Source organism: Clupea harengus, chromosome 25, assembly GCF_900700415.2.
Source record: "Clupea harengus chromosome 25, Ch_v2.0.2, whole genome shotgun sequence".
NCBI classification, from domain to species: Eukaryota; Metazoa; Chordata; class Actinopteri; order Clupeiformes; family Clupeidae; genus Clupea; species Clupea harengus.
In genome coordinates, this window is record NC_045176.1 from 7,074,978 (window position 1) to 7,360,561 (window position 285,584).

At 43.1% G+C, this 285,584-nt stretch overlaps 17 protein-coding genes and 1 long non-coding RNA gene across 28 annotated transcripts in view; 10 read left to right on the top strand and 8 right to left on the bottom strand.

Moving 5' to 3' along the window:
• The window catches only part of LOC116219497 (ran-binding protein 9-like), an 18,616-nt gene extending 8,953 nt beyond the window's left edge, over positions 1-9,663 (bottom strand). Inside the window, exons 1-13 of the mRNA XM_031562792.1 lie at positions 9,302-9,663; positions 7,658-7,769; positions 7,483-7,535; positions 6,914-7,081; positions 6,696-6,718; positions 5,023-5,207; positions 4,696-4,808; positions 4,312-4,420; positions 4,036-4,190; positions 3,517-3,703; positions 2,981-3,099; positions 638-789; positions 16-157 (exon numbers count right to left, since the gene is read on the bottom strand). Coding sequence (XP_031418652.1) covers positions 16-157; positions 638-789; positions 2,981-3,099; positions 3,517-3,703; positions 4,036-4,190; positions 4,312-4,420; positions 4,696-4,808; positions 5,023-5,207; positions 6,696-6,718; positions 6,914-7,081; positions 7,483-7,535; positions 7,658-7,769; positions 9,302-9,518 — 1,735 coding nt within the window. The 5' untranslated portion in view covers positions 9,519-9,663. The remainder of the gene's footprint in view (positions 1-15; positions 158-637; positions 790-2,980; positions 3,100-3,516; positions 3,704-4,035; positions 4,191-4,311; positions 4,421-4,695; positions 4,809-5,022; positions 5,208-6,695; positions 6,719-6,913; positions 7,082-7,482; positions 7,536-7,657; positions 7,770-9,301) is intronic.
• A 1,034-nt stretch (positions 9,664-10,697) lies between these two features.
• LOC105907513 (E3 ubiquitin-protein ligase RNF182) lies at positions 10,698-12,432 on the bottom strand. The gene has a single exon (XM_031563157.1). The coding sequence runs from the start codon at positions 12,169-12,171 to the stop codon at positions 11,419-11,421; it is 753 nt and encodes a 250-aa protein (XP_031419017.1). The 5' UTR covers positions 12,172-12,432; the 3' UTR covers positions 10,698-11,418.
• Positions 12,433-24,137: 11,705 nt separating this feature from the next.
• retreg1 (reticulophagy regulator 1) lies at positions 24,138-27,656 on the top strand. Its single transcript, XM_031562793.1, is given in 11 exon segments — positions 24,138-24,182; positions 24,682-24,699; positions 24,817-24,856; positions 24,859-24,900; positions 25,160-25,202; positions 25,337-25,464; positions 25,603-25,673; positions 26,153-26,273; positions 26,476-26,520; positions 26,523-26,789; positions 26,843-27,656. Coding segments are annotated over 11 exon segments (978 nt in total). The 3' UTR covers positions 27,001-27,656.
• A 3,624-nt stretch (positions 27,657-31,280) lies between these two features.
• On the top strand, positions 31,281-38,908 carry and2 (actinodin2). Its single transcript, XM_031562794.1, has 3 exons — positions 31,281-31,347; positions 37,304-37,422; positions 37,574-38,908. Exons 1-3 carry the CDS (start codon positions 31,281-31,283, stop codon positions 38,906-38,908), a joined length of 1,521 nt encoding a protein of 506 aa, XP_031418654.1.
• Positions 38,909-52,547: 13,639 nt separating this feature from the next.
• Positions 52,548-76,288, top strand: LOC105907527 (RNA-binding Raly-like protein). Of its 2 annotated transcripts, none has more exons than XM_012835878.2 (9): positions 52,548-52,664; positions 61,027-61,300; positions 71,674-71,749; positions 71,859-71,906; positions 73,598-73,797; positions 74,321-74,434; positions 74,900-75,069; positions 75,315-75,352; positions 75,837-76,288. In XM_012835878.2, exons 1-8 carry the CDS (start codon positions 52,563-52,565, stop codon positions 75,345-75,347), a joined length of 1,017 nt encoding a protein of 338 aa, XP_012691332.2. In that variant the 5' UTR covers positions 52,548-52,562; the 3' UTR covers positions 75,348-75,352; positions 75,837-76,288. The 2 variants fall into 2 exon arrangements, with proteins under 2 accessions (XP_012691332.2, XP_031419008.1); XM_031563148.1 differs by having other exon boundaries at positions 73,616-73,797.
• Positions 76,289-78,423: 2,135 nt separating this feature from the next.
• lrrcc1 (leucine rich repeat and coiled-coil centrosomal protein 1) lies at positions 78,424-91,736 on the top strand. 2 transcript variants are annotated; one of them, XM_031563049.2, is made up of 20 exons: positions 78,424-78,612; positions 79,290-79,382; positions 79,719-79,924; positions 80,092-80,157; positions 80,405-80,581; positions 80,673-80,824; positions 80,952-81,161; positions 81,473-81,675; positions 83,516-83,684; positions 84,151-84,299; positions 86,386-86,590; positions 87,181-87,320; positions 87,884-88,085; positions 88,377-88,562; positions 88,845-89,019; positions 89,486-89,649; positions 89,898-90,106; positions 90,293-90,430; positions 90,749-90,884; positions 91,323-91,736. In XM_031563049.2, the coding sequence occupies exons 2-20, from the start codon at positions 79,339-79,341 to the stop codon at positions 91,431-91,433; spliced, it is 3,042 nt and encodes a 1,013-aa protein (XP_031418909.1). In that variant the 5' UTR covers positions 78,424-78,612; positions 79,290-79,338; the 3' UTR covers positions 91,434-91,736. The 2 variants fall into 2 exon arrangements, with proteins under 2 accessions (XP_031418909.1, XP_031418910.1); XM_031563050.2 differs by lacking the exon at positions 78,424-78,612 and having other exon boundaries at positions 79,091-79,382.
• A 56-nt stretch (positions 91,737-91,792) lies between these two features.
• On the top strand, positions 91,793-98,358 carry e2f5 (E2F transcription factor 5). Its single transcript, XM_031563053.1, has 8 exons — positions 91,793-92,094; positions 93,040-93,149; positions 93,387-93,548; positions 94,101-94,203; positions 94,387-94,663; positions 94,891-95,034; positions 96,188-96,226; positions 97,048-98,358. The coding sequence occupies exons 1-8, from the start codon at positions 91,954-91,956 to the stop codon at positions 97,155-97,157; spliced, it is 1,086 nt and encodes a 361-aa protein (XP_031418913.1). The 5' UTR covers positions 91,793-91,953; the 3' UTR covers positions 97,158-98,358.
• Positions 98,359-100,298: 1,940 nt separating this feature from the next.
• ackr4a (atypical chemokine receptor 4a) lies at positions 100,299-103,178 on the bottom strand. Of its 2 annotated transcripts, none has more exons than XM_031563052.2 (2): positions 102,907-103,178; positions 100,299-101,456 (listed from the first exon to the last, which is right to left on the bottom strand). In XM_031563052.2, the coding sequence occupies exons 1-2, from the start codon at positions 103,095-103,097 to the stop codon at positions 100,334-100,336; spliced, it is 1,314 nt and encodes a 437-aa protein (XP_031418912.1). In that variant the 5' UTR covers positions 103,098-103,178; the 3' UTR covers positions 100,299-100,333. The 2 variants fall into 2 exon arrangements, with proteins under 2 accessions (XP_031418912.1, XP_012691334.2); XM_012835880.3 differs by having other exon boundaries at positions 100,299-101,462; positions 102,907-103,168.
• Positions 103,179-111,277: 8,099 nt separating this feature from the next.
• myripa (myosin VIIA and Rab interacting protein a) lies at positions 111,278-145,119 on the top strand. The gene is made up of 18 exons (XM_031562795.1): positions 111,278-111,904; positions 112,505-112,605; positions 113,401-113,526; positions 122,643-122,864; positions 129,023-129,159; positions 133,769-133,849; positions 134,780-134,877; positions 137,068-137,148; positions 137,463-137,609; positions 138,700-138,865; positions 139,128-139,708; positions 140,407-141,963; positions 142,090-142,149; positions 142,475-142,669; positions 142,982-143,143; positions 143,889-143,987; positions 144,079-144,139; positions 144,304-145,119. Coding segments are annotated over exons 2-18 (3,798 nt in total). The 5' UTR covers positions 111,278-111,904; positions 112,505-112,603; the 3' UTR covers positions 144,327-145,119.
• A 5,889-nt stretch (positions 145,120-151,008) lies between these two features.
• On the bottom strand, positions 151,009-161,676 carry plxdc2a (plexin domain containing 2a). The gene is made up of 14 exons (XM_012835873.3): positions 161,030-161,676; positions 157,830-158,059; positions 157,274-157,414; positions 157,011-157,080; positions 156,784-156,906; positions 156,134-156,252; positions 155,616-155,715; positions 155,407-155,502; positions 155,093-155,174; positions 154,147-154,207; positions 153,836-154,052; positions 152,345-152,383; positions 151,635-151,795; positions 151,009-151,318 (listed from the first exon to the last, which is right to left on the bottom strand). The coding sequence occupies exons 1-14, from the start codon at positions 161,115-161,117 to the stop codon at positions 151,094-151,096; spliced, it is 1,752 nt and encodes a 583-aa protein (XP_012691327.1). The 5' UTR covers positions 161,118-161,676; the 3' UTR covers positions 151,009-151,093.
• Positions 161,677-165,727: 4,051 nt separating this feature from the next.
• si:ch211-106h4.4 (MAM and LDL-receptor class A domain-containing protein 2) lies at positions 165,728-191,564 on the bottom strand. The gene is made up of 51 exons (XM_031563198.2): positions 191,396-191,564; positions 190,952-191,050; positions 189,620-189,748; positions 189,427-189,526; positions 189,133-189,295; positions 188,511-188,748; positions 188,296-188,418; positions 187,935-188,062; positions 187,475-187,709; positions 186,992-187,287; positions 185,791-185,881; positions 185,401-185,541; positions 184,948-185,076; positions 184,516-184,643; positions 184,241-184,406; positions 183,796-183,915; positions 183,411-183,565; positions 182,742-182,837; positions 182,371-182,461; positions 181,904-182,026; positions 181,304-181,406; positions 180,609-180,762; positions 179,607-179,832; positions 179,383-179,497; positions 178,980-179,115; positions 178,744-178,822; positions 178,320-178,481; positions 177,874-177,999; positions 177,390-177,605; positions 175,615-175,734; positions 175,094-175,255; positions 174,865-174,953; positions 174,551-174,739; positions 173,708-173,875; positions 173,517-173,625; positions 173,214-173,336; positions 172,668-172,767; positions 172,168-172,327; positions 171,710-171,824; positions 171,303-171,446; positions 171,013-171,200; positions 170,739-170,904; positions 170,272-170,487; positions 169,840-170,021; positions 169,364-169,595; positions 168,956-169,115; positions 168,493-168,604; positions 168,025-168,142; positions 167,021-167,117; positions 166,771-166,849; positions 165,728-166,580 (listed from the first exon to the last, which is right to left on the bottom strand). Exons 1-51 carry the CDS (start codon positions 191,472-191,474, stop codon positions 166,518-166,520), a joined length of 7,239 nt encoding a protein of 2,412 aa, XP_031419058.1. The 5' UTR covers positions 191,475-191,564; the 3' UTR covers positions 165,728-166,517.
• Positions 191,565-194,741: 3,177 nt separating this feature from the next.
• On the top strand, positions 194,742-197,648 carry LOC122128858. Its single transcript, XR_006151663.1, has 3 exons — positions 194,742-195,875; positions 196,565-197,074; positions 197,560-197,648. It is a non-coding gene; the product is annotated as an uncharacterized LOC122128858 (long non-coding RNA).
• Positions 197,649-197,703: 55 nt separating this feature from the next.
• Positions 197,704-199,791, top strand: LOC105907519 (serine/threonine-protein kinase pim-3-like). The gene is made up of 4 exons (XM_042703698.1): positions 197,704-197,796; positions 198,128-198,506; positions 198,955-199,131; positions 199,384-199,791. The coding sequence occupies exons 1-4, from the start codon at positions 197,704-197,706 to the stop codon at positions 199,494-199,496; spliced, it is 762 nt and encodes a 253-aa protein (XP_042559632.1). The 3' UTR covers positions 199,497-199,791.
• A 109-nt stretch (positions 199,792-199,900) lies between these two features.
• Positions 199,901-217,042, top strand: LOC116219619 (macrophage mannose receptor 1-like). Its single transcript, XM_031563213.2, has 30 exons — positions 199,901-200,296; positions 200,682-201,068; positions 201,563-201,724; positions 201,903-202,064; positions 202,181-202,294; positions 202,465-202,605; positions 202,694-202,870; positions 203,148-203,305; positions 203,540-203,653; positions 203,750-203,865; positions 204,056-204,204; positions 204,311-204,510; positions 204,733-204,854; positions 204,990-205,062; positions 206,262-206,406; positions 207,494-207,529; positions 207,674-207,837; positions 208,299-208,360; positions 209,115-209,215; positions 209,335-209,477; positions 209,798-209,900; positions 210,012-210,151; positions 210,358-210,463; positions 211,315-211,544; positions 211,663-211,828; positions 212,180-212,314; positions 212,697-212,813; positions 212,911-213,081; positions 214,295-214,321; positions 216,785-217,042. The coding sequence occupies exons 1-30, from the start codon at positions 200,230-200,232 to the stop codon at positions 217,012-217,014; spliced, it is 4,218 nt and encodes a 1,405-aa protein (XP_031419073.1). The 5' UTR covers positions 199,901-200,229; the 3' UTR covers positions 217,015-217,042.
• Positions 217,043-227,298: 10,256 nt separating this feature from the next.
• On the top strand, positions 227,299-231,032 carry LOC116219498 (macrophage mannose receptor 1-like). Its single transcript, XM_031562796.2, has 7 exons — positions 227,299-227,432; positions 227,855-228,241; positions 228,708-228,869; positions 230,025-230,186; positions 230,303-230,416; positions 230,589-230,729; positions 230,818-231,032. Exons 1-7 carry the CDS (start codon positions 227,366-227,368, stop codon positions 231,030-231,032), a joined length of 1,248 nt encoding a protein of 415 aa, XP_031418656.2. The 5' UTR covers positions 227,299-227,365.
• Positions 231,033-243,495: 12,463 nt separating this feature from the next.
• cacnb2b (calcium channel, voltage-dependent, beta 2b) lies at positions 243,496-272,323 on the bottom strand. 8 transcript variants are annotated; one of them, XM_031562930.2, is made up of 14 exons: positions 271,750-272,323; positions 255,395-255,466; positions 253,591-253,713; positions 252,800-252,939; positions 252,510-252,574; positions 252,144-252,277; positions 251,012-251,092; positions 250,843-250,901; positions 250,320-250,429; positions 248,605-248,613; positions 247,475-247,626; positions 246,977-247,072; positions 246,456-246,629; positions 243,496-244,597 (listed from the first exon to the last, which is right to left on the bottom strand). In XM_031562930.2, the coding sequence occupies exons 1-14, from the start codon at positions 271,795-271,797 to the stop codon at positions 243,893-243,895; spliced, it is 1,968 nt and encodes a 655-aa protein (XP_031418790.1). In that variant the 5' UTR covers positions 271,798-272,323; the 3' UTR covers positions 243,496-243,892. The 8 variants fall into 8 exon arrangements, with proteins under 8 accessions (XP_031418790.1, XP_031418789.1, XP_031418793.1 ...); XM_031562929.2 differs by having other exon boundaries at positions 252,144-252,280; XM_031562933.2 differs by lacking the exon at positions 252,144-252,277 and adding an exon at positions 251,724-251,746 and having other exon boundaries at positions 271,750-272,321.
• A 2,485-nt stretch (positions 272,324-274,808) lies between these two features.
• On the bottom strand, positions 274,809-278,399 carry tmem236 (transmembrane protein 236). The gene is made up of 4 exons (XM_012827894.3): positions 277,525-278,399; positions 277,034-277,106; positions 276,514-276,637; positions 274,809-276,381 (listed from the first exon to the last, which is right to left on the bottom strand). The coding sequence occupies exons 1-4, from the start codon at positions 277,776-277,778 to the stop codon at positions 275,771-275,773; spliced, it is 1,062 nt and encodes a 353-aa protein (XP_012683348.2). The 5' UTR covers positions 277,779-278,399; the 3' UTR covers positions 274,809-275,770.
• Positions 278,400-278,498: 99 nt separating this feature from the next.
• stam (signal transducing adaptor molecule (SH3 domain and ITAM motif) 1) lies at positions 278,499-285,578 on the bottom strand. Its single transcript, XM_031563117.1, has 10 exons — positions 285,495-285,578; positions 285,195-285,285; positions 284,661-284,856; positions 284,207-284,301; positions 283,885-283,973; positions 282,655-282,742; positions 282,387-282,441; positions 282,042-282,198; positions 281,015-281,133; positions 278,499-280,437 (listed from the first exon to the last, which is right to left on the bottom strand). The coding sequence occupies exons 1-10, from the start codon at positions 285,546-285,548 to the stop codon at positions 280,239-280,241; spliced, it is 1,143 nt and encodes a 380-aa protein (XP_031418977.1). The 5' UTR covers positions 285,549-285,578; the 3' UTR covers positions 278,499-280,238.
• Between the last annotated feature and the right edge of the window lie 6 nt (positions 285,579-285,584).

A 285,584-nucleotide genomic window follows, 5' to 3' on the forward strand; every position in this document is an offset into this window, starting at 1 on the left:
CTCAAAACCAATGACAATTGGTCAGGAAACATATAGCTGGCTTACCTAATATTGCACTGTTGAGTGTGGAGCAGACAGGCTCTCTTTGGATAGAGTCCAGCTGATAGCCCACTGGACTGCTCCAGGGATCTGAGTATGCAAGCAGGCTAAAGGCATCCTACAGAAACAGACTCCAGTTAAAGGTCGTGGAGGAGTTCACATTACGGTTAAAAACACTGAGGAATTAGCTGCAGGCTAACAGCTATCAGGGGTTTTCATTTCTCTATGATTAGCTATTAGCAAAGTCATAGGGAGCACAGTTCCTAGCATATAGCATCACCACAGAACATTCACAGAGTAAGTGTTTTCTACGTCTAGAATAAAAAAAAATTAAAATAAATAAATAAATAAAAACAGCAGTTGTGAGAACTCTGGCATTATCAAGCAGCGGAAACAAATCAACTGACAACTCTCGCCTTTCAGGTCTGTCCAGATGACAGTCACTTAAAAACAGCTTAATCTCGCTCAGTCGGTTTCTCTCTGGTACTCAAGACATCAAAAGTGCTCTGCAAATATTCTCCCCAAATTTCTAACCTTTTAAATATCACAGGTGTCAAGTGACTGCAATGAACTTCACTAATCATCATGGGCTACGCACCTTCAGCATCTTCTTGTTTGCGGCGTTCTTGCCGCGCTCTCGACGGAGGTGCTCACTCATGCTCTGCAGCTCCCGCCCAAAGTGGATCATCCTCTCGATGGCCGCCTGGCTGCCTCCGCAGAGTTGCCTCTTGAACTGAGCCAGCTCCACCTCTGTGCAGGCAGACAGAGACATAAACAAACAAACAAACAATGCCCCATGGCCAATTAGACATGGTTCTCTTGGCCAAGCGGCACAAGAATAGGTCACAATGTACATTTGATGTCACTAAATGAAAGCATGCCAGGAGCGGAGAGCAGGGTACGGTGGCCCATGTAGCAAACAGTGAGATAATAAGTCACAAATGACAAAAGGAACAATATGTTTTAAAAGGTTTTTTTTTTTCTCCATTGGGGCTAAATGATCAATGACATTCCACCTGTTAACATTAAATGTGCGAATAGTATCTCAGCATTATCGAGCTACAAATCATAATTCTACAACAAACTAAAATGATATAGTTATAGATTAGATTATCGTTCAAAATGTCAGCCAAGATAAAACATGTGCTTGCCTCCAACGGCCACAGGGAATGCTGAGAAACAAAAACATGCAGTCAGCCACAGCATGCTTTATACAATTAACTGGAATTCACATAATAATAATAATAAAAACCTCTCTAAAGTGAAGCTGTGCCACCTCTGGACTTCTATTCAAGCAGTGATTCAGAACAGGGGTACGTTCGTCGTAGGATTGAAGCTAAGTTAATCAATTGGCCTTTTAGCCCGTTAAGATTAGCAAGCTGATTGAGAACAGCAAATATCGGTTCGTTAACGGCTGATCCGCATCCAAATCATGTGGTTAATTTCAACCAGGCTAAACTTACCGGGGCATTTGCGCGTGCACGTCCTACTTCAAAAGGCAGGAAAGGTCGATCACCAAAACAATGATTTTCTAGCGGTATAATGGTTCTAAACTCAAAGAAAAGGGCTCTTTTTTTCTCCGCTGGCCAGCAGGAGATGAACATGAACGCTTATGAAGAATACAAGACCATAATCATGGCAAAATTCAACACCGCCACCGCTGTGAGAGCAAGATGTGTTGGGATGTTTATAGGGTGATATCTATGTATGAATACCTGACGGCAGGTGTCAACTAGTACAGAGGTTCTCTCTACCGGTTCGAAACTACAAGGTTGCTAGTTCAAATCCCCTAACCTCCTTCCTCGATATAATTCTACATTTTCTTGTAAGTCGCTTTGAATAAAAGCGTCTGTTAAATGACTAAATGTATTAATAACAAATACAATAAATTGAAGCAGTGAAAATAAATTGTCTGTATTTCTCTTTATTCTTATCATGAGTCCACCTTAATCATTTTCTACAATAATGATATGCTATGGTGTACTAATAACGCTCATATAATTATGAGTGCTTTGTTCTCCGCATCACCGATACTACAAAAATGTACCACTCGCAAAAAAGCGCAAGACAGTCAATGTTCGACTGTGGTGTTTGCAATAAATGACTCGAGAAGGTCTTGTAAATGAATGATTCTTTGTCGGCTGAATCGGTAGCGCTCATACAAGAATAATTGATCTTGGCGATTGCAAAGAACGCTCTCCCTCCGCTAATCTTATTAACTATCTAATATCAGTCCTTGGTCAATGGGATCCCTCCTTTTTCCGGGGGTGTGGCAAGCTTATCCAGCTACACTTAAGTTAGCCTGCCCTGGAGCAGGTTAGTGCTAATCGATATGTAACTATGGTGATTTATCAAAAGTTGCTTCCACGAACCAAAAAGAGGGGCGTTTTTTATCTTAGCCTGAAAATTAGCTCGCTAAACCGCTTAGCGAGCTACGACGAATACCCCCCAGTACTGTTCCCTTTAAGAGGACCATAATAGGTTTATCTTAATTCTACAGCACTGTCACTAGCTGGCTTGACTACTGGCTACCATGTGTGCTCCTGTCTATCATGATTTCCTACTCAGTCTTCCAAGGGCAGTCAATCACAAGAACGGATCCATTAAAACTCTTCACTCCTTCACGTTTGTATTACATTTGGCTTATTTCATATCCAAAGAACCAGGTGTGGAACCATGGGTCCCCCCCTTATGTGCCGTGGTTCTGCTTAAGGTTCCTTCCTGACTAACAGGGAGTTTTTTCTTGCCCCTGTTGCCATTGTGCTTGCACTAAGGGGGCTCAGGCTCTGGGCTCTGTAAAGCGCCTAGAGACAATTGTATTGTTATGGCGCTATATAAATAAAATTGAATTGAATGCGTTTCAGATATGTTATCTTTGCCATACATGAGCCTGGAAGGAAGGCCTTAAGGGATGTGCACATTGCTATATGGCTGCTCTCACCCATCTCGGCATCACAGTCCTCTGGTTCCACCCCATGTGTTGATCCATTGAGAAAGCCATTGGAGGACGATTCAGACACGCCATTGGAGAAGTGATCCACCTCCATCTCCACTTCACTGCTGTAAATGAAATGGTTACCGTTCATCTGAATTAAAATCTCATTTGTTCAGCAACATGTGTTCTTCTGTTACCAAGGCTAATAGCCAAGGGATGGTGGTCAAAGAAGGAGTGCGTTTCTAGGAGAACATTCCTACAACCACATTCAAAAACTCTAAGAACAGTGACACGAATGGCTTTTGTGTACATCCTACCTCAATGTTATCCTAGCATTCCAAATACATTCTTGGAAAATGTGTACACTTCCAAAGCAGGATGTTGGATCCCATGTGAGCCATATACACTAACAGCAAACAAACCTCAAAGACCCACTGAATAGTAACCTCTAAACCCAAGTATAAAATCCCATGGGTACAGAGTGACCCGTGCAAGGGACAGACTCCGACTGAGGCGGTCTGCCTGAGCAGAGTGCACACTACCTGGTGCTGGGCTGCTGCTGCTGCGGCTGCGGCTGCTGGGGCTGCTGCGGCTGCTGCGGCTGGCTGCATGTGCCATTCAAGCTGCTGAGGTCACCACTGGCCAGGGTGGAGGGGCAGGCCTTCATACAGTTGGCTGAAGAGGTGGGTTTACTGGACAACACACCATTACAGCAGTTACTGTCCAACCCTAGGGAGAGAGGAACAATGTCAGCGGGAAGGGTAGGGTCTTTGTGTTAGGCTCACTCAAGCAGTTTTTCTGACAGTACTAGAAAGCTATAAATCAGCAAATGGATGCTAAAACTACAACACGGCAATGTTGCTACTATTAGAGGGTGACAGAAGAACTTTGGCAGCAGGAATATACCATTTCAGCACTGTAAGACTGTGCGTCTTTGGTAACTAGAATAGACCATTTAGCAATAGACCACTTCAGAACTGTAAGACTGTGCAGCTCATCTGTTACCCCATGTATGTGTAACACATATTCCTGTGTCCTCTGTGAGATTCCAGATAGAGTACCTGTCGGATAGACTTGGGGGCCACTGGCTTTGTGGGTGGGGCTGCTGAAGGGGCGGGGCGAGCCAGGGTAGCTGTCCTGGGACTTGGGGCTCCGCCCTCCCAGGCACCGAACCTCACTGTCCGTGCCGTTCACCATCTCAATGAACTGCCTGACTCTGTAGGGGATGAACGCCATTCGGATGAGTCATGCTGGCGCTTCGGACTTGATTCAAGCAAAACATGTGTGGAAGGATGATTCACACAGATGTGCATCCTTATGTGTGAGCCAGGACTTACTTCAACATGAATAAGAGATCCGGGTTTCTCTCCAAGAGGCTGGGGTAAAGCTGCTGTGTGGTGTCTATAGCTTCTCCCATTCTTCCTGACAGGACCAACTTCTGGATTTCTGAAAGCATTGTTCCCATACAAAATCACTCAAATGTCTTCATCCAACCAACTTCAAATCCCACAGTGCAGCTGTGCGTTATACACTACAACAAATATAGGCCTACACATTTCCTCCAAATATCACTTCCACCTGACCATTTTTTTTTTAAAACTTTGTTAGGTAACTGCATTTTACACTGGCAAGAGCAAGAAAACAAACAGAGCTGAAAATCTCTTCCTTGTTTGGCTGCTAAGCAAACAAGGCCCTAGGTCAGGTGACCTGCGGAGACTCACTCTGTCTGTTTTTGATGGAAGCCAGTTCCTCATGCACGGCCTGATCAGTGGATTTGGCAAAGGCCTCAGCAGTGGCGCAGTAGCTGTGGTGAACAAGGTAGGAGGCCACCATCCTGAGAGAGATGAGGAGATGGGGAGGAGGAGGAGGAGAAGGAGGAAGTCAAACTCAAGATCTAACTCAAGAGCCAATGTGATCTCAATAGCATCAGCCCTTCAGGATGAGGGAAGTTCACAACAAACAAACAAAACTAAAACAAATCATATGGTTGATAGCAGCCCTTCTAAAACATGTCATTTTGTGTTCACACTCCTAGGCAGGAGACTCACTTCTGGAGCATGGCTTGCCATTCTCCCTCTCGCTCCCCTATGGGGAAACGGTCGATCTGGGCCTGGATCTTTGTCCTCCATTCCCGCATGTAGTCCTCAATGTCAAAGACAAACGGGTGCTGCCCAAAGTTAGCATCCACCACCTCCCCCGGGGTCTGGAGGCCGACTGTAGGGTACAGGTTGGGCTGTGCCGACAGAGAACGAGATGTAGAGGAAGAGGTTAGTGTTCACATAGTTCTGATGCTGGTGATTTCTCTTAGAATGATAAGTTATAAAAAAAAAAAACACATACTGACAAAAGATTTTACTTCTGCTCAAGTGATTAACATACACTTTTCTGTGCTGACAGATATTCATGTCATGACAAAAGGACTTTTCTTTGCACTCTGAATAAAAAATATAAATGAAAATTTAAAACTGACATGCTGCCTATTTTAGACTAAACTATATTCTATTTTCTCATCAGACTGAGGTGACATTTTCAGTTTCTGTGTCACAAACCAGCTCCAAACCAGATTTCAAGGAAGGCATTTCATATTTGAGTGAAGGAAACGGTCAAGGCTGGTAAACCAACGCATTTTATTCAAAACACCCACAGAATGTTGGCCTGCTGCCAATGCTGTGTTCTGCTCAATGAATTATTGTTTTATCTCTAAACAAGCTGCCATTCAGCTACTGTCAGGGGAAATGACACGGTGCTACGTCTTAGTGAAGTTAAAAGTAGAGTAAACTAGCCAACACCACTGATACGTGAAAATAATTCACACCTCCTGTGAGGTGAAACGGTAGAGAAAATCTTTGTTTGCTATACCATGCCTCTCATCTGCCCGTTAACAACCTACACCTTCCATCACTAATTTGAGTGCTACCAACCAAACATGTATATATTATATATAATTTTATATATATATTATATATAATTTATATATATATATACACACACACACACACACACACACACACACACACACACACACACACACACACACACACACACACACATATATATATATACACACTATACTACTACTACTATATTATAGTACAAATACATAAAGCACATCAATGTTAGATCCTCTCCATATAAGACACTTCATTGGCAAGCAAACCAATATGGGTTAGCTTTTTAGCAGGTCCTCTTTGGTTAAGCTGGTGCTAAGGTTAGTTATTCAATGGTTATAACATCCTTGGTATTAAATTAGCAGTGACTGCTGTATTTATTAAAAAATGAGAAAAGAAACCTCTACTGTTGTAGCCATGTGGCCAATGTTTACAAAAATCTTTTGTGCAATTATTTCTCCACTTTCTCAGTGAAGGTAAAAATCTAGATTTGATTAATTAACGCATAGAAAATCACCTCGCTGGTAATTTGTTTTGTTATGGAAAAATGATCAACACCTCACCAAGGATAAAAACTTGAAACTAGAGGATCAAATACTCCCAAAACAATATGCCAAACCAGATGCTGGAACCGCAACAACTTGATATTTTTCTTCAGCGTATCCACAGTACTGCTGCTCATAAAACCAAATCAGGGCTAAATTATCACAGAAGCCAATCAAACAATCTTTCAAACACATCAGCACACAGACAAAGAGGCCTGGTCAGATAGCAACAGTACAGTACAACATCTGGTCCAACTTCAATAAACTGCAAATACTTTTAAAACTCACCGGTAAATCTGTGAAAGCTATACCTATAGAGGGGGAAAAAAAGACAATTTTATCTGAACACTGTTTAACCAATTTCTCACAGATTACCTGAATACACAGTCTGCCAAATGTCTATGGTATGAGCAAAATTGATCAATCAAACTTTTTTGCAAAGAGTTACTTGGAGTGGAGTTTTGTGTTTATTATGGAATGAATATATGAATGGCAAACTTGTATACCTAGACTGTGACCATTCTTAGTGTAAAAGCAGGTGTTGTTGATGAGGTTGACACAGCAGCCAATCACATCACCAGTGGTGAAAGTCGGGCCATAGGGCTGCCCTGTACCCGATGAGCAAAAGGAGTGGCCATCGTCTCCGTGGTAACCATATGAGTGTTTGTCCCAACCTGAACATAACAAAAGAAATAGATGTTTTTGCGTTGTTGAAAGATGAACTGCTGTGTGAAAAGCTAATGGATTCAGCTTGGGGTTTTATCTCTTCAGTACTAAGGGCCCACCCAGTGTCCTGTGACTTGTTCAAAACGGACAGGGTGTCACCCAGCTCTGCCAGATATCCCTCGCTGGCTGCATGTGACCCCATCACTGCAGTGTCATCTAAGGCCAGAGTGTTCTTCTAGTCTCTAAAGACACACCCCAAAGGAAACAACATAAAACAGGCCTACTTACGGGTGTTTTGTAGCTGTATCTCAGACAGACAGACACACACACACACACACACACACACACACACACACAGCAAAAGAAAGTGCACCTACAGACTGGATGGAAACTTGCAGAATTGCTTTACCTGGAAGTCTGTTCATGTTGACCCCCTGTGCAGACAAGCCTATTCCCATGTAACTGAAAACCAAACAAAACATTAATACTATTTCCAATCTGACAGTGTGATATGTAATGTTATGTGAAAAATATATATTTTTAGGTTTTCACACCATATAAACATAACAGGTTTGCTCCCTTACCCATCTCTCCCTTTACTGATGATTTTCACCTCAAAGTAGTAAACACCACATGCTGCTGGGATGGGGTGGGTTGCCCGTACAGAGGCAGCGTCTTTTGGGGTCTTTCCGTGTCCTTAGTGGTTGAGGGAGACACATACATTGTCCAGTGAGAACATATGCAGGCACTAAAATGGGAGGCTGCAAGTGTAACGTATAACAAATCTCACCTAACCAAAAACTCCACCATCACTAGCGTAAATTTTCTCACCTTACTCAAAAACTCAAAACATTAACCTGTATAACTGCCCATTTAAAATACTATAGATTATATAATAAAACATTAGAATGTATAAATGTCATGTAAAAATAGAGTTGGCCAGTGTAGCTACATATCAAACTAAAGCATCTCATCTGACACGCATACAAAAATAAGCGGACGTTACAGTTAACTATCGACCAGGTGATAGATATACTAAAAGATACGGCTAGTTGTGGGAGAAAATCAAAGGGCTTCTGAGAGATAGCTGAAGATGGAGGCTTGACGTCATAACTCGGGGAAAATGTTTAGCAAGCTAACGACAGCAAGCTGATTATAGTTAGCTATAGAGCTTCAATATGGCGAGATTGCACCACGACTACTAACAGTTATGAGTGCATCCTGCGCAATCCACCTCGTATGCGTTTTCAAAGGATTCAACAATAGTCAGCTCTATTTCTGTCCGATTCGGTTAATCTTTAAGTTGGCATCATGCTAGCTGTTATCTTGTTTACTCGTTAGCTCTGCACTGAAGCGATCATGTACCAAGTCAACATTTCCGGACCTGGCTGACCTGTTGGGTCTACTGAACTAAACGATAGCTTTATTCAACTGACATGTAAATGACAGTGTCACTACCCGGGTCCCAGATTGACACAAGACGATAGATAATATTAATGATCTAATCATACTGACAAACAGCAAGAAACGCAACTGAATTATGAAATAGCTGACAATAATACACTAGCCTCAAAACTCATAGCTAGCACATCAACAACTTGATGCGTACAGGGTAGCTGTCCTCCAAACTAGCTAGAGCAGGTATGTAGGTGACATTAGATTTCACACGCTAAACCGAAATAAACTGTCGCTAAGTCAACTCAGTTAACTAACAATAAAGGCTCCACAGCTCCAAACCTCTATATTTAGACTCAGTCAAATGATCTCGCCTGTTAGCTGGCGAGTTGGCCTTTAAAGCTAAGGCATGCTAACATTTGCATTTAGCTAAATAGCCAGCGAGCTACAGTAACGTTAGCTTATGTTGATGTTACTTCATAAAGTAAGTTAGCGACCTAGCTTGACAGCTGTAACAGACTAGCTTGCTACATAGTTCAAGCAAATAGTGTCTGACATTACACCACACTAAATCGGTGGCCGGTTATTTTTAGCCAGGCAAAGTTAGCATGTTAACCAGATTGACTTTTGTGGATTCCCAAGAGAAAACAACAAACTAACCAAACTGTTTAACCTACCTATGCGATAAGTTAGCAAACTAACTAGCTAGCCACTGCAGCTAACACTGATTTGGTAATACTTTATAAATGTGACGCAAGCTAGCTACAAATAAAGTTAGCATCCGTCGTTTAAGGGAGCTAGCCTGTAAGAACGTTGGTTTATTTTCGTCGTACCTTTGTAATGTACTCGTAGATTGTTCTGTGAAAGACCAATGTAACTGAACTTGTCCTTGGGACTCCATGATCTAGGCAGTAGAGTCTCTTGTTCATTTACAGCTGGATATAGACTTCTAAGTCGCTGATTGAGCTCCTTTTCCTGCTCGTTAAGAGCAGAGTCTCCGTGAACAACAACCGACATCAGAAATCCACAGCCCGATGATGGTCCTGACATGACGATTCGTTTCGGTTTCGGTTGTTTTAATAGCTAGCCAGCTTCTTTCAGCTGGGCTGCTATTCAAGAGTGACAATTTCTAGTCGTTTACTTGACCACAAATATCGTGGTCCTAGCCAGCTAGCTTCAATGCTAGCACCGAACAACTCGAAGTTAGCTCCTCAGCTTGCTTGTCCAAGTAAGCAATCGTAACAGCTAGCTAACATTAGCTGACATGCACAAGGCAAATAAACTACAGCTCTAACCAACATTTGCCATCTAGAAAATGTTAGAAAAGTTCGACGCTATGCCGTTAACACGATACACAATAAATCCTATATACTATATTGACACTGGACATCGACAGATAGCTCTGTAGGTAAACCCGATCTTTTGTTTGTTGTTAGTGAGGGATCCACAAATCCGATTGGCTAAGAGGAGGTCCAGTCACACTTCCTCGAGGACATCATACATGACCAGACATAACCACTTATTTTCCACTCAGGTAGCCTACTGTAACTTCAGGCTAAGTTGGCTATCCATAAATTGTCTGTATGTATGTGTTTTTAGTTAAGGTATTTAGTAGTCGCTTTTGTTCAAAGCAACTTACAACTTAGATAATATAATGTAAAAGGGTTTCATTACGTGAAATATACGAGGAAGAATGCAGCCTGTGTTATAGCAATTTCTTTCCCCAATATTTGACACAAATTGAACAATTACATGTAGCCTACCTATGGATGGATATGGAAATACATAATTGAACATTACATGTAGTCTACCTATGGATGGCTATGGCAATAAATAAATTGAACATTACATGTAGTCTACTTAGTCTACTTATGGATGGATATGGAAATAACAAGTTATTGTCTGGTGAGAGGAGGGGGGGGGGGGGGGGGGGGGAGCATGGTTTATTGCCCTGAACTGGTATTGTCAAACATGTAAAATGCCATAATGCTTTCTCAATTAAGAATGATCAGTGATCAGTTAACGTATATGAAAGGTTTTCTCATGGTTTCAGAAAATGTTGCTTTTATCCACATTCCTTCCTCATCCCAAATTGTCACCAGGCTTGCATTTTCAACATCACAGTCTACCAGAATATTTTCTGTTGCGTTATTATGGTTGGATGTAGAGATATCCTGTATGGACATATACATACTCCTTCATCTTGCAAAAGACTACAAAAGTCAAATCTTCCAAAAGTGTTTCATCATTTAATTTCTTGTCACAAAAATGATAGCTGACAAAAAGACTGCTAAAGTCACAATGCATTGACACAACATGTTATATTCAAGACATTGATCTGTTTTTGCAAATTCCATAAATCACAGAGAAATCATATTTATGACATTTGATCATTAAGGGATAATCATAGATCAGTTACTTTGCAAAGGAGTGCATTTGGTGGCTCAGACTAACATTCCTCAACTTTTTGCATACAAACATTTGAACGTGTGAAAGACAGCCCTCAGTCATGTTTACAGTTAGGCAAACATACAACCTCCATATTCAGTTGAGTGCTCTATAAATATGCAGATAATCCTTCATTTAAAGTATTTTTAAAAGCTAATTAATTACATATTTAAAGTTCTTAATGCTGAAGAAGAGTTGTTTTTTGTCAGTGTTTGGTGGACCAGTTCTTCAAAATGACAAACATTTCAAAGCAGCTGTTAGCAAAACAGAGAGCTATTGGTAATGCTACTTTTGCTAGCTGAAAACTACTTCTACTTATGTTCTGTTGTGTCCATTGCCCCATCATATATTATTTATTTTTGTTGGTTCCAAACTATCCAAAACTGTGGTGGCAAATAATGGATATAATATTGTATCCATATAAATGGTGTCCTCTAACCACGCTGGAGCAACACGTCACAGTAAAGTCAGGCTGGTGATGTGGATGGTTGCCCTTTGGTTGTTAGGGTGGCACGCAGTCCCAAAATTCGTGGCAAAGGCACTGGCAGAGCCCATATGCCATGATCATGAGCAGGCTAGCGGGCACCAAGCTGACCAGCAGCACGCCCAAGGTGGTTTTCTGCATTATGAGCAAGTAGACGCCCAAAGGAAGAGAGCTGAAATACAGCAGACCCAGGAGCCACACCAGGGCCCGGGCTGACGTCTGACACAGCAACGCTGCACAATTCCACACTGTCCATCTCTGTGTGATAGAAGCCATGGAATCCAGGCTGGAGGAGCGGTAGTCCCTGCTACGGCCTGCCAAGGGCCCTGTCTGAGGGCCAGACTCCGGCGGAGGCTCCATAATGGTGATGACCACATAGTTGGAGCTGTGCAAGGAAGAGGGAGAGGCTGTGGCAGAGGCACCCACCAGAGAGCTCAGGTTCCTCGGACTGAGGAGGATCTCTCCAGGGCACTCGTGAAGATTTCTGTGGTTGCGCACCTGAAGGGACAGCGCCGTCACCAAGTTACAGTCATCGGGGAGGCTGCCCACTGCTTCTCCAGGCAAACCGGTGATGTATCGACAGAATGGGCACACTATTGCATTTGGCGGTGACTCCCCCAAGTCCAGGATTTTGGCCAAGCACTTGGCACACAGCCGATGGCAACACTCGAGCACCTTGGGCCGGCGGTTGGAGAGGCTGTAGGGGCAGTAGCAGATCTTGCATTCTAGCTCCTCTGTGGCGACGCCGTCCTCCAGTGTCTGTCCCATCATCTCGCCCTCTTCTCAGCTCTGGCGGATTGGGCACTCAACGGGCAGGGCCTGGGAACATAGTCGCGAGGCAGCTGCAGCTACGCCACTTCTTGGGTCCGGAGGGTGTCCCATGCAGGCTGAGTGTAGCAGGGCAGGGTAGAGCAGAGCGGAACATCCCCCTGTGCTGTGCCACACAGCTCTGGGCTGATTCGTGCAGAAGAGCCTTTCATGCACTGTGTGGAAGGGTGGGGAGAGGCCGCCACAGAAAAGATAACTGTTAACACAGCAATAGAGAACAAACACAACAGCAACAAAGCAGCCCCTGTAAAACCAGGGCTGGAATTTTCTAGCTGGGCCTTTTGTTGCCAGTGCAATTCAGTCCAATTAGTGGTGCAGCACGTCTTTCTGGTACACTGTTAATAATGACCGAGAGAGGGGTCATTCACTTGCAGAGGGGTAGGTTGTAATAAAGAATCTTCCACTGATTGCCAGCCAAAAGGAAAAGGAGTCCTCCAAAAGACACATGAAACTACATTTTCAGAATGATTTGAGTCATTAAAAAGTAGACACCACAGGATTGTTGTGATTGTGTGATACTGTACAAGGTGTTACTGGGATTGTGATTTGGCTTTGGAAAAGTGCCCTTGTTTTTGAGCCAGTTCTGTAGAGTTGAGTCACTAAGAGAGCAAAATGGGTCAGGACTCTTAGCTTCATTCTTCTCTGACCCTGAGAGGCAGACATTATTCAGAACCTTCCATGTGTGATGAATGTCAGGAGAGCGGGGAAACATACTAAATGTTTTTTCCTTTTCAACCCCTGCTCAAGGACTCTGACTCTTGACTCTTTAGCTGTTGGGCTTTGAAAACTAACATATGTTTGGATGTAACTTGGATCAGTTTTATGATGAAAATTAAAACAATATTGTTTTCCTGACTTGCCCATCAATGACACACATAGGCATTGAAAAATATGTAATAAACACACATGTTTTTTTTTACATGTCTTTTAAATATATTATTCTAATTGTGTTTAAGAAGTGAGGAGTCTGTCCATCTGTTTTCTAATGTTTTGTTACATTCTGTTTAATAATGACATTATAAATATATAAAATATATGTTGTCTTTGAAATTACTTCTCCTTTCCTTCTCATTTTTTAATCGGATAGGTAATCTATTGTAAGATATGACTAGTTGGCACACCCCCCTCCCTCCCCTGACGAAGCGAAAACGATGACGTCAGATCTCCCCAAAGCAACCCTAGCAGCCCCAGAAATTACGTCAACGACCGAACAACAACAAAATCTACAGCAGCTGTGAGCGAACCCTGACCGTGACTAGACGGTATTGTTTTTGTATGTCGTGTTAGGACAGAAACGACACTGTTGATACCAAAGAGGCGGGGCGTACGGTCATAGGCATAGGGAAGGGATTCTCTCTGGAGCTCAGGTGGGGCGATGGCGGAATCTAGGAAAGAGCTGTCAACCGGTTCCCGACATCCATCAGTTGGCTCGCCCTTATGTCGCATCTCCATCGTGATAAATTGGAAGAGACCGCTTTGGACCTCCTCAGTCTTTGTTGTCACCAATTCAGTTTTCTGGTAAGATATTCATGACGCAATGTACATCTAACAAATGTCAAGGTCTTGCAACATTGTCCTAGCTTTTTTTTTTTATAAAGGTAGCCTTGGACACATGTTTGTGGAATAACATTTATATCACCCCTGAAAAGTCTAATTGACTATGGCCTTAAATGACTGAAGCTCAGCCTAGTTAGCCTAGCCTAAATAGTTAGTTCTGATATTTGGGAGAGATCATGATTTTAACTGTCAAATGCAGTGATCCTCATGTAAGCTGTGACTGCAGTTGCATTTAGAACTTTTAAAACTGGAACTTGGTACCTATCACCACATGTGGAATAATGGTAGCCTATGCTTTAACAACATTAGCTGAATAGAAGATCAGCTGGCATTCACCTGCCAGTAACTGACCATTCTGCCATACACAGTAGGCCAAGACGGTATGATTACTGAGCTCATTCGAAAAAAAATCTATGTAGGTTAACCCCTGGTTTGTTTGCAAATCAGGCATTTTTTCCCCTGCTTTGCAAATGCTCAAGCCTTTTTTCCTGTTAGATGTGGCCTCAACTTGTACAGTACAGATTGTATTGTTAAACATGCTGTTATCTATATTAAACTGGAAAAGAAAAACACTTGCATGTGCAGTGAAAACAGCATACACGCATGCAACTTCTTTTATTACTGTAGTAGCCTTGATTACTTATCTAGAAGAAGATGAACATGACTGTGGTTCCATGGCCTTGCACCAAAACTGTAAAAAGGCATGATAGACTAACCAGGTGCATGTCCATATGAAAAATATTGCTCTCCAATGTGGCAGCATCTCCTTCACCATTGAGGCTATTTGAGTAACCCCATTTGAAACCAATCATTTGATCTGGATGACAAGACTTCTTTTTGGGGTTCTTGATTTTCCCCACAGGTTTGTGACCCTTAGTCCCTGCAGAGTGTTCAGCCTCATGTGCTTGAGCTTGGCTCTGATGGTTATCATACGGTTTGTGCGGGATCTGTGCCGGACCAGATCCAAAGGTACAGTATGACGATAATGATTTGACATAGATATTTGTTTATAAGTATGGCTTACACTGTGGTCATGTCCTCAATATCAGGCCCATTGTTAACACAATGATGGGGCTATAACCCTTCCTGTAGAAGACATGTCACCCAGGTAACCATCATACTTAGCCTACTCTTTTGCTCTACCCATGGCCAATACCCTAATGCATGATGGTAATCATTTCAGACTGTTGATTTGTACCCATCTGGTACGTTAAATGTGGAGCATGTAGGGCTGCTGATAAATAATCACAAACTGTGGCTGTCACACCATGCCTCAGCTGGGGATTATCGTCTCCTAATGAGTCAGCTGTAAGCCTGGTGTAACAGCAGGACACAGGACTCTACTGCTGGGCTGAAGGCCCATCACGTTGTGGTTTGATATGCAGTGCTGAAATTATGGTTAGGGAAATGTAGCACCGTGAGCTCAAAGTGCTGTGAGGAACGCAACATTGCACAGCTTGCTTGCACTGATGACTTGACTTGATTAATATAATTAGTTGTAATCGATAAAGACAGCATTTACATTATTTTATTTTTGTCTTCCATAGGAACTCATTTATGGCACAGTATGACTGGAAGGTAAGTTCAGGATGTTTAATATTATTATAGCCTACAGATCTCTTGGTAGACCCCATGGAACCACTGATTCAGGGAAGCTGTAAACCTTTGCTGCAATACAGTTGTTGTAAGTAATATTTCACCATCAGTATAACTATATTCAGTAATCAGGAAATTCCCAGACAGTTTTGTGTATGCAGGGTACATTTAATGAATGCCGGTACACTTATACAGTGGCTAGCACAAGACCTGCTATTAATGCTTTCATCAGGTTTAAAGCAAAGGTCACCACAAACCAGAAACAAAAGCCTATTTCCACAGGTAGAGAATAACATGAATGTTGGACACTTTAAGTTTTGTCCACTAGATGGTGCTAAATGTTTTTCTCTCTCATAAGGTCCAGGTACACTTCTGCAGACGTGGATTTGCGCAATATGGATACAGGCGTGCGCATTAGTGTGTCCCCAAGTGTACTCGTTTTTGTGCTGTTGCGAACAAACTGAGCGCGTGTGCACCTCAACCTTATTGTACTGAGTGCATGCAAACTGCTGCACGCTCAGTTTCGCACATGCAAAGTCAAAACGGACATGTCAGTACAGACACAACACTTTGCTGCAGCACAGACAGTCCATGCGGGCTGTGCGGATGACAACATTTGCGTCATCCACACTGTGCGGAGACCGTACGCAGACCATGTCCGCAGAAGTATACCAAACGCTTCACAGAAGTACTTCAGACAGTCACAGTGTTTCACAACAGCTGACTGGTTTTGTGGCATCCAATGAGCCTTCCTAACTGTCAGATAGAAGCTGCTGTTGATGCAGCTGTTGAGTGTGGATAGACCTAATGCCACTTACCCTGAGGACGGCATGCCAGTCCATGGCTGTGACCTGGGCAATGAACAACTTTCACAGAAAGGGCATGTTTACTTGCTTATACATGTTGAAGTAGTTGAAACATACACAAATGCCTTTCAATAACCACACATTCATGATGCATCTGTTAGATAGTCATGTTTTATACCTGTTTTGAGCAGACCTAATGGCACCTCATTGTCACAGGGTCCTTTAGACGGGCACACATCATTTTAAAATATCAAAAAGGTTTTGCTTCCCTGAAACAAGTCAGTGTGAGTCCTGTCTTAGCAACCCAACAGGTAGCCATAGGTGACCACACCAGGAAGGAGGAAAAGCAGGTCTTCAGTGACTGGGGAAAAATTCTGTTGTTGGTTTATAGCTGACATCAGAGGAAATGGACCACATCAGTTGTACTGTTTAGATACCTGCAAAGCACATTATGCCAATGAGGAGGATGGAAGAATGACTATCACTACATATCAGAGCATCAGAAGAATGCCAGGAGAGCTACAGGCCATGGGTCACAAATGGATATCCCACATAAAGCTTAACGTTCTTCAAACATCTTATATGCAGCTGAGAGAAAAAAAACAATTTTTTCTTCATTTTCTATTATTCTTATCACATCTGGTCGTGTTTACCTTTATCTTCTGGCATTGCCTCAGAGGCCTCCTTTGTTGTTGTTCATAAAGGCCTGTGTATTGCACAACCAGACCCAGTGGCAGCATTGTGTTGGGGAGGGTTGGATGCCACTGAAGTAATCCCCCTCTGGGTGTTTATGTGAGGTGGACCTCATTAAAGAGGCGGGCTGCTGGAGAGCCGCTGGTCAGCCTGGTCAGTTATGTAGGCCCAGGTCGATATGGGTCATGTTCCAGTGTGTGTCTTTACTCCTCAGCCCCCACTCTACTAAAGCCCCCTGCGCCATGTTCCAGTGTGTGTCTTTACCCCTTAGCCCCCACTCTACTAAGGTCATGTTGCAGTGTGTGTCTTTACCCCTCCAGCCCCCACTCTATTAAAGCCCCCCCCCCCCCTGGGTTCACTGGGTTCTTCAGGAAGTGGAACCTTCACTGCAAGCTTTTCTGTGTCATTCTCAGATTATTGGCTCTTGAAAGAGTGCATTGTTGAGGTGCAATACTGGAAATCCGATGCGATGGCGGGTATTTGCTTTATCTCAGCTGGTGTGATTTTGTAAACACTTGCGGTTGATACACCTACCCTGGCCCCGAAATGAAAAGCTGAGGCTAAGTTGTAGTCCACTGCATAACAGAGGCCTTTTAACGTTTTAACTCATATGATGTCTTGGACTGCTGATTTTGATGTACAGGCATTCATGAATGTAGACAGAATCATTACTGAATTATTATGCAGTTGTAGTTGTGTGACACAAAATTCTCAATGGCTGAACTTAAAAGATTAAGGTGTATCAATACAATTATCATATACAATATCAATATGAGATACTGTAATGGTTTCTGAGGCAACTGACTAATACTGCTGTACTCTAATAGAAGCTTTGTTATTTTTATTGGTACAGTATGTTACATTTTCCTGGCATGTTATCATAGGGTTAGTCCAGGCCAGATTGTGTAGGACTGGGCCTCCTTTGTAGTGATGGTTCCTGATGGACATCAACTGTATCTAACCACAAACAGGTCAGTTCAAATTAAATGTTCTGATTTTGTTTAAAATGAACAACCCAAATACTGCATATGTATGGGGCGCCGTTTGTAAAATGTTGCACGTTCGAAAATCCTGCTCAGTTTTGCTACATTTAGCATTTTCATATGGAACAAAAAGCACGACAATATTCGAATGTCACTTTTTCAAGCATTTAGAGAGAAATTCATGTAAATTCATGCGATAACTTTTCCAAGGATATTTTTTGGCAGTAACACAAAGTTGTTAAATAATATAAATATTTCATCTAAATGTTAATGTTAAATGTAAATGTTAAATATAAATGTAAATGTTAAATGTAAATGTTAAATATAAACGTAAATGTTCGATGTTATATATAAATGTTAAATATAAGTGTTTAATGTAAATGTTAAATGTAAATACAAATATCAAATGCTAAATGTAAATGTTAAATGTAAATGTTAAATGTAAATGTAAATGTTAAATGTAAATGTTCAGTCTACATGTCAGACTTGACGACAGAACATTAGAATATTTACGGTAATTCATAGCTTTCAGTAACACTACCAGGGATACCTTGCGGGCAAAATGTGTCGACCAACAGTGGACATCGTCGAGCAGTGCAACCTACTCAATTACGATCGCCATCAAACACAGATCATACCACAATAGCCAGACAGAGATATCTAGAAAAAAAAATACATTTTGGGAACCTGTGATCCCTTTACTGCACCCGCTGATATTTGTATTTCTATAACGTCGTAGAAGTCCCTGCCTGAGCTCCAGTTTGGAGATATTTACATATATCTAATAGAAAATCCGTCCCCCTACACACCTTAAAAACTGAAAGCCTACCAAAAGCACAGATAGTAATTTAATTTTCAGAAGGGGATGGGTTAATAACGATGTCGTCTGGAAGGTGAAAACTAATAAACATCTTCATTATCAGAGCAAAGATGATTGCCATTTAATAGCTAGCTACCAGCTAGCGAGCTACATGCTGTTAGCTAGCAACCTTTAGCCTACCCAACACTGTTCTTTATCATTTTACACAATTTCCTGGTTAACACAAGTACAACCACCTGGTCTGGCGAATGACAACTGAAATTATCTTCCCAAGTATTTTCTACTGGCATTGTAGTATTACCAGTTGGATGACAAAATACAGTAGCCTAGCCTAGTTGCTTAGGTACTTGTCGCAATCTCAGAGCAGAAACCGGGTAATCCAATTTGAATCGTGTTGATGCTTTGTTTCTTGACTTTATTTCTTGATCTATTCCCGTTTTAGGTAGTTATTCTGATGAATGAGGCGACCAAAACAGGGTTAATGCTTTTATTGCAAGCTCCAAAAAGAAGGCTACTTTACTGCCCGCCTGAAAAGTTGGTCGCAAACTGGTAATTCTGAGGTGACGTGAAAACTATGAAAGCCAATTACCGTAAATATTGTAAGGTTCAGTCTTCAAATCTGACATGTAGACTGAACATTTAACATTTACATTTACATTTACATTTAACATTTAACATTTACATTTAGCATTTACATTTAACATTTACATTTAACATTTATATATAACATTGAACATTTACGTTTATATTTAACATTTACATTTACATTTAACATTTACATTTATATTTAACATTTACATTTAGATGAAACATTTATATTATTCAACAACTTTGTGTTACTGCCAAACATTATTCTTACATGAATATCTCTCTAAATGTTTGAAAAAGTGACATTTGAATATTGTTGTGCTTTTTTCCCCATATGATAATGCTAAATGTACCAAAACTGAGCAGGGTTTTAGAACGTGCAACATTTTACAAACGGCGCCCCATACATATGGACTACTCTGGGAGCTCTGGTGTTTTTTAGTAGGATGCCATAAACGGAAGTTTACTATTACAAAACCTGTGCTTTACTCTAACATCTGAGCCCAAAAAGCTGTGCTTTGCTCTAATATCTGAGCCCAAAAAGCAGATGTGTACTCAGAAAACAAGGCCTCATGCCTGCCCTACACACCTATGGAGAATAACACCTTTCCATGCAGTCACTTGAAAGGAGCAAAATGGTAGCATTTAGCTCTTCAGAGCTTTGTTTACTTTACGACACGTTTAAACATCTTGAGGTGATTGTTTAGGTTTTTTAGCTCAGGCAGTCCTTTGAGAGACCTGCAGCATATGATTTTTCTTTCTGAATGTTGCTGATGTTGCCAGTGTTATTGCTAAACGTGAGGTGGAGTCAGATTGCCTGTTGGTTTACCGTGAGTGCTGTGTGCAATAGATAGGATGACACAGCTGTTTCTGCGATTCAGGAACTGCTCGCAGGTCAACTGCCGTCATCATGCCGCCACCTGATACTTGATAAAGCTCATTGGATGGAATGCTCTTAGGTCCAAGAAATAACCAATCACAAGTAGGTTTTGTTTAGCAGCAGAGCTCTAAAGGCGGGCTGTCATTGGTCAGTGGTTGGTGTGTGTTTGTTGCTCACTATGCGAACACTATCAAGTCTGTTGTGGATATCTCGTCACTGTCAAGTGATCCACCTATGTCAGTTTGGTCAGAAATAAAAGACAGGGCATTGACTCATTGGCTTCTGCTATCAGTATCTATTTGTATCTATCAGTATCTATTTGTAAGCACATAGTAATCATACCAGTACCAGGCGGCAGTGGTACAGTAGGTAGAGAAGTCGTTTAGTAATCAGCAGGTTGCTAGTTCGATTCCCTGTCGAAGCGTCCTTGAGCAAGACACTGAACCCCTAATTGCTCCTGATGTGCATTGTGCCATCAGTGTAAATGTAAAATGTGTATACAGCCTTGTAAGTCGCTTTGGATAAAAGCGTCTGCTAAATGACTAAATGTAAATGTAAATGTAAATACCAGTATCTCAGTGTTTAGTACCATCAGAGAAGGATCCGTAATCATGGAGTTGGATTCAGTTGCAACTGTACTTTTATATAAAGTTGTGTTTCTCCTGTGTCATAACGGCATACTGATTTGACTTATGGTGGCTTTGTTGTTGATATGTTCTTGTCCCAATGGCCCATGTGACTCATGGCTAAGCATTTATAGTTTGTGTTTAGTGAATGGTGTACCAAGACTGTGGGAATGCTTGCGCAATTTCTTAGAAGGAGGCCCTACACATGATATGACAGCAACATCTACTGAGGGACACAATAACACATGTTCATGAAGCCGCATGAGTGTGAACATCGTAGACCTGCTTATTACAGCTTGAAAACACAAACACCACGCAATACTTTTTCTAGTATCACAAATATTTTTTTTCCTGAGGTGAAAAGGCTTGATTTCATATGAAAGGAACATGACGTAACCCCCGAAGGAAGAGAGACAGAGACGGAGACGGAGCGAGAGAGAGAGAGAGAGAGAGGGAGATAGAGAGAGATGGAGATTGGCAGGCAGTCAGAGAGAGAGAGAGAAAGAGAAGGAGGTTGACAGGGTGTCAGAGAGAGAGAGAGAGAGAAAGGGGAGAGGGGTGCCCTCACCCACCCCCTTCACTCCACCCCTCCCCACCCCCCACCCCCCTGGTCTGATGCCTGCTGGTGGAATGCTGTGTGACTGGTATTTTTAGACCTGGCCAGTTGAAATAGTAACACTCAGGCCTCATTCAACATAAACACAACTTGCTCTCCCTCCATGTGGCTATGAACTGGTGAGCAGGATAGCACTGAAAGCTTAATTTGAGCCATAGGCTACAGTGACCACATCAGCAGCCCAGCAGCAGAGAGACCATCCACTGAACCCCGCACACAAAGTCTCCAGGGGTCCATGTTAGAAAGCAGAACCTGTGAGACTTCTGAGGAGGACCGTGGAACAAGGATAAGGTAAGGAGGGTCCCATCACACACTCATGCAAATGTATGTTTGTTGTGTGTGAGCTGGAGAGGAGATAGAGAGTTTAGTTGACAGTTAATGAGAAAGCAAGAAAGCGAAGTATTGTGATGAATTATTTAGAATTGGCGAGGATTGTTCCTTAGCAGCAGTAGGACTGTTGTTATAGAAATGGCATTTCCATGGAAGTCTTTACAGGTATGGTGATGGTTTTGTAACAGCTGATCACATTATTCAAAAATGAACAATTTGTCATGTCAGATAGGCCAGTTTTACCAATATAACTTGTTTGTTAGTGTTAGTGCTGCGAGTCGAAATATGCAATGTCATAGGCGTATACCACTGTTACTGGAGACTATGTTTTGTCCATGAGCACCTTGTCATGGAATGCCCTGCTTTTTGGCAGGGACCTGTAGTGATAACTGTGGCTTATGATTTATAGAGGTCATACGTGCTTGGAGACTCGATGGCAATGGAATATGTGGCACCTCACAGGCTTTGAACTGGTCTGGCAGAGGTTGGCTTGATCCACCGAGGCTTCTGTCTTAGAGAGAGTCTGGGAGTCTGGGCAATGTGGAGGGCACACAGTGGAGGGTGTGACTGTGCGATTGCCTTTGTCAGAGAGGCAGACGGAGGAGCTGCGTTTTTGCCACCATTGTTTGCATTGTTTGACTGTTTATCTAGGGTTATTTTTATGCCGTCTGTCGCAGGGCCTCGTTAGAGCCTCTAACGCTTCGCTCTCCGTGTTGTTCTAAAGATTAGCGGAAGAGCCAGTGCAGCAGCTGACTTACTCGCTCGCTTCCTGGCCCTCCAGACAGAAGCGTCGCAGGAGACACACTTAGTACCCCCTGTCATGCGCTTCTTTCGAGTTCCTCGTTTTTTAATCTGTGCCATTTAACTAATGACACGCTGCATCGCGGCACTTCACTCTTACTTTATATTACTTTTTAAACTTAGGACTGGGCTTTGTTGTCAGTTGTTACTTTATGCTATCGCTAACCCTTCAGGTTTGTTCTGTGACCTACTTAAATGCATTCCTTGGCACTCAACCAATCGAGATCTATAGTTACAAATTTTCATTTCGCACCACGATAGATGATTCCCAGGCTCTTAAACAACATTATCTAGTCCAAGCTGGAGCTAGCAGGAAGGGATCTGGCTGACCCACGTACATGCCCAGAAGGATCATGTGGGGATCACACTCCTGTGAGGTCAGGCCTGTGAAATGTCACCCCCCGCATGTCTGGACTGGTGGGCTGGAACTATGGAAGAGAAACAAACACCGTCTCCTGGTAGAATCTCTGACGCAACCTCCCTATCGCTGTCATGCGGTCGATGGTGAAACCCCCCAGCATGGGTTGCTTCAGAGTCACACCAAAGGGGGTGGGCTCTTCAGCAGAACGCAGGTACCAGAACATGATTAATGACCTTTAGGGAGTCTTGATGGGAGGCCAGACCAGCAGGCTATTAACATGTGTGTTCCAAGTAACGGCGGCACATTCATGCTAGTTCTATATGTTGCTGATCTCAAATTAACCCTTGCGCATGGGTGGGTAGCTCATGCTGGCTCAGATGCCGCTGAAACTGCATCCAGTTTATTGTATAAAGCTCTGAATTGTGATGTCCCTTGACTGTTGGACAGGTTGAAGGGGGTGAAGAGTTGTGAGTGAGGAGTTGTGTTTCTTAAGCTCAGCCGTCATCACTAGAGGTGTTTAGTAGAGTTGAACCACAACTGCCTAATCATCCATTTTAAAAGCCCAACAACTTAACAGTAGAATACAACTAAACATAAATGCAAAGCTGTTTCTGAAGCTTGACTGGTTGTAACAATGCAAGGGATAATCTGCACACTTTCTCTGAGTTGCTTTGGATTAAAGTGTTCAGTCGATTCCCAAACTGGAAGTGTATGCCACATGGGGCCATGTTGTGGCAAACGCCTTTTCCCCTCTTGACATGAACATGGCGTTAAGCGCCTTTTCCCCTCCTGATATGAACATGGCGTTAAGCGCCTTTTCCCCTCTTGACATGAACATGGCGTTAAGTTGGAGGAATCTATCTGTACATCGCTGTAACCGGATCATCACCAAGAATGTGAACAATTTCACACCAGCAGTGTTCCGGAACAGCTGTGGGAGAGACAGTGTTGGGCTTGTTGGTTTAAATATAGCCATTGTTATTGAATTTGACTAACTTTGCCTTCCGCCCCTCTCCCCACACCATTGCACAGAATGGTAAATCAGTTACTCTTCCTTTAAAGAATATTGGACCAGTAAAGTAAAGTAGTAAGACTGTTCATAGTAAGACGAGTAAAGACACGCACATTTGTTCAGGGTCAGTGTGTGTCTATTTTACTATAGCTGGCTGTAGTCCACTGAAAGGGTGCTTTTAGTCATGCCCAAATGCTAATGGCAACCCAAATCAGGAAGGTAGTCTGCTGGGACGTATCAATGGTCATCTCCAATGACCTCCTGTGGCGTGACCTGCAGACACAAGTGCATGTGATGCATGCTGGCTCACTTCAGTGGAATGTAATAGGGACCTTTCCAGATTAGGCTGCTAACTTTCACTTTAATGACCATCATCAGAGGAACTGAGGAGTAGTGATGGATAGACACGTGGAAGGCAGGCTTTTGATGGCACTCAGACAAATACTTTCATGGAAAGGGCACATAGGCCTGGCAACAACTTCTCAGGAGGTGATCGAGGAAAAAAATAAAGTCTTAAAGAAACAGATCCAGAGAAATGGCACTTTTCAACTGAGAAAAGAAATACAGTTTATCTGAGTGTTTTTATCTGCTTGGATAGCTGGTATTACTATAAAGTTTTCAGCGCCCCATTTCAGTAGAACATATTCATGATTTTATGGTCTCCTTGAATCGTAGTTGGGAGATGATTGACTCAAGGCATGGCGGGGAATCCAACCTGCATCACAAATCCACAGATTCCTGGACAAGCTTTTAAACTGTTCTTGGAGAGACATCTTCTTTCAAGCAACAGAACCCTGGGAAGGTATTTAAAACTCTAAACTATATTCAAACACCTCTGTAGTTGTTTCGAGTTTTGTCTTCACATTCTCTGATGTGTTTCATGTTGACGCCGAGGACATGCATTTCTGTCCCCTTCCAGTTCTGTCTACTCGTATGCAGTCTGTGCTCCTTCCTGGCAGTCCTGGACGCTACATTCCTGGAATTGTCCTTTCATATATATTAGGTAATAAGATGCTTAAATAAGACTTTTAGAAGATACAATATAATATAATATAAGTGTATAGCATGGATCATGTATCATCTGTAATCTGGCTAAATAAGATCCACTTGCCAAGTAAACATCTGTAATGTAAGTCCCATTAAATACTCTAAAGTGTATTTTGGTGGAATCTGATACTTACATTTTCATCAAGTAAGTAAATGACGTTGCAGGTTTTAAGGGTTAATGGCTATATGTATCTAAACGAGCTTCTTCATTTCAGAAATGGCCCAGCCAGGGGGCTTGCCGTGGCATTCTGAGGAATGGTAACCAATTGACGACTTTTGGTCACGCTGTCTCTGGTTTCCCGATGTTCCCCTACAGTCAGCGCTTTGGGTGGCAGTCTGGCGGAGGTGTGATATGTGTTAATAGGCTTCTCCCTTCTGTTCTTTGATCCCAGTTCTGGGGCATCTTCCTGTGGCCCCGGGTGTCGTCCACATGACTTTGGACTGTGGGTCGAACCAGTTTCTGCAAGAAACTGGACTTTGGGCCTGGGACAGTTCCTTCAGAAGATCAAAGAGAACCATGGTAATACACTTCCCATCTAAAACACGCACACAAACCCACACCAAACACTCCCAGATGCAAACTCAAAAGATATGAACACAAATGTAAATGACTGTAATAGCCTTAAAGTGGAAATTGTTTCTGCTTGTGTTGAATTAGAGAAGCGACTCCTCCAGTCACAGGTTGAAAGAGAGTGCATCGAGGCGGATCTGTCTTCTCTCTTCCCCAAGGTCAGTTTGACACGGTCTCCATCACATGATTCCGCATTTGACAGTCAACTCACATGTCACATGTGTCTTCAAGTATCAGACTACTATTACTTTAACATTGACCTTCGCTGGTCCTCAGTGCTACATAGTACAAATATCAGGGATAACTAGGCTACAGTGAACTCGGTGTGGATTGTGTGAGACCCATGTGGTTATGAAAATCTATATCTAATCTGAAGGTGAAGGACCCAACAGGTCATTTAGGAAGGCAGTACAGAGGCACTTAAAACAAAGGAACCTATCAAAACAGACCGATTTTGTGTGGATCTTGACTAAACTTCCTAATGCTGTTCTATGCTAAGATAAGCAAACAACTTGATTAACTCTAAAGTTAAAATATTTGAACCCAACACATATCAGCTTCCGCATGGCAATACTGTCCTTCAGATTTTCTCTGTTGCCTCTTCACTGACCCATCTTTCTGGTATTGTCCCTTAAAGATGGACTCCACCGTGTACAAGGAGCTTTCCCTATCAGACACAGAGCCCTCCGAAGTGACCTGGACAGAAAACACCTTCAACCTGTCCGAAGGGCACACACCACAAACAGAGAACTCAGAAGGTGAGCTGGACCATGTTTTTTCAACTTCTTATGCTCTTAGCTTCTTAGCTCTTCTGGATCGACAGATGACTGAATAGTTTCATGAATAATGTTAGTGTTGGGTACAATGAATGTGCAAAAAGCAAATCATTGGTCATCAGAGGTCTGTTAAAACACCTGAGAACAGCCATGACGTTGTCGTATCTCTGTCATCTCGCCTCAGACCTGGACCGACCCAGCGACCACGAGGAGGTGTTTGCTGGAGGTCTCCAGACTTCCCATCTCTGGATAACGGTCTGGGGTCCAACGGCGACGACGACGACGACCTCAGCATCGGCCTGCCCTCCCCTGCTCTGACGAAGCCAAAACAGAAACATAGGGCAGCCCTGATGGCGGAGCAGCCCCTAGACCCAACCCTGCAGCTGATGGAGTGCATGGCCGGCGAAGTCATCACGGCCGCAGTCACCGCTGCCATCCAGGAGCGGCTGGAGGCGGCTTTCCCCGCCCCCGTGGAAGCCCCCTGCCTTCCTTCTCTTCGTCATCCTCCGCCTCCACCCCACCCGCCGCGTTGGCCCAGGCTCTGACCGAAGACTCCGACAGCGATGCGGAGGACTTTGAGCTGCTGGACCAGGCCGAGCTGGAGCAACTGGAGGGGGAGCTGGGTCTGGAGAGGGCGGGGGGCCACGGAGCCCAACCCAAAGCCAGTAGGCCCTCGGGGTTCCTCTCCAAACTCCTGGGGCGTCCCTGATCAGGCAGAGGATTGTTGGGGGAAATATTTAGCCAGAGATTGTGAACGGCTGATCGGTGGGTGTGCAGGTTGAAAAGTGATGATTTTCCTAGTTGTTATTACTTTAATAAGAGGTGAGATTTGATGCACTGTGAGGGCTCTTGATCTGGTTTGATCTAGGAGATTTCGGTCCATGTTCATTTTTTCCCCAGAATGGGTGTCTTAACACTACAAGAGCGATTTCAGTGGTTTAGCAATCTGGGGGTAGGAATTTCATGGTACTGTTATGCTGCCAAATAAACAATATATTCACTGATATGGTCATTAGACCCATTGTAGTGCTACAAACTACCCCAGAATGTATGTCAGGAAAGTCATCACTTTTTATTTTGCATTTTATTTTCTAATTTTGTATTTCCTTTTTTTCCATTAAGTTTTGACCTGTTGTAAGTTAGAAAAATGTAGCGGAAAGCTTTAGATCTCTATGTTTTCTTATATATATGCAAATGCATATATATTTATGTGTATATGCATGCATAGCTCTGTTTCAACTGTAAACATTTTTATGTGTACTTGCACCTTAATATGTGATTGATACAGCTAGGCACTTGAAATCAAAGGTATTAGAAACTGGATCTTGTGCAATTATAATGCCATTAAACCTTTCTTGAATGTAATTTGTTGATCTTTTCTTTTGTCATGTCTGTGTTTTTATGAAGAAATGTATCACTGTATGTATGTTAAATTAGGGATGGGATTAGGATGAGATGGTTGTGTTAACTACATTTTCAAAGGAAGATTTTCTGGTCTTTCAGAGAAAATCAGGGAAGCAATGTACATACAGACGGGCAACAGAGTAAAGGAAAAACCAACAGAAAGCGTCTCAGTAAGGTGTTGGGCCAACACAAGCCATCAGAACAGCTTCAATGCGTCTTGGTTCTCTGGTTCTCTTGGGTCGCTTGGTATCTTGGTTCTCTGGTTCTCTTGGTTCTCTTGGTTCTACAAGGTTCTGGCACTCCACTGGAGGGGTGGAACACCATTCTTCCATAAGATTTTCCCTCATTTGGTGTTTTGATGATGGTGATGGAGAGCGCTGTCTAGCATGCCTGTCCACAGCCTCCCATAGGTGTAACTGGGTTGAGATCTGGTGAATGCGAAGGCCTTATTACATGACTCACACCATTCTCATTCTCATCAAACCATTCAGTGACCCCTCGTGCCCTATGCGGGCATTATTATCCTGAAAGAGATCACTGTTTCATTATAGGATAAAGTAATCGCACAGAACAACACTGTATTGATTTGCAGTGACCTTTTCCTTTAAGGAGCCAAGTGGACCCAAACCATGCCAGCAAAATGCCCCCCACAGCATAACAGAGCCATCGGATCCCCCTCACTGTTGGTGTACACCACACATGCCCTTGCCCACAAACTGAGAATATGGTGAAGGATGACTCATCTGACCACACCACATCTCTGCAGACCAGTGCCTATGTTTTTTTTTCATCACTGAACTCTCAAATGTGTTTTCATCTTTTGTAACGAGGGGTTTATGCGCCGCAAACCTACTATAATATCCCTCACTATGTCATTGCTGACGGATTGTTCTTGCTGACACAGTCTGATCACGTCCGCATTGACATTCTCAGTCCCCCTGAGGAAGAGTTGCTCTTCTGTTTTTCTAAACGTACCACACTAATGCACACACTATTTACTGATGTGTAAATGCAGATGTCACTAGTCACTGTTCCTATGACAACACTAGCCAGTTGAGCAGTCTGTGTGACTGAAGCTGGTGCCATCCATGCCCCCAACAATGAACCCTCTTTCAAAGTCACTGAGATCTTTTCTTTCTTGCCATCTTGATCCAAAATCCTAATCAACTGGGCCTGCTCAGTATTTTTTATCCATACCACAGATTACGTTTCTCTACTCATTTCTACCGTTTTTTTTCTTTAATTTGTCACCTGTCTGTTTTAGTCATGTACTAGCAACACTTTGCTTGTAGGAGTAATTGCAAAGCAGATACCAAGACCAAATATAAGGATCTTTTGTTTCCAAAATGGTAGGTAAGGAAAGTTACATGGCCCAATCCATTTTGTTGCATAGATTAAATTAGAGGAAATTGATTGAAGGGGATTTGATCTACTCCTACTAAATGTTATTGTATCACATTTACTATAGTTAATAGTTCTGCATGTCAGATCTAAAACTAATGTTTTTTAGTTTAGCCATAGATAATGGCTAATTCTTTTCAGACATTAGGCACATTTAAAATGGCATGCTTACATTACCATGCTGAGTTTGACGTATGTGCAGTGTGAGGAGTATTGCAATAATCAGTTGTTATGCTTTACCTAGGGACTTATAACAGCTATGTCTCCTACTTTATGTTCACTGTAGCCATAAACATACTAATTCAATTTAACATCAATCAAAGGATATCGGTTTTTACGTTTCGCATTTCAAGTCATCGCGTGTATGTAATGGATAACATGTTTCCTCCTGCAACACAGTTGCCTATTGCAATTATATTGTTGCCCAGGGTGTCTCTGTTATCAATTAATTTACGTTATCTCGACATATTAGGCCTATCTATTAGCTAATAATGTGCTACAGTTAGATAATGTGACTGCTTTACAGTGAATTCATCAGGAAGTTTGTCAGGTAACCTTGGAGATGATTTATCAATTTAGACTGTTGTGATTATCAAGAATGTGATTAAATTCACCTAAACCTTAGCATTGGCATACCACTTGGTAATATCTAATGAAGTTTCCACTTTCCAAATTAAGTAGGAAGTAGTATTAATAATAGAAACACAACATTTCTTAAAAGGCTTGAATCTGTTCTTATATAAATATTATGTCCACTATGCTCATGGAGTTGCAATTCCGTTAGGCTTTCAAAGACAAATCATGTCCGCGTCTCCTTGACACCACTAGATGACAGCACCTAACATCAGTAAGCAGTAGGGTGGTTATAAACTGCTAAGGAGTACTGGTGTCAACAGTCGTGTCGTGTCAAAGTTTAACTGTGTTAAATACACTTACATTTCCCGCATATTTACATTTGTCATATATTTACAAAATGACCGTGAATGAAAAAGGCTTTTAGTCTAATTCATTTTGGATTGACTATCAGACTATTTTGAAAGTCATCTACCATTACCACTAGAAATTACCACTAGAAATTGGCATACCGCAGCACGAGTTCTTATTTCACAAAAGTTTCTGTCACATCAAGTTTGCGGTTGAAAAGAGCCAACAATTAATCTAACAACTAAAAACGTATATTACTTATGTATCTTAAATCTTAATAAGGTGAAAAGTTGCGGTCTTATATACGTCATTATCATCATGAATATTTTAAACGCAGCAAGAATGACTATATCAGTTCAGCGATAAATAGGAAGACTTTGTGGTATTTCAGTTGACACTTAAATGATATACAGAGCTATGGAGTTCAGCTCATGCTTACACTGTGCATGTATAGCTGTAGGACTGCCAAGCAGACTGAATCAATTAGAGCTTGTTGGTTTGGACTCCCACCGGGTCCTCTGGTCTCTGGAGGGTGCCTGCAGCAGCAGGAAGTGTCTTTACTGGCCTCAAACCATTCCCATTTTATAAAGTGGGTTCATAATGTAGTGCAAACCTTACCTGAGGCCAGAATAACAACACCACATGCCACACGGGTTTGTGCAAACTACCTCCACTGGTGAGCTCCCATTTAGTTTGCCTCTTTGAGTTTGCGCTGGAATCATACTAACATTAGTTTTCTTTCTACTTTTTGACTGTTTTGTCCTGAGCATTTTTCATGTCAAATGTGTTTGTAAAACATAAATTCTGAAACACGACAACCAATCTGATTCCTCGGTTGTTTGTTATTCAACTGACCACATATTCAGCATATACTTCATAACACTCAAGAGTGTTATTTTAGTTCTGTTCAGATCAAAGCATGCTTGTAAGTATACAAAAGTGCATTTGGAAGGAAGAGGTTTGCCGTTGAATGGCCTGGTGCATCTGCCATCGTGGACGTACAGAATTGTCTCAGTTTAAGTTAATTGGGGGGAAAGCCATACAAACACATTTGTTTTTGTCGTGTTTTGCTTTTTGTGAGGTGTTAGTGTTTTGTGGTGCTTCATTATTAGAAATAATTCTGTCTTTTCTGCACTGTCAGACAGGAATGTGGAGGGAAGGCACCCCGTGCTCTTTAAACACTAAGTCCTGCAGGGAGGATGTGGTTCAGTGCATAACCTACGTGAGCTTGTGTTAAACAAGCAGGTATGGTGCCGGAAGATGCTGAAGACCCAGCAGGGCATGTCGCCACAGAAGCACCCAGTCCACCGGCAACCCAACCCCGCAGGTATGCAGGCAGGGGGGGGGGGGGGGGGGGCGCTCACACACACACAGAGAATGCACAACCACTTTTATCACCCGATGGCCTTGAACCGAGTTCCCAAGCCTCGACTTTACTAGACAACCTTTAACCTGCAAAAGTATATGAGATGTGGCTCTGACATTTAAGTATTGATTTTTAAAAGCCATTCCAGGGTTTCATAAGGGTTCGGTGCACTGAATGGAGCTGATGTCCACAAATAATTCTGTTCATTAATACCAGTTGCAAATAAGAAAATGATAGCAAGCTTCACTTTCACGAATCAAAGAAATCAATAAGAACTTTCGTGTGAACTGTTATTATTCACAGTGTCTCTGCAAGTCCACCAAGCCAATGCTTTGGGTTGTTGTGTTGTTCCCTGGTCAGGAATTATTTTACGAAATCCTCCTGGTTTCCAGATGGTGTAACATTCTGAGAATCCCAAGAATTCCACAATATGCGGTTGGTTAAAATTATGAGCCTGTATCATGTTCGGCTTCCAATGTCGATTGTAGGTTTTTGTCCACACCTGAACACCTGTTTGAAGAACATTTTTGAACATAATTATATATGGCATCCCAAGATTCCCAACATGTCTGATCCAGTTGTCCCTAAATGTATATCAAGTGACAAATGATGAATGGTCCAAAAAAGAACTGTCCTGAAGGATTTATAACCACATCAATAAAGTTCTACTGCACAATGTGTTTGCACAGTGGTTTCCCTTTGATTTCTTACTTCACCTCTTCACCTACTCCTAAAAAGTAGACTCCCACAAACAGACTCCCACAGTTTGATATGGAACTTGTCTCCACCAATCAGATAGCAAATGACAAGTCATAGTTCTCTGCTGTGACAGATAAGATATAAAACGTGGGTGAGGTCATGATTTAAAATCGTTAACCTTTCCCTGATCTTCAAGACTGCACTGTTAGCCTTTGGCCCTCTGCCTTTTGGTTTTGGTTATAGGTGTGTTCAGCATTTTCCATTTTATTGAGAGCCCTGATTTTAAGAGAGAGAGAGAGTGAACAAGAAAATGTCTTTAAAAAAGCATTTGGAAAAGGTGCTGGTGGGGGCTGCTTCTGGGAGACAGTTTATTACCTAGGCCTGTTTTTTTAATGGGCCTCATTTTTCAAGAACACTGATCGTGTTTGTCAGACTCAGGCAAACCACTGGCTTAAATATTTAGATGATGGAAATTACAGTATTTCTAAGGTTCCTGCACAGGATTTCAAGTTTAATTTTTTGTAGCACTAACCATAAGTACATGTAAGAACATGTATTGATATACTGTATTTGGTACATATTTGAAGAACACATGGAGGCCTAGGCAACCATCACACCCAAAATACATAATAAACGCATCTTTGTTTTGTGGCCAACTCACTGTTGCACAGATGCCCTATCACTCCCTGTATATTTATTTGATTAATAATGTCTTGCCACACACTACAGACTCTTTCTGTCTTTCTTGATGGCCCATTCTCCAGTACAGGCAAATAAACCACAAATATGTAGTCCTGTAATCTGGAAGAACATTTCAAATGTCCTATAGTGCTTATGATGTTATGATATTTTGAGAGATATGTCAACAGCCTACCCACCTTCCTGCAGACTTTTCCAACATAATGTTTATGTAACAGACACAACCTCAGTTGTTTTTATCATTTATATTATTATTGTCATTATTTTTTTCATCATGGTCAATAGTGTTAAGTCATTTTTACTTTTTACATTTACATTTACATTTAGTCAATTAGCAGACGCTTTTGTCCAAAGCGAAGTACAAGGGACGTAGCATTTTTAATGACGATCCATAAAAGCTCTGGACGAGAATAAGCAGAAACACATTCTCACTCATTAGCGAAGGAGCTCATACACTCCAGGCAGTGAGCATGTTATTGTCAGTTTACAAATCCCCAAAACCTAAATCTCTGACACAATGACACTCAGGTCTGCTGACCAGCTCCGCCTGGTTGTCCCTTTATCAAGGTTGAAGCAAAGACGAGATCATGCCTTTGCAGTGATCGCTCCTAAACTCTGGAATGAGTTGCACCTGCATGTAAGGCTAGCTTTTACTCCCTGGCTTTGAACTCAGTATGAGCGTGGCTTTTTCCTTTTTCTCCTGTGTTTTATTTAATTGTTTTGTTTTTAGTGTGTTGTTTATTGGTTCTTGCTATTTTGATTGTACAGCACTTTGGTCAATTGCTGTTGTTGTTGTTCTTAAATGTGCTTTATAAACCTGATCTGATCTCATAGCCAGCCCAATCCTCATTGTTTCAGAATTAATGTTTGACTCCCGGTTTATCACTCTGTACCACCAAACAAGTCTATGTCTGGATTGCAAGGTGCGCAACGCCTTCACTGGCTGTGCCTTCAATGTATTTTGTTGATTAAGGAAATCGCATGTCTGCAACCACACCTGGATACCTGGTATGGCAAATAGTCAAGAGCTGTCATAACCTATGTCTGCACTTATTCTGTAACTTTTTTTTATCTATACCAACCTACCTAATTATCCCATCACTATGATTACTAAACCCAACAAGTTAGCATCACCTTTGCGTTCTGACACAGGCTACTTTGATTACATACTGCAGCAAAGCAAAACACAACCTTCAGTCAGGGTAGAATAACTAGGGGGGGGGGGGTCTAATCTTTACGCGCTAGGTAAGGTTGGACAAATATGCTAACTACACACCAGCCAATTACACATAGCATGTGGACTCCAAATGAGAAATACACACAGACATTAACACAAGCAGGGAAACAAAAAAACATTCTAAAATGGAACATTAAACACAGAATGAACGTTAACATTCTCACAGGTACACACACTCACACACACAGCATTATGTTGCAAACTATACACACACACAACATTTGCAGGTGCACAACTTCTCTTGCATGCTGCCATATGCATACAATACAAACACAGGGTGTGGACCAAGACGTTTTGTGGTGATTGCTATGTGTGCAGTGCACGTATATCTCTTAAATTATTCAATGTAATTGCGTTCACGTAATTACATCATTATATTTTTAATTTTTTAGTTTGTGACCGACCCATCACTACTGCAGAAAATAGCCACAACTATTGTCCATAGCGACATTCTATCATCGAGGTCAACACGGTCCCTTACCTCAAATTTAATGCCACATTTCTCCTACCACAAAATTTTAGGTCAGGACAAAAGATGGCATGCAAGAGTAACGGCCCCCTAATCAATCCTTCAAGGGCTGCCTCCATTATGATTTTAACACTCCCCAACCCCTGCGGCCATGTTCCAAGTACAGCCTTGCCTCTCACAGTTCCCTAATTAAAGGACCCCCATTGGTCAGTCCGCAGTGGGACTGGAGCCAATCCCTGCACAGAAAGCAGGGAGCCCTGGACACATGACACTCATTTTTGTTTTTAATTATCTAGGCCCGACTTTAAAATGTTGGCACACAGAGCTGTGTTGCATAAGGGAGCAGTGGTTGGGTGCAAATAGCACATGTGACGTTACCTGTCAGGACATCCATCCACAGGGGAACCAGCAACTGTCAACTGTTCAAAGTCAGACCATCACTGCCAGGAAAGGTGAGTCTTTAAAATAATACCTGTCAGTTTCACAGATACAGAAATTCATACAGTATGTATATTTTATTAATGTGTGTCTGCATGATAGATGGTAGATTCTTGCCTAACTCAAGTATGAAATTTGTCAAATATTAGAACACAATACAACTAATGTTTAATAATACTGTAGCCTATTTGTTTGCAAGGACTAAACTAAAATGGAATAAACTGAAATGAGGGATTTTTATTTTTAACTTCAGCTTTAACTACACTTATTTAAACTTCACTGAACATTTAAAATATCTCTTCAGCTTTAACTACACTTATTTAAACTTCACTGAACATTTAAAATATCTCTCCTGAGTACAATCTAGTCACACTAATATAGTACATGTATTCCACATGGTACTTAGCACCTCGTAGGCCTATACATTAGCTGGACTTCTTTTCCAACCAAGTGTAATGCATCACATCCTACTAATTAAATCATGTGTGACAAGAGACAAGAGTGACAAGACTGATTTAAGAGAGTGTGCAATATGTAACTGTCAGTCTGCTAAGAGATACGAGATCATCATGAATGAGTTAAAGTCAAAGCAAAGTCACTCTCACAACCCGCCTGCCTAAGTAGATCTGTATGTCAGACCCATGAACTGGGAACATTTAAAACCTCCACACGCAGTAATCTCATAGTGATGCTTGATGGATGTCATGCTCATATCTTCAGAGACTTGGGGGTTTGTTTGAGTAAACAGATTGGCTGATCTGTTTAGTTAGAGCTGAAAGGAAAATGCTTTAGCACTGGGCTGCAAACGCGTCCTTGTGGTAGCCCACCAGCACTAGGCTGCAAACGCGTCCTTGTGGTAGCCCACCAGCACTAGGCTGCAAACGCGTCCTTGTGGTAGCCCACCAGCACTAGGCTGCAAACGCGTCCTTGTGGTAGCCCACCAGCACTAGGCTGCAAACGCGTCCTTGTGGTAGCCCACCAGCACTAGGCTGCAAACGCGTCCTTGTGGTAGCCCACCAGCACTAGGCTGCAAACGCGTCCTTGTGGTAGCCCACCAGCACTAGGCTGCAAACGCGTCCTTGTGGTAGCCCACCAGCAGCAAGTGATCTCAAACAGCCATGCAGTTTTGCACACAAGTTTCACGACAGGAACAAACACTTGTGTCCTCAGGGGCTGTGGACGGAGGAAAATGGCAGCAGCCAGAAGACTGAGGTTTTCGGCCATGTTCACTGGACTGCTACTGGCGATCATTTTACTGTCAGGTGAGACTTCAACCGTCGGTGTCAGATATTGTGAACAGTTTGATATTTCACCTTAGAATCCGCACATTTTCCTTGATGAGGACAGTTCTTTGATATTATAAGATCTAACATATGTGATAATGTTAAATGGAAGTCCATGTACTCAGGTCATTTCTAAAAGCTGAACATGCTCTCAGAGGTAATAAATGTTTCATCTCATCCCAATAGCCATGAACAACCCTCAGTCAAGTAAGGCATATCAACACAAATATTACCACCCTATTAAATATTGCCAAGTTCACAATGTTTTAAATACAGAGAGGCTGAACTTGCCCTCTACTAAGCCTGGCTCTGTGGGGCTTCTCAAAATCAGCTGACTGTGCTCTTTCCCCTCAAGCCATTAACTTCTAAAGCAATCGACTTGTGGCACAGACGCAAGCCACACATTATGTTATATGTACAGAACATTCCCCCCCCCCCCCCCCTTTTTTATTTTACAACAGGGCGGTAATGAGCACAGCCTTTGGGCTCGTTACCCAGCGGCCTTTGTAGTTTAACGGGTGCCACTTCCACAGGGCCCCCAAAAGCCCAGGCCCCTAACTGTTCTGGGGGAGACGGGAAACGACTGCTGGAGCTCCAAGGGGCTTATTAGTGGGATCAGCCGTTCTCCGCTGTACTCTGTGATGTCACATCTGGTCCTTGACAACACACATTCTTACTTATCTTTTTCATGCCCCATATGTGCACAGACTATCTGCAGGCGGGACCGGTGGCACTTAGAGAGAAGGAAGAGGGTAAGAATAACATGTTTCATTTGTTAATGACCTGCATCTTGTGCACTAATAGGATGTTTCCATGACAATTTTGTTTTCAGGCCTTCAGGATCTGTATAACGCTTTGTGACCATGTCTGTGGTTGATGGTGCTATGTAAATCAATGAAATTGAAATTAATTGAATTATAAAATTATAAAATAATAATAAAAACAAAACATTTTTAAGTCCAGCAGTACAATAGTGCATAAGTTAAGAACTCTAATCAAATAAAATTGTATTTATTTTCAATTAAAAAATTCCTACTGATTTGTCCATATGTCTAGCATGAGTCCTGATTGTTCAGTCCTTCTGTGTGACAGATGTTGCGGGTATACCAGAGATGTTGGCTCGCACCAAGAGGAGCGTGGGCTTCTACAAAGCCATGCCAGATTTCTGGGGATGGTACAAGTACTTCACAGAGACTAACAACCAGGAAGCGGTAAGTCCACTACTAGATCAACCGCATTAACAAATGACTGAGGGATCTACCATATTTAGTGCTGCAACCACTCTCATGTTTTACATGACCCCACTAAATCATTCCTACTCTGCCAGCTGTTCATGCAAAGCCTCTCTGTATGTGACTCCAGGTTGAGGATCTGGATCGGCTGTACATGACTTTCCTTCAGAACAAACATAGAAATGAGGAGGGTTCCTCCTTCAACCACTACCTGACCCACCTAAGCGAGGTCTACAAGGCCTGTGCCAACTCTGATGACCCAGACTGCATTGCTGAATCCACCAGCAAACCCAAGGCTAAATTAGTCATGCCCGTCCCCTTCAAAGAGGCCAAGGTCTTGGTGTGCAACCCATACATTGACCCCTACTGCATCTTCCCAGCACCACCCAAGGCTCCTGAGGCCGAGCCAGAGGCAGCTCCTGCCAAGGTTCCCGCTCCGTACCTGTCGCCATACATGTCCCCAATGTTGCCCTACCCCTACAAGGCCCCAATGCACCCTGTGCCCATGAAGACCCCAGGGGGCATCTTCTACTACGCCCCTCCTGTGGAGCCCTTCCTGTCGAAAGAGCAGAAGGGAGAGCTGCTAAGGATCTGCAACCCCTCTGACGTGGAGTGCCTGCAATACCACCTGCGTGCCGCCTACGGCTACAACCCCATCGGCCCGGTCCCGTCGTACTCTGAGCTTGGCTGCGACCCGGCCAAAGACCCCTACTGCTGGCCACGCCTGGTGCAGAAGGCTCCCTCTGGGCTCTACCACCTCTACCCGGTGTGCGACCCTGCCACCGACCCCTTCTGCGCTATACCAGCGGCCCCGCCTGCTGCCCTGACTGACTCGGAAAAGCCGTCCAGCGAGCAGGCCTGCCACCCACTCTTTGACCAGGGCTGCAACCCCCTGACTGCCAGTAAGCTGGCCAGTCCCAACAAGCCAGTCATGGAGTACATGCCTCAGGACGAGCCCAGCCCCGCTCACAAGCCCGTGGTCTGCAATCGCCGCCTCGACCCCTTCTGCATCCTGGCTGCGGCTGCCGCGCTGAAGAGGCCGCCGCCACCACCCCTCCCCCAGTTCCAGACCCGCCACCGCTTGGGCACCCGTGGAAGGACCAAGGAAGGCCACGACTGCTTCATGTTTTACGACAAGGACTGCACCCCACTGACCTCTGCAGACAAAGACGCCAAGCCCAAAGATGACTGTCACCCCTACGACCCCAGCTGTGGACGGTCCGGTGCACAGCCGTCCACCGGTGGCAAAGCCGCCAGCGGTAAAGCCAAGGATGGCATCATCATGCCTGACCCTGACTGCGATCCTGAGATGGACTACAACTGCCGCCTGCGTCGTGCCGAGGAGCCCAATGATGACCCTGCTCAGAAGGAGGAGGCCCCCGCTGACGCCCCCGCCGCGCCAGAACACGCCATGCCGCGGTTCGAAGACTTCCTGAGGGGATACATGGGACACCACAGAAACTAACGTCCACAAGCAAAACCAAGCAACCAGATCCCCCAGCTGGAGAAAAGAGAGCCAGTGACAGCAGTTGCAATACATGGCTCACACACACACAAATAAAATATAAACATAGATTAACATAGTCAGAATTCAAAAGGAATTTGTATTGCATTGCATTGCAATACAACACAACTTTAGTATTTGCTGTGAATGAGAAACTCTGATACTGTAGATTTTGTAGGACTGCAATTTGATTGAAGATCCTGAGGAGCAATGTTTGACAATGTGGATAAAATATTATTTCAGTGGTAAAAGGATCTGTATTAACGCATTTTCATTAGACTAGTGTACTTGAGCATAGTTCTGATTACCAGCCATATTTGCTTTGTCAAAACTCTTCCTGTGTTGTAAATTGTTGTATTTGTAGGATGTTTTTGTAGGTTTTTGTTTTGACACTTAAGTCCCTTAATAGAATGAGAGATATTTAATTGTCCATTACTTTGTCAAGGGAAGCATTGTTTTTACATTATATGGATCTGCTATGTATTGTGCAGCTATAGTGTTGTTTGTATTGTATCCTCTCCAATAAACACTGAGAAGATGTTATATTTGAGTTTTCCATCCTTCTAATTTAAGCTTAGTCATCAACTAGCTATTGGTCATACCATGTCAAGTATAACCAGGCAAACCAATCATTTCATGATAGGACCATTCTCAAAATCCCATTTCTGATCAGGTGAAGGGCCACAGTCTGACGAGATTGTCAGTGTCATTCAGTCGGTTAATAAAATAATTTGGCCTGTATAAGATAGACTCTAATTTGATTTCCTGCATAACTAAAATAATGATCCAATGGCGGCTCTTTCTTAGAACTAGACTCATGTCAGTCTTTGCTTGATTTGTTTGTAGTAGATCTTATACAAACAAATGTGAGCTGCACTGCAACTATACATCTAAACTCTCCAACTACACACAGGCGTCAGGCGCCTAACAGTAACATTGAAAATGAACAAACTGCACATTGTGGTCATATATAACTTTTTAACGAGACCATGTGAAGGTCTACCTCCTAATGCGAACACATAACCCTGGGTTTCATAAGTACCAATTACCTGCAGCCGTTGACAAGATGGCTCCAGCGGGCTCTTAACCCGTGCACGCTTGCAGACATTTTTAAAAGCAAGAAGCGCGTCAAGGTGTGTGGAGTTAATGATTACCTGAACAGTGCATGCATGCGAGTTGCAGCTTAAGGGCAGTATGTAATAATTGCAGGTGTTGCTTTGCAGACCTCTTATTCCACGTGTTTCCCACGAGAGAACAGAGCTGTGCTGACATGCGAAAATAGCCTAATATCCAGACATGGGCCATAGGTTGCTGCATGTTCTGTCGAAGGCTTTAGGCTTGACGTATACACCTTTCACATATTTGAGGACTACACTGAATAAAATGCTGAGAATGTTAAGGGTCAAATATTTCTTGCCTTTTAAAACGGATATTAAAATTACTCCTAGCCTCAGAATGTATTTATTTATTTATTTTGGCAGATTGATCCATGGATCATTATGAGCATGAGGTGCTGCGCAGTCACACCAGACTCTCGATTCAGCAGAATCTGAGCTACTGTAAACAATGTAGCCTTGGCCAATAAATGGTTCCATTATAAACCTCCCTGCAGCCACACATTCCAATAAGGATCGGCTTCATAGGAATAACCTGAGCTGATTGTGTCGGTCTGAACACGTAAACGGTGGTAAGTGCTATACACAATAGCAGACTGCCTTTGATTACATAAAACCTGCTTGAAACAAACCAACCGATTTCACTACAATTATCCAAGATATGTAAACTATGTTAATGACGCCATATATTAGATTTTTGTCTACACCACACCATCAAAAATGACTATTAGGCTCTCCTCTTTCAGACCATATCAGCACAAATGATAAAAGAGCACAAGGCCACATTGGTATTTGGTTTAAGAATAAAGTCAAGGCTAGATACGTATAGTGACACATACATGAAAATCACATAGCATTATTAATTACTTAAGTTCATTGAGATAAAGGCACTTCATATAAAATGCAACACAAAGACATTTTAAAAGCCAAATTGTTTAAAAATAACTGATGAAAGAGCTACACAGATGAAACAGTGTTTAATACTAAACACAATTCTTTAATGTGACCATTGATACAACATCACGAGTTACGCAACTGAATCAATCAGATATAAATATCAGATGTTTTACTTACAACCATAATCATAATTCATAATGAAGTAAGTTTAATAACACACTTCATACGTGCATAGACATTTTTAATAAATTAAGTATACACAGAATGTGTAGTTCAAGCTACTTTTATAATGCAGTAGGGATGTCACTTCATACACTTGAGCACTTGGAAATGTACAGTTTTTCTCAGGAAAACATTCCAACATTATTACTTTTTCTGGTTTCTATGTCTACATCTGATAACGACACACACGACTTTAAACTGTCACGGCAAGTCACATATATACCTGTGCGCGAATGCCAAATGCCAAGTAAGCGTGTCATACTGTATATGACAATGCTCATAGTGTGCTCATGATGTCACACTATTGAAATGATGATAATCTTCACGTTTCATAATCTGCTCGGAATACGTAAACCAATTCGTATACACTCTGTTATTTAATACTTTTCTACAAGAAGTGGGTATGTGTGGGCATGTGTAGGCTGATTCAAAGAAATAAAGCAACAGAGTATAATACAATACAGGGATGGAGGCCGAGTTATTTCATGAGCTTGTGAAAGTTGAATTGTTCGCATGGCAGATAGCTGAATGGAGCAATCTCAGATGTTGCCCACACACCAAGATACAGCTGCAGGAGGAACCGCTGACGTTGAAACGTTTCATTTCCATCATCACCCTGCTTAGCGGGGCGACAGTGGTACGGGGGTAGAGAAGTCGTTGAGTAATCAGAAGGTTGCTAGTTCGATTCCCTGTCGAAGCGTCCTTGAGCAAGACACTGAACCCCTAATTGCTCCTGATGTGCCGTGTGCCATCAGTGTAAATGTAAAATGTGTATACATCCTTGTAAGTCGCTTTGGATAAAAGCGTCTGCTAAATGACTGAATGAATGAATGTAAACGTTTGTGAATAGCAAACCTTATCGGTGTGGCACCAAATGAGAAGAATGGTGTGCTTTTCAATGTCTATTTCTCTGCCGCTGATGTAGGCCATCCCTCGACTGTCCCCGACAGACGCACAGCGAGTGACTGTGGGGAGACTTGGCATTCAGCTTGGGTCAGCATTAAGAACATTTTGTGCTGACTTCACCCTCCTCCCCATGGCCCGAGCACCCCACGAGACTACTGGAATATCATTAGCTTGATCAAAAAGGGCTACACATGGTAATGAGGGTAAACATATCGTCTGAATAAGCAAACTCAAATTAGCAATGTATATATTCATTCATTTGGCATTGCTGTTTCGCAGTGGTCTGTTGCAAAGCCATAGCAAGTATCTGTTATATTTTATCGGAAATGTTAGAGGAAGTTTTTTGGTGATCACACAATCTGCCTGCAGCAAAAGTAAATGTTTATTATCTTTCCATAGATTTGCTTTTCTGACCCAGTCCTCCTACTGGTAAAGGTATAGTGACTCATAAAGGAAGTGCGCCCCTAGCAACTCATACAATGCTTGCTCAGTTTAGAAATCCATACTCTATTGGCTGTGACTTGTCAAACATCCTTCGGTCCCAGTGAGGAATGCAGGAGCATGTACTCTCCAACTTTGAGCCATCACTGTTTGAGTTATTGAGCAAACTGCAGTCGATAGACTGTAGCCTTATAGTGCAAAGCATGCTGCGCTGATGTAGTGTCCTGGGAAGGGCAGACACTGGAAGCTCATTAGGGTCTGTCACAGATGCCTCTCTCTCTCTCTCTCTCTGTCTCTCTCTCTCCCTCTCTCTCTCTCTTTCTCTCCCTCTCTGTCTCTCCCTCTCTGTCTCTCTCTCTCTCTGTCTCTGTCTCTCTCTCTCTCTCTCGTTGTCTTTGTTCTTCACGACTCACACTCACTCTTTTTCTTCCCTCGTTGTTCTCTTACTGTACAAGTGGTGTTCTGGGCCGAGGGGGTAACGCGGGCCTGCGTGACCTTTCCTTTGCTATTTTGAGGCCTGAGCTAACACTGGAAGGAGTGTTCACTAGAGGCAACACACACTGTCATCCACTGAGTCAAGGCAAGACAGTGACATTTGCTGAGGACTTAAGTGTCTGGCTCAAGGCTGCCCGGAGGTCACGCCACGGTGGCAGTGGGCAGCGGCAAAGTCGAGGGAGAAAAGCTGTGAAGGGCAGTGCATGCGTCACAGCAGACCTGTGCAAGGTCACACCCCTCCACCTCTTTAAGAAACAATTATTCTCGTTACAACACGACAACCTTCTCTGTGTGTGTGTGTGTCTCTGGCTTGAGCAGCGGAACACAGCATTCTTCTCTCATCATCCCTAAGCTGAAGTGTGTTTTTATTAGCCCCCTCCACATTGATTTTCCACACTAAGGAGCCACAGTGGGAGACTTGAGCCACGACGACGCAGGCATCCTCCTCGGGCATTATGCGGTGACCACAGGGCTGTGTTGTGATGTGTACTTAGACGGCATAAAAACAGAAACCTGTGTGTTTTCTGCTGATCCGCGTCAGCGTGTGCGCTGAACCCTCCCATCCTAAGTGGGCCCAGTGGGATTTGAATGCTGGAATAAGGCTTTGGAAAAGATGCTCTATGCGAGTCAAGAGATTCTCACTTTTTTTCACATGAACACAGGCATGAGCTCCCATCGTACACACAACACTACATCTGAAAAATACCATCTTTCAAAGATTGTCTATCGGTATTTATCTGGCTCATATCTATGATGTATCCCATATGAGTATGAAATAGTCTAGGGATTTTTTTTCATCTCTGTTGCTATATCACTGCTGTATTTAAGCAGGATAGATCCAGAAAAAACACTGAGAGCTGTTATTTTCATTCAGTGTAGTGTGTCTTCCTACCTCACACTTTACTGTGTCAGAACCTCACGTTTGTTTTGCACGTCACCTACTGTGAGATAATGTAGGTGTTGTCAAGTTTCATCATTGCCATATCTCCAGGGGGTCTGAGGAAACTGTCATCATCCAAGAGTTGAGCACTTGTCCAAGGAGCTCCAGCTGTGAGGTATAATCATGGAGAATCACTCTGTTGGAACTAAAATTATGTTTTTTAAAATGTAGGCTGCTGAAGAAAAAAAGCTCCCCTGTTGTACTGTATTTTCTACTGAACTGTTTGTATGTAAATTCAATTCAGAGTGGTAAACTGAAAGGAAAGATAGAAAGAACATGAGAAGTTTAAGTCTAAGGGTAGTAATAATATTCTGGAATGTTCCACTGAATGTGACATATTTCATCACGTCATTCAGAGAGAATCAGACGAGCGGATTTTTCCTATTCTGTTATCTTGTTTTGTAAAAGTGCCTTTTTTCAAATATTCGATTCTGATTAGATTACTTACACAGACATATTAAGCATATTCATTCCAAACATCTTTTCAAAAATACTGCTTTTCTACCCATTAGGCGTTGCGAGCACTTTGGGCCTGGTTTGAACACAAGCCAGCAGGGGATTCATTATTTCTTAACTTTTCTTATGGCCTCAAGAGTTCTCGGATGAAAGACAAATCTGTAGACGGACACAGACTTAGCTTGGCTGGCCTCATCACGAAGGGGGATATTTATTTAGTGAGCTTTTTTCGCTTTGGGAGCACATCGCCATCCGGAGTGAAGGACAAGTGTTGAGCGTGACTCAATGCTCTCTCCTCTCGGGGTTAGGGGAGAGTCAGCCAAACTAAACGCTCTCAATTATGCAGGGCAGCTGGCATGACGGGATCCCACCAATCACTGCATCAGCGGCCTGACAGCCAGATCTCTTAGATGCCTGTGTACTAGATCTAAAAGAGAACAGTTTGAATAGTGCATTGTGCAAGGTTGATGGGAGGTAATAGTGACATGGTCTAAATAGCAGATATCTTCACTTGCCACTTACTTGTGTACCACAGAACAGAGAGGCTAATGTATAGTAAATTGTTATTGTGTATAACTTTGGGTTCTGTTAATAGTGTTCATTTATTGTGGTCCAAGGGGTAGTTACACTTGATAATTAGTGGCCAAGTGATGTATGTAAGGTTTGACTTCCTTTGACTGTTTGGTCACTGTGGGATCAACCAGTGGGAGAGAAAATAATTGAGGCGAGAAAAAATAAGCCATTAAGACAAAAAGGCAATCTTCTCTCAGGACTCTGAGGACAGATTCCTGATGAAAGTGTCTGGAACCCAAAATGTTTGAGATCGCCAAGATGAAAATCCTCTCATGGGAGGAGGCATGGGACGAAAACTGTAAATTGTCTACTGTGAGTGTGAAATAGACTCGACTCAACGTGAGAGATGACTCGTCATCTTTATGTGTTTATCCTGAGAGTCGAACCGATCAACTGGAATTCATCTCCACAATTACTTGGGGGTTAAGACTTATTTTTCTTTGAAACTTAGTGTTTTGCTATTATAGATGTAATTAGGATAGTAGATAGTTGTCCACTATCCTAATTACATCTACGATAACACAACACTAAGTTTCAAAGAAAAACCTCCAAACTGGCTGGCATTGTGGTGTTGAGCATGTCTACCATGGCCACGCTGAGGTTGACCCGCAGGGCGTATGCCACAAAGAAGCCATAGCAGACCAACGCGGCCGGCCCGTAGCAAGCTGAACAGCTGGCAGGAGCCGAGACAGAGCAATATAGAGGGAGTGGGAGAGAGGGGGATATGGCGAAGGAAACATGGAACAAACATCAGTCCATAAACTGTTTGGTCATCATCCAATGGAATGCTTTGTTAGCTGGTAAAATCTTGAAATCCTCATATTGAAAAGAAATCTGCTTATGTACCCCGCTGAGCTGCACTGACTGTGCCCTAACTTTCAGCATTTTTCAAGAGGCAACGTTATGAGTGCGCTGAGAGGCCAGTAGTGTACTGTACAGCAAGGCTAAATTATGATCGAGGATGATCAAGCGGCCGGACGTGCCAGCGCACACACTCCGGCCAAAAGAGGTAGCCACGCAGGGAGCTCCAGGACCAGCTGGGTGCTGACATCGCGACAATGTATCTACCTTGCTACAGTGGAGAGGGGCTGCTCGAGACCAACCTGGTATAAAGGCAAGGTGCTCCCAGTATTGGTGGATGTGCGGCTGATGGAGCAGGCAAGCTTTCCAGCCATTGAGTTGGCGCTCCATTGAGTGGGCGCTCCATTGAGTGGGCGCTCCATTGAGTTGGCGCTCCATTGAGTTGGCGCTCCAGTGCCGGTTCAGCTGACAGGTGTTTTCTAACGACAACCGTCACAAGCTAGCCGCTCGTCACCCGGAGTGAGAGAGAGAGCCTGGGGCGCCTTCGCTGCTGACCTCCGCCTGTATGCTTGACGGGGCTACCCCACCTTCAAGGACAGTCAGCAAGAAGAGCTCGCGTTCCAAGCTTTCGTCCGGGACTGCAAGAGCAAATTCACCTCCCTGGCAGCATCCCTGGACAAGGCTGAGTGGGTGGAGCGCGTCCTACGGTCCTCCAGCCCTCCTGGCCCAAGCATTGTATGCGCCAAACTGACCTAGAGGAGAGCGAGTCACCACCAGTGTCTTTGCACCGTCACTGCCTGATACAGCTGACACTGAGCCCACCGCATTGAGACAGCTGCGGACACCTGACACCAGGCAGGCCCTCGATGACCTTTTCCAGCGGAGCTGTGAGGGGTTGGAGGTGAGCCAGAGAGACCAGCCGCGAGAGCTCCTGCATCGATTCACTGACATCTTCGCGGCCAGAGAGGAATACTGCACGCACACCAGCCTGGTCCAGCACGGCATTGACACTGAAGATGCACGTCCCATCCGCCTCTGCCCCTGGCTGCTCCCCTTAGATAAAGCGTGCAGCAGCTGAGCAGAAGTTTCAAGAGACTGCAGAAGCAGGCGTCATCAACCGCGCTCGCTGTCCTGGTCAAGAAGAAGGATGAGACCTGTTTTTTTTTTTATGTCGATTATCGCTGCCTCAACGATGTAATTTGCAAAAGACTCCTACCTGCTGCCACGCATTGATGTTGCCCGTGACTACATCATAGGTTCCCGCCAGTTTAGCTCTCTTGATCTCCGCAGCGGGTACTGGCAGGTGGAGCTGATGCCAGAAGCATGCCCAAAGAGTGCTTCCGTTCAGGCTCTGCAATGGACCAGCCACCTTTGAGTGCCTGATGGAGAGAGTCCTGGCCGGTGTCTCTTGCAGGGTAGCCTACTTAGATTATCTCCTCGTCCACGCTGTGGACATCAAGAGTGCCCTGTCACACCTGAGGGAAGTCTTCCACTCCATCCACTGAGCTGGTCTGCGTCTGCACCCGAAAAAATGTCCAGTGAAAGTGCCAGTGGTGAGAGAGACAGTGGTGGCAACGTTGGACAGGTGCAGAGTTCGTTGGGGCTGGCGTCTTACTACTGATGCTTTTCTGAGATGATGTTGCTGCTGTTGTTGTTGGTGTTGAGGTTGTGGGAATAAGTAGCTGTCTGTGCCACTGTTTTTAGGTATTGACACTGGATATAGGTATTAGGATTATGCAATTAATCATGAGCCTGATAGATATTGTTTAGATTTTTTCTATGTGTTGGTGTTGTTATTTTGTTTGTAAAATGATGCTGCTCAGTGCAACCGCCTCCCCCTTCCTAAGAACCAGAATGGAAATAAGCTTCCCAACTGTATTGTGTCTTACCTTTGATAACTTTGTAAGAATATACAGTGCCCTCCACAATTATTGGCACCCCTAGTGAATATGAGCAAAACAGGCTATAGAAAAATATGTCTTTGCTGTTTATCCTCTTGGTCTTTCACTCAAAATATTCACAAAAATCTTACCTTTTCATTGAAGTAAAATTATTGAACGAAAAAAAAACTGTTGACCTTAAATAAATATTTTTCCCCAAAACATGTGTGCCACAATTATTGGCACCCCTAGAAAAATCTTATAATTAAAATATAACTGAAGTATATTTCCAGTCATGTTTTACATTTTTAAGTTCACCTGTTTGATAAGGAACTCTTAAGAGGTCAACCATGACTTCCTGTTCCACTGGCGTACAAATATGAGGTGACACAGGCCAAATTCCATTAGTCATTCATCACTATGGGAAAGACCCAAGAACACAGTGACGATGTGCGACGGAAAGTTGTGGAGCTGCACAAATCAAGAAATGGACACAAGAAAATCTCTAAAGAGTTGAAAATACCCATTTCCACTATCATGGAAATAATTAAGAAGTTTAAAGCGACAGGAGATGTTAAGAATCAGCCTCGAAGAGGACGTGTGTGTACATTGACCCCACGCACCGTGAGGAGGATGGTTCGACTGGCAAAATAATCTCTAAGGATCACAGCTGGAGAATTGTAGAGGTGAGTTGAGTCTTGGGGTCAGAAAGTCTCCAAAACTACCATCAGACGCCACCTACATCACCACAAGTTGTTTTGGAGGGTTGCCAGAAAAAAGCCTCTGCTGTCAATCAACTACAAACTAAAGCGCCTACAGTTTGCCAAATGTAAGACAGACTTTCAATGGGGCGAGTTATATGGTCAGATGAGACCAAAATAAAGCTTTTTGGCAACAAACATCAAAGGTGGGTTTGGCGTAGACAGAAAGATAGCCATACAGAAAAGACCCCCATACCCAATGTGAAGTATGGTGGCGGATCTTTGATGTTGTGGGGCTGTTTTTCTTCCAAAGGCCCTGGACATCTTGTTAGGATACATGGTATCATGGACTCCATCAAATACCAGCAGATATTAAATGAAAACCTAACAGCCCCCTCCAGTAAGCTTAAAATGGGCTGTGGTTGGACCTTCCAGCAGGTCAATGATCCGAAGCACACCTCAAAATCAACATAAAAATGGTTCACCGACCGCAGAATACAGGTTTTGCCATGGCCATCACAGTCCCCCTACCTAAATCCCATAGAAAATCTGTGGGATGAGCTGAAGCCGAGTCTACAAACGTTGACCTCAGAATCTGAAGGATCTGGAGAGATACTGTATGTAGGAATGGTCTCAGATCCCGTGCCATGTGTTCACCAACCTCATCACGCATTATAGGAAAAGACTCAGAGCTGTTATCTTGGCAAAGGGAGGCTGCACAAAACATTAAATTAAGGGGTGCCAATAATTGTGGCACACATGTTTTGGGGAAAAATATTTATTTAATGTCAACAGTTTTTTTTTCTTTCAATAGTTTTACTTCAATGAAAAGGTACGATTTTTGTGAATATTTTGAGTGAAAGACCAAGAGGATAAACAGCAAAGACATATTTTTTTATAGCCTGTTTTGCTCATATTCACTAGGGGTGCCAATAATTGTGGAGGGCACTGTATATAAGCTATCTCCTGCACTTTTTCTTGTCAAAGTATTCAATAAAGTCAATCAATCAATCAGACACAGACAGGCAGTCCCTCCGAGTGATGAGGACGACCCTCCGATGTGGAGTAGCGCGTTCACCGTTGTGATTCCTGCACGGCAGGAAGAGACACCCCAACGCTCCCATGCCCCACTACAACAGAACCAGGCGGGGGCCGAGTGGATGTCTTGGACCACTTTCCCATCACCGACCAGGGGAACCACTACGTATGGATTACTTTAAGTGGTCGGATGCGTATACGGTCCCAAACTAGAGTACTGCCACCACTGCCCAGCGCCTGGTCAGCGAGATGTTCTGCCGTTTCGGTGCCCCCCAGAAGCTGCACAGCTGCTGTGTTCAGTGAGGTCTGCAAAAGGCCCCCAGAGTGATGGGCTTGTGCAACGGTTCAACCACACTCTGGCAACCCAACTCAACATCTTGACTAGCTGCTGGCAGCATGACTGGGACCTGTATCAGCCTCCTCGTCCTATGGGCGTACTGGACTGCAGTCCAGGAGTCTACCAGGTGCAACCCTGCAGCCCTCATGTTTGGACGGGATCTCCGAACCCCAGTGGACTTAGTGTTCGGCCATCCACTGGAGCCAGAAGTGAGGGGCGAGCCTGGACTGGACTGCCACTGTAACCTGCTGAGGGGGAGAGCCAGGACTGGACTGCTACTGTAACCTCCTGAGGGGCTGCGGTAGGTGCACTGGCTGGCGAGGCAGGCGCTGACAGAGGCTGGAGTTGGATAGAAGCGAGTGAATGGTGCCCACTGCTGCGGAGGGGACTTCCTGCCTGGAGACCAGGTATGGGTCTATAGTCCTGAAAGAAGGAAGGGAAAGGGGTCTGTCCTGAGAAAGGGGTCTCTCCTAAATGGACGAGCCAGTGGGCTGGGCCATGTGCAAAAGATCCTGGACGTTGTGTATAGGGTGCAGATGGTTGGATGGAATCGAGCGGTGTTTCTCCCCCTGGGCCAGTTCACCCCCTACACTGTAAATCTGAACAAGTTCAGAGTACTTAAAACTTTTGATGTAACCGATTACATAATAAAATTTGAGTACATATATTATTATTTTTAAGTAAACTTAACTTAAAAATGATACATCGGCTATACTGATTTATTTTTTTATCGTTTTCATAATTTCTAAGTTCTGTGAACTTATATTCATATATTTTTATACTTAAATCTTTTAACCTCTATGTACTAAATAATTTTCACTCAACAACACAAAATAAAATTAAGTTTTAAGCCTTAAAAATCAAGTTCAGTGCACTTAATATTGGTGAAAGAGTTCAACTTAATTATTCTGCTTATTTGCAGCTTAATTATTAAGCTTACTTTTTTTAAGTTAACTCCGCTTGATTATTCTGAGTAGGTAATACTTAAATAGCTAACTTTTTTTAAGTGAGCACTACTTATTTTCAATCATTGACCACATATACTGATTTTCTGGTTCTGTTTACAAACTGACTTTAAACTGAAAGTTACTCTACAAGAAACATTCAAATCTATGTAAGATTTCTATTAAAAAGAGTGAGATGAGAAAAACTTAAGAGGCATCACATCATTTATTTCTTGTAAAACAACTGACAAAATAAAAGATTACATCAAAGCTTTAAAGAACAGCGTTACAAAGTTAACAAGTCAACAACAAATCGTTATTTCAACAAATAATTTTTTAAGGTGAGTAAGGACGGTTTCCGAGGTTTGTTGTCATCCAGACACATAAAAAGGTTCTGTATAAGAAGGTGTGCGTGAGTTTTTTGGGATATTCTTCTAAATTGAAAGCATATGAGGCCAAACAACAACATAAATGCCTCAGAAATCCTCTGCACCCAATTCAAAGATGTTCTCGCAGCTGAAGCGGTCGGGACCCGATGTAAGGAGAGCAACAGGAGCATCATCAGAATCTGGCTCCTCTTCCTCCTGCAAAACACCATCAATACAATTACCAGGAGAGTTTCAATGGAAACACTTACAAAAAAACTGGCAATTAATAATACATAGTATTCATACAATACAAGGCAAATACAAGGCTACTGCTGGTCTCCTAAGTGTGTATTGCCCACTGACAGGAAACCTATTGACAAGACAGTGCCTGAAACACTAGAGGTAAAGCACGCTGAAAAGACAGTGAGTGGGATTAGAAATAGAATGTCAAACGTTTTCCACTCAAATAGGCAAAATGGCACATACACGGAAAATGTCAGCAGGTAAACCAAGCAAACAGTTCTTGGAATCAAATACAAGGCACTCCCCCCTCCACACACACACACTCACAGAACAACTGTGTGTAAGAGCTCAAGCTGGTAAATGGATACTTCCAACTGTTCCTTTCCAGGCCAATTTACACAAATTACACTTCCTTAATGATTTAGGAAGACAAAATGACCTGGTTTTGCCAGTTTCCGTGGAAACTGAAAGTGCAAGCAAAGTGGAAGAGAGAAATAAATAGACTGGTGGAGAGAGGGGCAGACATGGTTTGGCTCATGAGGCTAACTTCCACTTTGTGGGTGAGATAGTGAGAGAGAGATAAACCCGGCTTCATAAGACTAGCATAAGCATGTTACAGCAGATGTCATATGCTGTCATAAATAGTTATAACAATCAGTGTCTAGTGATGGAACAGTGTCATGTCACCACAATCAGTACTACACCACATATTATTGGGAGATTCCTCATGATAATTACAGGTAACATGACAAATCTTTGGACATGAGCTGTCATGGCGTGTATGACATCTGCCATAACATGTTATGGCACAGCTTTGGCAGTCTTATGAAGCTGGATTCAGATAAAGTGTTACCCTCTCTCTGTCACACACACACACAAGGGTTCAAGGGTTACTAAACAGGGTTACTAAAATGTCCCACTTTCCTATCCACTGTTTGTGTACATATTTCTAATTGTTAAACAGAATTTGCATCTTTGATGTTGTGGACGAAGAGCAGCCTATCAACAAAATAGTACTGTAAAAGGAAAAATCTAGAAAGCATATTTGCTATCAGTTTGAAGTAGCTTTAGGAGAGGGGTGTTCTTAAAACGGCAAATTTGCTTTGAATGGACCGTCATGAAAATATGTTTTGCCCTTTTAGGTGGGAAATCTCGATAGGCTCGGTAGCTCCGTAAGCGACAGCCAGAGGATCATCTCGGCTGCACACACATGCTTATGCGTGGAGAACTTTAAAGGATCGGACAAATCTTCGGTCACATGATACGGTCAGGAGCAGCAGTTGAGGGAAGGAAAGAGTCGGTGCTTCCTTTTCAATTAAGCACCGGTGTTGTCCAAAACCGTCCTCCCTGCTTCCACACGGTGAGTGTCCTCTTTTACTTTCCCGTTTTGTTTCAACTCTGGTTCCAAACGATTTCTTCCTCTGCTCTTTGAATGCTGATCTTTCTCTTCAAATATGATATGCGCCGTTAAGGCAGGTTGTGGAGACAGTCGTAAAATACATGTGCGCGATTTCGTCTTGCATTTTTGACAAAGCTTACATTCTGGTGCCGTTTTGGTTTTGTGACTGCTTTTGGTGATCCGCTCTCTGCGGCGCTGCGTAGTTGAAGGAGCACTGCTGACTTCTGTTCTCTTTAATTTTAAATCAAGAAAGCTCGTAATTGGTTTCCATTAAAAATCCTTATTGTACCACACATGTAGACGAGGTCACTTCCTTGTGGACAAGTCTTGTTAGTATTTCCGTATACATGTAAAACAATTTAACCCAATACCTGACTGTGAGTTATAACATGTATTTGTGAATAAGACAGAGTAATTAGTCAGTATTTGGTAATTTGCTGCAAGTTTCCCACAGTTTATCTTAAATTGTCTGTTTTAGCAGAGCAACTAAATGGTAAACAGGGAAGGGGTGATAATGAACTGTAAGGATATAGACTGGAGGACCACAGCTGCCAAACCACTGCACCAGGATGTGCAAAGTGGGTTGACTTTGAGTTAGAACCCCATGGTGAGAGTTTGCAGACAGATAACATGATAAGTGTTGCTAAGGGAGGAGAACACTTCAACACAGTTTGGGTGCAGGACCAGACCAGACACTGACACATGTTGTACACCCCTTTTGTGCATTTGTGGATAGATTCCATCTGTCTCTCTTTCTCTCTCTCTCTCTCTCTCTCTCTCTCTCTCTCACCTCCTCTCTGCTCTCTCTCTCTCTCTCTCGCTCTTGCACACACACACACACACACACACACACACACACACACACACACACACACACACACACACACACACACAAAGACCTGGGCTGTCGTGTGGAGACAATTTCCCATCATACATCATTTGAGTGGGCTCTCATTCTGGTCATCTCTTCCCTTCCTATTCCTTCCTTCCTCTGTCCCTTTCTCTCTCTCTCTCTCTGTCCCTTTCTCTCTCTCTCTCTCTCTCTCTCTGTCCCTTTCTCTCTCTCTCTCTCTCTCTCTCTCTCTGTCCCTTTCTCTCTCTCTCTATCTGTCATTACCTGTCTCTTTTGAGTGTGTGTTTGTGTGAGTGAGTGTGTGAGAAGGAATGTAAATAAGAAATATGTGCACTAGAGAATCACACGAGCACCGTCAGGAGACGGGGGGAAAGCACCCAATTTCTTCATTTAGTTACAGGAACATTGCCAATTAGGCGTCACACCAAAAGCACTTTACGTGCTTGCCATTCCCCGTGACTGGATTCTATTGTGTTTTGATTACTACAGACTATGGAGAGGATGGCTTTTAATGGAGTGTGAAGAGGAAGGGAATGGCACTTGCAGTCAGTCACTGTTGAAGACGTGCCAGCGTTGTTTCTCAAACCCCATTAAGTCACAGGGCCTAGGGGTCTGATTTCTACCATTGGCTCCCACGATAAAGCAGTTTTGCCTTTTTGAGCACTTAGCCCGGTTCATCAGACTGGAAAAACCCCAGAGAGGGTTACATTTCATTAAGATGCCTGCTGGTTTGTGAGCTGTTTAAGTCATTGGCATAAAGTTACCTTGTAATGGCCGTACAATTTTAGTAATCAGGGTTTCTTTATTCTTCTTTTGTTTTGTTTTGTTGCATTTACACCGGAAGGGGTCTGTGTTGGAATTTGACCTCAGAACCTCGGAGAGAGGCATGAGCCACGGAACGGTCGTGAAGGGAGGATCTATTTCAGGACCATGGACAGATGCCTGTGGTTCAAGATGACCTGAAAATAAGCCACTTTCCTGTCTGTATTGATTTGTTGATCTCTGTGGTTCCATGTCTGGTCTCCCCATTAGTTTGACTGTCCTTTGCCAGTTATAAAATCTGTTGCATATGGTGTTATCTGTTAATTGCTCTCAGCTAATGTGACCAACCTAATTGAGGCTATATCTGGCATAGCAGTGTGTGGGGAGTTGGAGATATTGAGAAATGTTAGCTTGCTGTTATCTGCAGTATGTCATGAGAGGCATGGGGTTTGAAGTGTGTGGTATACTGTGGGGGGCAAGTGTAGTTTTGAAGAGATACTACAGTTACAGTTTGTTCAGTCTTATTCTTATCTTTGCAAAAATATATTGCTCACAGGTAGCATTTGGATGTAGGCATTAGAAGCATCCTTAAAGGAACTGCTGTTTCATCATGAAAGCTGGAAATGGAGAAGCTTAGTTAGACTGTTAAACTGAACGGAAAAGATATGAGTAAATACTTGTTTATTTATAGTTGGTAGAACCTTCATTAGTAATTCCAGCCCCTGTGTGTGTCTTAATGTACATGTTTAAAACAAATATTGGTATAATATGGACTGACATTAACTCATACACTCATAAACAGGAGGCAAAGTGCAAAGATTAGATTAGCATGTAGTTGCTTTTTCTCGCTGTCCTTGTTTGTCTTGCGGTGGTGTACTAGAAGCAGATGCGCTGGTAATACCTCACACACAACTCAAAATCCATTAACTCCACATTTATAACCCCTGTCAACTTTTCCCGCTCAGGTTTTTTTCAGTGATGTGCCATCTGTGTGATTTCTTCTTCCTTTTACCCAGAAGTCACTTCGGGTGTGTTATTTTCAGCTGCGCTGTGCTCCGCCAAGCACCGGAGGCTCGGCGTGTAGGTTTTTCTGAGCTGTGGAGTAATAGGTGGATTAGTATGATGTGGGAGCCCAGTCCTGTGGCCCTGCTGAGCTGAGCTGAGCTGGGCTGGGCTGGTGATGTATAGACGTTGGCACAGTTCTTCCTGTTTGGGGCCGGTCTCCGGCACAGCCGTTATAAATTGAACCGCAGATCCTCAGCCCCGGCCATATTTATGGTCGCTGTCCACAGCGTGTGTGTGTGTAGGTGGGAATGTGTGTGTGTGTGAGAATGTGTGTGTGTGTGAGAGAGAGAAGACTGATATTGACGACCCATGCAGTAGCCTCAAACAAGCATTCCGCAGTTCCACATTCTTTAGTTTTTTTACTGACAAGTCTTTAAATGATCGCTGTTAGAGTAACATGAGCCTCCTGCTCATGCATTACAGGCAAACTCCAAATCGGGCTTAATGTGGGTTTTTAATATAAGAGTGGAAGCCCCGCTCCAGGAATCTGAGGCTGTGGAGCCCGTAGGCGCATTCCCATGAGAGCCTCAGCATGTCAGCCTTCTCCCGCTCACACCCGCGTCAGCAGCGAGTCATGTTTATGGATGAACACTGTCAAGAGTCGAATCAGACGCACAGAGCCAAGATGGCGACAGTGTGATGTGAGGAGTTGAGTAGGGGCAGTGATGACAGGGCTGCGGGAGGTGTGCTCAATGTTTAGAAGATTCTAGTCAGGCTTTTGCTCTATGGTTCTCTACTCAGTGTTCCGAACAGATTAACACACAATCGGGGTCTACTTCCACTTTTTATTCTATTTAATATTTCATTCTATTTTATTGTTTTAGCCAATTATATTTTCCTTTCTATTTATCTTTTTATTTTTAATTATTTTTTAATATTTTATTGTTATTGTCTTTATTTTTTTTTACCTTTGGTTGTTCCTTTTGCTTTTATGTATGTAAAGCACATTGAATTGCCTCTGTGTATGAAATGTGCTACATAAAATAGACTTGCCCTGCCTAAAGCCTGTTCCATCACTCAGCTAGATCAGGCCTCAACCACCTCTAGAGCAGCTCTGACTAAAATATGGTGGAGCTCATTTCAGTTTTAAGCCACTGTCTACCATAGCTCATTAATCATAGCTGATGATCTTATGTATAAGATAGAGGGGAAAACATTGTTAGACTCAAATTTGATTGCTTTATTGATTTGATTGATTGGTTGATTGGTTGATAGATTGATTGATTGATTGAAATAGCATCAATGCAACACATTTGTTCATGATCCTTATAAATCACACAGTTCACAGTGCCTAGCAAGACAAATGGAGGTTCCTGTGCAAGCCCCCCTGCGTCTTGCTGCATTACTTAAAATAGCATGTCCAGTTGCCCTTCAGTCTAGCGAAAACAGAGGACACATTTCAGTGACACTCCACAGAAGTCTTCTAAACCTGCTAGTAGTATAAAAGCCTCCTAACCTTTACAGAGTAATCTCTGACATTTAGAGTGCTCTTGACCTTTGACCTGTGTCCTGGCACGGCGAGGCATACTGCAGCACGACTCTGGCCTCACCCTGCACCCTCTTCGTACAGATGCAGTGCCTGGGTACAGTATGTCAAAGACGCCTCACGATTTCGTTTTTCTGCTGATCACAAAGGAAGAACGCCCGCCTGTAGCAGAGGCTGTTCTAAAGTGCTTACTGGGCTAACACTTCTGTGTACACAGTGCAGGGATACTGACAGGAGCAGTACAAAGCCTCTGACAGTTACTGAGATAGACGGCACAGAAACACATGCACAGAGATGTGCACAGGCGTGTGGATAGGAATAGGATTCTTTTCTTGTCTTCTCCGGGAAAGACAGCCGGAGAATAACCCCTTAAGTGCCGACTGACCACAAAGCGAAACATCAGATTTTTTTTGTCAAGACGTGCAGACGCCTTTCTGTTTTTTCCTCCGCCCACCTGCAGGAGTGAAGGTGAGCGTGGATGCAGTGAACCTCAAGAACACATTGCCCGCATTCGAGCCTCGCCTTGAGTCATGTCAAGGCGATGGAAACGGCTTTGAGGTTCAGAAGCCTCATAAATATTGTACGAATCACTTTGAACTTTTGTTCTCCACTTTTCCCCTCCGAGCTTTGAAAATAAAGCCTGCTAGAAGACTGGTTTTCTCTCACTAATGGCACGTTGCTTTCATTAGTGAAATACTGCTGAGCGTGACGTTTTTTATTATTCTTAGCTTTACGTTGGTGGAGGACCTCTCTTTCTCAGCTCCTGTGAAAGTGGCAGAGACTTAAGATTGTCAGATGAAAGCAGTTGTGGTCAGTTTTATTGGGGGGGGGGGGATATCTTGATTTACATTGTAACACGCAACACCGCGAAAGTCTGCAGCTGCCATTTATGGTACAAGTTCATTTATTATGACTATAAAGCATGAATGGAAGTATGACTGAGTGCATGTGCCAACCCCCTTGCCTGATAATAAATGAAGACAGCAAATCACGTTACTGATTCCCGTGAACCTCCGGTGATGAATTTCACTGGGCCGCCGGCCAACTCATTGGTGTGATGGAGACTTCCACGAGAGCCGTTGGCGAGAGGGACTGTGTTTAGTTGTGTCTCTCTAATTAAAAGATCCATTGGCGAAAGGGACTGTGTTTAGTTGTGTATTTTTGATTAAAATATCTGTTGAAGTACATTGATATTTTGGTACAGGTATGGAGGGTCTGAAGGAAGAATACAAAGGTTGGCCTGTACATGGGACATACTCAACACTAGAGGCAGTTTTATACTCAATCTTCTGCTTGAAGCCACCTATGAAAATATTCTATTTGAAATATCTACTTGAAAATATGTTATGAAAACAGTCCAGGACATATTTGATACGCAGAGAAGCTTATGATGGAATGAAATGGGTCAGTACTGAGAAAAATTCTAATGGCGGTAGTCATAATTCCTCTCCGCATATTAGGAACAGTTTGAGGTCCTCAAACACCTCGTATAAAACATTTCACAGTGCTCCTGCTGGGTCTAATTAATCAAATAATGAAAGCTCTTGGAATGAAAAGGAAGTTTTGATCAGGATTAATTAGTATGTTCAAACCCGTCTTGATGTGCGAACGTAAGGCAGTAACATTGCAGGAGGAAATATAATGTATAAAAGACGAATGAAGGAAACAGTGTAGGGACTGTTTTGGGGGTTTTTGCCCAGATTTGTAAAATATAAATTGTGGAGAGGAAAAAGGGTATGGTCCCTTTTTGGACAGATAACAATGGAACACACACACACACACACACACACACACACACACACACACACACACACACACACAGAGAGTTTGAACCAAGTGAAGACCTGATCAAAGAGTCAGGCTGATGATTGTGCCGTGGTAGAGTTTGTGTAGAGGCTTTAGAGGGAGGTGGAGCAGGAGAGGAGAGGAGGAGAGAGAGAGAGAGAGAGAGAATGAGAGAGAGAGAGAGAGAATGAGAGAGAGCAGGAGAGGAAGAAGGAGAGGGAGAGAGAGCAGGAGAGGAGAGTAGAGACAGACAGACAGAGAGAGAGAATGAGAGAGAGCAGAAGAAGAGAGGGAGAGAGAGAGAGAGAATGAGAGAGAGCAGGAGAGGAGAGACAGAGAGGGAGAATGAGAGAGAGCAGTAGAGGAGAGGGAGAATTGAAATGTCAGCATGGTGTTTGTTCTGTCACACTTGTCACTGTTCTGCAAAGAGAGGTGAGGTTATTGCTGTTACCACATGGAAGAGCAAGGTCTCTGTGAGTCACTGACTACATGAGTGATGAGAGACACAAAGGATTTGTCAGTGGGGAGTGAACAGGGAATTCTGTCAGAGCACTTCATAGCATGTGAATGTGTGTGTTTGTGTGTGTGTGTGTGTGCGCAACGTGTGTCGTGTGTGTGTGTGTGTGCACCGTGTGTCGTGTGTGTGTGTGCACCGTGTGTCGTGTGTGTGTGTGCACCGTGTGTCGTGTGTGTGTGTGTGTGTGTGTGTGCACCGTGTGTGTGTGTGTGTGTGTGTGTGCACCGTGTGTGTGTGTGTGTGTGTGTGTGTGTTAGTGTGTGCACCGTGTGTCGTGTGTGTGTGTGTGTGTGTGTGTGGACCGTGTGTCGTGTGTGTGAGGGAGAGAGAGAGAAAGAAAGAGGGAGTGTCTCGAAGATGGATAGGTCAAATTAAAAAGCTTGTTTTGATCGTGTGCAAGTCACACCTTTAGTCTTTTATATTCAGGTACCAATAGACATACTGCAATATTCTGCAAGCTCCTTTGAGCAGGTTAAGGTTGTCTTGTGTTTCCTTCCTTACCCGTGTTTCAAATCAAATCAAATCAAACTTTATTTGTACGGCGCATTTCATACAAGGAGGTAACACAATGCGCCTCACATTAGGAAAGAAAAGGGGGGGGGGAGGTACAAACACTTGAAAAGAGACAGAAATAAGTAAATAAATAAATGTTCAATAAATGTTAAATACATTTTACAGTGAGTGATAAGCGAGATCAAAGAGGTATGTCTTAAGTGCATGTTTAAAGGTTTCAACCGTTTCAGCCATTCCTAGGTATTCTGGCAGAGTGTTCCAAAGGTTGGGGGCATAGAAACTAAAAGCTGCTTCCCCATGTCTCTTTGTCCTGGCTTTTGGAACTGTTAGAAGTTCAGTGCCGGAGGACCTCAGGGATCTACTGGGTGTGTACCTTGAGAGCATGTCTGTTATATATTCAGGTGCATGACTATGGAGTGATTTATAGACTAGTAGTGTATAACTGTTATCACTCTATGTGTCAAGCCAGGAAACAGAATGGAACTGACAGCATGTGGCAGGCTGGCTAACTCTGATGTGGCCTATGAATCTGAGAAGCACATCCGGCATCGATCTGCATATTTCTTCACAGAGTGCAAATCCCAACACTTGCTGAAACTCTGTCAGGGTTCTTCCCACCACACATTGTGTAAACAGAAGGCTGTCGAGTCTGACAGGAGCGCCAGAACAAATGCATCTGGTGTGAAAGAACATTTGAACAAGAACACCTGTCCGATGCTTTGCTAATCTATCGACTCTATTGATTAGCCACTTTGGTAAGGCGGAAACAGGAAAGCTTTGATCCTCCATTTTGGAAAATGGACAATTTATTGATTGGTAGTGAGCTTACCAGCTCAGTCAAAGAAAGGTGGACTCTCTACAGAGAGAGTTCTGGACTTCTGTGGTAAAGAAATGGAAAATGAAGTGGCCAAGTCCAAGGGGGGCGATGTCAGAAAATGCCCCCCACTTTTCATGCAGCAAGCTTTCCATCCACACATCGATTGGATCTCCTTCATGGAGACAAGTGAAGACATGTTTTTTCAAAGTGTCGTCTTAAAGCCAAAGTGAGGTGAGATTGGTGAGGCTATTTTTACGGAAGTCCTCTCTGTGGCGAATCTTAGTTCCATACACTGCTATTTGGGCTTTGCATATTGTTCACCAAGGGCAAATTATTTTGTTCGGTTTGCTATTTTCAGAAATCATTTTGTTTACTGCTAGGGTAATGTTCAGTAATGAGGATCTCTTTTTAGCCTAATGGAGTCTAATATAAGTGTGTGTGTGTGTGTGTGTGTGTGTGTGTGTGTGTGTGTGTGTGTGTGTGTGTGTGTGTGTGTGTGTGTTTATGTGTGTGCTTGACCGTTAGGCCGGCAGGCTGAGGAGGATGACTGGTAAAACTCAGACCAGCAACGTGACCAACAAGACTGACCCGCGCTCCCTCAATTCCAGAGTCTTCATTGGCAACCTCAACACAGCGGTGGTCAAGAAGACGGACATTGAGGTCATCTTTGCCAAATATGGCAAGATCATCGGCTGCTCAGCGCACAAGGGCTACGCTTTCGTTCAGTATGTCAGTGAGAGAAATGCCCGCCTCGCAGTCGCTGGGGAGAATGCCAGGATCATCGCTGGCCAACCTCTGGGTAATGTTCCCTTTGGTGTTGTTTACTTCTGACCACATGTGCAGGTCTCTCTGTATTTGCAATGCGGCGTAAAATATCGCTTTTTCAGCCCCTCATTTACATGGACCCACCTGATGCCCTCCTATAGTACATGATTCATTTCACTCAGGGCCCTAAGAATCTAAACAGCCTATCATACAGAGGACTGTGTGTGAATGCAGTGATGGATTGTGGATAGTGCCTGTCCTGTTATGTGCCCCCCCCCCCCCCCCATTACTGTGACATCAGAACTGTTTAGTGTCTATATTTAGCACATTTATGCAACAGTCTGCCATCGACTAAAAATACGAATCCAACAGGTTGAGGCTTATTACTTTAGTAATGAGGATGAACTGCGTGTCGGTCTGTGCCTATGTAATCATCACACCTGCCTCCAGTCCGCGCCCCCTGCTGTTGTAGTGTGTGTGCTGTCTGCCCTGCTGTGTTTAAAGATGCAGTCAGCGATTTGGTTTCAGTTTCACAAAAGATTGTTGATATTTGAGCTCAACAGTCAATCGAATTACACCCCTCCCTTCTGTGCTCCCGAAGCACTGCGTTGATTGGTTGGGATTGCTTATGGCTCGGTTCGAGCCACTATATTTGTTTCACTTTTACAGAGCCAGGACTGTGCACGAACACTGGTGGTTTTTGTGAGTGCACACACTGAACAGAGAGCTAGAAGACTGTGCGGAGCAATTAGGTGAATTTGACAAAAAGGCGTTTTGCATTAGAATCGCAGACTGCACCTTTAAGAAGGGAGCAAACTTGCAACTCGGTACTTCAGTTTTCTTCATGACTCTTGCCTAATACTAGAACACAGTGCATTGGATTATCACCTTTTATCTAGGACTCATTGTCATACTGTGGCATGTATTCTGAAGGTGTGATTGTGAATCCCGTTTTTATTAACTACTTTCAAGTGACTTGATATATGAATGTGTCTTCAGTCACTTGAAAGAGATACGATACATTCATTCAAGTCACATGGACGAGAAGTTCTGCTGAATGAAACCAAATGAATGAAATCAAATAACACTGAGCCCTGAGTATGTTATTTATGAAGGTCTGAAGGAGGGGTGGTGAGATGAGGGATTCAGGGGGCATCGCGTTCAGGTTGCCGTAAGCTTCTCAGCAAATCCCCACTATTATTTATTGATTAGATTTGCGCCTCCTTTATGAAAAATCAACCCCCTCTCTGCCCTGTAACCCTGTTGAATGTGAAAAAGAAGCCTGATATCTTCCCTTCTGTTTCTTTTTCATTTGGAACATCTGTCGTCGGCCACTGAATTGTGGCATGAGTCAGACACCGAACACTGGGTTGGACTCGCTGTCCTGTGAGTCATTCAATTTGAGCTCTTTATGGAGCACTGACAGCTAAGGGTGAATCATCTGTACATGGTGAGAGCCACTCAGACAAAGGACCTTCATTTTACCTGTCAGTGAATGCTCAGATAGCAAATTGGAAAGTGGAAGACTGAAATTATAGAAGGCTGTAGTATTCATTTTGCCACTGATGAACTGGCCATTCACAGCTTTGAAATACTGAGAAGCAACTGACATTATCATAGCGTTCTTTTTAGGTGACGACAAAAGGCCAGTTTTCTTATATCTCATATACACACACACATACACTTTACATGTGTTGGTCAGTATTCTAATACCAAAGATTGGTAAAGAGTCGGAGAATGATCAATCAGGAAATAGGCTTTCTTCTTGCAATGATGCGCGTCAAGGGGAGAGAGGAAGGTTTCACTCAGCAGATTCACCCGTGTTTCTGATTAGACATCGAAACAGTCCAAGTTTAAGTATCCTAAACAGCATAGTGGGTGTCAACCAATAGCCCCGACCCTACATGAATATGTATCAGGCAGCTACTCTGATACGGGAGCTGCCACAATGTTGGTTCATCGGGGAAGTTGTTAATTAAAGGATCCAGCCGTGAGCAAATGTTTCAGAGGCTTGTATCATGGGGATGGGGGGAATACAAAGACATTGATATGACCTGTAAGGAGAGGTGGTGAAGTCACCTATGGCCTAGTCTAATTAAGAGGAAAAAAAATACAAATGAATACGAGATTCAGTGGATTATTGATTATTGTCATTATTATTATTATCATTATCAACCCTGATCTTTAATCCTGATTTGCAACTCCTTCAATGCACACACGCACATACATATATATATACGTGCGCTCACATGCACACACACACACACACACACACACACACACACACACACACACACACACACACACACACACACACACACACACACACACACACACACACACACACACACACACACACACACACACACACACACACAATGTTGTACCCCTCAAGTAAATATTGAGCATTTCCTCATGCCACAAGCCACACAATCACCTGCAGCAGAGCTTTCAGCTGTGAAGGGGCTACAACATATGGGTCTATATAGGTGTCTTCACGCTGTTGTGGATGCCAGGTGGATAGCGGCTTTACTGCTTCAGTGGGTTTTAATTTCTCCAGGAGAGACTCAGACAGCCCGTTTTGCTTGAGTCAGTTTGATGCTGGCAGACAAGGCATCACTCTGCAATGCATCCTTATGACTCTGATTAGACCGGTGGCCTCTACGCTGGGAATGAAGGTAGAGATACGACAAACTGCGTGAAACATTCGGGTGCAGCAGCCTTAAGATATCCGGGCAATGCAAACTCTTCATATTCTCTCTGCTCAAGGTGCCGCTCTGTAGTCCTGTGCTCTCAGGTGCTTTACAATGGCAGGTCAGTCTAAACATAACCACAGGTTGCATTCCAACACATACTTTGGTATTCAATAAATAAATGAATAAATAAACAAAAAAAGAATATAGAAAGCTTAAGAGATAAGGGCAAACACAAATCATGCATTTGTAGAAATGGGTGCCTGGCATGACTCCATGGTGAGCATGGTTCAGACAAGGACCTTGAAATTCAACTCTTGTGGTCTTTTAGCACCATGCTGTGGCTGTGGTTGGTATTGCAGCATGGCGTGCAGTGACTTACAGCTTCCATTCGTTTGTACTGAATGGCAGTTCTGTAAAGTCTTTGTGCCACTCAATCATGAGAGATGTATGGCACACAATTAGCACTACGCTGTGCATCTATATGTATTTCATTTATGGCTATAAAGCCCAGATATGAGGATATGAACAAATCAATATGCCGTTTTTCGAGAAAAAATAGGTTGAGCATTATTTCATTATAGGGTATACAATCATTCCATTAATATTTACATCTTAATGCAATTCCTAATTACTGTAAAATAACTTGAACTCTATGTGACTTCTATCTGAATTACTTCTAGACACTAGATGGCGCTAAAGACCTGGCCATAAGTTAGGTTCAAGCAACAGTATGCAACAATCTCATGCAAACTCTCTGGGTTTTTTTTGGCAACTAGTTTTGGTATCATCTTCAAATTCACTTTAGCCAAAATGCAAGAAAAGCTTTTACAGCACAGCATTGCAAACAATATTCCCAAAAGACACCAGTTAGCATGCTAGCAAGCTTTATGCAGTACCAGTGTATTGGTGTTTGCAAAGTTTCTGCATGCCTTTTAGGTGGTTAGCTCGCTAGTTTTAGACCAAAACTCCTTACTGTTGCTTTAAGTGTTGCCACTGAACTTTAACAGGCAAGTTCTCATTCTTGGCTACGTGAGATTCTTGGCTTCAACTCTGGGGTCAGTGAACTCACTTTCTCTCTGTCTTCTCTAGACTCTCTCTATAAGCACTTTTAAGTGAAATCACTGTATGTTAAGATGTGTCCTTTACGGGCTTTTAAAATATTTTCAAATTAGGAAAACTGAAAAGTACTCGGAAATCCCAGTCCCTTTTGTGAGGAAAAATCCTGTCTTTTCTCAAGGACTGGGACTTGAATGTGGACATGAATCTGAGTCTATGGGTCATATCGATAAAATTTTCTATTTCTACCACCTGGACTGGACGTAGGCGACAAGAGAAACAAAAGGAGCAATACAATAAAATAATAATGCATGCTTGGCATGTTGGTTAGTTTAATGTAGCCTAGTTGAGTCCTAGACACAATTGAATTAGGCCTGTGGGGTTAAAACAGCACCCCCTAGAATTGGAGGAAAGTGGTATCGCCTGGAGTGTCTTACCGCTGCATCTGAGCGAAGAGAATCTATTTTAGGAAAAGGAAGAGGTCTGTTGACGACGAAACGCATGAAACTGGACAAGTATCACACCACGATGTATAAAGGCAAGCGTCGCAATCAGCGATGTGAGTATCGTGATGAGAAACGTAAATGAATGATGATGCTTGAAATTGAAATGACGTAGAAAATATATGAATACAAAGAGATGACAATAATTGACGAAAAAGAAAGTTAATTAGGCTACGTGCAGCATTAAGCCATTGTTGATAAAAGTTGGTGAATGCAAGTTAAATGTGCTTTGTATGCTTACAAAAACAACATTATTTTAAAGTTGTCTTCTTCGCCACTAAGCATTATAATGTGGAGCCAATTATGATGTCGTGTATGAGGACTACATTTTATTTGTGTCAGGCGCTAGTTTGCTTTCCTTTGCCCCAAAATCGCATTTTTGTATCCTACGCACTTCCTCGATAAGAACGAGAGGCGCAGAAGTCGTTCAATGGCACACTATTGAAATGACAATTCACTCAAAACTACTAAGTTAGGAGTTTGAATAGGCTACTCCCGATACCAGTGTTAACGTGTTTTTGTAGATACATTTTAGAAGACTTGTGAAAACTCTTGTAAACAGCAATCCCATATTGATGGACACTTTATAGGTAGAGACTCGCACAGGCTTCGGACCATAAGTGGATATGGCAGAACTCCCTCAAGACTGGCAGTGTTTCAGACTGTTGCATGCTCGGGTCTCTTGGTTACATCATGATCAAAGAGATATGACTGGGGGAGGCATGCAAATTAAGCCTTTGGGATCGGATATTACGGCCAGTGGACCTTGTTTCCTCAGATCCAGAGGAAATTGTTGTTTTTCCCGTAACAATGTTTTCATTGTAACTTCTAGAACTTGCATACTGCTATATACTTGCAACATCTGATGCAGAGACAAAAAATAACCTGGCCAGTTACTGTGCCCTTAATGCAGAAATCTGGGACGGACATTGCCTACAGTTGAGAGAATAGTCCGTGATGATATGCAGATAGCCTTGAAATCACAACTGCATAAAACATATATCAAAATCATTACTGTACAGGACAAATGTATTGATTTTGGAAGTGATATTTTGTAGTAGGCTACTCATTGAACATCTTCCTCACAATTTCTGCAGTTCCTTTTCAAAAGGCACTTATCCTGTATTGACCACTCTGTTAATGCAGAATCTGGCAGTAGTCAGTCTTTCCATTTTAGCTCGGCATAGAAATTCTGAATGTCTGCAGGGTTTGAAAACATTTGGGTACTCAGTGTGCCATCACAAAACCTTGTCATTTCAGACCTGTATGCACTGTAAATCCTTTCAAAGGTCGGTGAATCTAATCTGCACCCATTAACTGTGTATTGCACCTTAAGTAAAAGGCTTATAGTGTTGTTTTGACTGATTATTGATATTTCACACGTAAAGGAAATACAGAGTAGTATTGCAGTATTATCGGCACAATATTAAACTGATATAGTGGCACCAAGTATCTCAATATTTATTTATTTATTTATTTCATATTATGATTAAAATTGTATTTCAATACATTCCTCTACTTTGGTAACATTGCTTCTGAAGTCCACAAGATTGCACAAGACATTTTAGTTTTCTTGTGTCACAGCGGAAATTGGGAAAAGTCAGAGGTTTTACGGTCACAAATTGACCATGCCAGGATGGTTGCAGAGACTCCCACTCTACAAAACATAATATATGGGAGAAATAAATCGTGATGTGTCGCTGAATCGAATCGCAATACTTGTCGTATTGTCAAATGTAAAGAATCACAATAATATTATATCGTGGCCCAAATTTTGTGATGGTATTGTATTGTTGGCAATTCCCACCCCTGTAAAGAAATATTTTACCTCGATGTATTTGTTTGTCCATAATTCTCACCACATCACGTATAACCTCTGAAAAGCAGGGAACAAACTAGAATCGTGGAGTGGATGTGTCCAAGACACCCATTTCTTCCTCTCGACATCTTTGTGATTCCTCTCATCTTGTCCTGCACCCTCGTTGCCCGTGGCTCTGTCACACAAGCCCCTCTGGGAACATCAAAGTTGACACGGCGACGCTGTGGAGGTGTTGTGCTGCTGTCAAAGATCTGTCAGTTGTGCCCTTGGCACTGGTGTTCTTGACTGGCACACGGGCGTAGGGCTCAGTGGGAGGACTCGCAGTGACGGTTCCCTTTTTTTTTTATTTACTCTGTCGGAGGTTGTCAGGGGAAGTAATCCCATCAAGACGATTCCTTTTCAGGTTTGATGTCATTTCCATCCTAGGTTTGATGTCATTTGTGCACCTTTCAAATGTACCTATAAGTGCATGTACACAGACACAAACAGGTGCGCCACACACATACGCATGTACACATGCAGATGCTCGCGCGCACACACAAACTCACACACACACACACACACACACACACACACACACACACACACACACACACACACACACACATACACACACACACACACATACACACACAAATGTGCACACCACATACAGGTTAGCACAGAGAGCATTACACACACTCGCACTTACACACATTATGCAGAGAGCTTGTGGGTACTGATTGTTATTGAGTGCTTGTATGCGCTGTAAGAGCCGTGGCTTTGGGGCTCTTATCGTTGTGTCCCCTCTTATCGTTGTGTCCCCTGTAAAGTGTCCCCTCTTAATGTGCTTTGATAATTCAAGAGCAGCTGCTAATGCAGACGCCCGCCATGTGCTTTCACCTGCACTGAAATAATGATTAATTCCCAATTTTACCCAAACTGATTGCAAGATCTCTGGTTCTGTTCACAGACATGCGTTTTGGATGATCCCTCGAGAGGACTTGAGGCAGTAATTCAGTTGCTGGTATTTTTTCCCCTGTTAGCTTGCCACTTGCGTAGTCCACAATGGTTGGATAGGTCCCACAGAATATGAACAGAAGCATGCTGATTCAAAATCGGCAGGTGGTCAGTGACGTCAGTGTTGTCAGTGTTGACTCTGAATTGACTTCAATCATCACCTCAGCGCTACTCAGAGGCACTCTCGTAGCATGTAGGCCATCTGAGTTTATGACCGGTTGGTATGTAGCTATTGGATCGAGAGCTTTTTTTATTGTGCACAGTCGGAACAGTGCACTTCATAAGGCCCAAACTGAGCTCAGGGCCTGGCTAAGGAGGACATTTGAGTGTGTTTGACCTCCCCATAGAGGAGTGTAACCTCATCTGGGACACAAACTTACACCCTCAGGCGTGGTTGACGTGTGTGCTAGCAAGGAGGCTAAAACCCATTGGTGCTAGTGTCTGTCCCTAGTACATCTGCTAAGGTGTCAGGGAGTACATCTGAGTGTCAAGGTTCATGCAAAAATGTGATTTTATAGATTTAGAACTGATAATTAAGGCAGATGGCGTGCACAGTACATCCCTTCACGGCTGAATGACTCATTTGAAATTTCCATTTCAGAATCACCGCTTAGCCTCATTTCTCCTATTGTTTCTCCGTCACACTAGGTTCTACATATCAGATCATCAGATCTATGTTCTTATCTGTCTTCATTTCTGTCTGTGCATATAGTTCATAAATAGCATCCACATGGTCTTACCTTCTTTTCTCTTACCCCTCCACCCCTGTCTGGACGTCAGACTGTCTGGAATCACACGAGTGTCCTTGCCCAGTCCTCCCAACAGGATATCAAGAGTTGACTGGGTTCATATTTAGAACTCTTTTAATGGGGCAGTGAGGAAATGTCTTCTCTCTGTGCTGCATAGTTGTCACACTTAGTGAAGTTAAGTGACCTGTGCTGCGAAGCGATGCATAATCCTCCCATTTCTCAACCCCATCATTTCACGCAGCTGTCTCTTCCCGCGGTGATTAGAGTACAGGCAGAAAGTGCAAGTAATTGTTTTAAAGCATCAACTTTCACTTCAGCTGCCTGTCAATCTCTCTCTCTCTCTCTCTCTCTCTCTCTCTCTCTCTCTCTCTGTGTTTTGTCCCTGACCTTCAAAAGAACCTTGGCTTGCATGGATAGAGAGAGATAGTGAGTGTGTGTGAGCCAGGCAGAAGGGTGGAAAAGGGCTAGCACCGATACAATCGCTGCATAACAAATGTGAGACTCCTGTCATATAAGCTGAGGGATGATGCTGCTGTCTGCTCACGTTGGTTTTCCATCACTGTGGTTCTGTGATGGTGGCAAAAGCTTCTGACAAAGTAGAATGAAATATGGATGGAACAGAGTGAGAGACATGGTGCGCAGTGAGATCCTCCTTCCAGAGGTGTGAGTCTGGGGTACACATCTCCCTTAGTTATGGAAAAGAGTGGAACTGGAACGACCACGTCAAGTAACACTATTGCTATTGCGGTTTTGAGCTTTTTAGTTAGCTGCAAAGCACTAAAAGTTCCCATCAGGCTGAATTGTCTAACTGTCTCCCGAAATGATGATTAATTAAAATGGTGTCAGTCATGTACATGACCATTTTACGTGTTTAGACCAATACCCATTTACAAAACCCTTCTGTCCACTCAACAGTGAGATAAAGTCTGACTAGCTAGGCTAGTGTTTCTGTGAGGTCAACAGTGAGATAGAGTCTGACTAGCTAGGCTAGTGTTTCTGTGAGGTCTAAAAGCAGTCCCCTGTGCTCTGATGTCACTAGCTCGCTTGATGTTCTTAGCTTGCTGTGTGCCGTGTGTGCTACAGTCATGGACGGATTAAGAAACCACGGGCTCCTGGGCCTGGACATGCTGAAGGGCCCCCCCCCCCATGGCGAAAAATAATAATTGTGCGCCCGCAAAACACGCACGCACACGCACACACAAACACAACCAATGTGTTGGATTTTAAGGTCGAATTAGATACTTTGGCTAATGTATTGAGAAAGTAAACAGGTCAAAGTTTACTCCGTAACCTCCACCTTCGGTGAGGTGTGCACTGCCCCGCTATTGTTTCTGACATTACATGTAACAGGGCAACAGCCGAGTGATTCTTTTCCAAATTGAAACTGATTAAGACCTACCTGAGGGGCAGCATGGGGCAGGAGAGGCTGAATGGGCTGGCTATCCTGTCCATTGAAAAATCAAATCATGCATCACCACTTTTATGTCTGAAAGGCATCGTTCGGCAGGTGTAGCCTACTGTGCCTGCTTGTAGGTCTTGACTTTCAGATTCTGCGCCTAAACTAGCTATATCGTATCGTCTCATCACATGATCAAATAGAGACTTGACATTGGACAACAAGATACATATTACCCAGTAATCATCATTGCATATCTGTATATGACAAAAAAACAAAGAAAATAAGAAATTATTAATTTAATTGAATCGGTTTTTTATTAGTTTCTATAGTAGCCTATATGTACGATAAGCATATATTTTTGTTATAGATTGCTACGGACGATTTCCCCCTAAAAATTATGAAAACCATGACAGAGACCGGTTTGTCATTTTGAGGGTATATATTGCATAAGGTATCCTTGGCAGTCCCATAAAAGTCATGCGTGATCAATGTCGCATTAATCTAGCTTTTTCTAACACAGCACAGGTACACTCAATTAAAGCATTAGCAAATTAATAAAATACACCTTTTTCAACCACAAATAAGAGATACATAACAGTGACTTCACGCAGAGGCTCTGGCCGTTCGTTAATCCATGCCTGGCTACAGTGAAGAGAGAGTGTTTACTGGTGTGTTATGAAAGCCAATAGGCCTACAGTGTGGGAGGTGGCAGCCAAGTTAATTATGTCAGGCCAATTAATCGCTTTTAATCAGCTTTTCTGTACTTTCCTTTCTAAGGGGCAATGCTATCACTAAAATGCACAAGGCTGTCTTACCAGTCATCGCTTGTTTTATTTTTAAAGTCTTCAAAAGACAGTACTTGGACTAAGGTGGAATGACTTAACTTAAGGGGATGTCTTCCAAAATCTTGAACAATGTCTGTCACAACTTCCTTCAGTGTGGAGCTGACATGAGAGATCATGTTCGCAGTATCCCAGGGATGACATGATGTCCAGCTTCCCGGAGGGATCTAAGAATTACATGGGGAGACATGTTCCCAAACCCAGAACTGCCTATCCTTATTAGACCTCATACGAACGTGTTTTGATTTTCACAGGACTATTAACTTATTTTGGGCAAAAGCAGATACTAGATACATTTGTATTTGATTAGTTAAGAGAGTAAAAATGCCATGTTTTTCTGACAGACATTAACATGGCCGGGGAGCCCAGACCTTATAGGGCCAAGATAGGGTCCAAACGACCACTACCCTCTTTATACAGGTGAGCGATGGCATGACTCATCCTTATGAAAGAAATTAGATAGCAGATTCACCTGTCGGTCTGCATAGCTTTCCTTGGCCTTTGATTTTGCTTTGTTTTGTGTCAACAGTGGATATGAGTTTGACTACGACTACTACTCCGATGACTTCTACAACAGGTGCGTAGTCCATGTTATAGCATTAAATAAATTCAATAAATTCCAATAAATGATCCAGGGAAGGTGGGTACGTTTTAGTATTAGTTTGTTCAAATTTGTCATACATAATTTGAAAAAAATAATAGTCTTCTTAATTTGTGAATGAGGCTTTTGGATAACTCGGTAGTGAATTAGGTATGCCGTGTATTCTCCTTTTATATCCATGTCACAGTTTTTCTCCACTTCCTCTCCCTCGGCAGGCGACATTTAAATGGCACATGGTAATAGGGCTCCAGCACCTCCATCACTCACTCAGCCACTACTATTCATTTTATGGCACTGCAGCCCTTCAGCATTATTAATATGCACCCATGGTGGCGTGTGAAGGGGATGAATAATCTTGCAAGGGTAGAAAGCCATTCTAAAAGCAGTGGCCCCATGCCAAAATAAGTTATTAGTTCCAGTAATACAATTTTATGTATGAATCGAGGCAATTAGCACAGTGCGAGCCATTCCATATTTTCCATTTGGAGTAATACACAGGGTGTATTAAGCCTGACATGTGTGCTATATTAGCCATAAGTGGAATGTGCTGGTAGGTCTGGTTGAGACTTTTGAATGTTTTACACAGGTAGCTAACACACTAATACTTATTATTTAAATACATTGTTACATGAAAAATGACTGAGTAAATAGTGAAACATGCAAACATACAAACAGGCAACATTTTTTTTAAAACATTGTCATTGTATGTGCTTGTGAATATCTAGTTTTCAGTAAGTCATTTTCCTCAGTCATTTTCACATTTGGTCAGATTGTTACTGAAGTTGGAAAAAATGCATTCTAACTATTCAGCAGTGTCTTGGGTTTGGTAATGACCTACCGCATGTTATGGTGATTAGAACATAACCCTTTTTCATCAGAAGTCCTGTATTTTTCCAGTACATTACTGTAACAAAGGGACATTTGACAACTGGAACATTTTCAGCCTGATTTACTGCATTTATACCTACCGCCATTGTCTTCCTTCTGTTCAGGCTAATGACACGAGCCCTCCCTCCGAGACAGTAATATAGACTCAGATTGGCCCCAGGGTAGTAATAGGCCAGGCAAGAAAAAGACATCCATCTTTCATTTGATGCTTTCATGGGTTTGTTTTCTCACATCTTATTTAAAGCTGCCTTTTATGCCTCTCCCTGGGAAGTTAGTGTGCGACTGTGAATGCGGATGCCACAAGGCCAGTTATGCTTTTGAAAGAGGGGGAAAGTAACATTCTAGTGCCTTTCTTGGAGTTTAACCGCAGGGCCAGATGAGCAGATACAGCATTATGATGGCAACAACAGCACATCACAGCAAGCTCATCTTTCACGTTCTGTGGTCAGACTTGACCTCATTTATTCTGCATTAAGCAAAGAGGGTTTGGACTTCTCAAGGAAACATTTTATAACCCCTCTGGCAGCGTTATTCATGAGGTAATTAAACACCCAATCCTCACTTGTCAAACGCCATTAAATATCGTGACAGAACTGTCTGTGTTTAGCTTTCTTAATAATAATAACTATCAGCAAAATTCCAAAAGGGAGAATATTTCTACCTTCACAGTGTTGTTCGAAATCTCTTTCGCCCTGAAGGTGACGGTTCATTTTTTGTATGCTTGTCCATCCCACCAAAGCGCTATCCCCCTCCTCTATTCCTCTCTCTACTTCCAACAGATTATTTGACTTCCACAGGCGGCTGGCTCACCACCCTCGGGCTGTGATCCCTGTCAAGCGCACTCGTTTGGTGCCCCCCTCTGTGCGGCGGGTGAAAACATCTATCCCCTCCAGGACTTCCTCCTCCTCTTCTACCTCTTCCTCCATCTCTTCTTCTGTCAAACAGCTAAGCTGTGGTTCCACAGACACGGGCCCCAGGCGTAGGTCTAGCACTGTGTGCAAGATGTGAATCACCCAGCCATGTCCCCTCATCTCTCTGTTTTAAACCATCGCTGCCGGTGCGCTCGCGGTCTGCTGATTTGTCACAAGCAATTGGCAATAGAAAGCAAGTTGCGCTGGTAGCTTCTCTGATGCCATGCACAGTCTGTTGTCTGCTGTAAACATTCTCCTGTCCTTCTTTAGTCATTCTGTATTCCAAATCCAAATGACACCCCTCCATTTCATTCTCCTTAAATCTTGGGATCATCTGACCTACTTGTGTGTTTCCCTTAAAAATCTCAAAATTATGTTTGTGTTGTAGAACTCTGAGATAGTGTCTTTCTGTGATTCGTCGAGCTGACAACATCCCTGCCACCCTCATTATAAGAGACATTCACCTTCTCCGTTCTTATTGCACATCATAATAGCCGTCACAGAATAGATAACATGGGACATTATTACACCTACATGGGTAAAATGCCAACCTCGCTTCCTATTCTGTTGTCTTTTTTGGGGTGCTCACAGTGAAGAAAGATCAGCTCCTGACCATCAAGCGGGAGCTCTCTCAGATCAAGACCAAGATTGACTCTTTACTGGGCCGGCTGGAGAAGATGGAGAGACAGCACTGCGTGGATGCAGGTGAGCGAGGAAGAGATGGAGCAGCCATTATGGAGCAGGCTGGAGGTGTCTGAGTGCTAGATGGAAAAAGCAAGAAGCAGAAGGTCACTGTGTTCCAGACACCGTGCTGTTTTTCTGGCTGGGTTCTGCAGTTGTTGCTTTTGTAACGGCACTCCACTGCACTTTCTCTCCATGTCTGCTGATTTCTGACAGTCTGCTCCATAATTGTGTGCCTGATTATAGAGCTCTTACTGCCCACACTCTCTCCCACACCTATTTCTCCTTCTCTGGTTCTCTCTCCTTTCTTCTGCTCTTTTTCTTACTCTATAACTCACACTCACATTCTTTCTTTCTTTCTCTCTTTCTTTCTCTCTGGACACACTCTATCTCTGTTTCTCTCTGTCTCATTCATTCACTCATCATCATTTTGGTCTCTGGAGTCATTTTCACAATTCTTGACCTGGCACTTTTTTTCACTCATCTCAGAGTCTCAGAGGAAGCGTGATGATACCCATCAGTCCCTCCATGACCGGCATATTTCAGACTCGGCAGAACATTCAGGAGACGACGTGGAGCTGGGGCATCTGGAGGGAGAGACGGAGGAGATGGCTGATGTTTGCAGGGGGGATTATGACGATGAAGGCAGCAGTGATATGGTAATTGTTGTTTTTTTCTCACCTCAATGCTCCAGTTATTTCATGCTGTGAGTGCATTAGTTTAATGGGATTATCAGAGGGCTATGGCGCAGCCCTCCGCAGTGAACCCACACCAGCACATAATCAGTTTGTCTTCACAGAACTCAACTCAAGGATGGTGTGCATCATACAAATGTTAGGAATCTTGTGCAGGAATTTGCAGCTTGCTGAGCAAAAGCACAATTGCTATATTTTTCTGTTTCCAGGTGGAGAACCATATATCGGACATAGACAATTGAAAGAGGTTAGTTTATCGAATGTGTTGCATGCATAGTAGTTTAATCACATCTTTGTCATATTACCACAAAATAATCACTCTCACAGATATATGGAGACATACTAAGCAAAATATTCTGTTTGCAAGGAGATAGAATAGTGTTGTAGACCAGCACTATTTCTAGGTGTGATTTACCATGCACTGTATTTCTCAGTAGCATGCCACTCACCTGCAGGGCTCAGTGAGGGAAAGGCTTATTTGAAAAACATCCATCTTGACATGGGTGGTAATGAAACTTCCTTCTCTTGCCCTTCACCATCTGCCAAACAGACATATGTAATTTGCTCTGGCCACTACGAATGGTGTCTGTACCCACCGTTTCCAGACAGCTCACAATGACCAATGATACTAAACATTTGTATGGAAAGAAACATTTCTTGTGACCTTTGTTATCATTATGTTAACATGTACCTTTTACTCATAATCTTTATCTGCTCGCTTTCTTTTTTAGATCATTGAAGATAATGAAGGCATTTAGGGGAAAAGGTTGTCAGTAAGTCTGCATGCATGAGTGGACCATGACGGGAGTGTGGAGAATAAAGGAAGGATTTAGGAGAAATTATCTTTCTTTTTTTTCCACCCAGCCAGACATTCCAAAGTGGGATGCTATTGTACAAGGGTGAATCCTATACTAAACCCACTGAGAGCAGATGGTGTGTTTATTTTTAATTTGTCTTATGTGACTGTGTGCTCAGCTACTATTATAGTTTTGCTTATCCCATGTAAAATGGATATGTTTTTATTCTGTATTTTTGATGTCCAGAAAGAGGACAAACGTGCTCACAAATGTTTGTTTTGTTTCTGCTCTTGTGTCTTTTTTTCTATTGTAAGATTTTCAAGAGGAAATATTATATGTGTTTCGTAATAATCTGTTACTATTAATGATTAAAAAGTTAAACTTCAGAACTGTGTGAATACTCTTTTTCCATTGGCTGTTTTGTTATGAAAAGCAAATAATCATGAGCCAAATATTCTGTCATTTATTTCTAGAACATTAGATTTTACTCCAATCTTCTTAAATATTGTTGTACAACAAAATGCAGACAAGGCCTGAACCACAAGTTATATCCCATCAGCCAAGGGAAATAATTCCCTTACAATGCTATGAAGCAATTAGGTTCTTACATTGATACATGGATGTCCGCATAACATGTTAACATCAAAATGACGCAAAATATGCTACTTGGACCCACTTTAAATGTATGGATTTATTTTGTATATGATCATGTGGGACTGAATGTGTATCTGTGTCTTAATCTATGCTGGAGGCTCGACTTCCATGGCGAATCACTTTACTTTGTACAAGTACAGAGTAGCCAGCAGTGATAAGCCAGCAGTATGACAGGACTTGACATAGATGTGGTCAGACTATCAAGAGTATTTTAAAAAGCCAAAACACACTAATGAAATGCAAGGTGCACACTGGATTTGTCCTCCAATTGCGTAAAAAGGCCTCGGCATCATCCCCTGAGCGTTTTGTTCTACTCATTAAAAATGAGTGTCCTTGAGAGTCTCGGCAAGAAAATCTGAAAGGAAAAATGGTGGCTCATCAGAGGTTGTGCAGATGGCCTGTTTTAATCACCAACAGACCGTCATACTCTGAGTACAGCGGGTCAGCAGAGCTTTTTAAATAATATAATTGAATTTTTGAATAATTTTATGACCGGTGACACTGCTAAAGCAGTGGGCACTGTTCTATGTAAGCAAACTCACAAATCAGAATCTGTTTTCCTTTTCAGACATTAATCTTTTTCCATAAATGAAGGTCACTGAGCAGTGCGTGTCCATCACCACGTAATCAGCTCATTAACTCAGTAGATGGCGGTTAAAAAAGCGTTGGAGATAAAAACTCAACAAGAAATGTTTTAAACCGAACCAAATTCTCCTCACAAAATTAAGTTCCACAGTTCCAAGGGAATTTGTACACGCACTATTACAACACTGTATTATATTGCAGTTACACTACATTACATTACAGTATTACATTACACTTTAATACGCTGTACATTTGCCATTGTCGGTACAAAGATCATTTAGAGCTTATGTGATGTAAGTTTTTCAAAATACTTTGTCCTGGTTGGCAGCAAAATAAATATTAAGTAACACGTAGACTTAAGTAGGCGGAATCTGTCACTGGCCGCTAATAAAGGCAGCGCCTGGGCCAACGCCACCCCAAGCTTTTTGAACTTTAAAATCTTAACAAGTGAAGAGAAATCTCTGTCCATTGGGGGGAGAATAAATACACACACACATACTGTAATAATTAAAAATGTGTTTATGTGGAGACCTTATACAGAATTATTTAAGAAGATGTTTTGGAAGGCAAGTCACTGTCATCTTCATATTGGGAAACTGATCCTATCTTCTGTGGAGACATGTAGGTCTACTTACTGGGATGCATCAAGAAACCTAAGCAAATCTCCTTCTGTGAGAAGAGCATAGTTGTATTTGGTCTGCTAGCTTTGAAAAGAGATTTTTTATTTCTATTGGTTTGAAGAGAATGCCAGCACAGTTCTTCACCAAAACCTGTTTTTAAGATCTTTATGAAATTCTTAATGAACAGCCTTGGCCACATCCTAGGTTATGCTAAAGCTTTGCAAGCTGTCACACCTGATTTTCTTTCTTTTTTTGGGTTATACACAGGAAAACATGCTAAATCCCTCGTGCAATTGGTTGGGGACAGAGACCCCGGCATGTGTCATTTATGAATGATTGAACCCTTCTCTGTGGACACTGTTAGTTATAGTGAGAGGTCATAGGTCACAAGTTTGATAAGATAATGACTAAATAAAAATGAGGAAGATAATTGTGTTTAAGAAGTTCTATTATTAATCCTTCATAACATTTACAATGAAAAATATGTTGATTATTAAACCTGATAGCAGTTACAGTTGGGGGACATGCTTTGTCCTATGACAAGAATGACTGAAGTGAGATTGAAATGGGATATCTACGAAGAATCAGCTCGTGTTAATTTATCTTATGTGTATTATGTATCATTCTCATTCATTTTATTTATTTCATTTTTCTTTTCACATGTGGCTGTTTTCATTTTCCATTATGTCTGGGAATATCGGCAACCTGGTGTGTCCCCAAAAAAGAGGAAGTTGTGAACAGCCGAGCAAACCTCATTACCAACAACAGGAAGTACGTATGGTAGCTAAACACTGAGCGGCCAGTTCAAGAAACCCAGCAACGACAACATGACAGGGAGAAAGTTACCTTGGGTCAGTTATGGTTGATACAAATGTGGTTTTACCTCAAACTTTTGTCAGAATATGAATTTTGTGTACAAATACAATCGCTAGCCATATGAAAATTTAGATATTGATTGCTAACTTGTGTCAGATAACACAAGTTATCACATCTTAGCTAGGTAGCCGATAGCAAAGTAAATTATCCACGACTGGTTTATACCATTGATGTGATAAATGTTCTTCACATATATAGAAAGTATTCTCTTATTTCTCTATTTCTGGAATCTCGTTATCTGTTAACGTATCAACATAGCCAACGTTAACTGGTAACATTAAACTTTTCAGACTTGTGACCAACAGTGACTTCACTAACGTAGGCTACTTTGGCAAATGCTTACGATACGTTAAACACGAACTTTAACGTTACATGTTCGAACAGTAATATAAAACTAAACTATGCTTTGATAGCTGATAACGTTAACCTTTTGGAGTAAGATTACTGTTTGATAGCTATCGATACCTAACATCAACAACAACCTGTAGCAACGATACCTAAATCACAGTGCTGTCATTTGGCGTAGCATAAAGGTTTTTTAGCGTGTAACACAACTATAACCTGCTGTGTGTGTTTACTAGCCGAACTTTAACTTGACTAATAGGTAACGTTATCTACCCTAAACAGCTAACGTTTCATCTTTTGTTTCTAGTTTATTTCTCAGAACTGGGGTTATCCTAAATAACTCAAATTAAAAGGATATGGCAGATAAAGAACTTTGCCTAATCGACAAGAACATATCAAGGTAAAAACAAGTATTATTGTATTCTAAGGTATGTCTCTGGGCTTGTCCGTTAATCTATAAAACTTGTGTGTGTTCTATTTCCATGTCCTGTGGGGCTCTTTCCCCACCGTTATCTTTCTCAATGTTTGGCTAACTACGTTTATCTCCAATCTAGTTTTGTTTACTTTTTGTGTTGAGTTTTTACTGATGTTTTTTTTTAAAGTGAAAGTGAATGAAGTTACTATGTAATGTCATAATTTTTAACTGAAATTTATGGTTGTAGCTTTCCAGTAGTTTGCGTAATCTAATCAGATGATGGTAACCTTAATAATGTGTACTCTTTTCCCATGTATCTAGCTTATTAGATGTTCCACTGAATCCCAACCTTACAATACTCAATCTTCACTGTAACCACATACCAAAAATCGAGGGTTTGACTGAAGTTTGGCAGCTGCGACATCTTGATCTATCATCCAACCGTATAACACAAATCAACGGTTTAGGAAATCTTTCCTCCTTACGCACCCTAAACCTATCCTGCAACTTAATCACAAAGGTTGAAGGTAAGCCCTTGATACCTCCGAATGAACATTACTTTGCTTGAGCTTTTCCATTGTCTGGAATTATTTGCTCAGTGTATGACTGCAAACAGCACCGCAAGATACACATTTTAATCTTTTGAAAGTTTCAAACAAAAATATACCCTGACATGTTTTTCTCTCCTCTCAAGGTCTTGATGTGTTGATAAATCTCACCAGATTGAACTTGTCATATAATCGCATATGTGATCTCACAGGTAAGACTCAATCAGACTCAAAGAACTAGTAGTGATGGTAAAAAGTTGTGTCTGCTTGTTGAACTGCAGTTTGTCATTAAAGAAATGCCACTTGCAGGCCCCGGATGTGAGCTCAGGTGCTGAAGACAACCTACTCTATATGTTATCTTTTTTGTGCATGTTTTTACCTGTGTGAATGTAACTATCATTCTTGTTTTGTATCTTGAAATCTCATAAGATTGTTTAAGAAAGTCTCTGCTGCCCACAGGCCTCTTGTACCTCCATGGCTCAGAATATCAACTAAAGCACCTCCAGCTCCATGGCAACCGCTTGGACAACAGTAACCATCTACTGCAGTGCATGGTGGGACTGCAGAACCTTAAAGATGTCACGCTAACGGCTGACACTGTTAATGCTCCTCAAAATCCAGTTTGTGCTCTTCCAGGTATGGCACAGCTTCCTTTGGTTTCACTTGGGTACACGTGCTATGATTATGTGAATTACCTGTATTTGTGTGTGGTGTTCTTTCTCTCCAGGATATAGGGATACAGTCTTAGAATCCCTGCAACAGGTGTTCATCCTAGATGGAGTTGACCGTTTCGGCAACCCTGGAGAAGACAGCCCCACTGATATCCCGGGTTTAGAGGACTTTCTCGAGCACCTGTTATGCACAGATACCAATGTTGACGTAAGAACAGCAACGTTCTGAAAGCAGCTAAACAGTGTTGGGCAGAGACTGTTAAATACAGCACATTTCCAATAACTGAATTTGAAACTGAAAAATTGAACTGCTTTTTGTTTTTTCTCTCGACAAGACAAACAGGAGAGCTGACAGGCCCCGTAGTGCGCCCCAGACTGATGACGTCCTGGCCCAGTTTGGCAACAAGACTGGGCCAGGCAGAGGACCTGGAGCTCCAGCAGCTGTCAAACCTGGCCCAACCACAACACACTCTGCCTCCAGAAACCATATCAACGAACAGCGCATTAAGAAACTGGAACAGCAGGTGTCCCATCTCTTCCAGAAGGTGGGTCATATAACACATCAATTTTTCCTTTAAAAAAAAAAAAAAAAAAAGAAAAAACCTGGTCTGTACTCAGTATCCACAAACAGAATCACATCAACAGAGGGGAATATCTTAGTCATCATTTTATCAATCTATCACATGTGTTCTCATAGAAGTTACAGTGTTTTGCTAAATCAGTCTGTTGCATTGAAAGAAGCAGCTCTGACTCCATTGTCAGAGTACATTTACATTTAGTCATCACCCTAATACTAGATTATTCTAATGTCTCAGCAGTAAAATGTGAATTAAATATTATCTTACTGCGTCCTAAGGTGCCTGAGAAAGGTGGCTCCACATCAAGCACTTCCAGCCCTCCTCTGGCTCTGAGGGCGAAGAGGGACACAGATCTGACATCCGAGAGTGACTGCGACAGCGGGAAGGAGAACCGGCGGCGTTCCAAAATCCCGAAGCAGACCAGGAGTTCCCCAGGGAAAAAAGCCAACAAGGACACAAGAGGCAAACCATCAGCCATCAGGTGCCTAGACCATCCGTTCTGCTGAGACATAGAATAATCTAGTATTAGGGTGATAATGTAGAATTAACGTGTCCTTACATCCTTACATATGTGTAGACACAAGCAGCGTCAGCTAGGGCTGAACGATTTGGGAAAATAATCTAATTGCGATTTTTTACCAAAATATTGCGATTGCGATTTAATATGCGATTTTTTTTTTATCCTCTTTTTTTCCCAACAAAACGTAATGAATGATTTAAATATGACCAACACAATATTAGATACATTTAGTGTAAAATATTCTTTCCCACATTTTACATTTTTATTGAACTGCTCATTACAGAAACAAGAACAACAAATCGGTGGCTTTTTAAACACTGTGTGCAAAATGAATTTTTTTTTTTTTTAGACCACGTTTTTTAATCGCGAACGTTGCGGTTAGAAAATCGCGTTTTATCATATCGCGATTAAATCGAAAATGCAATTAATCGTTCAGCCCTAGCGTCAGCATGTTGCCAAGAACAACAAATCGGTGGCTTTTTAAACACTGTGTGCAAAATGAATTTTTTTTTTTTTTAGACCACGTTTTTTTAATCGCGAACGTTGCGGTTAGAAAATCGCGTTTTATCATATCGCGATTAAATCGAAAATGCAATTAATCGTTCAGCCCTAGCGTCAGCATGTTGCCTACACATCCACTGTTCAAAGACTAAAAGCATGAATGATCTTTGAACATGCTTCACGTGCCAAACTCTCTTATTCATCCGATATTAGAATCTGTTACAAGCTACAGTTGTTCATTTTGAGGGTCAAGTTCGTGAAACCTGATGAACGCCAGCTAGAGTTGTGCTCTGACGACTATGCTACACAGTGACTATTATGTGTATAAATGATAAACTGACACGAACGTACAAGGAATGGTGATTTTCATTCGTAGCCTGATCTAATTATCGAACTTGACTTGTTTATGCGGTTTTGAGCCATTCAGTTAATAGAAACAGATGGTGTGGTCTTATCCCAGCCTGAGCCTGAGCCTGAGCCTGAGCCCGCTGCACAGTGACAGCCTCTCTGGTGCCTGCTGTCTGAGGAGAAGAACTCGCTGGTCACCTGCCTCCTCTCCCTCATGAAAAATGACTGTCATTACAGTCAACCCCATGGTCTCACGTACCCCGAGAGGATAATTCTTTTTTAATGAAGATACATCACTTGTACCCGCTAGTGGAGGATAAAATAGATTGACATTTGTTATTATATTAATGGTCGCCTAAATTAAATAAAGCACATCTGACTAATTTCACAGCGGGCTGGCCGCATGTGTCTGTTATCTGATTAAATAAATCAAATTCGTCTCATTCGCCAGAGTCAGGGAGACACAAAATCAATCTGGTTTTACCTGGAGTACCTGACAAGATGGTGGTAGGAGACAAACCCTTATTCAATGTCAGATTACCAATGCACATTTAGACAGTACATGGTATAGGCTGTATTATACTATTCATTTTGATGAATAAATACAGGATTGTGTGGTTAGAGAGACCAGTTTAAAAATGCTTGGGTACCAACATTGAGCTGAGGTCTCTCTCGTTTGCTCTGTCACATTCCCTAACCTGTGGTTTCTTGGTTATTTGCTGATGAATTTTGACACTTAAAATCCTACAAATATGGGCCATGCTAAAGATTCTGTTTACAGACACAGTAAATCACAATTGTATACTAATTTGTGTAAAACTGTAATTTGTGACCTCTGCGTTGATTTATGGTGAAGTATTGCCATAGCAAGAAATAGTCACACACACACACACACACACACAGTAATCAACACTGTTAAAATGTCAACTCTTTATGTTTTTGTGTTCTACAGTGGTTCAGATACACATAAATCAAGTAGCTCAAAGTTCCCTATGGGCCAGACAAAGAGGCAAGGGGTCCATTTATCATCCCCTGGGACGACCAGGAAGGGCTTGAAAAATGCAGCATCAAGGGAGGCAGATGAAAGGAAATCAAACAAAGGCGAGGAGGAGACCTACAGGGTATGCAGCCATCTTATGACATGATATTAGGTGAAAGAACAAAAAAGGAACATCTTATATTTTCGAATTGTTTTATCATCGGCTTCAATTCAACATCTCAAGATAAGGTGGGGTCAGCTTCTCTGTCTTTACGAGAAGAGGTAGGAGAAATGACCATTCTGTACTATTGTGATGTAATGGCATGAAAATAAATCAAATCACTGTGGATACAAAGTATCAATTGTTTATTGTTGAATTGTTGGTATTTTTATCATGAGAGTTACTGCAGCCTGGGTTTTCATGTTGTTTCCTCAAGTGGTCCAGATTTGTTTATCTCTTAAAAAAGAGTTAAAATAAATAAAGAGATCTGTATGAATGAGCTCTTTTGTCACTCTATGTCTCTCTCTCTCTCTCTCTGTTTGTGTGTGCGCGTGTGTGTGTGTGTGTGTGTGCGCGTATGTGTGTCTGTGTGTGTGTGTGTGTGAAGGCTATCGTGGAGGAGCGTGATCAGGAGAGGGAGCGGCGCTGGAAGGCAGAGCAGGCGGTGAGGAAGCTGACGGAGCAGCTGAAGAGCCTGCAGACCCGCGCTAGTGAGGAGAAAGACCTGCAGAGCATGGCCCTGCACACCACAGAGAGGTTAGCTCGCTCGCTCGCTCACACACGCTCACACACACACACACACTCGCTCACACTCACTCACTCGCTCACACACACTCGCTCACACTCACACACACACACACACACACACACACACACACACACACACTCACACACACTCACACACACTCACTCTCACACACTCACTCACTCACTCACACACACACACACACTCACACACACACACTCACACACACTCACTCTCACACACTCACTCACTCACTCACTCACTCACACACACTCACACATTCGCACTCACTCACTCACTCACACACACAGACTCACGCACACTCGCTCACACAGACAAAGACAAAGACACAGACATAGACAAACACACGCACACACACACACACACACACACACCCTGAAAGGAATAAAGTTCGCTTTCTTCTGATTCTCTCTGCTCCCCCCCTTTGGCTCTGTAAAGTGTCTTGAGCTGATGTCAATTGTTAATGGTCCAAAATAGATGAAAAGAGTTTAATTTAATTCATATTTTATTGTGAAAGGCAGCAGTTTTGGCATAAGTAAGCCATTTTGAAAGCCGTTCGAAAGAAATTAACCGCTTCCCTCCAATGTGACCGGGAACTGCAGTGACAGGCAGGATATTTGCTTTAGATTATATGTTGTATTGAAAACCACTGAAATGTGAATTCCCAATATTATAAGAACTGACCTCACATTTAAAGCAGCCTGCCCCTCGCCCATTATTTCTATCTGTTCTCTTATCTTGTTCTTCTCTCTTTCTCTTCTGCACGTCTTTGTTGTTGTTGTTTTACTATACTCCATATGCACACGCACACATTGCTCTCATTATTTAGTTCTCTTTAAAAAAAATTGTCAGACGTTGTCAACGTATTTTGGAATTATTTCTATTTACCTGGAAACGCAATCCAGACCATAAGCCATAAATCCAGCACCACAGGAGCCTCCATGCAGTAAAGAAGATAAAAGAGCCTCATTTGGCAGCTTTGTTTCACCTCAAAGGGCTCTTGTACCTGTATTTCTGCCATCTTTCGTAGCCAGTTATTAGCCCTCATGTCTGAATTGTAATTGGCACGGGTCTGGGCAGACCACGGATGGAATACTTACGGGTATAATTATCCTTAATCAACCGCTCCCAATGTCCCAATCACCCCTGATTTAGATGTCGGTGCTGAAGAGCGTTATAGATGCCTGTTTCTCATTAGCTGAGATAGGGGACACGGGGACCGTGTTGATGTTCTGCAGAGCATCGCCCCCGGCAACCCAACACTCCAACCCCCAACCCCCCCCCCCACCCCCAAATGGTGATAAATCGTAATTATGATGGAAATTAAATCCATGGCGACAGGCATATGTCCTCGGTGACGCATGATTCTGTCTTAATTGCCACCTTCACCTTGGCTGTACTCCCTGCTAATGACTGTGCCCTGACAGTCGGCAGGGTCAGAGCTTTTAATGGTTTCCAGGCCTAGGAAAATGGGATTTTAAAGATGTCCACATTTAGTATTTTTGTCCAAGGTGCTCCCATCACACAAATAAATGCATTACATCCACTGTGCCTGTGGAGTTTCACAGTTTTTGTAAATGTTACACTTGTGAAAGTTGTCATTTTCTGTCAGTCTTTTTCCCATGAGCTAACGTATGTAGGTCTGTATGTGAAATGAGGGCAATGCGGTTGTGTGGCTCTTTTCTGTATTTATGAAAAATTATCTCACGCGTCTTTGAATTAAATATATTTCATTAATTATCCCACTGACATCCCACTCTTATTTAATCAAAACTAACCCTCACAAGCCTATAATTAGTGTTTTAATTAAGACAGTTTCGGAACGCAGACTTCAGTCATCACTCAAGATTAATTAGTAGCAGTTATTCAATGTAGAAGTGTACTGTGTGAAAAGATGGATGCTGACTGACATATTTGTGTTACTCTCTCTCTCACACACAAACAGAAACTCATACACACACATCACCCCCCCACACACACACACACACCCACACACACACACACACACACACACACACCTCCATCTCCCTCTCCCGTCCGTTCCTCTGACCTTCTCTCTTCATCTCTCCCTGACAGGCTGAAGGAGCTGCTGCTGAAGGAGCGCTCTGAGCGCTCGTCCCTGCAGGCCAGAGTGGAGGAGCTGGAGGACAGGCGGGGCGACCGGGCCGAGCAGCTGGAGCTGACGCGCAGCCGGGAGGACCAACTGAAGAGGGCGCTGCGCAGCTTGGAGGACCAGGTGGCCCAGGCAGAGGCCCTCAGGGCCCAGCAGCAAGCGGAGGAGGTACTGGAGGAGCCCCTTTCCCCCCGTAGCTGGCACCACATGTGTAGAGCAGTGGCACATTTGGACCACCGGTGGCCACATTCGGCACGTTATGTTGTTGCTGTCTTTGTCTGGGTTGGTGAGATTCGGTGGCCTAAGGTTACTGAATGACATGGTTAAACAAAGAATTGAATGAAAGTTGAAAAGTGAATGCAATTCAGTAACTTGGGATTGCTACTAGACTTTTCACCCTATTAAGATCAAATGTTCCCATTATTAAACATGGTCTCATTAAGGCTCATATTAATCTACTGTTTATTTCGACACTTACATTAATATATGACCTTGAATACAGACACATAAATCAGCTGTTATGAATCTGGAACGATCCATGATTCAGAAATTGTATTTTTGTCCATGACTAACTTTAATGCCTCTTTGGGAAACTGACACTCAGCAATTTTGGAGATGTTGAAGGATTAAATATGTTGTGGAACTTCATCTTGTTACTGTACATTATAATTTAAAATGTGCCATGTAACAGTACAAAAGAAATACCATCATGGCTGCCTCATAATTATCCTGATCTTTTTAAACTCCTCGTTTTTCAGATGAAGCGCTGCAAAGAGCTTGAGAACAGGGCTGCTGCTCTCAAGAGGGAGGTGGAGATCCTGAGGGCGACACTGCGACAACAAAAGGACAAAGTACAACAGCTGCATGAACTTCTGGTGTCCAGAGAACAGATCCACAGGTACATGCTGGCTAGCGTAGCTGTAAATGACCCACCTTTCCTGCCAGGTGCCAGGACCTCCCCTCAGGGGGTCCCAGAGAATTCCTATTTCATGTCTGATAAGATCAAATCAGCAAACATTTCAACCGTCCCCGCAATGTGATAAGATAAGGAGTTAACAATGAAGCCAAACAAAGCTGGCAAAGACATTGTAATACAATAGAAGATTAGTAACATCCTTCACATCCTGGGTGGCCAGTGTTCTAGCAGATTTACCTCTCCAAAGTATTCAATCACTTCCCTAATACCGTTGCTACCTTAATACCCCTAAGAATTAAGATATTTAGGAATTTCTGCTTCAGTTATGACACATCACATCACAGCTTTTCTCTCTCTCGCTCTCTCTTTCTTTCTTTCTTTCTTTCTTTCTTTCTTTCTGTCTTTCTCTCTCTTTCTTTCTTTCTTTCTTTCTCTCTCTCTCCCTCTCTTTCTCCCCCCCTCTCTATCCCTATATCCCTCTCTCTCTCTCTATCTCTCTCTCTCTCTCTCACACACTCACACACATTGATGTCATGACTGCACAGGAAGGAGCTGGAGTCGCGGCTGCTCCCTGACAGTGCACAGTATCGAGAGGCGCTGGGGAAGGAGGTGGCTCTCGCCGAGCAGAGGCACGAGCACACGCAGACTGCCCTCAAGTGCAAACTGGAGGAGAGTCGACAGCAGTACGCCGCCCTGGAGGACGAGTTCCGTATGGCCCTCACCATTGAGGCAGCTCGCTTCAACGAGGTAGCGTCCTACTGTTACGCTAATGATGCATTGCAAACCCAACGAGACTCCATGCTATACATTGCCAGAAGCATTAGAAAGTTACTACTTATATCCCTCTTCTAAATCTGCATTTTGCTTGACTGGTTTGCCTGTGTAAAAACTTGAGCATGAATTGCTTCTGTCGAGCACACACCATCATAACACCACCATCAGAACAACACCATCACAACAACACCATCCCAATCAATGGAGAAATACCAAGGACGGATAAGGTTGCTAGACATGTGCTGCCTGTTTCCTGTGTGCCAGGTGAAGACTGCTTTCGACCACGCCAGCAGGGAGCTGGCTGAGCTGAAGGCCTCCCTGGCCCAGTCCCAGCAGCAGGAGCAGAAGTCTGTGGCTCTGGTGCAGGAGCTCACTACCATGGTGAGGGAGCAGAAGGACCGCATCGCTGAGGTCACCAAGTCGCGAAAGGAGGCCATCACTGACCTGAAGGTGTGGAACCTGAAGACTTTGACTGCCCTTGCACTAATTTGTAACCAAAAAGTTTTAGGAGATTGCCGTCAGTGCTCTTAGATGGTGTAAATGCAGTTCATGTTTGTTATTCGGCAAACTTTTTTGTCCACAGTGAATGTACAATGGAGGTTTTGGGCCCAAATGGGAAATTACCTTGTGAAAGTGGCCCACTCTTCCAGTTGATCTGCAGGAGACGTGGCTGTTAGATGTTTTCTGTTGCGTCATGGTCATGGACTGTGTAGTTACTTGTGTCTACTGTAGTCCCGCATCCAGTCTCTGGAGGAAGCAGCAGAGAAGGACCGGAGTCTGGGCTTGCAGGTGGAGCTTCTGAAGAAGGACAAGGCCAGGCTGGTCGCCCAGGTCGCCGCACAAGAGTCTGTCATTGATGGCCTCCGATCTGAGAGGAAACTCTGGGGACACGAGCTGGCGCAACAGGGTATGATGATAATAATAATAATAATAAACTTTATTTGTATAGCACCTTTCATGCAAAACAATGCAGCTCAAAGTGCTTAACAGCAAAGAAATTACGTGCACAAAGAAATTACATGCACAGTGGTCCACATAAAAATAGACATCAAATAAACATAAAACATAAAAACTAGGATAGAGTGCATAAAGATTTAAGATAAAAAATAGAATACATAAAATGCATAACATAAGATAGAAAATAAAACTCTGCAGAGATATATGATGTCTCTGAGGAAACTACAGGTGTTCCAGTTTTAAATATTACTCATATTACCAGTAAAAAATCCCTCTGTACTAAGGTCTACAAGCACTCGTAACATGTTTGTGACGGTAAAGCTCGAAAATGAGTTCAATTACTTCAAGCTTACCAAAGGGCTGTGATGTGATTTGTGTTTCTTGTGATCTTTAACCTACCACTCACACACTCACAGGGGCATCTTTAGCCCAAGACAGAGGTCGTCTGGAAGCAAAGATTGAGGTTCTGTCTAGTGAGCTGGAGACACAGAAGAAGCAGAATGAGCGCGACAGTGACGGGCTGAGGATCAAAGCCAAGATTGTGGACGATCAGACGGACACTATCCGCAAGCTCAAAGAGGTAATAGTAAGGTTATCTTCTTAGTTTTGGTGTTTCATCAGTACGCCAGAGACTCATGCTCCTCACCACAGTCACTTGCAGTGACTGGAAGGAACAGATGGAGGAAAGGAACTGGTTGCATTTTCTTTGTTGGATTTTCTGTCTTTCTTGCTTGCCACTCCATGTTGCAGTAAACTCCATCGATCAAATAACTTCCCCTCCATTTGTTCTGGTCTCTCCTTTTCCTCTCCTCTCCCTGGTTCTTCCAGGCGCAGCAGGAGCGTGATGAGCAGCTACATCGGCAGCGTGAAGAGGGGGCGCTGGCAGAGCGGCGCTTTCAGCAGAGGCTGAAGGAGGAGACGGCCCCAGTGGTGGAGCTCCGTGACCGTCTGGAGCAGCTCAGCCTCCGCAAGGAGGAGCTCAAGCAGCAGCTGGAGGACAAGGAGGCCGAACTGGAGGAGGTCAAAGAGGCCTACAGGTATGTGCATTTATGTTTATCATAGTGACTTACCTACCAATACCTACTGGAAGAACCTCTCACCGAACTTTGTAGCATAGAAGTTTGTAGAGATTGAGATTGAGATTGTCACTTCTCCATTGATGACTAGGTATTTTACTATCAGTTTGAATTGAATATGTACTACACATTCTTTTTCCCTGGCAGGGCTTCTAATAACAAATGGCAAGAGAAGGCTGGCTTACTCAGCAGGCTTGAGACTCAGGTGAAACGCATGAAGGAACATTTTGACTCCAAAGAGAAAACCCTGCTGGAGGAGAGAGACAAAGCATTGCAGGGTCACAAGTAAGACCTGTGGGATATCGATATGTTTAACTGTAGTTGCACTAGTACAACGGTGCAGATGGGATTTTTTAACTGGGGGGGACGCTAACATCGCCTAATCAGCTGTGCAGAGTTATTAACTGATGATTGTCGCCTCGAGGACGGATCGGGGTCACTATGAATCTGGGGGGGGCATGTCCCCCCGTCCCCAGTGCCATCTGCGCCACTGCACTAGTACACCATTTTTCAGAGAGCTAGAATAATGCTTTTACATAATATGCTTTAAAATGAGGATACTGCATTGTAATTAGTCTGAATGGTTTTCTGTTTGTCTGTTAGAGGTGCTGTAGAGAAGTTGCGGAATGCAGATGATGCTTTTCGCAGACAGCTGGAGACTCTTCAGGCCTCCCATCAGACTGAGCTCCTGCACCTCATCAATGACAAACAGAAACAGATTGAGCTGGCCAATCACAAGGTAAAACTGCTGTCTCAAAACAATGTTTTTCTTAACGGATGCCAGCAGCAGAAATAGTCTGGAAATGTTTCTTTGGATCTTGCAAATAGAAGTCATAACTTTTCAAGATGTTGTCAAAATGAAAACAACTCCAATTGCATTCCCACTGGTCCCATCTTCTACAAGTCTGAAAGAGCAGTGATTGGGGCACCATGGTACTATGTGGGGAATTGGAACCGTCTTACTAAAAAAACATATTTCTGGTAGCATGTAGGAAATTGTACAACAGTGAAGGGTTATTGTTACATTTAAGTATAATTTTACTCTAGCACATGGAAGAGTTCTTGTGTTCATCCCACTTAACTAAAACTAGTATTGTGTGGGCTGCACATCAAATTAGAGTGCTGCCTTGACTACAAAATTACTGCAACGTTTTCTGAAGTGTTTGGTATCATGCAGGTGATTGAAGTGGAGGAGGAAATGCGGCACCTATTGGAGGAGACCGAGAATACCAAACGGATGATGGAAGAGAAAATGAGACGTCTCACCAGCGTATTGAAAGAGTTCTGACCAAATGTTTTGTTGCATTATCAGGACAGCGCAAATTTGTGCTTTTCTTTCTTTTAGTCCCTGTTTTGCACGTACATTTGTAAATAACACGTTATGAGGAGCAGTGATGTTGTATCATAAGTTATCTATGCTAAGTTATTTTAATTATGTTTGTCTTGGATGAGTTTTACAACCTGATCTAATTTGTGTTTATCTCTTTGAATGTCTTTACACGTTTAATGGAAACTGTAACCAACGTGGCTTGTGTGTCCAGGAAAACTGTGACTACATCGTTAGTGAAATAAAGTACATGTCCTGTCAAAAGCTCGCAAACGAACTCGGCCGCCTAGGACAGGTGGTCGGGGAGTTTCTTAGTTGCCATGGTAATTGTAATCTAACGTCACTTCCTTTCATTTAAAACGCCTCGAGCTTCAAAGCTTGCTTGTGTCTTCACCTTCGGAGCCCTGAGGTAAATGGAGTAAGGGGGTGAAAAGATACTCCTATCTCTGCTGAGTCAAAAACACCTCCAAGGTATAAGAGAATGACTGAGGTAAATACCTCGACCCGGCCGAAGTCAACGCCGAATGGGTCAAGTCGGCATGAGAAAAGTTTGGGTCTACTCGCAATCAAATTTGTGACATTACTGCAAGAAGCGAAGAACGGAATACTCGATTTGAAAGTGGTCAGTAATCTTGAAAGTTATGCGAGCGTTGCAGATGTATTGAATTATTTGTATTGTTTTGAAATAATTATCTTTAACTGTTAACTGCTTTCTAATTTAACTTACGTGCAACGCAATGGGATGTGTAATGTTACCTTGGCCAACGTTATGACACTCACAATGAAGGCAGGACACAAAGGAGTTGGCAGTGAACACTAACTAGCCAATGTTAGGTTTAAATGTCCGGACAAATGTCTTCGGTCGTAGGAAGGCCGAAGTGGTTGGCTTGTTTTTTGGTGATCATGGAAGTACCTATGCGTGGTAGGTGGGAGATGAAAATGTAAATGATGCGTCTTTGGAGCGCCTATGTTTATTGCTGCGTAGATATAGCTATTGTCATCTAAGCAGGTGCACTGATATTTTTTTTCCACAGCCATGACCTGGCGCACCTTGCCATAGCGACTAGCCTAGCTTTAATCACTGCGCTCATTAGTTCATTAGTTATTAAGACTTTGCCAGGGGATATTTCTCTAACATTAATCTTTTTTTCAGCTGAAAAAAGTAGAATGCATATTTGTCAATTGAGTGACTTTAACTTTGATTTAACCAGCACCTGTCTAGTCATGTAAAGTTAACGAATTTGGCTAACGTTATTTCTAGCGGACCAGCTTTCTGTGAATTGGCTATTGATTGTTCCTAGTACGCTAAATGCACTTAGTTTACGGAACACATTTACTCCGATTAGAGATACTGGTCAACAGTTTATGTCAGGGTCAAAATTTTAAATGGACAACTCGAAAAGACTCGCGCTCAAGTGACAAACTAGGAAAACGTTAAATAAATAGTTATGGTATTCTCCGATAGATTATTGCGTTTTATAGAATCCGTTTTATTTTGGGCGATTTATTCATGTGAATGTCGTAAGTATGTTACAGTGAAATAGTGATCATTTTCATGTGGTGACAGGCAGCAGATACTCTGGCGGTCAGGCAGAAAAGAAGGATCTATGACATTACAAATGTACTAGAGGGTGTTGGGCTCATTGAGAAGAGGACTAAGAACACCATCCAGTGGAAGTGAGTGGGAATCATGAAATTACTATTACATCCGTTCTTCATATAATTGCATAACTTATTAACTGGACACCAGCTCCTTTGTATTTCAGTATGCAGTCTCATTAATGCACAGATTTGATGTAGGACGAAAGACATGCAGAATGCCTTGTCATCACACAGTATTTTATGTATTTCTTCTCTGTTTGTGTGACAATGTTGTCTTCCCACTCTGTAATCTCTGGTCTTCCTCTTGGCCAGAGGTGAGAAAACAGGATGCCAGACCCAAGAGATGCTTGAGCACGTGGAGCTGCTTAAAGCCCAGATCTTAGAGCTGGAGATGAAGGAGCGTGAACTTGACCAGCAGGAGGCCTTGCTCCAGGAGTGCCTCAAGAATATAAGTGAAGACCCAATAAACAACAGATATCCTTTGGTAGACTGGAAATGGGCACAGTCCTGATGCTGACTACCCTGTGGCCTACTTTTGAAGAAGTGTGAAGAATTTAGCCAATTGAATGAAACTTTACTCTCTCATCATGTGGGCAAGCTGCTGACGCCTTATTTAGGGATCATATTTCTATTTCAGAATATCATGTTTCAGAAGGCTGCACTGCAGGAAATGGAATTGTCTGTGGAAAAATTAAAGGTTTAAGGGGCCTTCCAACGATTCTTTGTTAAGTAGAAATTCAGGTCCTTTGGTCATGTTTGCAAATTATATGTATAGTATTGCATTCCACTTAACTTATCTGTCTCAACAGCTAACTGCTATATTTATCTGTTGTACTAGTGGTATTTTTCCTGTTTTTCCAGTTTGTAGCAGCAGCTAAAACTGCCAACCCACAATGGGAAGCATACAGCTTGTTTTCATTAAAAGAAAGTCTTGATTATTGTGCTCTGTTTGAACACCCTATCTCTGTCATTTTGCACCACTTGAATTTTTCATCCATTTCTTGCGAACCCCTTAACACGACACACCTATAAATATGTCACGCATGAAGACATGTGTGATTCATTCAGTGGAGACACCCTTTTGGCTGTGATGGCCCCATCAGGAACAGAGCTAGCGGTTGCTGGACCGGTATGTAACTTTTTTTTTATAACTTTGTGACAAATTTGTGTTTGTCTTTCTTGTGTGTAAGCTGCAAAACAGATGTGAAAGCTGCAAAACAGATGTAAAACTTAATTGTTCATGTCCTTAAATGTCTTCTTGAATGTGCACTCTGATTTTAAACGTGTTGCTTGAATGCTACCTCTACCCTAGGCTCAGACTGAGAAGAAGAGGTACCAGGTGAAATTGCGGAGTCAGCTGGCTCCCATCCAGGTGCTTCTGATCAACAGGGAGTCCAGCAGTGCCAGGCCTGTGGTGTTCTCCGTCCCTCCCGCTGATGACATCTCGGTCATGCCCACTCCCCCCAGTACCCCTGCAGGGCTCCAGAGGTGCTCCCTAGCACACAAACAGCTGGGCAGTCTGGAGCCCGGCCAGTTTAAGACCAGGCCCCAGATCAGCCCCTTCTCCTCCCCACCAGACACGCATATGGGTATGTTAGTAACATTTAAAAACAAAATGTTCTAGGTCGATCTCAATTCAAAGGGAAGGAAAAAGTTAGTGATAAAATCAGTGATTGAATGAATGAAACTAGCCCCCTCCCACCCCATTATCGCATGCTCTATGAATTCCAGCGTAATTTTTCTGTCAGATTCGTATGCAGACACTGTCCTGCACTGTGAGGAGCGGCTAATTAATGTCTGTTATCTCTCCGTGTAGATTGTCACCCTGAGACTCCAGAGAGCATGAGTCTGCTTGTGCAGGACTCGCTGGGTGGGTCTGAGTCCTCCCTCCACTCCCAAGTGCCCATGGATGGGCCTGACCTGCACTCCATGCTGGAGCAGATGAAGGAGGAGCGGGAGGGTGAGAAGAGCCCCAGGCTTCTGAAGCATGGCCGTACGCAGGGTTTTAGAAATACTGAGGTCCAAAAACCAATCTTGCTAGCTTAAAAAGAAAAAGAAAAGATTTCCCTGATCTACATATGTGCTTTTAAAGACATGTGGAGGGCTAAAATTGGATAACAATAGCTTTAGACCATGTCAGTGGGCAGTAGCAAGCAGTCTGCCAAGCAGCAATGCATGCAATTAAGGTTAAATGTTGCAATGAATGATCCACACTACAATCTGGAAATACAGAAGGTGTTGAAGTTTAATGAAATGGTTCAAGTAAAGGGAAATTCAGACTACAGACACCACTGAAAGCTAATTGTAACCAAACATGGGAACAATAGGTCAATTATTGCTGTGTGTGTTTACCTTGTGTGTCAGTGGAGAAAGTAAACATAGGGTTCAATTGTTAGGGTTAATCATTTTAAATGAATTGAATTAAATGAAAATAAATGTATAGGGGTACCTCATCTTAATATGCATTTCAACCATTAACACAAACTGAACTGAGGGAAAGTATTTCAGTAGGACATTGGATGGATGGATAGAATTAATGTTAGCTATCTAGTTAATTCACTGAAGTGAAACTAAGTAGCCTGCATCATGATGGACAGCCATTGTTTAACTTGGAGCGACCGCACATGAGATATTAGTCAGATGATATCTGGGGATGAATGGCATTGAACTACAAGTAGTCCAGTAGTAAAGTTCACTAGTTACCTGTATCACACTTTGGCGGATACAGCTGCCTGTTAGGTTTGTTGACATAATCAAAAAACCACAGTGTTGAGTTAAGATTCTCTAGTAATGACAAGATCATTCCCTCCACCCACGGTGAAGTATAGACGGCGGTGATCAGATGAGAAATGTCTTTGCACCAGCACAGTAGAGTTATTCTTTGGCAGTTTTTTCACTACTTATATTATATACACCTGGGAAAACATCCTGAGGACCTCAGTGGTGGATACGGCCATGCTCTGAAGCACTACACATCAGCTCTGTTCACATGTAGCAGTTCCTCCCATGTATGTAGTATGAGTGCTGCACAGTCCCCTCTATCCAGACCTGTTTCTTTGGAGTGACTTTTATCATATGCTGTCGTCACAGTCAGAGTTTTCTTTTACCTCCAGGAGTTGCTGACCTCATAGACGAGCTGATGTCATCTGATGGTATGCATTCAGAATTAATGTTTTCTTCCTGCCATCATGACGGTAGTATCCTAAGACTTTTTAACTCACATGCTGGAAAAAAGATACAATTTGACTTAACTTATGGAAAAAAAACAGACCCTATGCTGGTAAAATAGGTTAACCCAGGTGAGTCACTGTTTGGTAAAAGTAGCCTAAATGTATATACTTTCTTTTTTTCCTTCTGTTTTACTGGTTTGAGTGCACTTGTTGGTTGTTTTGTTTGTTTAACAAACCCAAAGCGTGGAGTGGCAGCCTACCTCACTAGATTTAAATTGAGCCTAAATTGCTGTCTGTGCTCATAGTCTGAATATTTGTGTTCAGGTAGGCCTAGCTCAAAACAGAAGGTGCATGTTTCAGATCCTAGTGGTGTATTCCTTTTGTATGTATAATTAGCTAGCTTACTTGTCCATTTTCACATAAGCCTGAAGTCTGACGGGCTTTATTTCGTCTTTAGGTTATTGCGATGGCCTCTTCTACATCTGAAACCGTTTGAAATAGTATTCCACCTCACATCTTGGGTCCTTGGAATCTGGACCAGTAGTCACCAGTAGCTTGTAGAGGTTTTAACTAAATCGCTCCGGTTACCCTAATGCTTATCATGATGGTTTTATGGGAGGAAGAGGGCCAGCATTGCACAAAGCCTAAAGTCTAAAAATGTTGTTTGCCTAGGGAGTGATTTCAGAGCTTCCCTGGCACACACTCAGCGTTCAACACAAAAGAACAGACAACCCAGTATCATAAAATCAGCATCGTCATGTTGGTTACTAAGTGACTTTTTTCTTTCTGCTGTTCTTTTGCAGTCTTCCCTCTGCTGCGCCTCTCGCCCAACCCAGGTGTGGATTTCAGCTTCAACCTGGATGACAGCGAGGCGGCCTGTGATCTGTTTGACGTGCACATCCTTAATTATTGATTAATTAGCACTTGAGGAAGAGCTCTCACTGAGCCTTTGGACTGCACAAACAACACAAGTGTCTTTTGGTTAGCCAAGGTAATTATTTAAGCCCATAGTAAATGTCTCCCTATACACTACACACATTGAGTTTATGATCACTGCCTACTCTGAGTCTGTGGTTGTACAGCTATGAACCCCAGAAACTGCCTGCCAGATGAGTCTAGGAATTCTCTGCTCCTCCTGTTATTCTAAGGTAGAGCCCTAGCGTGCGGTGTGACCAGCTCCTTTGTGTCTAGATGCTGACTTTCATAAAGATGGCCGTTATGGGTTAGGTTACACAGACAGTTTGCACTGTGCTCAGGGATGACTGACTGACGAGTGTTTTTATTGAGGGGATAAGAGGCCATTTAAGCCAAGCGACAGGTGATGGGTGGGTTTGGGCCAAATATCTTTATGATTCTTTAGATATCTAGCCGATGGTTGGGTGTCGCCGTGTTCTTCCTTATAGAGTATGTGCCATAATACTTCTTATCTTGTTATTTTTGCGAGGGACAATTATACCTGAGATCATTTATAGTGCCTGAAGTCACGTGTTTCTCCTCGATTATTGTAATGTATCCAGTGTTTTCTGATGGGAGATTCTGAAAAAGGCAACCGTAGTAGTTATCAAAAAGGCAGTTTGGTGAGTGAAAGCCTGACGCATGTGACGGCCCAGATTGTGGTAATGAATATAGTGATTTATGTGGTATCAAGACCATTGTGTTTAATTGGTGAAGCACACTGGATTAATAGTCTTAATGCTGCAGACATACTACTGAATGTGTCCCCCCTCAGAGGCGTATGAATGGAGGGCCAAACATAGGTATTTATATTATGTTTTTGACAGAAGTTCCTGAATTAATGTGACACTGCCATGTTTGTGAAGACTTTTTTTGTTCACTAATTATTTATAGTTGTTTGTAAGTTTTTGTTTCTTAACAAAATTATTTGTACTTAATAAATAAATCTATAGTTCTCTCATGAAAGAGGACTCTAAGCTGGCAACTGCCTTTTGATAATCTGCCTTGATCAGTAAAAGAGTGCCTTTTGTATTCTGCTTTGTTTGCCACATATCTGTTGTTCCTTAAAAACAAAGCAGTGCAGTTATCTATTTTTGTTCTGGTTATTTTTTTGCACCTTTTGTAAAGCCAACGTTTGGTATTAAAAGAAAATGACTGCTTTCATTTGTGTTTGTGATTTAATATTCATACACATCTTAACATAATGAGTGTACACTTTCATTATTGTTATCACCTGAGAGCACTTGGTCTTCCATTCTGTGGTTTTAAAATGCCATTTAGTTTTCCAAGCAATGATGATATTTTAAACAGTTCTGTTTGTTAAAGCAAGTAGCTTGTCTTTTGTCCCGTCATATCTGATGGTCCTATGGTAGTAGAGGTGCATTTCTGTAGTCACACACCAGAGGGATGCACTGAGTCGCAGACAGATTGGTAATGAGGAAAGGCGGCGAATGGAGCAAATGTGATGTTATTATATGTGCACATATCTTTTAGTTACCAGTGAAACGTGGGGCCTAGGGTCATAGATGGCTGGTTAAAATGTAATTGGTCATGTTATGCCATGCCCATGAGTGGAGTCATGTAAAAACACACAGTTATTCCAGTAAATGTAAGCAATTACCCAATACCAGCTGCCAACTCTTTGAAGATAAGGACATAGAGCTTGGAGAAAAAAAACAATTTCGAGCTAAACATCCGTGATCCCTAAAGAACTTGGGAAATGGGGTCTACACAACCAAAGGCACTCAACTGTGCAAGAATTTCAGTTTGTTTATAGATTGTGTTGGCTTTATATTTGTTTAAACCTTTCTTTTTCGATTTGCTGAGGTAAGATAATGGGTCAATTCACTACCACTTTGTAGTTGCAGAACATATCTTCCTTTTTCTTATTTGATAACATCATATACTAGTTAAGCAATCTTAGGTTTAACCTAAGTTGAGTCTTCCCACTAAAAGCCAAAATATTTAGAGATTGGTGGACTGATTGCTGGGTGGTGTTATCTTTGTACAAACCTTAAGGATGAAGTTTTTTTTTATCTCAAAACACAGATGTAGACCTGAGCTTTTAGGAGTGGAAGTGTAAAACATTTTTTGTTTTGAACCACAGTAACTTTATCTAGTTGGTGCAGGCCGTTCCTGATGACTTCTGAAATGTAAACAATATAAAAATGCTCCTATCAGACAGAATAGTTGCCTGTTTGTTGTGTTTCGAGGCGAAACGTTGCATTCCTGGAGTAAAATGTCTGCATCATGGAGCGTTAATGGGAATTCAATATGCATAAGAAAACACTTAAATGGATGTGACTTGGGTATAACTTTGGCAGAAATGCAGGAACTGGGGTATCGCCCTGACACTTTTCACAAGATAACAATACAGAGACGTGTAAGACTTCAATTACATCAGTAAAAAAAAAGGCATGCTGAATTCCCAGGCCGAGTTCTGAGCGCTGTGAGAAACCATTATGTGACATGGTTTCAGAGAGAAAAAGAGGGGTGGGGTGAAAGACAACTGAGCGCTGGTGGGTCTCGGATGACCACAAAGCTCAAAGAAACCTGCGGAGCCAAATCCCTTATCACAGCCAGGCTGCTGGAACTGACCCTTTCACAATCTTACCTTCACACTCTCAGCCAAATGTGCCCCTAGTCAACTGAGGCGATGAGATGTTGTTGAAAACTGATTATGACTCTTGCCAAAAAACCTTCCATGACAACAATATAAACAACGAGATCAAGTCCAGCAGGCATCTCCATTACATGTGGGCTTTACTGGTAAACAACACTGAGTCACAGATGTTCCTGAAGCAGTTTTTCCTCCAGCAATACACAATGAGTCATATTTAGTGCATATGTATGTATAAAGCAGATTACAGTTTTTATTAACATTTTTTAAGTTTTAAAAAAATATGTTTTTGAAAAGTGAATGTATAAGCTGAAGTAGTTTCAGCAATAATGTTTAAATTACATGTATCCAGTGCTTATAGCACATGCATTAGGATGTGAGCCCTATAAAATGTGGATAGATTTCATACATTTTTTACCTTCATCAGCTCTCTCTGTCTCTGTCTGTCTCTCTCTGTCTCTCTCCGTCTCTCTCCTTTTCAACCTTTCCCTTCCTTTGTCCCACCCTTCCACTGTTCAAATGGAGAATGTGCTGGTCTCCTGAGACCCTGCGTGGGAGTTTAAGTCTATGTCTACTCCCTGCTCTGTCTCAATAGAACCTGTCCTCCTCCTCCTCCTCCTCCTCTCTTCGAGGCCTTTGGCAAACTTCAGCACGTGCTGTCGGAAGGACGACCCGATGAAGGCGTACAGGACCGGGTTCAGGCAGCAGTGGGTCAGAGCCAGACTCTCTGTGACCTGGGCGGCTCGGTCCAGAGCTTTGCTCACCTCGCAGTGTGACACCAGTGCGTACGCAGAGTCCATCGCCCGGCAGAACTTCACCACGTTGTAGGGCAGCTGGGTGATGACAAAGACCCCCACGACAGCCAGCAGCACTCGGATGACTTTCCACTTTCGTCCCCTTCTCTCCAGAGGCAGCACCCCTATGGTGCACACCACTCGCGAGTAGCAGAACAGCATCACTGTCAAGGGAAGAAGGAACCCCAGCAGCACCTCCGCCACCTCCAGGCAGGCTCGGGTCACGGGGACCATTTCGTGGGAGTAGACCGCCAAACAGGCCGTCCTCCCGCTGACCGTGGACACCACTGTAGAGAACACCAAGTCTGGGACGCCCAGCGTGAACGCAGCGACCCAGCACAGAAGGCACACTCTGCTGCAGTAGCTGGGCCTGAAGCCCCTGCCCTGTCCCCGGTCCCGACCCACGGCGGTGATGGCCAGGTAGCGGTCCACGCTGATGCAGGCCAGGAGCAGCATGCTGCAGGTGAAGTTGATGGTGTAGAGAGCCGAGACCAGCTTGCACAGCACCGCCCCCACCTGCCAGCCCCGAGCAGCGTCCACGGCCCAGAAAGGTAGCGTGAACAGGAGCAGCAGGTCCGCCACAGCCAGGTGGACCACAAAGGCATCAGTCATGGTCTTCAGTCGTTTGTGGTAGGCGTACACAGCCACCACCATCGCGTTGCCCGCCACCCCTATAACAAAGGAGATGGAGTACACCACCGGCAGGAAGGCGCCGGCAAAAGAACGCACGTCGTGCTTCTCGCACACGGTGTGGTAGTCCTCGTAGCTGTCATTGTCGCTGGTGTTGTCGTGGTAACTGTAGTCCTCGTAGTCTTCCATTTTTTTGGCTGGGTTTTTCTGCGATCTGCAGCTAAAAAAAACAAGTCAAGTCAGGGTCAGCGAATCAGCATCAGCATTCTGAGTGTAAACACTTGAAATTCCTGAGAGGAACCACAAGCCTGAGTGTCTAATTAATTGGTATGTTGCGGCTCTGGACCTCGTAAACAGGACATTTATGAGGTGAACCATTAAATAAACATAGGAGATGAACAACTGGTTAACATGGCTGTTTACTGCCATTTCAGAGTAATTTTGCGTGCAGAGAACTATGATGAATATTTCCTGTTATCTTGAACACTTCCGCTGGGATCCAGTTGTGTCAGCACTTATGAATGTTGATGTAGGCACTTAGCTAGATATTTTAGATGAGCTTGAATAGACCACCACTCAAAAGTTTGGAAATGCATATTTTTACATATTTATTCTAATATGGTCTTATCTTTCAAAGGGTTTTCAAATAACACGTATCACGTATGAATGAATTAATAGGAAATTCAAGGAATGCCAATGGGGAACCCTTGATGTTCTGGAGTTGATTCAACAGTTATAAGAATATCTTTCCAGAATGTAAGTCATTCCAGAATGTAAGGCATTCGTGAGAAGTGAGCTCATTTCAGGGACACAATTCTTTAATGAGAAGCTTCCACATTTATTAAGTTTATTTTTATGATTTGGATAATTCACAAGTAAAATTGTTATGTATGCTGAGTAAATAACCACGACCATAAATGGCAATTGAAGCCTTCATAGCAGCCCCAGGACTCGTTCAAACGGCAGATTTGTCTGATATTGTTTCTGTGACGCCTAGCAGACTTTGGGCTCTGCAGCCTTCTACGCGCATGTGGCTTCCAGAGAGCGATCTCAGCCAAGGGCACGGAAAGCAGTATTTATCATTCCCTACATTCTCACCCAGCTGAAATGAAAAGCAGAGTTGTGTTCCCCCGAGGGAATTGCAGCTCCACTCCCACCTCCACTGAGCGAAAGGAACATCAGCTCGACAGATGGCAATACCTCTCTGCTTTGCCTAACTGCGGCTAGAGTTTCCCTGCTTAGTCGCTGTCCTTTACCGACCACGTAAACTATATTGACAGTTTATGATGCGTTTCTCGCCCAGATAGAGGTCCCAGGTGGGTTAGTTAAGTAGATATGCTGAAGAGGCTGCCAGATGAACATTTGAGCACAGCAGATACAGAACTTCTGCCTGGAAGTGATTTGCAAGAGCTTACAGTGATTACTTTGGATGGATTTGTGTGATCTGTGATGCATGCCTATATTTAAGCAACTCCAATTTCTGATGAGACCACTACCTCGGTAGCCTGACCCCACTTTCTTGGTCATCGAAAATAATTTACGGATGTGGATTGTGGATTGTGGATGCGGTAGGTTTCTGTGTGTCTCTGTGTGTGTGTCTGTGTGTGTGTCTGTGTGTGTGTCTGTGTGTGTGTGTGTGCATGCAGGACGCCTGGGTCCCCTACCTTTTGGTCTTTTCCTCTGTTGGTGGTGGTATGCAGAGATGGGCTCCTCTCAGGCTGACATTCCTTGTCCTGTGAACACCAACATCAGTCTGAATGCTGCCCAGGAGATATGGTAGATGTGTGTGTGTGTGTGTGTGTGTGTACCAGAGAGAGAGAGAGAAGGAGAAAAACAGTGTTGGGTGGGGTTTCATTTTCAGTCACTATCCAAAATGCATATGCATTTAACCAAATGGGGATATTCAACAGCACGTTCATAGCCCGGATTCCAGTTTAAGGCCTTTAGGGGAAGGTGGTTCAGTGTTTAGTTTTCACGTAATCATGGGTACTTACATAACTGTAAAAGCAGGTGTTCATACAAGAAAATAACAATTAAGAGAGTGACAAAGCTCTGATTTATGACAGGGAAACAACAGGCTAGTCATATGTCTTTTATATGTCTAGCCTGTTGTCCTACCCTGTTCTGCTCTCTGTCTCAACTCAATTTTTTACTTTGAATTGAGTTTTGGAGTATACAATGTGTAGAAGTTTACAGGAGATTTTAAGAAGGTGAATACTAAAACACTACCATAATTATGTACAGTATTTAGATGACAATACCTTATATGCTTGGTTACTGATTTGAACAAACCCATCGTATCACAGACTACAAATAAATGGACAAACAGCAACAAGGAACAATGGCAAAAAACAACATGCTCTGGATACACTAAAAACACATATGGAAACATAGAAAAACAGGAAGTGGGTTTTCTCAAATGATCAAACAAGAGTTCTTCCCAAACATGAGAAATAGTTCTTTTCAGTCATCTTTTAAATGTATTTAATCACAAAACATTTTAAAAGAAAAAATTCTTGAATTTTTCAGTCATCTAATATTTACCTGACCGGCCATTTTCAGGTGTATTTCATGAGGGGGCATAGACCATGCCTTTATCGTTAAAGGAACTTTTGTAATTGTTTTACTGTACATATCCTTAATGGCTAAAATGGTCAATTTTCCAGCTGTTTCCAATTTAAATGGCATAGCTTTGCAGTGAACACTGGTTTTGTAAATATTTCCACTTGTGTTTCCAAATATCGAGCATTTTTGCTCCACCCTAACCCCACGAGGCACACAAGGCTTCAGGAATCTCGCTTGTATTTTCTGTGACCTCAAATTTTACCAACCTATCAGCCTTTCAAAAACAAACACCTCTTAAAACATATTTGAAGCATGAGTCAGATGGGCCCTTACCACACTGCATTAGAGATAGAGGTACTCAGACATGCCCAGCTATATTCAACATACCTTGAAACTGCTCATTGTAACTCACCTAAATGCCAACCTTAAACACACGGTAAAAAAACATGACAAAACTGATGATAACATTAATTCAATCTACATCTACAAAACTGTTTTCAGCTAGAAAGGACTGTATTCTTTACTCTTTAGTTTTACTCACTGTATTCCTTCTCACCTAAAAGCAGTATATACTGCCACCAAGTGGTAGCCATTCTGATCACTCATGAAAACAACTGCAAGGCTTTGCTGTTCGCTCATGTTTTCCTGTTCTGATTTCAAGGTCATAATGGCCTCTCCAATCTACTGAGATGGCTTCTGGAACAGGTATGCACAAGGAAAAGATACACTTTTATTAAATTTAATAAAATAAACCACTCTGACATCAGTCCCATGCCTGGAGTAATTATAGAGGGTGTAGGGCTTGAAAGAGTTACGACCGGTGAAAACTCAAAGTCATAGGAGGTTATTTTATTTATTTATATTTGTATTGAGTACAGTTTGGAGTGGGCTTTGGATAATGAAACATAAATGTCTTTATGGTTTATTTGTTGTATTTTAAAGTTTCACCTTATGTTTTGCATCATCTAAGTGTGTTTTAGCATACAGTTCATGAATCTGTGCCACTGCTGTCACATGTTGACCAGTGACAAAAAAAAAGAACAGGTTAAAAAGAACATAATTTGTGTTATACTGTTATTTTTCCCTCTGTGGTGTGGGCAACCTGGGAGAAAAAAAATAGTTTAACATAGAGCAAAATTCTGGCAAACCATACTAAAATCTCTACAGACCAGTGACTAAATGCTAAATATAAGGCCAGCAGCGGTACCACGCCGACTATTCTTATCTCTCCATCCATAAATGCAAAGTAGGACTTAGCAGACGGGTTGAACTGAGGAAGTCTAACATGACCCCCTGCAGTGACCTTCTGATCTGGATGGAATGGGTTTCTTCAACTTCAACTGTCTCCTGTCCGGCGTTCACAGCAAAGGGTTAGGGGCCTGAAAGAGAGAAGGGATTTACATTCAGTCTATTAGTATTTGGTAGCTTTGTAGTGCCACTATATTTACTATGAAACTGCCAAGTACTCTGTCATTTAGTTGTATAGTTCTTTCATTCCAAATTTAAAACAGAATTTTGCATTCAGTAGCTGTCAAACAAACCCATACAAGACTTCTAGAAGAGACATAGAATGACAGAAAATGGACTTGATGACACATCCCAGAACAATCTATCTGATAAAGCAAGTCACTATTACCATTTTATCAGAAGAAAGAATGAAATGATGCCATTCCTCAAAAGTCTTATTTCTACCACTAGTCTTATTTTCTCCACTGTCAGATGCAGTTCTTCATCCATCTGACCGTTTCTGATATTTAAATTTTCTTCCAATATGGTAGAATTAGAAACTTGACTGAAATAATATACACTATATCTGTAAACATGTTGAGGCATTATACCTGAAAAACTAACTTTCCAAAATGTCCATATTTCATTATACATTATAGTACATTTAATCCTGATATATTTAACAATCACTAGAAATTCTATTCTGTACCAAATAGCCTATGAAAATGTAGTCAGTTACTCGATGTGTGTCTATCAAACACCTCATAATGTGTGTCTGTTCAATAGGAGTTGAATTTGAGTGAAGGAGGAGTTCCTTGCCTGCTAATGCTATGGAGCATTTGGGATCAGCAAGAAGGCAGCCACATCAGCGTTCCTCTTGGTTCGGGGACTCTAACCTCAGAAGTAACACAGTTTGGTGTGATTACTGGGCTGTGTGTTGCCACGTTGAAAAAACAACACATTCAGTTTAGGGTATCAAATATTAGTCTGAGTTAGGCCTCACCGCCGGTGTTTTCACCCCATCCAGACTCACCTGGGAGGCAAATTGGGATTAATGTCTGCTTTGATCGTCTTTGCAACATGTAATCCTTTTAATTGGTTGTCATATTACCAATTAGTCATCGTGTGGCTTTCGTAGCTATAAATATAAAATGGGTCCTCACGCTTAGCAAGGAGGAAGATCCTGGGTTGGGCCTCTTCTTCTTCTTCTTCTTCTTTTTCTGATCTGTTTGCCGTCTTATCCTGAGGCTCTGCGAGAAATAAACACAATATCAAGAAATAAACACAATATCAAGAAAATGGAATCAAAATATCAAATGGAGGTCAAATGGATACAAAATCAAACTGCCATGACAGGAAGGGTATTGGAAAATCCTACTGATCTCAACCTTACTGCATGCCTTAATTACTTCTGCTTTCCATGCACATCAAATAAACATAATAAATAACACAATTAAACATAGTAAACAAAGAAAAACAATTAAAACAGACAGAAAATCAGGTTAAACAGTTACAATTTGAGGCGGGGCAATTTAGGATTTGAATTGTCTGGGGAAAAGTAGGGAATTGGTTTTTATTTTACCATGTGAGTGATGGCAGGATTCCACGGGGAGCTCTTCTGTGTTAGCTGAACCTCTGGAAGCTGGGGAAATAAAGATAATGCAGTGCAGTCCATTTAAAGGTCACGCTCAAAGTCAACATGAACCCTCTTTTCTGAGGGTGGTGAGCCGACTATGGGCCAGTAACGGGTCTTCACAAACAGTCCGAAGGTCAAAGGCATTTGAAATGTTTTACTGGATGTGTCATAATGTATAGTCATACATTCTGCAAAATGGTTTCTCCACTGAAATCTGTCGTACCTGTCTACTGCTACATACTGCTAGCTAAAATACTGGTGCATGTATTCAAATAAGCATTGTAGCCATCCCATGTATCTTTTCATTTTCTTCCATTGTAACGCTATTGGGCACTTTGCAGTTACAGTGTGAACTATATGTAAATGGTAAATTCATTAATTTACTGTATTGTGCATTATGCCAGTAACAATACCTTAACATGTGCTATTTTTTACCAGTGATTCACCCTATGATTAAAAAAAATTGCATGATCCAAAAATTCCCCACAACAACAACAACAACAAAACAAAGAGACAGGTTTGTCTGTAACACATCCAGCCCAAAAATTGAAAATAAAAAACATCTGCACCCCTTACCACATCTGTGCTGACATCTGCAGTCTCCCAGCTATGGCCCTGCGTGTCTGTGGTCAGAGAGGAGTCTTGAGGTGACCCTAGAGGGGTCGATGCCACCAGGTAGAACAGCAGACAAAGCAGCCCGCAGAGCAGCGGCCCATCCATGCTGAGGCGAGGCAGTATGGAGCCGCAGACCGTCAGAGCCTCAGGTTTTATATCCCTGCTGTCATCAGGGAGGATCAGGCTGTACACACTCGGCTGATATTTCCACATTTCTCTCCCAAATACATCAGGCCAGTCTGAGCCCCGAAGAGCATGAATTATGGCGTTTTACCGTCAGTGTTCTCACAACCTTTAATGTTTTCAACAGATGGGAGCTATGCTGACTTTTGTCCATGGAAAAGTCGGTGGAAATTCTTCATCATCCACCCTGGCAAGAAAGACCATGGGCCTTATTTTGACGGTGAAAACGGCTGGCTGAAAACTGCCTATTCTGGTCTATTCTATCTCGGATGTCCTCAAAGTTAACACATATGGCAGGCTTTAAAAAAGAATAAAATGTTTGTTTAAAAAGGTTAAACCCCTTTGAAAGACTCAAGTGTCCGGGAAGAGGTGATCTAATTTGTCCCAGTCTGACTTGAATTAAATGCTCAGTCAGCAGTACATGGCTGTCATCCATGATGTAGCTACATACACAATAATGACAAATCTGGTTATTTCTATTCACATATTGTAGCATAATAAGACAGGCAGAAAAAGAAGTGCCATACATCAGCGTATTTTCCACCAAAGATTTCTTGGCCGAAAACCGAATGCAGAAAGAGATGGCATTCAGGTTGATCCAGGTGTCCAAATTCATCAACATAAACATAGCTCACAACCTCCCATATCTTCTGCATTCCTCATCCATGCAGGCAGTTGCAGTAGCACGCAGCTCACGGCTGCTCCTGTGTTCAGGTTCTTTCCTTCTATCCCATATCGTCAGTATATCTACACATAGTCACCAGTAGCCTCGTGTTTTGCAAATGAATACCTTTACATGTCCACTGTCTCCCATTGATCCAGTGCTCAGCTAAACAGGCTTTCATTCACCGGTTTGGTTCTGCTGGGGTTCCGGATGCATCGACTGCACCAGATAGCCTACAGTTTGTTCCCAGAATAATTTAAAGTAAATAACGCCACATAAAGGATGCGATTTTAACCTAATTAATGTCAAATTCAATAGTTGCATGAGACAAAATACACTGTTGCAGTAAAAGCTTAAGATTATTCTTTCGCATGTAGGTTATGGTATTTCTTTATGTCTGTAGAACATAGAGCTGGCCTCTTCTGCTCCCAGAAGTCACATGGCAGTGTCAGGATGTCTGCTAGATCTCAGCAAGGTGTAACCTATATAAATGTGTTCCATTAGAGAAAGTTAGATTATTGGAGTCATGATTCAAGGAATCTAAAAGCGGGGAAAACACTTTCTTTTTTTCCAGGCTCCAAATCACATACCCTGATTCAGTTTGAGTGTGAAGTCATGTGGCTAAGGGCATTTTAAAACAGGTCTCACAAGCTACAATTATGTGTCAACAAATGTAATAGTATTGAACAACAAAATAAGCACTTAACGCTCATGGTGAACACTGTCCAGAACCCACTGCCATATTGCCATCATTTGACACTGTAATCTTGTCTGACTCATTCAGTAATCAGGAATTGCTCGACACTGCTATCGATCAGCTTTAACCAAACCTTTCACTACTTCGGCCTGGCTCTGCCTATCCCGCTCACTCGGCATCAAAATTGGGCCCCATGAGGGCCCCATATGGGCGCTGGCTTGTCAAAGTTGAATGTATACCTGTTTATTGGGGAGAGGAACAGGAAGCAGAGCCCGAGGTGTCAGTTGGATTACGAAGACTACAGATGAACAAAATCAGATTTGAAAGAGACGTTTGGACAACAGCTGACTTGAGAGGAGGCTTGCATTCTTCAGCAATGAGTGCAATCTCTAAAAACTCTGTGTGCGGCAAATAATCTCACTAAACTGAAATTAGTGGGGGATCCTTATGTGTGGAGGATGAGGCTGAAGCAGGTGGATGGAGGATGAGGCAGGTGGACAGAGGATGAAGCAGAGTTCAAACAAACGGTGGGACTTTTCGTGAGACGTAAATCTAGGTGTGAATATCAAATCAACACAAAACCCGCAGCTCTATTTGAAAATATGTATATCTTGCAACACTGAAGAACTGGAGCAATTGTTCACAATGTGTTTGATTGCACAGCACATACAAAACACTGGTTTTAGGCGTCTAATCAATCAGAGGTACGCTCAGACTTCATTAAGCAATCACTTCACAGCATCTACTTATCCTCCAGCCATTCTCTTTTCACTTCCTGCCAGCCATGTAACTGCACGGCATGAGGGCACATTTATGAAATATTTCTCTACTGAAGTGCAGTAAGGGCAATTTAAAAACTCAAAATCACACCCAACCCCAGGGTGTACACCTGCTGAAAATAAAAAGCGAGTGAGAAAGCCTCCTTCAGTTTATAATGGCAGTGGTTTGTGGGTGTGGGTTCAACCAGCTTTCCTAAACAGCCAAGTAATCCTCTGAGCCCCGGCTCCACACATATGGAGCACAGCGCAGAAGGAATGTGTGCTACGTGTGACTGGCACCACCGTGTGTGACGGAGATTGTGAGCTGCTGCTGGGCGGAGGACTGAGTGCACTTTGGCCCCTTCCCGCCGCCATTGTTCTCAGCAGCTGACCGGGCTTAAGACGTGAGCAGGCTTACAGACCATCACTCACATTCAGCTTCATCCACCAAGCCATTTTATTTGACAGAGCGCCGCCTTCATCCATTGAGGGCGGAATTACTTGAAGAGATGTATGGGTGCTTTTCCACACACGCGTGGACCACTAATGTTAAACCCATGAAGCACGGACCCTTTTAGTCATCACTAGCGTTGTAACTAACTGAACGTTTAGACATGAAGACTTTTCAAGGGGAAGACCCAAAAACATCTTCTGTGTATTGTGGTTGTAGCAGTTCCAAGTAGCATTGTTCCTACAAAATAGCAGAGTACCCCAAAAAAACGCACTGTAATGTTGTAAAAGCAATTACAGCACATTAACCTAGTCTGCATGTAAGATTACCTACAATACAGTAGCCATGTTTGTTCAGTCTCACCTCTGACATCAACTGTAGGCATGTGCTAGGTCCTTGCATTACAAAAGTCTTTGGTTTGTGGACCTCCGTCACAAAGAGTGTATTTCTCTGGAAAGGGCGACTTTTCACCCAAGGACAGCTTACTATGTGAGTAAGAGGGCGAACGAAGCTTAGGGAAAGAGGCACATGAACTTAACTTTGCCAAGAAAAATACTGTGACCATAGCAGTTAATGTTTACATACCCAGAAAATGATCTATGTTTAAATTAGGCTAAGAATGTGATAGACATGGTTTTTGATCCCATTATTTTGAGGAAGCTCAGGTTTTACAAGGGTCAACTGTAGAGAGTATAGATGTATAAATATAAATATATATGAAAAAAGGACCTTCTAGAACTTGCACAAACTAATGACTCGTTTCAGAGATGTGAGATGCCATGCAGGATTGGCCCCTAAGCCATTTGTTTCCAAAAAAGTACATTTATATTTAGTCATAGCCTCAAAGTCATTCTCATTACAGCACCTCTATGTTAAAAGGATATTTTACTGCAGACTGAGATTACTGTACTGTGTTCAACTTTGTGAAAGCAGTTCCTGATTGGCTGTGACCACAGGGAAGTAGTGTATACCTAGCAGGTCAATATCTTAAAATAAACCTTAGCAGGAAGTGTGCTTTGGAGATGAAGGGGTTTATATATGCTGTAAAACATAAGTGTATTTGTAACAGGAATGAAGCAGAGTACTGTAGATCAGCTTAACAGACAAAATATCTCACAGTATAGTTTAACTTCAAGTGAGATTATACCATAGCACATATAAAACAAGACTACTACAATATTTCAGATATTGACACATTAATGACTCAATCCTAGGAATCCCAGTCTTTTACAGTCCACAGAGGAACATAATGCTGTCTCTGATAGCGGCAGGTAGGCTAATTAAGAATCACAAATCAGGGCAGAGACTCGTTTATTATTTAACATTCGTATATCTAGTTCGGCCAAGTGCCTCCTAAATTACAAAACAAGATCATTAAATTAAAGACATCCAAGACAAATTCTAGAGGGCCACAAAAAAAGGAAAATAACTTTACAGTTAGTTCTTAACAGGTTTATACGCTTTCCACTACACAGTCTACCACTCTTTAAATCCTCAGCCATCCTTTCACATTACCCTTCGGATGTTCAGTTTATGGGAAGTCGTTCGGCCAAGCAGATGTGGTCCCCTAAGGGTAACGTGGTACCATTGAGGTCTAGGTTGGCTGCCTTGCTAGTTGGTCAGGTGCGCTGACTTATATACAAATCTGGGTGAGAAGCCAAGCGCCACTCTTGTGATTGTGCTCCAACTGTCCAGGTCGTCTTGGCGAATGCTGAACATCTGGGTTTATAATGACTAAAGGGAACGTGGATGTAACCGACTAGACGATCGTTACATCGTGGCTTTTTGTGGGTCGTTAACGCACAACTGTCCATTGACAGAACGCACGGATCGGATCGATTTGCAAGCTGCTAAGGAGGGCACTAGGTAAGATACACGTTTGTTTAGGCTACCTTTATTATTTACGCTTTAACTCGTCTTCCAATCATGACAAAACTCCAACGTGGTTGCCACCTGAACGTCTCTCTTGTCATTGTCGTGGGACGTGTGTAATAAGGTGCTCTTCTATATGATTATCTTACAAGGCTACATTAAAATACATTACCTTACTACCTCCACTGGCAGTATGTCTTTCACCATATCACACGAAAGAGTCCTTTGTGGTACATTACGATATAAGGATGTTTTGAATGTATAGTGAATGCCCTCTCAGTCATCACCTTCAGCGTCATCCTAGGCAATGCTATCTGCAGTACGCTCGTCTGTGTGTGTGAGAGGGGCAGAGAAGAATGAATCATTATGCTGTGGCTGTTTGTATTGACTGCCACAGTGAGTCATTACCAAGCTGTGTTGGAGCTGTTTTGCTTTGAGAGACATTTGGGGTGTCTTTAAAAGCAGACAGCTGTTCTTTTTATTTTCATGTTTGCAAAAAGTGGCGGAAGCTACAACAGTGGATACCATTTGTAGTTACTGTACGCTCCGTTGATGAACGATATTTGCTCTTTGCTGACGTTGTTGGCTCAACAGATTCTGATCATTTCACTGAACAGGCTGCCAATTTTTCCGTGAAAGTGACAAATCAGTTGCTGCTTGCAATCCACTTGCTACAGACTGATTAGCACCCTTATGTAAGTGGCATTTTTGCACTTGCACAATGTTTTTCTTTTGGGGCAAAATGAATCGGTGTGGGGGAGAAAATTAAATATTTTGTAGGTGTCTAGTGGAAGCATATTCGCCACACCTGCCTGAATCAAATTGAATGATAGAAAATTTGGTCTTACTCTATTTACAATGCATTCTAAAAACCTGAATATTTGACTTCTGCTAATCTTCTTGTAACATACTGTTCATTTTGCTTTTTGTTGAAAATAGCAACAGAAAAAGTCTGTATTGTTGCCTGTTCTTATTCTGGACTCTGACATGGCCCAACATCAGTCAGGCCTTGTTGACCCATTTTGGCTCTACTGTTGAAAACTACTGTAGTCTACTTTAGCATATACTTTGGAGCTCATTCTATATTTTCTACAACAAACAAACAAAAACAAAAACAAAACGCTGAATGAACATCAGGCTCATTGCAAACAATGAGTCATCACCATCAGTACAATCTGTTTGTCTAACACTTTGGACTTCTCTCTTACACATCATATTGTATTTGTGTCTTGATGTCTTAGAGTCTTAATTAGTACTGGCAACCCTGTCTAGTTACTACATCAGTCCAATCTACTACACACATGGTCACCACACACACACCTTCCTAATGCCCCTTTCAGATGATCTCACTAATGTATCCTCTGTGGTCTGGTTGATATACAAGGCCTTCAATGTTTTTGTGAATGAGCATAGAGTGACTCGTCACTGTGTTTCTGCCAACCTATTTCCATTCTCTTCCCCCTGGGTCGGGTCGGGTCGGGTCGGGTCAGGTCAGAGGTCAAAGAGATGGGCCGCAAGTTGGACTTGTCGGGGCTGTCGGAGGAGGAGGCGCATCACGTGCTGCAGGTGGTGCAGCGGGACATGAAGCTGAGGGAGAAGGAGGAGTCGCGCCTCAGGTGAGTCATCCTTTCTGGCCTCACCCCCCCGCCGCCCCCCCCCTCTCCAATTCGAAAGCTCGGACTTGTGTCCAGCTGTCACATTCCGTGTGTGGGAAGAGGAGACTGTGTTGGTCCTTTCCTCATTATCACTATCATTCTTGCTCTCCGTTTGGAGTCGAATCTAGTTGCCGTGGTGTTTGCAAATGACTCATCCAGAGTTGCAGCATCACCTGCCTGCGGTAACATCGTTTAGTTTGCGACACGTCTCTGTTTACAACTGCACCGTTGTCCGTTTAAACATGCGTGTTTTAATGGGTGCAGGCATTGCAAGGATTTCTAGAGCGCAGGATATTTCCCATGCCCCCCTTGATTAGTATGTCCTCCAAACAAGGGGCAGGAAGACCTTCCCTTTCCTGTTTAACATTGAGTCATTTCCCATGATCCTCTCTGCAAATGGCTCCAAGAACAGCCATTGTTAATTTCAGATGCATATTCTGTCTGCAGCCTGTGAAGTAACAATGCAGAGAAATGTGCAGCATTGAGCATTTACATTGAGCACTGGATGCATAACCGACCAGTGAATCTCGGGGTGTGGTTTTGCAATGAGGCAGTTGTCCGGGGGACACACATAATTGGAGGAAATGGTGACTTGTTTAAGTGCCTCCGAAATAGAACTAGCTGTGGTAACGGAATTTGTGAGGATCACTTGTGTGGAAGGCAAGAGAGTAAAATGGCTGATTTGAGTCCCTAATGAATATTTGGCCAAATATGACACAATGTCCTTTTCTTTGTTTGACCTGTGGATGGGGTATATAAGCCTTAAGCAAACAAGCCTTCATTGTTTTTCCCCTCTTATGAAATGGGTTTATTTTGTGTCTGCTAAAATTTGGATCTTTGGTAGGGTGTTATGCTTGTGTAAGTTAAAACTAGACGAGACGAAGGAGAGACGCAGACCAGCAAACAAATCCAAGAACAGCTGTGAATAGTACCTCCTTAAATATGCAGAGGGAACCCCAGGTGCAGAAATCTATAATCCGTTGTGAACAAGAGCCTTTAGAAAAAGGCAGTCAGTCTTGCATTTGACCAATGCTGTTATTTCCTCCTCAATAAGCTGCCTCTTTCCTTTTCAGACTCAGGTCTTGTGATGTTGGCTTTCAGCTCAAATGTGAACCGCTGTTACGCATAAATACACTTCTGTGTTTTAATTGTAAACACTGATTGCATGCACTCGTTACAACTTCCACCACTGGCATTACATTGACACTTTATTTTCTTTAGGTAATTTACCTTGCTGACAATTACTTGATTAGTTAGTTATTAACACACTCTCAAAGTTATTCCATAGCTTCATGCCGCATGTCAACTGAACAATAGACCAGTGGTACTGGGTTGTTTTCATTAGCAGTGAAATGGATTTAGTTTTGCAGTGGTAGGTATCAGACTGTGGGCCCTGGTCAGATCAAAATCACTTTGGTTAGAAACCTTTCAAGCAGTGCGCAAACAATGCTGTACCACTGGAACAGACGTTAATCAAATGGCCTCAAACAAAGCATAGGGTTAATCCCTCGACAAACACTATTAGTAATTCTCCTCAGAAAAGCATTCCAAGTTTGGCAAGTCCTTAATGGCGGTGTTGACCACGTTTCCCGGCATGTCTGATAGCAAGCGGTGGCTAACTCGCTGGCAGCAGCTTGTTGATCTTCCTGCTCAGTTCCCGTTAACTGTGTGTATAAGGTCATCTGAGCCTCTGCCAGAATTGTAAAACATGTCCCGAGTGCTTAGTGGTTTTGTCTTTGCCGCACTGATATCAAGCAAGCTGTCAGCACTGGCGCGGAAAGCGCTTTTATCGCTCAGAAGGGAACGTGGCTTCTCAGAAGTGCATTTTTTGGGTTGCCAGACATCAGTGGGTTTTTTTTTTTTTGTCATTCAGCCGAGCCCTTTTCATCACTAGCTTTAACTGCCTCAAAACGCTCAGTTCCAACCTTCCCACAGACTTACTGTATCTATTGATCTCTCTGTGTTGGATCCTGCCATCTCGGCGATCTGCATAACGCTCTGTGAAATGTTTTCACATTTTGACTTTAAAGCCACACAGTTGTCTGTTAGTGATGTACAGTACCGCCCTTGTGGGATTAAACGTCCAGATTCAGAGAGAAGGCGGCTCGTATGTGACCTTTCCTCCCTAGACCAGTGTGGCAGGTCTAAAGGAGCTCATTTGATGCGAGCTGTGTTTTGGGGATTTCTCTCCTCGCTCTCCTCTTTTTCCCAAGCGGCTTCATGCATCGAGCTTTTCAATTTCCTGCCTGACACTTAAGGAGTGCCACAGAATATAAAACAGGGATGAGAGAGATCCGTCTGATTAGGGGGGAAAAGTAGAAACGAAACTCCTCGCTGACTGGAGCACAGCTTTATTGAAGAGGTTCTCAGCCTGATATCGTATATAAGATACAGTAACAGCTTTGTGACCCATCATCTTCTCTCCTCGGTGCATTATCAGGATCAGTGCCTTATATTTGTGATTGTAGTCAATTTCCTTGTGCTCCCAAACATACTCTTCATAGAACCTACCCAAAGGCTTTGCCCAGCAGGTTCAGTCAGCTCCATGAAACAGATGACGGTGCACGCTGTAATTTAAGTACTGTATATCAAAAACGGGTGGAGTTATTAGCAGAAATTGTGTTTGCATCACCAAGTGTGTGTTGAATGTCTGGGCAGAACGGTGTCCAAGGCTGCGTGGGTGTGTAAGTACACACTTTTTAGTATGCACAGATGGCGGGACGTGGCGTGACAGGCACGGTTCCAGTTGTCTATTGTGAACACCGCAGAGCTAAGCTGCACTTTTTGTCCGGGCTGCACAAAACGGAGGGATCACACACATGGTCGTAGTTATTTGTCGAGTAAGTTGCGAGTTTCGAGTTGACCCACGCGGTGGGGATTACTGACTCGTGTGCAGTGTGTGGGGGACGTGAGTCGGCAGTGTGATCAGATGATGCAGGTCCATCCCCTGATGAGTGTCCATCGTCCATTAGTGCTAAGCGCTGAAGCGCAGATAAGACTTAAGTCAGGTCAGTAGTCACACATATGTCAGATATGGACCCGAAGCAGCCAAAGGGCCGCGGTCATGAGGAAGGACAGTATTTCCAAAAGTGATAGCCAGCTGCCGTTCTGGAAGGCTTTCAGCAGAACTGTCCAGAGTGAAGTGCACACTGTTTTTTAAATGAGGTTTATGCAAAACTGTATCCATTATGCACACCCCACAGACCCACAGAGCCACAGAGGGCAATGCTGAACAGATTCTAATGCGCTCCTTGCGTTATCAGCCTGAGCAGGGCTTCTCTGCTGGAGAGAAATTAGTCTCTCACACACACACAGCAGAGTACGAGGGCCAGTAGCCAGCACTGGCACTGACTGTTTTTAATCCTCTTTTCAAACACAAATCTTTACAACAGTGATTGATTGATGCGTTTAATGATTTAATTTAATGATAGTTTCCTAAAAGCATTAGGACTTGTCATTATTCACTGCAAATGGAATATGCTTCACCAGTTCATAATTAGCTTCATTCAACAATGCTTTTGGGGCTAAACTAATCTCTTTGTTGTGCGGTGGTAAATACCCAGGCCCAGATGTGTTTTGCTTCTTGAGTTTTACTCGATCCATTATTCAAACACCCTGCAGAAATGTGCTTAAAATTTCAGACTCAATTGGGTTTTGTTTTTTTTTAATGAGCAAACTTGGACATAAATCAACGCTAACCCACGTTTATAGGGTCGTCAACATATTTGTATCATCACGCAATTCTTTCAGTTTTCTTTTACCAGGCTGAATGTTTGTAGAGGGTAAATGTCAGATGTTACGTAGGCACGGGACAAGGTAGGCACAGAGGAGAATTACTGTACCGGCACTCTCAAATAAGCCAGTGTGTCTGTGTGCGTGTGTGCGTGTGTGTGTGTGTGTGTGTGTGTGTGTGTGCATGTGTGCATGTGTTTGCGTGTGTCTGCGTGTTTGTGTGTGTTTGTGTCTGTGTGCATGTGTTTGCGTGTGTTTGTGTTTTTGTCTGTGTGCATGTGTTTGCGTGTGTCTGTGTGTGTGTGTGTGTGTGTGTGTGTGGGTGTGTGTGTGTGTCTGTGTGTCTGTGTGTTTTTGCATGTGTGTGTGTGTTTGTGTTTGCGTGTGTGTGTGTGTGTGTCTGTGTGTTTGTGTTTGTGTGTGTGTGTGTTTGTGTGTGTGTGTGTGTGTGTGTGTCTGTGTGTTTGTGTGTGCATGTGTGTTTGTGTGTTTGTGTGTGTCTGTGTGCATGTGTGTGTGTGTGTGTGTGTGTGTTTGTGTTCAGAGTTGGCTCTAGTTGGAGTATTCACATCCCAATATGCCAGGCAGACTTGTGAGGCTCGTCTCCGCTCGTGCCTGGCTGTCAGCAGCTGTGTGTGTGTGTGTGTGTGTGTGTGTGTGTGTGTGTGTGTGTGTGTGTGTGTGTCTGTGTGTGTGTGTGTTTGTGTGTTTGTGCTCGTGCCTGGCTGTCAGCAGCTGTCGTAAATCTATCAACCCTGACTGCCATTTTCAGGATGCACTGGTTCTGCACTCACCGTGTAGCTGAGCACAAGTTTATGTGTGAAAAGCCTTTGTGCAGTAGAGTGGTGGTGTGTGTGTGTGTGTGTGTGTGTTTGTGTGTGTGAGTGAGTGAGGAGAGAGGCAGTCAGTGTTAAGAGGCAAAAGAAACAGTCTGTTTTTGTTCAGCAGTGACATCCTTGGGCGACTATAGGAGTGGGAGTGGCGAGACACTCTCTCTCTCTCTCTCTCTCTCTCTCTCTCTCTCTCTCTCTCTCTCTCTATCTCTCTCTCTCTCTCTGTGATAATAAAGTGTGATCCTTCAAACAGAAAGAACAATTGTCTTTGTTTATCAGTCCCCGAAATTTCATTCACAGGCTTGTAAACACTCTAACACCTGGATTGTTCTGCTGAGTTTCCAAGCACAGACAAAGGCTGCTCCACTCTGTTTGATTAAAGTGCAGATTAAAGCCTGTGGGCTTTTCATGTATAATCCAGGCATGTTTGCATGTTTCAGACATAATTGAATCAAATTATCAGACAGATGGCGGGTTTGGTAACTGCTGTAGCGGCTGAGCGAGTGCCATGGCGTGAAGCGGTTACGCTGTTGGTTGGCTGGAGTTCCCGTCCAATGGCCATCAAAGGGGGCCACCCATGTGACTTACAACAGTAATGAGTCACCCCAACTGACTTTGAGAGAGACTTTTTTGTTTGAAGTTCGCAAAAGCATGACGTCCTCCGTGTGCGATTAGTTCGGGCCTCATGTGCTGAATTGTTCATCAGGCTGTGTAGACGACGCCAAGACACATCAACTTAACTGGCCCTCATCCGCAGTAATGTGTTGGTTTGGTAATGCAACAGCAGCAACAGGAACTGTGTGCAGCACAAGCAATGCAAGAGCTCAGCGGGGCAGTTTCCAGGGGGGCAGATCTTACCGGGGCAGTTTCCAGGGGGCCAGAGCTCACCGGGGCAGTTTCTAGGGGGCATTTCCCCTGGGAAATACCCTTAACCACTTTCACTGTAATATCTGTGGCTTTTCCTGGGTGATGACATCTAAATTTTAATGAGTTCATGCTGTAGCCTCTCTAATAGCCCTTCGTGTATGTCTCTGATGTGGCGAGTCGGGTCGGGACCGTATGTCTCAGTGGGTCAGCGCGTATCCTCAAAGTCAAAGTCAAGAGATTGCCTGCAGCTGCTCGTGCTGAATGATGTGTAAATGTCATTAGTCGGAAAATTAGGCCCAGAACACTCTCTCATGGGCCTCTCTCTCTGCATAATTACACAGCCTGCTGACGAACCAGACACACACTCTTTGGAACTCGATTCACATATGCACCTCTCAGCTGGTCCCCCACTAAGGGCTCGAGATAGATAGCAACATCTAATTTTTCTTCAAACGTAACGCCATGCTAAGTCACCCACACTCGAGACTCTGGGTTTCAGTCGGATGATGTGTTTGCTGTTAGCGGAAGTGGAAAAAAGCACAGTTTACTGTGGTAATGGCTGAATGGGGGGGGGGGGGGGGGGGGGAGGCCTCGTTGTGAGATTAAGATTACTCCGTATTGTGGCTGACCTTCTCTATGGGGTGTTTGTGCTCTGTTTGAAAGAGGCTGGAGACCAGATTTGAATAGGCGAATGGTACAGGCAGCAGCAGGAGATTAAAAGCCCTGTGTGCAGAAGCACTTTACAGCGCGGCTCTCCTCCTTTCGCACTGGTTCTGTTTGTTCATTCTCAGTCTCAACCCCATTATTCCTCCCCTCTCTTTGAAATGGCCACGAGTGACAGGCCCTCGGCAGTTTTAATACTTCTCCAGCCCAAGTCTGGGCCCACAGTCGCGCCAAACGCGCTCGGCGGCAGGGGAATATGAATTGTAATGCTGCTGCAGTGTTGCAAAAGTCTTTGAAATATAGCAGTATAACATTAGGGTTGGCACATGGACATTAATCATGGTGACAGCCTCAGTGTGCATCGGGGATTGCTGTGGGAAGAACATCGGTGGACAAAATAAGAGGGGACCCAGTTTGGCAAAACTGCAGAGATTTCATTTTCATTTTACCACCAAACGAAGCAAATCCTGCATTATACGATGCTGTTTCATTTTAGAATTGCTTGCTGCATGAATTAGTCAGCCTGGATCAAAATATTGAATATGAAATACCAATAGGTGCATTTTGGCATACTGTTGCAGTTGGAATACTGCAAAACATTATACTGTTTTGTAGTATTTCCATACTGCATTAGAATCTATCAGTATGATCAGTCATTAAAACTGTGGTATTTCCTGGTGGTCTGTCTCCTCACAGAAGGCTGCTTCCCAGGGGCCGAGATCCAGGCCTTTAGCTCTAGTTATAGTCTGTTCACCTCACCTGTTCAGGCTCCTGCTGGGTGGCATGTGTTTCACTGCAGTCCACCCAGCCAGCACAAACACACACAATCACACACACACAAACACACACACACACACACACACACACACACACACACACACAGACAAACACACACACACACACACACACGCAGACAAACACACACACAAACACCCACACACGCAGACAAACACACACACACACACGCATGCACGCACGCGCACACACACACACACACACACACACACACCCACACACGCAGACAAACACACACACACACACACACGCAGACAAACACACACACACACACACACGCATGCACGCACGCACACACACACACACACACACACACACCCACACACGCAGACAAACACACACACAAACACACACACGCAGACAAACACACACACAAACACACACACACGCCCACACACGCAGACAAACACACACACACACACATACACACGCATGCACGCACGCGCACACACACACACACACACACACACACACACACCCACACACGCAGACAAACACACACACAAACACGACTTGGCACGTAATGTCTCTGGCCTAGAGTCATGCAGCAGACTCTAGGTGATCTCTCTTATGCCGACATATTGAGCTGAGGTGGGTCTCAATAGGTGCAGGGCAGGTCTGTGTGTGTGTGTTTGTGTGTGTGTGTGTGTTTGTGTGTGTGTGTTTGTGTGTGTGTGTGTGTTTGTTTGTGTTTGTGTGTGTTCTAAATACAGTTTGTTAAACAGACATCGATATTCCATACATTACTCAGATCACATATATTGATTAGATACATTATATAAAGCACGAATAGCTGTAATTGCATGTGTATTTTTCATATTAGTACGTTGTCATAACATCCCAAATGGGGTTGTGTATTTGTGTAACCTTTGTTTACTCAAGTGTATTTTCACTATCTTTCCCTATAATCTGGTGGGATTAGCTTCTGCCCCCCCCCCCCCCCCCCCCCCCCCCACTGTCTGTCCTGCAGTGCTCAGAGAACCCAATCAGTCAATACTCACCGTAATCACCTTTAATGATTACACTAATGCAAGCACACCTGACCTCGGTCTCTCTCTGCCTCTCTCACACTCGGTCTCCCACCCCCTGCCCACCCCGTTTCACCTTAATGAGAACGCTGCTATAGCATGCAGAGTATACACAGCCCTAGCTCTGTCTAAGTGACTGCAGAGGAGAGGAGGGGATGCATTATTTATCAGCAGACCTTTCCTGAACCTTTCACTGGAGCAGAACGATCATATATTCCTTCACCCGCACCCACCTTTCTCCCCCTCTCACTGTCGCATAATTCACTCTCATTGGTCGGTTAATTACTTAAACACTAATTGTGAAATTTGGCAGCAATTACATAATTAATGAGCAGTGGCATGAGTTTGCTGTGCTTACTGAAGATCGTGTTTGTCCACCTGCACGTTTTGTTACCGGTACACTAGGCTTTCTGTTGCGTTTTCCTCCTTCTTTAACCTGACTTCGAACATCTGTGAGTGTTTTGGCCCTTCGGTGTTGGTACACCGGTGAAGCGGCACAAACTCAGTGTCTCAATGTCTTCTGGGCTTTGCCAGTGGCCATAGCAACTCGCCATTAAGAGAATCTTCAGATTTGTTTAGAGATGGAGTGGGATTTTTTTTCCCCCTCCTGAGAGATGGAATTTTAATAGTGTCCTGCCATAGTCCTGGTCATGAGGTCAGTACACTAATGCAACTCACAGCTGTTCAAATGCTACTGTCTGAATACATTAAGCGGCTCCATGCTCAATCCCAATTACTGGAGAACATGTGGGGGGGGGCTGAAATGTCCGTTTTATTACGTAATCATTCACTACCTTGTCACCTTTTGTGTTCCCTCTCTTTTCCTCTCCCTTCCATCCCTCCCATTTTCTCTCATGTTGTCTGTCCTTTCTCTCTCTCTCTCTCTCTCTCTCTCTGTCTCTCTCTGTCTCTCTCTGTCTCTCTCTCGTTTCATTTTGATTATTTTTTTCCCTCCCTCTCTGTCTCTGTGTCTCTTTTCTCCTCTGCCTCTGTTTCTCCCCCCTCCCCTCCTCCCCCTCCCTCCCTCCCTCCCTCTCCCTCTGTCTCCCTCTCTCTCTCCATCTCTCTCTCTCTCTCCTCCCCCTCTCTCCTCCTCCCCTCTCCTCCCCGTCCCCCACCCACCCGCCCCGCTCATCCCCTCCTCCCTGGGCTGTGTCAGTGAGATGAAGCAGGAGCTGGACGCGGAGGGCAGCCGGTGCACGCTGCTGTCTCGGCAGCACAGGTTTAACGAGCGCTGCTGCATCCGCTGCTGCGCGCCCTTCACCTTCCTGCTCAACCCCCGGCGGCCCTGCCTGGACTGCCAGTACAACGTGTGCAAGGGCTGCTGCACCTACAGCAGGAGGGACAAAGCCTGGCTGTGCGCCTCCTGCCAGAAGAGCAGGTTAGTGCGGTGGGCGAGGGCGTGTTTGTGTCTCTCTGAGTGTGTGTGTGTGTGTCTAAGCTTGTTTCCGTGAGAGAGAGAATGCGGCTGTGTGTGTGTGAGGGAGAGAGGTGGAGATTGAGAGAGAGACAGCGAGACAGAGAGAGAGAGAGCTTGAGGGAGGGAGAGATTGAGAGAAGGAAAGAGAGAGTGGTTGTGTGTGATGAGAGAGTGAGAGAGAGAGAGAGATAGGGAGAGAGAGAGAGAGAGAGAGGGAGGGAGAGAGAGAGGTTGTGTGTGATGAGATAGAGAGAGAGAGAGAGAGAGGGGGAGACGGACGGGTGCACGCGTGTGCAGGTATGCAGAGGATTGTGCATGCATACACGTGTCTGTCAGAGTGGATGTGTGTGTGCACTGATGCATGCATGCATGCATGCACAGAGGCGTGAGCGTGTGTGCATGCATGTACATTGTGTGAGTGTGTATGTATGCAAGGTAGAGACAGTTGGTGTGTAACATGTGTGTATGTGTGTGTACTCACCAACACGATTGAAGGGTCTGTCCACACACACTCTGTGCTCACCTCTGTGTGCGTTCCAATCTTCCTATGTGAGTGTGTGTGTGTGTGTGTGTGTGTGTGTGTGTGTGTGTGAATAGCGGGAGAGTGTATATGTGCGCCTCCATTCCTCCCCGTGTGTGTGTGTGTGGTGTGTGTGTGCAGTCTTCGGAGAGGGAAGAGACACTGTGCTGTCTTGTGTGGCTGATGGCTGCTGCTGGCGATAGGCAGTGCTAATGCTACGCTACAGCTGCCAGTCATGTTAGGATGAATGAGCGGATTAGGCGCTGAGTGTGAGGACTCAGACAGAGAGAGCCCAGTCGAGCTGTCAGCGGGGCTCTCTCTCGCTAAAGGCTAATGATGCTTCTGTTGCTGATGCTGATGCTGCTGATGCTGCTGCCGCTGCTTCTGTGCTGCACGTCACATTGAGCAGGTCAAGCCTACAGGCTGCACTCAAGACAGGGCTGCGTCCTTAGATAGATGCTTTGAAGAGGTAGCCTTTAGGATGGAGCAAAATAGACTAGGAGGAGGTAAGAGCCTTGTGTGTGAGAGAGAGTGAATATGTGTGTGTGTCTGTGTTTTTTGTGTGTGTGTGTGTGTGTGTGTGTGTGTGTGTGTGCGTGTGTGTGTGTCTGTTTGTTTGTGTGTGTGTGTGTGTGAGAGAGAGAGAGAGAGTGTGTGTATGTGTGTCGTTTCTGGTGTGTGTGTGGGAATGTGTGTTTTAGCGAATGTGTCTTTGATGATTGACTGTAGGCAGTCATATGTATTGACTTTTGTTCCCTAATGCATGAGCATGTATGTGTGTGTGCGTGTGTGTGTGTGTGTGTGGGGGGGTGTTGTGTGTGTGTGTGTGTGTAATTGCGTGTTTGCGTGTGTGTGTTTCTGCACATGTGTTCATCTGTTTCTGTGTGATTATGTGTGACATTTCTGTCTATATTTGTCACCAAGCTTATACATTAAATTACTCATAGCCATTTGCTTGCATTGCGTTTGTGTTTACATGGATATACGTATGTGTGCGTATATTTATCTTTATCTGTGTGTGTATGTGTGTGTGTGTGTGTTCGTGTGTGTGTGTGTATGTGTGTGTGTGTGTGCTTTCCTACATGTCTCTGTGTGCGCGTTTGTGTGTCAGTCTATGTGAAAGTGTAGGTGTGTGTGTGTGTGTGTGTGTGTGTTCATACTTGTCTCTGTGTGCTTGTTTGTGTCAGTCTATGTGAAAGTGTATTTGTGTGTGCGTGTGCGTGTGTGTGTGAATGACTACACACATCTGTGGATTTATGTGGTTCCCTCTGGTGTTGTGTGTTTCACCGCTGTGGTCATCTGGCCGGGCTGCATTAATGTGCATGAGCTTGTGTTTGCTGAGGTGAGCTCCTGGCCCCTGACAGCTCCTGCTGAATAATGAGAAGCTGATTTAGGGCTTGTTTTGACTTACTGGACCCGGGCTGAAAACAGATACGCTTACAACTCAGATCGCCGCCGAGGAGGCAGAAGGGCTGAGGCAGGACTTTCGGCATGACATAGCTTATTCATCTTTGAGTTTGATGTGCAGCAGCTTAATTCACAATTACCACGCTGATAACCATTTCTCATGCAGTGTGTGTGTGTGTTTCTGTGTGTGTGTGTGTGTGTGTGTGTGTGTGTGTGTGTGAGAGAGACATCAGCACATTTCTAGATCAAATGAAACAGTTAGTGCACACAGTGATGGAAATGTAACGCTTTTTCTCTTTGCCCATCGGGCTGGGAATTCATATGGCTTAACACTTCATATCCAGCTACAGTTAAACCACCATTCTCTGCCGTCTCAGGGAATGTAGTTCCACCATCTCAGTTCCAACCAATTCTAAAATAGGAATTTCCGGTTGTCATATATGAGTGTGTAATGTGGGGTGTGGAGCCGCATCAGTAGGGTGGTCATGTGAAGCAGTGTGTGGAGGCTCAGCTTAGGTACGCTCAGCCTGCCCCATGGCCATATTTGAGCTCGGCATGTGTCGCGGTCCTGCCTCCACGCCTCTATGAGATGGCCTTTAAGAATGCCTCGCTGGAAAAGGGTGCAAAGCAGTTTTAAAGGACACGGTTCTTTCCATGCTGAAAACCCCTCTCCCGAAGAAATGCCCCCCCCCCCTTAAATGCCAAAGCTGGCTCTTCCTCTCAATAGCGGATCGCGGATGAATTGTCCGTGAATCGTCTGACGGTCGGTGTGTTCTGCCCCCTCTACGACCACTTTCCCCCGAGGCCTACCTGTATTTTACCAACAGAGCACAAAAGGGCATTTAGCTCATATGCATATTTAATGCAACAAAACACAAACACATTCTTTATTAATTTGGCTCATAAAATATTTCATGTGAGGCTTGTACTTACCTTTGAACCGCAGCCTTGCATGTTAGACAAAGATGCCCTTGGGCTCGTTGTGCACTTTAAAAAATCCGCAGTATTACAGATAGAAACGGAAGGAGGAGCCCATCACAGCCTTCATCTTCTTATGTGTCATAAGTCGTTTAACCATCAAAGCAACCTCCATTAATTATGTATTTACCACCCCTCTTGTTTGAGGGGGAGAGAATGTTTGTGAAAGAGATTACATTTCGACAAGCAATCTGAGTAGGGCGGAAAAAAAATAGAGGAAAAAAGCAGGCACTCTGTGTCCGTATTTATGTAGCTGAGTGAGTTAACATAAAGGTGATCAGTGCGCTGCTGGTGTGTGAAAGGAGGTCTTGGTGAGTGGCGAGTGCTCCGCTCCCCCCCCTACCCCCCCCCCCGCTCCTGCGGGCACAAAGTGTGAAAGGAGGTCTTGGTGAGTGGCGAGCGCTCCCCCCCCCCACTCCTGCGGGCACAAGTGGCGAGCGATCTCCCCCCCGCTCCTGCGGGCACAAAGCTGCTTTTCTCTGCAGAGCCCGAGCGGAGCGGAGCGCTGGCCAGCTCCCGGTGATCCGCCTCGGGGATCCACTCTGTCATAGTGTGGGAAAAGCCACTGCTGCTGATGAGATAGAGAGAGAGAGAGAGAGAGAGAGAGGGAGAGAGAGAGAGAGAGAGAGTGAGACAGAGAGACAGAGAGAGAGAGAAAAAGAGAGAAGTGCCAGTTATAGTTGGGGTTTGTTTTTCAGTATTTAATCAGTTCTCTTGTGACAGGCTTCCGTTCTGGAAATAAACCCATTTTCATTTGTTGTATTTTTTTTCTTTTTTTTCCTCCCCGTAAACATTTTCCAGAAAGCGCCGAGCTATATGCGCTAATCAGCGCCCCTCCTCTGGCACTCTCTCTCAACCCTCTCTCCTCCACCCCGGCGCGTCTCCTGGGAGCAGAGTTGCAAATCACTGCGTCTTTAGGAGGGACACATCCTCCCTGTTTTTACTGCCCATCTAATAACTTTAACAACAGCTGAAGAATGAGTCCCCTGGTTTGTAGTGTGTGTACGGCCTCTTGGGATTTCTTCTTTCAGAGACGTGTGTCATCGCCGTCCCCCCCCCCCCCCCCCGTGTTTGAAATTGTAATAGCCTCATTAGTTCCTCATCATTAAGATGCAAATTTGATTTAAAAAGAAAAGCAGACTCTGTGTTCCCAGTCCCATATTTTAAACGTCTTTATGGTGCTGGAAGCACGTCATGGCATCCTCTCTGGGTTTCCTTTTTGAACTTTTTTTTGTTTTTTGTTTTGATCTAATTATAAATGTAAAAAAAAAAAAGCAGATTTATGTGGATGCACTTTTCCCCATTTGGTTTCGTGAGCCGAGGAACAGAATAGGCATCGCTCTGATTAATTCAGCTGAGGGACGCAGAAGCTCCGGCTCTGCTGATGCATGTCTTGCTGTAGAGATTCCAGGCAGTGGATTGGAAAGCAGCACTGCTGCACTGACTCATAGCCATCTGTCCATCATACGAGCGCAGAGCTCTCTCCAGATGTGCCACTTAGCACACAGCCCAACATCCAAGAACTCCGCTCGTCGCTCGGAGTGGCCTAGTCTGGGTGTCACTGAGTGAAATATGCACCGACAGTCCCCAGGGAGTCAGCACCTCTTAACTTACGGAGCGTGCACGGAATCCAGTTGGATAACAGGCGACGAGCACAGTTTTTATGGGCGTTGGATGGCGTTGGTGCTCTTCGTCAATTTTGGAAACGTGAAAGAATATTGTACCGGATTGTCTGATTAGTTGTTCTGAAATGATCAAATGGCCGAATGATTATGTGAACTTAGAGTGAAGATAAAAGTGTTGATAAAACAATAATTTGGATGCCAGTGTAGTCGCATGATCACACAGTCTAAAATTGGACTATTGATGCGGTTTCAGAACAGTGTTTATGTAAGAACGTAACACTAATTTAGGTGATTTCAGATCTCCGTTTCATTTCAACGCTATATATTTGTATGCTACAGACCAGCCAAAGCAGGGAGACACAACCATATTTTTCCCTGGACATGTCTTAGACAAACTCTAGCCAGAGCAAGTAGAAAAGCCTCTATTGCTTTAAGACAGACTACAAGATTGAGATAATACTGTGTTTACTCACTAAAGGAGCATTGATGTGAAATGACTCATCTAATCATTATGCATCATGCATTAGCTGGAGACGCAAAAGACAGCGCTCCCTAAATAGCACCAGTGGTGGGAACTGTCCTGATCTGTCTTCAGAGCGGCGTATTAAAACCACAAAGCTTTATGACGGGGGCCGAGAGAGGACGGCTGCTCCGTGTCAGACGAGGCCTGGTGAACCCCCAGCGCCACAGAAAGGCTGCTCCAGTGCTTTGATGGTCCCATGCTTAACCTTTAACCTCGCTGTGTCATAAGCCCCGCCACTGTGCTATGAGCCTGCTGCGCGAACCATCGCTGCCCTCGTGTTGCGTAAGCAAGCGCGTATGCCAAGGGACTACCGGTCTCCTTACCATAGGGACTTCAGCTGGGTGACCCTAATTGATTTGAACGAAACGGCACTAGGTAAACTAATAATAGGCTCTTTTGGCCGGCAGGCTTTCCCCTGCACTGGTTACATAAACACAGCATCCTCTGTACCTTTGAGTCAGAGATGAGCAGGTTACCCTAGAGGGACTGCTGGCCCCAGGCTTGTGTGTTATCGCTGTCACACTCACACTCCATATTCAGAGTACATGCCATATTCGTGTGTGTTTGTGTGTGCGTGTTTGTGTTTGTGTGTGTGTGTGTGTGTGCTTGTGTTTGTGTGCGTGTTTGTGTTTGTGTGCGTGTTTGTGTTTGTGTGTGTGTGTGTGTGTGTGTGTGTGTGTGTGTGTGTGTGTGTGTGTGTGTGTGTGTGCTTGTGTTTGTGTGCGTGTGCGTGTGTGTGTATATCTGCCGCTCTGTGTTGATGTCTTTGGTTCAGAAGACTGTCTATCAGTGTCGAGCTCATTCCGATCTTAATCTCCTCTGAAAAGCTGACATCAACAGCTGAATCAACCTATTATAGTCCTTTTAGCTTGAAAGAGCACTAAACATTTAGCTGCACATTTAAAAGCAAATGAAATGATTGAGGGGAATAAGGATTCAAGGTCACCTTGATTCTCAGGCTTTACTTCCTAGTGTAGAGTCTGTGTGTAGAGTCTCATTGAGACCCAGGCAGGCACACGTGAGTGAATTCATTAGATGTGTTTGTGTTTGTGTTTGTGTTTGCTAGGCTGCTGAAGACCCAGTCCCTGGAGTGGTACTATAATAATGTGCGTCGGCGCTTTAAGAGGTTCGGGAGTGCCAAGGTGCTGAAGACACTGTACAGGAAGCACGCTGCCGAGCAAGGAAATCTGGCAGAACTAACAGGTATTCTCACACACACACACACACACACACACACACACACACACACACACACTCACGTTAACTAAATGTTTATTTAAAGCATTTTTCTGATATGTGGAGGGGTAGGGGGGAATTATTGCTTATGCTCAACACCGTAATTGTGAAACCAGAGAGCGTATATACATGCATCACACGCTCGTATGCAATATGATTAATATCACCAATGCATACATTTGCATGGTAATGAACCTAGTTTCTGCTTAAAATATGTCCAGCCTCTAACCTATGACAGTGCTTGTACCGCATCATGGCGAATCCATTAAATCATTGGAAAAATACAAAAAAAACACTTTTTTATGCATGTTTTTTTTTTTTACCCATTTAATATGGTGACAGGGATAGTGCTATTGATAAATGGCCACGAGAGGTCCTGTTTACAGTGAGTGCGGCTGTGTATCGACGCAGCTGCCGCGCCTGCGGTTTTGGAGCTTTCAGATATCCTGCAGTCTGTCCTCCTGAGTGCTGTGGTGTTGGAGGTTTTTTCTGTGGGATGGCAGCGAAGCAGTGTGGTGCAGGGAGAACAGGATTAAGGGCCTGGAGGCTTTCATTTCACATAACAACTTCACCAGATTACGCAGCAGGAGCTGCAGGATTCCGGGGCCAGGAGAACTCCCCACCCTCCCGGCTAGGATTGGAATCTGAATTCTGCTCACTCTGTGTGTGTGTGCATATATAGATATGTGTGTGTGTGTGTGTGTGTGTGTGTGTGTGTGTGTGTAATTGTGTGTGTGTGTGTGTGTGTGTGTGTGTGTGTGTGTGTGTGTGTGTGTGTGTGTGTGTGTGTGTGTGTGTGTAATTGTGTGTGTGTGTGTGTGTGTGTGTGTGTGTGTAATTGTGTGTGTGTGTGTGTGTGTGTCTGTGTGTGTGTGTGTGTGTGTGTGTGTGTGTGTGTGTGTGTGTGTGTGTGTGTGTGTGTGTGTGTGTGTGTGTGTAAATGTCTTCAGCCATCCATGCCAAAGCCAGGATCATGCCGCAGTTGGTAGCTGATCACTCTGACACACTGTGTGTGTGTGTGTGTGTGTGTGTGTGTATCTATTTGCCTGTATGTGTGTGCGCACGTGAGCTTACACTCGTTTGTACATCCGTGTGCATACATGTATGTGTATGTTTGTGCTTGTGTCTGTGGCACTGTGTTCTCGTGCATATGCATATGAGTGTACTGTGTGTGTGTGTGTGTGTGTGTGTGTGTGTGTGTGTGTGTGTGTGTGTGTGTGTGTATATATATATGCAAGTGAATAGTGCTCCTGTGTGTTTGTCTGTATATGCACATGTCTAGACATGTGCGTATATATGCGTGTATGCATGTATGTCTGTTTCCCACTTTACGTGTAAGTGCAGTGGTGTTGTGCGTTGAGCACTGAAGTTGAGCATTCGCAGGCTTCGCCCCCTCTGTCTGACGGCCTCTGGCTTTGCTCAGCCCAGCAGAGGGGATTGGAGGGAATTAGTCATGTTTGTGGAGAAAAGGTCATGTGTGTATTTTACAAGGCCCCTAATGGATCATTTTTTGGCCATCCGTTTCTCCGTTAATATATACAGTGCACTGGCAATGCTGCTAGAGTGACTGAAAATGCTGAAAGATCGTAATTATAGGCATAGTAAATCAGACAGAGTTATTAGTGCTGCTTGGTGTAATGTGTCTGTGGGTATAAGGTGTGTTTCTTCTTAGAAATGTTAATCAGGAATGGTTCAAGTTCTGAAGTGCTTTTTTAAGATACCCAAAGCTCTCTCATAGCAATGAAAAGAAAGAGGACTCTTATCATCACGATTAATGCCTAGTGGATGATGTTTGTTCTTTTTGGTCTGATTTTGTAAAAAATTTGGGCCAATTTGGACTTTTGGATCTTTTTTATGACGGCAGAGGGTTGGGGTGTTGCGTTTTTGTTCTCTTGTGAAGGATGGCCTCTGATGGCAGTAATTGGCCCCAGCCCTGCGCCGGGAGAGTGGGACCGGACCCGTCTGTCCCCCAGCACCTTCTCCAGCAGCATCATTACATTTAATCAGACGTCTCCCATGCAGCCAGCAGTCCGGACCAAACCTGCTTCACCTGGAAGCCTCAGTCAAGTCCGCCTGATTTAAAAAAGTACATCCTTGCATATATGATGTGAGAGGTGCTTTAACATCTGAAGATGCTGGGTTCCTTGTCCAGAGATAGCAGCAGACTTGCTATATATATAATAACATATAACAGTATGTTATAACCCCGGGCCCATATGTCCCATTCTTGCAGTGCAGATGCGGGGAATCTGAGATCAAATGAATTGGATAGAATTACAGGATTACATCTCAAACTAGTTATCTCTCTTGGAGGGCTGTATTTTCCCTCTTATTCCAGTTTCCCTTTAGGATCCTACCCTTATCGTAAGTCTTCACCATGGTATGGCGCTCATCTGAATTCTGGAGAGATGGTCAGGACCATACCGCGCCTCCTCTGGTGCACTTGAAGTCAGCAGTCCGCCTCTCTTTTTATCTCTGACCTCAGCACTTCAAAGGGACCCGCTGCTTCAATCTGAACACACAGCCCCCGCTGAAAGAAAACCTCACAGTCACAGCAGCCGTGCAAGGTTACCTGACTTTATTGTGCCACGCTATGTACAAGAAACCCAAAGAGAGAGAGCGAGAGAGAGAGAGAGAGAGAGAGAGAGAGAGAGAGAGAGAGAGCACGCACGTACAAGAGAGAAAGAGAGAAAGGGAGAGACTGTGATGATCCTGGGTTTGTTGGGTCACCTGGGCTTGTGGCATGTCAGTACACATTTTTATCAAGTCATTCCACAGAGCTTCCCCCCTAAGGCTGTTTGCTGTAGGCTATGTGAGGGTCTGGATTCCCAGAGCGACTCAAGATACTGGGTGGAATGGAGGTGAGAGACAACAGAGGGAGGAGATGGAGGGATTGCTGTGACTGTCATGCGAGCCCTTGGAAACAGAGGGATGGGGATGAAAAAGATGGCCTTGGCAACAAGATAGCGCATGTCGAGACTGACAGCGAGCATAAAGAACTACCTTTTGAGCAGGAAGAAACTGCCTCCTTTATGTGTGTGTGTGTGTGTGTGTGTGTGTGTGTGTGTGTGTGTGTGTGTGTGTGTGTGGGTGTGAACTACCCTTTGAGCAGGAAGAAACTGCCTCCTGCAGGTCTGTGTAAAACTGAACTGCTGAACATAGTGGGATTCATGGTGAAGACTGGGTAACTGCTCTGGATGTGTTCATCCAGATAAGTGTGTTTTCTAAGCGTGCTGCCGTTTCTCAAAGCTGTTTGGGATGACAAAGATACACTTGACCTTCACTTATCACACACACAAACACACACAAAGAAAACTCTTTTTTGGGGACATCTCTACATGGCGGGAAAGCCATATTAGAGTGTCACATTTCATCCGTCAGAAGATCTGTCCTCACGCTGGCCCCGGTGAGACTGTCTGCTTCTGTTACACAGCAGGAGATGACATCCCACACAGTCACTGCCATCCAGCAGTAGCATTGGCAGCAGCAGCAGGAGCAGGGAGCGCCCCTGTCTCCAGCATCGGATGCCCCTTAAGCTCATCACAAATCAGCAGCCCCAGCTAAGCAGTCCTCTTCCTGACAGGAGGAGCAGTGGAGCCTGAGTGTGTGTGTGTGTGTGTGTGTGTGTGTGTGTGTGTGTGTGTGTGTGTGTGTGTGTGTGTGTGTGTGTGTGTGTGTGTGTGTGTGTGTGAAAGTGTGTGTGTGTGTGTGTGTGTGTGTGTGTGTGTCCATCAGTTGAGCTGTGTGCCCTCCCATCTGTGCCCTGGTGTTAAAACCCCCCACTTTAATATTTCATCGCTAAATCTGCATTCCGCCCAGGTGGGATTCAAATCCCACATCTTGCTGTCAAGTTTTTAGGAAATCGCCCCAAAAAGAAACGAGTCATTGAAGTTGAAACTTGAAAGTCAACGAATTAGGGAGTTCAAGATGAAGCAAGTCACTGTGGGGAGCTTTGTAAGTAAAGGCTGGCTAATAACATATTGGGCTTTTTTTTTTTGTTAAGTTAAACTCTGTTCCAGGAATTATGGATTGAGTTTATATTGACAGCAGAATGTAGCGTAGAGCTGGAGAGTTAATCCCTGTCAAAAGGCCTGTATCCAGTTTGCATTTTATCTTATTAATTCCTGGCATTGAGCAGCAGCAGATGTACGCATATTCATAAGGCTGCGGCTATGGTGGGTTTGGAAATCTAATACATTTCAGTGCAGTCCGCCTCCAGCTTTGGTCCTTAATATGATGGAAATGGTTTATGCGTCTGACAATCCTCCACATTAGTTTATTGTTATGTGTTGGTGCACAGTTCGTGATACGACCAAAAGTACCACACTAATAGGTTTGTCATGAGGAGGTCATGGATGCATTGTGGTGCATTGTGGTGGATATAAAACAGATCATGGCAGGTGTGTTATATCATCTAGTTTTCACCAGTTTCTTTTCATTAGCAAAAAATCATGATCCAGTTCCCAAGAGCAACTTTGATGGTTGGAGCTCCTCCATTGGAGAGCTGACCATGTATTGTGGTTGCTATTCCTTATCATTGCTAACAGAAGCGCTCCTGTGTTTTGCCTGTGTGCAGAGGAGAGCACATATGCGGAGAGCACCGGCAATGAAGGCAGTGTGTGTGACAGTGACTCAGCGTTCTACAAGCAAATCGAAGGTGAGTTTAACACACAAAAGCCCTCAGTCCCTCTCAATTCCTCTCAGTCCCTCTCAGTCCCTCTCAATTCCTCTCAGTCCCTCTCAGTCCCTCTCAGTCCCCCTAGCCATGTGTCATCATTGCTAACACACAGTCAGATCTTGTCAGTCACAAACTTGTCAGCTTCAAACCTTGAATATGTAGTAAACATCAAGGAAACGGGAACAAGGAACAGGTTGTGTTCAAGTTTATCACATATTGTAAGGATATTCAAAGAAATGGTTGATTATCTCACATACGTTGTTAAACCTTGTGTTCTTGTGTTAACGTCACCAAGAAGAACACCATGGAATAGTCTTTGCCACAGCCCATCAACTAGACTTTTTAATATTGCAGTTGGTGACATTGTGTAGTCACAAAGAGCATCATGTGATGAAGTCAGCTAATCAGAAGGCGACTTTCTAAGATGATTTACAGCTAGATAGACCTTCCTTTAAAGATGTGATCTCTCTTTAGAGTTAGAGGGGATATTCGAAGAGGCTAAATCAGACTAGATCATCTCTTAGTGAAACCTTTACTCTCCCTCTATTGCCCACAATCCACATTTCTATTTTATTTAGTTTTTGTGAATAGGTGACTTACTGTGCATGTGAAAGGTAACATGAGGCAAAGCAATTGAGACATCCTGTGAATAAAACCTTCCATCCTGTGAATAAAACCTTCCATCCTGTGAAGAATTCTTCAAAATATAACGTTGTGTTTTAATTTGTTTAACCATTTGATTTTTTTTTGTAAGATTAGGCATTCTTGTGAGTGTACAATGCTCCGGGGGTTAAAAGAATATTGCCACTGCTTCCGTATGCGCATTTCCTGGTGTTTTTCCTGAATCATTTATACCGTTAATAATATCTGCTCTGCTTGGTCTCGACACGTCTTCCCCCTCCGGCGCAGAGCACAACATGGCTGACACAATCACTGTGGCACTGCGGGTGGCGGAGGAGGCCATAGACGAGGCCATCACCAAGGCCGAGGCGTACACCGACAGCCAAGTAAGACGGACTCTTCTTTTAGAGATCTATATTTAGTGGCATTCATGCGGTTGACAGATTTCATTCATAAGTACTGTAACAGTGAACAGTGCTGATGAAACTATATGCAACTATAGGCAATGGAAGACACACAGATTGAAATGATATGAAATTGTATGGAATAATATACAGAATATATATAGTATTTTGTAATAATAAAAATAATATTAACAGTCCAGCTATGAGCTGTTTTAAACAAAAAACGTCTCTTCGTCTCTTCACGTGATCTCAGATTTCCTGGAATATTAGGAAGGTGCACTGTGGGGTGAATGAGTCTTTATCAGGCGTGTGCAGAATTCAAACATTTGCAGGACTGTCTTTCTAAAAGGACAGATTCAGAGGGACTGGGATTATAAACGCCCTGTCGATGGAGGAGTAGCCTTGAGGTGTTTCACATGAGCAGGCTTTTGAAGCTGAGTGGCCAATTACATTTGGCAGTCTGTTAAAACCATCCATACCCGTGTTTAAGGATGAGGCATTCAAACTGTCCAATGATTTTCCATCAGATTTGATGATATAAGATGGACCATTATGGAAAATAGGTGCTGATTGATTGGTCCACTGTAATCCGATGGCCAGTGACTAATGTGTGTCGAACTTCAGAGGGTGAGGGAATTTAAAGAAGCTGTAAGAAGGATAGCGGAGAGAGAGAGAGACAGAGAGAAAGAGAGAGACAGAGAGAGAGAGAGAGAGAAAGAGAGAGTATAGGAAGCTGACAAAGAATGTACAGAGTGATCTGTTAAGCATGGATCTCCAGTATTTGTGCCTGCACCTCCAAGTCAGGTGATTCGGTTTTAAATGCCGAGCTTAATGTAAAGAAGTGTCAGTTGCACGTTTTGTGGTACAAGACAAAGCGCCATTATTTATAAGGTAAGGAGACTAATGAGAGATAGATAGTGATACACATGAGTCATTTGTTGAGTACTTTTAGAAAACACAGATATACTTTTTCCCCCCGTCACAATAGAGGGACATGACAAGTGTTTGATGTCTGTATGCTGAGAGAGGGAGTGACAGGTGTCAACAGGTCCTCTTTATTCCCCCCCACCCACACACACATCCCCAGGTGTGGGTAATCAGTCAATCAACCATGGCTCGTCGTCCCCACTGTTGCCTGCAGGCCAAGGGAATGGTCGAAGTTACATAATGTCAGAATGATGTAACTATATCAATAATCATAAATCATCCATATGTAGGATGCGTTTTACTCTTTCGTCATTCAGAACACATCTGCTTGCATGAGGAGCAGTTGGCATCAGGCAGTGGCGGTGAAGGGGGGGCTGTGAGGGGTCGTGCCAGTGGGCAGGCGGTGGTGCTGGTACTGGCCAGTCATTAGCCCAGGCTATAAATGACTTGCATGAGCAGAGCTAAATGTTATTCAAAGGATAGGTATTTTTCAGCTGAAATTATATCTTTCTGCCACATTAAAGGCATACAGTGGATAACCGCAGATAATAACTTGGGTGAAACAAGCTAAAAGCCCGTGACTAATAGCGCAACGGGAGCTGCAGTAGTTAATGGACTTGCCTCCAGATCAAACAGGAACTTTTTCAATCACTCGCTTTTTAACAGTGTCTTTTTCATGAACTTCTCTTCTTTGCACATGAAAGGAACTGTAGATAGACAGTGCATGGCGAGTTCACATGGACACGTGTGGCCTTCATGATGGCCAGAGTAAGATAGACAGTGCATGGCGAGTTCACATGGACACACGTGTGGCCTTCATGATGGCCAGAGTAAGATAGACAGTGCATGGCGAGTTCACAGGAACACACGTGTGGCCTTCTCGATGGCACAGAGTGAGATGAGCGGTTGCAGCTTGCTTGCCCTTGAGTAGCCTTTTGCACTCCGACTGTAGACGGCTAATTATAACTGCCTGTGAACGCTGATAAGAAATAGGAGTGACTGTCCTGTTTTATAAGCTCAGTACAAAATGACAATCCATTTTGTCTTTTTAATTAGCTTGGCAAGAACCCATCAAAGGACCAGTACAAAATGTACACTGTGAGTGTGGCTAGTCTGTAGGCCACCAGTTGAAGAACTCTGCTTTAATGGTTCTTCAATGACAAAGACAAAGAGCCTGTTTTTCTCTGAGTGCATGAGATAAAAAATGAGAGAAAGACATTAAACTGAGCTCTGACTGTTCTGAAGGAGAAACAGAAGGAGGCCCAGTATCTGCAGGAGAACCGGGAGGAGCTGATCGAGGAACTGGCCACAACCATCGTGCATAAAGTAAGTGGCATCAGCTCACAGACACAGCCAGGCAGGAGGTTTCACTACTTGTGTAGTATCTTGTCCAAATCTGCACTTAAATGTTTGTATAGGTATAGATATATGTAAGCATGTTATCCATATGTTACCATGATTTTATTGACCAAGGTAATAATAATTTGTCATACTATCAAGTCTACCGTATATATCTCCCTGGGTTAGAGCATCTGCTGAATAAACATCAATCTGACTGTAAATGCACCATTTCTTATTCTTCTATCCAGTGCTGTCGTAATCCCAGTCCGCGTGCCGTAATCCCAGTCCTCTGTTCTCAGATTATCCGCAGGAGGAGAGATCTCTCGGACATGCAGGGGGATTATAACCTTGAGTGGCCTCCCGATCAGGACAGCGAGCTGCTGACGTCCGAGGCGGAGACCCACAGCAGCCTCGTCAACTCCACCAGTCTCAAGTCCTCCCTCTGGGTGAGCACCTCCCCTGAGCACCTCCCCACCCTCCACCCCCGGCTCATGTCACGGAGACACACGCGCCTGGCTCTTATCCCCCTCAGGGGACCAAACAATCAGTCATAAGGGCTGGAGGTCAAACACTTTAGACCAGGAGGCTAAACGGTCGTGGCTGCTGGCGGCTTTTTAGCAGCAGAGGGCGTGTGTGCTTCGCCTCTGGATGTGTGCCACACCTGCCTGCCTGCCTGTCTGCCTGCCTGTCTGCCTACGCAGCGCTGGAGATGAAATGAGATGAGGGGATATTTAACACCTCTCCCCTCGCTCAGGTGTCCCGTCGACCTTCCGGAGGGCTCGGCCCTCCCTGAGAGATTAGTTGCTGCTCTGTCAGGATACATCGAGCTCAGCTGACTGTGCCTGAATATCACAGTCAGGCGGCTAAGATTAGCACTGCAGCTAAATGCCTTAGCAGAGCAGATCTCCTAGAGGAGGAGGAGGAGGAGGGCCATGCCATCTGACAGTAAAACTGCATTTGTGAGAAGCTGCAGGTATCTGTGATGGGAGAACTCTCTGCTCTTGTGTAATGAGTTCTCTTTCTAGTTTTTACACTCACACAGAAGGGGCGCCGGAGGGAAAGCTCCTGCAAATGATCGCTAATCTCCTTGAGCTTCTACTATTCCTCATTAAATCCTCTGTAAACATGAAGTCTTCACTGAAAGAAGTCCCTGAAAGAAAAGCCTGTACTCTCTTTGAAATCAGTTTACTAGGGATATGTGTATGTATGTGTGTGTTTGTGTGAGTGTTTGTATGTTTGTGTTTGTGTGCTTGTGTCCCTGTATGTGTGTGTGTGTGTGTGTGTGTGTGTGTGTGTGTGTGTGTGTGTGTGTGTGTGTGTGTGTGTGTGTGTGTGTGTGTGTGTGTGTGTGTGTGTGTGTGTGTGCATGTGTGTGTAGCAATGACCTTGTAATTCGCTGTTCTCACACGGTGCCCTGGCTATGGCCCGGAGTTATCAGTCATCTCCGCTAACTAGCACACACACACTGCGTCTGTCATCAGTCATCTCCGCTAACTAGCACACACACCCTGCGTCTGTCCTCTTTACCCCTCCCAGAGGTCCCGTTCGGCCTTCTCCCTACTCACCGACGGAACCCCGGACCCGTTCACGGAGCCGCAGAACGTAGAGGACACCCCTGCTGCGCCGCCCGGGCATGGGCTGAAGAAGGACGGCCTGCCCATCAAGCCCACCTGGAAGAGTGTCGACAGGCTGGACAACTCTAGTAAGAGCCTAGATGTCCTCTTTGAGTGATGTGCTTCTGGTGTGATATAAAAAAAAATGACCACATGGTGGAGCTAAGATATTTTCTACGCAGCAACTCTCTGCAGTACTGTGACTAAAGTTTTCCGTTTTTGTGTGTCTGTTTTTGTGTTTATTTGTGTGTGTGTGTGTGAGTGTGTGCATGTGTGGTTGTGCTTGTCTATGTGTGTGTGTGTGCGTGTTTGCGTGTCCGTGTGTGTGTGTTTGTCCCCGGGTGTTCGGAGGCGCGTCCGCAGTGCTGCAGAGCCCGGACGGTAACTGGATCGCCCAGCAGAGCACGCTGCTGTCCCGGCCCAGCCTGCTGGCCAAGCGCAAGAGCCTGGTGTTCAGCGTGCTGGAGAAAGAGTCCGGCGTGGTCTCGGCCTACGACCGGATGGGCTCCGACACCGAGGCCGAGCCGGACGGGGCTTGGGGCGCCCTGCTGGAGTTCCGCCGCAAGATGAAGACGCAAGGGGAGACGCAGGAGGAGGAGACGCAGGAGGAGGCCAACACCGGGACGGACACGGCGGGCTCCGACCTGGACAGTGCCGCCCCGATGAAGGTGGGCATGGACGGGGCCAGGCTGAGGTACCACAAGCCCCTGCTGTCCCTGCTGAAGAAGAGGGCGTCCCTGGTGCAACTCCACGCTCCGCCCCTCCGCCGGCCCAGCATTATCGACATGAACTTTAACCCCGACGCGGCGGACAGCAGCGAGGCGGACGAGGCGCAGACGGTGACGCCCACGAGGACGCGCAGGAGGAGGAGGAGCAGGAGGGAACACCTGGACGACAGCACCCAGCTGACACCATACTCCTCCTCAGTACCGGTGAGAGAGCACTCAGGACTGCACTAAGTGACTTAGGGAACATCAGGGGACCTTCGTAGGGTGGATTGTTTTCCTGAGTAACGGTACGGACACATGCCAACGACGCAAAGCGCTTCCATCGCTTTGAGTGCGCGTGGCGTAGCTTGTGGAAATAGCATAACAGTCTGGACTAGAGAGCTAGTTAGCAGGCTAGCCAGCTAGTAGACTATCTAGTCACTTGTGTTTATATCAAAACTGTCATTCTGTTAAAGTAAGCCCAGAATTAAATATGTAACATACCACAACAACAACAACCCCTTACAAGGCCATACAAGCCTTTCTTTTTAGCAAATTTAACAACCGAACGACGCCATAGTCCTGCAATTTTCAAACCAAAGTCGATCGTCGACGTCACAATGGCTTGCCTCCCGACAGAAATGAATGGGATTTAGAATTTCGCTTCCGTCGCGTCGCTGGCATGTGTTCGTACCGCAAGGAGTGTGTGAGGGCAGCAGATGTAAAGGACTCGAGTTCTTGTTTCTGTTATTGTGGGTTGTTTTGCTCACTTGGCGATGAAAGTTTAAGATGTCACCGTTGCATGATGACATTCTTACTTAAGTTTGTTTTAGTTCTCGATGAATTGACATCAGTGTGTAAAAATGTCAGTCTTAAAGTGATATACACTCGTGCCCCTCATCACATCGATGCTTGTCCAACAGGAGTACAGCACCCTGCCTCTGGACGATCTGGTGAGGATGCGCAACATGATGCAGGAGACGCCGCCCGTCCTCCTCACGTCCGACGACGGGATCACGTCGGACACCGAGACCCCGGACATTCTGAGCTCCGGCTACATGACCCCCGAGCCATTACAATGCCAACCGGGAGACATCATCTACAAGACCCCGGAGACCACCAAGACCAGAAGATCCCTGGACCAGGAGCTCACCTCCAGGTTACAGAAGTTGGCCAGCAAAGTCTCGCACTTTTCCTCCACCGAGGAAGAGCTGGACCGACTCGACGAGAAGATGAAGCGGCAGGACGGCAGCTCAGAGGAGAGTGAGGCAGAGGGCAGGGAGAGCAGGGCGCGAGAGGCCCTGTGGGACATGGAGGTAGAGGGGGACGGGAACACGGGAGCCGAGGGGGACACGAGCATCAGCGGTGACAGGCTAGCCGAGATGGACATCGACATGGAGGAGGTGAAGGAAGAGGGGCAGAAGTACATTCTGTCAGTCAGAGCTAAGGTGCAGGGCATCGGGGAGAAGATCCCGACGACGGCGAGGAGTCAGTCTCGCCACATGAGCCTCGCCTCGGTGGAGCCCACGTGGTGGGAGTCGCTGAGCGGCCTGTCCGGGGGGTCGCGGGAGGGGAGGCCACACGTCCGACACACGTCCGAGACGGAGTCCGAGGGAGCGAGCATAGACGAGATCCTGAACGACATGGTCAGGTCGTCCGAGATCGAGATCGAGAAAAGCACAGAGGCCTGGGAAAGGGTGGAGTGTAAAATCGAGGCCATGGACATCGGAGAGGACAAGGCGGAGGAGGTGCGGGCGACGGGGGAGGTGGAGAGAGACAAGCGAGGGGAGGGAAAGGAAAGTTGGGATGACGCCTTGAGTGGCAAGCGGAAGGGCAGGGAAGGGAACGTTGAGGCGCAGACAGCCAAAGGAAGAGATGGTGGGGTGAAATATGACGGAGACAACAACAGATTACTTCCGTCTGTGTGGCAGAGAGGGGATCAGAACAAGCTGGGTGGGAAGCGTAAGAAGGCCCACTCTGAGAAGGAGGTGCTAGCGAAGGGGGAGAGGAGAAGTGAGGAGCAGGAGCTCAGGGGAGGAGCGCACCAATCGAACGCCAAGCCATGCGTGGAACAGAGGGAGCCGCTGGGAAGGAGCCAGGTCCAGGATGGAGGGGTTTCAGAGGGGGCGGCGGCGGCGGTGGCGGAGCAAGACACCTGTCACGAGGTGCAGAGCGAGGAGGAGTCTTTTACCTTCAGGGCCGTCAGAGTTCATCTCGACAGGCCTGAGGCGAGCGAGAAAGGCTGTCAAGAGGAGGGGGTGAGGAAGAAAATGGAGGTCAAGGAGAACCGGCAGTCTAGGGGAGAGGAAATACCTCCACAGGAGAAAAAAGCGGAGAAATCTGGGGAAGAGGAGAGGGAGAGCGTAAAGATGGCCACCGTGAGTGACAAAGTGGCTGGGGACGGCGGCGCCAGAGGGTTCCTTGAAGAGAGCTCATCGTCCGACCCGAATCCGTACCCATCTCCGGACGACATTAAAAAAGTAAGCTGACCGGAGCTGAGCATGCGTGCAACTAACCTTCCTTGAGCTACTGCTGTCCTCATTCTCTCCTTTAAATCCTCTGCTCTTCTGGCTTCTCTCTTCCTTCCTTCCTCTCTGCTATGTTAGGATAGGTATGGCCTTGAACTAGAGCACAACCTGCAATTAATCTCCAATATGCTCCAGCAGGTGAGATAATAGTGGCAAAAAGGCTAGGTGCTGCAGGCATATTTGGTCGACAAATGTTTGACATTCATGTTTCTGAAATAAACAATAAAAATGTCTGTCTAAAATGTCAAATGCATTTGTACGGCATTACTGTATGTGCCGACCAAATGATGTTCTTCTCTGGCTTTATTTCCTATCTTTGACCTTTCTATGAAACATATACAGTTCATATACATTATATAGATATGGGTCTACCAGATATGTATTAGTAATAGATATTGATTGTCAGCCTGTGTGTGTGCGTGTGTGTATATACATCTCTGGTCTGTGTGTTTGGTTGGGATAGAAATACTCGGCTGCATCGCTGCGCAGCGTCACCACAGAGATGCTCCGCGTGCTGAACGCCACCGAGCAACTGATCCAGGGGGCGGAGGGGAGCGTCCAGGAGCCAGTGAGGCCCTCGGCCAGCAGGCCCTTGCCCAGCCTCTCCCCAGGCCAGAGCAGGAAGCTCAACGAGCAGCTCAGCAAGCTGGAGGAGAATGTGAGCAAGCTGTTTTTGTGTGTGTGTGTGTGTGTGTGTGTTTGTGTGTGTGTTTGGTGTGTGTGTGTGTGTGTGTGTGTGTGGGCGTGTGTGCGTGTGTGCGTGTGTGCGTGTGTGCGTGTGTGTGTGTGTCTGTGTGTCTGTGTGTGTGTGAGGTGGAGCTTTTTAAATAAAGATATTTAATCATGCTCAATCAGGCCTTAGGGACACATACAATTTATGGCGGCAATTAAACAGGAGCGCAAACACACTTTTATTACACCAGACTGCCTTTATTACACCTTTGCCTGTCAATCATGTCCTCTGTCACAGGTGTATGTGTCTGCAAGTACGGTGTACGGCCTGGAGGGGGAGCTAAGTGACCTGGATGCATGTGCGCGCCGCATAGGCCAGAGCACCACCGAGAGAGAGCTGGCACATCTGGAGGACCAGGTGGCCTCGGCCGCAGCCCAGGTGCAGCAGTCAGAGCTCCAGGTGCGTTCTGCCTGGATGCTTCTGTCTTCAGACCCAGCCCTGCTACACTGCATGGCGCTGCACTGGGGTCTGCTGTGCTTTGCCTGCCTCTGCCCACACACCTCTGTCCATTTACTCCACCCCACACACCTCTGTCCATTTACTCCACCCCACACACCTCTGTCCATTTACTCCACCCCACACACCTCTGTCCATTTACTCCACCTGTTCATCCCACACACCTTTGTCCATTTACTCCACCTGTCCACCCCACACACCTTTGTCCATTTAGTCCACCTGTCCATCCCACACACCTTTGTCCATTTTTAGCCACACGGCATGCTGCTCTACTGTTACTAAGTGCGTCTAAGTGCTAACCGTCACAGTGCTTGTATATGTGCCTCTGCATTCCTGCAAGGTACATTCACATCAAAAACTACTTTCTCATGTACCTTAGCAACTCACTTATAGTTTTGAGGTAGTTATTTGTGAACTGAAGGGTCTCTGACCAAAATGGCAGCAACCTCTGGCATCAAATGGCATCAAGTATTTCTACTGAACAGACCTAGATACATTTACTGGGCATCAAACAAACACTGGTTTCAGTCTTTGCTTTAATAATTTCAGTTGTAGGCTTGAATTGAAGAGTTCCTGGTACATTATAGTATGCATGTGTCTGGATGTATCATTTTTGTATCATTGCGCATTGCACAAGTGAGGGCTTCACCCTATAGTGTGGCACCCATATAACGTCCTTGTCCTTCAGGTCACTGACATTGCTGCAAGAATCAGAGCCTTGAAAACAGCGGGTCTGAACGTTGCGCCTCAAACACGTTTGTTCAAAGCTGGGAGCCCTACGCCCAAGGTATGGCACTGTGGCCGAAACCACTGGCAGGTTAAATACTATCCATTACTACTAATGATACTAGTAATACATCTTGTATCTTCCACCTCAGACACAAACCATAGACACATCGAGACAACAGAGGAGAAGACTGCCTGCGCCTCCCACAAAAGGTACCGTTAAAAACAGGACTTATTAAGTCAATTTCAGACTTGATCGTGGAGAAGAAATTAAAGGTCTTTTTGAGATAGTCATTTTATTTGCACTGCTAATGGGTAAAGCTGCTCAAAGTTCATAATATTGAGATAGCTGTGCTCTCTTGCCCTGTCCTCTTTAGAGAAAGAGCCTGCTGACATTTGAAGCTGTCTGCAACATGTCCAGCTCCTGACGCACTCTGCCCAAAGTTCAAGACCATCTGCACTCCTGTGCCTTGAAGCAGTGGAGCTCTGTACTGACGAGTGGAGAGAAGTGATCACTTTGCTAGACTGTTTCATCTTGCCAGTGCAATCTGTAACGAATACTCTTCGCCTTAAATCAATAGACAGGATGTCAATGACACTTGAACTACTACTGACAGCATTGTAGACCAGTAACATTGTGGACAGGTAAGAGCTGTTTGAAAACAAACAAAAAAAAGAAGATAAGAAAAATGAAAAGGTTTTGTATAGAATGTTTATAATGTGCAGTTTTCTTTTTAAGAAATATATTTTTTATTTCAGTGCAATTTTATTTACACTGTCTAATATTGCTGTGCTACTCCTGAGTCCTAAGATTGAACCTCTGAATGAAAAAAAAAAACACTCACGTCACAGCCTAAGCAATTGTGTCAGGCTGCTGTGATTCATCTATGTGTGATTTACAATCAGAGAAAAAAAAATGATCCTCTCTCTCTCTTGATATTGACTATCATCTGATGGTAAACATTAAGTAGATACTTCAGGGGGTATTTGTCCATGTATTAAAAAGGCTATGTGTTTGTGTGAAAAAACAAAACAAGTGTGAATCCTCACTGAATGATTTCCTCCCCAGAGCTCATGGACCTCTGATCCAGGTCTTAGGTTACCAGTGAAGGTGAAATGATATTGAAAAATACTTAATTTATTGTGACTGTAAAATAATAGACCTGAATAAATGTTGCATTATTTAATATTCACACTGTGTGCTGCATTGCCAACAAGCCTCAGAACTCACAGAAACATTGTGACCGTCCTAGGTACACTCATATTCTTCGCAGATTTCTGCTTTCGTGGTGTGTAGACCATTTTCTCCTCCTTGCAGTACCCATAATGGCCTGGAGAGGGCCTTCTATGTCTACGGAACTTCCCTTTGCCAGGCCCTCATATGGAGGAACAAACAACAGAGTGGGAGCGGAGGTGTACTGCCACCCATACTTAATGTGATGGACAGAACTGGATAAATAGGACCTGGGGCAGGGAACACAGGGCTGAAAGTGCCTGCAGGCTCAAGGCCAAAACAGGAGGGTGAAGGGGGGGGGGGGGAGCTTTGAAAGCCACAGAATGGAAAATAGGAGGGAGATCAAGCCTGACTAGCAAAGAGAGATGGGCAGAGAGGAAGGAAGGAGTGGGCACAGCGGGCACAGAGCAGTTGAGAGAGACTGGAGGGCATGAGCCAGAGCCAGGGGCCATGGCAGGAGAAAACCTTAGAAGGAGAGATTACACGGCTAAGCCAGGCTGCTCACAAGAGCAAGACTGTTCCTGGCAGACCACAGCAAACTAGCCAAAACCAGATATCCACACCGTGGCATGTCGACAACGCAGACCACCACCACAGAAGGGATCGCTCACTCAACTGGATTCTCAGACGCTCTCCTTCCCAGTGTTGGCCGAAACACGGGGATTCTGGGAATCGGTGTGGTCGATAATGACTGTTTAGTCTGTCACACCAATGCTGACATGCAGCTGTCAGCATGGTAAAACAGCATCATGTTGGCCACAGATGCAGTGCCAGTTAAACTAATAATGCAGTTCGTAATGTCAAAACATAAAAAAAATACTTTAGACCTACCACCATGATGTAATTCTGAGGGCACAAAGACAAAGCAGTATTTTTTTCAATATTCCCTCCCAATTTTCTGCAGTCGTTACATTTTCTGGGCCATAGAACAGTGAACACTTGCAGAGGAAATGACCAGAACCACAAACTATGCCTAGAGCAAAAAAAAAACAACTGACAGGCCATGGACTGACAAGCGGTTCCAAATGAGCCATTTTGTCTGTAGTGGTGAATGAGAAACTGCCCTTCGACAATATCGTCCAGTAACTGACCAGATCAAATGCTGATATAAATACATTTGCATTATTAAACCAAGTATGTTACAAGTTTGTACTGGGCCTACATCACTTTGACACAACTCTAGTAAGAGCATATATTTTAAGCTCATACTGAAGGGGCTCTGGGTGGGTTGTCCGCCTGTAAAACTCTTGGTCTGATGAAATCAGAGGGAGTGTCGCACCCGGGTCTCTATACAGCTGTGCTGCAGGTGGTACAGGGCCCTCATCTGTAATCATCCGCATAGCAACTGAGGACGGAGAAAAAGAGAAATGTTTTGTCTGTTTGACCTCCTATATAATAATCTCCGTTGGTTCATTGGCTCTTCATAGCTGTAAACATGTGTGAACAGAGGACTTTACATGTTTCAGTTTATGTGGACAAGATGTTAAATTCCTTGTGCTGACTGATTGGGGAGCTCCCACGACAGCCAGACCTCTCAATGTCACATGTACTATAACACATCGCGGCACGAACCCTTACGAACCCTTACGCTGCTACCTAAGCTTGGTTTGCAGCCACGTTGGAAACCTTTTGCAGCTGGAAAAAGAATCATTTCACAGCAAAGGCAGGTGAGGTTTTGAGTTACACTGCAAACATTCAGCTTTAAAAAACAAGAAAATAAAGTAATAACACGGGGGACACATTACTTAAAATAAGCCAAATTATCCAATTGATTTACCAAGACTTTTTAAAAACAAGTAAAAATATCTAGCCTCAAAGAACCCAAATATATGTTCAAACTAGTGTGGCCAGACAAGTACGTTTGTCTTGTTTCTGACTTTTGTACTTGTCAGTGGTGATCAAACAGCCTTATAATTATGGCAAGTTTCAAGCATTAACTTGCTCAGAATACAATCTCAGGAACAAGTTATAATACCTTATAATTAAGTTAAGTCAATTAAGATAATTAAGCACTGAAATGCTTGAAGCAAGTGAAATGCTCTAACATAAAAAATGCCTGGTAAGAAGAAATATCTTGTCAGACAAAAAACAAGCATATATTGTCCTGATTTAAGATATTTCATCTTGCTAAGATTTCAATTCATGCAGTGTAATGCTTTAATGATTGGTCTTTTCCTCACAAAAGTATTGAGTGGTTTAACCCTGTGTTTCAGATATATATGGTGTACTACTCGCTGTAGGTTTGTTTTTTTGTGTGTCTTATTTGGAGGTCTATCCACTGCCAAACTGATCTTCATCTGTTTCCGACTATTTTTTCTTGAAGTTGGTTCATTTACTGGCCATGATGCATTGGACCGTCCCTAATTCCATGCCAGGAAAACAGCTGCCTGGACATTCTGTTTCCTAACTCTACTCTCCCTTCTGCAGCAGGTTCAGCTCACAACAGAAAACAGCGTGTTATTGCCAGCGGAGTGAGGGCAAAACAAATGACTTATTTGTGTGACCTTTTGACCTCTCTGTTGTTTTTCTGTTTGAAGTACAGCTGGCTGTGTTGGTCATACGTGCCATGTTGACTGAACAGTATGGATGACTGTTCATTTTGACACCGTTCAAAACTTATTTTCCAAAAGACATCTCAGTTAGACAGCTGCATATCCACACACAGGCCAGTATCCTTCAAAACCGACTGGCGAAGAACAACAGCTCTCAGGAGAGTTTTTGGCCATTACCTGACACGGTTTGTCTTCTGGAAAAAAGATTCACATTCTGAAATTGCGAAAACAACTCCTTCTTTTTCACCCTACCAGACACCAAAACATCTGAACATCTGCTACAGAGATTAAATGGGCTGCTGTGGAGGAATTATGTGACAAGCTGAATCATGAAAAGTGCATCACTTTTATACACACAGAACGTTCCTTAAGGAAGAGTGGCAGTCGTTTAACCATCAGCTACTTGTTCAAAACAGCCCAGGGAAGCGCTTCTCCCCACTTTCAGACATTTTTGACCTAATGATAAACTTCACCTCAGTGCTATGGGTGTGTGTGTATGTGTGTGTGTGTGTGTGTGAGTGTGTGTGTGTGTGTGTGCTTGTGTGTGATTGTGATTGTGTGTGTGTGTGTGTGTGTGTGTGTGTGTGTGTGATTGTGTGTGTGTGTGTGTGTGTGTGTGTGTGATTGTGTGTGTGTGTGTGTGTGATTGTGTGTGTGTGTGTTTGTGTGTGTGTGATTGTGTCTGTGTGTGTGTGTGTGTGTGTGTGTGTGTGTGTGTGTGTGTGTGTGTGTTGTTTCCATAAAATGGAGCTCTGGGCTATTCATCACTGTGGCAGTTAAAGGTGGAGACAGTCATGCTGCCTGACTGCGAGGGTTTCGAAACTCCACAACCAACCCAACTCATCCCCTCCTCCTCCTCCTCCTCCTCCGTCAGTGTCTCTTCCCAGCACGTGTGTTGCTTGGCGACGACACATGATTGACAGGCACATCTTTGTCCTAACTGGTCGGGGTCTCCAGAGGTCATTTCATTTTTCCACCCTGTTATTCTCTACTGCAGAGCCTGACAAGGTCACCTCTACCCGAGTTACTCCCTCCAGAGCAGATTCTCCAGAAGAGAAAAAAATTTGAAGAATTTCAACAACTATAATGGAAAGGTGTTTTGAATTCATATCGATGGCTCTGATTTTATTCAACCGTGGACACATGACAAAGTCTGCAGTCACCGGGTAGCTCCCGCTGGTACTGCTGCCTCTGAATCTAACGTTCCTTTGGCTTTGAAATAATGACCTTCTCCCTCAGGATGCTGGGCTCATCCATGAAGTGTCCTATGTGCTGACCCACATAAGCACAGCTATGCAGCCACTGGATACACTGCGTAAGGCACAAAGCAGCCTGAATCTTGACAACGGACACGCAGATGTCCAGTGTTTGGTCAGGGCGTCAAAATAGTCAGCTATCACACAGTGACACTCAACCTGACCTGTTTGTCTTCACAGCAACCTCCATTGGGCATTGGGTGCGAGCAGTGACACCATTACCGGGTCATCTGGTTAACTAATCACCACACCTTGCTTGCCATTGGCATCTGGGTGCTTGTTGTTTCTAACCTTCCCCCTTTAGTTGTAACAGAAAGAACCTCAGGATGATTGTGACTTTGAAGTTATATGCAAATGTGTGTCTATGCACGTAATATTGTAATTGTAATTTATTTTTCAAGACAGGGACAGTGCACAATAAAACATTAATCTTGTACAACAAGAGAAAATGCATTATGCCAGGTTCTAGCAGATTGCTATTTTCCACCTGTAGTCCCTTTCATATGTTTTGTTTGGTCTTGTATCTAACCTCTCGTGATGTGGGAGGCAGTATGATCGTGGTTTCATTGCAGTCTGAGGTGTCTGCCCATGGTTGTATGGTTTGATTATTTGCATCGAATGCGATCTGATTTCATGGGTTTAATTGGTAACTAATGCTCCCTCTAGGCCACAGCGTTCCTCCAAGGAATGTCCTCTGGCGTTGCCATCCCTGCACACAAGGCAATGTCAGCCAAGACTGTTCTGGTTTATGATTCCCAGATGGTGGCGCGAGCTACCAAATGCTATCAGAGCAGAAGAATCTCTTGAAGACTCATCTATTCTGACAGCACCTCCTTGACTAACACCTCTAGCACCCTAACATTCCTAACTCACACTTACCATGCACTTCTTTACCTTAACTCCTTGCACTTGTCATATTGAGTAGATTTGGTACTTAGTGCTTACTCCCGGTCTCCCAATTCACTGAAGCTTGATTGTTGTAAGTTGCTTTGGATAAAAAAATGGATATAAATTTGTCATAGTTGTTATTATCAATTTAGATTTGACTTTACATTCAATTTGGTCAGTACTTGTAACAATTAAGCCTGTTGTTTATTGTGTCAACTGTTCATTCATTCATTCAGAATTCATATAATTCCTTGTGTGCCATATGTAAAATACATATATTTAATTATTAAACAAATGTCTTATATTGTTTGGTAATATTACAAGTAACAGTGTGAGAGACATATTAATTGTTCTTTAAGTGATCTTACCCTACATGATCTTACACTTGTGATATACCAAGTTAAATAATATTACCACTCATCATGCATTTTCCACCCGTAAAGTTCTAAAATGCATAATCCCTCCAATCCAGTGTTCTCCGTCCATCATTGATAACATTGTGATTGATAACTGTGATTGATAAGGTTGTGATTGCTTTACAGCTGTGAACAACAGCTCTGAGAACCAGGATTATGCCTTGGAGTTAAGAGCGAACACCATTCACTTTATTTAAGCAGAGGAAATACACAGATCCCAGAACTCTGAAAAAAGGCTCGTACAAATCCCATTTTCATATTTTGGAAACAGCATCTGAATACCATGCCATCCACTAAAGGTAATGATAACTCTCCCTACTTTTAGAGTTTTTTCAGATTTAAATTTAATAGTGTGATAAAAAAATAACATGCAAGACAACCAAACAAAAATAAGGTATTCAATCCAGTGCTTTAGAGTAGATCTAGCTACACGATTAGCTTCATGTAATGTAGACTGAGGGTGCACTATACATAGTCAATGAAGTCCTTATGCCATGGAGAAGACTTCCGATCCTGTACATTCACATTCTTGAGTCTTATTTCTGGGTGTGATGATATAGTGCAGATCCAGCATTGCTAATGTAACAATCGCAAAGACCGTGTTGCTTATTTGAGTGTGTGGTCTCTCTCGCGAGATAGTGGACAAGCAAGTATGTAGTCTGAACTGTCACTGCATCTTATCATGTGCTGGAACCCGGGGGGCGGTGGGGGGTAGGGGGGGGGGGGGGGGGGGGGGGGGGGGGGACACACAAAACCTGTGCAGGTCCCGGGTTAACTACGGCGCCTCCCTGTTGGGACGTCAGCGCGAAGGGCGATGCGTGTCAGCAGTGGTCCATGACTAAGAAACATTCCCTCTGCTCTGACACGATGAAGCGCTCTCTCGGGTCGGCCACCACGTAGCTCTCTCTCGGCTCTGACATGGCGTAGCCGTCCTTGTCCATCACCATGAAGCTCTCCTTGTCTCGGCCCACCACCTCCACCTCGGAGTAAGAGGGATGGCCAGACCCCCTGCGGAATTTCATAGCTGGCCATCTGGCAGGTCGTCGCTACAGGAATACAGATGGAGTAGAACGAAAGGGGCCAAGCGTCAGTTGGTGTCTATGTAGGATCAGCAGAGAGGCACCACTATATCTAGTTCCTATTATGGCGTTTTAAAACACAGTTGTCTCCTCCATAAAATATTTGTAATTTTGAAAAATGCTTGTGGTACAGGCAAATAGTAATTATGTGGTACAGGTAAATAGTAAGTGTCTGGTACAGGCAAATTATTGGTTGAAGGAAGCCACAGTTGCTTTCAGACAGGAATAATAGCTAACAATTAACCAATTAAGTTAATCAGACGTAATCAAGTTGTCACGGTACCTCTATAAAGAAGAGACTGGCAGAGGAGGTTGGGTGGTGGTACATGTAGACGGTCACCATGACAGCAGCCACCATCAGCACCGTGGCTAACAGGATACCAACAAGCAGTCCGGTCTGCAGCCTGTCCTCCTTCTGATCCTCGCTATCCCCTACCTGTCTGGCTGCAGCACACACACACACACACACACACACACCCACACACACATACACACACACACACATTCACACACACACACACCAAACCAAATCCCCTGTCATTATTCACCCTGACCTGAACCCTGACCCCTGAGCATCACTAAATAAGTAGAATTACTGTGACAGATGGCAAGAAAGTCAGGCGGAAATACTGGTGCTTTCATTCGTTAGGTTAGCCAGTGTTACAAAATATACACACATTACATTAAAGACTGGTGTTTTTCAAGAACATGTAATTTACAGTGTTTTATTAAAGTCTGCGGTGGAGGTGGTGACCCCGGGACTGCAGTTCCTGCGATTCTGCAAATTTCTGTCTTTCTCGTAAAGTAAACAGACAATGATTTATTAACCTATATAAACATTGCACACTGAGCACTTTCAATCAGCCCCAGTGGAATTGTCTCATTGACTCCTGCGTTTGCCAGCTAAATGGTAAAAGTCAGTCATTTGTACACTGTTCACACAAACTACACAGCAAAACAACTGAGTTGAATGAAATTATTTAAATGACTTACATCCTTCATCAACCATGTGCAAGGCAAGCTTTGTGTCATCTGCAAAGAAACACAACAAAGAAGCAAAACATATGGTGAGGCAGGGTGGCAAATCACACAGCCCTGCTCTATAATCTAACACTCGACCTATTTTGTCTTAATAAAACAAAAAGAAGAAAAAAAAAGGGAATCCGTCAGAATCTCAGATCTTTCATGTGATTCTTCTCATCGAACCGAGCAGCACAAGCCAAAAAAATCCCCTTTTATGAGGTTTAATTCTATCACTCTCCCATGAACTACAGACACTATGTGTGGTTTAATTAGAGTGAGACCCTGTAAAAGAAAGACCATACGCACTCAACAAGAGCTGCTAAAACAATCACGGGGACAGATTTACAATGCAGTGGAAGTAGGCCGACACGAAGCGCGTGCGTGAAACGGGGGCTTGTAAACACAGCGCAGCTGCAGCTGGTGGAGCTCGCGGCTCAGCAAATGTGACACTAAGTGGTGTTCCCTGCCTTGGCCAAGCCTATAGCGGACGCACGACGCAAATGTTCAGCTTGCTTGTTTGCGGTTCTTAATGGAGGTATATGAGTTCAGCACTGCTGAGGTGCCTGTCTGGAATCTCAATGAGATAACGTCGCAAATCTGCTGCTGCTACTCACTGCAACAATTAAGAGGAGTAGCAGGCCTAATATTACGACTAACAGGAATATTAAAAAACGTATCCTCATTTTCTAACGGCGGTAACATAAATCACTTCATCTGGAAGCAGAGCCAACCCACTGCACGGCTCTAATAGCTTTTTCCAGGCGCTGTGAGGAGAAAACTGGGACAGGATTTCAACCATGCTGAGAGTTCATCCTGAATGTTACTGCAGGGACTGTCAGGGACTTTTACACGGTAAACCAGGGCAGCGGAAGAATTTCCTGATCTGCTGCGTAAGGTGCAGTGGTGACCCAGCAGTGTTCTGGGAGATCTCAGCACGGCCCCGTGCCTCTGAGCTCCAAACTCTCACGGGCCCTGTCAAGATGCACACATTCAGAGCATTTACCGCAAGTAGTTTCTTATATCCTAAACCAGAGAAAATGACTGACTGAAGCGTGTAGAGCAGCATCTCCATCGTGCACGAGTGAGCCAAGCAGAGAACCCTGGGGAGAGCTCATCTCAACCTCTTCTCTTCTTCCTCTTTTTTTTTTGTTGCAGACGCAATCTGCCAGAACAACATTCCAGGTTCTTGTCACAACATGCAGTTCTAGGGCAGGTTTTACAGTGCGTGGAATCCTTGATATCTTTTTGATGTCTAAGAGATTGTTTGCATGTCGTCCCATGCCTCTCATTATCGCATTCTGATGTATACTGTCATGTCTGAAGTAGATGTGTGCTAACTATGTATTTGTATACTATTATATGTATTTGTATACTATTTTTGTGTACTATACTATTTGTATACTATGCGTTTGTATATTTATACTGCATGCTGAGTCTGAGATAGAGAAGTGGGTCACCAACCCTCGGTGGGAGTGCTGGTTGGCAGCTGTGTGGTGAAGAATGTTGGGTTTGCCCTCCCGGTAGTGGAGATGGCGGTGGAAAGGAAGGTAGTGGAGACAGCGGTGGTGGTTCTTTGTCCCACTGTAGTTGTTGTCTTCACGTTGTTGTCTGTTGTTGCCACAGGCGATGCCTGCGTCGCACTCATTTCCATGCTGATGGCGCAGCTCTGGTTTCTCACCTGAGCCAAATGGGGAAAAAAACACACTTGAGCAACACTCTCATCATATGAGAAATGACCGGTGATTCTAAGATAATTAAATATGTCCGGGCACCTCATCTTGGCATCCACTGTCCACCCAGTCCTGGCGGTTTCGGTCAAATCCGCTGGAACATCTGGCAGAGGAGAGGCATTTTGTTAGCCATGAGGAGTAGAGAGGAGGAGGAGGGCCAAATAAATGCAACGTTTCAATGCGGCCCAGCAGCGTCACAAACCCAGAGATTCAATTCTCTTCTGCAGTGGTCTGCAGCCACTAACCTTGACAGGTGTCCAACAGCACAAAACATGACAAATTACAATGCGAAAAAACCTATTTAGTTCCACCACGGGATCCCACTTTGAAAGTAAAATGGGCTTGGCTGTGATCATCATTATTCAGTACATCTCGGCTGTTCAGCTTAAACTCACATTAATCTCCGACCAAACGACACTCGCTGAGGAATGCTGAACGAGGCCGTGTTTATTATACATTATATCAGTGGCTAATTCATCTGTCTGTCCCAATGCTGTACAGCGCAGGAATAATGATATACGGCAGCTGGAACACAGACACAATGTGATTGCAAGACCAAATTGCATTAAGCTCGGGAGGACAGCTTATCGCCACATTGACTTTGAAGTTTAAACTTGGGGAAAACAGATGAAGGTTGCATCTGCAGGCACTGCTATGTTTTAAAAATCTCTCATTTTGTGTGAATACTCCCGTAGTCATTCTGCAGGGCATGGATTTTCACAATTGTGAACTGTGAAAAAATGAAGAATCAATAACTCTGTGATTGCAACACTACGCCAAAAAGAGCTGAATAAAATGTGTGTATCACCTCCTGGTCTGATGTCAGTTATCCAAAAACAAAACCCACTGGAGGACTGTGACAGTAAAAATGAAATATATACGCACACCCAAGATTGAAAAAAAAAAAAAAAAGCTCAAAATGCAGCAACTCTGTCAAGACATTTTCATTTATATTAATCAGAAGCATTCCACCATTCAGTGACTGTACCTCTGCAGTCGACTGCACCAGCTGCAGTTGAAGCTGATTTGAGCGGTGACACATGGCTCACAGCTGGAGAACTGCAGGCAGGCTGAGAGGAGACAGGCAAGAGGACAAGGGAGTGCATGTGTTTTCAGAAGGCAGCCATAAACTTGATACTATTTCGGTTACAGCGTACGCCTTTAATATTAAAGAGGCACAAGGCTCGATAAATGCACTCCGTGCTGCAAGCTCAGTAAATAAGCTGGCCGTGGATGAGACTGAGATTAGCATCAGTGGAGGAAGATGGCAGATGGATCTCAGGGTTGTTTATGAGGACCTACTGGGTTGCGGCAGCATCTCCATGGCACTGCTGTTGGTAATCTTGGATTTCAGCAGTTCCACTCTGTGGTATTCATAGATGGTCCTCCTGCGCACGTCTGATGCATGACAACAAGATGAAATGATCAGTGATCATTTGAAAGAGAAAAGAAGAACTATTGTTACAGATGGGTGGAAGCAAGGATAAAAAATAACAGAGGGTCACCCTTACTCGGTATCTGCTGTATCTTGTGAAGAACGACAAACGCATCAGACAGTCCCACTTTGACGGGGTGGTTCACAGAGCTGATGTCACTGATGTCGATAGGAACCTGACAGAGCGGAGAAAACAATCAGCACCTTTCCTAGTCGGCCATAGTTGGATTTACTCTCTAAATAGCTTTGCTCATTCGTCATAGACCAACAGTGTCTGTCTTAACGTGACTGAGGGGGGCCAGACCTGTCTGTCTGACGTGACTGAGGGGGGGGGGGGGGGGCAGACCTGTCTGTCTGATGTGACTGAGGGGGGGGGGGGGGCAGACCTGTCTGTCTGATGTGACTGAGGGGGGGCCAGACCTGTCTGTCTGACGTGACTGAGGGGGGGGCCAGACCTGTCTGTCTAATGTGACTGAGGGGGGCCAGACCTGTCTGTCTGACGTGACTGAGGGGGGGGGCCAGACCTGTCTGTCTTAACATGATTTAGGGGGGGCCAGATCTGTCTGTCTGAACGTGACTGAGGTGGGGCCAGACCTGTTTGTAGAAAAACACAATCCTTCCGTCACTGTGCAGCGTGGCCTGGAAGGTGAAGCTTCCAAGGTGGTAGCTATCCTGGAGATGGACGTTGTCCCACTGCACGACCAGCGCCGTGCCTAGCACACAGAGAGAGAGAGAGAGAGAGAGAGAGAGGTGCAGCAAGAGCAAGCTAGGTCAGATGCAGAGATTGCACACACAGACAAACTGGGTCAGTTTCAGTAAGCCATTGATCACCCTCGGTGAGAGCTGGATTTTTAGTTTGAGTCGGTCTCCAACATCGATCACACAGACAGTTTTATCGCGCTGTCAGAGATAGCCCCACAGTGTCACATCACATAAAAAAGGGCCTATGCCCAAAACTGCACGCCACGCCACGCCCTGTGACCTAGTTGTATGTGATGTGGGTCCAGAGATTATGCAAAATCAGTCAGCTAATAACATTTGCTGAGCACAATACAATCAAAATCAAATTAAAATTCTGTTGGAAGATAGTGTTTTTTGTCTTGCACACAAGGCTGTTGAATCTACAAAACACTCTATTGGTATAATATTTAGGTCACTAGTCTGTAGAGACAAGGCTAGTTTACTTACCTAAAGACATTACTAAAACAAGACGATAGCTAGCTTGCGTCAGTGTCTTGACATACCATTGTCAAAGTAAATGACGGTGGAGTTTCTGGACAGACTGGGGTCAAAGTTGGCCATGAGGGGGGCGATGTACTGGGTGGCTGTCAGCAGCCTGTGAATGATGTCCCCGGTGTAGATGAAACCTGGACACAGAGATGTGAACGGTCATTGAGGGAACAGCCACACCTACGCTCGCCTTGTGAGAAGCTCCGTTTCATTTTATAGCAGCCAGCAAATGAGGCCTCACCGCCAGTGGCGACTGTAAGCTCTCGCAGCAGGTGTCCATAGAAAGGGAAATCAAATGAGAGATTCACCCTCTGCAAAAAAGAAAACAACAACAACAAATGATACACTGAAACTGGTGAGACGCACCCTGTCTGCAAAACAACACGATTGTGGTTTTGCCAACCATTTTTCTTCTTCAATGATAAACAAAGGGTTCTATTGACAGCTCTCCGCCCTCGTCTCACCGGTGAGGGAGCCCTGACCGGTGATGACCCTCAGGCTTACCGCTGCTTGTCGGTGGGTGTTGGAGAGGATCCCGTGGATCTTTGCCTTGTCCATCTGCTCAATATCCACCCACAGCTCGGCAATCCCAGCATCCGAGGGTCCATACATTTTGGAGATGTAGTAGCTATGATCCATGTCTCTCTGTAAAAGACGGAGGATACCAGACTGTTAATGTATGGAGGAAACACAGTTAATATGCAAATCGTTTCCTGAGAGAGAAAGTCGGGCCTCTGAGGAATTACTGTATGTTGTTATATAATGAGTTCATGCATAATGCAATTAACTGGGGGTGATTGGTGAGAAAATAACTGCGTGCCTAGAAAATGTGAGGACATTTATTAAATCTTTATTATTATTATTATTATAGCATTATTACTTCTGAAAAGCAAGGTGACCCTTTTTATTTCCACAAGCCTAACGGACCAAATCCATTCAGTTAGCCTTTTTCTGCCGACAACGTGGTCTGTTTCAAGAGCACAGTGATGCAAATCCACTCTCTTTGTGAGAGGGAGATTGTAATATTTTTTGGATGAGTTCTCTTGCTCTGCGGCTCTACCTCAATCTGAGACTCGTTGTCCCGGCTGTCGTCTGTCACCACATCAGAGAAGCGCTCAGGCTCCGGCTTCTCCTGGTAGTGCCGCGGGTCCAACTCCTGGCCCTGCCGGCCCCAGGCCCGCTCTTCCGGCCTGGACGGGGACAGCCACCTCTTCCATCTCCTGCCGTGTGGCTCGAAGCCCAACTCTACCCTCTGCTCTTGGAGAATGTCCAGGTGGTCATAGGTGGGAACTGAAACAAAGAGGAGACCACCGGAGCCTTTACTAGAGGTGTACTGAGCCATTTTTTTGGTGGTTACCTGACACACAGATGACACACATTGGCAGAGAACTGGATTTTTGTGGTAAATAAATTCCAAACATAGCTATGCTACTTTTAAGCAATATTCCATCCATACACTGATGACAGTCCAGTGGAATGATCTGCAGGCCAAACAAACACACTCCAACTTCCTGACAAGAGTGTGTTCAAATGCTTTTTTTTTTTCTCGGGTGAGTGAAAACATGCCACACATTCCTCACACAGGCCCACATGGAGGGTAGGATGGGGGCAGTGGCAATGTTTTGTCTGGGGTGTCGGAAAAGTTCCCGATGACAATCGCAGTATCTGTCTAGTGTCTAATGCCTTTTTTTCCAACCATTTCAAAACATCAACACTATCACACTGATGAAAATACCAGAACAAAACAAAACATGTTTACAGAAATGAGTGTGTCACACACTACTGAGGTAGAGAAAGGAGGGGATTTAAAGTGAAGCAGCTACTGTAGGACTGAATGTCTGGTTATGTGATATTACAAGTATTTAATATGCAACCTCGCAAACTGGGAAAATATTCCCTTCTGTGTATTACCGGGCAAAATGTAGCGCACCAGCAATTTGAGCCATGATCCTTTGTGAGAGAGTCTTAGTCTCAGGACAGTTACAACAGAACTGTTTCTCAGATTTACTGAACACGTAGATTGCTGTAGCTGTTTCCGTTGAAAGAGCATGTCTAGGTTAACACAGCTCAACTACACTGGCTCATAGGCTGACGGATTCGTCCGAGTTTCCATTCCACTGAGCTCAAGCAGCAGATTGGCTGCTTAGCATTTATCTCGGAATCTCAGACGTCTGACCTGAGTTTGCTGTCACATTTTTTCGTCGCCAATGTGAGACAAAAGGCACACAATATGTATTACCTGACACGTAGTACTCACCAAGGGCTCTCTGATTCAATTCCCTTCCCACAAACCTTTGACACTTTTCCAAAAGCTCACAGTGTGTTGTGAAGAAAAACTCAAAAGCAGTTTCTCTCCTTATACATCAATGGCCATTTCCTGGTATAAGTTGAGGAGGTTTCCAAAGTGCATTTTACCAAGAGCGACAATAAGGTTTTTTTTAATGAAGAAAGGTGCAGTGCTTCAACTGCCAAGATCAAGCAAGGCAGGGTAACCTTAATGAAAGCATGAATGCACAGGGAATTGTACCGTGAGGATGTTAATGTTGTAAAGTATTTATCTTTGTAGTCAAATATTATATCTATATAACATAGTATATATCTAATATAATATCATAATATCATAACAATTTGTATCTAATCGAACAGGTGTAAGAAGTAAATTCTACGGATGCAACTGTGCAAATTGTCTGTGAAAAGCCAAAGGTAGAGAAATCTTTGAATGTTCACACAGAATGCACGTAGCATAAATATCATGTTTAAGTAAACACATCAGTTGCCATACTTAGAGTCATCATCAATGGCACATCAGTATAGCTGAAGAGAATATACTTTGAACCACCATTAGCAATGGAGTGTGGTAGGTGGAGAGGGCATACTTAGTCATCATCAATGGGACATACGTATGCCTGAAGATGGCATACTTAAAGCCACCATGAATGGGGCATAAGTGTAGTTGAAGAACCCTGCTGGATTTGGCCTTTGTGTTTGACTTGACTTTTGTGCTTGACTTGTGCTTGTTAAAGGCTGCTTAAGGACATACGCCTTAACCTGTTGTGAGTATGGAGAGCGGTGGGTCTGGGATGGCAGGCCCCACTGTTGAGCCTCTCCGAGGTGTGGTGGGGACATCTGCCTGTTTTGGGAAGTCCCCAGTCAATAGGAATTTAACATCATTTCCTGTGTGTAACTGAAATAATGCACTATATCATTTCAAATTGATTGAAGATCTTGAAGTTGTAGATGGCACGCTTTGCCCCATCTTAAGGATGACACTAATCCTTGACATCTCCTTACAATAGCAAGAAAAGCACCTTTTACATTTACATTTAGTCATTTAGCAGACGCTTTTACACACACACACACACACACAACAATGGCAGTGACCACACAGTACAGTAGTGTGGTTCCCACAGTATTTCGTCACCAAACATGTGACCACAAGAAGCCGATGCTCGTGTCTTAAACAGGGGCCTCCTATTCTCAGGTGACTACTACATACGCACAAAGCCTTTCCTCCAGACGGCACAACTGTCAGTTGCCTGTGATGTTATTTCTCTTCCTCCACCCGTCTCCCAGTCTCACACTGTTTGCTCAGAAATGCAGACATCTTAACTGATTTCAAGAGCTACACAAGAAACCTAGTGAGAGGGTTTCTAAATGTTAATCAGTGTCATCAATATTTATATAAATATCTATAAGATTATTTTATCTACTGTAAGTAATTATACTGCCAAGCAGCTTACAGCAGCTGATTTAGTCAAGTATAACGACGATCACTAATGTTGATTTGGAAAGATTTACGGCTTGAGCAACTTTCTTTCGTTTTTTTCTCACATTAGGCACAGATTCTATACTACGTTATAAGAAATAGAAAAGGCTCGTTTGCAAAGGAGGAAACGTCTCTTTTAATCAATTGTCTAAAATGATTAGAGCTTAATTTCAATGTAAACGATCAGTAGGTTTATAGTTTAAACATCGGATGACTATGCTGAAACAATGACAGGGAAGGGATGATAATGTTCTTTCATTTTGCCTCCTGATAATGCTGCACACAGTTCCATAGCCTGTGGCAGAATTGGCACTTGTTTCGAGCGTGAGAATAGCCTACGACCCAATCATGCAGGCGTGTTACTCAGTACGGTACAAACTCCACGGCACAAGGCCAATTCAATTTAGACATGAAAGACAAAAATAATTCCCGTTAATAGAAGCGAAGAGAACAGAGGACTGACGTGCGTGATCCATGCTATATGCATAACTCACCGTCCGCGGATATAAGTTCCTCGCAGGTTATTTTCACCAGTGAAAACAGACACACTCCAATAAGACTAAATTGAGTAACCATCGCCATGCCCGCCGACTTCTTCCTCCAATAACACCTTTTGTTCTTGTTGTTCTTCAGACTTCTTAAGGAAATGATACAGTGTATCCAAAATATCTGCTATGAAGAGTCCATTGTCGGATAAAATGTATCCTCTGCCGCCACCGATCTTAGGACAATGCTTGGAAGACACAGTCTATCTGGAGCCAGGAATATATCTTTTTTGTGAGAATAGTGCTTGCAATAGTTAACAGTCTAAAGTTCCGAGTGGTGCACAATCGCCTCGTTTCAAACAACCCGAATCCATTCTCAAGCGACGTCCGTGCAATACTTATTCGCCCCCATAAATATCCTGAAGGCAGTTTTACTTAGGGTGCCATTACTAAACCAGTAAGTCCAAAGAAGTTGTTGAAAGTACAAACAGACTGTGCGCTGTTAATTGCTTTTATGTGAACTATGCTATAGTAAGGTATAGAGTGAGGTTCCGTGGTTCGGAAGCGTGTCTAGACTGTCGAAGTCAGACTGCAGCCGCGGTTTGTTTTTAAGCAAATGGTGCCTGCGTGCATCACGCCGCTATGTCTGACGCTAGATCACACTTTCTTGTAATAGCTGCACCCCACTCGCTCTGACAGAGACCACCGTCATAATTCTGCACACTACACAGAAAAAAGCAGTCTTACACATGACCCTGCATAGTTAGTAAACTAATATAGCCTGTGTGTATGCTCATGGTTTTTCTGGGACTTCATTTCAAACAAACCTTGTCAATGTTTGACTCGTTTCAGGATTCCGTATGGCTTGGTGGTCTGAATGCAAATGGTGGTTAATGCAACGTTAAAATGTAACGTTTTAGTTTCCATGTGCAATCGATATCTCTGAAATAAGCAACTCCTATGTCTGCCAGACTTTGGTGGTGTCTAGTTAGGTCTGTGGGAGCAAAGCCACTAATGAAATGGGGGCAGTAATTTTGCGTTTTCTGCACTCGGGTTTTGTATCTTCAAAAGAATGTGCTCTTTAAGATGTCAACGTACTGTAAAATAGTAGGTACTCCGACCACAATTCACATATGAAAACATGCTCAACTTCCTGAACATGAGGTAAACGACCACTCCACTTGAATTTCTCAATAATGCACAAGCGTTATGGGAAAAAATGAAAAATAAGCCAAATTTACGATGACACACAAATAAATGAATATGGCATAAGGACAGTAGCTTTTATTTTAATTGTTTTTGTTAGGAACCCTACAATCATCATTGCAACGACTACTTTGAGACTTCAGGTGTGTGTGTGTGTGAGAGAGAGAGTGGGTGCTTGTATGAGAATTGGTTCACCTGTGAAGACAGTAGCTCCTGTGAGAGATGAGGGTGTGATATATCTCACATGTCTGAGAGGGTCTGCACATCTCAAATAGAGGACAGACTGATGTAGCTAACCTCAATTGTCCACTTTCATCAGAAGGCTAAATGCCAGTGCTTGCTCTCATCTCAAATAAAGAGATTTATTTGAAAGAAAATAAAACATTTTCATCATTATCACTTGTGGTACTGGAACCGTTTAACCAGTGAAAAATCTATGAGAAGGATGATAATAAGGCTTAAATATGTGGCTTCCTGGGTCATACTGAGGTAAAGTCATTGCCGAGATACCCATAGAGTTAGCTATTTTTAATTGCACATTTAGAAACTAGTATTAGGACACGCACTCATAGCACAAAAAAACCAACAAGACAAAACACAAAACCCAGAAAATGAAATGAACATTTATCTTCTGGCAATGTTTCACTCACTGGCAGACACTTTTTATGGCATCAGCAGTGCAATGGGAGGCAAAAGATGTGCAAAACTAAAGCAAATGTCCTCTCCTCCGTTGCATTCTCCGGGTTGCCATGAACCCCATGTGTGTTCACAGCATTACTGTAATACAGCGAGGTCCAAAACAGTCTTGGTGTCTTCCAAATGTACCAAAAGGACCCATTTACTAGAATATGTTTTCGGTGTTCTGGATCTAGTCTGCTAAATTAGCCGCCAATGGAAATCAAACCAAACCACAACAGCGCGCCATGTGGACAGAGGCAGAAGAGAGAGAGAGAGGGGGGGGGGGGGGGGGGGGCATGTGGACAGAGGCAGAAGAGAGAGAGAGGGGGGGGGGGGCATGTGGACAGAGGCAGAAGAGAGAGAGAGAGGGGGGGGGGGCATGTGGACAGAGGCAGAAGAGAGAGGGGGGGGAGACCAGCGAAGGAAAGAAAAGCAAGTCAGCTGAGAATCCTCATTGACATGACATGATGGTATATTAATCACGCACATGTGCTCTTTGAAGCCAAATATTATTTGGTGGATGGAGAACAGATCTAAATTTAGCTACAAATACAAGGCTTCCTTAGAGGAATGGTTCCAGACCTTAACTCCATTCAAATGTAGAACTGGCATCTGAAATTGATCAATTCAACTAACTCCCTGGAAATGGAAAAAAAAAAACCTGTTCAATTCCCTGCCATTATAGTTAAATCTTCATTTACGATCACACACATGTGGGCATTTAAGAAGCAGAGGAGTACGGATTCAATTTGATCCAGTCCTACCAGTCCTTTTTCTCTATGGGAAACTAACCTTTCACTTTGCTATTACCCTAGCAGCATGCACAACCAGTTATAACCAGTATTCACTACAAACATATTCTGTCAGTTGACTTTAACAACAGCAAGACGTAAGTTATGCAAAATGTAATATACACACATGTAATATTATGGATTTTTTTCTCCAGGAATACATGGATCTCTTCGGCACCTATCTGTGGTCATGTGGTTATGAATCTCATGACAGTCTACAGAAGACACATAATCACGTGGCTGCAGTAGATTAGCCAATTGCCCTCCAACGGCTCTTCTGAATATAAGTGATGCAAAGTAATTAAAAATGTATTGGTTATGCCTTTGGTCTGAATCCCAGTGAAACTTAAATCTACTATGTGCTAAAAATTGCAACGAACACAAAGCATTGCGTGTTTGCCTTCAGGCCCACTTATAGTAATTGAGTCACTAATGAGAACCATATATCGCCTTCGTTTACAGCGGCTTTGCATCTTCAATGTGTGATGAGACTTCAGAGCAGAGGGAGGCTGGTGTTTTGAAGAGAGCCGCTGAGGTGGGCCCCCGGCCTTCCCTCACCAGGAGACTCCACAGAGGAGCGAGCATGGAGAGAGAAAAAAAAAATTAAGCCTCTCTCTCTCTCTCTCAGCAGTCGTGCCTCAACCAAACAACTCATCACTCTTGTTTATGACCGTTAGGTTACAGTACCCCAAACCGCAGAGCCCTATGCCGGCAAGGGGGTAATGAGAGCAACCCTTTTGATGTATCTCTTAATTTGATTTCCACAGACCCATTTCACTTAGATTATGTGTAATGGCATTCGTGAATGACCTTTGCCTATCTATCAAGGGTACATTTCAAAAGGAAGTCTTCGCTAATGATTTTTGAGATAATTAGCTAAATAACCTTTTGAGGGGAAAATGTCAGCTGTTATGATAATCTCTCTCTGAAATGAAAAAATAAAACCAATGAAGATATCAGAAATAAGAAAGTCAACAAGCCTCCACCCAGAGGTGATATTCGAATGACTAATTACACACATACATATAATTATTTAAAATATTTCATTAAATCCACAAAATTACAATGCATAGATGATATAATATCTATCTTCACACCAACCACTAACGCACATCAGTTATGTCTGTGTGCTGTTAAGAGGTGCTCCTCTGACACCTTCAGAAGTGTAACCCTGTGAACCTCCTTTTGGGTGTTCTACTGCTGGAGAGGTTCATTTTCTGTCCCCCTCGGCCTCTAGCATTCCCCTCACGTCTCCATGCATCGCCACCGACTCCCAGGGACTTCACACTCACCTGCTCATATTTCAGAGAGCACAGGACACAGCCTTCTGCAAGTGATAGGAGGACATGAATACCAACCAGAGGCATACAGAAAAAAAGAGATGATTTTGCAGGTCTACCCGAGTCCATCGGTGGGGAGGAGCGGTGTCTTTTGTTTGTAATGATGTCATTACTGCTGACTGATGAAAAGCTATTGGTAGGCAAAGCCTTAGTACAAACTGTAAATTCTGACTAATGAGGTTGTTCTGAGCTCAGGAAAGATGGATATGCCCACGGAGGAGGCAGAAAAGAGAAAAGAGAGAGCCACCTGCCATAAAACAACAATGCACAACTTGGTGGACTCCGTAAAGCTGACTGACTTGGCCCAACGACCATAGACCCTTTACCTTCTCAGATCTGGGCCAGAAGAATCTGTTACCCCTTTTCCACCAAGGCCGTGCTGGTTCTGGGCTGGTGCTTATGCGGTTCGGTGCTGGTTCTAATCAAAGAACCAGCTCGATTTTCCACCGACTGAGAGCCAGAGTAGGGCTACGTCTTTAAATCACGCCATATGCCTCCGTTGTCCTAGCTGAACATTTTGAAATGCTAATGCTAGTTAGCTAGCTGCTACACGAATTTGCTTAGTCAACAGCTAATCTTAGGTGTGACATCACACAACAAAAACAAGCCAGATTGAAAGAGTTACTGTATACTATGCAGACAAACTAACACATTTTGATGGATGAAAGCTTTCTTTCTTTTTTTTTTATTTGTTTGTTACTTGGTCTGTTGTCCTTTTGAACCCCGCCATCTCCGACTCTCCCCTGTTTGTCTTGCATTTCTGTTGATGACCAAATCGCTATCAAGGTTTTTATTTCATCCGTGATCCACTGCTGGATGTATTTTTCATTTATGTTTTCACTCATCATCTTGGTTGACGGTGGGAAAAAATGGCGGCAGAAATGTCTGTTTCTGGTGGGGTAGCTTCGCCCATAACCTCGGGACGAACCCGACGTCACCGGTTCTTGTTTCCAGCATAAAGTTTGTGCTGAGTTGGAACCTGTTTTTTGGAACCAGAGCCAGGTTTATTTGTGTGGAAAACCGAAGAACTGGTTCGAGAATTGGAACCAGCCCAGAACCAGCACCGGCCCGGCTTTGGTGGAAAAGGGGTATGTGAGTGTTTCCCATTAATAAACCTCTGATGCAGACTTTTCTCGTGACTAAGTTATTACTCGTTTACAGATGCTCAGTTGAAAACATCATCTGCTCAGTTTCTTCTTCTTTAGTATGTGTGTCTAGTCTTGTCTTTTTATATGTGGAGCAAGAATGAACATCACCACTGTTTTGAAATATGTGTTGATTTTATTGTTACTGACCATATTGTTAGATTGCATGTTGCAATCTTTCATTCTTAGAAGTCTACAAAGGGATCTAACATATGGCTTGATTCAAAGCTCATACAATAAACAATGTGACTGAGACAATGGACAACAAAAACAATCCATTTCCCATCTTCAGCACCATTTGATCAATATTTCAATATATTGTGATTTTCGTGTAGTTTTAAGCCTCTGAAATATCATATACGTTGTTAGAGATCGAAGGTCCACTCCAAGTGTCTGGGCCCTGTAAAAAGACAATGGCAAAGAGGTCATAAAGAAACAGTCACAGCCACCATAAACTCAAAAGCAGCACTTTAGGAGAGCTGAGCAGCTAAGAAGCTAGTAAATCTAGAAGAAAAAGCCATTTCCAGGACATAGAGCTGATTGTGAAGATATATTCTCATGGCAGACACCACAAGCAAGATTGTACTTACATCTAACTTGCAGTCATCAAAGCCAACAGCTGATCTGTGGTTCTGATCCAACATGTCTTGTTCAATAATGGGTTCACTACTGAAAAATACAGACACGGGTAATTCAGACATTCACAGAATTTTGAAAGATGTTATATTGGACTAGAGTTGGGCATTGATGTTGAAGGGATGTTTGGTTTAGAATTGTCAGTCTATTAACATGAGTGACATCACCCCGTGTTTTATTCAGTGCGACGGCTGGCACACTTACTCAGTTTGAAGTTTCCTGCGCAGCTTATAGAGAACAGCGATGGCGGTTACAATCACCACCAGTGGGATAACCACTCCGATTGCAATAAAGAGGGAATCTAGAGACAAAACCAGGGCATACATGTTACCCATGTTAGCATAGCTTGGGCAAAACCAAAAATGAATCTCTGGCAGGAGAATTTTTAAAGCTATCAAATCCAATATCGGGAGGTGATAACACACACGCCAGAGTTGTCTTATAAAATGCTCCCGTTTGTTTTGAAGGAGCAATCCGTGTATGGAACGTTTTTTTCCACAACTTCCCATTAAGGTAAAAAAAAGAATGTCTCTCTACAGATGAACAGGCTTTGACTGGCGTTGTGTGTGCAGGAGCATACACACCATTAGAGGAGCGGGGCTTTGACTAGTGTTGTGTGTGCAGGAGCATACACACCATCAGAGGAGGGGGGCTTTGACTGGCGTTGTGTGTGCAGGAGCATACACACCATCAGAGGAGGGGGGCTTTGACTAGCGTTGTGTGTGCAGGAGCATACACACCATCAGAGGAGGGGGGCTTTGACTGGCGTTGTGTGTGCAGGAGCATACACACCATCAGAGGAGGGGGGCTTTGACTGGCGTTGTGTGTGCAGGAGCATACACACCATCAGAGGAGGGGGGCTTTGACTGGCGTTGTGTGTGCAGGAGCATACACACCATCAGAGGAGGGGGGCTTTGACTAGTGTTGTGTGTGCAGGAGCATACACACCATCAGAGGAGGGGGGCTTTGACTAGTGTTGTGTGTGCAGGAGCATACACACCATCAGAGGAGGGGGGCTTTGACTGGCGTTGTGTGTGCAGGAGCATACACACCATCAGAGGAGGGGGGCTTTGACTGGCGTTGTGTGTGCAGGAGCATACACACCATCAGAGGAGGGGGGCTTTGACTGGCGTTGTGTGTGCAGGAGCATACACACCATCAGAGGAGCGGGGCTTTGACTAGTGTTGTGTGTGCAGGAGCATACGCACCACTAGAGGAAGGGGGCGCTGTGGGGCTCACGAGGTAGCAGGGGCCTGGTGAGACATGGATGTCATCCAAGGCCACATCTCCAGCAGGAAACTCTCCCCTCTGATACATGAACATAAACTACAGGGACAAAAAGGATGGACTCTTACAATCTTCACAAACATCAAGGATGGACTCTTACAATCTTCACAAACATCAAGGTTATACACAAGACACAGAAAAGAGTGCAAGCTATATATATTATGACATTCTAACACACATCGCCCTGGACACCCTGACATTTTTAAAGGGATCATCTACTGTCCTACTTTCCTCTCTATTCATTTTGTCCTAAGATGAATTTCTTACTAATACTCAACCTATGCCTATTTGCAGGGGTTGCAACTTGAAACATAATCTACTTGCAGTCGTATTTTCAGTCTGTTAGTTAGGGGATAGAAGACAAACAAAATACAAAATAAATTCTTTACCCATGAGGGTTTATCAGACTCCACAAAGACACTGTCTTCAAACCACACATCCCCCTGGTTACCCGATTCTGTCCAGAGCATGCGTCCAGTATCATAGCCACTGTCACCAGGCCTTCAGGAGAAGGAGGAGAGAGAGAGAGGGAGGGAGGGATGGAGAGAGGGAGAGAGAGGGATGGAGAGAGAGAAAGAGAGAGATGGAGAGAGACAGAGGGAGGAAGGGAGAGAGAGAGGGAGGAAGAGAGAGGGAGAGAGACAGGGAGGGAGGAAGGGAGGGAGCGAGAGGGAGAGAGAGAGGGAGGGAGGGAGGGAGAGAGAGAGAGAGAGGGAGAGAGAGAGAGAGCGTGAGGGAGGGAGGGAGAGAGAGAGCATGAGAAACACTCTTACATTTAACCATGATGGCAAAGAGCAACAGAAAGCCTCTTTATCACATGCACTTAGCTGATGCCTATTCATTACTCCTTACTTGTCAGTGGCCAACAGGCTGAGAGTCCCAACACGCTGGCCAAACATGTGGTACCAGAATGTGAGACAGTGACCCCCTCTGGCTGGGAGAAGTACCTCACTGGACAGCATGGCTGTCTCTCCCCAGATGCCCACTGAACTGTCCACATACATGTAATAACCTAGAGGCAATATAATTACATAATTAATTTATATTGCTGCAAATGCATTCAATGCTCATATTGTTAATTAAACCCATCTCTTATTGCTGATGTTAATTAAACTCATCTAAAAAGCACATCGCTTTCAAATGAACGAGAAAGGATTGAAGTGCATCAAATAAAAGCACACCACATAACAGCGTCTATGCTTTAAGCTTCACAGCATGTGTGGTGGTTTCATTGAGGCTGATGAGAGACGGCGCTCTGACCGATGGAAGAGTTGGTGGTGTGGTCCACGCTGGGGCCCGTGTTCGGGTTTGGGTTGAGCCCCTGACCCCGGAGCCAGTCCGTGTCGTCCACGCCGTACAGATTGGTCCATCCGCACGCGTTCAGCTCAAAGTCACAGCGTCCCGCCAGAGGGCAGGGCGCGTCGGTAACCAGCACGTCATCGATGGCCATGTCCCCCTGCTCGGTCTGTCCTCTGACACCCTCCACAACAATCTGCCACACAAAAAAAAACATAACGCAACATTACCCAGAAGCACCGTCACCTACAGCGTGAGGAAGTGGCTTGTGTCAGTGACTTGGAATGCGCTTGCCTCGGCTTCCACGGAGGCCGTGCCCCCCCGACTCCCCAGTGAAATTCCTCACACACGACCGACTAGCCTGACTAGGCCGTCTCCGTCACCGTGGTGGTGTGGCATGTTATTATGTCATGTTTATAAGTGTCCGGACGGGGACTCACTCTATAGGCTGCTCCCGGAGTGGCTTCCAGCGGAGCCTGGGCGAACCTCCACAGCTCTCCCATGTTCCCCGTGTTGGAGAAGATGGGTTTGGCTCGCCCCCCTATGGGCTGCTGGTACACCTTCAGCGTCCCCATCCCCTGGCCGTACATGTGATACCAGAACTGCAAACACGTGCCCTTGCCTGTAATACAAAAATCAGATGTTGACTGGTCAATAATTTATCTCTTCACCACAGGAAACAGAACTAGGTCAAACGTCGGCTCACATTTCAGGCAAACAGTGGAAAAAGAGGTTCTGGCTCGTTTACCTATTGTGCAGGCGGAGCACAAGGAATTTCCTTCACCTCTGCCAAATATCCATCAATGGCTTCTTTGTTTCTCTCTTGCACAGAGAGAATCACACCACAAAAAAAGGACCAGAGCCGCTCTTACCTGAGGGAAATGCAGGGGAGGCCATCTTGGCTGTTTTGGCAGGCAGCCGATTGGACGACTCCAAATAGTAATAGTGCCCGCTGCCTGTGTCGGTCGAGTGGTCCACGCTGGGTCCGGTGTTTGCGGTGGGGGTCTGCCCGGATCCGCGATCCCAGTCAAAATCATCATCTGCTAGCTGGGTCCAGTCACAGTCTCCCTTCTCAAAGTCACACAGGTCTGCAGTGACATAAATCAGATGAAAACACGCCTCTTCATTAAGCAAAGCTTTAACCCACGACTATGTGATCTCAGTCATCTCAGCCTATTGCGATTTATTAAATTAAATTAAATTAAATTAAATTAAATTAAATTAAATGCCAGACATGCAATGGCGTAAACAGTGTCACTAAATCAGCATGAAATGGCAGAGCTGTTAACCATTCATCTCCAGGTGTCTGTGTTCGTTATGCTTATTGTGGTGGTGGCACCTGACAAAGGACAGCCTCCTGTGGCGAATACGATGTCATCGACGGCGATGTCGCCGGCATGTCCTCCTACCGAAGCCTCGAGAACGATCTGGTGGACCTTCTCTGTGACTACATGATGGCGCATCACCTGCCACAGGTCACCTTGAGATTGTCTCCTCTGCCATACCTGTGGTCCGATTTGGCAACGTGAGACAAGGTGGAAAGGTGGTCAGACGCTGTATGATGGCCGCCTGTGTATGACTGAGGGGACCCGTGTTATTACGCAGAAACTCACCAGAGCCTTTGCGCCAGTCTCAATATCCTTAATGAAAACCTTCAGAGAACCCACTGTCGCTCCAAACATGTGGTACCACATTGTGAGGCAGTACCCATTCTGACCAGCAGGGGGAACCAGAGGAGAATTCAACTGAGCGATTTCTCCAGCCTTGCTGGGGTGTGAGCTCTCCAGGTACACATAATGCCCTAAGAGTGATAGACATATATATCAACACAGAATACTAGTGCAACTGAAGAGTACAGTCTAATGCACTGTCCGAGGAAGTGGCTGTCTGGCCCCAAACCAACCTTGGCTACTGGTGTGGTCACCTAATGGACCCGTGTTGGAGGTGTTTGTTGGTCCAGACCTTCTCTGCCAGTCCAGATCATCTGACGCCCCTTGAAGCCATTCACACAGGTCTTGAGCGAAGGAACAGCTGAGATCAGTTAAGTCTGCACAAGAGATGGATGAGATTAGATTAGGATGCATTCGCAAAGGGATGCAATCAGATCAAAATTTAAAAAGCATCGGCCCATCGTAAAGATACACACACCTAACATACCAAAACCTTTAAACAACATCAGTCCCTGTCACTCCTCTCTCACACACACACACACACACACACACACACACACACACACACACACACACACACACACACCCCTTCATGCACACCCAGTGGAAAGAAATTGAACTGATGCACCAATGCTCCCACCTGGTGGTCGGTATGATGTATCACAGTTGTGAAATGAGAAGTCATCCAGAGCGGTAGAGCCTCTGGCACTGAGAGGAGAGTTCTGGGTCTCTGTGACCTCACTACTGAAGATTATCTATATAAAAACAGCCATGAGATACAGTTTCGTCTGGAATAATATAAAGTCAGAGTTTGGGCATTTGACATGAAAAGAATGCTTATGTATGCAGTGTACAGCTTTGCTTATGATGTAACATACATTCATGGACACACACACCCACACACACCCACACACACAGACACCCACACCCACACACACACACCGACAGACACACACACCCACAGACACAGACACAGACACAGACACAGACACAGACACAGACACAGACACACACACACACACACACACACACACACACACACACACACACACACACACACACACACACACACACACACACACACACACACACACGCACCGTGTACCCCTGCTGCTGCTTTCCCAGTGGTAAATGCTCTGGGCTCCAAAGTGCAGCGCTGTTCCTGGAGCGAGACCACAGGAGTGACCTTTGACCTTGCGCACTCTCGAGTGACACACTGAGATTTCCTGGCTGCCATCCGCTCATGTGGAAGTGAAAGCTGAGTCACAGAACAGTGAAACGACAGTGAGTGTCATAACACTCGCTACTTCCTCCACTGAGCTACCACTACAGACACGAGGAAAACAGTGGAGTAGCACACAATACGGAACCAGTCTAGCTATCAGCAGACAAACACTGAGAGTCATAGAGAAAACCACTGAGACACAGAGTCTGCGAAAAAGGTGAAATGTGGCCACTGTTTTTACACATATTACTGGTCTAGTTTTGACAAATGTTTGGCGCCTATGCTGAACTTGATATTTGCATGTCCGGTAGTTTATGAGCGTTTCAGGCGCGCTGTCAAGGCCTCTGTTGGAGCAGAGTCTGTGGCCACTCACAGGATCTGGCAGTATGGGGAGGAGGCAGGGAGAGGGGGGCTCTGGAGGAGGGCCTCCTGACCCAGCGGAGCGTCACTGGAGTTCACCCGCATGTAGTGTCCTGGGCAGAGAGAGGACAGCATCAGCACCGGGGCTGGCATGCATAACACAGTTGAAGTCCATTTTGAGATTTCACAGGGCCTATGGGGTTTTCAAGACACACTCCAAATGCAGAACTCTAGAGTCGTCACAGTATTTTGCTAAACTGTGGGTTTACGAGTCCTACAACTCTGATATTTCCATTGCACAGTGTGTCCAGTTCTGATTGCAGGCTTAGAACAAAAATACTTCTCTTATATATCAGTATTTCCTAACCAACAGCCTCTTGGGCTGTGGTGTAAATAGCTCCCTAGTGTTCCCTCGTGGATGTGTTGAGTGTACCTGAGCTTGTGGTGTGGTCCACAGGAGGGTCTGTGTGTTCCCTCGTGGATGTGTTGTGTGTACCTGAGCTTGTGGTGTGGTCGACCGGAGGGTCTGTGTGTTCCCTCGTGGATGTGTTGAGTGTACCTGAGCTTGTGGTGTGGTCCACGGGAGGGTCTGTGTGTTCACTCGCCCTCTGCAGATGCCACCGGTTAACGCCCTGACTTACATCCCGCCACTGGCAGTCGCCGGATTCAAACGAGCACGGACCTAAAGTAGAAGGGGTCCGAGGCAGAGAGATTTCATACTATCACATGACAGTGTCTCATAGTGTCACTTCATTGTATGTGCCTATTGACTTACATACTCTTTGGAACACATAGGAACATAAACATAGGAAATCATATGAACTAGAGTAGCCATAAATACTCCAGAGTGAAAGTGACATACCGCATTTCTCCTCATCCTCCCCTAGGGGGCAGTCTAACAGGTAGTCACACTGGGAGTTGGCAGGAACACATTTAACACCCTCTGATCGCCAGCAGAAAAACTCTCCAGCCTGCATCCAAAACACAATTCACTTACTTCTCTGCACCAAAGCAATCACACACAAAGCATTATGCATTTAACTAAATGCTCACCCCGCATGGCTGGTGTGTAGTGGAGGAAGGGGTGGTGGTCGGGGTGATAGGTGGGCCTGGCAGCTGACTGTTGTCTGGGTCGTGTGCACACTCTGGAGAAAAAGAGATGTCGTCCAAAGCCACCTGTCCTCTGGGTCTTTCTCCATCCTCTAAGAACTGGAAGACGATCTGAAATGTCAACGCACACGCACACACACACGCACACACACAAGCACACACACACACACACACGTAGAGAGATGGTGAGAGAGCGAGAGAGATAAAAACTGAATATTGCCACAGGCATCACCGAGTCATCAGCTTTTTATTATCACCTAATCATGTTGGGGGGGGATTAAAAGAGATTAGATTAAAAATCCAATAAAAGACTAACACAAACAGTTGCTGCTACCCTGATCTCTAAATAGCATCTACAAATGAAACTGGGACTTCAGGCAATAATAATGTAATTCTGAGTTTCTTGTGTCAAACATGTTCTGTCGCAGTGCTGCATTGTGAACAGATGTGCAACACAAATATGTACTACTACTAGTAATACTACTAGTACTGCTACTACTGCTACTACTACTACTACTGCTGCTGCTGCTGCTAATACTACTGCTGCTGCTACATTACTTTGCTTATACATGAATACATCGATAATTTTCCCTAATCAGTTATTTATAAAATGAAGTAAATATTAACTTGTCACAATCTAGAAGTTCACCATAGTGGTTTTCGTTTTTTTTTTCCCCTCTCCATCATTTAACTTTTTTTTTTGTTCCCTTCCTCTCCCTTTCATATGAAGTTTCAGCTCAGGGAACCAGCGGATTTGTGCTGCTATGGACATGTCCTCCTCCTGACCTTGCTCTGGACTCGGGAGGAGAAGGTGGCCTCTGCCCTGCGCCAGTGGAAGGCCTGGGCACCGTCACTGTCACCGTCACCGTCACCGGTCCAGAGCACCGAATCAGAGCTGCCAGTCTGCTCCGTCCTCAGGCGCACCGTCAGCCTGCCCTGGGGGCCTCCTCCCTGGGAGTACAGGTAGAACCGCACCTGTGTGGGGAAAGGGGGCGCTGTCTCAGAGAAACACAGGTCCTGGAGGGGCATGCAACTGTTCAAAATGGCTGACAGCGGTAGCACCACATCGAAGTGTGTCAATGAGTGACAGAAAAACCTACAGTGCATCCTGAGCTTGGTAGGAGGGTACCGGAGAGAACCTCAGATGTCTGCCCTTGCCCAAGTGGATATCCAGGTACAATATAATAACCTGGAAGAAGCAAGAGACATACACCATGTGAGACGATCTGTTTGTTGAATTGTGTTCAAATGCATGTATTGGCAATATTTGTCAATTAAATGAGCAGATTGAGTTGAGTTGCATGGTAACTCCTCAGGTACTCCATCTACCTGCTGCAGTGTTGCGTGTGTGGTCCCTCGGTGGACCGTGAGCAGGCCAGGCAGATTCTCCTCTCTGCCAGGTCCATTTAGACCCGCGAGGAACCCCGGCACCGCTCTCCCAGGAGCACAGGCCCTGTTCGAAGCTGCAGCGCTCGGTGTAACCGTGGGATTCTGGCCACAGAGGAAGCATGGTGAGTACTCAGCTTTAGCTGGAACTGTGTAAGGCTTTTTTTTTCATGACTGCATAACATGAAATTCCACTGTTTACTGTGTCAGCTCAATGTGGGGTTTTAGGGAAGTGGAAACAGTCATTGATTTACCACAAAACATACAGCCAGAGTGTGTGCGTGTTATTTCACAACCCGCCTTTTTACTGACATCGAAGTTCAAGAAGGGTGCGACCGCTTCTAAATCACTGCGTTGTTTCAGTGGTAATTCATTGAGAAATCCTAAGCTCTTCCAGTAATGGACTCAGCGTAACTTGTAACCCGATGAAAAACTTCCATCTCTGATGTTTTTCTTTGTCTTACCACATCCAGACTCATCACTTCTGTCTCCACAGTCATCGGTGAAATCACACACTCTGCTTGGCTCCACACACACGCCGTTGGCGCACGTAAAAAGTCCTGGAGAACAATGATCAGCCGACTCTAGAAAAGGGACAAATAACAGAGTAGGTACAACAGGTGCCAGCCTCACATGGGCACCATAATAATGTGGGTACAACAGGTGCCCGCCTCACAAGGGCACCATAATAATGTGGGTACAACAGGTGCCCGCCTCACAAGGGCACCATAATAATGTGGGTACAACAGGTGCCAGCCTCACAAGGGCACCATAATAATGTGGGTACAACAGGTGCCCGCCTCACATGGGTACCATAATAATGTGGGTACAACAGGTGCCAGCCTCACAAGGGTACCACAATAATGTGGGGTACCTCACCTTGTGAACGGGCGCCAAATAAATGTGGGTGCAACAACATCAACTATTCAACACAAGAGCAGATCAATTAAGTTGAACACACAGGGCACCACACAAAGTATGGGGACTACCATAGTGGTCAAAGTAAAGATCAGTCACAAATTAGTCTCATAAAATATACTAACCTATCAGTTTGGAACTCTGATTAATGATTACATTAATAACTACAACCACAATTACCTCATCAATAGCAAGTAAAGGTTGAAGGTCTTAAGAGTTCTGAATGGAAGAAGATGGCAGCATTCACTCTTGTGCAACATTAAATAGACCAGCATATACAATCAGAAATAAAACACACAATATGTAATCTAACTAGATGTGCCTAATTAATGAGTTCAATGGGAGTGCGTTTGTGTGAGAGAGGGTGTGTGTGTGTGTGTGTGTGTGTGTGTGTGTGTGTGTGTGTGTGTGTGTGTGTGTGTTTTCTTTGTACGGTCTTTATAGTTCCACGTGCATGTATGTGCACGGTCTTGAACAGAGGTTAAACAAAGAAATAGCCTGTGTGAAGTGAGTCTTCTCTGGGGAGCATAACTATCGTTAACCCTTGCAGGGTGTGGCGAAGTCAACTACCTGATAACCAAACCATGAGAAATCGTAGGCAGTTGCTGCCGTAAGAAAGAGAGTTCTGCCTCAGGGCAGACTACACGGTACAGGGGGACCTTAGGTGCGATAGCTTGACAGCAGGAGAGGTAAGAGAGGCTGGGCCTGCTCTCCTGAAGTAACGTGGAGAAAGAGGGTCTGGGGTCTGGGGTCTTGTTCACCAGGTCAGGGGGTGAAGTTCAGGTGACATCAGGCTACAGTTACAGTGATTGATAGGAGGAGGTGCTGACCGTTTACGTAAGCTCCTGATTGAACCACACGTAAGTTCCTGATTAATTCACACAATGAACGAATTCCAGGTAGACCAACAACAGCATGACTCAAAGCTTTAGCCAACTATATCATATGATCTAGTCCTTGCTACACATTAACCCTAACCCTATATCATATGATCTAGTCCTTGCTACACACTAACCCTAACCCTATATCATATGATCTAGTCCTTGCTACACACTAACCCTAACCCTATATCATATGATCTAGTCCTTGCTACACACTAACCCTAACGCTATATCATATGATCTAGTCCTTGCTACACACTAACCCTAACCCTATATCATATGATCTAGTACTTGCTACATGCCACTGATGCAGAGACATGTCTTGGGAGCATTGCTGAACAAGCAGAGAACATTCCATACCCCAAAAAGCTTGTTGATGTTGCCATCTCAGGTGCATTGGACGTCCACACCATGCTGCTGAATGGTCTGATTAACTTTACCTGACAGAGTGCAGTTGAGGAGGCTGATGTCATCGATAGCGATATCTCCAAGCTCACTGAAGGTCCGGGTGGCCTCGAAGAGCAGGTAGAAGACCTGTGGGGTCCGACCCACTCCCAACTCTGCCCGGTGCCACTTATCTCCATGGTTACCAGATATCTGTGACAATGGGGTCAATCTGGAACTTTCCTGAAGCAGAACTCTCAGCTCTCCAATACCTGCGAGAGATGGAGCACTAATATTATAGATTACATGCAGCAAATACAGAGAGACCTGTGCATATTTCTACAGCAGACCTTGCTATACATAGCAGAAAGGTCAAATATTTATATACTCATCCTCTAAACTCTATACACTGAAGTTCTACTGCTCAACTGCTCAGGTAAGTGTCTACATTAACAGCAAAGTAAATATAAACATGATAGACAATGTGAACTTCAAGTCTATATTTCAGCTCTTAAGGGTGTCTCTAAATGGTTGGCTTACCCTCCCCAAGCATGTGGTAGTAGAACTGGAGGGTGCAGTCAGCACTGGCCTGTTCCAAGGCTGGGCTCTGGAGAACGGCATAGCTGTTGTGCTCACCATTATCCGCCTCCACAGCCATGTACCAGCCTGGCACAACCACAGGTGAATGACGTTAGCCTTTAAGCACTCACAGCACCATACTGAATTTGGAAAACGTGACGCAACGTGACACTAAGCTTAATGGGTTCAGCCTCCATAGTGCATAGGCACTACTAAGAGGCTATACTTTTCTATAATTGTTTTAACCTTTTCTTTTAGTATTAAATGTACATTGACACATTTGCATTGGAACAACATATACCGTATGTCTGCACTCTGCTATTTCAACTCGTTTCTGAATCTCAACTTCAGCCGCCTGCTGTGTGGAGGCGAGAGATGGTGGAGAAGGGCATATCTGTTTCTCTTACCCAGTTCAGTTCCTGTTGTGTGGTCAACAGTGGGTCCGGTGTTAGCGGTAGCGGTGCCATTGCGGTCCCGCTGCCATTGGAACTGGCCCACGCTGACGTCCTGCCAGCCACAGGTGCCACTCTCAAACTGGCAAGGTGCAAAATCATGGATGGTGACGTTGTCTGAAATAATAAGGTGGAACTGAGGACTGAGTGATTTATCTTACCAGTTAGGTCAGTTATGTTTAACTGTATATGTGATATGTCATTTACAGTTAGGTTACAGGTTTATATTATGTTTTAATGTGCAATGACATTCACTGCAGAAAAAAATATATCATTTATCAGAGCCACTTGACCAGAACCAGAACCTTGACCCAAACGGTGAACAGTCATTTCCTCCCCCATTATAACACAGTATTAGTTATTTCAGTGGTTTTCTCACCTCCACAAAGCCCTGGGGTCAGCAGTATATCATCTATGGCTATGAATCCTTTACCTCCAGACTCGGCCTCTATAAGAATCTTATGGTGGGAATAGGAGTGATATGAATCAGGTGAGAGGTTCTGAACAGACTTTTCAGACTCAAAGGTAAGTTTCACATGCACAGCCGCTGTTCATAAATCACACACAAATGACGGTAGACTGATTCTTTCACATTCCATCACGTTTCAACCATACCTGAAAATGAGAGGGTCTACTTAAAGAGCGTGATGTCTGACTCCACCTCTCTCCACTTGCAACGTTCGAAGTTTCAAAGAGTAGTTTCTGCTCATTGTCCACAGTGCGCACAGACACACGCAGTGTCCCTGAGTCACTAAGAGAACAGATGCATACTCAAACCCAGTAGTCCTACCAGCCATTTACTTTCTACATTTTAGCCCATCTTTAAATATATGAATGCTACTCATGGACTGTGTGTACTGGTGAGTATGGCAGAAATGTACACATATATCTTTTATATATCTATAGATCTACGTATATGTCTGCTGTTTATATCGCACAATCTAGAGACAGTGGACTAGTCAAAAAGAGGGCCCTGCACAGATTTCTTGTTATGTTCTACGATCTAGTTCATTCATACCTTTCCCCCATGAGGAACCAGAGAGAAAAGCAAGTGTCTGTGTTGGGCCGGAGCCACTCTGACACCAGCTCCGCCTTACTGTTGCTGGTTTGCGTTTGGCTGAGCAGGAACTTCCCTGATGAGTGAGCAAAACACAGAAAAAAACACACCGAACTGAAAATCTCACGGGGAAACGCAAGAAAAGAATACAGCACCGAAGTGGTGTGAGAGGAGCGGAGCCTCACCGTCTGGAGTGTGAGTTGTGTGGTCAAACTTGGGCCCCTGAGTGTGGCCGTCGGCGTGGACCCAGTGGTGGCCCTGGGGGGCTGCTCTGGCGTGACTCAGCCAGGTGCACTGGCCCGACTCAAAGTCACAGCTCCCTGTAGGTGTGCAGGCCCCCGCCCTCAGGGACACGTCATCCAGAAGCATCCGCGAGGCAGGGGCAGGGCTCAGCTCAGCACTGAACGCCACCTGAGCACGGGGATGTGTGAGTGTTTGAACAGTGAGTATGGACACATGTGAGTGTTTAAGTAATGAGCACAGACACATGTGAGTGTTTAAACAGTGAGTATGGACACATGTGAGTGTTTAAACACTGACCACAGACTCATGTGAGTGTTTGAACAGTGAGTATGAACACATGTGAGTGTTTGAACAGTGAGTATGAACACATGTGAGTGTTTGAACAGTGAGTATGGACACATGTGAGTGTTTGAACAGTGAGTATGAACACATCTGAGTGTTTGAACAGTGAGTATGAACACATGTGAGTGTTTGAACAGTGAGTATGGACACATGTGAGTGTTTGAACAGTGAGTATGAACACATGTGAGTGTTTAAACAGTGAGTATGGACACATGTGAGTGTTTGAACAGTGAGTATGGACACATGTGAGTGTTTAAATAATAAGCACAGACACATGTGAGTGTTTAAACAGTGAGTATGGACACATGTGAGCGTTTGAACAGTGAGTATGGACACATGTGAGTGTTTAAATAATAAGCACAGACACATGTGAGTGTTTGAACAGTGAGTATGGACACATGTGAGTGTTTGAACACTGAGTATGAACACATGTGAGCGTTTGACTAATGAGCACAGACTTATGTGAGTGTGAATGTGAGCATATCTGAACACTGATCAACACACATCAACACATTAGGAGCCAGGCAGCATTAAGAGAGAGATGAAGGTGCTTACTCTGAGACTGAAAGGAGCAGCATTAAGAGAGAGATGAAGGTGCTTACTCTGAAACTGAAAGGAGAGGATACAGTGACCTCTGACACCGCCCAGCCAGAAGATGACACGTTTCCTGGCAGAGACCACAGTTCTGGACCCAGCTCCCCCTCTTGTAGTATACGCACCGAGAGAGAGTCATTATAACCGGCTGATATCCAGTGCCTGCACCGAGAGAGAGTCATTATAACCAGCTGATATCCAGTGCCTGCACCGAGAGAGCGTCATTATAACCAGCTGATATCCAGTACCTGTGCCGTGAGACAGTCAAATGTATTAGCTTTGTTTGGTCATTTAGCAGACATTCCCGTTTGTATTTGAATAAATATAGTGTCATTCTGTTCACACACAGGAAAAGATGTTAAATTCCCTGTGCTAGTAATCAGGGCCCTAACACAGTGACCAGACCTCTCAACATCACATGCATCCCTTTACCTTACTACATTTACATTTAGTCATTTAGCAGACGCTTTTATCCAAAGCGACGTACAAAGGAGAGTGGACTAGTCAAGCAAACTAACCCAGCACGGTTTACCCGAGGAGCTCACACTCCACAAACCGAGAGGTGAGGGCATGTAAGTCCTCCCTGATAGGTGGGCACATGTGCAAACTGCTAATGCACTGCTGCAGTGCAAATGCACAGGTTTTCCATGAAATAATGAGGTGCTGGCTGGCTGGCTGGGGTGCTGGACCGCATCGGTCTCACCAGAAGCGCAGACACATCCCAGGAGTGGAGTCTCTCTCTGGGGCCAGGAGCTGAGTGATGACCGGCTTCTGGAGGTCTGTGGCGAGCACCGCCATGGAGTGACCTATCGGAACACAGGAATCTCGTCAGAAAAGAATCATCTCTGTTTGCAGACAGTAATAAGAGGAGGGGGAAGAGTGCTGTGGTCGGGGGAGACCATGGATGCATAGTCAGGAAGGACATGCTGGAAGCATGGAATCTGTCCAGGCAGACACTCACCACTCAGAAGCAGAGACTGCTAATCAGTAATGCCATCTGCCAGCTCACACATGCAAATGGACACGCACACCCACACAGTCATTGTCTCTCTCACACACACACACATACACACATACACACATACACACCCACACAGTCTTTGTCTCTCTCTTTCTCTCTCACACACCCACACACACACAAACACACACACACACACACACACACACACACACACACGTACACTACACCCCCACTTCCCGCACACACACACCCTACACCTCCCGCTCCTGAATCAGCATGTTAATACAAGCATGAACGATGTTTCACAAAATTTCTCCTACTTCCTCTTTGCTGTGCACTCACCGAGTTGAGTTCTGTAGGTGTGGTCCGTCCTCTCCGGGGTTCCACTCACACGGACCCAGTGACCACTGCTGGTGACATCCTCCTCGAAACCACAGAGTGACTGGCTCTCAAAACCACAGGGGTCTCCAGAGGGCAAGAGAAGGAAAGCGGCTTTTAGAAAACATCTGCGCAGACTCGTCAGGACAAAGTGTTAGAGTGATAGAGACAGGGGATACAATTTCCAAAACATCTGGAATAGTCTACAGATCCCCATCCATATGTGCATGCCTTGCTCATGTTACAGTACGGAAGATTTAGAGTATATGAGATTTGTGACAGTATATACGATTTAAGCTCCATGCAGTAAGTCCTTGCAAGCACCATTTTCCTGAGAGAGCTTGACCCCTTTTGCATGTTGTATGATAGTATAAATGTTCTGCCACTGACTGATGAATTCAGATGCAGCCAAGCCCATTCTGCTGTCTAACCTTGTTTCAGGCACGGTCCTTCTTTGACTGTGATGTCATCAATAGCTATAAATCCATGTCCAGTGTTGTGCAGGTGAGCTGAGAGAAGAACCTGTAGTAGGAAATCTGTCTTATTCACAGTGCATTCATATGTACATGTCATGTATGTATGTACGCGGTGTGGCTATTAAATGATGAGACTAATGCGGTAATTCAGTTGTAATGAAGAAAACTCATACAACTTGTATATACTCGCAATAACAGTCTCGTTATTTAATAGCCACACCTCATATACGTAGGTGTGTGCAAGTGTGTGTGTGTGTGTACAGGTGTGTGTGTAGGTGTGTGTTGTATGCTTGAGTTGATGCCTAATAGGAAGAAGCAGTGCTTACTCTTTGTACGTCGGCCATATGAATGGTAACTTGTGCATTTAACCATTCAGCAGTTTGTGTTCCAGCCCTTGTCCAAGCTACAGATGCTGAGATTCTCTGGAAACACACAGACAGCAACTTGCATGATGACAAGCCTCAACACAAAGTTGACTTATACCAGACATATTTGGCAAGGCAACAAAGTGAATGAATGATTTTATGTGTTATATTTTCAATATAATATTGTACATATTTCAACATTTTAATACTGAGCATAATATATGTTTGTCATATAAGTAACCAACACAACCCCAACAATAGGATAGGAATGCCCTTTGACCTTTGCCCTTTGCCTATTGTGTTGTGTTGTATGTATGACAGTTGAGATCATTTACAGGCACCTGCAGGAGGTCACTGCAAAAATTCAGTATTCTGCTAAGAACATACGCAGAGCATATCCAGAAAAGACAAAACAACACTGGAGAAACATTTGTGGGCCTTAATATGACGTCACACAGATCAGAGGTTTAGTTCTAGGTCACGGCCAAGCGATGTGATCATTTTGGCCTGCTGTGCATATGCTCTGCCTCTGATGGGCTTTCATCCCACACTTGGGAAAATCCCGGAGCGCTGCTGGAAACTTCCCATCCGTGTTTGCATGCTTAACCTGCAATCCCACCACGTACATACCGTCTGCACCTGGAGGTCCAACCTGGACACAGAGGAGCCAAGCATGTAGAACCAGAACCCCACGCAGACCTCAGGAGCCGGACTGAGCACAGGGACTGAGATGGTAGCCAGCTTAGGGGCCTGATCTCCGGACATGTTCACCACCAGATAAAATCCTTCCAAAGGCCAAACCAAGACAGGACATGATGTTGCAAGCTGCATTTTATTCAACTCAGATCACACTTTTAGCAACATTGATTCCTCAACACAAGCTAATGTTCCGAATGTTTCCACACAAATCACAGACTCATCATCACTGTCTATTTCCCATGATTCAAGCTGTTCACCTGTACGCATGTGATATCTATAGTACTACAGTAAGCGATTTTGTTTTCATGAAATGTACCTTTGTTATTTCCAACTGTGTGGTCATATGCTGGTCCCAGCCAGGGACTATCGGCCTGCAGACCCCGCTGACGGAGCCAATCAGAACCATCCTCTGTGCTCTGCTCCCATTCACACAGACCTGATGAGGAATAAAGATAAACCACACACACTATAAAGACATACTTGTACGTCTTTTAGTCATGCAAGGCAAGGCAACTTTATTTATATAGCGCATTTCATGCACATGTGCAACTCAATGTGCTTTACATACAATAACAGGAAAGACAATAAAGAATTAAAATAAATTAAATTAAATGATAAAAAAATAAGAGTCAAGTGAAACAAGATTCTCTAACAAAAACAGAACCTTTAATAAATCAGCCGGCTGAACAAAACATTAGCCCCGTGTTCACTCAAATACATCTGAACCAGGACACACATCACATTAGGTAGACCGTATTCACCATCCTCAAAGGTGCAGTCCATGGGCGAGACAGAAGGGGTGGTGGCTTCAGTTGTGGGCGAAGGTGTTGTTGGAAGCAGCTCAGCACAAGTTACATCAGTCCTAATGAAGATATCATCCAGGGCAATGCCGCCGTCATCACCGTCACTCTTGCCCTCAAACACAATCTGCATGAATGAGAGCCGTCAATGGGAAATAAATGTTTACATCATCTAGGTACAAAAACTACAAACCCCAGAAAAATAAACAAATAAACACTGTTTAACGTTCACCCACCTGGTGTTGACCAGATGCCATGTAATCTACCATAACCTCGTTCCACACAGCACCTTGGTTACCGGTCTTCTTCCAAAGAGAGTGCAGGACGCCTGACTCATTCATGTACACTGTGAGCTGCACGTTGTCTAAAGAATAAGAGAAAGAGAGAAAGAAAGAAAGAAAGAAAGAGAAAAGGTTGATTTCAAGTTCATTGAATTTCAGTATACACTTTGGAATTAAAGGTGTTCTGCTCCGTCTGAGGTAGTGACGCCATGTGTTTTTGTTCTTTAGGGTTATTTGTACCTCCTTTTCAAACTGTTGAGAAACACTAATGGTTCCACAAACTCTAAAAATATTTTATTAAAGACTTATTGAAGGCATGGGTAAGGATATTCCCAAAATATAAAACCAAAGTGGCCAAGTGGTTGCAGTTTTTGTGTAATATCTTACCAGAAGCTCCCCATGATTCCATATGGAACCAGAAATGAAGGCATCCATTGGGCAGCGGTTCCATGTGTTCACTCTCTAAAAGTGCGATTTTCTCTTCCCAACCACCCAGAGACAGGACCATGTAGTGTCCTATAAGTTAACCACACTGTCAGGGAATTATTTGAACCAAATTAAAAACAAAACAATCAAAACAAGGAAAGCCATTATAATAATTTATAAGGATTTACACAAAATCTGTTATGGTGGTTATGAGATATTTCTTAACAATATAACCAAGGAAATACTTCTATAATGGCTGCTATCACTACCACTAGCACTGTAGCAATAATAATAATGATAATAATAATAATAATAATGTAAATAAGGAAAACCACACCATTTGGTCTCTATAAGTGTCACCAGTTTTCATAATTAAAATCCACTGGGTTTCATGGTCAGCTTCCAGAGGCCTACCCAGGGCAGAATTAGTTGTGTGGTCGACATCAGGACTGAACATTCCCGAAGCTGTAGCAGAGGTCCAGTCCCAGTCTTCACCTGAGGAGTGATGTGGTCTGTTCAGCCAACCACACAAGTCCATCTCAAAGTCGCAGAAGCCTAGAACACAGACCCAATATGTCATCCCTCGCCTTCAAGGAACAAAAAGATATTCTGCAATGCAACTTTTTAAGATAAATGGCAATTTTCCCTTAACAGTGCAGTCTACTGTATACTCATGCAATATATATACTGCATGACTGTGCATATATATATACTGTATATATATATACGGCATGACTGTGCATTAAATTAATAGTTAGAGCTACTTTCCGGGCAGGCATGCCCTCTCTAAAACAGTGCACTCACCTGCTGGTGGACATGGTCCATTCAGGATCTCTAGGTCATCTATGGCAATATCAACCATTGAGCCATTTCCCACTACTGCTTCATAAACAATCTGGTAAAACAGTCAACAACAACAACAGCAAACTTCAGTTGTTGTCAACCCATGTTATAATCATGCAGGATTCACTTTTCTTTCTAAAGGACAGCAAGGCAATTTTACTTTAGACGTACACAGTTATTACCTGTACTGAAGTAAAACAATGGATTACGTAACCAATGCATACGTACATACATGTGCTACATAGAAATAGTTGATATGTGATAAGCGCTTCTTCAGCAGAGAATGCCCCTTAGTATTTATGATCCAATGGTAATGTGATGAAAGAGATAAGCTGACACAGTCCATGCCACTCCTCTGTGGTCTGGTTTTTGGCGGGAACAGCTACTGTGTAATGGAAAGAAACCTATATCTCTGACTGCCATTTTATGGTATTGTAGCTGTCCTTATTTTAAGGGCACGCCGAGTAAAACCTTTTTTTCTCCACAGCTTCACAAGATAACACTGTTTGTGGGGGGCGCTGACATCCATGTGCAGGTGCTCCATGTCCATAAGTGCCTTTTTATTACTCTCACTGAGTTCATGATGATAAACTAGATTTCATATCCGGACCAAGGCTATTACTGTGATCACATCAGACTTTTGCTCTGATAACATGAGAAAACACTGAGGACAGACCTGAAGGTGCTGAAACACTCCTAAACACACACACACACACACACACACACACACACACACACACACACAATACTTCTATCTGTCTTTATTTTATGGGCACAAAGAGTAAAACGCTCTACCTTTTTTTGCTACACAGCTTCCAAAGATATCAGTGTTTGCGGGGGGAGGTGGCATTCATGTCTATAACTGCCTTTATTACTCTCAATGGTGCACTAAGTTCATGATGATAAACTAGATGTCGTATCCGGACCAAGGCTATTACTGAGATCACATCAGGTCTGAAGGTACTAAAACACTCACACACACACACACACACACACACACACACACACACACACACACACACACACACACACACACACACGCATGCATGTATACACACACGCACGCATGCACACACACGCCCGCATACAGACACGCACGCATGCACACACACACACACCACACGCACACACACACACACACACACAAAACACAAAACCCCACCTGGTAAGGAGCATCAGGACTGTGAACAGTAGCCCTGCCGTGTCTCCAGAGGCCACCTTGGTCCCCTCTCCTGCCCCACAGAGGCTGGAGGCTGTCCCCTCTCCTACCCCACAGAGGCTGGAGGCTGGCACTGGACTTGTTGAGGTAGATGTTGAGCTCTCCCACGTCCTGCCCATCCATGTGGTACCAGAACATCCAGCATTCCCCACTCACGGGGGTCGCGTCATTTACACGGGTCTGCATCCGGCCTCTGCTGCCTCTGCCGTGTTTCCAAAGATTTGCACTGAGGTAATATCCTGAAAACACACAATATGATCATCACATGTGTCAAAGATTTGCACTGAGGTAATATCCTGAAAACACACAATATGATCATCACATGTGTCAGCACAGCATGACCAGTCCAGTCGTCAGGGAGCAACCCCGATGAAACAGAGAGCATGGAGTAAGAGCAGACTCTGAAGTGGGTTTAAGCCGTCTCACCGTGAGAGGTTCCCAAGGTGTGGTCCACAGCTGGACTGGAGGTGTTGGGGGAGAGGCTGGCCGTGGTTCTGACCCAAGCGAAGTCTGCAGAGGGGTCATCCTGCAGGCCACACAGGGAGCCTTGGAAGGTGCACTCTCGCTCCGCTGGACAGGACCCATCCACACCGTTCGACACCACAACGTCATCGATCGCAATGCTGCCGTGGGTCCCTCCCAGAACGGCCTCAAAAATGAACTGACACAGATGAAACTCAGTATGTGTGCACAGGTGTGTGTGTGTGCTTGTGTCCAGGGGAAGATGTGTTATATAAAAGCAATGTAAGAGAGTATATAAGGACATGGCTGATTACATAGCATATGTTATTTTTATTTATGACCTAGGCCTCAGATGACAGTGACCTGAAAAAGAAAGTAATGGCCTGAAAACATATTTTGGACATGTAAATAATTAAACTATTACTTGCAATGGAAGATCACTAGCCGGGAAACTGAGATCCGCAAAGCGCCATTTTTTCCCTTGTGTTCCAGATCTCATCCAGACAACAGTTTCCTTTTTACCTGGTTGCTTAGTGATGAACTTCAGAGAACCTGGGTTACCAGAGGAGAGTTTGGTGTTAAGACACACGTGCACTGTGTTTTGACTTAAACACAGGAAAGCACATCTTTACAACCCTACTAGACAGATTTGGTAATTAGAGTGCAGCCACTCACTCACTCACATGGTTAAAAGAAGGAGTGAGTTTGCAAAGTGTTTGATAAAGGATACACTCTGAGCTGTACCATGCTGAGACTCTCTCTCTCTCTCTTTCTCTCTCTCTTACCTATACTGCCACCATAGATGTGATACCAAAAGCTGATGCACTGAGTCTTCTGAGGGTAGCTTATCAGTCTGGCTCTCATGGAGGGGTTGGTAGTCCTATCAGTCCCAATATACATGTAATAGCCTGGAGGAAAAAAAGCCCATTGTAAATTATGCATAAGCACTTAAGAAAGGAAGATGGTTCAGATTCAGTTGCAGAGTGTGATTACTTCATACCAGAGCCACTGGTGTGGTCGGCTGCTGGACCAGGGTAAGAATTGTAAGGACTTTTAGATCTTTTCCACATGATGCTAGCAGAGAGGTCAGGGTACCAGGCACAGGTGTCCTTTTCAAAGTCACAGGTGAGCAAATCGAAACCAGCAGGAACATCCCCCTCGTTGCAGCTGGGAAAGGTGATGTCATCCAGCAAAACATGTGGTTCCCCAATGATTGATGGATTTACGGAGAACGCCAACTGAATTATATAATGTAGTTTAATGACACACAAGGATACTGTTATGTTGGTGAAGGAATTATAACACGGCAACAAAGATTAATAAACTTAATTACTGAACTCTCAACCTGGATCTGATGTATCACGTGTGCGTAACTAATTTGTCCAGGACATGACCCTTAACCTCAAACATTACACAGCACGTCTACACAACAGATGCCAAAAATCTACATTTTTGAGAATTTTTTGACCCAATAACGAAATAAAGGTTCAGGCCACCATCAAATCAATACATTGGACTATTTATCATTCCACAGATTAAAATCAATAAATTTCAACTCCAGTATAGAAGTAACCATCGTAGCACGTCACCAAATTAAACCAGAAAACCAGTTTCATCCATACCTGTGTTCCCTCAGGGCGGTTCCCAATGTGAACAGTAGCATTCTCCCAGCCATTAGTGTTCCCCTTCCTTATCTTCCACAGCTCAGAGACTGAGGTATTTGTGATGGCACTCAGAACAAACGTAGAGCTAACTTCACTAGCATCATGGAGATGGTACCAGAAACTTAAGGGTGCGCAGAAAACAAGAGGCCCTGCTGCAGTTAGTGCACAGTCCTGTCAGTCTATTTCCAGCTGTTTATGTTTAAGGAAATTGGTATAATGGTGTTATGATTAGTTCACCTTAGTATTCTTTACCTTATCTGGCAGGCCAGAGTGGTAGGCTTAAGTAAGGGTCTCTCCAGCACGGCCTCTGAATAGAAGTTCGGCCTCTCTCCCCCTACATGCATGACTTTCCCTGTGAGGTGCACACAAATGATGTTCAAGTTTACCAGCCTCGCACTTCACCAGAGCAGAATAGTACTATTAAACTATAGTATGTAGGACATACCCCATGGCGTCCCAGTGGTGTGGTCAAGGCCCGGAATGGAACTGATGTTGGCCATCTCCAGCCCCCATTTAAAATGATCCTTGCTGGTATCATTCCACCCACAGGTGCTTTGCTCAAAGTCACATGACCCTGTTTTGGGGCAGGTTGTTACAAAAAATTAGTATAGGTAAAATACCGTCAAGAAATAGAGACGGACTTGTTCATCTGGAGCATCATTGATTATGAGAAACATCATGAAAACCAACAAAACAAAGAATGATAAAGTTATTATCGTGGGGTCGCCTACAGCCAGTGCAGACATTAGCATTGTGCTTAGTCTACTCGCATCATACCAAGAGCAGCTGTCCATGTTGTCCCAGACTTACCAAGGACCAGGAAGCTTAATTACACCTGTGTAGCATCTGTTTTTAGCTACACTACACTGACTCCCAGTGAAGTTAAGGATGATTTAAAGATTGTATCGTTTTTAAGGCTGTGAATGGTCTAGCTCCAGCCTATATTTCAAATCTCCTGACACCTTATGCTGCGTGATGGGCCTCAAGATCCTCCAATTAACTTTTCCTAGTTTTACCTTGGTCTAATTTGAAATGTAAAGGTGATCAAGCTTTAACTGTTGTTGGCCCTAAATTATGGAGTAGTCTCCCACTCAATAACAGATCTGCTGCCTCCATAGAGACTAAAACACACTACTACACTCTGGCATTCCCTGGATTTTAATTTGGGAGTTGTGTCATTTTTGGGGCATTTTAGTCCAGTCTGAGTGTGTTTTTATTTGTGCTTGTAGTTCAGTCTGAGGTTCGTGCTATTATTTGGTTAACTTTTTGATGGTTGTGTTTATCTATTTATTTTCCATTTTTATCTTTTTCTAATTTTCTGGCCTTTCATTGCGTTTTTTTTTTTTTTACAAATGTTATGCTATTAGTTTATTTATTTATTTATTATTATTTATTTTTTGTGTTGTTTAGGTTTTATTATTTCTAATTGTATCCCTTGTAATTGTTTGAGCTCTTTCATTCCTTTAATCCTTGTCTACATTTATTATCAATCTATTTACTGTAAAGCACTATGGTGCTGTTGTTTTTAAAAGTGCTGTACAAATAAAGTTGACTTGACTTGATAAAAATAGGTGCAGTATCAATATACTGAATTGAGTACTGTGGGTTCACAATCAGTAAATTATCTTAGATCATTACATCAGCTTAAGCAGAAACTTGCAAACGCTTTCCAATAAATAGCAGCGTTTATTGCCATAACTTCATGTAGCATATGGATAGACAGCCAAATAAGAGCACATACTGTAGATGTTTCAGAAATTCCCAGATAGAATATTACCAAAGAACTGGTCATCTGTTCCTGAAGAGTCTCCATTGGTGCCTTCAGTCATCATGCTCTCCAACATTCCATTAAGGCCAGAGGACCTAGCTCCGACCACTGTAAAGAAAATCATACACTTTCATTCATCAGTCATACTGGACTACTATCCTTCTCAATAGCATATGCCCCAACAATGTTGCAGGAAATGAGACAAGCTGAACAAAGACAGAATATGTCAAAATCCCTTTATTAAGTACATTATTTTTACCAGTAAAATACATATTTATATTTCCAATGAATAGAATGAATTTTGCATTTGAGACTCCCAGTCTATCACAGTCCAGACACCATCCCTCATAAGGTACATTTCCCACAAGAAAACCAACATTTACATTTTTGTGACTGAACACTAAGGCTCCACACAAATATAGTTGCTTAATAGAGATATAGTGACTCCCTTACCTAGCAGAAGAATAAAGAATCCTATCATTTTGAAGAAAACATGAAATAAGAATGACATGGCAATCCACAAAGCCGTCATCCACAAGACATCTGTTTAACTGTGCAAGGCCCTGTGACAATCCACACTTTATCTCAGCCAGTTCTTATCAGAACTATGCACTTTAAAGTCCAGACTTTACACCTGTAACCCTGACTGCTTCCTGTGAATTTTTATGGCCAGGATCACCCTGCCAAAAGTCTTGATGATTGATCTGATGTTCTTCAGCTCTCATATACTGTGTCCATGTGCTCCTTGCTCCCTGTTGCACACACGTTTGACGTGTTTCCGATAGTGATAACGCTGCAGTGCTCAGGGGTGGAAGTGTATGTTTATTTTGTATGTAATATACATTAGTGCTTTGTTCAAGTTCAGGGCAGCTTTAAGAGGGGGAGCCTGGGGAGATGTCAGTGACTAATCCACTGCCATCACGACTAAAACCAGCTGTTCAGAGATGTGGCCTGCGGATCTTGCTGTGACAATGTTGTGTCTGGCCCAACAAGAGAAATGAGACGGACAAGAGAAATGAGACGGACTGCAAGAGGCGTGGGGTGGGGAGGGGCATTCTGACGGGCAATTTTGACCTTTACCTTCAAACATAGTGTGCTCAGTGACATGAATTCTGGAATAAACTGAGCACAAATGAATTAAATGAGTCTTCGTGATGGAAGGACCTAAATTATAGGTTGGTCCCCTAAAGGTTCCTGCAATGTCACTAAACTTTATGGTAATGTAGTATAGAGACCTAGAGGGAACTTTTTTGGCTCTCTTCGCCCAATTCACTCGTCTACATCAAAATTGCCTGCCTCCAACAGAAACGAATGGAATACAGAATTTCGCTTTGCTGCCATGTATCCTGCAATGTTGAGCCCACTACTGTACTCCTTGTACACCCATGACTGTACTCCAACCCATCCCACCAACACCATCATTAAATTTGCTGACGACACCACCGTGATCGGGCTCATATCAGAAGATGACGAATCAGCGTACAGGGATGAAGTACAGAAACTGACAGTGTGGTGCTCAGACAACAATCTGTCACTGAACACCACAAAAACGAAAGAATTAATTCTGGACTACAGAAGGCAAAGTGCAGTTCCGGCCCCACTCTTCATCAACGGGGACTGTGTGGAGAAGGTCCACACCTTCAAATTCCTAGGAGCCAATTTATCAGATGACCTCTCATGGTCTGTCAACACCTCAGAGACAGTAAAAAAGGCACAGCAGCGACTACACTTCCTGAGAGTACTCAGGAAAAACAACCTGGAGTGTAAACTGATGGTGGCCTTCTACCGCACCACTATCGAAAGTGTACTAACCTACTGCATCTCGGCGTGGTACTCCGGTTGCACCGCAGCAGACAAGAGAGCCCTCCAAAGGGTCATCAACACAGCACAAAAAATCACTGGCTGCTCACTGCCCTCCCTGGAATCCATTGCCCGCTCCCGCTACCTTAGCAGGGCCAATAACATCTTAAAAGACTCCTCTCACCCAGGCCACCACCTGTTTACTCTCCTGCCCTCAGGCAGACGGTACAGATCCTTTAGAGCAAGGACCACGCGTCTTAAGAACAGTTTTTTCCCGACAGCCATCAGAACTCTAAATACCGACATGCACTAAACACTAAGCACTTTATTGACTACAAGTCACATACCATCTCGGTCACCTTACACATGTGCATAAACAAAGCTGTATTAATTGATGTATTTATTGAAGTACTTTGGTCTATGCCACCGCACTTTGTTCTACTCTTAATGTATATATATATATTTTTTGGGGGGCTGTTCCTACTGTTTTTGGATAGTTGTAGTATTGTTATGTTATATGTTGTTGTTGTGTTATATGTTGTCCCTCGTCACACCAACAGGAGAAGCACTCAAAATTTCGTTGTATAAATACAATGACAATAAAGGCTTTTCTATCTTCTATCTTCTATGTATCAGTACCGTTAGGATTGCTTGAAGGCAAGATGTGTATTACAAATCGTGTGATCACGCTTCTTTCATTTTTGGCACACACACATGCAAGAGAAAGCTGCCAAAAATCACATGGTAAGATCCCACATAGCAAGCATATATCAGTCCTAGTCCAGCAGTGGATTTTGGTCAGCACCCCAATGGTGGTATTCCACTTTTGGTCTGCTCTCAGACCACCATCATCTTTAGTGTAACTGGGCGATGATATTAAGGAAATACTAGGGATGCACGATACCACTTTTTTACAAACCGATACGAGTACGAGTATTTTTATTTGTGTACTTGCCGATACCGAGTACCGATACCGATACTTCTTAGATTTGGTCTCCATGAAAGTGCAATTAATTTGGAGGCAGATTTTATTTTATCCTCTGCAGATTATGTCAAGCCTATAGTACAAAATTAACAGAAGGCTATCCCAAGCCAAAAATAAACAGAGCTTTCTGGTTTTAACACACAAAAAAAGCCTTCAAACAGACAATATCATCACATTAGACAAAATGCAAATATAACCAGATAAAGGCAATTCAATTTGCTGCATAGTTAACAACACAGTCTGCTTAACAAAAAGTGAACAGAACTATTACTGGATTAGCACAAGAGCACATTTCAGTTACAAAAGGATCAGAAGAATCTCCTGCTCAAGTACACAAACAATCACTTAACCTATGTGGCACAGTCTTTCTCTCTACCTCTCTCTCTCTCTGTGTGCGTGCGCGTTTTTTTCTTTTGCAAGACGTCAGTTAAGATTGGTTGCTTCGGTCTTGCGCCACTAGCATCAGTGAACTCTGTGTACTTAGCACTATGGTGCGTCTTCAGATGTTTAATCAAATTGCTTGTGTTAAACAGAGTACTTTCCTTTCCGCCCCTCGACACCGTAGCAGTGCAGATCTTACACTGTGCCTTACTCCTGTCGTCGTCATTTATCTTAAAATGAGCCCAAATCGCCGTTAAGGCAGCACCACGGAATTGCTAATCGCTAACGAGATGCTAGCAGCTAAATTTCGCGAAACCTGTATACTGAAATACTTTGACACTATGACAAACTTTCCTAACACAGTCAAACATCAAGCAAATGCAACACAAGACGGCAAATAAGCTACTTACTAGTCTGGCAGAGAATGGTAGGACAGGTAGGACAATAAATCACATTTTGTGTCAGCATAGCCCGGCCAGTTTGATGCAGTGAAATACTGATGAGTGGTATCGGTGCTTGGTATCGGCAATTCAACAACGAGTACGAGTACGAGTATTTTAACGAAGTATCGGCACCGATACCGATACTGGTATCCCTAGGAAATACCATAAAATAATGGCAATTCCTGAAATGTATAAAATAATATCCTTTGCATAGTCTATTTAAATGATCAGCCATAAACAGAAGTTCAAAGCCTACTAGAAGGCTCTCATTGTGAAAAATGATTTGGTCTTAGAGACTTATGTTACGCACTAGTAAGGGTTGGAGAAAGTAACTGAATAAGTATGTGTAAAGAATTTTTTTTTTTTAAAGCGAGTCAGAAAACCGATGGGCAAATGGGCAGCGGACCACCAGCTCTGCTCCTGGTCGGCCAACAGTGGTCCACTGGTATTTTGCTATCAGGGATAGTTCAGACCGGAAAGCAAATCCTGTGATAGGCTACGTTTTGCAAGTATGAAATTACAATTGCAATTAGTTTTTTTTTGCAGATTGTTCTGCAGGGTCTGGTTATATCAGGCTAGCATGAGATAATTAAGTGGCGTATTTCCTCCCCCAGGAGAGCATTAAGTGTAAAAGGCACGGTCTACGACCGTAATTTCATACACTTTTTGTTAAATTCAGCGATTTTTTCCATCTAGCCGTTAGCGTTCAAAAAATGGGGTTCATGCACAGACCTGGCTATGTAAATGTGAAACAAACATAGTGACTTGGACCGAGCCGTTAACAATCCCAGCCAATTAACAAGGTGTCATTTGCTTGGCTGTTGAGCTCAAATATCACCTTTCGCGAAACCGAAATCGCGGACTGTATCTTTAAGTTCCTGTTTACAACTCTGACAATCATCCCGAATGTTACAGTAGCCTAGCTTTAGATTATTGACAAATTAAAATGTGTGCATTGACAGAGCTTAGCCTAACCTGTCACAGAAACCCATGCATTGATAGCCAACTGTCACTGCTTAGCTATAGATAAACCACACCGCTGTAGGACAACTTATGTCCACGTGTCTATCAAAGATCATGTTGGACTTTGACTCAGGACCCATTGCGATTTAGCCGCCACAAAGGTACTTTCAAGACAATGCTGACGCAACAACAATTGTGACAACCGGACAACTGTGTCATGGCACCGCGCTGTTACATCAGAGTATGACAAACATCGTTCTGACCAAAATGAACTCGACACAAGTAAAAATCAAACTTGCAAGGGGTTAATGTACCTCTGTAGCCAGATGCTACAGGACACGTTTTAAGCAGCATAATTTCGGTATGTAGGCCTATAGCAACATATTAGTTATCGATTAGCACATAAACTAAGCTATGGCTGTTGTGCGCTCAGAAAAAAACAGTAGCTTTACGATTGCATCTATGATATAGGGTGACCAGACGTCTTCTTTTACCCGGACATGTCCTCTTTTCGAGACCTAAAAAATGCGTCCAGCAGGGATTCCAAAATCGGCCGGGATTTTGCCTCGTCGGATATTTGTGTTTCTCTGGGTCTTTCACAAACGAGTTATTACGCCCAAGTTTTGGAATAGGTATCTCCCTAACGTTCCATCTTCTTGCGCGAGCTTAGAGCTCTGACTGTAGAGAGAACTGTCATTGGTCGACCGCCTTCCCAGTGTTGCCAGATATGATAATTATCCTCCAAATACGATCATTTTGAGCCTTTGATACGATATGACATTTCCAATCTGGCAACACTGATCACCTTGCCGCCTCCACTAGTTGCTTAGTTTACAATAGTACATGACATCTGCATGTGAAAAAGATGTCAAAACTTCGTCGTGGGGGAGGAGGTGGGGTCCCGCGACGAAGTGTCCTCTTTTTCACAAACTCAAATCTGGTCACCCTAATCTATCACGCATGTGCACATGGAAGGGCAGCCATCCTCTGAAACATCAGTGTGATCATAATTGCCACTGCACTGATGTGAAACACCATATACTTTGCTAGGTATGAAGTGCCATTCAAAAAGAGACAGAGGACCAGGTCATGGTGGGCAGGCAAACAGGAAGAGGGATAAGCGGGGACGACAGCCATGCAGCGTGAGAAAGCTGAGATCTAACAGGAAAAAAAGCAATGAATTGAAATGGGAGAGAGAGAGAGGGGGACCCGACAAGAGAGATTGTTTGAAGAAGAAGGGGCCACACAGCAAGTCCACACCCAGCCCCATGCCTCCTGTGACAGTCAAGGAGGGAGAGAAGGGTAAAGAGACCTGTGAGGAGAGAGAGATAGATAACAAGGAGATGGGAACTAGTGGTGTGGTGGAAGGTAAGAGGAGCAGTGGTGTGAGACATGAGGTGAGACAGGTGAAGAGGCCGCTGAGGAAGAAACCGCACATTTTCTACCTCAGAACCGAGTTGTGTCAGAGAACCTTGCTGTCAGTCACCAGAACCGCATCAGGCTCTGAGGTCCCTCCATCACCAGCGTCACCATCACACAGCCTGGGAGCAAATCAACCAGGTGAGGCCTATACTGGTTAGTGCGTCTAAGGAGTGACATTTACCCATAGTGTAGAACCGAGGGGAATGAGGCAGAATGGTGAGTGATCTAATCTCTCGTGCATTTACTTATAGAGTGCGTTTCCCTGAAGGTTTCAGATTTCTCCACACATTGAAAGAAGCATTTAGCTCAGTACTTCATGTTTCTACTTGCTCATGCACTCAGCACCGAATGGGAGCAGAGTTACCATTGGCAGTGATGTCAATTTGCCCATTTTACAAATTCACTTTTGAAAGTAAATTAAAACAGGTCCAAAGTCAAAGTTCAGTTTATCACCAAGCCTTTTGTGACTCATAAGTGTAACTGTCATGTGTACAAGAGGGCGGCTGGTCAGACAGATTTGAAACAAGTGTAATTCTTTGAATTACAAAAAAAGTTAAGGCAGGATTATGCTGACACAGACAAGAGGTTTGTCTGACTGGCAACCACACTTCTGTATATTGCAGATGAATTCGTGAAGATCTACAGCACCGGTGGCATTCTGGGAAAGGGAGGGTGTGGGTCAGTCTACTCTGGAATGAGGAAATCAGACGGAAAACAGGCGAGTTTGCTAGTGACTCAAAATAAACAATACAAGACTAACTGCAAAAATGCATGCAATTAACTGCCATATATTTGGGCTTTCTTTGCAGGTTGCTATTAAATATGTGACAAAATACAGATGTGAACCTTATTTAAAACTGGTAAGTGACCACTGTACTTGGAGGAATGCTAAATGGCCATTTGCACAGTATATAATGAATTCCATCCACCTGCTATACGTTCCCTGTTTTTAATATTTAATATTGGACTTTCTGGAGTGAATGTATCATCATACTTGATTTGGTTTTTATCTGCTGCTGATTGTGTTGTATGTTGTTGAATGTTTTCTATGTTGTGGACTTTAATTTGGTGCTGGAAGTTTGCTTCCCTTTAGGGGCTCAGTAAGTCCTTGAAGTTTGAAGCCCTAGCAACCAACATCATGACCCTGCATCCCTGCATGCATATCATATCCACTGTGTTGCATCTCGCTAGCCTGGTGACAAACAAGCCTTGCCTCTGGAGGTGGCACTGATGCGCCTGGTCAGTCAGCCTCCAAACTGCCCCTACATCCTGCAGCTGGTGGACTGGTTCGAGGAGCCTGAGCAATTCATTCTGGTCCTGGAGAGGCCGTTCCCCTGCATGGACCTTTTCGACTTCACGGAGGTGTACGGGGGCAGACTGGATGAGTGCCTGGCACGCGTCGTCATGCTGCAGGTGATGCACGCGGTTTTGCACTGTTGCGAGCGAGGCATCCTGCACCGTGACATAAAGCTGGAGAACCTGCTGGTGCAGACGGACAGCCTGCGTGTCAAGCTAATCGACTTTGGCTGCGGCGACCTGCTGCGGGACACCATGTACCGAGACTTTGCTGGTCAGAGTTTACACTGGGTTTGAGGAAGAGGATGCACTTAACATCAACAACCCATCTGTGGTCATGTTAAGATAATCAGTTGACATAGTTAATTGCCTCCTGGGGGACTAATCTACCTTTGTGTTTGAGCATGAAAGCACTGAGGTTGTATATAGGGATGTGTACAATGAGAGACTGAGACCCCTTTAATAATGTATGCATTTGACGAAGAAGGCACTTAGGCAACAGACATACATCATAGCTCTGTTCAACCATTTGGTAGAGCACACCTTGTATCATCAACTCTTCATTAAAGCAGCATGTTTGGCAGTGTTAATATGGTCTCCAGGAGCAGAAGATGATTTTTCCCTTGTTTTTTTTTGTCTTGGCGATTTAAAGGGTTAAAGGGATTAGCATGGTTTAGGTGCTAGCACTGAGGATGAGTGACCAGTCATTATATGCTTGCTAGGCACTGATGAGTATTGCCCCCCTGAGTGGCTTCTGGAGGGCAGGTACAGTGGCAGACCTGCCACCATCTGGTCCCTTGGCATCCTGCTCTTCAACATGGTCTGTGGAGACTTGCCCTTCAACAAACGATCAGCGATCATTGCTGGTCAGCTAAAATTCAAAAAAGGACTTTCTGAAGGTCATTATTTTATTTATTTATTTTTTATTATTATTATTAGTAGTAGTAATAGTAGTATGTAGTAGTAGTAGTAGTAGTAGTAGTAGTGCAATTTAGTAGTGCAATCGAGTATATCTCATTATGTCCCAGAGTCACAATACATCTAAATATCTAAGAATATATTAAATGTTAGGTCCCTGGTGATTGTAACACTGATGACTATGATGAAGTGTAGGCAAAGAATACATTTTGTTTTGTCTTCTCTGAACTTAGAATGTAAGCATCTAATTGGGTGGTGCCTACACCCAGACCCAGCGAGGAGACCAGTCCTACAGCAGGTTCTTCTCCATGAGTGGATGACTGGATGGCAAACACCTTTACAATAGGTCCAGCCAGGAATGCCTGGAATCGACAAGAACAGGATGAAGTTTGTCCCTGCAAACAGGCTTTCAGTATATCCCCTCGACTCCATTATATTATACAGGACTGAATGAATACTACAATAAAGTTGAAAGAAAAAAAATCAGTGAAAGAGTTCAGGTGCGATTGTGTCTAGTCTAGACAAGTCTATGATTCCTTTGTACCCCATAACATGTTTGTATTTAAGCAACCCAACAACCTGTCTTGTGGTTTTTTAAGGAATCGCATTTGAGAAAACTCTGGCCGAGTTACCACTGCTATTTCGAGTTCGGAAAGTCTTCTGAAGTTCAGAGCAAATCCCAGATGAGAAAACTTTCATGAATGCCAAATGTTGTCCTAAATCCAATTCAGAAGACATTCCTCTTAAATTCCTCTTAAATTCTTCTTAACTGCGTTCGAGAATGAGGCCCAATGAGGCTAAACCTTGTTCTTGTCTATCTGTCCTGCAGTCTCAAATGATAAGCATTCAAGAGTTGTCTTTACACCATTACAGAGAGAAAGAAAATCTACTGTTTGAAGGATGTAGTCAACAGGATATGTCAGCTACCACTCCCAATGTTCAATGTTGAAATGTATTCAGCTTACTCATTGATTTGGCCCCCTCTTAAATAGGCCACATCCTTGACTGTGTCACTTTCAGTCTTGGCTCTTGAAGCACAAGTTCACACACGGACAGCCTGTGCAGGTAGACGTGCTACGATGAGGACAACGCCACTGGGGATTGTTCTGGTCATCCTTCATGTCACATTGTGTTCCAGCCAATCAGGTATCAGTATCATGCAATATTGTAGTCTGTAGTGTGCACCTAATGTAATACAGAAACTTGCCATTACTGTTATTATTTTGAGGTTAACAATGTATTGCAATGCATCACTGTCAGTATTATCACTGCTGTTATTATATACTATTACTACTAACAATGTTAAAACACAGAATTAGTTAGGCACCACATGATCATTTGATGGTTATTAGAGTTGCCACTGATCAAGTCAGTGTTGGGTGGTTAATCATCCCTGTGGTGAGAAACTGTTTAACATGGAACCCTTGGGAAGTAATCATGAAATATTTTCAAACTGCTTTATGTTGAAATATTATTCTCTGATGAGGTAACCTTTCTCATTCAATTTCCTGTCTCGCTTCTTGCCCAACAGAGAGCAATTTTTTGATGTATGACAAGAATGTAAACAAATGCCTAAAAGGCTACCAGCCTCTGAAGCTGTTCTACTGTGATTCCAACCAACTGAGCCAGCAGTTCCGCTGGACATCCAACGACCGCATCCTTAATGTTCATCTGAAGAAGTGCCTGGGAGCTGGGAGCACAGCAGATGGTTCTGGCCTACAGTGGCTCATTTGTGATGACACAAGTCAACTCCAAAAGTGGGAATGCAAGAATGACACGCTGTTAAATCTGAAGGGGACAAATCTTTTCTTATCCCAAGATGAAAACAGCATCCTGAAACTCACCCAAGACATTGGAGCTGCTAGTCAGTGGCTAACACATGGCACTACAGAGGGGCTTTGCTCACGGCCATACCAAGGTATGTGGCTTACAGTCTTTGGATTATATCGAGGACTAAATTGAATGAAAGTGGAACAAATATTATCAAAGAGTTCCTAAAAATCTGTCATGTTTTGAATAAGCTTAAAAATAATTTCAGGGTCAGGACACGTCCCATTATTTTTCATGAATGTGTCACATTACATTACATAATATATCAATAGTATAAATGTTATCAAAGTAAAGTTCAGCACACTATCAATACCCAAGAACAACTTTCAACTCGTACCCTTGGCTTAATTGTAGTGTGTGCATGTTTTCAGTATGCTGTTACTATTTTATACTCAGTATTTTACATTACACACAATATTGCAGTTGAGATGAAGGTTGAAATTGAGTTGAAATGAAATAGAAAATGTGGCTAAAACGACAATATCAGTTGAAAAAAGAAAACGAAGAACGCTATGTTATGTGTTATGCAGTTATGCTGTTGAAACTGTATTATATACTCAACCTTTAATTCTTTTTTAACAGAACTGTACACAATCGGAGGCAATGCCTTTGGTCGCCCATGCCATTTTCCCTTCCAGTACAAGGGGATATGGTACTCAGACTGTTCGCTCTTGGAATCAGATGAGCCGTGGTGTTCACCGGACAGAGACTACCAGGACATGTGGGGCTTCTGCCCTACTAAATGTACGTTACCTTTCTATGCTACACGATATACTTAATATGTCCTGCCAATTAATGATAACAAAACAACAAAATAGACCATTTTTTAAAAATCCATGGTTTCACTTATCTCTTAAGATTTGCTATACCCTCAGGTTTACTTATTTATTATAATACTTTTGTGTGTTTTTTAAACACTCAGCAACTGAAAATAAGCTCTGGAAGAAGAATCAACTGACAGGCGTCTTTTACCAGTTGAATGTCGGCTCTGCACTGACTTGGCACCAAGCTAGGAGGAGCTGCCAGCAGCAGGATTCAGACCTGCTGAGTATCACTGAGCCCCAGGAGCAAAGCTACCTATCAGGTGACTCACCAGGGACACAGCAAATTATATCTGTTGGCACAGAAAGGCCTGCATCTTGTGTTTTGAAAGATACATCAGTATGTCATGCTAATTCTGAAGTTCTTTTGAAAACAAAGGGATCACAACTGGAACTCAAACTACTTTTTGGATTGGGCTAAACCAACTAGACAGTGAGAGCGGATGGCAGTGGGCAGATGGACATCCACTTCGTTACTTGAGATGGGGATCAGGTGTGTGTTTTTCTTGTATATAATTTAATCGTTTTGTGATGTGTCATGACTGCCACAGATTGAAGAGACGTGTCTGTAAAGAAGAAATTAAATATATTAAATAACGTTTATAATTATATAGTATCTTATTATTATATATTATATATATACACGGTAATCTTTTATTTCAGGCCAGCCAAACCCAGCCCTAGGATGGTTCTGTGGTTCCTTAAACACTATGCAGTCTTATCACTGGGAAAACAAGTTGTGCTCAAAAAAGCACGGATATATCTGCCAGAAAAGGACCACAGATGCTGCTACTGCTACTCCAGGTAGACGGCGCCATATTTATTATATTTCACTGAAAGGAAATGCTCATTGAATTTCCCAACACCTGACAACACTCTCTCTGTCTCTCAGGTCCACCAGCTTCTTGCAGTGCTCCATGGGTGCCATACGCAGATCACTGCTATTTTTTGAATCGTACAAAGAAGACATGGAAGGATGCCAGCATTCAGTGTATGAGGACTGGAGGACACTTAGTGAGCGTTCATGACGTAGAGGAGCAAAGCTTTGTCCTCTCACAGCTGGGATACAGTGAGTCAAATCACACTTTTATTTTTTATTTTCTTTGAACTGTGGGTACACACAGTACTGTATATACATATTATATATGTTTTATTCATAGCTTCCACCAAACAAAACATAGTAAAATTATCCTAGACCTGTAGATGTATACTGGTCCAAAAGAGATGCAATAAATATGCTGAAACGGCAAAGAAAAAAAAAGTAAAACCAGGAAAAAAAGCATTTAATAAAAGTTCTGATGAAATACATTATTGTGTTGTCTGACTCCTGTTCCTTGCCTCTGCAGTGGAGACAGATAAGCTGTGGGTCGGTCTGAATGACCAAAAGACACAACTACTGTTTGAGTGGAGCGATCAGTCTCCCGTCACCTTCACCACGTGGGACACCCAGGAGCCATCTCACCACCGCACGGAAGAGGAGGACTGTGTCCTGATGGGGGGGAAAGTAAGAGACAGTTCAGACATTCATTTTGACCATCAGTCAACTTAACTATTTCTTTATGGATATTTTACCATTTTTTTGTTTATTTGTTTACTTACCCTAATAATTATTAGATTTGTGACGCAGGGTTACTGTAACAGATTCATCTTCTTGTGGTCCCTTTAATATAATGTCTTGTAAGGAGTCTTGTAAGGAGAGTTACAGTGTATGTAAACGTTTCTGTCTCCATGCTGTCAGGATGGAAAGTGGTCCGATTCAAACTGTGGAGAAAATAATGGGTTCGTCTGTAAAAGGGCTGGGGACTCCAACCCTGCCTCTGGATCCAAGACTGAGAACACTGGCTGCAAAGCTGTGAGTTTGTTTTTCTTTTAAAGAAACTGATCAATGCCTGTCAATCCATTCACCATCCATCCAATCGTTCACCCTTCCTCCTCTCTTTCCTCCCAGGCATGGACCAGGTATGGCTACAACTGCTACTTAGTTGGATCAACAACAAAGACATTTGATGAGGCAAAAAAGAGTTGCCAAGAAAGTGGCGCCCACTTGATTGATATACCAAACAGGTAATCTAAAGAACAAACTAAATGCTACTTTCAACACTGCAAAAGTTGAGTTTTATGAAAGTTTATATTGACCTGTAAAATGTCTGTTTAAAACACTCCAAATGACTCTGTATAACAGCAATATTGTCTTTGTATAGACACATTAGAATATACTGTAAATCTGAACAGGATTCAATATGTCCCCTTACAGGGTGGAGAATGCCTTCCTCATCAGTCTGGTGGGAGCCAGACCAGAGAAACACTTCTGGATTGGGCTGTCTAACCAAAGAGACAGTTACACATTTGAATGGACCAACACGCCGATGGTCCCCTACACTCACTGGAATGCTCGTATGCCAGGTGTGTGTCTTTCTGCTGACATGTGTGCGTGAAAGAGATATCAATGCAAGTCATAAGAAAGATTTCAACGTTTTTTTGTGTGTGTTTTTTTGTGTGTGTGTGACAGGGCAAAACCAGGGTTGTGTCGCCATGACAACTGGGACTTTGGCAGGACTGTGGGATGTGCTGAGCTGCTCCAACAAGGAGAAATACATCTGCAGACAGCAGGCTGAGGGAGTGGTGACTACCCCAGCCCCACCTACCTCACCTCCTCCCAGCTGTGCAGAAGGCTGGAATCCCCTGGGAGCTCGACCCTTCTGTTACAAGGTTCATCACTGCTATGGGCATTACATGTCATCTACCAACATTCAGTTTACATAAAGCAACTTCATCTTGTTCTAATGTAATGACCCTTTCTTAGTTTTCTGACAGGGATTAAACCGACACCGTCTGTTACAAGGTTCATCACAGTCAGTTACATGTTTCATCACTGTCATTTGTAAAATTCAGTAAAAACTTGGTGTAACAAACCTAGTATTTATTTTTAAGCTCTTTCTCATGAGATCTAAAGAAGAGAGGACCTGGTTTGAAGCTTTACATTTCTGTAGATCCATTGGAGGGGATCTGATGAGTATTCATAGTCATCTGGACGATCCCAAAACTCGATATCAGTAAGAACTATAACAGTCATGTTATTGTATATATTTGCAATAAGACCTATTGACATATTGCAATGTGTTGTGATGTTCAGAATGACTTATTTCCCTTCCTGGAACATGTTGTCTCCATCTCTACTTACATGTCAGCTTTCATTCTGCATGGATTGGTTACAGTGCTCAGGATCCTAATGTTGGCTACACATGGTCTGATGGCTCGTCGGTGAGTTTCAAAAATGTGTGTGTGTGTGTGTTTGTGTGTTTGTGTGTGTGTGTGTGTGTGTGTGTGTGCGATTGTGTGTGTGTGTGTGTTGTTTCCATAAAGTGGAGCTCTGGGCTATTTATCACTGTGGCAGTTAAAGGTGGAGACAGTCATGCTGGCCTGGTATATGTAAATTTGTTAAATTAGTGAAAGTTACCATGAAAGTTCACAAAAGGGTCCTAGAGTAGCAGACGTAAAATGGATAGACTTATTACCTCTGTAGACTTATAGACTGGCCCCAGGCAGTATTTAGAATAGTAATAGTATGTTTGAAGCTGTATTCTGTATATTTGTAGTGACATTTAAAGAATTACAGATGATTAATTAACAGTTCTGTCATAAATATCATGAGATGAACAACTCTAATTTCAAGAATTGCGGACTGGACTTTTAAATCACCATTATGGAGTATTATCTAAAAGTAGTGAGCTAACTACCTAAAAAAACATGCAAAAAACTGCCCAGTTAGCAATGATAAAAGCTTGCTAACATGCTAACTTACGTGTTTTGACAATATAGTTAGCAATGTTGTTCTCTGAAGACATACATAGTGCATAGCCATAGTGCATAGCCTGGATGACTAGAATGACAGGAGTGTCCTTCACATGACCATATACAATCAAAATACATTTGAAGATGATACCAGAGGTAGTTGCCTTTAAAAACACACTTCAAAAAGTGGCAAATTGGTGCATAGTGTTGCTTTAAATGATAATAAGAAAATACAAAGACATAGACAAAGAAAGATCGTTACCATAGCAATACCCAAAGGACAGAACTTCCCCTGCAGATGATAGGCAGTGGCTATTGCATGGTGCCAGTCACACAGACCAGGCACAGACCAGGCACAGACCAGGCACAGACCACTCTTTTGACCGCCAACAATGGTCTTTACTAGCTGTCCTTGGTAGCAACAAAAATAACATTTCCCAACAATTTGGCTTTTAATGATAGCTTAACAATTTTGTTTTTCAGGGTTCTTCACATTCCCACTAATAACACACGATTGGACAATGCAATAATAATCTCTTACTGATATTGTGTATGCAAATGCATTATTTTGCTCGTTGGTTTTAATATTTTAATGTTTTTATGTATCTGTCAGTTTAGATTTCTTGTTGTTAGTTATTCCAGTTAAGAATAATGATTTACTCTTGCAGTCCTCCTACACAAAGTGGATGAGTGGAGAACCAAATAACAGAAACAATATGGAGAACTGTGCTGGGATTAGTTCACAAGACACGATTGATTGGAATGATTTTGCCTGTGAAAAGAAAATGGATTTCTATTGTGAGATACGTAAAGGTAAGCCAAGGGTTCCTGACACTGTTCTTAAGATGCTTATTTGAAGTCTAAATATTCATCAAAAATTGATTGATTGATCACTTCATTTTGGAGCTTGTTTTAATTCCATCAGTCATGATGACTTTCGTTTTCTATATTGGTGAATATTGGTGCATTCTACCAAACAACATTCTGTATAAAACAAAAGTCTACAAAGATGAGTTGTGTGCATAGGTGGGTAGATTGATTACACAAAAGCTGTTATAAACTGAAAAAAAAAATAAAAAATGAATTGTAGGCTCGAGGGCCATTTGTGTGCCATCAGTGGAGTTGTAAGGTCTATACTTTATACAAATAGTCTCCTCTTTATTCAGTTCAAATTGCAAATAACATATTTAGCTCATCCTCAGATTTTCCTTAGATCGTGGTCTTGATCCTGTTTGATGGTGTATTGTCACTTAAAAATATTTGGTTTATGCTATGTTATAATATTTTAACTTTTTTACCAAGATGATAAATGGGTGGACTTCTTGCTGTCTATGGCTGGGACATAGTTGAAATGATGTGAACCTGATAGGCTTCTTCAGAATGATGTCCATTAAATAAACAAAATGGAGCCCTGTCTTTGTTGAGTTTAGGAGTAGGCCTACTACAAGTCATCCTATACTTTGTGAAATGACAGCTCAGATGAGATGCTAAAGTGACATCTGGGCAGGAGAGCTATGTGTAGGCTATGTGTAGGCTAGCCTTTTAACGGATGGTAGGCCTATGTTTTAATCAGTCTTAGAATAAACCACGCACTCACAAATTTAAATGCTGGCTAGCGTTAGGTTTTTGGTAACATTACATTTCTCCAATAAGATCTTAATCTTTCTTCCATTAGCTAGTTATACTTTTTTGCCATGTCTGGATCCAGTGTATGCCCATGCTAGTACACTCAAGAACATGGAACGGAGTAAATGTAGCGCGTTACTGCCCACCTCTGTTTGTGTGTTAACCTTTCAAAATAACATGTAATGATATTCTACTAGTTAGGAGAAAAATAGATGTTGGTGGTTGCCAAACTGGGCCCAAGTGATCTACAAATCATTCTTTGTATTTCTCACAGGAGTAACCCCTGGGGTACCCAACGCTACCATTCCACGTGAGTATCCAACTGGCGGTTTTCTTTCTGCTTGTGCTTAAATGTTGTCTGTTCTGTCAAGTCATATAATACATAATTATGAATTATATAATGTTGTTATATTTAACTCTAAAAGGATTTTTTTATTTATATTCATGACTTTAGAATATAATGTCACAGAAGATGGATGGATAGAATACAGCGGTCATCAGTATTATATCAGTGACCGCGCAATGCAAATGGAAGATGCTAGAAAATTTTGCAAAAAGGGACATGGGGACCTTGTTGTAATCAACAGTGAAGCAGAAAGGTTATTTCTGTGGAAACAGGTAATTTATTTTTTATTACAGGGAATGTTGGTATATGCCAATTGTAACTTACGTATATAAGGAGTTAAATTGTCTATTGTATTGCCAAGAAAGCTCCACTGCTTTCTAGACACAGTTGGCATTTTCGTAAAGCAATATGACCCGAGTGAGAGTGGGGTTAGTAAAGGATATCCCCATCCCTGTGTTTGGCCCTAGTAGATGTTGTCTTTTACATATATATATTGTGAGATTTGGCTGAAGTACTTGTCAAGGTCACAGTCAATGTGGGGGTTAAGATGTGCCTTTTAACTTAAAAATCAACATCCTTCAGTTCTTTTTTGTATTTGTTGTGTTGCCATGCTAAAAGTCTCTTCATGAAGAACACTGTTGCAGAAAATCAATTTTCCATGTTCATCAATGCATATTACTAATGACTAATGACTAATGACTAAATTAATTCTTATTATATTAATGTCTACTAGACACAAACGGAAGATGATGACTTTTACATCGGATTAAGGATAGATCTGGATAAAAACACAGAGTAAGTCTGAGTGTTTGATCATTCATTCCTATTTCAATGAGATGTGTAGTTCTGTGACCTCTGACCTTAGTCTGTTCAAGTAAAGACACTGAGAAAACTAATTATTTTTCCAGTAAGATAGGATACCTTATATTTCAGGTGTTATAACCTTTTTGATGTTCTTTGTTGGTACCAGTTCCTAAATCATGCAAGAAGCTGTAATCAAAACAGATATGGGAAATACAAATTGCACATCAAAGCTACATCATTTAAGGCAATAATATTGCATCTCACTAACCCGTTAGTACATCTTATCTTAGTTAGTGCATCTTTCTAACCCGTTAGTACATCTTATCTTAGTTAGTGCATCTCACTAACCCGTTAGTATATCTTATCTTATTTAGTACATCTCACTAACCTGTTAGTATATCTTATTTAGTACATCTCACTAACCTGTTAGTATATCTTATCTTATTTAGTACATCTCACTAACCTGTTAGTATATCTTATTTAGTACATCTCACTAACCTGTTAGTATATCTTATTTAGTACATCTCACTAACCCATTAGAACATCTTAGTTAGTAAAGAGGTTTAGAGCGTGATTATTATTATTATATTATTTGGTTGAGCACATGGTAGCCTAATCAGATTTTAATATCAGCCGGAAAATGCTTACTGACTTGGCACTGTATGCAGCTTTCTTTGAATTAAAAACAAAACCTACACATACCCAATTAGACTAGTATTAATATCCTGTTCCTGCCTTTTCCTAGGTGGATGGATGGGACTCCAGTGGCTTTTGAAGGTTGGGATGAAGACCAACCACTCTTTGTGGTCAATGATGAGACCTGTGTGAAAATGAGTAATTCTTTTGGTAAGTACATTTTGTTACATTATGCCTTTTGTACAGTCGGTTAATATAAAAATATGCCGGTCAGATGCTTGCAGTTTTTCAGTTTGCTTACATCATTGTGTTTGGTGTTTATTTCCCAGGTCTCTGGTTTGTCACAAATTGTGGGAGACGTCATGAATTCATCTGTGAGCGTCATGAAGCTCCTGCTGTAAATGCTACTCTGGCTCCTACTGAGGTCTCTAAGGGAGGCTGCGCTCCTGACTGGACGAAGTACAAACAACACGTGAGCACAGTCTGTTATTAAATATGTCTACTTGTTAGATGTAAAATGGTTAAAAAGGTAGTGAAACAGTTATTTACAGTTACATTATTGCAATTAGTGTTTTATGAACATTTAGATGCAATAATCCAGTCAGTATGGGAATTATAATTGACTGAATGAGAGGTTGTTTCATGTTAAAAATACTGACAGTGGAATCCGTTAATTGTAGGTACTGTAAAGAAATTATAGGCAAGGTTGTGTGTTATTTAATACTTTCAGTGTTCAGTGTTAGATAAAAAGTATTTCTTCAAAACCATGGAATAATACATACACTGTCCTAGTGCTACAAGACTCAGTTTGAGAAGAAAAACTGGACGGATGCAATGTCATTCTGCAAAGCAGTGGGTGGAAATCTGGTATCAGTTCTAAGCAAAGATGAACAAGGTTTGTGCCACCTTCTTGTAAGATTATATATAAAATGTATAATTTCCTCAGTAATATTACACTCAATGAAACAGTTTTAACTCTTTTAACGTTTTAATAATTTTTTGTTAGCATTTCTGACAACCATGACCGCAGATGCCCAACAACATTTGTGGATTGGCTTGCACCGCCTCACAGATTGGAGCCCTGTGTGGAGTGAAGGAAAAATGCTCACATTCAGAAACTTCCTAAAGAGTCATTCTTGGACTTGGGTGAGATGTAAAAAATATGTACTTAAATATGTACATTTTATTAATTACCATTAATTAATGAACACACTGTACCTAATTGTAGTTAAATACAGTGTGGCTAAATACTGTTTTAACAAGGCTCTTTTTTATTTGTGAGCAGTGTTTCTGAGCCGAAATCTCAAGGTAACACTATACATTACTTTGACTAATAGCTTCTTCCTGGACAGGAAGGTGAATGTTTTGCAATGATTACCAACTCCAGAACTTCTGTTGGAAAGTGGACGACCTACGAATGCTCTCAAAATATGGGATTTATCTGCAAACGACCCACCGGTGAGTAATAATTATGTCACAATCCTGCGAGTTTGAGTGCAACAGGGAGTGGTCCTACCTAGCACTCCCAAGTGCTCTAATAGCAGTCGGCCTACAGCAGATCACATTTGTGTGTGTGTGTGTGTGTGTGTGTGTGTGTGTGTGTGTGTGTGTGTGTACGCTTCTCATGAATGGTCTGTTTCATTATTTTTCTATTTATGTAGATTCCATTTTAACAGTTGCTGAAACTATTCTAATGATTATGGCAAATTATGTTATATTATATAAAGGTTTGAATAGTTGTTTATTATAATAATAATAAGCTTTATTTGTGGGCACATTTTACTTTACATGGTCCATAGCTAGTTTAACACATTCAAGAACATAAAAATATTACAGTATGAATGTTACAATAAATATGTATGTCATATAAATAAAACAAGTACATTGGCATTGCACATTTATTTAAAGTTCAATACATTAGATCAAATCGACTACACGTGATTAAAATGAATGAAAATACATGACTTAGAAAAAGGAAACAAAGGGAAGTATAAGTCAGAAACTTCTTTGAAAAACAATTCTTCAAAAATGTGTATCGAGACAAGGTTTCACTGATAATTCAATTTAATTCAATTCAATTTTGTTTATGCAAAACAGCATTCACCTAATTTCTTCATCTGAACTTAATTCGTAAGGATCACTTCCGAGTAAGCAGAACCCGTTTCTAACTGTAGAGCTCCATGAGGATGTTGGCCATTGTGCTGTTTGTCTGGGGACAAAAACCACCCTCATGCAGTCATCCTGCTATTCATCTTATCTTTATATATCGGCGATTTCCTGGTTGTTATTTTCCTCATTTGTTTCTATAGATAATCAAATCATCCCACAGACAACAGTGCTCCCCCTGTCATACGTGGAGTTTGGGAATGACTCCTTAAAGGTGGAGCCAAACAATGCGACCTGGTGGGAGGCCAAGAGAAGGTGTGAGGCAGACGGAGCCCAGCTGGCCAGCATTCGTGATGGCATCACCCAGGCCTACATAGAGCTGCAGATCAACAAACTCAAGCAACCCGTGTGGATTGGACTCAATAAAAATGAGGTCATATTCCATTTCTGTGACAACCTGTGCCTTGTAGTATTAATCATTTGCTAAATCTCTTTTACATGTTTGTTTCTTTCTCTGTTTTTCTCACAAATTGATTCTTAACCACCCACAGACTGATGGTTACTTTAGATGGATTGATCATTGGCGGCTGAACAGGGAGAACTGGAAATATTCAGAACCCAAAAGCCAATTTCCTTGTGTCTATGTGGATCTGACTGGAGGCTGGCAAACTGCTCCATGCAATCTTTCCCTTCCCAGTGTGTGCAAGCACTCAACGGGTATGGAAGATCCTTTTTTCAACACATTTGACCACTCTGCTTTTAGCCAAGCTGTTCTATTCTAAGTTCTAAAGATAATTTAGCCCTAAACATTAGCCCAGTGAAGAATTCAACTTAACAGTCACATAAACACATTTGTCTCTAACAAATCAGGATAAATGAATGGCTATTTTTCACACCAAACAAATGTAACTATTTCAAACTTTTAATGGAATATTACTGAAAGAAACAAAATATTCCTGCTACTATATAACACATGAGTCAAAACAGCAGTTGTGTGCAGTTCCACTTGTGATGAATCCCAACACTGATCCTCAGTTTTTCCCTGGAACTCTCCCTCTCCATTCACAGACATTGCTCCAACGCCTCACCCTCAGTATCCTGGTCTGTGTCCAGAGTCATGGTTGCCTTTTAAGGGCCATTGCTACTTCCTGTCATCTAAAGAAAAAGGCTGGCCAGAAGCTTCTACAGCCTGTACTATATTGGGTATGGGATACTGTTCTGCAGGGCATCTTACTTTGACTACAGGGTTTCAAAAGTTTGGCCCACTTTACATATACTGAACAAAAATGTAAGTGCAACGTGTCAAGTTTGGGTCCCATGTTTCATGACATGGAAAATAAAAGATCCACCAATTTCTCCACGCTCACAAAAATCTGTGCAGTCATATATGCAGCCTTAGCCATGCAGAATCCATAGTTTACTACAACCCACTGACTGATTTCCCTCATAAGCTGTAAAATATTTGAGACAGTTCTATGTTGCATTTATATCTTTGTTCAGTTTAAATAACTCAACTGAAAGGACTTTCACCTTTGTCATACGAGATGTTATTTCATAGCTCTGATTTGACATTTCAATTATCCAGGAGCGTCTTTGCTCAGCATTGAAAGTTCTGAAGAGGCCAAGTTTATAAACAGTCTTCTGGAGATGGTGCAGGACACCTATGAAGCTGTCTGGATGGGCCTTTACAGAAACCTCAAAGGTAATAGCAACCAGAATTTAAATGGGCAGTGTTCTACGATTTGTCAATAGAAACCAGATATACACCCTCATAAATAATTAAATACTTTTGAACTTAGGTCAGTGGCACTGGCTGGACAGGAGTGTAGTGGACTATACCAACTGGGCTGAAGGTCAACCACGTGAAGGGAGTCATGTCTTGATATATGCTGTGATCTCTACATCAGACTTGAAATGGAGGAGTGCTTGGAAGTACCCGTACTATCCATATATCTGCAAAAAGCCCAAAGGTATGACTTCGACCCACTCATGTCCACAGAGGCTTGCTTTAATGAAATACACATAACTATAAGAGGGCACCGAAGTTATCGGGTTACGGAAGACGGAAAACACCAGGCTAATAAGTTATACTGTTATTTGGAACATTACCTTACCGCTATACAACATTTGGCTAGGTAGTAAATAAGCACTGGCATGACACCAGAGGAATTGCAGATGGTACAATAATACATGGTAAACTAGTTGTTCCAAGTATAGACTGGTTTCAGTGTAAGATAGAAATCCTAATGTGTTGATAACCATTACTAATGACAAGAGCTTAAATGAAAATGCTTACTAATTGTTAAATATCATAGTTACCAATTGAACCAAATAAACCTAAATACATCAAATGCAAATGAACTTTAAAACAAACCCAAATGTGAGGGAGAGATAGAGAGAGAGAGAAAGAGAGAGGGAGAGAAAGTAGAAAGTAAAGTAGTGAGATCATCATGTGTAGATACTTTAGATTGTAATGAAATCATGATCAGACCACTGCACACATAACAAAGATCAATTTGAGACTAAACATGAATATGTATGTAAACATGAACATTCGTATACATTTTCACATCTATCCTGAAGTTACATCTATCCTGAAGTTACATCTCTGTGACAGTGGGGGGAGGTTGAGGCAAACAACCAGGTGCTAAAGGAATGCAGGATATGGTAGCCATGGTAATATGGTAATTAGTTAAACTGTGTCCAGGCCATGCTGAGGCTGATAGCACTCAATCCATGGGGGTTGCTGTGAATACAAACAGTGGAAGTCATTTGTGAGAGGATCCCTCTGATCCACTACCTCTCCAGCCGTCTGCTCAGATACTGGAGATCGGGATGTCCATATTATAGATAATTTAAGAGCATCCATTCTGCCTCACGCAACACGCAGGTTACAAATTAAATGGAAGTATAACGAAACAATTGTACACCCAAATTGAATTAAAGTGTCTATTTTTAATGCTGCAAAAATATCAACGTGCAAGCGCAATATGAACAGAATTCTGAAGGTATACCATATTTGGTATTTTTCTTGTATTTTTTCTTCTTCTTGTATGGTGTTCTTTTTGTGCAGTTTTGGTGTTGTTACTCCCAGCTTCACTGGGCAGACATGTGTATGGTTAAAAGCTTATGTACATTAATGTCAAGACAAGGCATACATGCTTTCCATATTTTCCTTTTCAGATCCATTGCCTACAGTGTCTACACATGGTAAGTTGACATTAATAATCTACATTGTTTAAGCGGCACAATGGCTCTCACTGCTCATATCATCATCATTGTTTATTCAGGGAGAATTGACTGAGCACAGGGCTTTTTTGCAGCAATGCCCTAATTGACGCTACAAAATACATACAACAATAAATAAACAAACCATAACAAAACAAAACAGACAAAATAAATAAACAAAACACATTAAACAACTCAGAAATTAAGTATAAAAAAAAGAACATAAAGTAAAAAGAATCAAATCAGAGAATCATTTAAAACAACAGCATTGAGGCACATCCTTAGCATCTAAAAGGCTCTTAAATTGGTTGACAAACAAATACTTGGTTAGTTTCAACTCCACTTGAACAGTGTTCCATTTATGGGAAGCAAAGAACTTAAAAGCTATTTTACCTATATTAGTTTTTGTAAGGGGGATTTCAAGGGAGATGAGGCTCTGTGACCGTGTGTTATGACAGATGGATTTTAATTTTAAAAGTGACATGAGATAATTAGGCAGTTTTCCCACTAAGGCTTTATAAACAAATAAAAGACAGTGTTTTTCCCTCCTGTCTGCTAGAGGGGACCAACCAACATTCTTTTATAAGTTACAGTGGTGGGTCCTGAAAGCGTCTCCTGTAACAAAGCGAATAGCACTATGGTATCAAAGTCCAGAAGTTTTAAGGTAGAGGGTGCAGCATACATGTAAACAATGTCACCATAGTCAAGAACTGACAAAATTGTTGATTGCACTATTTCCATTCGGTTTTCAAAAGTAAAACAAGATCTTATTCTATAAAGAGCGCCCAGTTTAATTTGAACCTTCTTAGCTAGGTCAAGAACATGTGATTTAAATGACAGCCTATCATCTAGCCAGATACCTAGGTATTTATAGCAAAGATATATATGATATAATATGAACGTTACTTTCAAAATTCACGCAGTCCCATGTCAGGAAATATCTTAAAAATGACACGCTTGTTGAAATTCTCAACCAGACCTAAAGAAAGAGATTCCCCCCGCCCCCCTATTACTGCCAACTTTAAGTCTATTAGAAGTGTGACTAGATGTAGCGCATAGCAGTGTGTAATAAGATGGCAGCATAAAGGGAGAGAAGGAGCCAGAATTAAGTGAAATTACATCTTGATATTTTGTTCCAAGATAAGTTTGTTATCTTGAGTGATTACATTTCTGGCATTATTGCCTAGAAATGTTTGTTGTATATCTTAATTTGAGTAATAAGTTAAGGAACTAAAAGGACAAAGTTAAGGAACTATAGTTTGTGGATGTGGCAGCTGTACACTGACAGGGTGTGAAGCAGTACCTGAGAGTTACATTCTGCGATGTTGCGACCCGTCTAGTGAATATGAGGAGTGTGACGATATAACAGACATATTCTTGTGCTATGTATACATAAGCAACAATATGAGCTTCACTGAAGTACTGTGCTTACCATTTATTTGCAAATATCCAAAAATATTTTTCTATAACCATAATTGTAAGGACATAGTGTTATTCAATTACTATACTATATAAAAAAGTTTTTTTTAAGAAACATAGCGTATGTGTGTTTAACACCTGTTGAAATGTGCTTACTTTGACACTATGACAAACTAGTCAACTAGAGTCAACAACAACAACAGTCAAACATCAAGCAAGTGCAACACAAGACAAAGCAAGATGGCAAATAAGTTACTTACTAGTCCGGCAGAGAGTAGAACTCGGGCGGCTTCCAGAAACGTACATAGTGCAGCAATATGCCTACGGACCCTGGTATGGCAATGGCACAGAGGCCATTCTCCATATTAAACGTCATTGTAGCGTCATTTAAGCTGTTATTTTAAGGTAAAATTGCTAATCCTAACCCTAAAGTAAAATTGCTACATACTGTTACTTTAAGGCGCTGGGTGGAGATAAGTTCTCTTTTTACTCTGTGTAAGTTTGAAAGATATGCACTTCCTTCCTGTCCCTGAGGTCTTATGACTGCAATATGCATTTAAGTGCATACACAAATTCCTTGTCCTAACGAGGAACATGAGAAACATATTAGCGAGACCATGGGGACCTCCCTTAGGCAGACATTAGCCACAATGTAACATACCTGGCCTAAACAGTAGCAGGAAAGGATGGCTAGGTGTTTGTTCTTCTGGTTACATTAGCTAAACATGCTACCATTAAAGCAAACCCCGATTTGTACCGTTACACATTTGTGCATGTGTTGACAAGCTGCAGGATTTGTTATCAGCTAAGAAGACTCAGCTTGTCAAGAATGCACATATAAAAGTGTCAATGAATTACACCCTGAAACTGTAGGGGGCACAAACACACACAAATAAAAAACACAGAATTTGGGGCATTAACATCATCAGTCAAGCCTACAAAGGTATGCTGACAAATGCCAGATCAGATTCATTAGAACCATTTATCGTTCTGTCATTTACTTTTCTCCGTTCTTTCTCTTTTTAGAAATCCCTGTTCTGGAGGTTCACCGTTTGTATACAGGGCTGGTTGTTGCCATTATGATTGCTTTCACTGTGATGGGATTCGCTGCTTTTTTCTACTACAAAGGCCGTAAACCAGTTCTACCCAGAATGCCTGCCTTTGAGAATCCATTGTACTTCAAGTCCTCTAAGCAAGATATTCCTGATGACAAGAATTTAATAGACAACATAGAGATAGATCCATGTGCATCATAAATAAATAATGAATCAATGAATCAACTGTACAGTATGCATGTAAACAGTACATCAAGTGCAAGAAAAAATATTTGGTCAAACATTTTTGTGAAATTAAATGAAGGTTTCTGATAACATTGCTTGAGAGGTTTTGACATTCCATTTAATAGTAATTGTTTATCACTGTAATGTATGTTATGTATTTTTTTTTCACCTTATATGGATTTTCCTTTCTGATTTTACTCATATATGTTTATCATATCTTCATACATAATGTTTGTGAAATACATGATATTTGTGAATATGGGTAGTTGACGTGACGCTACATTTTTGTGTTTGCGGTGACAAATATAAATATATTTTTCACCTTATATAGATTTTCCTTTTTTGATTTTACTCATATTTGTTTATCATATTAGTGGGGTACACATATAGCCAAAGACAGTCCAAAAATGTTTTGATATTGGACCAGGGGCGGCTTGTCCATAAGGGCGATTGGGGCGACGCACTGCCTATGGGAAAAGTAAAAAAAATTTTTTTTTTTAAATCCTGATGTATAAATGCAATTTCCTTGTAAGTCGCTTTGGATAAAAGCGTCTGCTAAATGACTAAATGTAAATGTAAATGTTATATTTGTTTTCTGTCGGATTCTACCACTAGACCGTCTGATCTGCCTTTGAATGTCATTGTCCAATCAGGTAACAGCCAGGCAGTCAAGGCAAAAGTCATGCTTCAAATGGCCCCGCCATTTCTGGGCGATTTGGGGCAAAATGAAAATCGCCCCAGACCTCTCCCATTGACTCCCATGTTAAATCCATTTTTTTTTTCACAAAACAGGGCTCTCAATGCATTCTCTATGGCTTCCGGGAGGGCTCGCCCCTCCATGTGTCGCGTCATAAGTAATGGACGTAAAAGCCTATAAGGACGTCATACAGCTTCGACAGAGGCATATTCTGTCAAGATGGCTCCTGTTCAGTACAACAACTTGATTCGCTCTATGACAGAAACTCCTTTTTAGTCGGCGTACTAATGAAGATAAATTGACAACAACACAATTAGGACCTAGACCAGGTTTCTAAGTGGCTAACGCGGTCTGTATTTCTATATACCACTGTCACTTTTTCACAGTGCTGTTTCACAGGTTTCACAGTGTGTTTCACAGTTCGCTTCTTGCACTAACACTGAATTATTTTTTATGTGATGACTTATTTTGCTTTTGTAAGCCAATACTTTCAAGATCAGTTAATAAATATTGTTGGTTTTGACTTATGTTGCCCCCTTCTTTATGTTGTTACTGGACATATCATGTGTCCTGTTAAGCAGAGGTGTAAAGTAACCAATTACATTTACTCACGTTACTGTAATTGAGTAGTTTTTTTGTGTACTTTGTAATTTTTAAGTAGTTTTTGAAATCGGTAATTTTACTTAAGTAGATTTTGACTGAAGTATTGTACTTTGCTACATTGGAAATTACATCCGTTACTGAGTAAAAAAAAAAACATAGTTCAAGAAAGGAAACCTAAAGGCGGGAATCGCGCACGACAATTCTCATTGCAGTGGTGGATGCTGCATAGAGAGGATGATAGAGTCGATGCAAGCCGGTGTCGAGTCACGAGATAGAGATGGAGGAAGATGATAGTGCGGACTACCAACAAGCTGCGGACGACCAACAAGCTGAAGCACCGAACTTTCCGCAAGTTAAAATGAAAGAAGATGAATAAACCCCGTACCCACAACTCAGCAAGCAGTTTGCCTTCCAACCTAAAAGAGGCAACAGCTATATAATGCAGTGTAAGCTGTGCCTGCCCCGCCAGACAGAACTTTCTGCTTATAAAAATTAATCTTCAAATCTGCGCAAGCATGTGTTGGTAAGTACAGTATTTGTCCTTTTCCATTAGTAGTTCAGACAGCGTTTTTGTTGTTTATTAGCTTTGCTACAATAAGCAAAATATGCGTGTCATGGCACTTGTAGCCTCATTTTGGCTAGCACTTGCAACCACCCTGAGTATGCTAACGTCAAATAGCTAGCTAGCTAGGCTAGCTATACACTCATGTATAGGGCTGAACGATTTGGGAAAATAATCTAATTGCGATTTTTTACCAAAATATTGCGATTGCGATTCGATATGCGATTTTTTTTTTATCCTCTTTTTTTCCCAACAAAACGTAATGAATGATTTAAATATGACCAACACAATATTAGATACATTTAGTGTAAAATATTCTTTCCCACATTTTACATTTTTATTTAACTGCTCATTACAGAAACAAGAACAACAAATCGGTGGCTTTGCCACTGTGCATTTAAGTAATTTAAAAAAAAAGTAATTTTAAGTATAAACACTAGGCATGCACTTTTTAAACACTGTGTGCAAAATGTACCATCTTAAAAAAAAAAAAAAATATTTAAATTTTTTTTTTTTTTTTTTTTGTGACCACGTTTTTTTAATCGCGAACGTTGCGGTTAGAAAATCGCGTTCTATCATATCGCGATTAAATCGCAAATGCAATTAATCGTTCAGCCCTACTCATGTACCCATCCTTCTGTTAACAGCCGTCATCCAATAGACTAATAATAATTCCATTCCTGTCTTCCATTCGTTTCAGTTCATAGCATTATTATTTTCAGTCTCTCATATTGTGTTAAAAACTGCAGATCAGTCATCAGCAATAAGATACACTGCATAAACTGATATTAGGCTAATCATTTGGCTGCCTCCCATGCCCTGAAAGAGGAACGATGTGAATGCGCACACCATCGTTGTCAGACAGTTGGACAAGTCAATGTGTATGTCGTTATCTCGAATGTATCACGATGTGGTGGCTTTGCAACGTGCACGTCTTTCATGTTCATGCTCAGGGGTCTCGGTTAGCAAGAATTTAGGATTATGAATTGTGATGCATGTAGAAATAGAAAATAATGTTATCATTCTGTATATATACTGTAGGTCTGTCATCTCAAGTAGCTATATATAGCTATTTCTGTGTTAAGATGCACTCTTGATGGCAGCTCAATACTTAATTGTCAGAATTGTTGTTTGTCATTCTACAGGTCTAGTCTATGTCAGACAACATCTTGACCGGATGGTAGGGGCTGAAGCAAGTTGGACAACATTCATCAGATGAAGATGATTTATTTTCCTCAATGAAGTCCAGAAGGTACAGGGGAGTTAGAAGGGAACCTAGCCTGTGTCTCAGTCAATATGGATCTGCTGAACTTTCAGAATATCAAAAAACTGTCCCTGAAACTCAATACTGGCCTACCTGCCTCGGCCGCCTGCGAGTGACTCTTCGGCTGTGCTGGATTGCCTTTACTGCAAAGCGAGCCCGGATGAACTCTACACACCTTGAAAAAGCTGCTGCTCAAACTCCAACAAGAAGTTTGTAGACTAATGCTCTAAAGGTGGACACAAGTAAAGTAACCAAAGTTTTAATATAGTGGGGCAGCTGCATTTTAACTTTTTTATTTTAGCTGTCATGTGGTTCATGTTCTTGACATGTCCTCCCAAAAGTTCTTAAATGTTGTGTTGACAGTTTAATGTTTAATGTTTGACATGTTTAATGTCATTGCACTTATATTTCTAAAGATTTCCTTTAATTAAAAATAACTAGTTTTTGTATTGGATTTATGACCCCTTGTCCTTTTTTGCACTATATAGGAGCGGCCCCGATCAAGTTGTTGAAAGTAACTAAGTAACTTTTACTTAAAGTACATTTTAAATGAACTACTTTTACTTTTACTTGAGTACATTTTTAGATGGGTAATTTTACTTTTACTTAAGTAAAATTTCATCAAAGTAATTGTACTTTTACTTGAGTACAACATTTCAGTACTTTTTACACCTCTGCTGTTAAGCTATGTTACATCATACAATATTTGAGACATGTGGATAATGAAAAAGTGGGATACTTTAATGTGGAGCCACATCATGTTTGCTTATGAAGGCTCCTGGATGCAACTTTCTTCCATAGCTTTCCACCTGTAACTTGCTACTCTAGCTATGTAGCAATAGGGGAAATATTACTGTTGTGTGCTGCCAATAGTGGACAAAAATGTGTTGCTGTATGAGTTAATCAGCTAACTTAATGTACCTACTGAATCATTATCCAAAAAATTGCCCCCCCTGAGAATTTTTTCAGGAGCCGCCACTGTATTGGGCCATTATACATTTTCAATATGGCGGCCGTGGGAGCCATTTTTCAAGATGGCCGCCATTGACAACAACTTTTAGTTGAATTTTCTGACATATGTTAATTAACAGAGACGTGCACAGGAATTTTGAAGGGCAGTTGCTCTGCCCTGGAAAAAAGGGGCAACACGTGCATTTTTGTCATCGTCGCTACCACGCCCCGGTCCCCTGGACGCATATTTTGCCTATATCATTTTAAACTCTCACTAACCGCCGCTGCCACGCCCCCGTCCCCTGGACGCATATTTTGCCTATATCATTTTAAACTCTCACTAACCGCCGCTGCCACGCTCCCGTCCCCTGGACGCATATTTTGCCTATATCATTTTAAACTCTCACTAACCGCCGCCGCCACGCCCCCATTCCCTGGACGCTTATTCCGCGATTATTTTATACTATACTATTTCAAAACAGAAACAGTGGAAAGAGTCCAATGTTAGAAATGACACAAGCTTCTACTTTTTGGCTGGTAGCATGGAAGGCAGCCCATGAGATATTCACAGCCTCATCTGCAGGGGTTTCGTGTAAAATGATCTGTTTTGCGTTACCCAACCATTGGTACTCTGCCTTGAATTGCTGTCTGAAGCCATCTCTCATGAGTGATCTAACACTTATCTCTGGGACCTGCGACAACTTGAGATTGCTGGCTACAGGCGGAACCTCTGTGTAATACTCTGGCTAGCGGTCAATGGTCTTGGAATGTTCTCCCTGACAGAGTACAAGAAGTCTTCGGTCAGCCTCTTCCCCAACATAGGAGGGATGCTGGAGTAGAGAAATTGCAGTGCCATGGAAAAGGTCCCTAGCTGTGGTCGAAATTCGGAATATGGTCAATGTTGGTCAACACTTGACTGTGCAAACGTGGAGGGCATACCACTTTTGATGATGCTTGCAGACGTTGTTCCCCATCTGAGTTGACAGTTGCAGCATCAGCCCTACACATAAAGGAACTGGTATCTCCTGTGTAGTACTGTATCTGACAAATCCTGTGCCTGGTCCCCGTTTGTGCTTGACACTGTTGAATTTAATAATCTAGGTAATTGCCAGTGCTGCGGGTTATGTTGTCTCTGCCATCAGATTTTTTATGCTGGGTCCCTCTAACAGCATATGCACAAGGGTCAGTAATAGCTGTGGAACAGAGTCCTCTTGGCATCTCTCAGGGAATCCATTAAAAGATTTGGCCTCACCAAATATGATAAGAGGTACAATTTGTGCAGCACGTGAAATGTGCATAACATCTTTGGTGTTGTCCACAGGCTTTGGCAAGAGCAATTCCAACATCATCTTCAAAGGCCATCAGGATTTATCCTCCCTTTGTATAAGCTTGCATATCAGGGAACGCAGCAAGAAGCCTTTCCTTCAGCCGGGTAGAGAGGATTCTGTTATCAATTTTCACTCCTAGCTGTTCCATTCGTGAATGGTGCGGTTTCCTCATCTTGCCTGGTCTCTTCGATGTAAAGGACCAGCTCAGCAAACACAATTGCAGAGGCCGATGCTACCTGTCTCTGGCAGTCATCATGTATCAAAGACAAACTGTTATTAAACTGGTAGTAGTGTCGAATGCTATATATGCTGTTGAAAAGGCAAACTTATCTCCGTCATGGTTTTTATAATTTTTTGGGGGGAAATAGTAGCAATTTATAACAATTCATAATATCTTGCACCTGGGCCCGTCGTAACTACATTACGCCACTGATGTTAACTATTTAGTTGGGTTAGGTTTGTTGCAACAGTCAAGTCATGAGAACAAAAAAGATTCTGGGCTAATGTTACAAATCATATGCAATAGGTAACTTTATTCCTATTACAAATTCCATACTAATCATGCCTACCATCTTGAATTTGTATTGATTTTAAATGTTTTTTATGTATAAACTATATGATGACTAAATTTAACTAACAAGATCATCAACATTATATTTTATCCCATAAAAATAAGAGAAATGATCTACAAACTTTTGCACCGGCGACCATCTTGATAAATGGCTGCTACGATATCTAAATTTTTTCAGACTGTCTTTGGCTAAATGTGTACCAAATTTCACACTTTAATCACAAAATAGACAATTGTTCAGGTTATCTGCCCCACTATATCTTCATACATAATGTTTGTGAAATACATGATATTTGTGAATATCAAATGTGTTGTCTGTGTCATACACCCTTTATTGTCACTTGATCATTATTAGCAAACACATCCAGGGAGAAGTTGGAAAAGAGAGTCCATTTTGAAAGGGAGTCCATTATGACATGAATGTCTAATTTAGTGTTACATGCCTCTTTATGGCATGCAGTGTTGCATTTTAAGGGTTATATGAAGATTTGTTTGACTAGGATCTTTATATTCATAGACTGTGGTGCTTTAATTATGATATGGATTAAGACTATTTGTACATGTATATGTACAATATGATCAAATATTTCTTAATAAATTACCAATTGCAATCACAAAAATCATCTCTGGTGCATTTATGAGTGGTTGTGTATTGTATCAGCCCAAATCAAATCCCAAATAAATTCATAGATGGATATGAATAATATAAAAGTACACATTTATAAAACATTTAGTGTCAACAGAAAACATGAATGTATGAGATTATCTCTGCCCATGCCTGTACCGTTTCCACATTGGCATTATTAAGCAACCTTGAGTAAGGATGAAGACAAAAAAGATATGGCGTAACTCCGGTCTGTGGTGAAGAAATAAAAATGGTTGTGCAATACAGCAACAACTGGCCACCAAGGTTTCACAGGACCATCTTTCAACAACCACTGTTGATTTCTCAAGAGCGCCAGCCAAAGTGCTGACAACGCAAGTTTTAATTTGAAAGTTGTTCAGTAGTAGAACACAAGAATTTGCTTATGCATGAAAAAAAGTTTAGATTTGAGATTCTTTTGAAATCAGTATATGTTATTTAGGTTTTATTCATTTAAAACTAATTAAATAAAAAAATGGATGGAAACTGCAGATAGTAATATCAACAGTTACCCTGAGGAGAGATGGTGAACCTAAGAAGATTTGTCAATGACAAACCCCTTGGAGGACAATGTAAAGAGATGACACTAGATGTCCCTTTTTGGATTTTGGACTGATTTAGTGCTGCAAGATGTTGCTCAGATCAACTAGTCTTGTCACTTCTATCTTCTTTCATTTTTCAGATCAACTTTCTTTTTCAATCTCCTGTCTGGCTTCTTGCCCAACAAAGAGCACATTTTTGATGTATGACAAGAATGTAAACAAATGCCTAAAAGGCTACCAGCCTCTGAAGCTGTTCTACTGTGATTCCAACCAACTGAGCCAGCAGTTCCGCTGGACATCCAACGACTTTCTGAAGGTCATTATTATTAATATTATTATTATTATTTGTAGCAGTAGTAGTAGTGCAATTAAGTAGTGCAATCGAGTATATATCATTATGGCCCAGTCACAATACATCTAAATATCTAAGAATATATTAACGGTGCCGGAACCGATACTTTTATAAAAAAAAAATTTAAAAAATTACGATTGACGACATTTAAGAAAGGCTTTTTTTATTGCGAAATATATGAACTGTTTAAAGTAGATTATATATATATATAAATAAATACAAAACACTTTTTAACTTAAAACTTAAATAATATATGAACTGTTAACAAAAGTTTAGACTATACTTAAATAAATACAAATAAATACAAAACACACACACACACTCTGTACACACACTACAGCTTCAATACTTCAGCCATTCTTTTGTAGAAATATCAGCATATTTGCCTTCTCCGGCAAAATGCGACACCTTTCCTGACTAATCGCATGACCTGCACAGGAGAAAACCCTCTCCGATGGTGTCGATGAGGCCTGTACACACAGATATGTATCTGAAAGTACAGACAATTAGGGATGGGTATCGTTTGGGTTTTTTCCGATACTGGTGCTAAACCGATACTTTTAAAAGGATACCGGTGCCTGAACCGATACTTTTTTTTTTAAAGCACAAAGCGATGATTGACAACATTAAAGAAAGGCTTTTTTTTCTTCAAATTGAACAATATATTAACTGTTTAAAGTATATTATAAATATTAATATATACAAAACACTTGGCTTCCAACTACAGCTTCAAACTTTTTAACTTCAAACTATGAACATTATATTAACTGTAAACAAGTTTATAGTATACTTAAATAAATATAAATAAATACAAAAAACAGCTTCAAACTTCTTTAGCAAAAATATGAGCATATTTGCCTTTGGAGTCAAAAATGTATTATTTTGATTGCATTTATTTCATGAAATTTCACCATTTTATGATTTGTTTACACCTATCTTTTCTATCTTATTGTTACTTGAACACACTGAGTACGAGAAAAGGTGTACTGCCCCTTTAAGGGACTAGCGTTGGTAGTTTAGCTGTCATCTCCATATATTTTTCAGTCTTCGGTTGCTGATCTGCCGTTGACTCTTGCCTTCTCTCCCCTCTTTTCACGCAATTATTTTGTTGCATTTGCTGCACGTAGCGATGTTTAAATCTTTTTGTGCGAAATACAGCCACACTTTTGACCGTTTACCTTTCGGTATTTTCTCTGTTAAAAGGTTGATGGCTAGCTCTGTTTGTGCTTGCTCTGAAATGCTGCCTGCTCTTCACTGTCATAACACTGTTGCTATGAAAACACCAATGAGCGTGAGCGACACAGGACAAAGTTTACATTGGGAGCTGGGGCAGTTTTACATGTGCCCCACAGAATCTGCCTAGCGACCGTGTTCAATTGGCTCAGGCACCGAAATGAAGCACCGAAATCTGCGTTGCATTTCGGTCCGAGTAGGTACCGGTTGTATTGGAACCGGTTCCATATTGGTACCGGTTCTCGGTACCCAACCCTAATTAAATGTGAGGTCCCTGGTGATTGTAACACTGATGCCTATGATGAAGTGTAGGCAAAGAATACGTTTTGTTTTGTTTTGTCTTCTTTGAACTTAGAATGTAAGCATCTAATTGGGTGGTGCCTACACCCAGACCCAGAAAGGAGACCAGTCCTACAGCAGGTCCTTCTCCATGAGTGGATGACTGGATGGCAAACACCTTTACAATAGGTCCAGCCAGGAATGCCTGGAATCGACAAGAACAGGATGAAGTTTGTCCCTGCAAACAGGCTTTCAGTATATCCCCTTGACTCCATTATATTATACAGGACTGAATGAATACTACAATAAAGTTGAAAGAAAAAAAATCAGTGAAAGAGTTCAGGTGCGATTGTGTCTAGTCTAGACAAGTCTATGATTCCTTTGTACCCCATAACATGTTTGTATTTAACCAACCCAACAACCTGTACCACTAACATGACAACTTGGTCTCTGCGTGATGTCATTGATCAAAATTGTGCTTGAACCTTTTATGATACAAAGCTATCCAACATCAACAGAAAATGCATGGAAAGGCATTCTATCCCACAGCCTAGGCCTATACCAGTTACCATCCCTTTAAATCACGAGAAAAAAAACCATAAATAAACATCTTGGAGTCAATGAGCCTGTTAGATAAATTATTATAAAGATGTTAATATTAATGAGACAGAATCAGAATTTCAATCAGCGCTTTATCTTTTGCAAAAGAGGGAGCGTGTCAGAACCAAATATCATGAACAAACTCCAAAGATGAGCTGGGCGCAGCCAGTGTATGAAGTGCATATACCGGTAGTTCCTCAAAACATGTTTCATAAGCAGAAACGGACATTACTCTGAGACAAGACGTTGACCCTTGTTTGATCAGTAGGTGTCTGACAGCAAAAACAACATGTATCACTTCAGCAAAGTGTCACAATCATTCATATCACAAGAGTTGGTTTCTTAATTCAGTAAGTAAGCAATGTAATGTAAGCATTCCGATTAATAATAGAATAACAATGTATTACATTTCTCTATCAGAGGCTAAACCTTGTCCTTGTCTATCTGTCCTGCAGTCTCAAATGTAAGCATTCAAAGTTGTCTATATACAATTACTGAGAGAAGAAAATCTACTGTTTGAAGGATGTAGTCAACAGGATATGTCAGCTACCACTCCTAATGTTCAATGTTGAAATTTGTTCAGCTGACTCATTGATTTTGCCCCCTCTTAAAGAGGCCTCATCCTTGACTGTGCCACTTTCAGTCTTGGCTCTTGAAGCACAAGTTCACACACGAACAGCCTGTGCAGGTAGACGTGCTACGATGAGGACAACGCCACTGGGGATTGTTCTGGTCATCCTTCATGTCACATTGTGTTCCAGCCAATCAGGTACTGCAATATTGTAGTCTGTAGTGTGCACCTAATGTAATACAGAAACTTGTTCAATTTAAGTCAACGATGTTAATGTCATTAAGTAATATTCTTGCCATTACTGTTATTATTTTGAGGTTAACAATGTATTGCAATGCATCACTGTCAGTATTATCACTGCTGTTATTATATACTATTACTACTAACAATGTTAAAACACAGAATTAGTTAGGCACCACATGATCATTTGATGGTTATTAGAGTTGCCACTGATCAAGTCAGTGTTGGGTGGTTAATCATCCCTGTGGCGAGAAGCTGTTTAACATGGAACCCTTGGGAAGTAATCATGAAATATCTTCAAACTGCTTTATGATGAAATATTATTCTCTGATGAGGTAACCTTTCTCATTCAATCTCCTGTCTCGCTTCTTGCCCAACAGAGAGCAATTTTTTGATGTATGACAAGAATGTAAACAAATGCCTAAAAGGCTACCAGCCTCTAAAGCTGTTCTACTGTGATTCCAACCAACTGAGCCAGCAGTTCCGCTGGACATCCAACGACCGCATCCTTAATGTTCATCTGAAGAAGTGCCTGGGAGCTGGGAGCACAGCAGATGGTTCTGGCCTAGAGTGGCTCATTTGTGATGACACAAGTCAACTCCAAAAGTGGGAGTGCAAGAATGACACGCTGTTAAATCTGAAGGGGACAAATCTTTTCTTATCCCAAGATGAAAACAGCATCCTGAAACTCACCCAAGACATTGGAGCTGCTAGTCAGTGGCTAACACATGGCACTACAGAGGGGCTTTGCTCACGGCCATACCAAGGTATGTGGCTTACAGTTTTTTGATTATATCGAGGACTAAATTGAATGAAAGTGGAACAAATATTATCAAAGAGTTCCTAAAAATCTGTCATGTTTGAATAAGCTTAAAAATAATTTCAGGGTCAGGACACATCCCATTATTTTTCAAGAATGTGTCACATTACATTACATAATGACTCCTACCCTGTTTTAATGTTATCAAAGTAAAGTTCAGCACTCGTACCCTTGGCTTAATTGTATGTGTGCATGTTTTCAGTATGCTGTTACTATTTTATACTCAGTATTTTACATTACACACAATATTGCAGTTGAGATGAAGGTTGAAATTGAGTTGAAATGAAATAGAAAATGTGGCTAAAACGACAATATCAGTTGAAAAAAGAAAACGAAGAACGCTATGTTATGTGTTATGCAGTTATGCTGTTGAAACTGTATTATATACTCAACCTATAATTATATTTTAACAGAACTGTACACAATCGGAGGCAATGCCTTTGGTCGCCCATGCCATTTTCCCTTCCAGTACAAGGGGATATGGTACTCAGACTGTTCGCTCTTGGAATCAGATGAGCCGTGGTGTTCACCGGACAGAGACTACCAGGACATGTGGGGCTTCTGCCCTACTAAATGTACGTTACCTTTCTATGCTACAAGATATACTTAATATGTCCTGCCAATTAATGATAACAAAACAACAAAATGGTTTCACTTATCTCTCAAGATTTGCTATACCCTCAGGTTTACTCAGGGATGGATTAACGAACGGGCCTACCGGGCCCAGGCCCAGGGGCCCATGAGCTCAGGGGGCCCCTAGGCCAGAGCCTCTGCGTGAAGTCACTGTTATGTCTCTTATTTGTGGTTGAAAAAGGTGTATTTTATTAATTTGCTAATGCTTTAATTGAGTGTACCTGTGCTGTGTTAGAAAAAGCTAGATTAATGGGACATTGATCACGCATGACTTTTATGGGACTGCCAAGGATACCTTATGCAATATATACCCTCAAAATGACAAACCGGTCTCTGTCATGGTTTTCATCATTTTTAGGGGGAAATCGTCAGTAGCAATCTATAACAAAAATATATGCTTATCGTACATATAGGCTACTATAGAAACTAATAAAAAACCGATTCAATTAAATTAATAATTTCTTATTTTCTTTGTTATTTTTGTCATATACAGATTTGCAATGATGATCACTGGGTAATATGTATCTTGTTGTCCAATGTCAAGTCTCTATTTGATCATGTGATGAGACGATACGATATAGCTAGTTTAGGCGCAGAATCTGAAAGTCAAGACCTACAAGCAGGCACAGTAGACTACACCTGCCGAACGATGCCTTTCAGACATAAAAGTGGTGATGCATGATTTGATTTTTCAATGGACGGGATAGCCAGCCCATTCAGCCTCTCCTGCCCCATGCTGCCCCTCAGGTAGGTCTTAATCAGTTTCAATTTGGAAAAGAATCACTCGGCTGTTGCCCTGTCACATGTAATGTCAGAAACAATAGCGGGGCAGTGCACACCTCACCGAAGGTGGAGGTGACGGAGTAAACTTTACTTTCTCAATACATTAGCCAAAGTATCTAATTCGACCTTAAAATCCAACACATTGGTTGTGTTTGTGTGTGCGTGTGCGTGCGTGTTTTGCAGGCGCACAATTCTTTTTTTTCGCGGAGGGGGGGCCCTTCAGCATGTCCAGGCCCAGGGGCCCGTGGTTTCTTAATCCGTCCATGGGTTTACTTATTTATTATAATACTTTTGTGTGTTTTTTAAACACTCAGCAACTGAAAATAAGCTCTGGAAGAAGAATCAACTGACAGGCGTCTTTTACCAGTTGAATGTCGGCTCTGCACTGACTTGGCACCAAGCTAGGAGGAGCTGCCAGCAGCAGGATTCAGACCTGCTGAGTATCACTGAGCCCCAGGAGCAAAGCTACCTATCAGGTGACTCACCAGGGACACAGCAAATTATATCTGTTGGCACAGAAAGGCCTGCATCTTGTGTTTTGAAAGATACATCAGTATGTCATGCTAATTCTGAAGTTCTTTTGAAAACAAAGGGATCACAACTGGAACTCAAACTACTTTTTGGATTGGGCTAAATCAACTAGACAGTGAGAGCGGATGGCAGTGGGCAGATGGACATCCACTTCGTTACTTGAGATGGGGATCAGGTGTGTGTTTTTCTTGTATATAATTTAATCGTTTTGTGATTTGTGTCATGACTGCCACAGATTGAAGAGACGTGTCTGTAAAGAATAAATGAAATATATTAAATAACGTTTATAATTATATAGTATCTTATTATTATATATTATATATATACACGGAAATCTTTTATTTCAGGCCAGCCAAACCCAGCCCTAGGATGGTTCTGTGGTTCCTTAAACACTATGCAGTCTTATCACTGGGAAAACAAGTTGTGCTCAAAAAAGCACGGATATATCTGCCAGAAAAGGACCACAGATCCTGCTACTGCTACTCCAGGTAGACGGCGCCATATTTATTATATTTCACTGAAAGGAAATGCTCATTGAATTTCCCAACACCTGACAACACTCTCTCTGTCTCTCAGGTCCACCAGCTTCTTGCAGTGCTCCATGGGTGCCATACGCAGATCACTGCTATTTTTTGAATCGTACAAAGAAGACATGGAAGGATGCCAGCATTCAGTGTATGAGGACTGGAGGACACTTAGTGAGCGTTCATGACGTAGAGGAGCAAAGCTTTGTCCTCTCACAGCTGGGATACAGTGAGTCAAATCACACTTTTATTTTTTATTTTCTTTGAACTGTGGGTACACACTAGCCTGGATACCAGACCGAACTTAGCCCCGCCCACACATTTTTTGGTTGGGAAGTTCGGTCTGGCATTACTCCATTGAGGAGAAATTATCTGCGGCTCGATATCGGCCGTACCAATCAAATTGTTAAGGCGGGCTTTATACGATGATGGACAGATGATCAACAGTAACGTAACCAACCACGTCACCAACACACGAGTTGAATTCGTTTTCAACAAACATGGCTGCCGCTGGAGAGCTGAAATGTATAGATTCGAGTCCATTTAGACATTGACAGTGCATTCATTTTGAAAGAGGAACAGAGAAACGCGATTAAGGCATTTGTCAATCGAAAAGATGTTTTTGCCTTCCTTCCTACGGGATCCGGTAAAAGTGTAATGTATCAGCTGCCAATGGTCACATACTACGTTGTTCTGATTGGTTGTAGGTAACCAATTGAGCGAAGAGGCATTTTTTCTCCTGGTTCGGTTGAAACACGCCCCATAATCACAGCCCAATGGAGCGATATCAGACTCATATTCTGACTAGAATTATGAGTATGACATCGTCAGGCTAGAGGGGGGGGGGGAGAGAGAGAGAGAGAGAGAGAGAGAGAGAGAAAGCAGCCTGCCCCTGATGGGTTGGCAGAGAGGAGAGAAGTAGAAAAGGCACAGAGGAGAGACAGAATGCAAGAGACCAATTGTCTTAAAATGGCTGCTTATATAATCCAACATGGATGCATGCAGCAGGGAGGCTGATTAGTATGCAGAAAGTAAAGTAGTGAGATCATCATGTGTAGATACTTTAGATTGTAATGAAATCATGATCAGACCACTGCACACATAACAAAGATCAATTCGAGACTAAACATGAATATGTATGTAAACATGAACATTCGTATACATTTTCACATCTATCCTGAAGTTACATCTATCCTGAAGTTACATCTCTGTGACAGTGGGGGGAGGTTGAGGCAAATAACCAGGTGCTAAAGGAATGCAGGATATGGTAGCCATGGTAATATGGTAATTAGTTAAACTGTGTCCAGGCCATGCTGAGGCTGATAGCACTCAATCCATGGGGGTTGCTGTGAATACAAACAGTGGAAGTCATTTGTGAGAGGATCCCTCTGATCCACTACCTCTCCAGCCGTCTGCTCAGATACTGGAGATCGGGATGTCCATATTATAGATAATTTAAGAGCATCCATTCTGCCTCACACAACACGCAGGTTACAGATGAAGTATAACGAAACAATTGTACACCACAATTTATTTACGTATAGTGTCTATTTTTTATGCTGCAAAAATATCAACGTGCAAGCGCAATATGAAAAGAATTCCATATTTTGTATTCTTCTTGTATTTTTTCTTCATCTGGTATGGTGTTCTTTTTGTGCAGTTTTGGTGTTGTTACTCCCAGCTTCACTGGGCAGACATGTGTATGGTTAAAAGCTTATGTACATTAATGTCAAGACAAGGCATACATGCTTTCCATATTTTCCTTTTCAGATCCATTGCCTACAGTGTCTACACATGGTAAGTTGACGTTTACAATCTACAGTCGTTTAAGCAGCACAATGGCTCTGGCTGCTCATATGAACGTTACTTTCAAAATCCACACAGTCCCATGTCAGGAAATAATAAAAAAATTCCACGCTTGTTGAAAATCTCTCTGCATTTATTTAAAATGTACATAAAACAAGTTTATAACTAGGACTGTCTTCTCAAGTGTGACTAGATGTACCGCATAGCAGTGTGTAATAAGATGGCAGCATAAAGTGAAAGAAGCAGCCAGAATTAAGTGAAATTACAAGATATTTTGTTCACGATAAGTTTGTTATCTTATCTTGAGTGATAACATTTCTGGCATAAATAGACTAGAAAAAATTGTTGTATATATATATATATATATATATATAAGGAGTTTTTGGCTTGGAGCTCTCCCTAGCGGCGAAACCTGTTGAAATTAGCTTTCCCCGTTTATGACAAACTAGCGAGTCAACAACTTTGCTAACAGTCAGCATCCAGCAGAAAGATGGCTAGCTCTGAATTGAAATCGCTACCCGATCCTAGTCGCGCATGCTCAGACACAAAGAACCGGGCGGCTCCAAAAATCCTACAGACCGCAGTAATTTCCTTACAGACCCCCGATGGCAATGGCGGAGAGGCCATTCTCCATATTAAAAGTAATTGTAGCGGCACCATTTTTTTCAAGCTGATATTTTAAGGTAGAATTGTTACATAGTGTTACTTTAAGGAACTATAGTTTGTGGATGTGGCAGCTGTACACTGACAGGGTGTGAAGCAGTACCTGAGAGTTACATTCTGCGGTGTTGCGACCCGTCTAGTGAATATGAGGAGTGTGACGATAAGTGCTAAATAAGAGCATTTTGTGAAATTTCTATGTATACATAAGCAACAATATGAGCTTCACTGAAGAACTGTACTTACCATTTTTTTTATAACCATAATTGTAAGGACATAAATTGTCTTTTTACTCTGTGTAAGTTTGAAAGATATGCACTTCCTTCCTGTTCCTGAGGGTCTTATGACTGCAAGTGCATATACAAATTCCTTGTCCTAACGAGGAACATGAGAAACATATTAGCAAGACCATGGGGACTTCCCTTCGGCAGACATTAGCCACAATGTAACATACCTGGCTTAAACAGTAGCAGGAAAGGATGGCTAGGTTTTTGTTCCTCTGGTTACATTAGCTAAACATGCTACCATTAAAGCAAACCAAGATTTGTAACGTTACACATTTGTGCATGTGTTGACAAGCTGAAAGATTTGTGATCAGCTAAGAAGACTCAGCTTGTCCAGAATGCACATAGAAAAGTGTCAATGAATTACACCCTGAAACTGTAGGGGGCACAAACACACACAAATAAAAAACACAGAATTTGGGGCATTAACATCATCAGTCAAGCCTACAAAGGTATGCTGACAAATGCCAGATCAGATTCATTAGAACCATTTATCGTTCTGTCATTTACTTTTTTCCGTTCTTTCTCTTTTTAGAAATCCCTGTTCTGGAGGTTCACCGTTTGTATACAGGGCTGGTTGTTGCCATTATGATTGCTTTCACTGTGATGGGATTCGCTGCTTTTTTCTACTACAAAGGCCGTAAACCAGTTCTACCCAGAATGCCTGCCTTTGAGAATCCGTTGTACTTCAAGTCCTCTAAGCAAGATATTCCTGATGACAAGAATTTAATAGACAGCATAGAGATAGATTCATGTGCATCATAAATAAATACTGAATCAATGAATCAACTGTACAGTATGCATGTATGTATGTATGTATGTATGTATGTATGTATGTATGTATGTATGTATGTATGTATGTATGTATACAGTACATCAAGTGCAAGAAAAAATATTTGGTCAAACATTTTTGTGAAATTAAATGAAGGTTTCTGATAACATTCCTTGGGAGGTTTTGACATTCCATTTAAAATTAGTTGTTTATCACTGTCATGTATGTTATGTATTTTTTTTTTTCACCTTATATGGATTTTCCTTTCTGATTTTACTCATATATGTTTATCAAATCTGCATACATAATGTTTGTGAAATACATGATATTTGTGAATATGGGTCCATTTTTGTGTTTACGGTGACAAATATCAATAATAATAATTGGTCAGGTTTTATTAAAATCTCTGTTTTTACAGTTTTTCTCGATTGATGACATTAAAAAACTGGAACTTATGGCACAATGACCACAACCTGTAACTCATGTGCCAACTCCCTAAACCAATTCTGCTAAACTATAAGCACAATTATTTGCTTTAGACACAGATTTCAATTGTTAACCGCACTTTCTTCAACTCACAACACACAATTATCTGCTTTAGACACAAATTTCAATTGTTAACCACACTTTCTTCAAAACACTAAACACCATCCTCTACTTTGCACACTTCATCAATGCCAAAACCTCCTTGTGTTCAGACAGAACACACTGCTATTCAATTGGCAAAACTTCCATTTCCAAGGCTGTTGTGCAATTTGAAATCAAAGCTTTAGCAATATGATGGCCACAGGTTAGCTCCTGGTTTGGAGAACAATTGATGGCAACATTGAAGTGAGAGGTGATCAGAAAGGCAGAGGAGTGAGAGTAAGAGGAGGAGGAAGAGGATGAAGAGAAAGAGCAAGAAGGAGAGCCATTATCTCTGATGAGATTCGGGCCACTGTGGTCAACCCTGTGGTCAACCATGGTTTGACCATGCAGGAGGCTGGCCAGAGGGTTCAACCAAATATAAGCCGCTTCTCAGTTGCATCCATTCTCTGGACATTCAGAAGAGGGAAAAGGGAAGAAACACTATGACAGGAAAACACTAGTTTGAATGCCTTATCAGGAGCATAGTATTCTTGTATTTTCCATTGTACTGTATCTGTAAAATTACGTAAACAAATACAAAGTGCAACCATTGATGACCAAGACTAATTCCTAAACATCAATACAGTGAGCCTAGCCACAGTGGACTGTGTTCTAAGGCGGAACACCTTGAGAATAAAGCAGGTGTACAGGGTGCCTTTTGTCAGAAACTCCGACAGTCAAACAGTTATGCTATGACTATGTGCAAGTAAGTCATATACATTTCCACAACTGATTGCGTCCTATCAGCACTGACACATTACTGTACTGTATTGCAATCCAATCCAATGTTACAGTTTTTCTCGATTGCTTACACACATGAAGCATGCCTCGTTTTCTCAAAACTCTAAACACAAATCCCTAAACCACTCACACAAAATGCAACAACATTCACAACACTGTGTAGGTCTATTTCTGATAGCACATTGTCAATCTTGTCTTGAGCTAGAACAGGATGCAGTAGTTTTTTGTCCTTTTTTATTTTACATTTTTCTTTCTTTTTTTTGTTGACTGTACTGGCCTATATCCTATTGTTTGTTCTGTGCAAATCATTTACACATTCATTTGTGTTTGCTGTGATGTATAGGCTACAGCACTTTTGGAAAAAATAAAGAAATATTTTAGTTGTTACTGTATATTTGTGTGTTGTTTTATATTTGCGTAAAAACATTATACAGTTATATTTTACTACAGGAGTAAGCGTATAGTAACATAATGTTCCTGATAAGGCCTTCATACTGGTGTTTTCCCATTTCATAGTAGTGTTTTCCATTGAGCACATCAGTGTTCAATCGATGCTTAGAATGTCTACTCATATAATGGGCTGTGTTTGTCATTAGAAAACAAAGTACCCTTTTGAGGTGACATAATACTGTTTTGAAAGCAAAGTTGCCTTTCGCAGGATATATAAAGGGTTTTGCATTTTGTGTGAGTGGTTTTGGGATTTGTGTTTAGAGTTTTGAGGAAACGAGGCATGCTTTCAAAAAATGTGTGTTAGCAATCGAGAAAAACTGTAAAGGACGCAGCCAAGCAGCTTAGCCTTCATTCAGAACAGAACCTAATAGCCAACTAGCAAAGCTATCCTAACCCAAACTCGCATCAAGGAGCAAATATCCATAGGTGAACAAGGGCACAGCCAAACGCCTATGATGGCCAATGACGCCCGCACTAAAAAGCAAGCAACACCATACAAACCACTGGCTAGCTAGCCGCTAGCTAATGTCAAATCCTGTAGCCTACCTGCTCTCTTGACACTCTGAAGACAGCATAGCATCATCAAATAACCCAGTTTACATGTTGATGGGGATCTTCACGTAATGATCTTGTCACATACTGTATAATCAGGCCAATAATCCCAATTTTGACAAATAAATAAAATATTGCCTCTGTTTACAGTCTCCAATTAAGTTACACAATTAGTTAGCCTATTTCATAGTTCATTGACTAACAAAGGGGTCTTTAGTGTTACCTAGATTCCTATGATCTTTGCAATATAGGCCTAACTGAAATAATCAAACTCAACTATTAGTTTTCCAATACTTGCTTCAAAATATATTTTTGACAATACCAGTTTAGCTAAAATACTAGGATAATATAATATAAGGACATGTGTCCCTATGTTGTGGTTTCAGCTCTGAATTACACACAATATTTAAGTTCACATAGGCTAACTTAAGGTTGTTGGTGCAAAGTAATTTTGAAAAACTGTAATAGATTCCAATGATCCTGAAACAAGTGATGATATACTGTATACATACCAATGTCTGTTTTAATGATAGCTGCACTAATGTACTCATGAACATACATTTGATATTCTTCATGCAGCTTTGTTATGTGCTAATAATAAATAGGTTTCTTAATGTTGTTTGATGATATTAAAAAGATAATAAATTGAATTGTAGCCTGTTTGTCTGAAAAACTATTCAACCCCTACACATTAGAAGTGGAAAAAGAGCCTCTTTAGTGTAATAATGCATTAATTCAGAATTTATGTGAGAGCGATATAAATAAAGATGCTTTTGAAAGATGACCATTGAGAATACTTAGTGATATTTCTTGTCTGCCACAATAAATATCTCTGGCTCTGATCCGAACCGCTCCAGCTTCCTTGATTGAGACAACCAACTAGACCACCTTTTAGAATTAAGTATCTAGTAGCCTAAATATAGAAAATAATCTTACACCGCACACAAGGGCTCCCCCTCCTCACAAAAGCCAATTTAACCACTGAGTGTAGCAGTGTTTAGTTGTGTGAAATGAAATCAAATGTGAAAAATAGGCTGTGCAAATATTTAGGCACCCTAATCAAATTACTTGTTTTCCAAATATGTTTTGACAAGCAAACGTTAATCTAGGTATCAACCTCATCCATCTTAAAATAATTTAACACACAATTGAAAAAATAAGTAGCTAGTTGGAAAAAGTCTGAGCAGTGTGGAGCTGGCAGTTGGTTTACTGGACATTCTAAAGACAGGTACCAACTACCATAGACATATATATGTCTATGGTAGTTGGTACCTGTCTTTAGAATGTCCAGTAAGCATCCAGCCTACTTTTCCAAAGGGCTACATTCAGATATGGTCCCATCATGCCAATTAATGTACATACTGTCGCAGGACAAGAACGGACAGGGGTCTGAGTTGGGTCAAACACCCCGACAGAGTGGGTGCGTATTTTATTACGTAAAGGTGAACGAGTTAAGTGGTGAAGGCCCCTGGTGCAGGTTGCTGGTGCTCAGGAATGGGGGAAGTGTCGGGGGACTTCAGCAGCGGTACAGCGGGTGCTGCTGGGGGGTTCCCCAGGCTGGGTCCAGGGAGGGTAAGGCTGCAGACCTGAAGTTGGAGCTGGGCTCCGGAGTCTTTCTCCTTTGATTAGTCGCCTCCTGGTTGGGAAGGATAATGGAGTGGTTACTAACGTGGCAGGCATGGCTGCTTTGCTCTTGCGTTGACGAGGGTGAACAGGAGGCAGCTGGGATTGGAGGGCTTTGTTACATTTACTAGATGCCCAGTGGCAAATATATAAATTCAGTGTTGATGACAAAAACACTTGAAATGAAAGTGTGTTTACCCAGCCTAACTCTGAGCTTGTTTTCGAAAAAACCAAGAGAGGAAATAAAAAGATACATGAATCTTGAGGGCGTTAAAGAACAGGTTAATGGTTTGACCAGGAAGTGTGAAGTTGACCTGAAGACAGGGGCGGAGATCCCATTTCATTGTAGGGGGGGACAATACATGGTCAAATTTCAGAGTGTAATTCCGGGGGGGGGGGAACATGAAAAAATTGCTTTCACGAGAGCTAGCATAAACTGCTAAATACCGAATTCTCTTATCACATTTACAAACAGAAATTCGAAGTAATTTTATAATTATCTAAACAGCATTAAATGTACTAACACGAAATATCTATTCACAGACAAATAATGTCCAAAGTTCAAGAGAACTTGATGCTCAAAATAAGTTATAAAACAGCTCGACAGGGAATCGAACTAGCAACCTTTGGATTATACTACGACTTCTCTACCTCCTGCGCCACTGTCACTCCATTTTACAATACCAGCATAGTTGATGGACCGCAGAAAAAGATGACATTCATTTAACTTCAGATAATTTAACAAATCTGGAGAGGCACTGAGATGTAGACCTACGTTTATTAACTAGCATGAACCTGCCCCTGACAGGACAGTGTCCTAGACTGTCTAGCTAGCTATCTTAACTGTGTTAATTACCGGCATGCGTGTGTTATCGGCAAACGTTCACGTTGTCATGCCAATCCATTAATAAACTTATGTATACTTGTGCATATCGATTGGAACTTCGTAAATGGAGTTTAGAAAAAAATTTCTTCTTTACATGTTCTTACTGCGTTCGAGAATGAGGGAAATCTCTTTACATATCGTGTATCATAGCGGCAGCGACAGGGGACAGAGTAGGAAACAGTCTGACAATCTGACCGTGTAGGCTACTGGGCTGATTAACTGAAACACGGAGCTGCCGGTAGCCCTGCCAGTTGGAAACAGCATGTGAACCATGATTTTTCAACACTTAAAAAACACATTGTTTTACATCTATAATTAGCACCGCTTGTGTCGTCGTATTTTTATTTAAAAAAAAAAATAAAAAAATAAAAAAAATTCAATGATTGTTGGGGGGGACAACTTTATGGTAGAGGGGGACACGTCCCCCCCGTCCCTCCCGGGATCTCCGCCTATGCCTGAAGAAACCACGTTGAAACGTATTCAAAGGGTAAACTAACTCACGGCTAATTGGCAAATTAACATCTGGTAGATTATTATACAGGAATGAATTGGTCAGGAGGGAAATATTCGAATTAATAATTACCAAAAACCATAAAACCCGCTCATAGTTCACCATTCCGGCTGACTCTAAAAGTGAATGATTATTATCCTTAATAACTCCATATTTCTCCTTTCATTCTAGCGGTGCTTCTAGAGCTCAACAGGTGGAGTAAGGTGCTAACAATGGCCAGGTCAAGGCTTTGATTCCCAAAACATATAACAAATGACATTTATTAAAAGGAATACATGTAAATGCTGACAAAATTATGCCCAAGGCACATTTTCTTGTGTTGTCATGCACAGTTGTCTGATAGTTTTTCATGTTTTTTTACTCAGAACCAGTTCATTAGGATGCTTTTCGCAGTTTTGCCATGGCTGTGGTTGTGATCGTTGTTGCAGTGGTCATTTTGGTGGGGAAGTGCTGCCATCATCTACCACAAAGGCAATAAACCAGCCCTGCACAGTTGGCCTACCTTAGAGAGCCCACTGTACTTCAAGGCCTTGAGTCCAGCAATTCTAGATAACAAACGTTTAACACATGACATTGGACTAGAATAGAATTAGTGTAATAGTTATTGTTGACTGACAGTATTTTAAATGCACTTATCATAGGCATGTTTTATATACAATTAAAAGTAACAACTGATATTTTATTTTAATTTGTATCATTTTATTGCAGCTACAAAGAGAGCTTTGTGAGCCACCATACCAAACATACGAAATACTTCCCCAGATCAGGGATACTAATCATATTATACTAATCATATTATGTCCTCGAGTTCCTTAGGTTTGGTTACTTCTCTTCTTGATATACACCAATTAACATTAATCAAATCATATATTTTTTTCCGCAGACATTCTAAACCTCTAAATTCTCATCCCAGCCACCAATAGTCTGTCAGTGAGAATCCTAGTATCCTCACCAGAATAGGGAAATCGACAAATTAGTTATTTTTCCATCATTGTTGCTTCAGTTGGAAGTGATACATTGAGGCAATTGTATTGTTTTGGCGCTATATAAATAAAATGTTATGGAATTGAATTGGTCCTCTTTGCATTCAATACAGAAAATCATCTCTAAATATAACAGTTCATTTCTACAGTCTGAATTTCTCTGAAGTTTTAAACTCCCTTGTTTATGCTTAAATCGCAGTGTAATGCTCTGTTGTGTGTAAATCATCCAGCAAGAGTCCCGGGTTTATAAGTCCACATTTGCAGACTGAACTAAGGGATGGATGTTGAAGAGCTCAGCTTTACTTGAATGTGTAATGTTGGGTTTGGGCTTCGTCAGAGGGACATGGCATTGGGCTTCGCAGAACGCAGAGAAGAGTGGAGGTCATTCCGCTCCACAGAGTAGTGGGGAAAGGATGAATGGAACCATGTGGAGGTTGTGTTTTAAAATACAACGATGTCTCTTCTTGCAAATACATAGCAAGTGTGTGAATGTACGTTACTGAGTAACCGACTCACAATATAAGAGAGAGCTTGAGGTAGAGAGATGGGGACCTCTGTAAGCAGCCATGCTACACTTAGTGTAGGAAGAGAGTTGAAAGGATTGGAGTTGGATCATAAAGTAGGTCTCTGGTGTCTTCCGATCTGTATTCCATTCATGATTATCACACAATCAAAAAAAAAAGGACCAGTATTAGTTAAGTAAAGTCTCAGTCCTTTCAGCTGTGACTGAAAACTCTTCAAATGGTCGGGTAACCCTGGGAAATGTTGCTTTATGGAAACAAATCTGTTAAGACTTTTTTAGGTAGTCTGTCATACCTTGATGTTTTTGTTTATTTCCTCTAACTAAAAACATTGATGCACAAGTGGCATTTATGTAGAAGATTAAAGGTTTCTGGGGTAGCTCTTTTGACTCTAGGACAAAAACTCGTGGAGCTTTAAAGGCACATTGACAACAAGAACAAAAAAAGAAATATCCCTCCACAGGGATATAGTCCCCATGAGGGTTAATCTACCATAAGTAATACCAGAGAATCAAAACTACACAGACCTTCATTTTGCATTGGTAATAAAGACAGACACTATGTCCACAGTAAACCACGTGCCAGCGTTGTACAGCAAAAGACATTTAATCAGGAACTTGCTCCTTCCCCCACACCTACTGAATAAATGAAAATACCTCTGTTTTTTGGAGTTAAGACAGGTGCTTTCAGTGCTCACTCTGATTTCCATATCTACAAAGGCATTTATGACATATATACAAATGCATAGAAATAGGATTCAAGCTATATTATTGTCACAAATTGATGCATAGAAGATTAAACACACAGTGCAAGTCCATGTGATTGAAAAAATAGGAATCATGCTCCCAAATAAAAGACTAACATACAGTACATGTCAGAGGGCTCACACTCTTCCTGTATAAAAGTAGGAAGCTCTCGAACAACAAAGTTATATAGAACTTAAGTGTGTGTATATAAAATAATTTGTTTTCTAAGATCAGTTTCAGTACTAGTGTCTTACTGCGATTAAAAAGGAAACAAGTTGTTACTATGAGGTGCAAATGAGAACACAGTCATCAGTCGTTAATCACTATAAGTGATAAGATAAATGCAAGATTTGAATCAGTTTTAGCATTTTCAAGTCAATATTTTTGTTACTAGTGTGCAACTAATGCACTAATGCCATTAAGTAAACAGTGCATAATGGATTTATCTTCACTAATAAATGAACCTATGTTCAAAATTATCGGAAGAAATTTGTGGCAGACACCAGAGTAATCATCTTGACCAAAAAAATTAAGTTTGTTAAGCCGTGTTATTTTCATTATGTAAATGGCTCGTGCACATACTTTTTGGTATTACACAGAGGGCACAATAAAAAGCTCCAAACATGTGAAACATCAAATAGTAGACATGACTACACTTACACACCCACATTCTTTTGTGTTATTAGTTAGACGACACTGAGGCATTGGACACAGTAGCTGACTGACTTCATCTTTTGCGTGCATAGGTGCATTAAAGGATAGTGTTAGGGGTAGCTCATCAGGCAAACATTGCCACGTCAGAACAGAATCCTCATGAAGAGAAATAAAAGTGGAGCATTTGAGTTGATGTTTGCATTGATATACTGATGCAACAACATCACTTCCATACACACTGGGTAGTTCCAATTATGATCCATAGCTAAAATGAAGTGAAATATAAAACGGACGATATGAAAGCTAAACACAGCACTAAATGATACATAGCATAATCAACGCATATTCTTCATTTGCCTAATACAAATAAATGTTGTTAATATTGTGGTGTGCGTTCATAATGCATAATATATGCAATGGCATACAGCAGGAGCTAACACACCTTCATGTGCATTAACAGTTTAAAACAATGGAGTAGAGAGTTTGGCTCACATGAAAGAAAATAGGGAAGAAAGACTAATGGAAGAAAACTACATTTTCAGTCACAGGCCTAAATACCAGTCAACATACCAGGTCAACATACCAGTACTTCCACAAGGGGGCGATATAACATTACATTGTTGGTGTGGCTAACAGGCGATGGGGCACTAAGCACCGGCATCTACACTGCTGATGAAATACTTCTGCAACATTACAAATCTTTACATTTATTTCAACTCAGACTTGATACTTATGTGTGGATGCTAAGAGCCGTACTTCAATTTGGCATTTTCTTTGAAATACAAAGAGCTTGGCCCAATAATCATTCCTCCAAATCAAACAGTGAATTCAGAGCCCTCTTGATCAGCCAAATTGTGTTCGATTTTCAAGGGATTTGTGACTCAAAGTCAGCTGAGGTGAATCGACCATTTCAATGTTTAGCCAATATTTTAGCACTAAAATAGTGAACTTTTGGTATCTCTGATATGTTAATAATCCCCAAATTGCTATATTCATTTATACTGATTTGTAAGAATAGTAAAAATCAGATCATACTGACCACTGTAGATTATACTAGGCTCTCCTGATTGAATTTTATTGTTGCATTGCACAAAATCTGTGATATACACAAACACTGGCACTATGTAGGGTCTGAAGTTCATTTGTCCCCAGACCAGTGGAATGACACCTAGACAAACGCAGCTAAAGATGAGACGAGGAAGACAAGGAGAGGAGAAACAAAACAAAACAAAACAAAATCAAACCAAACAGGGGACAGGAAATGCGAGACTCCAACCTGAGAGCAAAAGTTTTGTGCAAATGCAGCTGCACTCACTGATGAATATACATCTCTCTGGACCATTCCCCAGCGTCTCCGCGTCTAGCGTCCCTGTCTCTGTCCCTGTCCCGGTCCCTGTCCCGGTCCCGGTCCCTGTCCCTTTCCCTCCCAGGGTAGTGGTAGTGGTTGTGGTGGCTGTGGTGGTGTTCGTGCTGCGAGCGAATCTGGTTCTGTTGCCTGTGTTGTCTGTTGCGCTCGTTGTGCTCCAGCTCATAGTCCCGGCCCTGGTAGTGTTGGTCCTCCATCACCATGGCTTCGCTGGCACCCCGGTGGTGGTGGTGGCGGTGGTGGTTGTGATGGTGGTGGTTGTGGTCCCTGTGGGTCACCGTGTTGTGGTACACCTCTCCGCCTGGCTCCTCGTCCTCCTCCGGGGGCATGGCCCTCCGGCGGGACTCGGAGTGGACGGACTCCCTCCCCGGCAGCAGCTCCACGTCCAGGGGCTGCTGGGGCTGTTGGTTTTGGTGCTGCTCGGGGCGGGCGGCAGAGGAGCGGTGGCGGTGGTGGTGGTGGTGGACGTGCTGAGGCTGCTTGGACTTGCTTCTCAGCGGTCTCTCTTCGTCATCCCCCTCCGCCTCCTCCTCCTCCTCCTCAACCCTCTCCTCCTCCACCTCTCTTTGCTCCGGGGGCTGCTGGTCAGGGCTGTTTTCTTGAGATCCTTTCCGCTTGGTTGCAACCATTTTCTTAGCTTTGGGTTCTTCCTGCAATGAAAACAATTGAAGGGGTGTATTTCAAAGACAAATCTCTATCTCATTCACTCTGCCTTTCTTATTCTGAGCCTCTCCCTCGCACCCTGTTAAACACATACACACAAACTCACTTTGGAAAAAATGCAATTGTGCAAATGCATTCGGACGAACCCAACCTTTGCGTGCAACAAGCTGTAGATTACGACATGGTTGTTGCAGGGTTAAAGAGCGCATCAGACCAATGAGTCACAAGTATCCTTGTCTTAGAAGTTTGGTCTGGTTTCTGTTTTGTGGCACTTAACAGAAGAGAATTTACTGCTGCAATGGGTCTGGGTCTGCATAATCATATGACTCCATGAACACTGCTGGGGATGTCCTTGTTGTACTGTATCTAACCCCTATGAGCCCCATACAAAGTCATTTTCATGGGTTAGAAATACTGGTTAGAAATCTGGGACCATGGTAAGACCTTGCCTCGAGAAACATGCTGGTGGTTGCTAGTAAACCGTTCAAAGCATTATCTTGGTCTGACGTATACTGCGTTGTGTGTGTGTTTTTACGTACGCACTGTATTACAAATTCTCTCAAATTCTCTCAGATTTTCTCCTCAAGCCATCAACGTTAAGACACCAAGCTATAGCTAACACCAGAAAAAAAGAACACCAGTGTTTAGTAAACACCAGTGCTACTGCACCAGACCACTACTAATGCCAGCATGAACTGCTACAGCTAACACCAGAACAAAAGTAAACACCATTGCTACTGAACTACTAATGCCATTAAAGTTAAGACACCAAAGTACAGCTAACACCAGAAGTAAACACCAGTGCTACTGCACCAAACCACTACTAATGCCAGTGTGAACTGCTACAAATCGTCCTGCAAACCACATCCCATCACATGAGTGCTGCACTACTCACTACACAGCTGGCCAAAGGTCTCTGTTGTGTCCTAGTGACCTGTCACTACTTACTCACCCACGCTGCTGTTACCTCAAGGCTTCTCGGCATTCCCATGAAGGTGTAAGTGAGATGTAGTGTGGGACAGATGGGGATTGCGAGAAAACACAAATGATAGTAAAAACTTGAAATGTAGCTAGGATATAAATAGCCATCTGCAAAGCAGCTATGGACGCAAAAGAAACTGGAAATGCAATGCAGTGCTTAACTACGGCGACTCTAAGCAGTGTCTACATTGCCCTGTCAATGGAATGGTATCAATGGAATTGTATCAATGGAATGGTATTTTGTCTACAGACACTCAAAATCAAGCGGTTCTACTCAAAATGTGCTTTGCCGTAAAGAGGAACTACGTAAGCTTAATTTTTTGATCAGAAACATTGTCAGAAGATATTTTTTTTGGGGCTTGTCGCGGAGAAAGCAATGAAACTAAAGAAACTAAGCCCTTCATTCCTCGTCTCTGAAAATATGAAGAGGGGATGGAAAAGAACAAAATGGATGAGTAACTGTATTTCTGTAGGTTGTCTCACTGTAACTACTGGGTGTTACATAATATGTTACATTCATGCAAGAACCTGAAAATGTTTGGCTCAATTAATTAACTAATTAAATAATAACACTACATTTTTAAATTGAGAACAGATAACCTCTCATTCTGGTATGTGGACTTTTCTGATCGTTTTTAAGTGCTATTGCATTTGCCTCATTTTGGTTTTCATTGTCACAAATTCCTTAACTGCTATTGATTATTTAAACAAACAGAAAAAAAAACGTTGAGATGAGAGAGATTGTGTCCATTTCATTAGCAGAGAGGCTGTGGGTCATGGTAATGGTGATGGTGCATTTGTATGCACAGTAAGTGCACCTTGGGGGGGTCTGCCAGCAGACTCTGGGTGTCAGTACTACAGTACCTTTGCTCCAGTGGGGCTGATGGGGAGCGTGTTCTCTGCCAGCTTCTCCAGCAGTGGATTGACAGGCTCCATCTCTGGGGGATGGGTGGCCCTCCAGTACGACTCAAGGTAGTCTGCTATGTGCTCACAGGCGTCAGTCAGCTGGTTCTCGTCCAGGATCACGTCAAATATCTCCTGCAGGTTGTGTGTGTGTGTGTGTGTGTGTGTGTGTGTGTGTGTGTGTGTGTGTGTGTGTGTGTGTGTGTGTGTGTGTGTGTGTGAGTGAGATAAAAGAGAGAGAGAGACATGAGTGTGTATGCCAGAGTACTGTGTTCGTGTGTGTGTCTTTGTGTTGGTGCGCAGATAACTAGAAACATTGGCACTGCCAACACTACATGTCCCAAACAACACCCCTCACATCCACTACTTTTCCAACCAAACCCCTATGATGAAGGCCTCTGGTAAAGAAGATGAGGACTCTTAGGGAACGAGGGACTTAAGACTCAAGATTTCAAATGAAAAGACGACAGGGAAAGTCTTACATTTGGACACTGGGCCAGTTTGTCAGCGGCCACCATCTGGACATTCAGGTGTTTGGTCTGAGACTTTCCCCTAGTCTTGATTAGTCTTGTCAGAACCTGAGCAGCAACAGCAAAGAGAGAGAGATAGAGAGAGAGGGGGAAGGGAGAGAGGGAGAGAGAGACAGAAAGAGAGATAGAGAGAGGGAGAGAGCAAGAGAGAGAGAGCATATTGAACACAGATAAACAGACATTCAAATCCTTGCCTTGTAGGGATGCTAAACTAAACTGTACTGTACTGTACATTCTGTATTTTTTATTGAGAAATGATCATTTGAGTTCCTATAGCATAATTGGTAGAGAAAAGTGCCAACAACACCAAGCTCATGGGTTCAAGACCCAGGGAGAACGCAATGCTGATAAGAAAAAAATGTGAGGACCGCCGTGGATGTAAGCGTCTGCTTAATGACCAATGGTAATTGTAAATATCCGAATGACCATGGCTAGCAGGCTAAATCTCACCTTAGGTGAGGAGATTTTCACGTAGACCAGGATGGGAGCCAGGGAGGTCTTGCTGAGCTGGAGTGGGTGGTTTATGGTGTCCGCGTCCAGCACCACCAGCTGCAGGCTGCGGGCCAGCTCAAAGATCCGCTCCACCTCTCCCTGGATCTGGGCTGCACCAACAAGAACAGGAGATGAGGAGATGGGCCTGTCACAGCACTCCTCCTCTCCTCTCCTTTGCTCTCCTTTGCTCTCCTCTCCTCTCCTTTGTTTCCTCTCCTCACACCTCTCCTCCTCTCCTCTCCTCTCCTCACACCTCTCCTCTCCTCACACCTCTCCTCCTCTCCTTTGCTCTCCTCCTCTCCTCTCCTCTCCTCTCCTCACACCTCTCCTCCTCTCCTTTGCTCTCCTCTCCTCTCCTCTAACCACCACAGTTCCTCTCAGTGAAAATGTAAAGCCACTCAGCCACAGCAATAACCTACCTCTTCATCACGTGTGTTTTGATTTCAACCCTATCCGGCCCTACATGCTGTTCAACTGTCTGCGGAGGGCTTTTCCAATGAAATCCTGTTACTGTGGCTTAGAATGATGGGCTAAGTGTTATTGAGCGCTGAGGTGACGTGCAATACGCTATTATGTTTTAGATTATTAACATTATTATATGTTAGATTTATAACTACTTCCTGTGGGGACTGTCGCTTAACAATGTCAGTTCACATTCGAAATTTCACAGTTACACTTAATTGTGCAAGTACAATATCTTTACAGGCGTATAAATGCTCGTGGAGGATAATCATAGAAATCAGGATAGCACAGACTTTTATTTTAATAGCTCAACATCAATCCTACTCTTCAACACTACACTCTTTAAATACCCACAAGACCTCACTAGATTCCTAATCTCTCAAACATAGAGAACAATGGCTTGTATTCAGTGAGAAGAGAATACATGAGAAACATTGACAAGAGACTAAAATCGGATGATTACACAATGATTGCAAGCCAAAGCCCATATGTTTTATCTAGCAGCAGTCACCAAAAGGTTTCTGGGATATGGAGGATGACTGCCTGAAGTTGAGGAGGCTCAGCTCAATCAGCTGTGGGTTAAGGGGCGCACAGACAGTCTACTACTTTGAATGCGTGATACATACCAGCGACGTCTGAGGCAAGACAGCAGTGCAAAGGTGGAGAGAACCAAAACAATCAGATTCCCTGTCACTGTATGTTCTCACACATGCAGGTGTGAGGAAAGGGACTGAGCTGTGTGTGTGTGTGTGTGTGTGTGTGTGTGTGTGTGTGTGTGTTTCTGTGTCTTTGTGTCTGTGAGTGTGTGTATGGGGGGGGGGGGGGCTTGGTCACTGCCCACTGTGAGTAAAAGTACTTTTTGCTCGCTGATATACTGCAAAGTGTGCACTGGTGGTTACATAAATCCTTTCCTTGAATGCTGTCCATTTACAATTACAGTTCCTATATATATACTTTTTTAAATATAACCTATTATATTTAGTATATGTGCAATATTTCCTATTTCCCCCCTAACACCTTTGTCATCGGTTGTCAATGGTAAAATAGGTTAGCAGTCTCCAGCCATGCTGTTGCTGCCACTTCCTTATATCCACTTCCCAATTAGTGTCCATGGTTCAGTGAAAAGAATCATCAAAATGACACTTCCACTAAGATTCCATACCACATTCCATTTAATCTACCTAGCCATACAGAACACCTTCAAATGCAATACACCACTACATATGAATGTGAAATGAATACTGCCACAGTACTGCTACTGTTTCTACATGTGTATGTCTATCATCTGTCAGACTATGCGTGTGTTGACAGGAGTATTCAAAAGCACCCATTCATAGGTATCTCATAAGAAAGTGCCATACATGGCATATGAATGTGAGTACAAACTCTTAATGTGAGGCATTTCAAATGAGAGGCTATCAGAGCTAGAAAGAAAGGACTGGTGGAGCATCGCCGAGGACTGCGAGTGGGAAGGGGGGACTGAGGTGAGGTACCTGTTTGAACTAAATGACACGCTGTAGAATGCCACATATTGATGGTGCCAATAGTCATTTTGCATATGAACTTTATGATTATGATTCTACCAGACCCTTTTTTCTTCTGCTAGAGGTTGTATGGACATCATTGGTCTCTTCTAAAAAGCAGACCAAACAGTCTTGTACAAAGAGATCACAGCAATGGGAGCTGAAGCTGAAGATCAGCTTCTTTCTGCAACTACACTTATTTGAAATGAATGTATTTCATGCAAAACAGCATTTCAGCAGCCTCTATCACTACTTATATGGAGACAGAGGAATACAGCCACAACAACCCCTGATATTAGCACATCTCGTCCTTAGTAGCTTTGCTGAATGAGGCACATATGGAGAGCTCAGCAACGAGCTTTATCTATAGACATCTGCAAATGGTATTTCATTCTCGTTTTATTCAGGTCCAAAGATGGACTTTCCTTCAAATGCAGCCAGTGGTACAGTTTACGGTTATGTAGATTACTGTGAGAAAAGGGCATCCTGGGAAACCAACACACAGCCAGCCAAGTGGCACACAGGATGGTTACAGGAACAGGAAAACTGAACTCAAGTTCAACACAAACCCTGCCTGCAATTTTTTCACATTTCCTCGCGGTGCAGTGGTGTGTGTCTGTGTGTGTGTGTGTGTGTGTGTATGTGTGTGTGTGTGTGTGTGTGTGTGTGTGTGTGTGTGTGTGTGTGTGTGTGTGTGTGTGTGTGAGTGTGTGTGTGTGTGTGTGTGTGTGTGTGTGTGTGTGTGGTGAATGTGCTTCTCAGATGAGCAGAGGCAAAGACTGACTGCTAGTGAAAGGCCATTTAGACCCAGCCCTTACCTAGACTTGACCGTGTGTTGGAGCGGTCTATTAGGCCATGTTTGCCCGGGTTGTTGAGTATTGAACGTTTAGCAAGGGCGATGTCAGCAGTTACCCGAGTAATGGATATCCTGAGAACACAGAGATGCAAATGTTTAGTGACAAAACGAGTGAAAAGATTTAACCAACATAGGGCACAATACAATTCCTGTAATTAAAGCACTACATCTCACCAGCCCTTCAATACTTACTATATTACATCTTATCCTAGCCCTAATCTTCACCTAAAGTAGACCATCATATTGTGACAATATGTCCTTCTATATGTACTTATAGGGACTTGCATACCATAAAAGACCATTATATTTATTAGTTATTTATGATGTATTACGCGGGTTACAGAATACCAAAGATCCAGCACACTTCATATGGAGTGGAGTCATGTTTTCATTTACAGTAAAGGTCAAGGATAAATGTAAAGAACGGCATAATACAGCATTTCCCATGATGTGTCAGTAAATAAATACTAAAACCAGCTCCTCACCTCCCTTCAAAACGATGTTTCAGGAAGTCAAATAGAGCTTTTTGCATCATGTCTGTCACCTGCAAAAAGAAATCACACACAATGATCATTTTATATGTGACTGTCGACAAAATACACGACTGCATGTGGAAGACAAAAGTTGCGGAATGGCAGTTCATGGACACCTCACCTCATAACCCTTAAGTGAGGGGCCCATAAGTACTACAGGGCGCATGGAAGGCACAACATCATATGCAGCCAGTTGCTCCCCCTATCATACAGAGAGGAAATGAATGATCATGTAGTACTCAAAGCACTGTAAACAGAGCTTCAGAAACGAGAGGTAATATATCACAGAGTCACAAGAGTGGGGACTTTAATGGAAATGTGTGTGGTCATTACATAACAAATCACATCACAACGATAGAGCTGGTGATAGAAAATGAAAATGAAGGCAGCACAAGAGCACGCCGAAAATGAATACAGTTACAACATGCAACGTGAATTATTGTGTCTAAGTATTCTGTAATTGCTTATAGGATTTTATAGCAAGTTATACAGGATTGCTATCTTGGCGTTGCCAGACTGTTTCTCAGCTCAGTTCAGCTTTAAAGTCTGCATTGGAATACAAAATGGATTATAGAGTCCATTAAGTGTCGGTGAGAGATATCTTTACATTGCAGTATTGTTTAGTGTTACCATTAGCAATGTATGTGGAAATGCTATGCTACGTATGGCATGTTAGGTATACAAAAGTGCTGCCAAGTTCCATTAGCGACACTACTTCCCCTGTTTTCCAGCTATTCCTGATGCATGATATGAAGCCTGAAAGTGCTAACAGAAATGATATCAGCGGGTCACTGTGTGAAACAGCACAGATGTACACACAAACACAAACTTACCGACTTCTTCTTCACCTGCTGGACTGTTTGTGGTGGAGAGGCGAAAAAGATAGATTCAGTGATGGCATGCAGGCTAGTGAAATGATCGTGTGGTGCCACATTTCTCTTTCATGCACAGTGTGCAAAACAATACACACAGTAGATGGAGAGAGAGCGAGAGAGAGAGAGAGAGCGTGCCAGAGAGAGAGAAAGAGAGAGAGCGAGCGAGAGAGAGAGAGAGATAGAGAGTGAGAGAGAGAGGACATAGACAGAAAAAGAAGAGAGGGAAAGAGAACAGTAGATACAGATAGATACAGACAGACATGAGAGAGAAACAGAGAAGGGAAGCCCCAGAGAACTGTGCAAAACCAGCTGCAGGCATGGAGGCAGTACAGGCCGAAGACAGAGGCTGAGAGGAGCATGCTTGGTCGTCACCGTTACCTTCTTAAGGAAGGCCACTCTTTTCTCCCTGCCTAAGGGGGACGACGGGACTGAGGAGGGACTGGCCCTAGTGGAGTGGGGCAGGGCACGAGGCTCGCAGTCTCCTGGCTCGAGCTCAAAGCCCTCTAAACCAACTGCTATACAAACACACACACAAACTCAAGGACTGTCGGTTTGTCATTACGTTTTTTTTCAAAGGTAGCAACACTTTCATTGGTGAGGTTGTAGACGGGGTTGAAGAAGCCTCGACTGGGAAGTTATTCCACAAATCTGAAAGGTCTTTGAGACATTACCTCTAACTTGTTGCTCAGAGTGTTGGAGGATTTCTGACCTGCTGAAACAGAGACTGAGGACGGGGTAGCTCACCTGCAGGCGGAGGGGGAGGTTTCTTTGCGGACGAATCACCCGTGGCGGCAGCAGCAGCTAATTTACTGCAGGCACACGATAGTTACATATTAGCCGTGTCATGCTAGCCATCAAGAGCACTGCCACAAATTGCTATCATTGTGATGAACAGTAAGCCCATGTACAATCCAATACAACAGTAGATACATTTGAGGAAATAGTTGAGAAGTCAGTACGAAACCAGAAGTGATTCATATAAAAACAACATGACAAGAGGAATAAATGTAGTGGTGCTGCATGTGGCTTTGTACTTGGCTAGAGCCTTGGCGGCCTTTCGGGCTTGCACTTCTCGCCGGATCAGAATAGTTTCCAGGTTAACCGGGCTGGGAATGAAGCCCACTTCACCGCCCTCCTTCACCGGTCGGCCGATCCACCAGTCATTGTTAAACTTCTGTGATGTTACAGAAAGAAGAAAAACCATCCACTCAGACTTGTTTGTAGACAGATGGAAATATTCAGGATCAGGAAATCAAAAAGCCATAACTCACTTGTAATGCAACAATATCAACATTTTGACACCATTCAATTTCACTCATTCCAATCATCTGTTTTCGTAATGTTTATAAAAAACAACCATTAATTCACCATCAACAAATGTTATTTGTCATCAACAAATGTTATTTTATCACCAGTTACTAGCCAATCATGTGTAACTTAATAACTTATGAATATCTTATCCCAGTATGACGAATATGACTATCACTAAAAGCATAATTGAAAATTAAACACAGAATACTGGAAAAGTAATTGTATTGTCAATATTGGCCTGTTTCTGTAATTGAAGCATCATCCTTATTGTGTATGATATATGTTGGCTGTATGCTGTACACTTGTAACATTATCATGACCGCTGTGGCGTAACCTGTGCACTGATTCACAAGCACACAGAGGAAACTCACTGCCCTAGTTCATACGATTCTACACCTGTGATGAATATCTATACAGTGTATGAAGTGAGATGATCCTACAACTCCAAATATTTGTATGTGAAAGTAACAAAGTAATTCCCCTGTGCAAGATGCACAGTCTACGTCGTCCTCACCTCTTTAACATGCAGGAAGTCTTTGGCCTCAAATGTCACACCATGTCCAGGCATGGGCACATTGTCATCGTCTGCAGGAGTGTAGGTGTAATTTGCACGCACAGCAAACGCAACGGGTTTGTACTGCAAAGGCAACGAAAGACAAGAGACGCCACTTTAAAGGCCTCATATGGTTTGTTTACATAAACATTGTTGTTCTAATGATGTTTGTGTAAAATGTAACTGTAGGTTTCTCAACTGTCACACTATAATGCTTATTTAATGTGTATAGTGCCTATAGAAAGTTGATGAATTTATGTTGTAAGCTACAAATTGATGAATGTGTCTGTGTGCATGCTTTAATCTGTGTGTGTGTGTGTGTGTGTGTGTGTGTGTGTTTATGTGTGTCTGTGTGTGTGTGTGTGTGTGTGTTTATGTGTGTGTGTGTGTGTGTGTGTGTGTCTGTGTGTCTGTGTGTGTGTGTGTGTGTGTGTGTGTGTGTGTCTGTGTGTGTGTGTGTGTGTGTGTGTGTGTGTGTGTGTTTGTGTGTGTGTGTGTTTTACACTATGACAGACTGGCGTGTGACTTTGCCCTGAAGCAGTGAGACAGAAACGCTGCTGCGGTCAGCACTTGAGCAACAGCACATGTGCTTCATGGCCGACAGCAGCTGCTAATAATCATTTTTCATTCATTTTTTTCATAATGCATTTCACATGCTTGCATAACAGTTTCCAATGCATAGCACTGAGTACAGAATGCTGGGAAAGCTAGGAAAGAATCCTTGAAATGTGACTGTGTGTGTGCGTGCATGTGTGTGTGTGTGTGTGCGTGCGTGCGTGCGTGCGTGCGTGTGTGTGTGCATGCATGCTTTTGTACTTCGAGGCATATACCAAATACACTACTCTACAAATGTGTGTGGTTTTAAATAGAGCAAATGATGAGCTTTAATCACTGAGACACCAGAAGTCAGACTAAAGGGTGAAACTGCTGTAATGCAAGAGAGATTAGCAAAAGCAACAGCCTACATTTTGGGGAAAAAATCTTCAAAGAGAGGAGGCATTAGCGTGGCTTAGACATTGACAGGGCAATTTTTCAGAGTTTGCCTGTTTTTCAAGTGTCCTGACAAGTCTCTTGAACACGTCTGCATTTTTTGGACAGTTAACTCAACTCTCCCTTGAACACAGACAACGGTGATCTTGTGATTCCCGGCTCCAAATTTGCATCTCTCGACGGACGCCCTGCCACGAAAGCCCCAAGAGCTTCAAAGGATTTTTTGTGAGCACAATTTTTACAACAAAGTCAAACGTCAGCACCATGCCAATCAGGCTGCTAATTGCTCCGCTTTTGTGTCTGAGGATCAGATGGAAGGAAAACAGGCCAGGCCAGGCCAGTACAAAACAGGTTGTCTGTTTAGAATTCAATTAGATAGCACCCGAGGGATCATGTTAACCTGGGCTAGGGGATTTCGTTTCATTTTCAGAGGGAACTGGGCCCTGACTGAAGCTGCGCCGTTCATAGCGACGCAGACAATACTTTCCATACCAACCGTTCCTCCATGAAAAGTAATGTAGCGTGTTAGTGGGTGGGCTAGCAGAACCTCTGGGTGAGAGATGGTTGCATAGCCTCCCAGCATGCACTGGCGTGCTGGTTTATGTGGTTGTTTAGCTGGTAGCGGTCAGGTTGTGTGCCCCTTTTGCGTCCAGCTAGATGTTAGTGTGTGTAACTGTTATCATTTCATCTGTGACAACAATCATTGGAATATGGATAAAAAAGTATAGAATTTGGACCAAACAGGTAAGAAAACAGCAAACCAATGGAGGGGTACCTTTGCCTTTTCCAATTGCACCGTTGCATTTTTTTCCACCTCAGTGTGATTGTCCTGAAGGCCCGCCGAACCCTGACAGAGAGAGAGATAGAGAGCGTCAGTATGGGGCCTGAATGGGAACTGAAGAAAATCACACCTGGAGGGAAGGAGAAAATTGCAAAAAAGAGCAGAAACAGAGCAGACGAATCCTGTTTTTTTTTACACACCCCTCATCTCAATTATCTCTCCCAGAGGACGACCTGGATGATCTAGTTCATCACACATGCACACGCACACACCCATTTCAAGAGAACCAAACCTATATAGATATTTTGAGTGAATATAAAATCTCATTTTTGTATAGAACCTACAGAGAACTTTCAGTCACATTCAAATTCATCAGGGTTGAGCTGTCAGACCCTTCCTTGACACAAGATAGTCATCTAGTCTTGCCTAACCAAGGGGTGAGTCTGTCTCCATGACAGCGGTAGATGACAGACATGTCACATCACAGATCACCAAAGACCACTCTCATTCCTCAGCACGAATATTATCACTCAGCAATTTCATGACAGATGTTACTGTGATGACAGTAAATTCTCAAAACTCGACGCAATAAGCACATAGCACATTATTGAAACTGAAATACCTGCTACTTCAAAGTCAACTGCCTGAGAATGGCCCGGAGGTAATTCATTTGGAAGGGCTGCCGGCTAACATTGCTATTAAGGCATCAAAATACATTCTGAATTCATAACAGTTTTTATAAAATGTTCATCCCAATGGGCCTTATTCTATCAGCGTCACAATAGCCTGTCGCGGCCATTTTGTTGACATAGAAAGACACACCTAGGGACACAAACGGTATATTCATATCAGCTATGTGGGTCTACAAGCATACCAAGTTTCATGTGAATTGGTGAAGTCTAAGTAGATGATATCGTCCACCAAAAACGAGAGGGGAAAATAATGTTAGTAGAAGAAGGATGAAAACGTTGTCAAACACTGGCGCAGTGGTGATCATAATTATACCATACAGATCTAGAATTCACATTTATCTGCATATCTAACGATACTTATTGAAGCCATTGCGTACTAGTGACTCAAATCTGCTGTCAACACTGGGCTGACTATCTACGTGGGGGGCGGGGGGTTTCTATGTCAACATAATGGCGACGGCTTGGTTTGCGAATAAGGCCCATAGTTATCAGTTATTTAAATGCTTTCAGACAACATGTAGTCTCGCCAAGGCCCTCTCTTTGGCTCAATGATTACATTTTTTTCTAAGAAACCGTTGTTTTTCACTAAATCCATTTATAGTCATTCAGTCAGTCATATTTCCAAGCCGTCACTGAAATGGCTGCTATTCACTAGGTGTGCATAGGGCAGCATGCAGTATAACACAGTTGGTTCACATGAAGGGAGGAGGTATGTTCATTTTCTACCGTATGTGTCGGAAAGTCAGAATAGCATGCCTCACCTTTACCAAAGTAGCTTAATTGATATGTTCATCTATACAATTTTATATTGCTGAAATGGGTGGCTGAAAAGTGTTGAAAAGAAATTAAGTCTAACAATGGAACATTAATACTTGGCCTAACACAGGAAAAACATGGAGTCCCACACACATACAAACGAGCAAACAACAACACAATATGCTCACTTTTCTAATAAATGCCTTCTAGTTTAAAATGGAAGTAGCCATTAGTCAGTTCACATAATTCCTACACATATATCTATGAGGACGATTGGGATGAAGCGAAATTTAGAACTGAAAGTTTTGATTGTTATACGCAACATCACATCCAAGCAAATGGGTCCCCCCTTATGAGCTGGGTTCTGCTCTTCCTGTTAAGGGAGTTTTTTTTGCTACCATCACCTTATCGCTTGCTCTAGTGGGTTCAGGCTCTGGACTCTGTAAAGCACCTTGAGAAAATATCTTTGTTATTGTTATTGTTTGTTGTTATTGTATTGTTATTGTTGTTTTTCATATTGTTATTGTGTTGTTATTGTTATTGGTGCTACATAACTCAATTAAATATAATTGAATTGTATTGTACATACAGTATATAACATCACACACACCTTCTTTCAATCTTCCCTTTTAAGCATGACGCGTACACCATACATAACAAATTCTTAAGACGCTGGCAGGAAGTGTTGCCCATCAAGAATGTGTGTGGGCTGTGTGTTTTGTGCGATGAGTAACACGTAGGCACTTGATTTAGTTTCCTTGCGTGTCCTCCACAGACATCTGCTCCCCCAGCGCCCTGCCCAGCTCCTGCAACTCAGCACCACACTGAGAGAGCTACAAAACGCAGATGAATTCATAAACAATGAACTAGCCAACAGCCAGTCTGTGGTTAGGCAGCCATTGTCAACACTGAGATCTGCATTGAGATTTCACCTGAGCATGTCCATGGATTTAACATTTACTTGTTAAATGTCCATATAGATGGAAAAGTATTAAATGCAAATATAAATGTTTATATTCAATCCATAAGCCCCAAGAACGGCAGACATATCGTTAACCTTAGACACCAAGACATGATGACCAGCCAGGTCAGGAACAAACACATATCACTACACTGATGAAGTCGAGCATCGATGCTTGTTTTGCCAAGAAAACATTTTCTCCACAGGTTAGGTTTGAGCAGTATATCGAAAATATCTACATAACCGATGCTATTTTATATTTCTAATATTGAGTATGCATACTAAAGGCTATGCAGGTTACAATCTGCATGCGTTTAAAACTGACTGCATTTTAACAGAGAAGAATGGTACAGCGCTCTCTCTCTTTCTCTCTCTGTCTCTCGCACACGCACACGCGCTCGCACACGCACGCGCGCGCGCGCGCACACACACACACACACACACACACACACACACACACACACACACACACACACACACACACACACACACACACACACACACACACACACACACACACACACACACACACACACACACACACACACACACACACACACACACACACACACACACACACACGCCTCTGTAACCACCAGGGTCATAGGCAATAGGGGAACGTGGAGATATTCTTTATCCAATCACGTTTCGTTCACTGTAAAGCTTCTGTCTGAACTCTGCCCTTCAAAGCCTTCACCACATCCTAAGTAGCGTTCCAAAGCCTTCTCCACATTCTCAGTAGTGTCAGTGAATAGAAAATGTAATTTTGATTGTCAGACACAACATGGTGACCAGCCAATTAAATTGTTCTATTCCTAGGCTGACGTAATATATCGCAAACATCCACGGTCAAAGCCCTCTCTGGGTTTGCTTGATCTAAGTAAACGTTAGCAACCTGTTAAGGGATAAGTAATTCACTATTGCAAATTAACAAGATTGTTTTTCTGTGAATGGTTGGTACACAGACACAGTTTGATTTGCGTTTTTGATTGCATCAAATTAAAATCTTTTAGTTTTAAGCGCAATCATGTTGGGATGTTGTGACTGTAGCCTACACTATGGCAGATTGGTAGGTTTTGGATATTATGTAGTTGAATTTAGTTGTCCACCCTACGTATCCAAATGCCCATGATATCCTGATAATGCCACTGCTTATTTATATTTCCAAGTAACGTGATCATATAAGGTAACACCAGTGGCAGACATTCAGGGCTTCATTTTGAAAATGAAGAAAAAAATTATTTCAGTCCTATTCACATTCATAAAATAATATTTTTAACTCTGTCCCCCCACAGTATACACACAGTGCTGAATATCTCCTTTCCCTGCCACTGAAGACACACTGTCGTATTCATTTGATGATGTCATGACGTGGAAGGCTGTAAGTCCCGTCCCATCCCCACCCCGCTGTGAGGCCTGTTCCAGGCAGCAGCAGCCCCTCCTGAAGGAGACAGAGTCCTCCAAAGCGCTGGCACGGGCACCGGCACCGGCATTTTCATCTCCTGCCAGTAGCCTCACTTTAACGTCCGCCCACAAAGTGCTGCTGATCGGGGAGATGGACTCTCATAACAGAAATCCAACCATGTCAGTGACTCATGTCTCAGATAGCCAACTGGCAAGCAGAGTAGCTAGCGTTAGGTCTGGCCACCAGGTCACGGAGTTCGACTGCATTTTGTAAAGAGCAGTACCTGTGAACAGCTTTATATATTTTACCCTCTCATTTTATATTGCTGTTGGATAACTATCTGTGTTAACTAATGTATTAACTGATAGTCATTGGCTAATATATTAACTGATAGTCATTGGCTGATTTAAGGTCCTGCCCTCCTCTCAGTCGTGGAGCCTCTTAGAACATTCATCTTGACTGTTTCTGACACTCACAGTTAAGCAAAAGAAAAGGCCCTGCGGGACAATTGTTAAATTCCTTTCATGTGGGATTTATTCTCATATCAACTCTGCCACTGGTTCTGGCAAAAAGGGCAATGTAGAATGGGGAATGTGGAGAACGAAGGTCCCAGATTTATTTTTGCCTGGTCTGTACACAGCAAATTCAGATGAATTCAGGACAGAAGTAAAAACACTGTTATCTTTAAGGTGGCATACAATTGGAAAATATAAATTAGCCTATTTGACAAAAATCAAAGCCAAATAGGATAGGAGTGTGACTTGTTCCATCAATAATAATCATAATGTGTCTTAGTAATGAACCTGTGTTCATTAAAACTTCAAAGCGTATAACAAATGAGGACATGAAAGAGTTTTAATCTGAAAGAGAATATGAAACAGAGACTTCTGTTTGACTGAACAGAGAATACTCCTGGCAACCGGGGAACTAAGAGAATGTGTATGAGATTGTGAGAGTGCAGAGATTAAGTAACTGAGGACTAGAAGACTAGGCAGTTTAAGGAGACTAAGAAGACCCAATGAGCTGGATTACTTTAGACAGGGGGTGAATTTAGCATTGCCTCCTAAAGAGAGGTGAATTTAACATTGCCCGTTAGCATTGCCCCCTGAAAAGGGGTGAATTTAACATTGCCCGTTAGCATTGCCCCCTGAAGAAATGGATTCAGGCGGGAGGAACATTCCAGAGTTTGCCAGTTGTCGCCAATCAATGACTGACAAGCACACAGGTATTTAGAAGACCTCCATGTTATTGGATAAAAAAAAGAGGAAACATTTATTTTGGAGATGGTTTTCTCTTTTTAGTTGAATGGATTGTATGAATAAGGTAAGAGATAGTGTCAAAGGGTAACGACAACCATGAGCTGACAAACTGGTGTATTTTAAAGATTTAAATACATTAAATGAATTATCTATGGGCAAAACAGTAATATATATGTGCATTGTTTTAAGGTTTCGGATTAAATACTACACATACTACTGTTTTCACCAGTATATATGGTTTGAAAGAATCAAATGGGAAATGAACTGTATCACTAACATAGCACTAAAGTGAACTTGTGACTCTATTAATCACTTTAATCCTGGTTGTATATTACAGCTCGAGATCAATGTAAGAAGGCCAGACATGGGATTACTGCACCAGAGAGCATGTCACAATAATGGGGTCACGGCAGTCTTCTTCTCCAGCACCTTTCCCTACCACAGCAGGCAGCAGCACTTTAACTGGGAGAGCCTGCGACTCTGAGATACTGTGTGCAGTGAGTATCTGTGCAGCCAGACTGACCCCGAGCTGCTCATAGGATGATAACAGGCAGCAGACAATCCCACCGCCAAGGCTGCCTCTGGCAAACAGGGAGACACAGGGGACCACAAACATGCAGGTGCATGCTTGTACTTCCATGACTAAAGCATTATATAGTATGTATTAATAGCATTTTTGTTAGTGCTAAAAGATTGGTCACAGTCTGAGTATGATCAGTCAAGAAACAGGTTTAATCTTGTACAGTGATGCGCATCTTTTAGCACAAAAAAAAAAATGCTATTAGTATTCGTAAAGATACATAAATAGTGTTGCAAGTTACTAAGCCTAACCCTAAACTTAAGAACACATCTTTTACATCTTGTAAGAGCATGTGCTAATATACAAATTGCAATTCATTATTAAGTATTAAGAACACCGTGAAAAAAACTCTACAATACAGTGAATGTCTGAACTGAAGATGTCTGTTTGAATGTAGAGGGGAAATTGTTGAAAGGTTGTACAAATGTATTTGTCCCATGTGACATTTGTGTACTTAACCTGATGTACATCTTTTTAAATGTTAGGTCTTTTATAAAAAAAAAATCTGTGCTTTTACAAGGATATACCCAGTATCACATTTCTGTAGTTGGCGAGACTTTAAATACACATTAACCTCTATAGCACTCAAGAGTCAGCACTGCGGTATGTGGAGCAGGTCAACAATCTCATTAAGACTAATTCACTGTATGTAGTTAAGTGTGCTAAGGCCCTTAGCCCTAGTTCCACTTCTCCGTGTCAGTGACTCATGCAAATGTCCTCGTATGCCAGAGTGTCACCTGTATTCGTCACCAAGTCTGTTTAACCAGCAGTAAGGAGCTCTGGTTGAAAAGTAGCTAGATAACTACTGAAAGGTATGCAGAAACCTGGACATATAGTTGGCGATGTCATGCTGTGGAAGCTTTTTTTTTACATTAACAGACCACATTACATTTTTTTTTTTACATTACCGGACCACAGACCTGCATGCTAGGCGGCCACTTGGAAAGACAGTTGTGATTATATGTCCTTCACATGACCATATACCATGACTTGTCGTATACTGTCTCTTAAAGAGATTCTACTTCATTTCAGGTCCGGGGCATCATTTCCCTGCCTTCTCTAGTTATTCTTGGGTTATTTGTGATGATGGATATCCCTTGACATTTGAGGCAGTCAATAAACTATCCTTACCAAAAGACTGCCAATGCAAAGTAGTGTAGTTGATGGCTGAGAAGAGTGTCAGCCGTCCTGTGCTGACAGTCCATAGACTCATGACAGGAGTTCATAGAGCAGCCGTGTCTGCGGTCATTAGACCAGCGCTGGTTTGGTATAGCTTTCCATCAGCTTGTGTCTACAGCTCTGCTTTACACTGACTGCTTTTGAAGGTTCAAATCAATAAATCATTCAAGCAGCCATGACCTGCCGCCACAACAACAACAACAACCCTGAGGTAAACAGAGAAAATGAAGTACAGTGTGTGGGTCACGCAGTCTAATGAAAAAGGGGGAGTTTGAGGATGTTACGAAAGTCTGCAAAATGTGAATGAAATGCATGGTAGAAAGCAAACAACAAAAGTATACTCTCTCTCCCTCTCGTTCTCTCTCTCTTTCACTCTCTGTCCTATTGCTCTTGGTCATGATTGCTTCTCTGTAAGGAGATTAGGAGAGCATGCGTCAATCCAGGATTTGGAGAAAAAGAGACAAATGCAAACTCCTCTTAGGCAGTCAGCAATGTTAGGGCAAACCCCACATGCTGTGTCTTCTTCTGTGCTAGCCCACCTTGCAACATGAACCTCTACTGATGATTTAGTTTGGCTCTTTGCATATCCTTTGAGGCCTCTAGTAACAGATCATGCCAAGTAATCAAGACAAGTAAATGTGTTCTGTTAAGTACTGACAAGACTGGTGATTTATTTTGATGGCAGGCCTAGAGTGTGTACAGTGTGAATGGAAGAATCATGGGAAATAATCCACTTAAGATATTTTCCCTTGCTAGAACTTTCCCCCTTTGACTAGCACAGGAAGCTACATCCTAGAGACAACTAAGAGGCTTTCCCTGTTTAGAGCAAGGTAACCTGGCTGACTGCCTCACACAGGATGGAGAGCATGACTGCAATCCAACAGTATCATGTGCCAGAAACACTTTCTTTAATATGTCACTCAACGTTCTGGTCTGGAGAGCCCGGAAATCCAAGCATCTAAGCACGCCTGTTAAGAGTGTTGCAGTCCTTGGTCATTTGGTGCAAAGGAATTATTTGTGCAAAATGTAACAGGTGGAATAGGTTGTATACTGTATGGCTGAACTGTAGTTTTTTAATCAAGGACATTTTGTGATTTCATATACAGGCAGCAAGGATTAAATATTAAAACAAGACCAGAAAAAAAACAAAGAAATAATTTTGTCTCTTTCGACGGGCTAAAAATACTACCCATCTAGCCAAGTCTATCATTGTCCGCCGCTGTAGTGTCCAATGAACGAATGCAGTGATGCAGAGAGGCTCAACCTCATGGATTACTGCTCAACGCAACAGATGGCACTCTCTTCCAATGGCACTATCCTATCCAAACACACACACACACACACACACACACACATACACATTCACATACACACACACATACACACACACACACACACAACGTAGTTACATACACACAATGAAGATTTATAAGAGTATTTTACCTTTTTCTTGGGCGGCATGCCGGCGAAGTCGGATTGCCTTCCGTCCCTCCACGACTGTAATTACTTAAGTAAATTCTGAGGTTTATTTTTTGACCGGAGTAAAAAGAGTGAGAGTCGAGGAGATTCTCAGGTCCGTTAAAAATCCTTTTGTGATTGACACAAGCCTGGTCGTCGATTTCTAAAACATCCCAAAGAAATTACGAGAAAATTGTGTTGGCTGTTTGTCCCAACTCCCAGACAGGACTGTCAACGACCGTGCACGGCTAGCTTCGAAGGCAAAGTAGTGACAGCATCAGCAACGGAACGCTCATACGACTGGTCATCACACACAGTCTGTATTATGTGTCGTTACCCCTCCTGAGACTTAGCGGAATTAAGGGCTTATTTCACTGTGCGGCATCTGTTGCTCGACACAGTCTCCTCTAACATGCCGTTAGTTCACCTAAACTGTTTAATGCCAAAACTTTTTTAAATTAATTTCGCAGCATAATGCTAAAACAAAACCTATGGGAGAATTGCAGAGCGAAACTGCCCACGTTGCCATGTTTCGACCGATATGTTCGATTCGCTGTGGGGCAGCGGGCAATCACGCTGTAACTTGCTGTAGGATGATTATTGATTTGCAAGTGGTATGTTATGTCAGATTGCTTTTTGAACAGTTTTCTTTTCATGACATTGTAACATGCATTTCATAGCACGGAAGGGAAACAAGGAAAAACATACAATAATACACAAACAAAGTGTTAAGTACATACTCAATGCTGAATGCAATATTAATGTAACCACTGTAGCTAAATATGAAGGATTTCCCCTCATGCCACTGTCACGCAGTTCTTCAGGGACCAGACAACACTGAGGCTATGGGACATACCCTGAGGTCTCTTGAGGCTACAGGCTGTGTACCAAACCAATCAGATAATATGTCATTAAAAGTGAATGTTTGTTTTTTGTGCATATGCGTCTGTGTGTGTGTCTATGAATGAGAGTGAGCAACACTCTGGTAGATGTTGGCTTGATAGTTTACAGTGATACATTCTTAAGTTTGACTGATCTGGACCCTCCATTCACATGCATTTGATCATGCTTGAGGAGCTCTCGCGTCACTGTTCAGCGTGTCAGGGGACAGCAGATGCACGAGGGGGAAAAGAGTGTATTTCTGTCAGCACTGAAAACTTTCACAAGCCCCTCTGTTGTTGGTGCAGAGGGGAAACTGATAGGGCTTCGTGTAGCTTACATAAGAGAGGGGGAGGGGTGGGTGGCAGCCATGGCTGGAGAGCATGGCGTCTGAACTCAGGCCAGACGGAAACATCTGGAGCACAAACCTTTACTCATCACTATTAATATCCTATTTGGACCAGACCACCACCACACTGGTGGACATCATCCCGCTATAAATGTCCCCACCATGATGAAAGAAGAATTTTTCTAAAAACAAATTCAAGCAGGCAAGCTTTCCCAGCAAGATTAACATAACTTCATTCTACATTATAGCTGTAGATAGAAGAACACAAATCGTCTTAAAATAGAGATGATGGCTGATAAAGAAATAGGGTTTGGTATTAGTAATATTGACGTGACTTTTCCAAATTTTACACCACACAAAGACAAACCATAAGTAAACAGGCAAAGCAACCATAGCAAATACACAAACAGCGTCAAAACTCTTCAAGATTATGTTGCTTTATGGAGGAGGACGCAATATATGTTTTTCGCAAACCTCCATGTAGGATTCTAATAGGTATGTATGATTCTGAGATTATACAAAAAAAAAAAATGGAATACTGCTGAATCTAGTAACAGTGGAATTGATTTAAGGACGTTAGGATGCTGTTAGCTGTCAGGCCAAACCCCCAGAGGCCATTTTTACAGTGAAGAAACGTCAAAAGACGGCTTCTGACTCCTCCCACTCTGATGAAGGTAAAGAATGCTCCACTCAGCTGTAGGGCGAGCACAGATGGACTGACACGCAGCACACGCAGACAATGCACAATTGACTCACACATGAACACAGCAGGTTAAAGGCAGTAAAAACAAACATCGCAAACATGCGCATACCACAGTGCGCATACACCAAAACACTCACACAAGCCCCTCGCCCCAAACATCACACACACAAGCACGCACGCACACACATACACACACACACATACACACACAAACACACACACATCTGTTTTTAAGCCTCTTATGCAGAGGCATGCACAAAGCCCTGCTCAGTGGCGAATGGTTGTGGGTGCAGGCAGGCAGGCAGGCAGGCAGGCAGGCAGGCAGGCAGGCAGGCAGGCAGGCAGGCAGGCAGGCAGGTAAGGCAGGCAAGCAACCACGCAGGCTGCAGGCGGAGCTCCTCTCCCCTCCGCTCTCCTCCTGCTCTCTCTCCTCAACCCTTCCCTACATTACAGCCCTCTGCTCTACACACAGGCCAGCTGGAAAAGAAACATCTGCCTGACCTTAAAAAACAAAACAAACAAAACAAAAAAACAAAAAACGTTCCAGAAAATAATACCAGCCCTCGCAGAGAAAAGCAGGAAAATTCTAGCATGGCTTATCCCCCTTGGACTGATTCTACTCTTTGAATCCTGTTCTCCTTTTATCCGACAGCATTTCATTTTTGATTTTGAAAGGTTGCACTTAGAAGGCGGTGGGGTTGGTCAGGCTGTTGACAAGGGCCTAACTTGAACAGAGTGGCAGGGCTTTATTCTTGCAGTACCTTGCTCTTGTGTTTTATGAGTCATGGCCATGACAGCCTGGAATCATCCAGGAAAGCTTAATTTTGCGGGTTTTGAGTAATCCGCACTCCCAGCAGTATGGGGATCAGTTATTCATGTGGCTGGACAGGAATGTGTACAGAAGTAGCACAGCGGGGTTTACAGCCTCTTGGGCTGCACATCTGTCGGAGTCCTCAAGGACAACAGGGGAGTGCCTTATCTGAAATTGGTTGGTTGTCTCCTGTCTGTGACATTTGTAAGACACTACGAGAGTCGACACTTTATATGTGGTGTGGGCCACAATGGTTGTGGTGCCCCGGACAACAAAGAGTTGCCACTCCTGCTTTCAGCGGAACTTCTGAAGTCACAAGGAGGGCACAGCACTCGAAAGTGTTCTTATTTCATGGGGGTCTGAGCAACTTCCTGACAGAACACAACGAACACAATGATGGGAGGGTGCAATCAATAGCAGGAAAGGCTGCTGAAAGAGACGGAAGTAACTTTCCCCAAAGCTCATTACTATAGATCTCCCATTAGGTTTTCAGAAAGACCTGAGGAGGTCAAAAAAGTTTGGAAACCCCAAAAGCAAATAAAAAACAATACAAAAAAAACCCACCCTTGTCAGACTGTGCTAAGCAACTCTCCCTTGTCAAATGATCGACCCTGGCTCTGAGTCCCCTCCCAGCTTGTGCCGGTACTCACCCAGGAGACGTTTTTGATCTTGGGGATGGATTTGGGCATGGTTGTGTGACGGAGCGTGAGGCCCCCCCTCTTCCGTCTCCCTTTGTCTCCCGCTCCTCTCCGCTCTCGGCCCCTTCACCTCCTACTCGCCCCCCAGGGCCATGGGGTCGGCCGTCCCCAGTGCGGTTCCTCTGGCGCTTCCAGGCCGGGTCAGCGGATCGACCCTCACATTCGCCTGCAGATCAGCAGCCCTGCATCCACTCACATCCGCTCAGCCTAGACGAGGGGGCCCAAGCGGCCGACCCCCGGCGCACGCAAAGCCAAACCGAGTCCACTCCTCGGCACGGGGTCACCAGTGGGAAGTGAAGGAGCGGAACGTTTCATCCTCCCCTCATTTTGCCCCCACTTAGTCCCATACCGCTTCCCTCTTTCTCTCTGCGGACTGATAATGCACTCAAACCCTGCATGAGAACGCAACCCAACATCTGGCTCATGCCCCTCCCCCCACTCTGCTGGAGGCTGGCACCAAGGAATGGCCAATCCTGCCCCACTCAACAGCTGCAGGAAGAGCTTTAAATGAGAGAGAGAGAGTAAGAGAGAGAGGGAGAGAGAGAGAGAGAGGCTGGAGAGAGAGAGGGAGGAGGGTATGATCCTGTATAGATTGGCAGACCAAGCCTCTTTTTTTGACCGGCTTGTGAGCATCCATCATACATCTATGAAACATGGCATGTCTTTAAGGTAATGAAGCACAATGAAATGAAACTGCTGAGAACGGTACAAAATGTTTGCTCTTTCGTGTATAGCGACATATTAGGAGCTGGCCAGGGAATTGATTACTATCTTTTAGATGAACAATTGATTACATCTATGACTCTGAAAATGGTACCAAATGTTGAGATATACTGTAGATTCAGGCCATATTCCAGAACAATTTCATCAGATTCTTTGCAACACGACTTACAAAATGACTTGTCAAAACATCACGTTTCCTCAAGACCTCAACTTTCTGTCATTATCTGGAGATAACAAAATGTTGAGATATTATCATGAGATAATTAATTAAATATCTCGGGGAAATTATACATTGTTCTGTTTTTTTGAGTGATAATGAATGAATAGGCCAGTGTGTCCATTCTAAGAAGACAGCTAGCAAAGTTTCAGCTCTATCGACGTGGCTGTCAGTGTGAGCTTGTCCATTGCTGATCAGCGATACCAAGGCCCTGCATGGGAGATTTCTGATGAGCCTGTGATGATGTAGCGTGTTGGGGGTGGGCTAATGGAACTTCCAGGCAGGAGACTGTTGCGTAGCCTCCCAGCATGCATCGGGTGCTGTGTTGTGGTGTTGTTAGTGCTGAAGTGGTCAGGTGGTGCATTATGGGGGTATTATTGTAGCAGAATGATTTGCAAATGTGTGGGGAGAGTTGTGTAACTGATCTCTTTTTTGATACTGATACTTTTACAGTATACAGATATATAAGAGCAGCAACTAATTAGCAGTCCTCCATCGTTGAGACGGATGCAACTGAAACCTTCACAGTATAAAGTCACTGCAATACTACTTATGACAACTACTACAAAAACATGAACATGTACTTACACCATACAGGGTTTTTTTAACAAATGCTTGAGAAAAGTGATACAAAAATGGCCGCTTCGGCTTGCCATACCTAAGCTCAGGGTAAACAAATACAGACAGACAAATCTCCACGTGCATTGCCAGATTTGCCACAGCAGAAGTGCAGCTAACATCACGTGTAAACAGCAGCCAATTGAGTTGTGACTGATGACTTATCTGTATTTCATCTCCTGGACCAATATACTTTGACCTTTCAGCCATTAGTATCTATGCAGGCAAATCTCAATATTGCATATCTCATTCATTACACATTGAGAGATCTGGTTACGCACACACAGATTCTGAAAACACATTTGCAGATATATCTACAGAATTCAAAATCTCAGTACGCATTTAGAAATTCTTTTACTCATTTACACATCTATTTAGGCATACACATATTGAGAAACAGTTACACAACTCTCCACACACATTTGCAATAATTCTGCCACAATAATACCCCCATTGTATCCCTTGTGTATCCCTTTTGTGTCTAGTCGAAGTGTGTGTGTAATTGTTTATCATTTCGCCTGCGTGTTATGCTGTTTAATGCCGATGGTAGTCTCTCATGTTGGTTGTGTGTTAACCGTCCACTGTTTCTATGTCCATCAGTGTGAATGGTGACCTTCCCTCCTGTTGGGCCATTTAGCGTGTTACCGTATAAAAGGTTTCCAGTCAAATCGAAAGCAATGCTGCCAAAAATGCTACAATATACACCTGAAATAAAACAATGCAAGCCCTATAAACCCCTGTGGATGTTTTTTTATTGTTTTCTTCCACAAAGGTAAAAGCCTGGTCACCTGCATGGCTTGTGGTAATTGACTGGGTCAACATGAACTTAAATGCATAGTGTTTTTTTTTTTTAGATATTGAATTAATTATGTCGTTATCTCAAGACCATAACTTAAATGAGTTAAGATTTCGAGAAAATGGGCGCGCGCATTAAATGTTAATGTATGGTACGTTAGGGCTTTTGTATTTTCACGTTTAAACCACAAAATAATAACAAAGTGATCTGATGAAAAAAGGTGGCAGAGTGAATGATGTCAGATGACCTACTTGTAAAGTGTAATTGTCTCGTCACAAGACCTGATAACAACTTCAACTCTCTGTAACACCCACCATGACAAATGAGCTGAGGCAGCAAAACAGACAGGGTCATAATCCAACCAATGGCCAAATGTCAGCTAGAACCAATGAGGAAGTCCAATGAGGAAGTCCAGTACCAGTAAGTGAATAGGAGCGGAGAGGTCAAAGGACAACGGAACCCTGTCACACACACACCTGTGCAGAAAAACAGCAGGCTGGAGCCAATGAAGCAAACATACCTGTAGAGGCGCATTGCAAAAAAAATGTAGATGTGCAAATCAATCCCATCCCCCCATAACACACACACACACACACACGCACGCACGCACGCACGCACACTTTTACGCATGCACACACACCAGAGCTACACACACACACACACACACACACACACACACACACGCAGAGCTACACACACGCACAGCTACACACACACACACACAGCTACACACACACACACACACACACACACACACACACACACACGCACACACGCACACACACACACACACACACACACACACACACACACAGTCTTATAGATTATTCTGGTGTATTCTTGAATGTCTTAACAGAGGGCATTTAGTGCACTAGCTGTGGGAGAGAGGGAGGGGTAGGGGAAGGGCGCTGTGGGTGCAGATGAATGCATTAGCCATGAGAGATGTGCAGTGCTCTGTGTCGCCGGCTCTCTAGTCATTTGCATGAGCTGTATTATGCTAATTGAACAGGACTGTATGTAAATACATGCGCACAGAGACCCCAGGCACTCACTTACAGGTCGGCGTCCAGGAAACCTGTTGAACCCCTGGCATGTGTGGACGGAGGCGCTCAAGGACACGTCTACTTACAACTCACATTGGCTCCCAGCGCTCTCCCGTGTTTGCATGTGTATCTGTCACTGTCTCAGCTGTGACATGCTCACGCCGTGAGAGCTCGATTCAGAGACGGGCTGGATGCCTCACACCGTGACCCTGATCTTGTGTTTACAGTGGCAGACTTCAGCAGGACGTCCGTGGCAGATGAGTCATGCACTGTTCTTTTTAGAATGCACCGGATGCAGCAGGAAAACATAGCAGGAATATGATATGCCTCCATCCACCTGCTACACCAGGGACAGGGCTCAAGGGGGACCATCGGGGGACATTTAAGGAGGTCCTACATATGTGACGCATAGATGCACAGAGAAAAAGTCAAAAGAGCCAAGTGGAATGTTTTCTAGTTGACATGGTAACACAGGTACCTTCTCTTCAATACAGGAGCAGTTGTAGATTGAGGTGCAAACCCTCGGCTATTTTTCACTGTACAGTGGAATTAGTCAGCAAGTGAGCTGTTGCCACTGCAGATAACCTGGTTGGGTGACATTCATTTCTGCTGATGAACAACATCTGGAGTCTTTCAGTTTCACTGCCACAACATGGCTTTTACAAAGCCGTCCAAATTTTTTTTTTTTAAAACACTGCCGATGATACACACGCTTGTGTGAGAGGAGAACCGGCAATGAGGAAAGCTATCTGTTTTAAGCAGAGGTAAAAACAGAGGTGGCAGAGGAGAGAAAGCTGGAGGAGTGGAAGAGCAGATCCATCATGACCCCACAAACAACTGTTACACCACTTAACAACTTAAGTAGATTCAAGAAATAAAGATGGCTGTCCTGTCGGTGACTGTCCTATGCCAGAGGCCACGCCAAAGATTTTTATAACTGGAGAGCCAAGGTTACAGTGACCAAGTCGTATTCTACACATGCAAAACATTAAAATGCAAAACGCCATAAAAACACCTCTCGACGCAAACATATGGCCACATCATAGCATCTGTTGCCTGGTGCATTGAGAAAGTCACATAACATGTCTCTTGTCCCCTTTCATTCTTAGAACTGTTGCTTGGTCCAGTCCCACACCACCACCCCACACACACACACACACTTCCCCCTTTACCGGTGTCATTTCCTCGACATTCTGCATTAAAAGCCTTCAGTGATACTCACATAGGTGGACTGTACTCTCCGCCAGTGTCCCAAACCACAGCAATACATCAAGAGGACAACCAGGGGGGGTCGAGTCCAGAGCACAGCCAAGGAGAGGCGCTGAGGGAGGGAGCGGCGGGGGCGTCTTCAACCTGGCCCGGCCATCCCCTCACCATCCCCTCACCATCCCCTCACCACGGCCAGTCCAGCGCCCCGCAGCTTGCCGCGGCAGCCTGTAGAATCACTCCGTGCAGACCGAGAGCCTCGCCACAGGTCTGGCGCTCGGACGAGTTTGCGGATGTTCTGAGCCCTCTAAGAACGCCATGGAGAGAAACGAAACAAAGCTTCTTTTTTTTTTTTTTTCGTGTGGAGGGGCTTAAAAAATCATCAAAGATCAGCTGCTGTCGTCTCCCACACACCCCCTCCAAAAGAATTAAACAGATCCAGGGGCTATGCTTCCAGCGCACTCACTCTGGTGCCTCCAGGTGTGCGATTGATTCCCTCATCCTTGCAGGGGTGCACTTCACCTCCTCCTCGCCTCCTTGCTTTTTATTTATTTACTGCTCCCCCCCCCAGCACCTCCCGCGCCACCACCAGCTCCCCCTACCACCAGCTGCCCCCCACTCCCCACTCCCCCACGCTCAGCAACGAGCCCTGAATGTGGGATTGATACACAGCACAAATGTCATTTTCTTCCTTCTCCTGCACTCCTTCCTGCGTCAGCGTTCTCTCTCTCTCTTTTTTTTAACCCCCTCGTGCAGCGTCCAATCAGAGCGCGGCGTGCCAGCCGCGTCTGCGAGTACATTCCCTGTCTCCAGTGCACACCAGGCAGAAGGCTGGCTCCAGCCTCACTGGCTCAGTCAGTCGCTCAGTCGCTCAGTCGCTCGCTCGCTCGCTGTGTGCACCGCTTCTGTCTCGACTACCTCTCCCCCGAGCTCCTCCCTGTCTGTTGATCCTCCTCCTCTCTCTCTCCCCCCCTCCCTCTCTCTCTCCCTCCCTCTTCCCCCCCCCTCTCTCACCACCCCATCTTAAAGGGGTTTTGATCCATGACTCCCCCCCCCCCCCCCCCCCATCGCTCCTTGAGAGTGAGTGCTGCTCTGTCACAGGCACTCCTCATTACCTGAGTCACGGCTGTCTCTTCTGTGCTGGAGGAGTAGTGGGGAGGGGAAAGGGGGTGGTGATGGTGATGGCAGGGTAGTGGCTGCGCCTCCCTCCCGTATGCCTGCTTGCTCTCTCCCTCTCTCTCTCTCTCTCTCTCTCTCCTTCTATCTCTCTCTCTCTCTCTCTCCCTCTCTCTCTCTCTCCCTCTCTCTCTCTCCTTCTATCTCTCTCTCCCTCTCTCTCTCTCTCTCCTTCTCTCTCTCTCTCTCCTTCTATCTCTCTCTCTCTCCCTCTCCCTCTTGCCTGTTGTTCTGCATGCGAGGGCAGGTAAGGAGACGCTAGCGCAAGAGATACACGGCCAGAATTCAAATACGCCGCTGGTCTAACCAGATTACAATTCTGCCTCTCCCCCTCTTACAAATCCTCTCTCACTCTCTCTCTCTCTCTCTCTCTCACACACACACACACACACACACACACACACACACACACACACACACACACACACACACACACACACACACACACACACACAGAGCCTCAGGCATGGACATATACAGACATACATGTCAAACACAGATCAATCCCCTCCCACACACACACATCAGCAGACATCTCTCCATCACTCCATCCATCCATCTGTCTCTATCATCAGTCTATACTCTTTTCTTCTGTTATCTATCAGACTGCCTGCATGTGTGTCCTTTCGGTCTCTCTTGTGATTGCCTCCTGGTGTTGGGGCAAAAGATAGCATGTAAAATTACATTTGCAGTGGCTGCTCTATATGCTGATTCTGATGATAAATCTGAATGAATTTAGGTTATGCCCTGAGGGTTGCGACACACTTTGAAGTAGGCAGTGTTTCCGAGTAAACACAGTCTAACACCCTCTGCATGTCTCCTGACCTTCATGTATAATATATCAAACTAATTAAGGTTGAAAAAAAAAATAAAAACATTTCATTTGAATATGGTCAAAGACAAAAGAAATTCACATAAGAACAATGGGTCACTTTCCGATGATTTCACTTGAGCATTAAAATTGAGCAAGTCTGTTGCTTTGGTTTGCTTATTGTTTCTCATTTTTAATTACTGAACATAGATAGATAACCCACCACAGAGAGGACTGTGATATATATCATTTTCAGGGAAGGATTTATTTTCTCTGTGAATTTTTGGCAGCTCTGTTGACGTGCCTATTATGTGGGCTTGGGCAATGCATCACACAACAAACCTACCGGGGGGCATAACTCTGACTGGATGTGCCCTGCTGTCGGACGACTGGAGATAGCGCACAAACATCCATCTGAATCCAACTGCTTGTATCTCGCACTCAAGAAGCTCCAAGGTCACATTCACATGAATAATGCACACAGATGTAGTACAAAGAGGGACAAAAAGCTGCTGCTGCCGTCTCAGAACAATATTATGCTGCAGATGGCACCCCAATCACTAGCTATTCATCACTTCTAGAATATTCATCTCTGTATTGTAACACCAACACTGTTGATAAGTCTGCATGACATGCTGCGCAATTGTGGCTTATGCTGGCAGACCAACACTTCTTGATCAGTGTTGGTTGTGTGTTGAAGTCCTGACAAACTAGAGGTCATATGCTGGTCTCTGCTGGTTGGGCTGGCCAAGCCCTGGCAGTGGTTGACTCTTGAATGGTTCCGGACCAGAACTACAGTGGATCCAGAACCAGGGGAGACATTGCTGCATTTGGACCAGCAACAGACAGCATGCGCTATAAGAACTCAAAACCAGTAACGGTTCAGTACTATTGTTGGTTCAATGGTTCATGATGATTGCACTGGCTGCCTCATGCGTTCAACTAACCAGATTACCCATAATTAAATGATGGCATATGGAGGGACCACATGCGTTTTTTTGTGTGGACAAAACACTTTCTACAAAATGCCTCTATGCCCACAGTAAAGATGTCATTTTGAAGGAGGGACAAAAGACAGTAATCCTCTACATCAAGCACATTATTTATCTTATGTCCTTGTTTTGGGATTTCTTAAACTCTATTTACAAAAGTGAAACGGTTGTTGGGTTGGAAAATGCATACAAGAACAAACATGGCTGAATAAAACAAGCAAGCAAGGCTAAATACATGTGAACATCGCAATAGACTCAAGCAACGGAAACTGAATCTGAACCAAAAATATAAAATTCAGCCTTCGTTCTACTGTAATTTGTACCTGCTCTTTTTTGTTGATGTAATGTTCCATAGCAGTTCCCCACAAAAAAAAAAATTGCACTAAATGTGTGCACACAAACAAAAATGTAAACATAACCTTGGAAGAAAAACAGGCCTAAGGCTGCAATCAAACGTGTATAAGTATCTTCAAAATATTCCAGGTTCACTATACATACTGTATATTATAAATATGTAAAACACAAATATGTATCTCAAATGACCAAAAACGACAAAATATTCATATATAAATGCATAAGCTCTAAGTGATTTTGGCCAGTATGAAGTAACTGAATCAACTCACTTAAAGTGACATTGTCTAGCTATTTTTTTACACACACCTCTCCAGTCAACTGGACTGTATATCACATGGTCACCCAAGACAGCCTTGTTCTTGTTATTCTTACCTAGCTAGCTAGTCTGACAACTGAATGGTTGGCACATTTTTTAAGTTGTTCATTATGGACCCCAGCTCTCCCTAATAATCTATTTTAGTAATGGCTGTTAGAGTGTAAAGACAGCTAACTAGTATTCTCAAAACATTTTACTCAAAGCAACCTTACCATGGAACTCTATAATATTTACATTTATATGACTTCAATGCAAAACACATGAGGTATTCTACTCATCAATATATAGCATATTGTATAATACACCACCAGTTTTACTATAAATTCATCCCTTGGTTTTCTCTCTTACGGCTATCTCTGTACCGGTTAATGACACATGTATACAGTCCTCAGAACATGCTTGTCCTGTTAAAGACCTTAAGCTTGGTCATAAAGATGAAATACACGTACGTTAGGCACACAAGTAGGTTCTTCATGATATACAGGAGGGGTGTCACATGGCCAAACACAGCAACCAAGCATATCCTGATGACCAAGAAGGGCAGGTCTTGCAGGACAACCGCTAAAAATGGCAGAAGTGGGCTATTTGGTGTGGCAACCACCCGCAGTGTGGAGAGATAGGCCAGTATATAGACCGGAAAGATCCAGTTTGAGTAGTACACAGAGGATACTTCTGCCACCCGGACCATCTCCGTAGTGTCCATCCAGAAGATGAAGCTCTCCACAAACGCCTCCACTCTCGGGTCTCTGATCCACAAGGCACGCAGGCGTCCCGAGGGATAGCGAGAGGAGGAGTAGAGGTAAGCGCTCCTAGAGGCCCGCCTGCTGTAGCCTTCTGCGTCCCTCCAGCGGTTCCCCAAGGACCCATTCCCCGACTCTGCCTGGTGCACGGAGCCGTTTTGGCCTCGCTCGGGGCTGAGCTGGGACGACACGGTGGCAACCTGCTCCAGGTGTGTGAGGACCGGTGCGGGCAGCTCAAAGTCAGGCTCCAGACCCTCAGCTTCCAGTCAACAGGAGACGTGAAATGAATCACAGCAATACAAATGAGCTTCAGAAGTTTTAAACAATGTCAATTGTAAGGACATAAATTGATGTATGTAGTGAATGACGATAGGATCGAAAGTCTCATTACCTTGTCCAGTGAGGCGAAAAGGCCGGATTCTTTCCACAATGTCCACAATGATCAGTGCAATGAGTACCAAGGACACAGCAAGCTCTGTGAGACGATCTAATCGGTGGCCACCATCAACTTGCACCTTTGAGGATTGAAAAAAGAAGAGAGGACATGATTTCCCAGTCCAACACAAATGCTTTTACAACTACTAAGATGAGAGTTCTCACTCAGTACCTGTACAGCACCACTTGATATGAAAACACAAATGAGTATGACAAAGTCTAGTTTGGTTTTTATGATCAAAGTAATAAAACTTTAGTCACATTAGGCTTGACATTCCACAGCTCTTTACGCACCGCTTACAGGTTAATGGAAAACCTGTTGTTTTCACTGTGAGTTACTGAATACCTCAGCTCTGATATTTGGACTCGCTCTGGGCATTTTGTGCCAGCAATACTGTTATATTTGTACATAAATTACATCATTTAAATATATTAATTTGTTACAACCCTTTCTTCTCATAACATGTTATCTGTACCTTGGCGCTAGCGAGGAGAATGCCAAAGCATGGCAATGGACACACAATCACATAAGCCAGTGTTATTGGCCTCCTGAAAAAGAGCACATGTTTCATGTTTTTTTTTGTTTTGTTTTCATATATCACATTTTATAATCTCTCAAGACAGTTACTGAACATCTGCCTTCCAAAAGTTTACATATCAGATGGAGCCCATGACACAGCTGGTTGAACAGCCATGGTTTTAATGAGGATGATCCTTCTTGGCATTTCAACTAATATCTTTCATAAGCACAAACCAAAACTGGGAATTTACTAGGTACAATGTAAATGCGCTACGCCTGGTGGCTTCTTGTAGGTTACTGAAATCATCCTTCAAATATAGCCCATATTTCCATATTTTTAAGAAGTAAAGAGAAGGTGGCAACAATTCTGCTCACCCAGGTCTACAGGTTTCCAATGGTTTCTAAAAACTTGGTTTGCCTTCAAGCTAATTTCCATACCACACTCACCAAGATGTTATTTCAGAGATGAATCTCTTGGACGTCAGAATTAAGTACTTCAGAGGCACCCACACAAGTAAGGACACAGTAGTCACATAGGCAATTGAGGCAGCCACCACCAGCCAATATGCGGTTAGGTCGCCCCCCCGGACGTGGCGCATCAGAGATGCAAAGCGCTCCATGATTATGAACAAAGGCACACATAGACAGGCGAACTGGAGAACCTCGTAAAGGACAACTTTGACCGTTTTCCCAGACAGCATCCTGACAGACGTCGAGGGGCTTCAAGATGTGGAGAGCAACAAAGCGGAGCACAGCCTCAGTCACAGACGCCGTCTTAACACGGTTCAGCACGTCCTGGTCTGGAGTGGACTCTGGACACCTGCTCTGCTAACAAGGGCACTCGCTGTATACTTTTATTGCTCCATCAATGCGCTCGTCACGCCACTCTTTATGAGAACTTTAAGTCCGTTTCAGTATTTTGCACAGTCTCGAGTACTTTTTTTGCGCTGATGGCTGGTATTGCCCTGTTGTTATTGCAGTTCGAAAAAATATAAACTAAGTGCAACTAGCGTAGTAAAGATAACTTTTGTGCAGCTTAGTCAAGTCAAGCGATCAGATTAAAAATGCTGTGTGCACGGGCATTACAGAAGTCGGTTGGTTATAATTTACCGTCTCATCTCCATCTAGTGGCAGGAAAAAAATACACGAGTAGCTTTTACTGGTCAACTGTTCTGCTGGAGTCCTACACCTAAAAAACAACAACCCCATATTATATTAGCTTTGATTTAATATTTTGTTTCTTCATGTGGTTTCACTAGATAATAATTCAACAGACACCATAAGATTTCGATGATGTTAAATTATTCCCTTTCCACCTGAAAGTAAGCTTTGACTATAATATGAAACTAATCAGCTGTTTGGTACCAAAACACATTGTGGCAAAAACAATGAGCAATATCAAGACAAAATAACACGTTATGTACATTGGCCTAGTTTTATTGTGAATACTAATCATAGTTAAGATGATTAAAATTGTACATACAAACAGCTGGCTACATTGGAACATAACTGCAGAACTGACACAAGAACCCCCCTTTTTTCTTTTGAGTCAAAACATAAAAACAAAGTCACGTTTCCCTGTGGACAAAGTTTAGATCTGGGACATCGACCTCCCAACACCATGTGCAAAAAAGGAGTGCTTATTTAAGACTGGCTTGTGGTCCCAGGGTAGACAGTTTTCCAAAAACATGTTTTATATCTTACACACTTCATCTTAGGGGGGGGGGACAAAAGCAGGAGGGCCACTCTAGGTAAGAGAAAACCATCGGAGGAAACCCCGTGAGAAGATCAGAGAGCACCACTCTATCCCCACTCAGATTACAGCAAGCCCATTTAGACAACAACCTGATCTGATAATCCAGCACAAGAGAAACTGGCCTGGGAGTATGCAGAGGGGCCATCCGTCTTTCCAGTAAATTAAAAGATGGCCATCTTCATATCATGTCTTCAAAAGAATAAGCAGTCAGTCAGTCAGTCAGTCAGTCAGTCAGTCAGTCAATCAATCAATCAATCAACTCAAATCGAGAGATCAACCCATCGCTTGAAATGCTTAAAAGGAGTGCATCTTCAGTAGAGTTTTAAACTTAGCTTTGCTTGAGATCGGCGGATTTTCTGTGGATTTTCAGTATTCAGTCAGGGGTGTGTGGTCTTTAGTGTTGAAACTGAAACATTCTGAGATGTCAGGGTAAAACCAAAAGTGCATGGACATACAGTAATAAATCGTTACCTGGCGTGCAGTGTGGCACTCCGGGTCTCAGAGCAGGCAGCCGTTCTGAATCTACAGAATCAATCTAAAATGGGAGTCCCAAGCCTCTTAAATATACATCAGGTAGAATATTTCTGTCCTTTTGTGTTTCCTCTTCTTCACACGCATGTGCATTAAAAATAGTAATAACAACAATCAAAAAATATATAAATTAAAAGTCACGCTACAAAATAATGCATGGTAACACTGAGCAAATCAGACACCTAAAGACATCTGGGGAGGTTGACCATAACACCCAGCTAGGACCTGTAGCTGTGTGTGTGTGTGTGTGTGTGTGTGTGTGTGTGTGTGTGTGTGTGTGTTCTTCTCCTCCCACAGGTCCTCAGAGGCAGCGTACGTTATGAGGACTTCAATGAGTTATGAGGACACTGAGGGAGGGGCCCCTGCTGTCCAATCAGGGAGCTGCAATGACAAAACACGATGCTACGGCGACCAGTGCAGGCAGACGGTACTGTGGTACTGTATGTACAAAAGTATGCATGCTTCTTCCTTTTCCTTCCCCTGGCACTGTCCACTCAGGCTTCCTCCACGTGGATTCCAGTCTTTAGTGTTTCTAAAAATGATAGATGCGTCACATGAAATGACAATGTTCCGTCTTAAAAAAAAAAAGAAAAAAAAAGAAACTCGTTGCCTCTTCACCACTGACTGTCAACACAATCAGTGGTAAACACCTACATATTTGGACTGGGTGGGTGTGTCAATTTTGCAAGAGTGTGTACATATGTATGTGTACGTTGCAGTAAGAGTTAGTGTTTCTGTTCTGAAAGAATTTGTAAGTCAATTTATGTACATAATCGGGCCGGGGGAATCTGCATGACTGTATGTACGTGTGTGTGCGCATTTGCAGGATAGAAATTTGGAGAGGGGACTGGTTGGTCTCAGTCTGTGCCAGCCTCTATAGCAAGGCTTTGTCAGCCGGGTAAGGGGCCTGCTGGCCGTCAGAAGGGGCTTGAAGGCTCTGGGCGTAGCTAGGGGGCGGGCCCATTCCGGCTGGGACGCTGGAGGGGTTCTGATAGGGGGGAACGTCACCTGGAACCATGTTGCCTGGGTTAGGGCCATAGACGGCAGGCTGGGCCATGTACATGTGCACGTCACTGAAACAGAAAAACACACAAGGGAGATTGAAGAAGGCAACGCGGGTTATTCTCACAGAATTGACACTGTTTACATCACTGTTCTGAATATAAGATAAGAGATAAGATAAACTTTTATTAATCCCGTTAGGGAAATTCAGGTGTCATATACAATATGTCAATATACAGTTTTAAACTGCGCCAGTAGCATACAACAAATGTATACAAACATTTGTAATTAGTCTAAAATGTGGGTTAATAGTCTGTCAATCGGCATGTTGTTGAGAAAGAATGAAGAAAATGGAAAATAATAATAATTGAAAAATAACTTGTTAATTTGTTAAATAGTATCATAGTAAAATCACAGAACCCCTGATGCATTATGACACATAGTTGCTATGACTACGAAAAGTCACATCCAGTGACATTGTCAAAGTTCAAAATATTTAACTCAGAGCGACTTAGGTTCAGGTGACACTGAGTTTATCGTTTGTCAATAGTTGGAGAACAAAAAACAAACACTGCCGTTGATCCACAGACTACAAACCCACATTGGCTGCCTCAGTTCTGGTTAGGTGTGGTAAAACCTGGTGAGTACCTGGGGTTGGGCGGGCCTGGCATGGGACCTCCTGCTTGGTGCTGGGAGGGGTGCTGCTCCAGGGGCACACTGTAGCCCTGCACCGCATATGAACCTCCTGGCGTCTGGCCTGGGTACACCTGCTCACAGCAAGCAAAGCTCGGAAATGTAAAACCAGCTCAGTGTGGTCATCATCAATGGGCAATCACAAATTTATGTTGGACACAGTTCTTGCCAAATGAACATCCACCATCTTAAATAAAAGTCCACCAGTGTTAAATGACACTAATATTAAATCAATGGAATAGGGCCTCACACCTAACAGCAACCCTGGTGGTTAAGCACTAGGGACGCGACGGTACAATGGGCCCACGGTTCGGTATGCATCACATTTTTGGAACTAACGGGGCGGTTCCACGAACTTAGTTTCACTTTCGCTAACTTTGCGAGATTTGGTGGAAGTCTGCCCTCTCTGAGTGCTCATCTAGTTTCTTTGTTTTTTGGGTTTCTTTTTTAATCCGTCACAAATAGTTGTTGGAAGGCCACAGCGCAAGATTATTGTGTTTTCGCTAACGGGTGGACTCTCCTTGCCCCACCTGAGATAGGGCCGAGTGATGGCGACGTAAATGAGACATCAAGTAGCCAACAGTGGCAAAGCAATGCATGCAGACACTACTTTGTTTGATTACAGTCTTCTTACCCTCGTCATCATATTGAACTCTGAATCCAAAATGTTGCCACATAGTGGATTTGAAAGCGGCGCCTCTCCAAATTTGCTTCTCTCGGCTAGCATTCGCCATTGTCAAGTTGAGCTAATGTTGTTTTCTCCAGCTCCTATTTGCATACAGAGCGCTGATAGACTCCACAATGTACATCGTACAACGTGTGTGTAATCAGCAGCGCAGTAGGCAAGATTTGAAAATTCAACGAAATTGACAGGTGTACCGTAATACCGTGGTTCACATATGCATACTGAACCGTAGGGGGCGTACCGGTTGGACAATATTCCCGTGTAACGTTGCACCTCTATTAGGCACTGTATCTGTACCTGTTGGGAAGCATTAGCTGGCGGCTGCTGCATGTAGTACTGTTGGGTCTGGAGTTTAGCGTACATGGCGTACACTGGGTCCTCATTCATGAGCTTGGCATACATGGACAGCGCTTCCATCACCTTCACGTTCAGGTCAGACAGCTCGGAGTGCTTCCTGTAAAACACACCACAACACAGCTCACAGGGGATACTCTGGGTATCAATAGCACTTTGTACCGTCAATACAAGTGGAAATAAATGACAAATAGGAGTATGATTACAAATGCATAATTTCTGGGATTTCCGTGATTATTGTTTGGAGCAAATCATAATCTGAGAACTGAGAAGTTCCACACACAGCACCTGTCAATGTCCTCCAGTTTCTGATCACAGAGTGGCCCCATCTGGTTACAGGCACCTTACAAAGGAAAAAGAACACCGTTAGCATGTGCTGAACACACGTGCTATACAAATGCAGAGAGATGCACTCTGACACAAAAACAACATTATACAGGCCTAAATGAACTAGGGGAAATAAGGTTCCAACATCAACAGGAGCATTTGGCATTGATGACATGTTCTTATTGGACAAAAGCAATACTTTTATGAGCCTGGAGGCTTTTTATCCTACCCTCCAGCTGCAGAAGCTCCACAGGGTCCGACTGGTTATCTGTTGGGTCTGCACTCTGGATCATCTGCAACAACTGGTCCATCTTCTCCTGGAAAGCACAGTAGGAATAACGTGTGGGTCTTTCTTGTACACATTACTGATGTGGATATTTACACATTTAAAGCTGTGGCGGATGCGTTCCAATGGAAAATGGTGTTGATTAACTCAAATGGGAGTGACTAGCTTATAGTAACCATACTGTTTAGCTTAGCAAGCAACAGCCGGGATATTGTGTGTATTTGGTCATTATATTTTTGTATCCGTCCGAGAGAATGACCCCTCCCGTACCTGTTGGTTCTGCTATCATGAGAAGGGTCTCGCATGCTCTGAACAGAGAGAGACGTTATCTGGTGTTACATTAGAAGACGTAGACACGGTGGATAGTGTACAAGCACGGACCAGATAAGCAAACACCTTTTCTCCTTATTGTGTAATTGTTCTTTGACTTTAGTCATTTAATGAAAGAAAGCATTAGTAGCTACAAGACCCAAGAGTATAGAGCACACGTAACCTGACCATTGCACAACATGCAGCAAAGAGGTCATGGCTAAATAGAAGCAAGATTTTAATTTGTTTTGCAGTTGTATGGCTGTTACAAAGAAACAGACTCACTTTAGCTAAGTGCATTTACAGCATTTACTCAGCAGAGTATTCCAAAATATACTGAGAGAATACGGCGTGAGGAGAAAGAGGAGAGATGCACAGCGGCACAGACCTTCACCAACGTTAGCATTTAGCATTTAGCATGAAATGGCAATAAATACGTGCAGAAGCCTCAATAATTACACGTGTCAGTTAATTTGACGTGAAATTACAATTGCAGTCAACACAGTGAGACGAAATGCAGAGGCCAAATTAGGTTCAAGCTTGTTCTCAATTACAGAAGGTTCCCAGTACTGCAGAAGAAGGTGCAGGTGACCAAGCAGTACGGTTCCAAACAGTACCATCTTTGTACACACTAGAGGGTTTTTGTCTTAATTCTTTTAACTTTGTCTTACTCTTCCTATGTGGGTAGGTGGAGGGGACAGTTGGGGGGTTGGATCTGTGAAATATATTATGTAAAATGAATAGAATTATTTAATAATAAAAAATATTGTCTTAAAAAAGGACCAGCAGGTAATCCTCGGACCTGTGGGGAGCACAGATATGCATCAGTGTTAAGACTCTCCACGCTGCCAGCTGTTGTCTCACCTCATCAATGTAGACTGGTTCTGGCTCCGGTTCGATGGTCTCTACTTGGATGTCCTCGCTGAACTGGACCGTCTTCTTCTCAGTCTTCACTGAGATGGATAAAATGATAATTATGAAACCAAGCACGAAAACCTAATGGGGGGCTAGGCAGTTCAGGCGCCGTCCCAACTTATTAACTGAATGTATTCCCTAACATGACTCAACATCCTGTTCAGAGCCAAGACACTTAGAGCAAATTACTTAAGGGTGTGTCTGGGACAGGGAAAAGAACACAGAGAAGCTTCCATCCAGCAAGGAGGAGAACAGAGAGCTGCCACTCAACTCATTTCAGGCTCTGCCGTCAGGTCTGCGGTCACAAAGTTGGAGGGAAACAGGCCCACTCCCTGGTACGTCTCACCCTTCCACCAGTTGGGGTCACTGTGAGGAAAAGACGGCAGAGGGAGCTTCACACACGTGCACTGGTGCTCCTTACGGACACTTTTAAAATATAGGAGCGTTACACACCACAACTCAGACATATTTTCCTACCTTAAGTTTGTTTCAGTGGTTTACCAATAAAGAGACACGTGACAGAAATAATATGCACATGGCTTTCCTGTGTAAGTATTTCAGTGATCTCCGAACTGCGCGTTTGTTCAACTTTTCATGCACGTCAGACAACGCCTATGGGCATTTGCCTTTACTCTATGGGTGCCTCCCATAGCACAGGCACGCTAAACGTTCGGAAACAGAGTCTTTGTACAAAAATATGCAAGGGACCATTGCGAGAGGAGCACCTGTCATCCAGAATGGTGATGATCTCTCCAGATTTGAAGGTGAGCTCGTTGTCCTCGGCCGCCTCAAAGTCGTAGATGGCGCGCACCTTGCGTCCCTCGGGCTTGTTGGTGGCGAGCAGGCTGCTGGCGCTGGGGTAGAGGCCGGAGAGGGACGTCTGAGGGTGCAGCCTCTGCTCCTTCAGAGAAAGCTCAATGGCTGAGTGAGGGAGGGAGAGGGGTAGCGGGAGGGGGACTTATTAGAATGATCTATGGCTTATTTCACACAAATAAACAGATTGGACCAAATACAAATAAAAAAAGGAGTTGAATACGACTATTCAAAGTTGTTACTTGATGATACTGATTTATGGATTGCCACTGTACTCAACAGTCCTGAGCCATATAATTATGGTATAGGCCATGAATAAGCAGCACTGAAATATTGGATCAACAACGAGCCAGTTTGTCGGTCACTGCTACCACGTTTTTTTCATGACTTCATCCCCTGTAACTTCCTGATTGATTTGGTACAGAATGTTTGTATGCAGTGTTTACCTTTAGCAAGGTCGTCCTCTTCTTTTCTGTTTGTTGTGGTGGAAGGATCTTTGGCCACTAATGCTGGGCTGGCTTTAGCTTGTTCAGCAGCCTTCATTAAAGAACCACACAAAATGCAAAGTATAATTTTAGTATGATAGGGGGTTTTAACAATTGCTAACCTCCCCACAATTATCTATGTGACAAAGAGCATTTCATTCCAGGTGTTACAAACTCACATCTAAGATGATTCAAGAGAGAACCACTCTGAATCCAAGAAGCCAAAAGCCCATTTTGGGAATGCATAAGCCCCTCCCTCACCTGTGACCCCACAGCAGGGAATGTAACGCCCTGCTCCCTCAAGTTTTTGATCATGGCTGACACCAGGCTGAGCTGAGGGTCGTTGCGGAA

Bases quoted from the DNA above. Each gene is read 5' to 3' on its own strand.
- si:ch211-106h4.4 (XM_031563198.2), bottom strand. From the start codon at position 191,474: ATGACGGCTTTGTGGATTGCCATGTCATTCTTATTTCATGTTTTCTTC. The intron at 188,063-188,295 runs GTAAGAGAGAGA...CTGGTAACCCAG, and splicing joins CATCTATGGTGGCAGTATAG to GTTCTCTGAAGTTCATCACT. The intron at 178,823-178,979 runs GTATGGTTGAAA...TCCCACCATAAG, and splicing joins GTAGACCCTCTCATTTTCAG to ATTCTTATAGAGGCCGAGTC.
- and2 (XM_031562794.1), top strand. From the start codon at position 31,281: ATGCTGAAGACCCAGCAGGGCATGTCGCCACAGAAGCACCCAGTCCAC. The intron at 31,348-37,303 runs GTATGCAGGCAG...TCTGTGTGACAG, and splicing joins CCGGCAACCCAACCCCGCAG to ATGTTGCGGGTATACCAGAG. The intron at 37,423-37,573 runs GTAAGTCCACTA...ATGTGACTCCAG, and splicing joins AGACTAACAACCAGGAAGCG to GTTGAGGATCTGGATCGGCT.
- cacnb2b (XM_031562929.2), bottom strand. From the start codon at position 271,797: ATGTATTGCTGTGGTTTGGGACACTGGCGGAGAGTACAGTCCACCTAT. The intron at 252,940-253,590 runs GTGAGGACGACG...GTAACATCACAG, and splicing joins ACTTCCTGCATGTTAAAGAG to AAGTTTAACAATGACTGGTG. The intron at 252,281-252,509 runs GTGAGCTACCCC...GTGTTTGTATAG, and splicing joins ACCTCCCCCTCCGCCTGCAG to CAGTTGGTTTAGAGGGCTTT.
- ackr4a (XM_012835880.3), bottom strand. From the start codon at position 103,097: ATGAAACCCCACCCAACACTGTTTTTCTCCTTCTCTCTCTCTCTCTGG. The intron at 101,463-102,906 runs GTAGGGGACCCA...TGTTTTTTTTAG, and splicing joins ACAGAGGAAAAGACCAAAAG to CTGCAGATCGCAGAAAAACC.
- LOC105907527 (XM_012835878.2), top strand. From the start codon at position 52,563: ATGATACGGTCAGGAGCAGCAGTTGAGGGAAGGAAAGAGTCGGTGCTT. The intron at 71,907-73,597 runs GTGCGTAGTCCA...TACTTCCAACAG, and splicing joins TCCGATGACTTCTACAACAG to ATTATTTGACTTCCACAGGC. The intron at 75,070-75,314 runs GTAATTGTTGTT...TTCTGTTTCCAG, and splicing joins ATGAAGGCAGCAGTGATATG to GTGGAGAACCATATATCGGA.
- plxdc2a (XM_012835873.3), bottom strand. From the start codon at position 161,117: ATGGCGATGGTTACTCAATTTAGTCTTATTGGAGTGTGTCTGTTTTCA. The intron at 152,384-153,835 runs GTTGGTGACCCA...GTTTCTTTGCAG, and splicing joins AACCAGCACTCCCACCGAGG to ATGACACAAAGCTTGCCTTG. The intron at 151,319-151,634 runs GTACCGTGACAA...GTATTCCTGTAG, and splicing joins CCAGTCTCTTCTTTATAGAG to CGACGACCTGCCAGATGGCC.
- e2f5 (XM_031563053.1), top strand. From the start codon at position 91,954: ATGACTGAGGTAAATACCTCGACCCGGCCGAAGTCAACGCCGAATGGG. The intron at 93,549-94,100 runs ATATCCTTTGGT...AACACGACACAC, and splicing joins GAAGACCCAATAAACAACAG to CTATAAATATGTCACGCATG. The intron at 96,227-97,047 runs GTATGCATTCAG...GTTCTTTTGCAG, and splicing joins CGAGCTGATGTCATCTGATG to TCTTCCCTCTGCTGCGCCTC.
- LOC105907519 (XM_042703698.1), top strand. From the start codon at position 197,704: ATGCATGCAATTAACTGCCATATATTTGGGCTTTCTTTGCAGGTTGCT. The intron at 197,797-198,127 runs GTAAGTGACCAC...GCATCTCGCTAG, and splicing joins GTGAACCTTATTTAAAACTG to CCTGGTGACAAACAAGCCTT. The intron at 198,507-198,954 runs GTCAGAGTTTAC...TATGCTTGCTAG, and splicing joins CATGTACCGAGACTTTGCTG to GCACTGATGAGTATTGCCCC.
- myripa (XM_031562795.1), top strand. The intron at 137,149-137,462 runs GTAAGTGGCATC...CTCTGTTCTCAG, and splicing joins CCACAACCATCGTGCATAAA to ATTATCCGCAGGAGGAGAGA. The intron at 143,144-143,888 runs GTGCGTTCTGCC...CTTGTCCTTCAG, and splicing joins TGCAGCAGTCAGAGCTCCAG to GTCACTGACATTGCTGCAAG.
- lrrcc1 (XM_031563049.2), top strand. From the start codon at position 79,339: ATGGCAGATAAAGAACTTTGCCTAATCGACAAGAACATATCAAG. The intron at 89,650-89,897 runs GTAATAGTAAGG...TGGTTCTTCCAG, and splicing joins CTATCCGCAAGCTCAAAGAG to GCGCAGCAGGAGCGTGATGA. The intron at 90,885-91,322 runs GTAAAACTGCTG...GGTATCATGCAG, and splicing joins TTGAGCTGGCCAATCACAAG to GTGATTGAAGTGGAGGAGGA.
- LOC105907513 (XM_031563157.1), bottom strand. From the start codon at position 12,171: ATGATGGGACAGACACTGGAGGACGGCGTCGCCACAGAGGAGCTAGAA.
- LOC116219619 (XM_031563213.2), top strand. From the start codon at position 200,230: ATGAGGACAACGCCACTGGGGATTGTTCTGGTCATCCTTCATGTCACA. The intron at 202,065-202,180 runs GTGACTCACCAG...TTGAAAACAAAG, and splicing joins GGAGCAAAGCTACCTATCAG to GGATCACAACTGGAACTCAA. The intron at 203,306-203,539 runs GTAAGAGACAGT...CCATGCTGTCAG, and splicing joins GTGTCCTGATGGGGGGGAAA to GATGGAAAGTGGTCCGATTC.
- LOC116219498 (XM_031562796.2), top strand. From the start codon at position 227,366: ATGAGGACAACGCCACTGGGGATTGTTCTGGTCATCCTTCATGTCACA. The intron at 230,187-230,302 runs GTGACTCACCAG...TTGAAAACAAAG, and splicing joins GGAGCAAAGCTACCTATCAG to GGATCACAACTGGAACTCAA. The intron at 230,417-230,588 runs GTGTGTGTTTTT...CTTTTATTTCAG, and splicing joins TTACTTGAGATGGGGATCAG to GCCAGCCAAACCCAGCCCTA.
- stam (XM_031563117.1), bottom strand. From the start codon at position 285,548: ATGATCAAAAACTTGAGGGAGCAGGGCGTTACATTCCCTGCTGTGGGG. The intron at 285,286-285,494 runs GTGAGGGAGGGG...TCTTTAATGAAG, and splicing joins TCCCTGCTGTGGGGTCACAG to GCTGCTGAACAAGCTAAAGC. The intron at 284,302-284,660 runs GTGCTCCTCTCG...TTTTCCTCACAG, and splicing joins ATCACCATTCTGGATGACAG to TGACCCCAACTGGTGGAAGG.
- tmem236 (XM_012827894.3), bottom strand. From the start codon at position 277,778: ATGCTGTCTGGGAAAACGGTCAAAGTTGTCCTTTACGAGGTTCTCCAG. The intron at 276,638-277,033 runs GTACAGATAACA...CAATCCTCAAAG, and splicing joins TTCTCCTCGCTAGCGCCAAG to GTGCAAGTTGATGGTGGCCA. The intron at 276,382-276,513 runs GTAATGAGACTT...GTTGACTGGAAG, and splicing joins TTTTCGCCTCACTGGACAAG to CTGAGGGTCTGGAGCCTGAC.